Below are 288,358 nucleotides of genomic sequence, written 5' to 3'. Positions count from 1 at the left end.
GCCTTGTGTGTCACGTGGCTAGCGATCACCCGCATCCGGGGGAAGCATAGAACATACCATTGTTATCTTAAAATTAACACATTTGCATCCATATTTCTAGCTAGAATACTATTAAATGGACCTACTTGAAGGATTAGGAATTCTAGAATTTCAAGATACCACGATTCCCTCTTTATCTCACGGTTTTTTAGTCGATGATCTGTGTATAAGTGCCAAATGATCTAATCCATAGACCACTAGTAAATCAACCACATCTTCGATCTATAACATTTCCACCTTCCAAGCTAAGAATGCATTGAATAGGGAATATCATATGATCCTTATAATCATATAAAGGGTTGGATTACTGAGAGTGAGTAAAGTGTTGAGCAAGTGGTATAAGTGGGATGAGTATGTGGATCTCTTGAAAATGCAACTAAGACAAGATCTACTCTATGGAAAAGCAATTTGGTTGGAAAATTCGATGACCTCTATTCTAGTAGTTCCAAAGTTCCTAAAAAACTAGGTGAAAAACCTCTATAGTTTAACCATGGCATAAAATGGTATTTTTTTATTATTAAAGACAAACATCCAACAACAAAATCTTATCACGACTTCAATATTATCATATAATTTAAAATGTCAAAGCATCTAAAAATTTGTGGATAATCCTCAACGACAACCATATTTGGCTTGCATAATGATTTTGATAATTACACATATAAAAGTTGTATATCTAGGTAGTGTAAATATGATAATGATAACGAATACAAAGCCATTGAAATAAAGTTGCAATTGCCTAATGTGCATTGTGGATGGCCCTATAAGTGTATATTGTGACAGGCAAATGGACATAGTTGTCTCATAGGGGAAAACACTAGCTTGAAAGTAGTTAGAATTCTGTATTCAAGCTTCTGTGATCCATAATGAATTAAACGAAGTCTTTCAATAGAAATCACATGAGAGAATTTTTTGGTCGACGCGTTTCGAACCAACAATAGTAGTTAGATTGTTGTTCATTTGAGGTAATACAAGTTGTATTTCATTTTGCTATGGTTGAAATAAATCTTCAATTAGAGGAGGAGTTGATTTGCTCAAGTAATCTGAGAAATATTTTCTTCCTTGACTAGGCAAATCACATAGAGATTTAAGATCTCACTATTGGGAAATTATTGGACTTTAGCATTGTTAGGTAAGACACGGGGTGAAGATGAAATAGGGGTTGGAAAATCTAATTTAAACATATACTACTAACCATATTTGATAAGGATGTAAGTGTTAACCCTGTTATAACACCGAGCATAATTATCATAGTGATAAGGGTGGTCCAAAATGAGGTAAACAAAATTCATGGGCCTTATACTACACTGAATAACATAAATGAGTGGTGAGTTTGTGACATTGAGAATACAAGTTGTGGTAATGAGAAATATACGACCTTCATCATTGACCCAACCAAGATGATAGGTTTAGGGATGGAGGGTAGTGGGGAGTTATAGGAAATCCATGAGTGCTTATGAGTTTTTGTTTTTTGTTTTTCTTAAATGTAATTGTCAATGATTGTAACAACCATATAGTTTTTAATGTTATAGTTTTGGGTGGACAATATCTCACAATATGTAGCAAAGTAATTGTAAGATACAAGGACCAAAATGGGAATGTTGGAGGTGGAGTTCTCAATGAAAATGGTGTTTGAATTTGTGAATGGGGTTATTATTGTTGTTTATTTGTAAAGCACTTTCACTTCCTTATGGTTATGAAGGGCATGCCATAAATTGAAGGAGTGTTCTTGTTCTAGTGAACATGGAAACACCTAGTAGGATATGAGGGGGAGTTGGCATTGGTAAGGGAGCTCACCCAATTGAAGTGGTAATAGGAATTTGGTGAGGGTGGCCCAAAATGGAAGATTTAGGATTGAGATTTTATTTAGTTCTCAACATACAACAAAATACTTGATTTATGGTAATGGTTTCAAACATAGCTACTTTAGCTTTAAGAGGATGCAATAAACCAAAAACAAATTTTACAATAAGTACCTCTTCTATCTTTGGGACCTAAATTCGAAGTTGCAACTTGACAAAGATATTAGTGTATAACTTGATTATTTGCCCATGAAATTGCCTCGATGTAACTAATATGCCAATAATTGTTGGTGATACTTGAGAGGATATGAAGTTATTCGTAGAAATTGTCCCTTTGTGAGATAGGTTTGGAGGTGGTGATAAGTTGATCATTGAGTTCCATGATGATGGTGGAAATTGAAGAGTTCCTACACTACCACTAAGTGAGAGATATATCTTACATTTGTAGTCTTGTTCTTTCTATTTCGTTTGCTTATGTCATGCATGGTTGAGGAAAAACACATTTCATACTCCATATCCAAGATTCTGGAGAGTCACCATTCACGGTGATAGTATATTTGGTCAAATTTATCTTGGCATCCAATTGGAAAGGAAATCGTCTTGGGGCAAGTGCATTCTTAGGTATATTAATGAGTACTTGGACCACTTGTTGAGATTGGTGGCACTATAATGGTTGGATTTCAAACCTATAGTGCTTTGGATAAATATCATGATGTAATGCCCCGTAATAATAATAATAATAGTAATAAATGAAATAATATTAATATATAAATAATTAAAGCAATAAATAATAAAGAAAATATAATAATAACAAATAAATAATAAATAAAAATACAAGATGATAATAATAAATTGAAGTTCTATATAAATAAATATAAAAATAAACTATAAAAATAGTAAGAACAAGTAAAGTTATCAAAAGTAAAAAGGAATAAAATAAGCCGAAGTTAAATTAAGAAAAAATGTTGAGTTAATTCATGTTGAAGGAAGTGTAACTAGGTTCGGTCTTCATAAATGTACTTTTGATATTTGTATTTATTCAAGAAAAGAAATATTATTTTTATAATATATGTCAATGAGTTTCTTGCTCATTGAAATAGGTCTAGCACTAGTTAAAGTGCTATAGGTGAGTCAAATAGTCAAAAGAAAAGGTTGAAGATCTTAAGGGCATGTTACACCTTGTATGTTTATGTATTAGAGTCAATAGAATAGCTCCAAGCAAAGCCAACAAGTATCCTCCATACAACGACACCTACAAAGAAGAAATCTGATTTAAATAAGTCAAGTCGGCTTGCAAACTTCAAGTCGGCCTAAAGGAGGGACATACCTCTATATATAGAGGTTGTCCACTCCCTCAAAAGAACATGCAATCCTCTCTGAAATCAACGAAGTAAATGGGACTAGAAGAAGGTGGAAAAGAGCGAAGGAAAAGGGTCTCCAAGTGTAGTGAAGAAGAAGGGTACATAACCGATTTTAAGGGGACCATTTCTAGGGCAGCTGCAGTCACACGTGCGAGGAAAGGTAAGGTTGCCTACGGTCATAACAACAGTATTATATCAACACCACCTCTCACATTGTTTGGTCTAGAAATATAGGCCTAAAGGGCCTCCCACTCAAGCAAAGGACCAAGGAAGAAAAGCGAAGGTAATAGGGCTGTTCTAAAGCCTATTACAATCACATGTGTGAGGAGAAGGAGGCTGTCTCTGCTGTCATAACAACCCTCCCATGACAGTCATAACAAGTTCATTGGTTGGTGAAGAGAAGGAAGGGATCATCATAAGGGAAGGGTCATCATAAGGGAAGGGTCTCATCAAAGGAATATCTTCTAGAGAAAGTATAACAAGACTTACCAAACAATTGAAAAAGGAACAAAGTTCCAGAAGAAGGAAGACGAAGTTTTGGGGAACAAAGTGTCAGAAAAAGGAAGTGTTGGGAAACAAAGTGCAGAAAGGAGGAAGGACTTGACTTGTGCTTGGAGGATATTCTTGTCAGGGGTCTAGGGTTTAGCATTGATCAATAATAAGCTTCAATAAGAGAAACTTACTAAAGGGTTTTCCTCTTAAGAGAAGAGAGGTTTTGGCCCTGTTAGAGAGCCAACATCTTGTGTTCTTGTTCTTATGTTTTTGGTAGCAGTGTGATAAAGTACACACACATGCATTAATAATAATAAGAAGAAGATTAAGCTAACAAGAAAAAGTAAAAAGACTCCACAAATTGTTATCAAGTCAAGAAGAATCATACTAAACCTAATTGCCCTAGATTCTTCAACATGGTATCGGAGCTGAGGTGACACATCAAGGAAAGGGAAACTCAAGAACACTCATCAAGGAAGGACATCTACAAGGTTGAAGCATCAAGCCAAGAAGTCTCAATCACTTCAAGGACAAGAAGGTATATCATCTATCATTCATCAAGGAAGACCACATATAAAGAAGAAGGGCCTTACACTAAGGCACCTACAAAGAAGAGCAAATAAAAAAGGGACCTACATCATCTACAAGTTACCAAGCAAAATCTCTTCATCAAGCAAGTCCACTTGGATAAGGCAACTTGAAGAACGTCAAGATCCTAGGAAGGCAAGCCATCATGTTTCAAGGAGGAAGCAAATCCATTACATCTCAAAATATATCAAATAAGTATATGTCCCCTTCTGAATATACATATATGTCTTTTTGCAAGGAAAGCAACAAATTGGTCGGTACCAATAACTTTCTTGCATGTAAGAAGAGGACTGATTTACTTCTTAAGGAGAATGAACTCCTAGAACATGTCAAAGGGAATATCACTATCCCTAATAAAGAACAAACTCAAGCCTTAGCTAAGTACAATAAGCATGAGACAAGAGCTCAAAGGATTCTAATAGAATCAATCAAGGACTCTCTCATTTCTTATGTCTCCAAATTTGAAACATCAAAAGAAATTAATGATAATCTAGTAGAGCTATTCTCGGTATCCACAGCTGGAGAAGTGATATCGCTAAGAAATGAATTGTATAAAATGAAGATATCAAAGGAAGTAATAGCTCCCTACTTCATGAAGATCTTTGAGAGGAGAGATCAACTTCAAGAGCTTGGGGAAGTCATGTTTGACAGAGAAATGACAACTGTAGTACTCAATGCTCTACTTGAGGATTGGGGCAACTTCACATCTAGCATATATGCCAAGAAGGAAGCAACCACACTCAATGAAATGTGGTCTACATGCAGGACAGAGGAAACTATACTTAAAGCAAAGTAAGATGTGGGATCAAAGGAGCAAGCATTTTCTACCATGGCCAAGGGAAAGGGAAAATTTGGTCCACGAAGAACAAACAACAAAGACATGTCCAAAATCCAATGTTTTGGATGCCAAGAATATGGACACTACAAAAGGAATTTTCCTAAGCTTAAGAAGGACAACAACAACAAAAGAAAGAGGGAAGAACCTCACATGACTCAAGAGGTGAAAGAAGAACAAAATAAGCAAAAGAAGGAAGATCCTCCAGATCTCTACTATGACTAAGTCAAACTCTTTACTTCAAGTATTCTTTCAAGGTTTTGAGTAGGATAGGAGCATGTAGGAATAAAATAAAATTGCATGACTAGAAACATCTTCTAGAATCTAGAAGCATGAAGTACATAGAGTTCTAGATACTCATGAAGAAGTAGCATTTATAATGAGAACAAAATTCAAGGTTAGAAATATCTTCTAGAATATATGAGCATGATAGATATAGCTCAAGATATTCATGTAGAAGGAGAACACCTAGTATAGGACCTCATCCACGATGAAAGAAAATTGATCATGATTAAGAATCTTACAAGACCTCCATCATGAAAAGAAACATTTGCAAGGCAAGGGTCTTTAAGATCCTATGATTGAATGTTCAAAAGAAGGTTCATGAACCAAAGCAGATGTCTCATTGGGAATCTAGTTCATGGGATTCAAGAAAAGGATGATATGCATGCAAGCTAAGATAAAGCAAGAAGATCTACACCAAGGACAACCAAATGAAGCTAAGATGATCAAAGGAGAATTAAGATAAGGTATGTATTCATTAAATTTTAGTCATGTTATCATTTGTATATTATTGAGTCATGGGGATAGTTCTATAGCATGATCAAATATGAAAGAATCTCTTTCACCAAGGACATGCTTGAAGGCATGTACTACATTGCAACGAAGGTCAACAAAAGGATATACTCACATAAGGAGTATAAGATTACTGACTAAGAAGTAAGAAGAAATGCTGACTAGTCCAGGAAGCAAGCAATGAAGAAGTGCTCTCACAAGGAGCATAAGGTGGTTGACAAATCCATCTAAGAAGAAGCAAATTAATAAAGATATCAAGCATGTGAAGAACACCATGATCACTGAGAATCACTATCTGACAAAAATACTTTGAAGATATCTCTTGAAAGAAGGCAGGAAAAATCTGACAAATGAAGGAAGGACCCTTGACACCTATGAAGGCCTTGGAGATATGAAAGATGCAGATAACTGATTCTACTCTACAAAGATGTCGTGATGAAGAAGCCATCCAACACAAGAAAAAGCAATGTTGAAGCAATATCAGGATGAAGTCATGATGGGCTACTAGGTTGAATCATGTAAACAAGCAAGTACAACAATGTATCCATGAGAAGAGTATTCCGAGGCATGGACAAATGACTAAAGAGTAGCCATATGACAAGAAAGCCTAATGTATGACAAGAAATCCACTTTCCAAGAAGGAAGCAATGACATGAAAAACCAGGAAGGAAAGTGATCGATGGATGGTGCCCTACCTAGAAGAAGTTCGAACAAAGACTTCATGACATCAAATAAAGGAAGGAGATCAAGCAGCTGAAGGACCCATGAAAAAGAAGTTGTTGATGAATGAAAGAGTCCCTAGTTACGAGGGAGCTCTGACAAGTCATTGATCAAGAGGGAGTTTTGGATCACCCATGATTACAAAGGAGTGACAATTGTGTTTTTCCATTTCATGGGTCATGCACTAGACTGGGACTAACAACCGTAAGTATAGATGAAGGCCATTAATGGAAATGTAGACACAAGATAGACACAACATTCTTGTCTTCACATGGGAAGAAATAATGGGAGGATTCGGTAATCGTTTGGCATCCGATGCTCTTTGAGGATGTGTAGGGAATCCAAGACAAGAATAGGCAAGAGGACTGATATTCTTTGAGGGCTGGAAACCTAAGATAAGAATAGTCCTAGAAGGTCATACACAGAGAACACCCGAGTGGGTATGTACCTTGAGAGACAATGATGAAGGTGTCTATAAATCATTGGTCTCGCCAACATTGTAGCTCATGACCTCATGAAGAGATGGAGTTGTTAGTCAAGGTGTTGCACTATGACAATGCTGATGGATACGATGTTATAAAAGATGGATTGCAAATCGAGTTTCTCTTATGTGAATTCTTCAGAGATTGAAACATATCCAAACACCTTGTAATGTTGCATGAATACCTCCATAGTTAAGAGGGAGTGTTGAAGGAAGTGTAACTATGTTCGGTCTTCATAAATGTACTTTTGATATTTGTATTTATTCATGAAAAGAAATATTATTTATAATATATGTTAATGAGTTTCTTGCTCATTGAAATAGGTCTAGCACTAGTTAAAGTGCTATAGGTGAGTCAAATAGTCAAAATAAAAGGTTGAAGACCTTAAGGGCATACTACACCTTGTATGTTTATGTATTAGATTCAAGAGAATACCTCCAAGAAAAGTCAACAAGTCTCCTCCATACAATGACACCTACAAAGAAGCAATCCGAATTAAATAAGTCAAGTCGGCCTAAAGGAGGGACAAACCTCTATATATAGAGGTTGTCCACTCCCTCAAAAGAGCAAGCAATCCTCTCTGAAATCAGGGAAATAAAGGGACTAGAAGAAGGTGGAAAAGAGCGAAGGAAAAGGGTCTCCAAGTGCAGTGAGGAAGAAGGGTACATAACCGATTTTAAGGGGACTGTTTCTAGGGTAGCTGCAGTCACACGTGCGAGGAAAGGTAAGGATGCCTGCGGTCATAACAATAGTATTATATCAACACCACCTCTCACATTGTTTGGTCTAGAAATATAGGCCTAAAGGGCCTCCCACTCAAGCGAAGGACCAAGGAAGAAAAGCAAAGGTAATAGGGCTATCCTAAAGCCTATTACAGTCACACAAGCAAGGAGAAGGAGGCTGTATCTGCTGTCATAACAACCCTCCCATTAGAGTCATAACAAGTTCATTGGTTGGAGAAGAGAAGGAAGGGATCATCATAAGGGAAGGGTCTCATCAAAGGAATATATTCTAGAGCAAGTATAACAAGACTTACCAAACAATTGAAAGAGGAATGAAGTGCCAGAAGAAGGAAGACGAAGTGCCGGAAGAAGGAAGTGTCGAGAAACAAAGTGCAGAAAGGAGGAAGGACTTGACTTGTGCTTGGAGGATATTCTTATCAGGGGTTCAGGGTTTGGCATTGATCAATAAGAAGCTTCAACAAGAGAAACTTACTAAAGGGAGTTTTGGCCCTGGTAGAGAGGCAACATCTTGTGTTCTTGTTCTTATGTTTTTGGTAGCAGTTTGATAAAGTACACACACATGCATTAATAATAATAAGAAGAAGATTAACAAGAAAAAGTAAAAAGACTCCACAAATTATTATCAAGTCAAGAAGAATCATACTAAACATAATTGCCCTAGATTCTTCAACAAGTCAAACTTAAAATAAAATAATAAATGTATAAATAGCTCAAAATTTGCAGCTGCTAATGAATTTAGACTGAAAACAATAGACACAAATTTCTTCTACACAATATGCATAAAGGAAAACACACAATAGAAACACATGTAATAACATGCAACCATTAAATCACAATGAACACAATATTTTTCCTAGGGAACCCAACTAGGAAAAACCCCTCCCATGTTTTTTATTGAATTAGATGAGAATATGTATCTATTACAATGTCTGCTTCAATCCTTGAAGCTACACTTGCACTACAATACTAATCTCCTACTCTCTAACCTGCTCTGACCAACACTTAGCCAAAATAGGCCTCAACCTTCCTCCTATTTCCTTGCTATCCTTGAGGAAATTAGCCCCTAAAAAATAGGAGAATTCCCTATTTCCTTGCGCAAATCCAGAAGGAATTGATCACCTGCTCCAATACAAAACCTGTACACTCAACTAGTATACAATTGACAATTACAATGTTCCTTTTCCTCCACCTCAACTAGGAAATTTGAATTCCATGCATGAATAGGGATATTTTTAGTAAATTGATTAGTTAACTGAGAGATCAATGAGTTAAAAATAATTATACTACTCAACTAAACTCCTACTGACTCTATTCTAGACTAGAGCTCAAATAATTGAGTTTAACTAACTATAACTCCACTAGATTGCTATATTTTAGCAATCAACTCATGCACAACTCTACTTCTAGCCTACAAACTTGAATTGACTGATTTAACTAAGTGATTTGGCCATGTCACTCCTGCTAATTGCAACTCAAGTCATCTTGCTAATGTGGAATTTCGAATTTCTCCATTTGACTAAGGCACAAGTAAAATGAAGCCTTTTCTTGCTACAATTTAACACTCCCTCTTAGCAATAAAAGGGTTCTTAACCACCCCAATCCTGCTCCTGTGGAACTCGAACTTGCCTCTTGACAAAGCCTTTGTCAAAATGTCTACATCCTACTCCTCTGTAGGAATGTACTATAACATGATGATCCTCCTCTGCACACAATCTCTCAAGTGATGGTACCTGATATCTATATGCTTGGACCTATCATGAAATGTTGGATTCTTAGAGAGTTTGATACAACTATGGTTATCACAATCGATCAATGTAGGGTCCATCCCCTAACTGAAGATACCAAGTAGGATCTTCCTCATCCAAATAGCCTCACATGTTGCGTGAATAGCAGCCATATACTTGGCCTATGCTGAGATGAGTGCTACAAAACTTTGTTTCCCGCTATACCAAGAAACTGCTACTAGCCCAACACTGAAGATGGCTCCCGATGTGCTCTTCCTGTCTCATGGACTCCCTGCCCAATATGAATTTGTGAAGCCTTGGAGCTTCACTCCATCAATCCTCCTATACCATAAACCAAAATCTATTGTGCCTCTAAGGTATCTGAGAACATGTTTTGTTGCTTTCTAGTGAAGCTTGGTAGGCTCCATCATAAATTGACTAAGCTAATTAACTTCAAAACAAATACCGGGTCTTATGTTCACTGAGTACATTAAGGACCCCACCAATTGTCTATCGATAGTGCCATCTACTACCTCTCCTGTAGAAACATCCTCTTTCCTCTAGTTAGAAGCTAGAGGAGTGTCCATGGACTTGCAATTCTGCGTATCGAATCTTAAATGATTTTAGAGGTGTGCTTCCCTTGACCAACAAATATCTCTCCATTTCCCTGCCACACCTCCAAACCAAGGAAGTAGTGCATCAAGCCCATATCCTCCATCTCGATCTCTCTTGCAAGGTTCTCCTTGCAATATTGGATCAACCTATCATCTCTTGTTAGTATCAAATCATCTACATACAAGACTAAGATGAGCAGATTTCCATCTACCAAAATGTAGTAGAGATTAGCATCTGCTTCACTCTTAGTGAAGCCCAATCCACTGAGATAGGAATCTATGTGAGTGTACCAAGCACGACATGCTTGCTTGAGACCATAAAGGGCTCTCTTGAGTCTACATACATGTGTCTCCCTGTCAAACGTCTCAAATCCCTCTAGCTGCTCAATCTAGATCTCTTCCTCAACAAATTCATTGAGGAAGGCAGTCTTAACATCCATTTAGTGGATCTTCCACCCAAATTGAGCTACCAATGATAGTATGGTCATGATAGAAGAATATCTTGCCACAGTGGCAAATGTCTCCTCATAATCAACTCCCTCTACCTGTGAGAAGCCTTTGGCCACAAATCTGGCCTTGTACTTCTCAACACTACCATCAACTACATGTTTCACCTTATACACCCACCTGGAGCCAATAGATTTTTCCCTCAGGTCTAGGCACAACCTCCCAAGCATCATTCTTCATGATGGAGTCATACTCCTCCACCATGGCATATACCCACACCTGCTGGGAAACTGCTTCCTCAAATGAATAAGGCTTAGAATCAATCAGTTTTGTCATGAGTTCCATATATTTGGTATATATTTATGGTGATCTTCTTTATTTACGCAAGGAGCTAGGAGCTCCAACATGCTCCTGAGCATCTTGCACCAATCTATCTATCGCTCTGGTCCTCTTCCTCCCTTTTGTAGAAGGATCTGTGTGAGTGGGTGCCACCACTCAATTTTTTCTCTGCTCCTCCAGATGTGGTTATTCCACAACATCTTGTGGACCTGACTAGGGCTCCTCCTTTCGAGCTAAAAGCTCCTCCTCTGGTGGAATGGTCAACTTTCACTCTAGAGAGCTTCTCATGGCTTTCTCCTCATAAAATCTAACATCCCTCCTCATCCCAGTTATCCTAAGGGAAGGAATGTACACCCAGTAGATAGGAGGTGACCTCGTGTATCCTAAAAATATCCCCCTCTCTACATTAGGCTCCAGCTTTTCCTGCGATCTTTGGAGACATGACAATAGACCATGGATCCAAAAATGCGAAAATTTGATACATCTGGCTTCCTCCCAGAGAAAGCCTCTTAAGGTGTGATCATTCCAAGAACCTTGTGAGGGATCCTGTTCTGCAAATAAAAAAATGTATTGCATGCAGTGGCAGTCCCTGATCATGCAACATTACTCTTGCTACCCTAATAATGCTTCTATTTTTTCTCTTTACCACCCCATTTTGTTGTGGGTTGTGAGATGCAATCAAATCCCTTCTAATTCCCTCCTTAACACATAACTCTTTGAAGGGATTGGACACATACTCTCCTCCATTATCACTTCTCAGGGATTTGATTTACTGTCCAGTCTCATTTTCAACTAAGGCTTTAAATACATTTTTTTTTAATAAACCTCATCCTTCTTCTTCATAAAATAGATCCAACATTTGTAGGAAAAATAATCTACAAAAATCACATAATACTTGTGATTTACAACTGAGACTGTAGAGAAAGGTCCACACACATATGAGTGAACTCACTCCAAGGTGGCTCCAGCTCTTCTATCTCAGCCCTGGAAGGAGGATTTGACATATTTTCCAAGAGTGCATCCCTTGAACACATCATACTGATCGAGGGTGCATTTTGTAAGTCCAGTGGTGATTTGCTACATTATTTTCAAAGCTCCATGGTGTAGGTGTCCCATACGCATATGCCAAAACTCTCCAACATCTTAGCCATGAACATGTTCTGCTTTGCTGCTCAATGCAATGCATACATCCACCTCTAGCTTGTAGATAGTTTTGACGTGAACACCAATTTGTTTTACTTGTCCAGTAGCAACATGCTTCAAATTAGCTTTTCGCTTACTAAACACCACATCATATCCACGGTCTTTAAGTACAACTACCAAAACTATTTTTTTCTTCAGACTAGGCACATACATTACATTCTTTAGGTGAAGTTGGGAGCCTAACTCCCTCTTAAAGGTGATAGTACCAATCCCTTTGGTACCATACCTTCCATCATCTCCAAGTTCTATGCGTAATTATTGGTCCTTCTCTTCCAGGATGCTAAAGAACTCCTTACTTCTATTGCTCCTGCAGGATTCTTCCTGGATTTCTTGTGCGGAAACTTGGTTGCATAATGTCCATATTCATAGCAGTGAAAACATTCAATTTTACTGAGGTATTTCTTCTTGCCATGGTTTTAGTTGGATTCTGCCTTACTTTGGGCCTTCTTTCCTTTTCTTACTAGAGCAAAGTTTTCTTCCTCCTCAGATTTGGATGTGACACCAACTCTAGTGTTTATTTTGATCTACTCCTGCACCAAATCAGACCAAATTATCTCCCAATCCAGTAGCTTGTCTCTTCCATTAATCGAATCTTGATACTTGTGCCAAGAAATCAGAAGGCCAAGGAGTGATAAGCTCACGAGTTCAGATGATACCACATTTTCTCCTACTCCTCCAAGTTCATCTTGAACTTGAGTGAATATGGATAGGTATTAAACAAAAGTTTCATTTTTACCCATTCGAATGTTGCAGAGCTTGTATGTTAATGCCAATTTCCTAGCATCACTGCTCCTTTGGAATAGACATGTGAGAGTTTTACACATTACAAATGGAGTCTCGTTTCCATGCAAGTTCAGAACCACATGATCTCTGACACCCTCCGGAATAATCCTCCTGGGTTTTGTTGTGTCTTTCTTCCACTGAGAAAGTGCTTGTGCATTTGATGACGTTGGTTTTGGAATATCAATTTGTGTATATTCCCATACTCCACTGTCACCCAAGACAACTTCCATCATGTCTTTCCAAGCACAAAAATTTGAGGTGCCCTCCAATGCATACTCAAGCCTCAATCCATTGCAAGACATTGTTCCCACATTGAAGAAAATCTGCTCCAAGAACTCTGCAAATCAATTTTTTTTTGAGAGAGGACCTAGAAGCTGGTTTCTATGTAGTCTTCAATAACGCTAATACCATGTAGAAAAACTCAAAATTTGTAGTTGCTAATGAATTCAGACTGAAAACAATAGACACAAATTTCTTCTACACAATTTGTAGAAAGGAAAACACACAATAGAAACACATGCAATAACATGCAACCATTAAATCACAATGAACACAATATTTTTCCTCAGGAACCCAACTAGGAAAAACCCCTCCTATGTTTTGTATTGAATTAGATGAGAATATGGATATATTACCATGTTTGCTTCAATCCTTGAAGCTACACCTGGATTGCAATACTGATATCCTACTCTCTGACCCGCTCTGACCAACACTTAGCCAAAATACGCCTCAACTTTCCTCATATTTCCTTGCGCTATCCTTGAGGAAATTAGCCCCTAAAAAATAGGAGAATTCCCTATCTTGTGCAAATATTGAAGGAATTGATCACCTGCTCCAATACAAAACCTGTACACTCAACTAGGATACAATTGACAATTACAATGTTCCTTTTCTTCCACCCTAACTAGGCAATTCGAATTCCATGCATGACTAGGGATATTTTTAGTAAATTGATTAGTTGCGTGAGAGATCGGGGAGTTAACAACAATTATACTACTCAACTGAATTCCTACTAACTCTATTCTAGGCTAGAGCTCAGATAACTTAGTTTAACTAACTGTAACTCCACTAGATTGCTAGAATTCATCAACCAATTCATGAAAAACTCTACTTCTAGCCTAGAAACTCAAATTGACTGATTGAACTAAGTGATTTGGCCATGTCATTCCTGCTTACTGCAACTCGTCATCTCGCTGATGTGGAATTTTGAATTTCTCCATTTGACTAAGTCACAAGTCAAATGAAGCTTTTTCTTGCTACGATTTAACAATAAAAGTTGACATGTTGACACATGGATTGTGTGTATCTAGATCCCTTTCCAATCCCTTTCCATTTTTTGAATTGTTTGTTCTATTTAATGGCTGAAAAGGGAGATGAGAAGCATTCATTCTTTTGGAAGGACAATGTTGTGAGACAAAGGATTCCTTGGCAGGAGTAGTTGATTGAGGGCCTAGGGGTGGCCAACTTTAGAAAGATTATGTGCGTCTAAGCATAGAGTTGTGTGGAGAGTCATCACAAAAAGATTTATTGCAGTCAACAAGATCTGAGTAGCATTACAACTCTGAAATCACAAGTAAGGTATATTGTCACTACATGTAAGTCTTCTTTGCTCGTGGTTTTCAAAAATTCTATGCCATTTAGTTGAACAATTTGTGTGTTGATTACTAATTGCATAAATTGTTGTAATTAGTTGAATCTTTGAATTCTAAGTCATTACACATGACCTTGATCTAAAATGGATTTCCAAGTAGTGCCATTTTTCTTTCAAGAAAATTGGTCCAACAAAAGCTAACATAACTGTTGGGCGCGGGATCCCCCAAGGGAAGTTTTGGGGCTTAAAGCCCAGATTTTGGCTAAAAAGTGTAAATCTGATGTAAAGAATTCGCATTTTGTGGGCACGGAGCGCGAAGTTGTAAATGAGTCATAGGGTTGTCCACCCTCAATTTTGTAATGTAATTTCGGCTAGAGAGATCTACCCATGGTCCGCGGACCATGGGATTGTATAAATAGAGCAAGGCTCTAAGTAGTTGACAGAATATGATGGAATAAGAGGGATCATGGAATAGAAGGATAGCAAAAGATCTAAGTGTAAGTTGAGTCTTTGGGTCGTAGAGTAGGAGAAGGCTCTGCAACTGAGTGCATAGAGGTCTAGTAGTCCGCAGCTGAGTGTGCAGACCCCTGCAACTGAGTGCGCAGGGCAAGTCGAGTATGTAACTATTGAAGCATTAATAAAGAGAAGTTTTGCATCAATTATGTGTATTTATTTCCTATTTTTCTTATCAAATATATTGGGTATAAATTGCATTTATTTTATCTATATGGTGCGTGAACATATATAACTGTGTAGATTAAGTGAATGTGAGTTAAGGTATGTGTTTATGCGAAGTTACTAACAATTGTAAGAAGATAAGTAAGATACACAGTGTACTTGGGGAAATAGCGCAGATCGCTGCCATAGCAATATGAAATTACCCCAGCCCCCTGGTTAGGGTTGCGCAGAGGACAATTATAACAGATCGCGAAGTTATCGCAGATCAGAATAGTGCGCGAAGTGACCTACGCGAAGGTAGGCACAATTGGACTAAATCGACCTCTAAGACATCTCCAGGGTGCTGAATCTTAGTTCCAACACCCCCCCCCCCCCCCCATACTGCTTCGGGTGAGACTTCAACGCGTGCACCGCGGGCTGATGTTGAAAGGGCCAGTAGTGTCAGGATTTGTTTGGCTAATTAACTCTGAACCTAGGTCAAGCCCCCTCAAGCCAACAAATTGTTCTGTTGTCAGGACCAGAATCTGCATAGAGATGTCTGAGGTCATATCATTCGAATCCAACTAAGAAGGAAATTGAAGGTTGGCTGGACAAGAGGATTCACGAGTTCACGGCGCAAGAAAACAGGAATCCGCGACTGACAAAAGAAGAGTGGTTAGACTGCTACCTGTACACAAAAATCCACGAGCCCTTTTTCACATCTTTCCCTACTAAGCTGTATGAGTGGATCGTGAAGCTAGCAAATAGCCAAGGAAGGTGGAAGCTCGACGGTCCTATTGTGTGGACCCCAGAGTTGTTGCGCGGATTGGAGGCATCAGAGGATAAGATGCACGCACTGTTGATCACTGGCTCGATTAGATTATAGGAGGACTCATTAATGAGTTCGCAGTAGACACTTTAGTCAGCTATAGCGAGGCAGAGCGATGCTTTATCAAAGGACCGCGAGGTAAGTATGTAAAGTATCTGAATACTTGGATTAAATTGTTTTTGTGTGAAAAGAGGGTTATGAAATTACCTTGATGTTCGGGGCTACGCAAAGTGGAAAAACTTACAGGAACGAAGGAAATAGGGGACCAGAAACTAGCCCCTTGATTTCACCTCCATGAGGGGACGAGGAAGAGCTCGCGAAGTGCGATCCACTTGATAAGACAAAGAATTCTGCGAATACCACCCCCACCCACACTGCCACCAGCTTCACCACCTTCACCTCCATCTTCACCCGTACCATCTCCGCCACCACCGCGAGTCATTATAGCAAGCACGATAAAGTTGCCTGTGTTCAAGGGATTGGGAAATGAGGATCTGGACCAATTTTGGTTCATGGTAAGAGCCGTATGGGAAGCGCAGGGGATTACATATGACAATATAAAGAAAGCGACACTGGTTAGCGCCCTGCAAGACTGCACAATGAACTGGTATATTAAGCACTCCAATGATAATCCAAATGCGGGAATCATGGATATCCAAGCAGCGCTAAATAAAGAATTTAGTAGGCCGAAGTCTGAAGCACAGTCGATCATTGGATTCAAAGAAATCACGATGCTACCAGGCGAGACTCCTTGGGAGTTAGATCAGAGGTTGAAGTGTACGATTCACGAAGCTAATATGAATCTGACAAACGGACAACATTGCGAATGGTTTGTAGAATCGCTAATGCCACATTTAAGGAGCGCACTATCGCAACAGAAGTTAACGACTTAGGCAGAGGCCTTAGAGATCGCGATGAGGCTGCATGAGACCCCAATGCAGGATCCTAACTTAGGAGTTCAGCAGATCCACACACAACTGAAGAATTTATGCCTGGAGATGCAGAGTCTGAAACAGAATAGAAAAACTCAACTGGAAGTGCGCAAAGAGGTGTGGTGCGTAAAATGCAAGGGGCAGGGTCATGATAAGGACCACTGACCGGTGTTTGCAAATTACCTCGCGGGAGGAGGACCGATGCCGCTAAGGCTGGAAGCATAAGCAGGACCTAGCGTGGCGCCTGCTTTGTGGTGGGCGATTTGTCAAATAGGTGGAAAGCATGCTACAAAAAACTGCCATTTTCTAAAGAAGTACATGTAGAATTCGCAATAGTTGTTATGTAATTTTTGTAGGTCGGTGAGACACGATGAGCGCACTTGTAGAAGCTATGAGCTAATGATGGATAAACTCCCACCTACAGAGTTCAGGCTGAATCGCGGCCCCTAGACTAGAATGTAGGAGTGGCATGAACAGGATTTTAGGGGCGTGGACGAGGCTGAGGTGGAGGAGGACCTGGAAGAGGTTGCGGTCAGTTAATCTGCTACAATTGTGGAGGGCCAGGACATTATGCTCGTGATTGTACGAATCCAACGCGGCCGTCATGTTTACATTGCACCTTGTTTGATCATGAGACGGAAGATTGTCCTACGCTGAAAGCTAGGATACGGGAAAGGAGCGCTACCGCCTCCACCGACTCAGAACCTGCAGATGATGAGGTCTAAGTCGCGCGAGGGAGATCCAAATGTGAACATTGTGCTTTGAAGTGGAATCATGACAGGAGATGACAAAGGCAAACAACCCGAAGATAGTACTTGGGTTTGCAAAGCTCCGACGAAAGAAGCGAAGTTTGATTTGGAGCGCGCTCGGGAAACCTTCATGGAAGCTAAGAAGAGCTTCGCTAATGCCTCCACTTCAGGAAGCAAAGATAGACCGGAGCTGGAGATGGACCCATCTATGCTTACGATGTTCCTGGAAACATGCATGAAGTTACTACGCGACAGTAAAGCTGTAAAAGGATTACAGGAACTCATTAACAGATGCGCTGGGACCATGCCAGGAGAACTGCGCGTAGTCCGAAAGATTGGAAAGCATAAGACAAGGACGGGAAGAGAAATTAGGTTGACTGCGCAAATTGGGAAATATCAAGTAATTCTGGATTTAGGGTCGGATGCGACTTTTTTGCCGAAGAAGACATGGGAATGAATGGGGAGACCTACACTACAATGGTCTGCTATTCAGCTGCGAATGGCGAACCAACGAAATATAATACCCATGGGGCGATTGCAAGGAATCACTGTGGAAATTGAAGGAGCAAGCACTCTAGCCGACTTTGAAGTGATAGAGATTGTTGATGACATCAATCCCTACCCCGCTCTCTTAGGAATTGATTGGGCCACTAACATGAACGTGGTGATTAATCTGAAGAAGCGCAAGATGATTTTTGAAAAGAAGTCACTACGCGTAGTTATACCTCTGGACCCTGCTAAAGGATCACGCTATACAGAGTCGGTGCGCGACTATGAAAGCAATGATGATTTGGATTGCATCTATAAGATAACAACACGAAACCAGGACTGGGTGAATCCCACTGTGGATGGATGGCTTGCATGGGAGCGCGAGAGCTCCTGTACTTCGGATTCGGATGAGGAAACAGAGCGATGGAAGAATCGATTACATGAGGTGACTACACTAAATTGTAATATGATGACAAGGTTGCTGCGCTGTGTATCGACAGAAGTAAGAGACCTGCCTACTTATGATGGGTTAAGTGAGGTATCTATGCCTTCTTGGACAAATTTGAAAGGGAGGTGCCAGAAAAGAAACATTTCCAAGCCTTGAATTGGGTACTGCGGGATACGCCCGCGAGGCGGTGGGGTATGCACAAAGGGAGCTTTGAGGATTGGCGCGAATGTAGGAGAATGATGCGCACACGGTTTGGGAAGCCTAGAGTGTGATGGGAAGATAAATACAATGGGCAGGATGATCTGCGTGCACATCTAGCCAAGTGGATACAAGCATATGGAAAACAACCTACGCGGATGTGCATGAACTCCACACTAAGAGGTATGGTCAATAAGCGTGTGTTGGGGGGTAGATGTGCAACTGGCTCTTAAGGTTGGACAAACAATATGTGGGAAGAACAATCGCGAAGAAGGTTATCCACGTGGAAGCATTCGACAAGGTGTGCAACGCGTTGAACAATGTATGCAACGTGCAACGAAGTGATTGGGACTTATGCGTACTTAGATATACGTATTTTCAGCTAGGTGATGGAGTAGAAGCCGTAATGCCTATGGAGTCTATCATGTCTAGACCACGTAGTGGTGATCGTAGGGGTAACGAACCGCGTAGCCCTGGAAGAAAGGCTCACGCTGTTGGAAGAACTCATAGAAGAATGGTTGGGACTCAATGAGGAGATCCAGTAGGGTGATCTTAGGATCCAAGAACTCATGAATGAAAGAGTTCGGTTGAGGGAGAAAAGTGCCATGGCGGAAGCGGAAGTCAAGAAGCTTGAGGAAGGAATAAAGAAGGACTTTCTTGACAAAAAGACTGTGGTGATAGAGCAGAATGAGCTTGATTACATTAACAGACTTGGGGACCACCGCCGAGAGTTTCTCAGTTTGCTGCATGGGATGGGACTGTATGTTATTAAGGAAATCACAGATGGCGACGCGGTGCAGTTGGAGAAGTTAAATGGCGAACTCTTCCTAGGAAAAGTAAATGGTAGTCGGTTGAAGCCTTACACAGGTGGCCTGACCATCTGACTAACTGCAAGAAGCATAGTCTTAGTGCTCCAGGTAGTTGAAAGGAGGCGCAGGACTATAAACTACTTTGCCTGAGAGCTGCGCGATGTCAGGACTGCGCGCAGTAGCGAGGTGTCACAGGGTCCGCGACAACACAAGGGTAGCTGTGCTGCTACGCGGGTTGGCTGGAAAGTGACCGTTATAGTCAATATTCATGATGTGATGCTTGTTTTGAGACAAAATGGAGTGGGCGACAAGCATTTAAGGCGAAATTTATGGGTTAGATTTGGGAAAATTTGCCGCTAAGGGAGCATTAATGAATCGAAAGTTGGGGAAACGGTCGAATTCAAATTCACAAGGCACTATAAAGTGCAAAGGGCTGCCTAACAAACAACACTTGGCAATTTGAGAATTGAGCTATTGCGCGCTCAAAGATTTATGAACCCAGATCTATTTGATCTTTTGAAGTCGAAGGCGTTGTTTGAGCACTTACCTGAGTCATTGAGGGATTTGTGGAACAACAATATGGTAGCGTCTGAAGAATCCATGGATATTGGAGAGATGATCGCTGAAGAGGCTGCATATGCCATGACGATAGGAGATGCCCCTGAAAGCGCCGGGATAGTCGCAGAAATCCCTAAATCGCCATGCACACCGAGACCTAAGAAAGATAAGCAACCTATGGTTCTGATGCGCATGTCCCCTAGAAACCCGCTGAGAACTAAACTTACCATGGAAGAGAAGGGGAAGGCGATCAATTTGGAAGCCGATGAGGAGGAGGAAGATCTTGAGGAAATCCTTGTGGAAGAGGAGGAGGACGAAGAAACCCAGGGTACGGATCCTTTGACTAGGCTGCCCGTGTATGTTCCTCCATGGAAGGGGAAAGCAAGGGTGCCCAAGGACCTAGATGAGAGAAAGAGCTCTCTGCAGACTTTGCTGCTACCTGATGATATCGTGTTTGATGGAGCACACTTGGGACGGGTACCGATTCTAAAATTTGAAGACTGGGATCTCATGGACCATGAGAAATTCCCACATTTGGAAACCGCGCAGCCAATGCGGCCGAAGAAAAATACATAGGCGGGAGTCATAGAATTGGAGCCGCACAAGTGGTTGCAAGGAGTAGAGAAGGCAGGGTTGTTAAACCTGTTCTAGGCGCCACATTACCATCGCACCCCAGTGACTATTTTTGTCATCAGGTAGCTTCTCTGCCTAGTGCATGATGGGTGTTTGTGGCTGGAGGAGCCCATCCCCATCACGAATCATCTGATTCACTGAATTACCTGGCTCCCTTGCAAAGGGGAGGATCCAACGAACATATCCGAGGGTAAAAGTGATGATTTGGCCATTGCAGAGGCCATGAAAAAGAAGTTCAAGCTGGAGAAGAAAAAGAGAGGGTATGCAATCTCTAGTATCAATAACGTTGCAGTCAAAGTTGTGACGCAGATATTGGCCAGGAAAGTCATGCGGAAGTGCTGCGTAGATGAGGTGCCCGCGCTGATCGTTGCACTTGCCGCGCAGTGTGCAGAGGGGTCCAGTTTAACTGGGCGGATTACTTGTGCAGAGAGTTCCTGGAGAACTACCGCGAGATGCAGGAATAGGGGAAGAATTTCCACTATGCATGGCTTTTGCTATCCATAGTGCTGGTGGCTTGGGAATTGCTCGAGGATAGCCAATTCCCAACGATTGCAAAGAATCTTCCATAGCAGCGAAGTACGCTTCGCTGTGGGCAACTAAATATGCGCATAGGATCCGAGACAACAAGATATTTTGGGTGTTCATGGAGATGAACATCAGAATGGGGATTAACCGCAAGCTGCAGTTATCGCCCACTGTCTATAACAGTCTGCAGAGCTTCGCGAAGTTCAAGGCGAACTTTCATCACGTGTACATCAGGGCGAGGAAGGACCCTGCGAAGGCATGGAAGGAGCTACCTTATCTAGTGACGGACGCTGTCATATTCGCCATGCTTGAGTCATGGTCGCCAGAGTGGCGCACTCCCTCGAGCTCCATGATGGAAGAAGAGGAGTTCGCTGCACAATGGAAGGAGGAGGCAAAATTGCGGATGGCATAGTTGGCAGAGAAGAGAAGGAACAAAGCAGCAACAACAAAGGGGCAGGAGGCGCGGGATGCTGCGAAGGCAGCAGAAGAACAACAAAAGGTAGCAGAGAAGGAGCACGAGGCCCAGAAGTCACCTTCGCTTGAACACGAGACAGAAACAAAAAAAGGTGGCGTGGACCCATAGACAACGTCCACATAGCTGAAGTGACAATGCCCGAGAGAGCAGGTGGGACCGCAGAAGAAGTCAAAAGCCTCCAAGACTTCTTTTGAATTGATCACCCTTATTGAGGGGGATCTCCATGACACAGGGGAGACGGTGCGGGATGTCACTGCGGAGGCCCTCCAGTAGTTTGCAGAGGAAAGCTAGATGGTGTTGGGGGCCCTCCAGACATAGATATAGGAGTTGCAGGTGCGCACTCCTTAGGCTGGTACTTTGTCGACCAACCTCACAGTAGGCACGACTCCGACTAAGGAAATGTTGTGTGCCTGCATGACCAACACTATAGTGTTGCCAGAGGGCACACTGTCTACAGAAAATGAGGCTAACAGGCCTATGGTCAGTGTGTTGAAGGGAGTTGGGATAAACATGGCTGTGCTCCCTCGGGAGACGCTCTATGTTCTGCAGGATGGAGTGACTGCAGAACTGCGGACCAGGGAGGGCCGTGCGCTCCAGGTGATGAGTGAGAAACGGATTAAAATTGAATAATTGAGCCTGCAGCGCAACAAGGTCGTGACACAGAACAAATAGTTAGTGCAGGTGGTTGAGGAAGCTTGCTAGATGGTCCCTGAGTTGGCCATCCTAGCAGAGGAACCAGCAGAGGTGCGCATTTGAAGACTAGCAGCAGGGGTGTGCGAGGTGAAAGAAGAAATGGCTAAGGTTCAGTTGGAGCTGAACCTTCAGATAGCTGAGCTGCAATTGAAGGTGCAACCTTCAACTCTGCCTGAGGTGAAGGAACAGCACGCCAACGCCATTACAACAGGAATAACAGAGATCAACAATGCAGTGAAGGACTGCACCAAACTATTTGAAGAGTCGTTCGAGGTCCTCACCACTCTGCAGGAAGACCTGAATAGAAGCGCGAGAGCTGCAGCAATAGTACGATGAAATAAAAGGGACCATGCAGACAATGGCCCTTACACAGAGGCTCGCGCGGATGCAGCAGGCAAAAGCACTCAAGGAGCAAGTAGACGCTGTGCGACATAAGGAAGTTGTCTTGAAGGCGCGCATACAACCATGGATCAATGAGGCGTTCGTCATTACAGCCTCGATTGAAGCCAAGCTCGCGCAGATGCAGGGAACGCAGGAACAGGTGCAGGGCAGCAGTTCAGCTACAATAGTCTCTGAACAACACGTCCAAGAAGTGTAACAGGTAGCTGCTCAATGCACTGCCAATCTTGCAGTAGTCCAGGCAGAGTTGGGAGGTCTCTGCACGAAGATCTCCGCACCAACAGAGTGACTCGAGGGCGAGTCACGATGTTTGTGTTGGGGGTCTGTTGGGTGCGGGATCCCCCAAGGGAAGTTTTGGGGCTTAAAGCCTAGATTTTGGCTAAAAAGTGTAAATTCAATGTAAAGACTCCACATTTTGTGGGCATGGAGCGCGAAGTTGTAAATGAGTCATAGGGTTGTCCGCCCTCAATTTTGTAATGTAATGTCAGCTAGAGAGATCTACCCATGGTCCAAAGACCATGGGATTGTATAAATAGAGTGAGGCTCTAAGTATTTGAGAGAATTTGATGGAATAAGAGGGATCATGGAATAGAAGGATAGCAGAAGATCTTAGTGTAAGTCAAGTCTTTGGGTCGTAGAGTAGGAGAAGGCTCTGTAGCTGACTGCGTAGAGGCCTAGTAGTCCGCAGCTGAGTGCGCGGACCCCTGCAGCTGAGTGCACAGGGCGAGTCGAGTCTGTCACTGTTGAAGCATTAATAAAGAGAAGTTTTACATCAATTATGTGTATTTATTTCCTATTTTTCATATCAAATATATTGGTTATAAATTGCATTTCTGTTGTCTATATGGTGCGCAAACATATATAACTGTGTAGATTAAGTGAATGTGGGTTAAGGTATCTGTTTATGCGAAGTTATTAACAATTGTAAGAAGATAAGTAAGATACACGGTGTACTTGGTGAAATAGTGTAGTTCGTTGCCATAACAACGCGAAATCACCTCAACCCCCTGGTTAGGGCTGTGCGAAGGAAAATTATAATAGATTGCGAAGGTATCGCAGGTTAGAATAGTGCGCGAAGTGAACTGCGCGAAGGTAGGCACAATTGGACTAAATTGACCCCTTAGACATCTCCCCATACTACTTCGGGTGAGACTTCGGTTTGCGCTCCATGGGCTGATGCCAAAAGGGCCAGTAGTGTAGGGATTTGTTTGGCTAATTAACTCCAAACCTGGGTTAGGCCCCATCAAGCCAATAATAACACATCTTATTTATTATTGTTGTTCTATACTACTTCATTCAAAAACTAGAAATTAACAATTAGCTATTTCAACTTCCTTTTCCATGACACTCCTGGTTTTCTCCTTTCTTGAACCTTTTGCATAGGCACGTGAAAATAAATTCCCCTCATCCTCATTGACTTAAGTGTTCAAAAATGAGGAAACTGATAACTTGCAAAGTCCTTGTGGATTTCCACCGTCTCCCCCATTTTTTTGAATGGAGAGTGATATTATCCACTGACCACAATAATGATTGATAACCTTTTAGGACTTGATGGGATTGGATCCAACAAATTTCTAGGAATTACACTTTAGTGGAAGGGTCAAACCAATGATTAGTACAAAAAAAGATGAAAAAATGAAAAAAATTAATTATAATGTGTTTCACTAATGATGATGATCATTGTTGTCCACTCATACCAACATTGGTCTATTGGACATTAGGAAATTAAATAACTAATTGATTTTGTTCAATGTTTGTTTCTTGATCAAAGACATTACAAAGAAACTTTCCTAGCTCTCTTTTGTTCGACAAGTTAACAACTTAAGAAGATCATTAGTCCGAGAAATATTTTAGAATTGAGCCCCTATTTTGCAGATATTAGGGGATTCTAAGGGAAATTATTTTTTATCCCATACTTTCTTAGTATCACAAAGATTCCAAATTATTTATTTTCACAATATCTTATGTTTTATCTAATGCTCAATTTCACTATGAAGTTCATGAGAATTCATTATTAATTTAGAAATACTAATTTTCCTGGTATGTTAACAATATAATAGAGATAGTTTTGATCTCGTGATTTAGTTTAATAGTTTCTTTATAATACATTAACTTTCTTATCCTTAATCTTTGATAAAACCATAAATTTTCATCTAGTTGTGATAGTGCTTTTGATATTACACATATTTTGAATAACAACTAATAACAAATAAAAATATATAATAAGAAATAATATTATAATAACTATAATTAGTTAATATTATTTGAATATTTAATTAAATTAATAAGATTCAGAATTAATAATAATAATATAATTCTAAGATCACAACTTAGCCCAATACCAAACTGACATATAAAACTTCATTGTTTATAGGACAAAAAACTCCCTTTGCAAAGCAATTTGATTACTTAATCTATAGAGATATATGTAAGATACCTCTCTCCAAATTTAAAAAAATTAGCATGACATTAATACAATGTAATTATGCATGTATTATGCATACACACAATGTATAATCCATGATGATTTTCTCTTTGAAAAAATGCATACACACAATGTAATTATGCATATATTATATATACACATAATGCAACTACAATATTAATTCTAATTTTTTGTATTGATAATGATGATGCATGACAACTCTAAGCTTATACAAAATAAGACACCACTAATTCTCTTAGGATTTGCATCATAAAATATAAAAAAACAAAAAATAAATTATCAAATGACATTAATTTCAACCATATAAACTTATATTATAGTAGTGTAATTTTCTAGAAATTATTAAATAATATTAGCCACATGTTTTTCTTAGTTTTATTAGTCCCTGCTTAGCTAGGGACTATAACATTTCTCTAGTGGTCAAAGTTCATTGATTTTGCATGTTTTTGCAATTTTTACCAAATTTTTGGGAAAATGCTTAATATTTCTATTTTATTTTTCTGGAAAATTTCAAGGGCATTTTATTTTGGCTATTTATCATTTCATGACAATTCATTTTAGGATTAAAAGAAATTATTTTTGTGATTGGTCATTTAGTTGGTGAATGCTATGACACTGTGCCACTGTTAGCCACAACTTAAGAGGTTGCATATATTTTAAGTAGGTGAAGGAGAGGGTGCTAACAAATCTCCAATTAATATTATTATGTTTCATTTTGAGCTTTACTTATGCGAAACTTTCACTATGGGAGAAAACACCTCAATAGATTTGAGAGGAATACTTACAGGCGAGGGGGAGTAAAGCTGTTAGCTAATAGTTTCAACCCATTTTTGCGGGCTAGCACAACACTCACCCTTAAAAATATCACCTATGAGTACCTCAGGAGATATTTTTATTTTTTTGTAAATTAAAAATTAATTATCTATTTTTTTGACAATTTTCTGATGGGACATAATTCCGTTGGTGGAGGGCATTTTATTTTGGCTATTTATCATTTTGTGACAGTTTATTTCGTGACAATGAACCACACTTGTTGGTTCGAAACGCTTAGGCCAAAAAATTCTCTCATGTGATTTCTATCGAAAGACTTTGTTTAATTCATTATGGATCACCAGAGCTTGAATACATAAATTTATTTTAATTTTCTACTGAAAGACTTTGTTTAATTCATTATGGATCACAAGAACTTGAATACAGAAATTTATTTTAGGATTAAAAAAAACTAATTTTGTAAGTGCTATGCCCAATAATACTACCACCTATGAGGTTGCATGTCTTTTAAATAGATAAAAAAAAAATACTAAACAAATCTCCAATTAATATTATTATGTTTCAATTTGAGCTTTACTTGTGCGAAGTGTGCTAAAGAAACACTTTAATAAAATTGAGAGCAATAATGACGGGCGAGGGAAGAGTAAAGTTGTTAGGTAATCGTTTCAACCCATTTGTGCTGCGGGGTTGCATCTGACCCTTAAAAATATCAAGTACGAGTACCTCGGGAGATATCAGACCATTGTTATTACATATTGGATGTTATTGGTACAGTGATGTGTGGTTTGATGGTAAGTCACTTGGGCTATGCCCAGGCAGACCGAAGTTCAAATCTCATTGAGTACATTGACCTGCTGTGGTGGCGGCTAGAGGGGCGGATTCCCCTTTCCCGTGAGTCTGCTCTTGCTAAAATCATAGAGACTTAGTATACCCGACTTGCAGGTGGTTGGTTATGCTCTTGGTGTTATAGTGGCAGCGTTGAGGTTTGATCCTGGGTCTCCCTTAGATTAGGCCAGACAGTTACCGATTCACCATGTTGTAAAAAAAAACATAATGGATGTTATTGATGCAATAAATATATAGATTTGATTTGAATGTTGTACAATACTGGCTCTACGACAGATCAACCTATGAACCTGTCACTTATTCAACGAGTATTTTCTATATGCAACAACGTGAAGGCGTGAATTCAACGTCCAATCTGTCCACATAGGTGCCACGATCCGGAGGTGACAGATGATGAATTGAAAATGAATAATGCAAGCCGCACAGTTCAAAATCATACAATGTTTTGAACACACATTTAAAAATCAAGATTCCTGTAAGCAACACGAGACAATAGGCGGCTCATTACCACAAACAGTTACCACCAGTAACCAATCCCCAAGTGCATTGAATTTTGAGGGCCTTCAACTTGAGCGATCGAACCCAACAGCTGCCGATTAAGCATTAAGCAAGTATTCAGAGGTCTCTCTCTTTCAAGTTATGAAAATTGTATCTGACAAGCAGGAGTTGAGCTTTGTAGAGAAAGTTCATCTTACAAAAGAGTTGATTCTTCACCACCATCGCCCATGGTTTCTTGCTGCTCTTACGCCAAGACAATCTCTTTCTATGGCATGACCAGTATCAACAGGAATTTGATGCCTTAAAACATGCACTGACGACTGTTCTCCTTATAGGCCCCCCCAACTTGAATCAACAGGAATTTGATGCCTTAAAATATGCACTAACGACTGTTCTCCTTATAGGCCCCCCCAAATACTTGAATCAAGATTTTCTCACCTGTCATATTTGTGTTACTCACACCATATTCCATTCCATATTTGTGGATATGGATTATATTTCAAATTATTTATGTTAATAGAAATTATTTTAGTGTCATTTTTTAGATTTTTTGGTTAAAAATTTGAAGTGAAATTTTGATTTGTTTTATTTAAATTGGTTTTTGACTATATATATATGATGATGATGATGATGATGATGGTTAACGTCCGCTGAGACCAAATAATGATCTATCGGACCTAAAAAGACAAATTATTTATTTTGATTTAATATTTTATTCTTATGCTCAGAAAGCTTGGAGAGAAGCCTCCCGAGTTCACTATAATTTTGGCATTGTAAAAGGCTAGGAAGGTCATTATTGTAACAAAGGTTGTGAAATTGAGATCTAATGTGGTTGTATGCAGGGCACTCTAAGAGGAAGTGGTTTTCATCCTCGATGCTCCTATTCTCACAAATATGGCAGATCCTTTCCATCCATGGCGTTTTAGGAACTGCCCAATATAGATTCAACACTCTTAAAGTTCCTAAAATCCCTTAAAAATATTTAAATTGTGCAGAATTACCTATTCAAATTGTGATTTAAAAAAAAAAAAACCAAAAAAACTTCTAAAAACTCTCACTAAAACAACTCGAAATTAATAACAATCCCATTAAGCAATATTATTTATTAATTATTTATATGATAATAATGGTCCTTCTCCATATGTTTAATTAATTCTTGTTATTGAAAAGATTTCAAATTATTTGGTTCTATTTTATTAACAAAGGAACACGATCCAGCTATCTCCTAAATGCTTAGACGAACCCTTGTGCGGAAATTCATTGCGCAGAGGACCCGTGCACAATGTTTATTTTTAATATATTGACTAGTTTTCATTTTAATTGTCATGGTCAATTTCTCTAATACATACATGCATGGCAACACTACACGCAGACTTCGACAATACGCTGAGTTTCTGCGAGTTCTCTTTTAGTGTGGCCTCATAAGCAGCTGCATGTTCCATATTTTCAACTGGCACCACGACAACATTTTCACACAAATCAGATTGGTTACTGGAGCCCAAAGCATTCTTGAAGTGTTCAATTGTAACAACTAACCTAGTGATGTGGCCTCCTTCAAAGCACTTGTCGCGTCTAAGCCGAACTGTGATCTCAAGGAGATAAACTCCTTTGTGATGTATGGCTACAGTGGATAGTAGAAAAACTTATAGACCACCTTCGCTCACTACTAAAACTGCTTACTCTGTGAGTCCTAACACTTTTAGGATGGGCGACCCAGAGCTTCGAACAACAGATTGAGTAACAGATGATGCCTACCAAAGCGAGTGTATTCACCTGCATAGGCAAAAGTAAAGGCCAATGCGCTAGTTAAAGATTCAGTTTACTGATCCCCCAACATCGCTACCAGCAGGAGCACAACCACTTGATGATTCGCAGAATATTTCGTAATCAGACTGATAGGGAGGGGGTTAATTATTTGATTGCATTTATGTCTGTCTGATTGCCGATTAATTATTTAACTGCTCTCATGTTTGTTTGATTATCGGTTAATTAATTATTTAACTTCGCTTATGTTTGTTTGATTATGTGTTAATTATTTGACTGCATTCATGTTTTTTTAATTGCCAAATATTTTATAAATCAACAATCGAGATAAGCAATCGAGATAAGTTCAGAACTGTAGAGTTGAGGCTTCTGTGATCCATATCAAGTTTACAAAAGATTTTTTGGCGAAGATCACATGAAATATCATTTGTCGACGCGTTTCGAACCAACCAGTGTGGTTCATCGTTAGGACAAGTTGTCCTGACCATGAACCACACTAGTTGGTTCGAAACACGTAGACAAATAATATTTCATCTTTTATAAAGCTCAAAACTACTTACAATTACAAGTACATACACAGTACTTAATCCGCAGCATACATACCAATTTATATATGCATGCTGTGTCAATACCCATCAATTTTGCAATGCTGTTTTTCTGGTAACTAGGCTGAGCCTAGTGCTGGGCTAGTATGCATGCTGTGTCAATACCCATCAATTTTGCAATGCTGTTTTTTTTGGTAACTAGGCTGAGCCTAGGGCGGGGCTAGTTTGTTTGTCGGAGGGAATAAGATGATTCACCTCATAGAATTATAAGGTTGAGTTATGAAACATTAAATCAAAACAAATTTAACAAAATCCGAGATATCTTTTTTGCAAAACACAAATAATATAGTGAAGGTGAAATTATCAAACGTTAACTCAAAACAGATTCAACAAAATCTGAGAATTTTTTTTGCAAAACATAACCAGTAGAGTGACGGTGGAATTATGAAGAAAAAAATTGCAAAAGCAGAATGCTGTTGAGGTGAATTGGACTGGGGAAAGAGCATAAATTAATCCAATTAGGATAGCATCATTTTGCTTTCTTTGCATGGGCATCTACATATTTGTTATGGAAAAAAGAAAAAGGATCTACATATGTGTGATGGAAAAAAGAGAAAAAGACGAGTGGGCATCTGCAAGAGTGCATGAACGTGACAGGAAGAGGAAAAAGCTGGGAGGCAGGCCTTGTTGATGAAGGCAGGCGGTACTTTGACAATATTAGTAAACATAATAACATTGCTGGTACAACATAGCACTATGCTTGCATGGTTGAAATTCTTGGTCATGATGGGCGATTAGATAAAGCGCATGAATTTGTTGGCCAAATGCCTTTCGATATGATGCTGAGTGTGGGAGGCTTTGCTTTTTGCTTCCACGGTCCATTTCAATGGCGAGCTTGGAAAGTGTGCAGTGGAATTTATCATTGACTTAAAGCCTCAACATGTAATTCGTAAACAACTGAATGCGTTATTAATTTTGATTCGATTTATTCATATAATTAATTTTTTGTCGGGATATTTTTAGGTACAAAATATTTTGTCCACAATCAATATGATTCATCATCATTAATTTTGTGTGATAAATTTTCTCTCTTTCAACATTTCCACACTCCACATCAATGTAGGTTTACAGGTCGGTGAACCCTTTCAAAAGAGGGAGCATTTACTATTGATTTGCATTGCCTTTCTGTACATGTACAATGACATGTATAGGGTGGTGAATTAGAGCAAATTATGCGAAGGAAGCGAGTGCATAGGTGGCCATGAACATGTGCAAAAGAAGTTGTGTGGAGGAAGTTTGTGCATAGAAAATTATGTATCGAGCAAATTATGCGCAGGAAGCACGTGCATAGATAGCTATGCAATAGCCATGCAACATGTGCAGAAGAAGTTGTGTGGAGGAAGTTTGTGTATAAAAAATACGTGTAAAGACTGAAATGCAAGCGAACAGATTCGGCTAAAAAAGGCATCGTCTTAATTTTTTTTTTTAAATTATATCTAAAAAATAATGTCATTTCTACACTAATTTACGAGATGAAGTTTCACTTAAACCACCAAAAAAATTTATAAACAAAAAACATTTTTTCCTAAAATTGATGGTCACTTTGTGTTGTGGCATACGCGTAAGATATTAGTTAAATAGCTAATACTACATAAGCCATATACACCATTAACAATTCAAATATTATGGATTTAAGAGATCTGTGGTTTGTATCTTTTGACTAAGTTAATTAATTAATTTATTAATTCATAACAATTAATTAATTCATAACAATTAATTAATTTATTCATAACAATTAATTAATTTATAACAATTAATTAATTAATTAATTAATTCATATCAATTAATTAATTTATAACAATTAATTAATTTATTAATTATTATTAAAATTAATATAATTTTAAATCAAATAACTTTAAATATTGATAAGAACCGCAAAGGGAAGGTTAGCCGCAGACCGCAGCTACAGGACCACAGGATGGAGCAGTTTTCGGCAGCTAGGGTTGCGAGCGATCGACAGATCAGCACCAGCGACGGGAGGCTACAATCGCTGTCCGGCATGGAAGGTTTACCGGAAACGGACCTCGTGGATTACTCCGAGGATCCGTTGGAGGGTCAGGTCTTATTCACTAACCCTAACTCTGCCCCCCCGGGTTTCGTTCCTCCGCTTTCTGATATCACAGGTGCCCAGAATATCCTTCCGGTTATCTCCTTGCCGGATCCCTTTTCATCTGGACTGGTAGCCCCGCCTCTCTCTCCCGGCACAGCTTCTTTCCTTGCTTCTCATTTGCTTGATCCCGCTGATCTGGATCAGATCCCATCCCCGCCTCCTGATCCACAGCCTGCACCAGAGGTTCCTCGGACAAATGTGACAAATCCCTCCCCGGATTTTGGGGCAAAACCCTCAGGCGCTTTCAGCACCCCGGTTGTTAACCCTAAACCCTCTGGACCACCTCCGCCCGGGGTCACAAACCCGCTATCTGAGCATCCGTCGGCCCCCCGATCCAAGAAGCAGAGGTCGAATTGCGTTAGGGCAATTTCGAAAGATACCACGGTTATCTACGGTGACTCTCCGGATTTTGAAGCAACCATGGCTCTAGCTCGCACAATGTTGGTAGGGCACGTGCGGGGGCGTTCCTACACGGTGGACAGATTGATGCGCTGGGTGAAAGAAATTTGGGGAGTACTCCTCACACAGGTGCCGGAGGTTGAGGTTCTACCTCGTGGGTGGTTCTCCCTTCAATTCGCAAACGAAGAACACACAAATGCGGTCCTCGAAAGATACTGGCATATTGAAACTGCTCCTGTGCTTCTGAAGAGATGGAGTCCGTTATTCGATCCTGAGCGCGAGCAAATTGCTGCAGGGCCTTTATGGGTCCGATTACCAGGGCTTCCCATACAATATTGGAGCGAAGAATCATTCAAAAGGATCGGCAATGCACTTGGGACATATCTGGATCATGATCGTGGCTACCTCGATACCCGGAAGAAGACTGTAGCTCGCATTCTGGTGCATCTGGACACCAGAGAAGGATTGGAGGAAAGAATTACATTGCAATGGGGTAAGCTCAGGCGTACTCAGATGCTGGATTACGAAGGAGTACCCTTTCGGTGCAATCGATGCCACCAAGTGGGTCACCTCTACAAGGATTGCCCTTTAAACAAGCGACCAGACAGCACTCCAAAACAATCCCCCATAGCATCCAGGCATACTTCCTCGATCGTTCCTCAGCCATCGAAAGGATTCTCCGTTCCCATTGGAGCTCAGGAGTATACAGAGATGAACTCCCTCGAGGCGCCATCGCCTCCGTTGACTCGGGCTCGGGCAGCTGCCGCAGCCGCACAAGCTTCGGGTACATGTTCTATCTCTCCCTTTATCTCTAATGCACAATCTTCTGATTATGTTTCCTCTGTATCATGTTCCATGGCTTACTGCAATATTCCCTCGCCCCCTCCTATTCCTTCTATCGCTCCTCCCACTCTGCCATTCATCATGTCTCCGCCCCCGTCTCCGTCCATTGAGACCCCTGTTAATAAGATTCCCCAACACCCATACTCCCTCCGCCCCCGGACCTCCCTCCCGGAATCCTCTGAGAACCATATGGGTTTGGGCATTGTTCCCTCGGGCGTGAGCTCCGCTTCTACTAGGGGAAGGAAATCAGATTTAAACAAAGCCATCAAAAGAGCTGGCGCAGAAGTCGCATCAGGTCGACAATCGACCATTGTTGGGGCCCTTAGAGCAAATCCCCCGAAAAGGGGTCCTCCATGAAGTGCCTCTCTTTCAATTGCAGGGGTTTGGCTAGCTCCCCCAAAAAGCTAGCCCTCAAACGACTTTTTGAGGTCGAATCCCCTGATATCATCCTCCTTCAAGAAACCCTAGGTCCTGCGGAATCCATCTCCCTCTCCCTGCAAAATATCTCGTCCAGATGGAAGTACATTGCTATGGATGCCAATGGTAGATCAGGCGGCCTGGCGATTGGATACAATCCCAAATCCATAAGACTGGACTCTTCTTGGGGGGGTCAGGGTTTCATGGGGGCTGACATATTCTCATTGGACTTAGGCCTCTCCCTCCGCATCATCAACATTTATGGCCCTTGCCAACAGAGAGAAAGTTTCTGGAGGATGCTTCTCAGCAGGAACCTGATGAATCTGGACCGTATCATTCTGGGGGGGGATCTGAACTTCTCCTTGGGGTTTCGTGAAACATGGGGATCTCGGGCGCAAGTAGATACTATCACTGCTTTCATGAGGAATATGCTGGAACTGCATGACCTTGTTGACATTCCCATGCAGAACCCCCTACCAACATGGAGGAACAGGAGGGTTGGGGCAGCGGCCTTGGCCCGCAGATTGGATCGATTTCTGATAAAAGGTCCGCTGATTCACCAACTACACCACTTCAAGCAATGGGTGGGATCTGGGGGCATCTCTGATCACTCTCCAATTCTAATGGAAATCAAGGGACCCCTACCTAAGCCAAAAGCTCCTTACAAGTTCAATCACCTCTGGCTACAGGATCCTAGCTTCTCAAAACTGGTCTCGGACTTTTGGCATTCACATCCTATCGATAGAGAAGCATCGATGGCCAGGGGATTTGTAAAAAACCTGACTGAGCTCAAGCACATAGTGATTGAGTGGGCCAAGGCAAAAAAGGCCAGAGAAGAGGAGCAGCTCATCAAGATTGAAGAAGACTTAAACTCCCTTCTGGATGAGAGAAGTCTGGGGTTCATCTCCGAGGATAGCAAGACTCGACTTATTGAATTGGAGAAGCAAAAGCAAAATATTCTAAAACTCTGGGAGGAATCGCTCAGACTGAGGAGCAGGGCACTATGGCTGAAAGCGGGGGATGAAAACTCTAGATTCTTCCATAATTTTGCCAAAGGAAGGAAGGTGTCCAATACCATTTGGGACCTTCCTCTTCCTGATGGGGGAGTGGCAGATACCTTCAATAAATTATCTCAGCTTGGAACAACACACTTCAGAGGGATTTTCAAGAGCCCTGCTGGTACCAATCTTGCTGAGATTATCAATGTGGCATCGCACTTTCCCAGGTTTGTAAACAACGATGATTCTGAAGCTCTTACAGACCCTGTTTCCATGGAAGAGCTCGAAAGTACGATCAAATGGTTTCAGAAGGAAAAGAGCCCGGGACCTGACGGATGGACTATTGAGTTTTACATTGCCTTCTTTGACATCTTAGGAGGTGATATCCTGAAGGTGGTAGAGGAAAGCAGAATTTCGGGACAAATCTACCATGCGATCAACTCCACTTTCATCGCCCTCATCCCCAAATCTGACTCCCCCTCTTCATTTGATGACTTCCGCCCCATCTCCCTGTGTAATGTCCTATACAAAATTATATCTAAGATTATTGCCAACAGGATCAGGCCAATCCTGTCCAAGCATATTGCCCCCCAGCAATTTGCTTTCTTAGAAGACAGACAAATCCATGAAGCCATTGGATCTGCCCAGGAAGCCATTCATTCCATCTGGACTAAACGTCTGAAAAGCATTCTCCTTAAGATCGACCTCTCCAAGGCTTTTGACAGAGTCAGCTGGCTCTATATCAAGATGATTCTCATCCACTTGGGCTTTCCTCATCCCCTCATCAATTGGATCATGGCTTGCATAACATCCCCCACTTACAGTATCCTGATAAATGGTGCAGCCTCCCACTTCTTCCATTCTGAGCGAGGCCTGCGACAAGGCTGTCCTTTATCCCCTCTTCTTTTTCTCCTGGTAATGGAAGCCTTGAGTCGACTGATCATCTCTGCCAAAAGGGAAGGTACTATCAGGGGCCTTAAAATATCCGAGGACTGCTTCATTACTCATCTGCTGTTTGTAGATGATGTACTCATCTTGCTCGATGGCAGTATACAAGATACCTCGACATTCAACAGGATTCTAAAGCTATTTGCACATGCCACTGGAATGGAGGTTAATCGAACCAAATCTTCTATCACTTTGGTAAACACCTCGGTAAATGAATCATATTCTGCCTGCCAAGCTTTCCCTTTCACCACACAGCCCTTGGACAGGGGATTAAAATACCTGGGTTACTGGCTAAAGCCCACCACACAGAAGGTGGCAGATTGGGCCTGGCTGATTACCAAAGTGGAAAAAAGGATTACATGTTGGAGCTTCAGATATCTATCCAGAGCGGGAAGACTTACCCTGATCAAATCTGTTCTAGAAGCCACACCAGTCTTCTGGATGGCTCTCGCCTGGATTCCCCGGAACATCCTTTCAAAACTCCAGCAGCTCTGCTCCAGATACCTTTGGGCTGGCAACAAAGACAAGCGCACATTTGCCTGGATCGGATGGAAAAAGATTGCCCTGCCCAAGAAATGGGGGGGCTGGGGTTTGAAGGATCTTCCTTCCTTTGCTAGTGCTCTGGCGGCCAAGATGGGTTGGGCACTGCTCACCTCTCAAAGTCTATGGACAAACATTACATTTCACAAGTACATTTGGCCTCTCAACATCTTGGATTGGGCTAGGCTCCCATCTTGGAACAAGACTGGCATATCCTCAATTTGGAAAGCCCTTCTACATTCTCTCCCGCTGATCAGGAACAACATAGTATGGAGAATAAGAAACGGAAGCAGAGTCCGCATTGGATTAGATCCTTGGAGCGGTTGTGGGGGGAGACACAGGCTCCCACAAGATCTGGTGCAATATCTATCTGCCCAAGGTATTAGAGTCATCTCACAAATCGCGGACCAAGAGCAAACTGACCTTTTCCATCAGGCTTGGAAGAATGCCGCTCATCTCAACCTCCCGCAGAGATGGCACGATGCATGGAGTGAATACTGTGCGGCCCTGATGGAATCACATGTCAGAATATCTGAGGGATCGGACGAAATCATTTGGCACCTGGCGGATAGTGGGCGATATACACCAAAAGAGGGATACGTTCATATCATATGGCAGAGAAAACCCGAAGTTCTTGATCGATGGTGGCATAGCATATGGAAGCTATCTGCCTCCCCTCGCTCGAAATTGTTCACTTGGTGCGTTCTCAGAAACAGGGTACCCACGGGTGAGCATCTCATGCGAAGAGCACAATTTGGACCGTCGAGATGCGCTCTGTGCAAAGATGCTAGTGAATCCACAGAGCACCTCTTTCTGCGTTGTAACGCTGTACTGCAAGTATGGAACAACATAAAACAGGTTATACAATACACGGGAGAATGGAGAGGAATCGACCTTATCAATGCATGGATTGAATGGGGCAACAGTCACAAAGGCACAAAATTTGTAAACCTGCCTATTATCATAAATTGGTCCATCTGGAAAGCAAGGAACCAACTGATTTTCGAAGAGAAGGCCTTACAATGGCCACTTATTGAAGCCCGTATCATATGTGCTTACAATGAATTACCTGATCCGCCTCCACCAAAATCCCGCAGACCAAATCCTCCCCCCACCATTGATCGGGGAACTCCTTGGGCTTATTTCGACGGGGCTGCAAATGTCCAAAGCAGCGGGGGTGGGTTCATTTTGCACAAATCTGAAAATCACTCCTACTTCATCAAGGCTGGTTTGGGGGCCGGGACCAACAACTTCGCTGAACTTATTTCTCTTCGTCATCTGCTTCATTTTGCTTTAAGTCATCAATGCAACAGCATAAACATCTTCGGGGATTCACAGATCATTATAAATTGGTTCAACAATATCTCTACATGTCATATTCACTCACTCAATAACATACTTGATGAAGTACTACAGTTCAAGGAAGCTTTTAATCACATCTCCGTTTCTCATATCTACAGGGAACATAACCAGGATGCTGACAAACTTTCCAAGGAGGCCGCGTTGATGGAGAAAGGACACTGGGAGATAACCGAGTTTTTGGATCAACAGGAACAAAAGTTTTATCATCGCCCATACATAGACCCACAATATCCTACTGTGGGTCTGCATGAGACTTAATCTCAAACAGCAGTATGACAGTAGCAGTACACAGAACTGTATTTTTTTGTAAATTTTTTGTAATCAGATGGATGCCATAAGGCATCAACTCTATGAACTATACCGACCATACAGCGATATAATGCAACAACAGATATATGTATTTATTTTGTAAAATGTACAGAGATACCAGTGAACAAATGGCATATGCGGCATGCATCTACATATGTAACCTTTCATCTTTAATGAAAAGTTTACGGATTTTTCCAGTGGAAAAAAAAACTTTAAATATTGATACAATATTCTTATTTCTCTAATCTTTAATATTTTTATAAAAATAAATAAATGAATAAATAAAATAAAATAAAATTTATTATATTATCATATATTAAAATAATTTTTATTATTACCATTTAGGTTTTGAATTTTAAATTAATTTATTAACTCACATGTAAAAAAAATTAATATATAAAACTCAAAAATAAAAATAAAAAATAAATAATTGAATGAATTATTAATTAATAAATAAATTAATAATAAACATTCAGCCAACATTCTGCTGATCCTAAAAAATTTTCCTCATTATTATTTATTTCCTTCTTAGCGGCTCTTCTTTTATCATCATTCATAAGCCCTGATGATGGATCCCAGTTGGGATTTGAAAAGTTGGCACAAAAATGTTCATACTGTGGATTCTCCGATAACTGAGTCAAAAAATTCAAATATTGTTTTGAAAAAATTAGACCAGTAGGATAATCTTTAGGATAACCAATTATATGAACATTTCTTAATTTTATTTAATTTTAATTAATTTTTCACATCTTAACTCAAGTAATTCATGCCCAAGTGCTTCATGGGAAAGGAGTCCATGTAGTCAAATGCAACAAAAAAAAATAGATATTGTTCATGAAATTAAGATACAAAGACATGAATAACAAGAAAGGGTTACAGATGCAATCCAAAAAAAATGAGATATTGTTCATGAAATTAAGATACAAAGACATGAATAACAAGAAAGGGTTACAGATGAGGTGGAGCAAGGACAATACCTTTTCCAATTTTATCTAATGCATTTTTTTATTACGCAGGATAAAATTTATTCTAAAAACCATAATTGTAATTTTGAGGGTTATAAATATCTTTACTTAAATTTATAAATTTAAAATTATTTATAAATTTTATAGAAATAAAATAAATATAATATTTAATTGGCTCAAATATTTATATATTTCCATTAATTATAAACATAAAAATATAATTATTATAAATATATTTATATATAGATATTATAGAATTAAAATAGTTTTTAAATTTTCTAAAGATAATTTAGATATAATTTTAATTAAGTTTATTTTGAAATAAAATTTTTGGAATTTTGATTTAATTATCAGTAATTATTAGGTGAATAGTAAGGATATATTCTCTACAAAATATTTTAGAATATTTTTAGTAATAGTTATAATTAAAAGTTAAATGTTGAGATTTATTTTAAAAGTAGTTATGCTTTTTATCTTTTTAATTAAATTCTCTGATTTTAAAAAAAAAGTCACATGAATATGTCATTCGAACATAAGTTATGGTTTTTTGGGTATATGGTATTAATAAGCTATAATATTGACTCATGATATTGCAACAAAGTCTATTTATAGATTAAATAATTTTTTTTCTTTTAAATATATATATGTTTGGTGTAACCTAACTCATAACCAAAATAACCTTTTCCAAGAACATTTTACTAGTTAATTTTAACAATTAAAAAAAAAACTTAATTTTAAGTTATTTAAACTTTACATATTTATTTTATATATTAATTTTTTTTATAATTTATAATAAGTTAAATTTATTTAATTTTTATGATTTTTTTAATCTTAATAATATAAAATATATTTGGATGTCCATCAAATTTTATTAATTATTTAATCTATATAAATATACTAATTATATAAATCCCTACTAAACCCTACTGCAACCAATTCACCCACAGACAACCATGACATCATGCACATCAAACTCTAACTACTAACAGAAAATATCAATATTTCAAAATTTTTATCTCAAAATTCTTTTAAAATCCAGCGTTGGTTTTCCAAATACACTTTCACTCACCCAAAACATGGCTATGGGAGACCACTCATAAATGTTAGGTTGATGTCATATTTTAACCAGGTTCCTGCAACAAAAATCCATAATACAATAACGACATTGACAATTTGAAAAGATTTTAAAGATTCGCCGACTTGATTTTAAATTGACATCATGCCCATCTCAATAACATACAAAAGATTTAGTAGCCCCCACTTGGATTTTAATTGCAAAGTAAACTTAGTAGAGTATCAAAAATCCCAATTATTGTACCTCTCAGCAAGTTGATGTATCCCTTTGTACTTCCATACTTGTATAGATGCAGGTGGTCTCATCACTTCTCCGTTTCATAATGCTTTTGAAATCACTATTATATTACACATTTCATTGTATGATTATTACCTTCATTGATTTAGGGAAATGTGATACTCGGTTACGATTCTATACACCAAGTGGTTGTTGGCTGCAAATATCTTAGGAGGGGCTAGTATATAGGGAGGGAGTTTTTTTTTTTAAAGTGGGCTATTTAAGATGTTTAGCTGCAAATATCTTAGGAGGGGCTAGTATATAGGGAGGGAGTTTTTTTTAAAGTGGGTTATTTAAGATGTTTAAAGGATTGTTGGAATTTTTATTTATTTTATTTTATTTTATTTATTTATTTATTTTTTGCTTTTTAATCGTGTTTATTTAATATATGCTAATTTGAAAAAGGGAAAATGATTTTATTTATTTATTAATATAAGGTGTATTAAAAAAATATAGGATATTATTTTAGTTATAATTATTATTATTAATGTAAATTGTTTTTTTTATTGCATTTTCTTTTTGAGACTATGACCTAAGTTTCTTTCTGCTCCTTTCTCTCATGACACCTCTGGAGTTTGATTTGGAGGGGGTTTGCTCCGCTGCTGTGGCCCCTCTCGATGCTACAACCCTGGCCTTTTCTAGTCTCATCTCCTCTCTTGGTGTCCCTCGCCAGCGTCCCTCGATCACCAAGTTTGTCAAAATAATGGATGACATCCCTGAAATCGATCTGCCTCTTGCAATGCCTCGAAGAGTTGCTCTTTCTATGGCTGAGAGAGGTTTGGTTGGTCAATTCATGGGCCTTTGGCCTTCTCCAAAAACAATGCAAAAATGAGTGGAAAGGAACTTAGCTGCTACAACTCAAGGCCAAATCTCCATTTGTTTTTGTGGAAGAGGCTATTTCACTTTCTATTTTGAATCCAGGGAAGATCGAGTCCTCATCTTCAGAAATTGACCTTACTTACCGGAGGTCTATATATGAATAGATGGACCCCAAATTTTGATCCTGAGCTTAATGTTCCTAATGTAGTACTGGTTTGGGTTTGTCTCCCTCACCTTCCTCTTCACTGTTGGGGAGACAAACCTGTAAAATATATAGGTAATGCGTTTGGAAAATACATTGACATAAGTGAGCCAAAGGAAAATATGCTTGCCTGTGCACTAATATGTGTGGAAGTCTACCTGGGAAAAGGACTACTAGAAACTGTGAAGATCAAGGTAAACAACTGGGTTCACATACGACAATTAGACTACGAGCAACTACCCTTCCAATGCAAGGTACATCATGAATATGGTCATTTTGCAAATAGATGTCCAAAGAGAGAAGCAGATGAATCAATTGAAACACAAGAAACTCATTGGGAAACTGTCAAACACAAAAAATCTAGAAACAAACCTTCAAAGACCTCTATCCCTTCCTCTTCAGCACCCCCTCCTCGGATTGCTCCTCCCTTATCTTCTTCTCTCTCCCAACCTTTTGATTCCAATCATTTTGCTTCTTTAGCTCTTCCTCCTGATTTTACCCTTGCATGCGAGGATGCTTTGCTTCTCATCCCCAAAAACTCTATAGCCTGCCCTCCTTCCTCCCCTCCTTCCTCATCCCCTCATCCTCCCCTTCTCCCTCTTCCTGTCTCCCCTGACCCTCCTTCAAGCCCTCTTGTTCCCTCCTTTGAAAGGATTCTTACCAAAAACCAATCCAAAGAATCTCTTGCTTCTCCCCATAGTCACAAAAAGCCTGGAAGGAAATCAAACAAGGAACTTCAAGATGAAGCAGCTCAAAAAGACATGGCCATGGGGACTCAACAACCAATAGATACCTATATTGACAAAGGTGCAGGATACAAGGAAAAATTAAATCACGTAGTGAGAGGAAAAGGTTCCTCAACTCCATCCCATAGTAAATAATAAATTTGGTCTCTTGGAATTATAGAGGTCTCGGGCATCCCTCGAAAGTAAATGTAGCAATAGATCTTGTGAGATCGAATACTCCGACATTTTTCTAATTCAGGAGACCAAGTCATCAGAACAAGAAATGAACCAGATAATTAAAAAAATAAAGCATTTTGAAGCAGCAAAAATAAATGCAAGGGGAACTTCTAGAGGTATTTTCAAAATGTGGAAACACTCCTCTTGGGAACCAATTTGTTTGATGAAGGAGCAACACTGGATCAAAACAGAGCTTAGAAACAAAATCTCTGGAAATCAAATCATTATTTTCAACCTCTATGCCCCATCTCATTTCAGAGACAAGGACCAATGCTGGCAATCCTTGGCTAATCAGCTAGACACAGAAACCAACAGAAAAATAATAGTTGGAGGTGATTTTAACTTGATCTGAGTGCAGAAGAAAAGCGAGGAGGCAAATTCTAGAAAAATCCTTTCAGAGACAAGCTTGAGAGTATTATATAAGTCCAAAGTCTAATGGATATCGTACCTAATAATGACAAATTTACTTGGAGCAATAGAAGAACATGCCCATGTAACATCAAAGAAAGACTCGACAAGTTCTTCATTCAAGACAACCTCATTTATGACTCTATACCTGTGACCTCAAAAATCACCCCCTCAGCAACATCGGATCATAAGCCCATCTCTATTGGAATTTTGGGAATGCAAAACCTTGGGGCCGCTTCCCTTTTGATATAATCCTCTTTGGTCTCACATCGAAGAGGTTAGGATGCTAGTAACTTCTACATGGAATCAAAGAATAAATGGTTCTCCAAGTTACATTTGGGAAACCAAGTTAAAGAAAGTTGGGAGCGAATTAAAGGAGTGGGTTAGATTGCACTATAAAGAACCAAAATAAAATAAATTTGAGCTTTAATTGGAGTTAGATCATGTCCGGGGAAGTACGAAAGCAGGAGAAGTTACAAAAGAAATGCAAATGAAAGAAAAAGAGATCTACTGGGAAATCTACAAGACCAATAGACGAGAGGAGGAAACCTGGAGATTAAAATCCAGGAATTTATGGATACAGGCTAGAGACAAAAATACAACTTTCTTTCATAATACCACCAAAATGTGAAGCGTTAAGAATCACATTGAGACAATCATGGGTGAAGGGAATTCTGAAATTAAGGGGCAAGGAGAAATTCAAGAAGAAGCATATCAACATTTCAAAAGATTGCTTACTACCGATGAAGGGAACACCAATTATGATGACATCATTAGACATATTCCAAACTTAGTCTCAGATGAGGCTAATGATGCTCTTTCTAAGCATGTATAAGAAGAGTAACTCCAATATGTAATATGGAATTTTCACCCTGATAAAGCTCTAGGGCCGGATGGTTTCTCTATTTATTTATACCGCTCGTTCTGGGTGCTAATAAAAAAATATCTCTTAAATATGATTCATTGGGTTTTTTGAAAAATAAAAATTGGAGGCAATACCAATTCTACCTTCTTGGCCCTTATTCTTAAAGAAAACAGACCTTCCTCTTTCTGTTGATTTAGACCTATATCTTTGTGCAATTCATCTTACAAGATCATAACTAAGATTTTAGAAAATAGACTCAAAAACCTCCTCCCCCTCTTGATTTTTTAAAATCAAGGTGACTTTGTCCCAAATATACAAATAATCGACAATATTTTTCTTGTCCAAGAAGATATCCATTCTAGTCTATTCAGAAAAGAGCAAGGCTTCATTTGAAGCTCAACATGGCCAATGCCTTTGATAGAGTTAGCCTTTCCTTCCTTATAGATGTCCTACAAAAGTTTGGTTTTGCCCCTAACTTCATAGACATTATAATATCTTGTATCCAAGGGCCCTGGATCACCCCTTTAATTAATGGAAGACCAAGTAAAATTTTTCAAAGCTCTAGAGGCCTAAGGAAAGGCTGCCCTATTTCTCCCTTTCTCTATATTATAATGGTTGACTCTCTAAGCAGGAATCTAGAGCACAATAGGCAGTTTGGTTTTATCACTAGGATGCAATTCAGCAGAGGAGTTAAGAGTATGAATCACTCTCAAATTGTCGATGATACCTTGTTTATGGAGGGAGATTCTTGCATTGTTGCAAGAAGAATTAAAGTCATTCTGGATCAATTTCTGGAGGCCTCAGAAGGCCTCCTAAATAATTCAAAGAGCAGTATATATGGATGGAATACCTCAATTAGAACTCTTCAGTGTATCTCTCAAATGTTCAATGTTCCCTTCAAATCAAACTGATCTCACTTCAAACACTTAGGCTTGCCAATCTCAAAAGTTGTTTTGAAGGTCGAGGTCTGGTATGCTACAATAGACAAAATGAAAAAGAAAATGAAAAAGTAGGGAATGCAATGGCTCAATTTAGCTGGGAGAATAACCTTGATCAAATCCATCTTATCATCCCCCCCTTATATAAATTTACAATCTTTCAAGCATTTTCCGAAATCCAAAAGCAAATATAATTCATTATAAAAAAATTATGGCAGGGAGGAAAAACAGAGGCCAAGAAATTCAGTTTGGTTAGTTGCAAACAAGTCACTGCCCCTTATGATAAGGGAGGAACCTCTATTGGACTCCCCAAATTAATGAGTATTTCTTTTGGAGAAAAACTTATATGGAGGCTCATCTCAGGCAAGAATTCTTGGTGGAAACAAGTGCTCAAGACCAAATATATCAACTCTTCTCCGCATCATCTTCTCTCCTCAAAATTTCCCATTAGACCTTGCTCTCAAATTTGTAAACTATGCAAAAAATCTCCACCCTTTGTCAAAGATAACACTTCCATAATTCCTGGGGGAGGGCATGGCATAAATATTTGGAATGAAAACATCATGCGAAAATCCTCTCTCTTTGAACTTCAAGGTATTCTCCCTCTCAAGACCTGGATGAAAAGAAGAGGTATCCTAACTCTTGAACACATTTCCTCTTGGAATAAAAAAGCCACTCTTGGGATAGTTGGAATCACCTGACATCCCCCCATGAGCTTCTTGATCAATGGAATATTCTTCTCCTCCATTTAAAGGGAGGAACCCTAATTAGCTTCAGATAATAAGATAAATTTAGATGGAATCCAACAGGTGGTGAATATTCAGTTAATTATGGATATGGAAAGCTACAAGAGGACCATTAACAACCTGAATGGCCTCTCTGGAAATTAGAATGCAAAATTGAGAGCCTCCCTAAAATCAAAGTTTTTAAATGGACCATGCTTAAGGGAAAATCCTAACAACAAATAATCTTAGGAAAAGACGTATTCATGGTCCCTCCATCTGCCCCTTGTGCTTTAGAGAAGAAGAAACCATTCAATATCTTTTTATCAATTGTAAATTCGCTGCTGAATGTTGGAAAACCTTGGTCAATCCTCTTGAGGTCCATATCAAGTCTAGCCTCAACTTATCAAAGTTTTTTGCTAAGTGGAATTCCAACTATCCCTACTCCTTTAAAAAAAAGAACATGTTGAAGATATTCTGGACTTGTCTTCCTTCCTTTTTATTCTAGTAGATTTGGTTAGCAAGAAACAAGTTCATTTTTCAAGGTAGAAGGCCAAAAGCTCAAAAAACATTGGCTAAATCATGGAGCTTAGTAATGGAATTCATCCTATCAAAAGGAAAAAAAAAATGGATGACAAACTTCTTCAACAGGAAGAAAAACTTTGGCTCAAATTCGTTCTGGATCGTCCATCAAATTTGGCTTTCCTTCCTAGAATAACTCCTCTCAGATCTAATAATTAGAAGGTTCGATTCAAAGAACGAGATTTATCAATTTGGCTAAAAACTCTCAAGAGGCCTTGTCTTTTCTTTGATGGCACCTCCAAGTCAAATCCCAGTTATACAGGAGTTGGGGGTATTATAATTGATCATTTGGGATCAAATTCAATCACATTTGAGTGGGGTTTGAGTATCAAGTCAAATAATAAGGCGGAGGCCTATGGTTTCTTGATGGGATCACAGATCCTTAGCAATGGAAATTATATGAATCCAATTATATTTGGTGACTCTGTTATTCTTATCCAACAAATGGTCAAGAATATGAAGCCCAAGGATTCTAATCTAGCCCAAATAATCTCCAGAATCCAACATTACTTGAATAATCTAGGAGAGGTCTCTTTATTCCATGTTCTTAGAGAAAGCAACAAGATAATCAATGATCTTTCCAGTAAATATTGTATCAGGCCACAAGGAGAGGTTATAATAAATCAAGAAATATTTATAAAATCCATTCCATAATTTTTGTCCCTTCACATGTACTATTCAATCTCAGAAAAATCCAAATCCTCTCTGCTCCTTCCCAAGGCCCGTCCCTACCATAATCTCTTCGAATTCTCCCTTAGCCAAAGCTCCTTCTTCGAAGCTGATATGAGACCCTCCTTGTTATCGCTTCCCCTGTCTCTTACGCATATCGATTCTAAAGGTATGGTGATTCAATGGGTTCACGGGTTCCTCTACGGGCCTTCCCTCTCTTTAAATTCTCCCTGCATCCTTCTTTGCTTCACGTAGCTCTCAATCTTTTATCTCTTTATTCTTATGTGCACTCTCCTCCCTCCTCCCTTTTGCGGGACTCCCATCCCCACAATGCCTCTCTGTGGGCCTTCCCTCTTCCTCTCCTTGATCCTCTGCAACGTCTATCCTTCTCTTGCACCTCCTTATTCTTCTGCTCTTGTTGAATCCCCATTCCTTTTTCCATGGATCCGTATCGTTCACTTTGGATGGAGATAATAAAGACAATATAAACCTTTAGGAATGATAGTAAGAAAAACCAAAAGCCTTATGAATCCATTGATCCCCTCAAGATTATCATCATAGGGATCAAAGCATCAAACTTCTCTTTTAGATAGGATAGTTAACTATAAAATCTTCAGTATTAAATTAGGTTGTTGTTGTTGCCTTATAAGAGGTATTTGATTCGCAATAGGTTGCAAGCAACAACTTACAAAATTCAACATAGTTTTTCCTCTAAATGCTTTCCAATGACCTTATTTAAGGGCTTTTAAGAATGAGAGTTTACTATAATTGTATCCATGCAAGAATAAACTATGAACAAAGATGAACAATCCAAGTGTCAATGTATTTCGAATGCTGATATTTATTTTGGATGCTTGGAACAATGATAACAAATGTAAGACATGTCTTTGATATTAAGAAGAGGCTCGCGATATGAGACATATAGAGTAATAACCTTTCATATGGGACACATGGAGAGCAAGTTTTGCAACTAGAGAAGACATGGATGTGTTATCAATAAATGGTCACAATGAAAAAATGTAAGTTACCTCATGCACGGTGGAGTGTGTTAGCTCATGCATGTCATTCTATAGGTAATTGTTTGTTGAAAAAAATATACATGTGTAAATGGTGATTAGCGATGCAAAATATCATTTGTTAAATGATTCAATGTCCCAACATCCATTTGTAATAGTCTATTGGAATAAAAAAACATTTCACAATTTTCTTAATAAGTTCCTTTATCTCATAGTTGAATTTTTGTGATTGGTTGAAAATAAATTTCATCCTTGACTTTTTAGTTCCTTTATCTCATGTATGCCATTCCATAAGTAATTGCTAGATGAAAATAAACTTTACATGTGTACGAAAAGATTAATGAAGAAAAATATAAGGCGTAAAATAATGGAATGACCCAACATTCACTTATAATATTATGTTAGAATTAAAAACCATTTCAAAATCCTTGGAACAAGTTTCTTTATCTCATAGTTGATTTTTTTTGTGACTTGGTCTAAACCATCTTTACAAAAATATTTGACACTAACGGAGAATTTATTCATTATGCAAGTACACTGGAATTTATAAACTTCATTAGAAACTTTGATAATTTGCTATAATCAAAATGGTTCAAAGACGAAAATATGCATTCGCACACTTCAAGATATTCTAAAATTAGAACAACCTAAAATCATTTGTATGTTCTAACAAAGAATTAAAACATTACGATTCATTAATGTTTAACAAGGGACATACAACTAACAACTTAACCATCTTTAGTTAAAAAATTGTGGCTCAACTATAATATCTTAGATTATTTAAGCTTACACCTAATGCATCTAAAATCACAACGTAACTAATTCTTTTATGTTGCTTTTACAAGTTAAGAATTATATATGAAAGAAAGATGAAAGATACCTATAAGTGGCTCTTTACCTTGGTGTATGCTTAAAGGAGTCAAGGTTTCATTCCAGACAAACAAAAATAGTAATTAAGATCTGGTGTGCAATAGTGACCCTGGTCTTCATAGAAAATCCATTGGTTTGAGCCAACTTGAATCCTAAAAATTAGTGCCTCCTTCATTAACCTTGATGTTATGGATGCATGGAAACTTATGCTAGCAAAATCCATGCTACAAATATCTTATCTTCACCTCAACACATTGAGATAGTTTAAACAATCGAAAAATAAATCCTTGGGTTTCAAAGTATTTTCTATAGTTAACATGTAAGTACAACAGAAAATAAGATACATGTTATGCAATCCAATCGATCTTGACATTATTTTAACACTGGGAAAAAGAGCATATCATAAGTAGTGTTGTTTTTGTTATGTTAATGCTTCATAGTTAGCTTTCATTAATGCCCAATGCAATTCATTAGATTCCCCATTGATGACCATTAGTACCAATAATAGCATATAAGCACATAAAGGCATGATCATGGAATATAAAATTCCATCTGTTTATGTAATTAATTTGGTTATTAACCATTGTGGAGGTAGAATGCCTTTAATTGTAATGGAAATAAATATTAGTAGCCATATAAATCAATATTGACAATCAAAATAAAATAGAGGCACAATACTATAACATCCTCCCAAATCAAAATTGTGTTAACATGATTATATTCATGTGAATATTGCCTATTGCGTTAGCATGATTATATTCATGTGAATATTGCTTTTGATAAACTATCTTGACCATAATTTCTTTGAAATGAGAAAATATATATTCTCAGCAAAATCTGCAATAGAAATAACATAAAAAAATGAATGTCCAAAAAAGACATTTACCAAATTGAATGGTTTAAATCATTCTGACCAATATTTAGAATAAGAATCACCTACCACATGCTCATTTATAATGGGAATCAACCCTATCATATCATACTCATTTTTATGTATCAAATTTAGAATAAGAATCACCCTATCTCATGCTCATTTAGAATGGGAATCACCCTATGTCATGTTCATTTTAATGTATCAAATCTTGGATAAATTGTGACTAAATAATCTTTGTTTTGGTGAGTTATAAATATAATATCTAACTTTATAAAAGAATTAGGGACACAATATTTATAACCCAAGTTTAACCACATAGTGCATGTTCACCATCCACTTATAGCCAATATTTTATCAAAACATGAATTAAGTTAATCACCTCATATACTTTTAGCATTATTGGTTACGATACTCATTCCAACCACATATCTTTACCTCTCCTAAAGCTATGGCTAATTGATTCAATGTTATGAACTCGACATTGACATCCACAAAGGTATACTTTAATGGCTGTCACTACTTGCAAAGATATTTAGCTGTAACTTCATAGCATGTGAAGGACTCGAAATTGACCTCCATATAAGGAAGGTAATTACATCGTACGTTATGGGCTCCAAATTGACATCATGTGAGGAGTAGACCCACCATCGTATAATGTGTAAATGTCATGTCACAAGGTATGCAAAATGTTTAAATCTTATAATTGAGGTGATCTCATTTTATATCAAGAAGGTATATTGTGATTCAAGAATTTAAAAATAGTTATTATTTAAGTTGTATAGTTATAAGATGATGGTGTTGTATAGTATTTTGAAAGTTTAATAAGGTTTATCAGAAAAAAAAGTAAATTAGATTAAATATTTCCTTACAATATTATGTTTATATATTTAAATGCAATGAAAATGAAAGTAGGAAGGATATTAGGATTTTTTTCCCCTGGAAAAAGGAAGGATATTAGGATTATTTTAGTAAAGCAAGAGATCATGAAGAGTAATTAAATTATGAATTTGGGTAAGTTAAAAAGAAGTGGCGTATTTTTTTGTATTATAAATTTTATAAATATGTTTATTCCAAGGTATTTTTGGATTAATTCAATATTTAATTTCACTATGGAAGTCATTAAAGTCTATATTAATCTTTGTTTCTTTGCAAGTTAAATTTTTATTATTTGTAATTTTTAAGATTACATTCCAAGTACATCATGATTTACAATATGCCCATGAAATTGAGACTATGGCCTCAAGTGAGCACAAAGAAAGGCATAGTACAATTTCATCTTAATAAGAGCCATAAAAAACCCAAAAATGATTACAACTATCTCAACCATAAGCATAATATAAACCATCAAAAAGATATCAAGAGTAAGCATGAGAGAAGGCTAGGAGTTTAAGGAGGTCACCAGTTCTAGATCACGTGCACTGGTTCCATTAGGGCCTGATACATTTCCTTCGCATTGGAGATGACTCTCCAAATGTGCTAGACAAACATCTAGTCATTCCAGGCAATATTTTTGATGCCTATAGATCCTTCGAATATCATTAGAAATGAAATAATGTCGTTCCTATCTTTTCTTTTCTCCTTTAGAACATGACCGAGGAAACTCTTCATCTCCCAGTGAAAAGTAACATAATACATGTATTGTTTCCTTCGTCCCCTGATATACCTAAGGCCAGGAAGCCAATTGGATACTTTACTAACGAGCTCTGAATCAAAGAATCCTGACATTCACATGCCACCTGGGACTCTAACTGTTGAATGTTTGCTTTGGTGTTAGGGGAAGTTGATGCAAGGTAGTGGGAGGCTACCTCTTGGACTTGAGATTACATATACAACTTACGAACAAAACTACATCAACCACTCCCAACTGGTCCCCGTCTACATTGCATACGCTGCCTAACCATGTTGAGAGGAGGTAATAAGGGCCAAAACACACATGCCTTCTCCTTAACCAAAAGATGTTGAACACCTTGTAAAAGATCTAACTGAACACTAGAAAATGGCCACAACAAAGAACAATGAAGGAGGTCCTTGAGACAGAGAACCCTAACCAGAACATAAGGCCCCACACTATACAAGCCAAGCTAGGGTTACATATCACTAAGGCCCGCGAAGAGCCCCAATACACCCCCCACCAAACAAAAAAAATTAACAATTTCTCGAGAGAAAAAGGTAGACCTCTTACATACTAAAAACACAATGGGGTAATTTTTCATAAAAAGAACAAAAAAATACTATAAGGCAACATAACCTCCAAAATAGGATAAAAAACTTTAGAAGAGGGCCACAATAGAAGCCTAAGGAGCAGACCTCTATGTCTTAACACCACATCTAGAACAAGTAACAACACTCTATACAAACCATTCTAAAAGCAAAATACCACTAGTACATGCTCATGATACCAATATATCTCTGAGTAGGACCAATTAAACTATAATTATAAGAGATAGAGCCAAAGACCTCTTATAGATTGAAGGGTAAACAATGGAACTCATTGTAAAAGGAACATTTAGCATTCTAAAAACAACCATACCTCTGGAATGCCAAGAAAATATAGAATTACTTGAATTCCTAGACTGAGCAAGGAGTTACTGGAAAAAATAGAAATTACCCAATTAAAAGAAACTTGACACCAATCCAGAGAGTACCTTACAAATGCCATAATTAGAGTGCCTACGACACACCTAGGGCTCATAGTACACCTTTCCCACAAGACAACCCCACTTCCTGGAATCAAGATGCCCCTTTGGTAAACTAAGTCTCTTTTCCCTACAACTATAAAGTATGCCTCCAACTCAGTGACTATCGGAACCTTCGAGAGTGCCTTCAAAAGAAATAAACAACCATCCATAGTTTTTTCCACAAAAAAGCGATTTATAGACCAAAAGTGCCCCTTTCTTGGATGAACTACCTATATTACCAAGAAAACCAAGGAGAGGATTGATCCCACTGACATCAGATCTGAATTGACTTTGAACCTTAAATAGAAACTCCCCCCTTTAACCATCACAAGTAGGGATACACTAATGAACCAATTGGTGAGCATGCATGATTGAAGTTTTTGCATGAAATTTTCTTAGAGGGGGTAGGCCACAAAACCCCCATCCATTAATTTCCTCAAGAGACAACGGGGTGGTGGACGCCTCTCTCGATAACCAATGTCACTAGATAGATCGCCTTGATCAGGGAGTGTTGTCCACCTCAAAAATGGATTGTAGAGGCTACATGCCAATAAAATCAATTTGCTTCTGACTAGGGTACATTGTAATCATAGTTGTTGTTTTGACATCCAACATTGGAAAGGAAATCCACTGCCTTATTACCAGAATGATAAGAATGAGAAGCAAATATATATGGGATTGGTTTGAGTGAGGATCAAATACAATAAATAATGAATTCCATCCTCCAACTTTTAAATATCTTCTCCACCGAGTTTCCATTTATCAACTTCTTTAAAGAGGAAATAACCAATTGAGAGTCCCCGTCTATTTGCAGTTTAGAGATGCCCAACACGCCCCTCTCTAGCCCAAGGAAGTTTTCCATATTGTTACTGGTATAGCTAGAATGAGCATTGTAAACTCTTAGAACATGATCATCTCCATTGCAGAAGATGCCCCCATACCTAGCTTGGCCAAGGTTTCCTTTTGAAGCCCCATTAGATTTCAATTTAACAAAACCATTAGGGGGAAGAAGGAAGATTGTGGGGATGGTGGGGAAGAAGGAAGATTGTGGGGACTGATGGGAACTTGATGGCCCAAGGAAGTTGTCACTTAATAAGGTGACTTTAAAAGGGATGGCTATAAGAAGGAACCTAGGTAAATAATTTAAACATCCAATGTATGAAATTAATAAAATAAAATTATCGTATAAAATTCATGAAATTACTAAAACAAGTATTTTGAAGTTTCATTTTTACCACAAATATGACACTTCCACTAAGTCACCCCAAATGTAGGACTCTTTGGCCTAGAGTTAACCCTTAAGAGTCAATGAACAAGTAAAGGAACCATTTTTTTTTATATCTCAACTAGAGGTTTCTAATACAAATTTTGAAGCTCAGACAACCAAGTTTTGTGTGTCAATTTGAGCCTTCACAACTTACTTAGACTAGAATAAACTTGTAAGATTTTGATATAAACATTTATATCCATAAATGGTATTATTTTTCTTAAAGACCTTTAGTTTCATCTCTAATTTTCCACCAAGATATCTACGTATATATTTCCAATTTTAGTAATCATATTATCAAGGAATAAATCCTTAATATACTCTAGAATTAACTTATTTAGGTTAGCTAGGAAAATCTTGACCTTTAAATTCATCCATGGAATCCAATCATAGCTCTAAGAGTCAAATAAGTCAATGACCTTGCTAATGCTTACTATAAATAGGACAAGGGTTGAGAATCATACCATTTCAAGAAAGTGTGATATCCACTAATGGGAAAGTCTTGTTGAAGGATAAGCATGTCTTAAGAGTGTTCCATTTCTATATGAGTATTCTCTAAACAACTTCCTAGGATTGTCATATGGTTTTGGATAGAAACATGCAAATGAATTTTACATTGTTTGCAAAACTAATAAATAGAGTATAAGGTTAAATAAATTCCAAGATCATTTTGCAAGCAAGGCCCCAAAAGCTGTGCAATTTATGAGGCCGCCTTTATCTCTTTCCTTTCATAACTTATTAGATCTATCCATAAAACAAAGGGCATTGATACAAGTATTGATTATTTTCACCACCTTAATTCCTTAGGAGCCACCACAATTTCCAATTCACAAAGATAAGTAATCCTTTTCCCCATTAACATTTAAACAAAGGATTTCCTCTAGTAGTTCATAAGAACTAATTGAAGCTACCTAGAAAGAGGAATAATAGACATGTATAAGATCCGACACTTCAAATATAATCAAGAGTTTGGGTACTTTACTTAGAAATTCATTTTCACTCTTTGAATAAAATAATCTTAAATTTATTTTTGGGAGGCTTGAAAGGGAGATATTATCCTAAAAAACTCAATAAATTATTTAAGTTGAGTCTATACTGTCCTTGATTTTCTAATCAAACATGGAATTCTTGTTGTATTCACCTATAACATTGAGTTATCCCAATGGGTCCTTAGTGTTGAAGCATCAAAAAATATATGAATGCAATCCCTTATGTTTTCCATGAATGAATAATCCTCATGGATTATAAGAAAGCATTCACTAACAAGGTGACCATACACAAATTTCTTGATAATAAATCCAAGAGAGGGATACCTATGTTGAGGTGGTAGCACACTGTTTATGTAAGAGATAATTCAAGCCTTAGATTCCATGACATACATAATAGGATCTAAAGGATATCCTTAGTTGATTGACTTAAAGAGGCGAGTTTCCTCAAATTTGGATTGACTGATGGAAAAACAAGCCATGGAATTCTCAAACTATGTTTTGACAACCTTGAGGAAGAACTCAACAAATCAAAATCCATAGGCATGACAAAAATGATTGGCCCACTCAAATATGTTGTAGGTCTTCTAAAAATAAATATTCATGAAAAAGGCATCAAGGATAAGGCACATTCCATTTGATGTAGGAGCATTGTTATTGATTTGTTAATTTGGGGCATCCAAAAATATTTTCAATTTTGTTTTAGTTTTATTTCACCTTTTTCCCCTAATTTTCAACAGGGACGTGTCTAGTATTATGTATTAAAATATCTATTCCAACAACCTAAGTAAATTATTTCCTTAGTAAAAATCAATTTATATTGAATTCTTCAACTCATAGAAAAAAGAACATTAACTGGAAATTTAATTGGATATAAAAAATCAGTATAAGATATAGGAAATTGATCTCCAAAATATACATAGAAAATTTTGCCTTCAAATATCAACTTTCATTCAAATTAATCCAAGATTGTAAGGGGCCAAAAACAAATAAAATAAGAAAAATATTACAACAAAACCTGGTTTTTTCTGATGCACTGTACAACCTATATGACCCAGCCAAAACATGCAGTGAAAACCATCCAACTATTGTTGAAATTTGTCCTAGAAATTTGTGTGGTCACCTTTATCTTTTTTTGAGTTGTATGCTCTCTTGGAGTTTCCTCTGCACTTATTGTGTATGACCCCTTCATTTTCTGAAAGCTGGGTTGATCTCCTTTTACTGCTTACACTATTTCCTCTTTTCTCCTTTGGAATTACATGCCGTGTGAAAATCCTTTTTCACTCTCTCACTTGTGTTTTTCTAACACTCTATGTATCACATTCTCCATGTATTTTCAATTTGTCTTTATTTTATAACATTGAGTTGATAATCAATTCTTCATAACCCTAATCTCTCAATGATATTGGAATTTGAGATTAAATCCCAATTGGTGGTGGAGATTACATCTAAATCTAAATCCCAGTTGATGGTGAAGATTACATCTAATCTAAATCCCAATTGATGGTTGAGATTACATCCAAATCACTAATGTAAATACTTTACATTTTATTAGACATTAATCAACTCACTACTACAATTCTCTTCACTTTAATAGTTAAATTTAATTAAAGTGAATTAAAATATAGAAAGGGCCTTTTTGGATGACTTCCACATTTCTGACACTAGACCTGTGAGAAAGTTCTTGTCCAATGCCACAAACATAAACACTTTTTCTTAGCAAGGAAGGAACTTCTTGAAGAGCCACGTCAAACTGTATTTCTCTTTGTATTGGAACAATGTCCCACACATAATCCTCCACATTGTAATTCCTCCAAAGCTGCTAGTCTATTGCTTCTTTAATGATGCTACTTATTAGTGCCATATGGCTTAAAACTTCTTCACATGCTTTCTCTCATTAACTATGCTCCTAGGTCCCTCCACATGCTCCTAAGCATCTCTCAATGTTTGCATGAACTATGGATCTCTCTTCCTTTCAATCCAAAATTTGACTTCTTGAAGTCTCACCACAAACCTCTATTGTGCTAGAATTAAAATATTATATGCCTTTGAAGTGTTGTTGTATCCCACAAACTCTTCCTTTATGACGTAGGGCTTCATCTTGGTCCACTTCTTTTTTGGTAGATGTATAAACACTAGACAACTAAAGATACATAAGTGACTCACCTCTGGCTTCATACCAATGAATGCTTACTTTGGTATCTTATCCTCCAATATCCTATGAGGACTCATGTTTTGATGTAGATTGTTGTATTACATGCCCGTGCCTAAAAGAACATGGATAAATCTTGATCATGGATTATGACCTTAGCAACCCTTATGATTGAATTGTTCTTTTTATCCAAAACCCCATCCTATTTTGAGCTACATGATACTATCAGATCCTTCTTAATTCTTGCCTCCTTGTAGAAATAGTTGAAGTCATTAAAGGCATACTCACCCTCATTGTTTGACCTCAGGACTTTGATCTTCTTCCTTGTCTAGTTCTTGACAAAAGTCTTGAACTCCTAAAATTGATTGAAGACCTCATCCTTGGTCTTTGTGAAGTAGATCTATGTCTTCCTAGAGAACTCATAAATAAAATACATGTGATACATGCCTTCCCGTGTTGATGCTACTAACATCAACCCTCATACATTTGAATGTATCATAACTAAAATCTCCTTGGATTTGGACTCACTACTTGGGAAAGCAACCTATTCGTGCTAACTAAGCATACACCCTTTCTACACTGCCTATTGCTTAATACAAAAATCTATAAGAACAATGACAATCTCCCTTAGAATCAACAATGCCCTATAATGCATTTGCCCCATTCTCATGTGCTATAACTAGTGAAAATTTTAAGAACACGCCCAAAATTATATGTATAATAAATAGGTAAATCCCCATGGTACATATAAAAATGTATAGGCTATTTTGTCATAATATAATATGCATATATATTTCTTTTGATGAATATTTCACCAAATTATAAAATTTTGTTAAATCTTGGAAAATTATTCACTAAATTATAGAACACTATAAAATCTTGGCAAATCTTTTGAAAAATTACAAAACATTGTAAAATATTGGCTAATCCTTAATAATGTATACAACCATATATAATAATAAGAAAAAAAATTAGTTAAGTTATAATACGCTCATTTTCCATGTTTGGGAAAAGAAATATCATGGGTTATGTTGGTTGAGATTCTTACTATACACCCTTGCAAATATTTTTGCATGTTTTTATCATGTTTTACCATAAAGGTCTTATGATCTCCCAAGGGGAACTAGTTGGAGAGGAACCCACAAAGGTGTGTGATGTTGAAATGCAAACAATATTTTGCTATAACGTAGTATTGACACATCCAAATAACTCAATCATGTTCTATGTAATTCATATTCTAGAGACTTCACATGAAAATAAGATCTACAAATAGCTATATCAACATCATGAATCTTTATATCAAATTCTTTTGGTTTCTTAGACATTGCTTCTCTAAAAAGTAGATTCGTCTCCAATTCCTTGGCTTCAAACAAACCAACAACTTTAGGTTTTGCTGCTTCCTCACCATTCGTAGGTCTTTCACCTGTTTTTTGGCTCATAACTATTATAGTAGTTGTTGCATCTTATTCTGTAGTTCACAACTCGAATAATTTCCAACTCGAAAACAATTCCTTGAAATTTCACAAAATGGAAATTGAGAATGATTTGAAGATAAATTTGCATTGAAAGTTAATTTTCTATGTGATAAACATAAAATTTAATAATACAAACTCATTAAAAATCTACAATTGGTGAGTTAAAAAATATAACAAAAATTTAAACAATAGTCTCTGCATGTTCATGTTGAGCCACTTACATGAAAATTTGTGCAAGTCATTGCACTATTATCATGATTCCTACTCCCAAAGTGATTAAAAAATAATACCCCTAAAATAACTAAAATTCTAAATCTTAGTAGGTGGAGTCCCCTCAAGAAATAAGGAGTACGATCGACATGACATCATTGTGCAAGTCCATGTCTTTATTTCAACATGGCATTATAAAGAGTTCTACATAGTTATAATACATTTATGCATGCATTTTGTATATGGTTTCAAATTTTTTATTGTACTGATAGTACCGATATGTGTAAAAAATTGATAGCTATAACATCATTCTAGGTCACTATTTTCATGAACTGTCCTTAAAAAAAGAGACTTCCCTCACTGAACAATGATTCTCTACACCTCACTGAACAATGATTCTCTACAACATCACCATATTCTTGAGCATAGAGATGATACAAAGACAAAGGTTTAAACATGCACATCCAACACAATTCCTAATAATATAATGAATGTTTTGTGACCTCTATGACATAAAAATTCTTTATTTTCTTTGATGTTAGGATGCGTTTTTACCATAAAAGCGAAAAAATATATTAGTGGTGGCGTGATTATATGATTAAAATAAAATGTTATAATCTTGGACTATCCAAAAGGAATAGGCACACAAGCATGAATTTAACGCTTCACTTATTTAAAAGTGATGTGCTCACTTGACTTCCCTCACTGAACAATGATTCTCTACACTTCACTGAACAATGATTCTCTACACTTCACTGAACAACGATTCTCTACACCTCACTAAATAATAATTCTCTACAACATCACCATATTCCTGAGCATAGAGATGATACAAAGACAAAGGTTTAAACATGCACATCCAACACAATTCCTAATCATATAATAAATGTTTCGTGACCTCTATGACAAAAAAAATTCTTTATTTTCTTGGATGTCATGATGAGTTTTTACCTAAAAATGAAAATTTATATTAATGGGGGCATGATTATATAATTAAAATAAAATGTTATAAACTTGGACTATCCAAAACGAAGGCACACCGGCATGAATTTATCACTTGACTCATTTAAAAGTGATGTGCCCCTAGTACTATCTCATTGATCATACGAATTATTTAAAAGTGATGTGCCCCTAGTGCTATCTCATTGATCATACGAATTATTTAAAAGTGATGTGCCCCTAGTTCTATCTCATTGATCATACGAATTATTTAAAAGTGATGTGCCCCTAGTTCTATCTCATTGATCATACAATTATCATGAGGGCATAGATATATCATTCGAAATATAGCATATCACCCCGCAAGCAAGCATGAGAGTACAATTTAAAGCTTTTATCTGTATTTCTCACCAAACATTTAAGCATACATATTGAGTTGTGCATACTATAAAATATATGGTCGGGAGGTCATTCACAGCCTACATGTGGCATAAAAAAATTGGAAAAAATTATGCAGACCTGAAAGCCAAAATTGATATGCCCTCACCAATGCTTCATAACATAGGTTTGGAGATTACAAAGTGGTGTCAATGACCATTACAATTGTCCGATATAAATGTTAAAATGGCCTCTCAAAATCATGGCATAAGTGTTAATTAATCTGAGTGTAATCATAAATTGAAACGTTTCTTAGAGTGATGGGTGAATCATATAGGGCGAGTTGGCAAAATTAATGGGACACAACATGCATTAACTCCTCCGAAGCTTGAGCATGTCGATATTTGCAACTGAGAATGAGGTAGTTGGAATTTAGTCTGCTAACCTACCTCTATATGCTCTAGTTCTTGAGGAAGAAGCCAAGCTCAAACCCTTGTTTGGTGCTCAGAACGACAAGAGAAAATAGTTGGTAACTGATTATGGAGGAGTAGCATATTTGTCACAAGTATGGAAAGAACTTGGTCTTAGTTCCTATTGGTAATGGTTCTTTTGCAAGATTGGATTTATTTAATTTGTTAACCAGAGTGTTGGAGTTAATTCTACTCATAATTCTTCCTCTTCATCTCTCCCTTTGGTCATATCACTGTCATGCATGCACAAGATTTAGTGTTTCCTTCTCAAAGCCTTTACTATAAACACAACCCGAGCAAGTTGCCTTGCTCTGAGCCACTCACAGTTTGAAATCATCATTCACGACCCAGTTAAGCTCTTATTATCTAACAAAATTAATCCAGTCATTCAATCTGCTAGCCACGACGTGACCTCGTTCTGGGATATGTTACCGTGACTGCGCCACCAAGTCTATGACTCTCTACGCTCTACCCTTGCCAGCCCACATCTCGATTATCTTGGCTGCTCTTCAATTTTTTTTTTGGGCCTTGCTTCTCGCCTTATCCATATGATTTTTCCCGTGCATGAGCTTTGTACACACATCACAACTATGTGCAAAGCGACCAGAGAAAGTGTAATGTCGCATCCTCCTCCTCGACGAGTTTTACCTCATGTAGGTATACGTCAATCCAAATTCATAGACTTCAGGATGCATGCTGCCCATTTTTGGCCATTTCAGAAACTTGTTGGGATAGGTTGGAATGGGTCTTTCCTTTTGTCTTATATACACCATGAATAACCTTGGCCACCTCTAAAGGAACATGGCAAAAATCACACAATGATCCTCTTAGCCCATTGTGATAAATTTACAAAACTTCGATGCCTTATCGACTGCTGTGTAATATGAAACGCCCGAGCCATGGCGAATGGAGTGCGTGGAAGCCCCGTCCCCTCTCTCATGAACCACCTTAGTGATTGTGTTATGTTAGATGACTACCTCAGCCACAAGACACAATGGAGGTTTTACTTTTATACTACTTGTATCTAATGCGTTTGCCTTGCATTTCTAATGCGTTTTTCTTCCATTTTCAATCTAGGCTTCAACGTTCCTTTCCATATTCTTGTCTTGTCCAGGGCGTGCCATCCTTATCGGGCCTATCACGCAAGCAAAAGGTTCTTCATTTCTTTTATGAACCTATGAGCCTAACGAGTATGGGCCTATGCCCATAACGAGCATGGGCCTCGCCCAAAGTTCATAGGCCGATACTCGTTATCTGGTAACCGTTGGTAACGAGTTCATTCCACATCATACTTAACATTTGTCATTTCCTACGTTAGGACAACATTTTCCCTTATTTCGAGTCATTTTCATAATCACACTTGAAAGATTGGTAACGAGTTCATTCCACATCATACTTAACATTTGTCCTTTCCTACGTTAGGACAACATTTTCCCTTATTTCGAGTCATTTTCATAATCACACTTGAAAGAAAGTACTCGTAGGTTGTCTACACGAAGGTGGCCATTTTTTTCATATATCTCTTCATACTCGGGTCGTATAAATGCTCTTTTACATTGATATTTGTAACTATCATTATGAAGAAAAGAGAAATTCATAAATATTGGCTTGACTTTTACTTAGTTGTAATTCAATCATTATGAAGCAAAGAGAAATTCATAAATATTGGCTTGACTTTTACTTAGTTGTAATTTTTGTTGTCACTATTGGTAAGGGACATATGATACATGCACTTTGATTTGTGATGCAGCCAAAGTGGGAACATCTCAGAACTAATTTCCTTTTTGACATATTGCAACACCATACACATTGACACAATGTTAGTGTATTGACACAATGTTTTGTAATGTGTATGACACCATGTTTCCCTTTTGACATATTGCAACACCATACACATTGACACAATGTTTTGTAATGTGTATGACACAATGTTTTGTAATGTTTGATGAACAATTATAAAAATGTTTCATTCTTTCAGACATATTTATTGTATCAACATACATGTTTTCATTACGCTGATCTTATTTGTATAAATGTGTAATCTACGTTCTCACGTTACATATTTTCCTTGTGTTTGTATGCAAAATATTTCGACACTTACATGAAATATGATTTTAAACAATCTTTTAGTTTGTTAATTATGTATTTATGCTCAAAAATTGATGGTGACATGAATTTTTTCCTAATCACAATACAATATGAGCTTCATTAATAGAGGTTCATGGGAAACAAAAGAGGACATAACAAAAGAACTAATATGTTATGGAGGGAAAAGAAGAATGTTAGATAGTTGGAATTGTTAGGATTGCAGGTATCATCAAGTGTGTTGGCATTGATGTCAACTGGGATAGCATTGATGTTAGATACATAGTGTGTTTTGCATTGATGTGCATGGAGTGAGTCTTCTGGTTGCTATAGTATTTTGTAGAGAATCATCATAGTAGGAGGACTATTACAAAAGCAATTAATCTCATAACTATGGTGGTTGGGATTCTTAGGATTTGAAGACATTTCTAATTTAGGATATCAGCTTAGATGCTCCTGCAAATGACATAGTTGGAAAATTCTCAGAAATAGCTTTCCAAAACATGCTAAAGTCCAAAAAAGGCCTCCAAGCTCAAAAGTTATGGCCGGTAAAAGTTAACAGGCCAAAAGTCAAACTTAGTGACCAAGCCATGGGTCCCAATAGTCTAGTTAGTGTACAAGTGGTGCTTGAGTATAGCTGGAAGCATGGGATTGGTTTCTTTTAAGCTCAAGAGGAAGTGTGCGGGTCTCACCTAGGATATGTAACCCCGAGGATCTGCCCTAGAAGTTACAAAGGCTAGCACAAGGTGAAGTTTGAGGGTAACTAAGTAGCAGGAGGACGTAACACATTACAGGTTGGTGGATGCAATGTTTATTAGCGAGAGTCATCATAGGAATGGACCCCACATAACACGTTACCCCGATGGATAGACCCTAGAAATTACAAAGTTTGGCATAAGGTTGAAGTGTTGGGGTTATGAGGCGTCGGGGTGAGCTGGCAGAATAGGCCAATAAGCGCACAAGGGTGGAGGTCCCACTTTGACACAACACAAATACTAATGGCACACTCACAATGGGATCATGGCCGAACAAGTTGTAGATAGAATGGGCCTTGATTGGTGCACATCAATAGCAGTGAGTTGGCACAAAGGCCACATGGCGCATTCCAATTGAATGACAACGATAGGTGGATGCATGGGTGACAACATTGATGGCAGATGACATAAGAAACTCCAAGGCTTGGGATGAGGTCAACATGATGTAAGACCCAAAAATGTGGCAGTCTAGGACAATGACACATGTCATGCATATTTGGCACTTTCAGGTACCCAAGTGGGTTGAAAATGGATGACATGTGGCACTAGTTAGAGCATGACACGTGGTAGTTGGAACAGGTGGCAGATAGGTCACGATAGTGGAAAATACACATCATCCCAGGTGGTTTATGATTGGTCCATGTACGCAGTGTAAGATCCCACTGGGACACGTAAGACTAGAAGGTTTACCCCAGACAAAAACAAAGGAGCTCGTGTTGTTTTCTTTGGTTTGACGTAGCTTTGAGACATGGCGGAAAGCATAGGGGGATGGAAACCTCACCCTAGTAAGTTTCTTATTGGTGTTAGTTTAGAGAAGGGACCCCACTAGGCCACATCATCTTGGAGGTTACTCCCAAGGATTTTTCATTACGACGTAGGTCAAATTGTCTAGGGTGACTTGGCGTGGGGACATGGTGGCATGAACAAGGTAAGGTCCAGTTGTGAGTTGATAAGGCCATGTAACCCCAGAAGGCTTCATATTGGTGTAAGCGTGGAAAAAAGGGACCCATTGGGACGCGTAAGCCTAGAAGGATTATCCAGGAGGAAAAAAAAGGCACACCATTGATTTTGTTGGGGGATAAGGTAAAGATCTAGGACTTGGTTTCATGTTCGCATTGTGACCATGGTCGTAGAAGGTTGATGAATGTAGTCAAACCATTGGGGATATAGTGAAAAGGGGCACCCAAGAGCCAATTTTGTGATGTGTTTCTGTGTTAAGTGAACAAGGGCCCACAGACTTATTACAACAAGAAAACAATTCAGGCTAAGGGCTTAGCGCTTGTGAACATGAACGACTCGACATATTTTTAAGAACTAGGGCCTAGCTTAAATAATTGTGGGCATAAGTTTAAAGACTTGAATAGGTCGACAACATTCTTGGTAGGGTCCCTCCATATTTGGTAGTTATGCCAAAATTGGTTATTTTCCATAATTGGATTATGCAAGCATTTAATGGGTCAAAAATTAAATTTGAAATAATAGTTGACAATGGTAGTATTGGCATCAATGGGCGATTTCAGAGGCCAAAGAAATGATATTGAGAGGACCATGATTTACAAAGCTAAATAATTGTGCTTGGATTTGCTAGAATGAGCCATGCCTGAGTGTCCCTCATGCTACGAAGAATTCAATGGAAAAGAGCATTGGGTATTATAGATTTGACCATATCTCAATGAGCCATGCTGGAGTACAATCTAAGCTCTGTGAGCCTCAATTAATAAGTATGGAGAACCATATTGTGATATTAAGATCACTGATAGTGTGTTGCAGCGACTAAAGAAAAGATGGAACAACATAATGGTAAGCTATGCTGGAGTACTCTCTTGGGCAGAGTGATGAGCTGACAGAGCGAAGATCATTCCCTGTGTAGTAGAGGAACAAAACTCAAGAATGTAAAGTTAGTCTGCGTGGAATGCGACGTTGTTTAAAGTGGTGTAGAGAGCTATATGTGTGTGTGAGGGTTGTTGAGAGGTCGATAGAGCCTGAAGAATAGTTAAGGCCGAGAGATGTTAATTTGGATGATTTAATGAGGGCTAAGAGAAAAAATAGAGATGTTGCAAAGTGAATAAAATGAGGAGAAGGCTAAGTGTATGCTGCTGAGAAATATAGAGTGCCAATAATTGGTGATGATTAGAGCATAAAATCAGGCAAATTTAATGCTAGTTCATGTTAAAGAATGTAACTAGTGTTGTTCTTCATAATTGTATTTGAGTCATTATGTGATAGAAAAAGAAAAATATTATTTTATTAAAGAAAGATTGACTTATTAAAGCATGGGTTTCATTCTTGGGTCAATGGTCAATAAGTTAAAGCCTCCATTGTATGCTTCTAGGATTATATCTTGAGTCATTGTCATTATTTATATTCTAGACCCTTCTTGGGATCCTTGAGTCAAAGAGAAAAAATATTTTATGTATATTCTCCTCCTCCTCCAAAGTTAAGTTCGTAATCTACAAGTTAACCTCAATGAAGTTGACAAGTTGACCTCATACATGAGTTTCGAACAACTATAAATACCCAAGTGCAATCGGCCTATTGTGGAACAAGTATAACAAGTTTCAATATGCAATTTGAGTTGAGACAGGAAGGAATGTGAAAGCCTAAACAAGAAGGAAATTTCCAAGCGAAGATAAAAGGACAAGTTTGTCATGCTAAAGAGAAGTAAAATCGTGATGTTTACTGTCACACATATCATTCTGAAGCTAATTACAGGGACTGAGGATGCAATGATGAAATTGCAGAATTTGTAGAAAAGAAGAAACAAGATTTTAGTTGAGGACTGACTTGGAGGATGGAGGGACCCTATGTCTTTGGTCAAAGGCACAAGTTTCTCTTAACATTGATATGAATCTACTAGAGAAGGGGTTGATTGGGTTTTCCCCTAAATAGGGGTTTTTCCTTGGCCTTGTGCCTACATCTTGTGTTCTTATTGTGCTTGTGATCTTCTTGTTTTACATTTATCTTTATGATGAATATAATTTAATAATAATAATGAAGAATTAATGTAAGGAACATCACAAGAACTTGTCAAAGAAAGATAAATCTATAACAAGATACTAAACAACTCTCTGCCCTAAATTTATCAACATGGTATTAGAGTTTGGTTTGCTTGTATAAAAGCAGGAAGGAGGTCACTAAAGGCTTCAAGACTTAAAGGAGAATCTAGATCTCTAGGACAACTCTCCTACGAGAAGAAGTTTGCAATTATGGACACATAATTTAGCCCTAGTTACAATGATAAGGCCACAGTCTTGTATATGAACAAAAAAGGTATTTGAAGGAAATACAAGCCTTGTTTTAGGAGATTGAAGGGGTAATCTAATAGCCCACTCAAGGCCAAGTACCTTGACAAAGAAAACACAGTTCTGGGCATTGTTATAAGGCCATTGAAGAAAATCGAATTCTCTGAGCCATCTTAGAGATCCAAACCTTAGAAGTTTGTGTATTTATGGGTGGAAAAATATCATTTTATATGAACTAGAAGAGTCAATGATAGCTAGAGGAACGAGGTGATTGGAGCCCTAATTGACCTAATTGGAAGGCTAATATTTTAGCTACAACCTCTCTAAAAAAAGGAGCCGAGATTCTCAATATGAGTGTATTTCAAAAGGCTTGATTTGAAGCCTCAATTACTTGGAGAATGAGCCGAGACATCCCCTTTTTCTAAACATAAATGTGTAGACATGAATTGAAGCCTTCACCACCAAGAAAAAGGATTCAAGATTCCTACTTTAATTTTGTGCATAAAAGAGACCTAGACTGAATGGATTGAATGCACATTAAGCCTATCCTGGAAGAGTAGTCATCAAGCTATAGTCACCTTGTTTAAGACATAATTTGGAGTCCTATTGTATACAAAGCACATTCCCAAGGCTCATATACATATTTCACGAATTAGAATAATGAGCCTACTCGTGAACCATGTTTAGTGACATATCAATAATGATCACAATTAAGGAAGACAGACGTTTCCCTAGTACGATATATTTACATGTGATACAAAACGTGAACAAGAGAAGTCAACTTATGAAGATTGTTTACGAGAGTATATAAATTGTTTGCATCACCCTGAGCATATATATACACTTCTCTAAGTCTGGATAGTGTAACTATAATCCTTCTCAAGTGGTTGTCAAAGGCATTCACATATTGTTTTTGAAAGGCTCTTCATTTTGGAACAAGAACATACATCCTGAGTAGCATTCCCTGATTTATTTGGTATATATCAGGGTTTTAAAGAAAGACCTAACAAGAGGGTTATCCAAAAGTTCTCACAACAACATTTGAGGTGTATCTCTCCTAGCAAGCATATATATATTTCAAGTGAAATAAGTCAACTAGACCTACCAGGAAAGCTATAGGCAATGATCCTCTTGCATTGACAATGATAAGTCCCTGTCTCAAGTAGATAGGAAAGTTGGTATAATTTAAAGGTTATTTGGTATAGTGTATCTGGATGAGATCCATCTTGAAGTCCTGCAGTAGAAAAACAACATTTAAATATATATATTCAAGAAACATACTATTATGAAAAATTTAGAAACTAGTAGACATAGTGAAGAAGAAGACAATAAGGAGATCATGACATATAGAAGAGCATGCCCTTGCAACATCTTCTATGGAAGAGATATGTAATCATGAGGTATGTATGTAATATTTATTAAGAGTCTAACATGAGATATTTTGAGGGTTGAGTTGGTTATTTGGTTCTAGGGTTTGTAGTTATTTTAATATCTAGGATTGTAAATGACACATGAGAAACCCTAACCCTTAGTCTCTAGGGTTTGTGAGCAATCTAGGGCATATGAAAAGTATGAATGGATGAGGATAATGAGTTGCATATGACATTAAGTACCTATATCTAGGGTTGGCATTTGTAAACCCTAGGATTCCATCCTCTAAATTTCATAGAAACCCTAGATTGACAAATTGACATCATACTTTTGTTATCGCAATTTTTGCTTGGTTGTGCTTGTTAATAAGTATTGTAGGCATAAATATTATGGCTAAATTCATAGAGAGCACTTCGATAAAAGGAAATCTTACAAGGTTTGTAGAAGAAGTAACTCTAGGTATGTCTAATACCATAAGATTTGCAACAAAACTTCTTCACTAAAATTATTTTGAAATTTACCTTGTATTACTAACTTTCTTATGTTTATGTATTTTGAATTATAAAATATTATTGTTAGGGTGATTAATATTTAGATTGAATCTACCCTTGTTACATTATCTCTTGCCATTTGTTCATTTAGATGATTTAGGGTTTGCTACAAAACCCTAGTCACTTGGTGCTTGGGGTATGTTAACTTTGTTGAAACCATAGCCACTTTGGGTTTGTTGATAAATTCTAGTACCTATAATCCTATAATGTCTTGATGTTTAGGATTTCGGTAAATCCATAGTCCTTTTAAGGGTTTGTCATTGATATATCTATTTTATAATGAAACCCTAGATCTTTAGGGTTTGGATAATTAGGGTTTACAACAAAACCCTTGTATTAGTAAAACCCTCAGAATTAAATCCTAGGTGTATATGCTTCTATTTGATTGAAACCTTAGCTTGGCCAAACTATTGTATATCTAAAATTAAAATCTTTGTTTATAACTAGGGTTTACAAAAAAACACTATTAGAGATTAATATGGGATTCTAAGGCATAATTATGAAAACCTTAGAAGTATAATGATTGAGTTTTGTTGTTGAAATCTAAGGTTTTTTACAAAACCCTAGCTTTAATAGATGTGAAAATCTAGGTTATGAAAGATGTATCCCTTGTTGCTTGTGAACCTAACCTAGATTAAGTTATGAATATCTAAAGTTTTATTTATTATGTTGATAACCCTAAATGCTCCCATCATGATAATATACTAACTCTATATTGATCTCGTATTCTTGTATATGTGTATTTTTACTTGTTAAAAGGTTTGCAGGTACACAATCTTCAAGATGCTGAAGATGTTCACCTACCTTGAATATGAATCGATAATAATGATGAACATGATGGAAAAAAGGAGTTGTAAGAATGTTGATTAATACATAATAATGAAGTTCTTTTATAGAGTGTGTATAGTTCAAGAAAAATTGCTGAGTTGAGGGGGAGTTTGGATAAATGAAGAGTGTATATAGTCCATAAAAGAAGATTTGATCTTGGATCTGATATAATATGTTTGATATAAGAAACATTAGGATGAATGAATAGCCCTAAGGTTTGTGCTAACATGTATACGTATTGAAATTTTATTACTCATTGGAGTTGTCATTGTGCAGGATCTCTCCATGAAAAGTACGAATATTGGAAGCCTGCTTGGACTGGTGGATATATATATCTGATTTAGTTTATAAGGGAGAGATGTAAGCATCTGGGGATGAGTGCCTGATTCTTGGGAGGACATATGGCCAACCTATGTGTTGGTGTCCTGATCTCGAAGTAGGAAGGGCGACTTTGGTCTTGGAGCTCCGACCTTGGATACACACCTAGATCCCCGGGTTGGTGTCAGAGTGGAAGCTTGATGGTACCTATAGTGGTTGAAGCTTGGAACACACCTTAGTCCTACCCAGTTATATACCTTGGTCAAATATCTAATTCGAAAACTCTGCGGTGTTGTATGACTCTTTGTCTCTGTAGATCATATCATTTTGAGTTCATCCTTGTACCTATATGTATAAATTATGAACACGTCCCTAGTTAAGGGGGAGTATTGAAGAATGTAACTAGTGTTGGTCTTCATAATTGTATTTGAGTCATGATGTAATTGTAGGTTTTAACCCTGTACAGTAATTACCTGCAAACTAATTGTTAAAATAGAAAATATACAATGGTGAGAACATAAAACAAATACACAAATATTTTCCACTGGATCCCAAAAATGGGACTACCAGATTGATTTTTCATTGTGTTCCTTTCAACGTTACAATACATATATATACATGTCAAAGCATTCATAAACCCCAATCCATTAACCCTAGATTATAAGTTAACCATATTTCCCTTGATCATATCTACAAAATACCATGGGCAGAAAACCATCATGTCATGCCCAAAACCATGTGAAAAACCCATGCACAAAACCATGGGTAAGTCCGCCCAACATCCTTAGTTCCGCATATATATATAAGAAAACAAATTTCCCAGGGCGTTGCCCTAGACCCTGTGAAAGGGGTCTACCATGCCCTTGTGACCCCCCCGCTGCGCTCGGAGCAATGAATAAGGGGTCTATCACCCCCCCTGTAACCCCCCACGCGTGTGACTAATCATGGAAAGAATATAACACACACCAAAATTCTCCCACTTGTTGTTTCATTTTCCAAACCGGGGGTCACAGGAGAGCTTAGTCATTGGTCCAACCCTGCAACACCCGTTGTTTCTTTACACCAAGAAAACTTCTCAGTGCTCGCAGACTTCTTTAATGCATTTGCAACATTCTGCAAAGTGTCGACCTTTACCAGCAACACCTTTTTGTCCTCAACCATATCCCTCAGAAAGTGATACTGAACATCAATGTTCTTTGTCTTTGAATGATAAGCATGGTTCTTTGCCAAGAAAATTTCACTTTGGCTGTCCACAGTCTATCCTTATAGCTCGTAATACCAACCCCATACTTGAACACAATATCTACAACCAAACTGCTTCGTTGCTTGCATGAGTTGTTGCCATGTATTCTGCCTCTATAGTTGAAAATGCCACTATGGATTGTCTCTTACTTATCCAAATGAATCCTCCTCTAAATAGGTTAAACACATACCCACTTGTATTTCTTCTTCGATCCAGATCTCTAGCCCAGTTTGCATCAACAAAGCCACGAATGTCCAAAAATCTGTCCAATCCTAATCTTCCTTGGTGGCACAGACCATAATCACTAGTTCTACATAAATACTTGAAAACCCGCTTCACTACTATCTAATGCTCCTTCCCTGATTTTAACATAAACCTGCTCAAGACTCCCACTGCATGTGTAATGTCTTGTCCAGTACAAACCATTGCATACATCAGGGTACCAACTACACTTGAATATGGAACACATGAAACATCCTCTTCCTCTTCTTGTGTCTTGGGACACTATTCAATAGATAAATTTACACCTACAAGAATAGAAACCTTCATTAGTTTACTATCTTGCATCTTAAATCTCTGTAGTATTGTCTCGACATACTTCCTCTGGTTTAACCAGATCTTCCTCTTTGCCCGATATTGTTTAATTTCCATGCCCAAAATATAGTTTGCAGCACCAAGATCCTTCATGTTGAATTTGGAGGACAATTGGGTATTCAAATCTTGGATAATTTCTTTGTTATTTCCAATCAGCAACATATCATCCACATACAAGACCAAATAAATAACACGGTCACTAGTTAATTTAAAATACACACAGTGATCTGCTTTGCTTCTGGTGAAGTCAAGTCCTCGTATATATGTATCAAATTTCTGATACCACATCCTTGGCGACTGTTTTAACCTATACAAATAATTTTTAACCTGCATACCAATTCTTTCTTACCCTTCACCATAAAGCCTTAAGGTTGCTTTAAGTAGATCTCTTCTTCTAGATCCCCCTGAAGAAATGTTGCCTTCACATCCATTTGTTCTACCTCAAAATCAAAAGTAGCAGCAACAGATAAAAGTAATCTAATAGAAGCTAACTTGTCAATAGGAGAAAAAATATCATCAAAATCAATTCCTAGCACTCGGGAATAACCTTTTGCTACCAACCAAGCTTTGTATTTGTCTACCTTGCCTTCTACATTCATCTTCTTCTTAAACACCCATTTACTTCCAATGGGTTTCCTTCTCGCCAACAACTCCACCAGATCCCAAGCCTCATTTTTGTCCAAAGATGCCATTGCATTAACCATGGTCTCTTTCTAGAGTTTTCCATCCTCTGAATCTACTGCCTCCCTAACAGTTTTGGTATCATCATTAGTAATAGACAAAACACAATTTTAACATAAAGCAGATGGACTATACCTTTCTGGATGCCTCCTTTCTTGAACTGATCTTCTCAAAGCTGGAGTTTGTGGCTCTTCATCTTATGATTCTTGTTCTGCTATACATTCTGATTTGTCCTCCTGTTAGCACCCTGTAATTAACATCTAGGTTGAAAAAAGGATCACAAGGGTAACCAAAAACCACTTTTAGGCTAAGGTCCAACCCCCTAGTCTTGGAGAGGGCTCTCTCATTGTATTGTGCTATCAATCAAATAAATGACTGATAGGATCTAGGTTTTAGGCTGGTTATACTGATCAAAAGGGTAGCTTTAAGTTTTATTTATTGAAGGTGGGTGCAAAGGACAGGACTACTTAAGATCAGAGCACTATTACAGATCTGAATGAATAAGGGATATGGTGCAATCCACACAGGGGAAAGGTAGGTAGACCTATTGGTAATCAATCAAATTCGTTGTAGTGGTAGGATGAGTGAAGTAAAAGAAGAATGACAAACTGAGCACCCAAACAAGGATGAATTCAACTTGCCATGGAAGAAAATGACACACATATAATGATCAACTGAATTTATCAGAGCACTAGGTGAATTCTGAAAATTTTCTTCTCAGACTGAGCATGAAGAATGTTTACACCATGAACATATATACTAAAAACATATCAAAAGGTAACATATAAACCAAATCATAAGGAAACACACATACCAACAAACACTGACAGAAGAATCCCTGTCAAAACTGCATACACCTTCTTCTCTTAATTCAGGTAAAGATATAATACTTGCAGAAAAATCTAGTCTAGCCTCTAACACTCCAACCCAAAAATATTTTCCATGTATTTTCATCATTATATACAAGCAGGAATTCGAATTACCACTCTAGATGGTCGAATTCACTTCATAAAAGTCGAAAGGTCTAGATGCAATGCATATTTACTTGCTATGCAGAAAAATAGGAACTACTATATCAAAACTAATAAAATTTAGAAACATCAACATAAATATGTTTTCTGAAAAAAGAAGTCAACTCTCTGTTCTCGCCTTCTTAGCAAAAGCATAATTATGAGCAGATACACCATCCAAGAATTTTTCTTTTGATAAATATGGAAAAAACCTTGATGTCTTCCTTGATTTTTTCAGTGTTCCATTTTCATCTGCTAACATAGGATCTTGAAGAGTTTCCTCCTGAATAAGACCACTTTTATGATTTGATTTCAAAGCTTTTGGTTCCAAATTTAGCATCTTCAATCTTCTTCACCAACTGAGCCTCTTTCCTTGGCCACTCCTATGGATCAAGTGGGATAGAGAACCCATTTCCATATATTCAATGACCATTGAAAGATGAGGCGGCTTTGTACAGGCTCCAAGAAATAAGATCACATTTGGATGTCACACGCGACTTAGCCAAGATGTTTCATTGCAGAAGTCTTTCGTATTCTCCTCAGTCAAATCTTGCTCAAGCAAAAAATTAATTACAACTTATGTTCCTCTCCATATGCCTCGAAAAACTTCTCCAAAGGAACAAATACCAACACGAACACCCATTTTCAACTCAAAAAAATCTATATTCCATTTTTGGAATGGTAATAGAGACTTGGATGTATGAGCCGAAGATTGTAACACTCGATTCTGTGAATTAATCATCTCAATTGATTTTGAAGTACTTGTTTTTCGAAATTCTTGTGGAGATGAAGATACTGAAAGACTGCTTTGAAAGGTCTTGTTAAGATCTTTTGAAGAACTAGATTCTGCCTTCCTTCCTCTAGAACTAATTCCTTCATCACCAACTGCAAAGTGTGCTGCATATTCAGAAAGATTGTCAGAAACATTTTGTTCTTTCTCATTTGTAGTGGTGCTTTTTTTCCCACCATAATGGTCTTCATCTTTTAAAAGGTGTTCTTGATTCATCGCCTCATTCATTGCTTGAACATCTCTGACAACATCATCACCAATTTTTGGTGTAATGCTCATCTCTTCTCCTTTCATTCCCACCACTACCATGTGGAGAGTAAACTGAATTCCGCCTAGCCACTATCGAAGTCCTTCCTACAAAAACAATATGTTGTGGAGACTGGTCTAGAATTTATGCACTGACAGAATCAACATCTTCCCTAAAACAATGTTTGTGCCCACTAAGCATAGAACGACCACAAGGCATCAACAAAGGATGTTCAGGACTGGAACTAGCTGTGTGTTGTTCAATAATGCCTTTCCTGCGCCCACGTCACCAGAAACTATTTGCAATGTCTGGCTCACTTTGGAGTGGACTTAATTCCCCTCAATGCGTCTAGATGGCCTTAGCTTTATGTTTGGCAATGATGGACCTGCTTGTGTAGAAATATTATCCCCTTTCCTTAAGTATAAATATCGTGGGCTATGTTCTTCTTGCTATGGGGTTTCACTACCCACTTTATCTGAAAATCCAAACATTGGACTATTTGGCTCTAGAGGAGAGTCCACGAATCATTCTCAATAGAATCACTTTCCCCTGTCCCAGAAATATGGTACATGATAAGAGCTTTCATTGAGAAGGGTATTAATTGGCCAAGGGACCGCATGAAATCAACTAATAACTCCATGGAATTTAATCCAACTAACAGTGACATGTGCTTGTAAGCATCTGCATATGCAATTCCCCTATCATATAGTTGTAGGCCCACTAGAAGTTTACTTCTGAGTCCCACAAAGTCTGCAAGGAATTTGAATAAAATTTCCCATGGGAGACATAACCCATTTTTAATTTGCCCTAAGAGCTACAGTGTCTAGTTATCAGCTAAGGATGTCTCTTTAGGTGAATTCTTAGCCTGCATTGCATAAAAAAGAGGTCCCCCATAAAACTCACAAACCAATTCAACGATTTTCTTAATCATTGATGCCAGATTTGAACTCAAACCCTTCACTAATACAAGTGTAAATTGCTTCAATTTTGATACTCTATTATCCTTATCGGCATCTAGAAGAATTTCATCTTCTCTAACACTTTCGGGGCCTAATGCAGACAACTCATCAGGAGTTGGAATTGCATACAACTGTGCATTCAATTTTTTTTATCTAGAATTACTGAGTAAAATCCATTTGGAATCTTGCAATTCAATATTCCAGTTTCACAGATCTGATGAGATGCATCCTAAGGAGGAACCTCTTCTTCATCACTACATCTAGGCACTCGAACTCTAATTATCTCATCACGGGAGCACAAATCGATAACTTGCATTTTATCCTATAAGTTTGGTGGTAACCACCTGTAATGAGATGCATCAGCCTCTAATGGTGCTGAATTTCCACCTGCCTCCTCCATCTCTTGATTACTATCAATTATAACTTCATTCCACCACACCTCTTACTCCATGCATAAACACCTTGCTGTCCATCATATCTGATGTAGCATGTCCTAGTCATTTTTATGGGGAAAGAAACTCCAAGAATTGGTCATAACCATAACACATGGTGCAAGTCGAAAAAAAATGGAAGCCTTCCAACCATTGTGACTCAAGATACTTTAGCAAACAGACCCCTATGGAGACTTTAAACCAATTGTATAGCAGTTGTGTAGCTTGACCTGTGAGCGCATTGATCATGTACCTTGAGCTTTAAACTCCTCCTTCGACTTTCTGTAACCTTCTTTGAAACCTCAGACTACTTCAGAGCTCTTTTCACTTTGTATGAAGGATAAATGAGGGATGGATTGAATAATTTTTGAATTTTGTGCCACCACAAGCCCTCTCATTTCATGATAATGAAATTTGAAATCAGAGGTATGAGAAGTATAAACCACTAACAGACCCATGAAATGACCCCTTCAACTCTAATAATGACCCCTCATGGACTATTAGACCTTTACAAATTCTAATTAGGGCTAAAATACCCCTTTGTGACATGAAAATTTGTAATGACCTTAACTCATATGACTCTTTATACATACAAACCCTTTAGACTATGACACCTAGTGATTTCATAGGCTAGACTTTACAAAGTAACCCCCAAAATGAAATAGTAAGATAGGCATATTGATTAATAGATATAGGACCCTAACACCTCCTTTAGCTAAAAATATATCTTCTTAGGTTCCTTTGGTAGGAATTCATGTTTAATAACATCTTTTAGCTGTCTAAACACCACATCTTGACTATACACAAACTTCATTGTTTATGGGTTCCAAAGCTTATAACCTTATAAACCATTCTATTACCCAATAAAGATGCAAATTTCAGATTTACTATCCAACTTGGTTTTTTTCTCCTTTGGAACACGTACATATGCACCACAACCAAATAGCCTCAGATGTGAAAGAGAGGGCTTCTTACCAGTCCATACCTCATTTGGAGTCTTATCCTCCAACGTTGATGAAGGTGATCTATTAACCAAGTAACATGTAATCACCGTTGCCTCTGCCTAGAATTCCTGTCCTAACCCAACACAATTGTGCATGATTCTTACCTTTTCCATCAACGTCCTGTTCATTCTTTATGCGACTCCATTTTGCTGAGTTGTGTATGGAGTAGTCTTATATCATGTTATACCACACTTCTTACAAAACTCTTCAAATTCCTTCTTTCAAAACTCTCCACTATTATCTATCCTCAACACCTTGACCTTCTTCTCTATCTAATTTTCCACTAGAGCCTTAAATTATTTAAACCTATCAAAGACTTCAGATTTCTTACCGAGGAAATATATCCATGTATTCCTTGAGAAGTCATCTATAAAGGAGACATAGTATACAGAATTACCTAGTGATGGAACTGACACAAGTCCAAACACATCACTGTGCACAAGCTCTAATATCCCTTTCGCCCTCTTAGCACCAGAGGGGAAACTCACCTGATTCTTCTTCCCATATACACAATGTTCACAAAAATCGAAATCTAGAGAGAAATTAAACATACCTTCTACCATACCATTACCATACAACATTCAAAGACCCTTCTCTCCAATATGTCCAAGCCTTTGATGCCATAACATGGTCTTTTCTCTAGAGACCACTAGGTTTTCTGCTCCACTTTCAGGAACCACAAAATTGTTGCACCCATCAATAATAGTGCTACCCAGAAGCTTGTACAGAGTTCCAATCTGAACTCCCTGCATCAATACTAGTGCTCCCCGCACAATCTTATAGGTATATTTCTCTAACACTATTTTTACACCTGCATCATCCATATTACTTACAAAAATCATATTTCTGGCTAATGCAAGAATATGAAGAACACTAGGAAGTGTTCCAATCCTTCCACCTTGCAACTTCAACTTGGCTTTTCCACATCCTATGATTCTGTCCGTCCTATCCTCCCCTAAGAAGACATCACCACCATCATATTTCTCATACTCGCAGAACCACTCCCTATGGGGAGTGAAGTGAAAGGACGCACTTGAGTTAATAAACCATGCCTCATGATCTACATGTGTACTTGAAGAAGAATCCAAGCACACATCCCCACCTTCATTTGAGGTGGTTTTTGCCTCTGCAGAAGGAGCATCATCAAATCCCTTTCCTTTCTTAGGAGATTTAGATCTAAAATCCTTTTTGTATTTCCCTTCCTTTTCGCATTTCCAACATACCTTTTTAGGTTTTCTTGGATATTTAAATCTCCCTCTAGATTTAGGTCTCCCACTCGAGGACTTATTTTTATTTTTGTTCTAGGATTGTCCTCGTACATATAAGGCATCTCCATTCTGGCTCTCCATATTTTTCTGTCTCATCTCCTCCGATAACAAGGATGAGACTATTTCATCAAACTTCAAGGTAGCTGTATTTCTACCTATTGCAACAACCAAACTGTCCCACAAATCTGGTAGAGAACACAACAAATTGATGCACTTCTCTTTGTTTTAAATTTTTACATCAACAGATAACAACTGGCTTACCACAGTATTAAAGGGATTTAGATGCTCTGTCACCGAGTCTCCATCCTTCATCCTCAGGTTATATATATTTTTCCTCAGGAAAAATTTGTTCACTAGAGACTTAGATTGGTACAAAGTCCCTAACTTGGCCCACAAATCCTTCACCATAGCTTCCCCTGATACAGTCAACAATATTGAATCTAAGATACACAAATGTATTGTGCTCTTTGCCTTCTGATCCAACTTCACCCAGCTTTCTGCTGACATTTTCGTTGGTTTAGTAGCCATATCTACCATGATCCACTAATATTTATCCATCAAAAAATCCTCCATCTTGAGCTTCCACAACTCAAAACTCTAACCATTAAATTTCTTGGTCTCTATCTTTCCACTACTCGCCATCTTCTTTCACCGCAAGAATCTATCCCACAGATCTCCCACTGAGCATGGTCTACCACAGGCCCAAGGAAAACCCCTCAGCAGCAAAGGCATCCCCTTGAAGCCAAAACAACTATGATACCAAATGTAGGTTTTAACACTGTGCAACAATTAACTACAAAAAAATTCTTAAAACTGAAAATATACAATGGCGAGAACATGAAATAAATACAGAGATATTTTCCCTTGGATCCCAAAAACGAGACTACCATGGTTAATTTTTCATTATGTTCCTTTCAATGTTCCAATATATATATATGTATACATGTCGAAGCATTGATAAACCCCAATCCATTAACCTTGGATTAGAACACAACTGTAGTTTCCTTGGTTGGATCTACAAAATACCATGGGTAGAAAACCATGATGCCCAAAACCATGTGCAAAACGCATGCTCAAAACCATGGGTAGGTCTACCCACCATCTTCGGGTTTGCCCCCCATCCTTGGGTTCGCATATATATAGGAAAAAAAATTCTCGGGGAGTTTCCCCAAACCATGTGAAAAGGGGTTACCACCCCCTGTGACCCCCCTGTTGCGCCCAGTGCAACAAACAGGGGGGACTATCACCCCCCTGTGACTCCCCCCACAAGTGTGACTAGTTGTTTAAAGAATATAACACACACCCCCAAAAAAAAAAGGATTAAAGAAAGATTTATTATCAAAGCATGGATTTAATGCTTAGGTCAATGGTCAATAGGTTAAGTCCTTGATCTGAAAGGAGGGTTTAATAACTTGTTATGCTTACAAGAACCTCCCACTCCAAAGCTTAACAAATATATGATCTAGCTTATGTTGACATTTGCGGAATTAATTACTTGAAACAGGTGTATGTGTAATTTCTTTTAACTATTTAAGTGCTTTAATTCCATTTGTTTTTGCTGATATTAAACACAAATAACAGCCATATAATGCAGCAAATAAACATCAACACATAACAGCAAATTTAATCTAGGAGTTCACCCGAATATCGTGGGCTACCTCTCCTTGAGATTTTGTCATCTTGACTTGGCTCTTTGCGATTATGGCAAAGTTTCTTTTACAAGTTCCACACTTAACTCCAAAGGTTACTGAACTGAACCAATGGTCTTAGAATACCATCTATATCCCTGTCATGGTTGTCCTCACTCTGCAAACAGATCTAGGCTCCCTTGGACTTTGATTCCTTCAATCAGTGCTTTGAGCTTCCCTGAGCTTCTTGATGGCCCTAACTCCTTCAAAATTCTTTAACTATCAATGAAAACTCTTCTACTATCTCCAATACATATCAGACACCAATAATAGACTGATCATTTTCTCAAAATGAGCACTGCATCACCAAACTAGGCCTTCCTCCACGGTTAGCACTGGGCTACCTGAAACTTCCCTATAGCATCTCGGCCTTTAGAAGTCTCCAAATGCTTCTGAAAATCCCTGCAATGGATTAAGAAGGCTCATTATAGTCAGGAATGACTGTTGGTTCGCTGAGAACGAGTATTGATAACTCCTACAACTGCCTCCAACCCCTGGTGGCCCTAAGCTCCAAAATCTCCTTGGATGAAAATATCTATGAAGATGACTTCTTCAGCTTCTCTGGACTATTCCATTGGCTTCAGAAGGCTCCAATTAGCCTATCTAGCCTCTTGTTTCACTCTCCCTAGTTGAAAAAAACTCCTGGAATGCATTTAGTTAGTGTCCCCTAGGGATACTCCACTAAATTTGGTTAACTGCACTTAACTTTAGTTAAATTAACAATTTCGCCTTTTTAGCGCTCCGCCAAGCTAAACCGTTGGAGCTAACCGTTACCAGAACCGTCAGTGCACATGTGATGGGTTAATCCCTCGGCGATTAGGGATAAGAACGTTGAGCTGGCGGTCAAAACGCAACCGCGTGGTTTGTTGCTGCAGTTAGTGGTTATCTCGACATCGGGTTCATGTGAATGGTTTTCGGGGGACCGTTGGCAGGTAAGACCGCTGGCGGTCCTAACCCTTAATCCAAAACTAGTTACAACATAAATAGACACTGTGACCCATAGAGTTTAAGAATCACCATCGACAGAGTTGGTAGAGCATTGGTTTGTCTTGTCGGAGGTCACGGGTTCGATTTTGTCGGACCCCAACAAAATTTTACAATACCATTCCAGAGCCACGTGGTGGCCTCTGAGCTTGCCACGTGTCGGCACCTGATTGGTCCACAAAAGGAATTTTTTAGGGAATATTCTAATAAATATTCCTTGGAATATTCTTTTTTTTTTAATATTTTCAAAATTCAATTTATTCTTGGTCAAATGTCCATAAATCACAGTTTACTGGACTTTTCAAATTGCAATAACTCCTTCATACGGTGTCGGTTTTTCGAACCGTTTGCGGCACCGTAATCAGAAAGACGAGATATATCCACTCGCCCAGGTTTGACACTCTTTAGAATGCTTTGAAATTTGAGCTATCATTAAGGTTCTGGATCAATATCTGATCACTCTTCCCCATTGGGAATATTTTGGACCCTAAAAGACTGATATACTGATCTGAACAATAGATGAGAGTACAACACCCTCTTCTTTTCAGCCTGCATACACTTTCCTTGCATGGCTAGTGCCTTTGAACTAAAACTCAAAGGCAGTCGACACTTCCCTTCTTGGATGCGCTTGTCCTCCTGTTAAGAACTGTCTTGCTTGAACTCATTCAGAATTTACAGAAGGTGGCTAAACATCAATTCCTTGACCACTGATCCAAGGTGGTTCAACAAACATGATGTAATCTCATGTTTTCAACAAATTTTTTCCTGCAACAACAAATCTTCTTCTGCAGATGATGTCAGAAGAAGAAAATAACTTGATGACATAAATTCTTGCTTCATCAAAAGAAACAATTTTCACATCATGTGAATCATCATCATGTATTTACATCTTGTGTACAAATTATTGACTAAATCACAAGCCGACTAAAAACATGCCCTTTCAAACAATTGACCCTTCAAGTCAAGCATGTACAAAAAGAACTTTAACGATTCTTTTTCAAAGATGAAACACTTCATCATTATCTCCCTTTTACAATCTTGGAGACCAAATCAACTTTTTCAAGTCAATATGACATTACATGCATGTTTAAACAAAGCAATATGATGGTCGATTGCTTTCCATCAAGTCAATTACACATACATGTTCAAATACAAGGAAATCATTAACATCCCTGTGTTCATACATACCATTCTCATGTATGCATTCCATTCTTCAACTTTCTCTTAAGTACAATCATAAGTACAAGATCCTCAATCATATGTACATGTACTTACAAAGTTGAAATGAATATAATTTTATTGCAATAAAGTGAGTCTTCATACTCAACTTTTCCATTCACCTTTTTGGTAAAACCCTGCAACTTGCATTCCCTTGGCAAAGAAATGCATCAAATCAAAAGACATGCAACTTTAATTGGATAAGAAATATAACCATTTCTTACCAATCCACATCAAAGGCGCTTCCTTTAACTACACATCGATATCAACATGTGGATCATCCTGAAACACATCAATTATGGAAACTTCCTTTCCATTCTTGCCATTCTCTTTTTCCACTTTCTTCAAATTTCATGGAAGCATTGTTGGATGCAAAATCCAACAATTTTCAGAAATATGTCCTTGCTTAAGGAAATAAGTACAACACATGTTCATCCTCTTTACAACATAATTTTCCTTGTTCAATGGACCTTTGGCTTCTTGCCTCCTTTCCTTAAAAAGTTTCGTGTATGTGGCCATTCTCTTCCAACATCTAGAAACACTATGGTTAACCAAACCACAAAAGGAACATGCAATTTTTTCCAATGCTTATGTGGAAATTTACCATTCTTAACATAATCAAAAGAAGTGTGATTGAAATCATATTTATATCTTTCTCTTTTACCTTTGTTGTCTTCATGAGAAGGTGTATCGAATGAAGAAGTGGCTCCCTTTAGAACACCATCAATCTCTTCAATGATTTTAGATCTTTCACAACTCTCTTGTTTGAGTGCATGCTTATGAACACATTCTTCTTGCAAAGTATGTTTCAAACAATTGCATTCCCCATGAATACAATCTTTACAAACTTGAGGTAGAGAAATCATAATGAAACTCCTTCTAGGGATGGTTTCAATTACATTCATGGCTGCTTTGGAACTTTCTCCATAATATTGTCCATAGCCAAGACCCAAATACTTAGGCCTTTCCTCAACCATTATTGGCTCAATAATGCCCTATCCATGTTTTCCCAATCCTTTTCCTTCATAGCCCATTTTTGACATCAACTTGGAGCCTATGCCTCTTGTATGTTTTTCAAAAGAACCAACATAAACATTCTTAGAGGAAATTGAAGACAAACTAGAATTGTTTACCTCTTCTTCAAGCTGATACTTGACTAAGGCTTCTTTGGAAGCAAGGAGTTGTGTCCCCATCTCATGCATCTTTTCCGGGTTAATATTTGCAATATGAAGTTGGCTCTCCATTTCTTGCAATTTTTCAAAAAGCAACTGCTTCTCTTCCTTCATGGAATTCAACTGCTCTTGAAGTCTGGTGCTCTTCCTTTCATCCTCATACATTTCTCTCACCATATCCGTCATGATGAAAAAGTCTTGCTTCATGTCTTCATCAAAGAATATTGTGGAAGAGTAGGATTTGGAAAACTCACTTGTAGAAGTTGTCATTATAAAAATGGACAAAATAACTTCAACAAAATTCACAAAGCTTTCAAAATCTATTGACAATTTTCTGAACTAAATGGCAGTAGATTCAAATTCTTATTCAAGTAGCCTTTTGCAAACAAACCCTCTTATGCTTCAAGGGTTGCCTTGAGGTCCTTTGGGTAAGGAGAATGCCTTCATCCCTTCTTCCTTCTTGTCCTCTCCTGGACTTAGCTTATCAGTAGCTTTCTCTTCACCTTTGCAAACTCAAACAACAGTGAGTTTACAAATAATCAAACAGTGAAATTCTTTATACTATTTAAACACCTTTCAAGTCAAACAAGCAATATTTTGCTATGTCAAGCAAGTATCTTGCTATGATACCACCTGATCTGAAATGAGGGTTTAATAGCTTGTTATGCTTACAAGAACCTCCCACTCCAAAGCTTAACAAATATATGATCTAGCTTATGTTGACATTTGCGGAATTAATTACTTGAAACAGGTGTATGTGTAATTTATTTTAACTATTTAAGTGCTTTAAGTCCATTTGTTTCTGTTGATATTAAACACACATAACAACCATATAATGTAGCAAATAAACATCAACACATAATAACAAATTTAATCTAGGAGTTCACCCGAATATCGTGGGCTACGTCTCCTTGAGCTTTTGTCATCTTGACTTGGCTCTTTGGGATTATGGCAAAGTTTCTTTTACAAGTTCCACACTTAACTCCAAAGATTACTGAACTAAACCAATGGGCTTAGAATACCATCTATATCCCTGTCATGGCTGTCCTCACTCTGTAAACAGATCTAGGCTCCCTTGGACTTTGATTCCTTCAATTAGTGCTCTGAGCTTCCTTGAGCTTCTTGATGGACCTAACTCCTTAAGAATTATTTAACTGTCACTGAAACCTCTTCTACTATCTCCAGCACATATCAGACACCAACAATAGACTGATCATTTTCTCAAAATGAGCACTGCATCACCAAACTAGGCCTTCCTCCACGGTTGGCACTGGGCTGCCTGAAACTTCCCTGTAGCATATCGGCCTTTAGAAGTCTCCAAATGCTTCTGAAAATCCATGCAATGGATTCAGAAGGCTCATTACAGTCAGGAATGACTGTTGGTTTGCTGAGAACGAGTACTGGTAGCTCCTACAACTGCCTCCAACCCCTGGTGGCCCTAAGCTCCAAAATCTTCTTGGATGAAAATCTCTATGAAGATGACTTCTTCAGCTTCTCTGGACTGTTCCATTGGCTTAAGAAGGCTCTAATTAGCCTAGCTAGCCTCTTTTTTCACTCTCCCTAGTAAAAAACAACTCCTGGAATGCATTTAGTCAGTGTCCCCTAGGGATACTCCACTAAATCTGGTTAACTGCACTTAAGTTTAGTTAAATTTGGCAATTCCGCCATTTTAGCGCTCCGCCAAGCTATATCGTCGAAGTTGACCGTTACCGGAATCGTCAGCACACATGTGATGGGTTAATCCCCCGACGGTTAGGGATAAGACTGTTAAGCTGGCGGTCAACATGCAACTGCGTGGTTTGTTGCTGCAGTCGGTGGTTACCTTGGCATTGGGTTCGTGTGAATGGTTTTCGGGGGATCGCTAGCGGGTAAGATTGCTGGCGGTCCTAACCCCTAATTCGCAACCAGTTAAAACATAAATGTACACCGTGACCCATATAGGTTAAGAATCATTGTCGATAGAGTTGGTAGAGCACTGGTTTGTCTTACCAGAGGTCACAGGTTCGATTTCGTCGGACCCCAACAAAATTTTACAATACCATTCCAAGGCCATGTGGTGGCCTCTAGGCTTGCCACATGTCGGCACCTGATTGGTCCCCAAAAAGGAATATTCTAAGGAATATTCCTTGGAATATATATTTTCTTAATATTTTCCAAAATCATTTTATTCTTGGTCAAATGTCCATAAATTGCAATTTATTGGAATTTTCAAATTGCAATAAATCCTTCATATGGTGTCGGTTTTTTGAACCGTTTACAGTGCCAGAATCAGGAAGACGAGATATATCCAGCCACTTAGGTTTGACACTCTTTCGAACACTTTGAAATTTGAGCTATCATTAAGGTCCTAGATCAATATCTGATCACTCCTCCCCATTGGGAATCTTTTGGAACCCAAAAGACTGATATACTGATCTGAACAGTAGGTGAGAGTACAACACCCTCTTCTTTTTAGCCTCCATACACTTGCCTTGCATGGCTAGTGCCTTTGAACCAAAACTCAAAGGTAGTCGAAACTTCCCTTCTTGGATGCGTTTGTCCTCCTGTTAAGAACCGTCTTCCTTGAACTCATTCAGAATTTATAGAAGGTGGCTGAACATCGCTTCCTTGACCATTGATCCAAGGTGGTTCAATAAACATGATGTAATCTCATGTTTTCAACAAATTTTTTTCCTGCAGCAACAAATCTTCTTCTGCAGACGATGTCAGAAGAAGAAAATAACTTGATGACATAAATTCTTGCTTCATCAAAAGAAACAAATTTCACATCATGTGAATCATCATCATGTCTTTACATCTTGTGTACAAATGATCGACTAAATCACAAGCCGACTAAAAACATGCCCTTTCAAACAATTGACCCTTCAAATAACGAGTCTTTTTCAAAGATGAAACGCTTCATCATTATCTCCCTTTTACAATCTTGGAGACCAAATCAACTTTTTCAAGTCAATATGAAATTACATGCATGTTTACACAAAGCAATATGATGGTCCATTGCTTTCCATCAAGCCAATTACAAATACATGTTCAAATACAAGGAAATCATTAACATCCCTGTGTTCATACATACCATTCTTATGTATGCATTCCATTCTTCACTTTCTCTTAAGTACAATCATAAGTACAAGATCCTCAATCATATGTACATGTACTTACAAAGCTAAAATGAATATAATTTTGCTGCAATAAAGTGAGTCTTCATACTCAACTTTTCCATTCACCTTTTTGGTAAAACCCTGCAACTTTCATTCCATTGGCAAAGAAATGCATCAAATCAAAAGACATGCAACTTTATTTGGATAAGAACTCTAACCATTTCTTACCAATTCACATCAAAGGCGCTTCCTTTAACTTCACATCGATATCAACATGTGGATCATCCTAAAACACATCAATTATGGAAACTTCCTTTCCATTCTTGCCATTCTCTTTTCCCACTTTCTTCAAATTTCATGGAAGCATTGTTGCATGCAAAATCCAACACTTTTCAGCAATATGTCCTTGCTTATGGCAATAAGTACAACACATTTTCATCCTCTTTACAGCATAATTTTCCTTGTACAATGGACCTTTGGCTTCTTGCCTCCTTTCCTTCAAAAGTTTCATGTATGTGGCCATTCTCTTCCAACATCTAGAAACACTGTGGTTAACCAAACCACAAAAGGAACATGTAATTTTTTTCCAATGCTTATGTGGAAATTTACCATGCATAACATAATCAAAAGAAGTGTGATTGAAATCGTATTTATACCTTTCTCTTTTACCTTTGTTGTCTTCATGAGAAGGTGTATCGAATGAAGAAGTGGCTCCCTTTAGAACACCATCAATCTCTTCAATGATTTTAGATATTTCACAACTCTCTTGTTCGAGTGCATGCTTATGAACACCTTCCTCTTGCAAAGTATGTTTCAAAAAACTGCATTCCCCATGAATACAATCTTTACAAACTTGAGGTAGAGAACTTAAAATGAAACTCCTTCTAGGGACAATTTCAATTACATTCATGGCTGCTTTGGAACTTTATCCATAAGATTGTCCATAGCCAAGACCCAAATACTTAGGCCTTTCCTCAATCATTATTGGCTCAACAGTGCCCTCTGCATGTTTTCCCAATCCTTTTCCTTCATATCCCATTTTTGGCGTCAACTTGGACCTTATGCCTCTTGTATGTTTTTCAAAAGAACCGACATAAACTTTCTTAGAGGAAATTGAGGACAAGCTAGAATTGTTTACCTCTTCTTCAAGCTGATACTTGACTAAGGCTTCTTTGGCAGCAAGGAGCTGTGTCACCATCTCATGCATATTTTCTAGGTTCATATTTGTAATATGAAGTTGGCTCTCCATGTCCTGCAATTTTTCAAAAAGAAATTGCTTCTCTTCCTTCACGAAATTCAATTGCTCTCGAAGTCTGGTGCTCTTCCTTTCATCATACATTTCTCTCACCATATCCATCATGATGAACAAGTCTCACTTCATGTCTTCATCAAAGAATCTTGTGAAAGAGGAGAATTTGGAAAACTCACTTGTAGAATTTGTCATTATAAAAATGAACAATAGAACTTCAACAAAATTCACAAAGCTTTCAAAATCTATTGACAATTTTCTGAACTAAATGGCAGTAGAATCAAATTCTTATTCAAGCAGCCTTTTGCAAACAAACCCTCTTATGCTTCAAGGGTTGCCTTGAGGTCCTTTGGGTAAGGATAATGCCTTCATCCCTTCTTCCTTCTTGTCCTCTCCTGGACTTAGATTATCAATAGCTTCCTCTTCACCTTTGTAAACTCAAACAATAGTGAGTTTACAAATAATCAAACAGTCAAATGCTTTGTACTGTTTAAACACCTATCAATTCAAACAAGAAATATTTTGCTCTGTCAAGCAAGTATCCTACTATGATACCACTTGATCTGAAATGAGGGTTTAATAACTTGTTATGCTTACAAGAACCTCCCACTCCAAATCTTAACAAATATATGATATAGCTTATGTTGACATTTGCGGAATTATGCGAGAGATTTTTCGGCGAAGGAACAGATTCCAGGTGTCCATCTTCCATATGTTCAGGGGACCACTGATAAGATTGCAAGGATTCTCAAGATGCATAGTGTCCCTGTGACCTTTAGGCCCCTTAACACCATTCGTTCGTCCCTCAGATCAGTAAAGGATCCTATTGACCCCAAAGATATGAAAGGGGTTTATATTATCCCCTGCTCTTGTGGGACCCCCTATATTGGTGAGACTGGTCGCTCCATTAATCAAAGGATTAGTGAGCATGCAGCTGACCTTAAGCATAGAAGAGCTAAGTCTTCCGCTTTAGCTGAACATGTAGAAAAAACCAATCATCATGTTTGCATTGAGGAGGCTAGTGTTATTGCTAAGGTTTCGCGCTTCCATCATCATAAGCTTAGGGAAGCTCTTGAGATTGAAAAGAGGCCGAGCAATCTCAATAGAGACGATGGCTGGAAAATCAGTAGGTCTGGATCCCAACTATCTCTTCTTAGTCGTTTTTTCTGCCCCCTCATCGTTTTTTTTTTTTACTGAATATTATTTTCTCGGCTCTTGTTTTTTTTTAAATTTTTTTTAATTAATTATTATTATTATTATTATTTTATTATTATTATCTTTTTCTTTTCTTTCTCTTGTCACTTATTATTTTTATTTTTATTTAATTAATTAATTGATTGATTTTTATTTTTTGTCACTTATTATTTTATTTAATTAATTAATTAATTATTATTATTATTATTATTATTATTATTTTTTATTTAACTTAATTTTCTCGTTCTGTTTTATTTATTATTTGTAACTAACTTTCATCTTAACATCCCATTAATTTATGTATATTTTTATAAATGTAATTTAGTCTTATAATATCAGGAGAGACTTTCTTTTTGATTACTAAATAACTTATAATTTTAATTTTTAAATAATATCTTTTAACTAACTATTAATACTAATTATAATTACTATATATATATATATATATATATATATATATTACACCCATTATAACTAATTTTGACCATGGTCCTTATATTAGCCATTGGTCAATTTATACAGATTATTTTAATTAAATGTATAGTATTTATTTATAATTTTATATTAGTTTAATTAAAATATATATATATACATATATAATTAATAATTTAAATAAATAAAAGAATTATTTTATTTATTTGTACCTGATTTAACTTAGTTCCATAAATAAAATAGTAAATAATAATAATAATAATAATAATTATTATTAGTAAATAATAATTAATGAATAATTTAATAAACAAATAAATTAACTTATATAATTTTATTAATCCTAACCTTTTCTTATGAATCGAATATTATGATTTTATTTAATATATATATATATATATATATATATATATATATATATATAAGTAATAATTTAAAGGAATAAATGAATTTTTAAAAAACTAACTATTAATTTATTTTATTTATCTTTACCTAATTTAACTTGGTTCCATAAATATAATAATAAATAATAATAATATTATTAAATTAATAAATGAAAATTTGACCTGGGTCCTAAAGTCAAAAATTAGCTGTTAATCTTTTGTAGCCGTTGGAATCTCTGCTTAGACTATTAACATGCTAGACTGGATCTGTTTCTTCAACTTGTCCTGACGATGAACCACACTAGTTGGTTCGAAATGCGTTGACAAATGGTTTCTCATGTGATTTTCGCCGAAAAAGCTCTCGCAAACTTGTTATGGATGACAGAAGCCTCAGCTCTACATTTGCGGAATTAATAACTTGAAACATGTGTATGTGTAATTTATTTTAATTCTTTAAGTGCTTTAAGTCCATTTGTTTTTGTTGATATTTAACACACATAATAGCCATATAATGCAACAAATAAACATCAACACATAACAACAAATTTAATCTAGGAGTTCACCTGAATATCGTGGGCTACGTCTCCTTGAGCTTTTGTCATCTTGACTTGGCTCTTTGGGATTATGGCAAAGTTTATTTTACAAGTTCCACACTTAACTCCAATGGTTATTGAACTGAACCAATGGGCTTAGAATACCATCTATATTCCTGTCATGGTTGTCCTCAGTCTGCAAACAGATCTAGGCTCCCTTGGACTTTGATTCCTTCAATCAGTGCTCTGAGCTTCCCTGAGCTTCTTGATGGACCTAACTCCTTAAGAATTCTTTAACTATCACTGAAACCTCTTCTACTGTCTCCAACTCATATCAGACACCAACAATAGAATGATCATTTGCTCAAAATGAGCACTGCATCACCAAACTAGGCCTTCCTCCACATTTGGCACTGGGCTGCCTGAAACTTCCATGTAGCATCTTGACCTTTAGAAGTCTCCAAATGCTTCTGAAAATACATGAAATGGATTTAGAAGGCTCATTATAGTTAGGAATGACTGTTGGTTTGCTGAGAACAACTACTGGTAGCTCCTACAACTGCCTCCAACCCCTGGTGGTCCTAAGCTCCAAAATCTCCCTGGATGATAATATCTATGAAGATGACTTCTTAAGCTTCTCTTGACTGTTCCATTGGCTTCAGAAGGCTCCAATTAGCCTATTTAGCCTCTTTTTTCACTCTCGCTGGTCGAAAATAACTTCTGGAATGTATTTAGTCAGTGTCCCCTAGGGATGCTCCACTAAATCAGGTTAACTGCACTTAACTTTAGTTAAATTTGGCAATTCCGCCTTTTTAGCGCTCCGCCAAGCTAAATCGTTGGAGCTAACCATTACTGGAACCGTCGGCGCACATGTGATGGGTTAACCCCCGATGGTTAGGGATAAGACCGTTGAGTTGGTGGTCAACACGCAACTGCGTGGTTTGTTGCTATAGTCTGTGGTTATCTTGGCATCCAGTTCATGTGAATGGTTTTCGGGGGACCATTGGCGGTCCTAACCCCCAATTCGCAACTGGTTACAACATAAATATACATCGTGACCCATAGAGGTTAAGAATCATCGTCAGCGGAGTTGGTAGAGCGCTGGTTTGTCTTGTCAGAGGTCACGGGTTCGATTCCGTCAGATCCTGAGAAAATTTTACAATACCATTCCAGGGCGACGTGGCAGCCTTTGGGATTGCCATGTGTCGGCACCTGATTGGTCCCCAAAAAGGAATTTTCTAGGGAATATTCCAAGAAATATTCCTTGGAATATTCTTTTTTTTTAATATTTTCAAAAATCAATTTATTTTTGGTCAAATGTCCATAAATTGCGATTTACTGGACTTTTCAAATTGCGATAACTCCTTCATACGGTGTCGGTTTTTCGAATCGTTCATGGTGCCAGAATTAGGAAGACGAGATCTATCCGGTCGCTCAAGTTCGACACTCTTTCGAACAATTTGAAATTTGAGCTATCATTAAGGTACTCGATCAATATCTGATCAAGCCTCCATTGTAAGCTTCTAGGATTATATATTGAGTCATTTTCATTATTTATATTCTAGACCCTTGTTCGGATCCTTGAGTCAAAGAGAAAATATATTTGATGTATATTCTCCTCCTCCTCCAAAGTTAAGTTCCTAATCTACAAGTTAGCCTCAACGAAGTTGACAAGTCGGCCTAATACTGGAGTTTCAAACAACTATAAATACCCAAGTGCATTTGACCTATTATGAAGAAAGTACAACAGGTTTCTTTCTGCAATTTGAGTTGAGACAGGAAGGAATATGAAAGCCTAGACAAGAAGGGAATTTCTAAGTTAATATAAAAGGAAAAGTCTGTCATGCTAAAGAGAAGTAAAATCACAATGTTTTCTATTACAAATATTATTTTGAATCCAGTTATAGGGACTAAGGATGCAAGGAAAAAATTATAGAAGCTGCAAAAAGAAGAAACAATATATTAGTTGAGGACTGACTTGGAGGATGTGTTAGAGTTATTATTTTCATATTGCCATCAGTGATCAAAACTCCTCTTTTATATCATATTAGGGTCCCATTCTGAAATTTTTGTCATTCCACCTAGGCCCTCATTCAAAAATTTACTCATTGATGGTAGCCCTATGTCAAAAGCCCCACTCTCCCTCAAAAATCAATATTTTCTGGCCCACCTTCTTGTGTCTTACTGGGCATACACTTATCATAAAAGCTCATTTCATCATGTTTTGTGTCAGTCAAGTCCACATGGAGTCTGGTCATTCAAGGTCCCCTCAGGTCACTAGGTTTCATTATCCAAAGTCCAATAAAACACCATTTCACTGCATAAAGCCAACAAAAAGTATGAGAGTGAGAAAAATAATATCCTTTTGTCATTTAAAGAGAATTGGTAAATGTGTGGCTATGTTTGCCCAAGTTCTAACTTTTATTTTAAGTATCAGTTCTATTTCAGATTGTAATTTTATTTCAAAAAACAGAGATGTAATATTTTTTTCAATTTATGTAATTTTATGTTCTTTATATGTAATAAGTTACTATTCCTGAGCTTTCAAGTGACAAAAATATGTGCCAACTCCATCCAAAGCAAAATCAAATGCGAAGAGTGCCAACACTCTAGCATCATCCACCCGCAAAGAAGAAAGTCAGAAAGGAAATTAGCAACCATTTCAAAAAGGAGAAGAGAAACATTAGAAAGTGGGTTTTTAAAGCTAATGATCAATTTCAATAATGTATAAATGCCTTCCTAGCATCTAACCCAACTCCATTTTCCTCCTATCATTGCTTGAGCATACCCTAAAGCACCATTCCTCACGATTTTAGGCGAAATTAGCAAAACAGAGGCAGGCGCTGTGCAGAGGCTAAAGGCGTTTTGCACAGGCTGAAGGCGCTGCATGTAGGTTTTAACCCCGTAAAGAAATTACCTGCATACAAATTCTAAAACACATAAAAAAATAATACGAGAGAATAACACCTAAAACACATACACAAAGATTTTCACTTGGATCCCAAAACCAAGACTACCAGCTTGATTTTTCATTAGATTCCTTTCAATGTTACAATACATATTCATACATGCCAAAGCATCCAATACCATGGACTGAAAACCATCACGTCCAAAACCATGTGCGAAAACCATGCACAAAACCATAGGTAGGTCCGCCCAACCTAATATAGGTTCCATAATTTTTTCCCCGAGGCGCTGCCCTGAACCCTGTAGAAGGGCTAACCGCCCCCCTCAAACCCCCTTGTGACCCCTCTGCTGCGCAGTTGGCGCAACGAAGGGGGGGCTCCACCCCCCCGTCGACTACATGGGTTAGTCGTGGAAATGATATAACACAACCCAACATTCTCCCACTTATTGTTTTCTTTCCATAGGAGATCTTAGTCATTTATCTAGCCCTGAAACGCCCATTGTTTCTCTACACCAAGATAACTTATCAGAGCTCACAGATTTTGTCAATGCATTTGTAGTATTCTTCAAAGTGTCCACCTTTACCAACAACACCTTTTAGTCTTCTATCATATCCCTCACAAAGTGATACCGAACATCAATGTGTTTTGTGTTTGAATGGTAAGTAGGGTTCTTTGCCAAGAAAATTGCACTTTGGCTATCACAGTCTATGCTTATAACTCCTTGTACTAACACCATAATTGAACACAATCTCTGCAACCAAATTGCTTCCTTGCTTGCATGAGTGGCTGCCATGTATTCTGCCTCTGTAGTTGATAATTCCATTACAAATTGTTTCCTACTCATCCAACTGAGTCGTCCTCCAAATAGATTAAACACATACCCACTTATAGATCTTCTCTGATCCAGATCTCCAGTGCAGTCTACATCAACAAATCCATGGATATCCAAAACTCTGTCCAATCTTGGTCTTCCTTGGTAGCACAAACCATAATCACTAGTGCCACGCAAAATACCTGAAAACCCGCTTCACTGTTGTCCAATGCTCCTTCCATGGTTTTGACAAAAACCTGCTCAATACTCCCACTCCATGTGCAATGTCTGGTCTAGTACAGACCATTTCATACATCAAGCTACCGACTGCACTTGCATATGGAACATGGGACGTGTCCTGTTCCTCTTCTTGTGTCTTGGGACACTGTTCGACAGATAACTTTACACCTACAGGAATAGGAACCTTCATCAATTTACTATCCTGCATATTAAACCTCTGTAGTATTGTCTCGACATACTTCCTCTGGTTTAACCATAGCTTCCTCTTTTCCCTATCTCTTTAAATTTCCATGCCCAAAATATAGTTTGCAGCACCAAGATCTTTCATGTCGAATTTGGAGGACATATGGTTCTTTAAATCGTGGATAATTTCTTTGTCATTTCCAATCAACAACATATCATCCACATATAAGACCAGATAAATAACACGATCACCAATTAATTTAAAATACACACAGTGATATTCTTTGCTTTTGTTGAAGCCAAGTCCCCGTATAAATGTATCAAATTTCTGATACCACATCCTTGGTGACTGTTTTAACCCATACAAAGACTTCTTCAACTTACATACCAGTTCTTTCTTACCCTTCACAGTAAAACCTTTAGGTTGCTTCATGTAGATCTCCTCTTCGAGATCCCCATGAAGAAATGCTGTCTTCACATCCATTTGCTCTACCTCAAAATCAAAAGTAGCAGCAACAAATAAAAGTAATCTAATAGAAACTACCTTCGCAATAGGAGAAAAAATATCACCAAAATCAATTCCCGGCACCTGGGAATAACCTTTTGCTACCAACCGAGCTTTGTATTTCTCCACCTTTCCTTCTGCATTTGTCTTCTTCTTAAACACCCATTCGCTGCCAATGGGTTTCCTTCCAGCTGGCAACTCCATTGGATCCCAAGCCTCATTTTTGTGCAAAGATGCCATTTCATCAACCATGGCCTCTTTCCAGAGTTTGCCATCCTCTGCATCTACTACTTCCTTCACAGTTCTGGGATCATCATCAGTAACAGATAAAGAAAAATTTAAACAGAAAGTAGATGGATTATGCCTTTCTGGCTGCCTTCTTTCTCGAAATTATCTTCTCACAACCGGAGTTTGTGGCTCTTCATCTTCTGATTCCTCTTCTGCTGTAGAGTCTAATTCTTCCTCCTTAAGCTCAAACTCTATCTTCTTAGGTTCCTTTGGTTGGACTTAATTTTTAATAACATATTGCACCTCTCTGAACACCACATCTCGGTTGTACACAACCTTCCTTGTTACTGGGTTCCAAAGCTTATAACCCTTTAAACCATCCTTATACCCAATAAATATGCACTTTTCAGATTTACTATCCAACTTGGTTCTTTTCTCCTTTGGAACATGTACATATGCATCACATCTAAATACCCTCAGATGTGAAAGAGACGATTTCTTACCAGTCCATACCTCTTGTGGAGTCTTATCTTCCAACGTTGATGAAGGTGATCTGTTGACCAGGTAACATGCTGTCTCCACCGCCTCTGCCTAGAATTCTTGTCCTAACCCGACACCATTGATCATGCTTCTTGCCCTTTCCATCAACGTCTTGTTCATTTTTTCTTCAACTCCATTTTGCTCAGGTGTGTATGGAGTAGTCTTCTGTAATGCTATACCACACTTCTTACAGAATTCTTCAATTTCCTTGTTAAAAAATTTGCCACCGTTATTTGTCCTCAGCACCTTTGTCTTCTTCTATGTCTGGTTTTCCACCAGAGCCTTTAATTTTTTAAAGCTGTCAAAGACTTAAGATTTCTTCTTGAGGAAATGTATCCACGTATTCCTTGAGAAGTAATATATAAATGATACATAATACACAAACTTATCCAGTGATGGAACCTTCACAGGTCCAAACACATCACTATGCACAAGCTCTAATATCTGTTTCGCCCTCTTACCACCATAAGGGAAACTCACCTGATTCTGCTTCCCATATACGCAATTTTCACAAAAATCAAAATCGAGCAAGCTATTACTCATACCTTCTACCATACCCTTACCATGAAGTATTCGAAGGCCCTTCTCTCGAATATGTCCAAGCCTTTGATGCCACAACATGGTATTCTCTCCAGAGACCACTAGATTTTCTGCTCCACTTTCAGGAACCATAGAACTGTTGCATCCATCAACAACAGTGCTACCTTGTAGCTTGTACAGAGTTCCAATCCAAACTCCCCGCATCACTACCAGTGCTCCCCGAGCCATCTTGCAGGTATCCTTCTCGAACACTATTTTTACACTTGCATCATCTAGCTTGCTTACATAAATCAAATTTTTGGCCAATGCAGGAATATGCAGAACACCTGGAAGTGTTCTAACCCTTCCACCTTGCAACTTCAACTTTACTTTTCTACAACCAATGATTCTAGCCTTCCTATCATCCCCTAATAAGACATCACCACCATCATATTTCTCATACTCGCAGAACCACTCTCTATGTGGAGTGAAGTGAAAGGATGCACCTGAGTCAATCAACCATGCCTCATGATCTACATGTGTACTTGAAGAAGCCAAGTACACATCCCCACCCTCATCTGAGGTGGTTTTCGCCTCTGTAGAAGGAGCATCATCAGATCCCTTTCCTTTGTCAGGAGCTTTAGATTTACATTCCCTTTTGTAGTGCCCTTCCTTTCCACATTTCCAGCAAACCACCTTTATAGGTTTTCCTGGAGATTTAGATCTCCCACTCGATGACTTATTTTTATTTCTGTTTTAGGACCGTCCTCGTATAAACAAGGCATCACCATTCTGGCTCTCCATATTTTTCCGTCTCATCTCATCCGTCAGCAAGGATGAGACTATTTCATCGAACTACAAGGCAGTTCATTGCTACCTATTGCAATAACCAGACCATCCCACGAATCTGGTAAAGAACACAACAAACTGATGCACTTATCTTCATTTGAAATTTTAATATCAACAGATAATAACTGACTTACCACAATATTAAATGCGTTCAGATGCTCTGTCACCGAGTCTCCATCTTTCATCCTCAGGTTATACAAATTTTTCCGTAGGAACAGTTTATTCACCAGAGACTTAGATTGGTACAAAGTCCCTAACTTGTCCCACAAAGCCTTAGCCGTAGCTTCCTTGATACATTCAAAAATATTGAATTTGAGACACATAATCGTATTGTGCTCTTTGCCTTCCGATCCAACTTCTTCCATTCTTCATCAGACACCCCCGTTAGTTTAGTACCCAGATCTACTGCGATCCACTGATCTTTATCCACCAACAGATCCTCCATCTTGAGTTTCCACATCTCAAAAATTTGACCATTAAATTTCTCGATCTCTATATTTCCACTGCTCGCCATCTTCTTTCACCACCAACATTGATCCCATAGATCTCCCACTGAATAGGGTCTACCATAGGCCCAAGCGAAACCCCTCAACAACAAAGGCGTCCCCTTGAAGCCAAAAAAGCTCTGATACCAAATGTAGGTTTTAACTCTGTACAGAAATTACCTGCATACAAATTCTAAAACATAGAAAATAAACAATGCAAGAGCATAACACGTAAAACACATATACACAGAGATGTTCCCCTAGATCCCAAAACCAGGACTACCAGCTTGATTTTTAATTATATTCCTTTTAATGTTGCAATACATATTTATACATGCTGAAGCATCCAATGCCATGGACCGAAAACCATCGCGTCCAAAACCATGTGCGAAAACCATGCACAAAACCATAGGTAGGTCCGCCCTACCTAATATAGGGTCCAATTTTTTTTCCCTGGGGCGTTGCCCCAAACCTTGTAGAGGGGCTAACCGCCCCCCTCAAAGCCCCCTATGACTCCCCACTACCTAGTCGGCACAACGAAGGGGGTGCTAGTCATGGAAAGAATATAACACAACCCAACACTGCGCACGAGCTTAAGGCGCTTCGCATGGGCTGAAGGTGCTGTGTGCACACTAAGGGCACTGCACACTGGTCAAATTTTTCCCACAAGCTCCCAAACTGCAAACAAAGGTTCCTAACCTTCAATACATGGTTTCTAAGCCTCTTATCAAGTAAGTACAACCTTTTTCATCGCTCCTTACATATTTCAAAGTCATCATTCATGCTATGAAGTTCATTGTGTGAAATTGGGAATTCTAAAGCCTTGCAAACCCTAGAATTTTTCCTACACCCCTAAAAACTATTCCTAAGACTCTACTACCCTTCCCACATAACAATAAACTCCATCCCTACCCTTGTGCTACTAAATCCCTATCCCAAGTGCGTTCTCCCTTAAACCATAAGTCCTAGACAATGAAATCCCTAGGCAGCCATACTACATACCTGTAATTAAATATCAAATCCTAAATCCCATACACATTTCACTCCCCTATCACTTCCCTAAGTTCCCTAATCCCTTCCTCCACTCCCTAAATTTTTCCTACCCCATTCCCACTCCTATTTCCTAATCCCTAGGGTTTCAAGAAAGAGGAAAGAAAACACATAATGGAGGAAGAAAACAAAGATTTTTCAGAGGAAGAAGACCAAGAAGAAAGAAAACCACACAAAGGAGGAAGAATCTTGAGGTTTGAACCTACCAACACCAAAGAGTTAATGGCCTCACCTATGACAATCACTTCCTTCAAGCATTTGGGATGTTTTGATTTTTGTGTGATGGTACAAAGAGTCCAAATCCATCCTGTTTTGACTAGAGTGTTCATTTCAAATCTTGAAGACAATCAAGTGACCCTTGCTGGGGTAACCTTCACCATATCCTCAAACATTATTGTTGCTGCTACTGGAATACCTAATGTGGGTGAAAGGTGGTTTAAAGCTCAAAACCTAGATCATCAGTATTATGAGAAATATTTGAAGCATCGGTATAGAAATGAGAGAAAGAGATTCTTCCCTTTCAGCCACTTTCTTGGTACATATGCTCCCATGATGAAAATCATCATGAAGTACTTGACTTGTGAAGGCAGATTTTCCAGACTTTATTCATACCATATCAGATTGCTCATGCACTTCACAAGAGTGAGAATGCTCAATATATCTTATTATTTGTTCAGGAGCATTGAGAAAGTGGCATACACAGTTCAGGGAAAAAGGTATGAGCAACAAATGAACAGTCTTTTCCATCACTCTCTAATCAAGATCATTTTCATCCATCACCTTAACCAGCTGAACATTGCATGGGACACTTTCATTGCCAATCATATTTTCACTGCTCCAAAACCTCCACATGCTAAAGATATGTAATCTTCATCTCATCCCACTTGTAGGTTTTAACCCCTTACAAAAATTACCTGCATACGAATTCTAAAACACAGAATATAAACAATGCGAGAGCATAACACATAAAACACATATACACAGAGATTTTCCCTGGATCCCAAAACCGAGACTACCAACTTGATTTTTCATTATGTTCCTTTCAGTGTTACAATACATATGTATAAATGCTGAAGCATCCAATACCATGGACCGAAATCCATTGCGCCCAAAACCATAGCGATTTGAATGAAGATCTTAGATTAATATTAAGGTATTACAGACTCATGTGCATGGATTTTCCTATATCACTTGGTGCAACGGATTGATAAGATTGCAATTAACATAGTCAATGAAGCAGTTACAGAAACATAATAGACAAACACTCATAAACACAACAAGTTTAATCTAGATTTCACCCAAAACTCTTGGGCTACGTCTCCTGGTCCAGCCTTTAGTGGTGACCTCTCTATTATGTCTTCAAGAGCAGAGTTTTACAAAAATGAGCTCAAATTGAGTTGCAACACATAGATACAAAACAATAGGAGTTTTGCTTGAATCCCTCAAGCCCCTCTGAGTACACAAACTCGTTCTCTCACTCTCTGTCTCTGTCTTTGCTCTGTCTCAGCACTTCTTGTCTCTGTCTCTGCCAGTCTGTGGCTTTAAAGCCAATCGACACTGTCTGTTTGTTTCCCCTTCTCGGGCTCTTTGGCACCCGACCTATGTCCGCTCGAATCCCTTTCTGAGCGTTAGCAATCATTGCTAAATGCCTTCAAGGATGGTGGCCACCTGTTCTGTAACGGAATGGACCATCGGTGCCTTTGAAATCCCAAAAATGGTCGTTCTCTGTTTACAGAGAGAAATACACAAATACACAGGAAAATCCACCCAATCTATCAGAATTAAAAAATCATTAGTTCCGCCCTATATTCCCTTCGGATCCGTCTTTGGGTGTGATTGCAAGTGATTGTTAATCAACGATTTTTATTGATTTCGGGTGGCTAACGCACATGGAGATTACCCACCCAAAAAGGGTGGTTTTCTCTCTCCGGTGCCTAGCCACATGGCAACCAGTGTGTGGGCTTGGGCGGAGCCTAGCCAAAAGCACTTACCGCCTACGACCTGCCGGCAATCCCGCTCGTTTCGTGGTTTCCCTTTGTATTTCAAAAATGCATTAAAACACTGAAAACATCACAAAATGGTTTTATGGCGGACTTGAAATGTTATGCAAATACATTTACAAACCCTTTCGGGTTCGGTTTCATCGTATCGGTGCGTTCCCTTCGCTTTTCGTTTATTTAATGAAAGCACGAAAATACATAGAAAAATTCCGTTTTATGGAACTCAATATATATTAAATTTGGTTCATAATTCCATCGGGTCCGGCCATCGCATATATATATATATAGCCTCGCTCCTCTGTATTGCTCTGAGTGATATTGCGATGGGATTATATCACGATCGCATAGTCCCCGGGCCGTTTATAAGTGCTCCCCTGTGGTTTGTCGACGCGATATTGCGATTCAACTTGGGTCGTCGATCTGCGCGCTTGATCGACGATCCTCGTTGACCGCGTTGATCGCTGTCGCAATAAGTCTGGGGTAGCCTTCGATAGCCTCCGCTGATTGCGATATGCCGATTAGATCTGGACCGTTGATCAGCCAGATCTGACGGCTCCTGTGCATCATTGTCTAAGCCTCCGGCAAACCTATTTTTCACTGTTTCCTTGTGTTTTTCACTCCTGATAGTGTAATACACCATTTTTAAGAGTTATTATTTTGCGATAATTTTGATCTTTGAAGACTTAGAGTGTTTCTTGGATCCATTTTGGATCACGCCTTCCCACTAAAAAAGTTTTTGGACCACAAAAAGTTGGTTTTTAAGCATCGATCAAGTGAGGATACAACTTCCTCACTTGTCCAATTTCTATCCATCGTGCACTGCTTGGTTTTGAACCTTTGAGTCCAATTCTGAGGTACTCAACATCCCCTCTGCGCGTAGTTCTCACCTTCCTGTCTAGAACTGTATCTTCCTGCAACTCATTGAGATATTCAGGCAACAGATCATCAATAGAAGGCAACTGACTTTGCTCTTTAGGATCTTCAATCAATGAAGGTTCAAATAGTCTCAAGTTCTCTACATTAACTACTGAATAGATGTGCATGTAAGCTGGCAAATCAAGGCAAAAAGCGTTCTCACCAATTTTCTCAAGTATCTTGAAAGGCCCATACCTTATTAGCTTCAGCTTCTTACCTTCACCTTGCATTCTGTCTTTACTGATGTACAACCAGACTTGATCACCAACTTGGAAGCTATGCTCAATTCGATGCTTATCATGCCTTGCCTTGTACTTGGCCTGGCTCTGTTCCAGCTGTTCTTGCACTGCCTGGTGAGTTTCTTGGATCTGTTCAATGAATTTGGTTTATTTGTCGACATCACTGTGTCCATCAACCTCTATGTCTTTTCCAAAGACAAAATCAAAGGGAGACTTTGGTGTAAAACCAAAACAAGTCTCAAAAGGAGATCTTTGTGTAGAAGAGTGCTTAGCACGGTTGAAAGCATGTTGCACATAACACAAATGTTCATCCCAAAGCTTGGGATGCTTGTTGCAATAACCCCTGAGCAACTGGATCACTGTCCTTTTGACCACCTCTATTTGGCCATCTGTTTGTGGATGAAAGGATGTGCTCTTCTTTAGCCTGGTGTCCATCAATTCCCATAGACTTGACCAAAACTTCCCAACAAATTGAGAATCTCAATCAGATACAATGGAAGTGGGTAGCCCAAAATGAACCCATACATGTTGAAAGAACAACTTTGTTGTTTGTTCAGCTGTAATCTGCTTGTTATAAGGTATTAAAATACACATTTTGCTAAACCCGTCCACAATAACATATAAATAATCATGACCTTTTCTAGATTTTGGCAGTCCCCCAACAAATTCCATGGAAACACTTTCCCAAGGACGAGAAGGAACTAGAAGTGGAGTGTACAAGCCTAGTTTTCTATTGCTGGGTTTGCTTTTAGCACACATGGTACACCCTTTGATATATCTAGAAATTGTTTCATGCATTCTTGGCCAGTAACAGAACCTTTGTAGCTGTGCAATTGTTTTACTTACACCAAAATGACCTGATATTAGGGAAGTATGTGCTTCTCGGATTATGTTAACTCTTTCAGTTTGAGGAATACATAACTTTCCCAAATGATATAAGAGTTGGTCCTTAACATGATAATCCAATTCTTCTACTTGTTTTCCATGACTTAAAGTTGCATATACATCTTTAAAATCTACATCTTGAGCATATTGTTCAATGTAGCTTTCATGCAATATTGAGTTATGCTTAAGTATAGTAGATGCATTTATGATTGGTCTTGATAGCATATCTGCAACTTTATTGTGTATGCCCTTCTTATATTTGATGACAAGATGAAACTGCTGTAGAAAACCCATCCACCTATAGTGTCTTGATTGCTGCAATTTAGTTTGTGAGTGAAAACACTGAAGCGATTGATGATCAGTATGTACAATTGTTTCTTTACCCATTAGGTAATGTTTCCACTTTTTCACCCTCTATACTAATGCATACAATTCTTTATCATATGTGGGATAATTAACTACTGCAGAAGTAAATGTCTCAGAATGATAACATATGGGTTTACCATGTTGCATCAACACTGCTCCCATGGCATAGTCACTGGCATCTGTTTTAATCTCAAATGGTCATTGAAGATCTGGCAGTGCTAGTACTGGTGCTGTACTAATTTTTTCTTTCAAGGTGTCGAAGGCTTTCTGTTGTTTGCCTCCCCACTGAAACACCTTATTCAATCCTGTTAAAGCATGTAAGGGAGCTGCAATCAAGGAAAAGTTAGCAATAAACTTTCTCCAATATTGTGCTACTCCTAGGAAGCTTCTAACTTCGGTAGCAGATTTGGGTTTAGGCTAGTTCACAATGACTTCAACCTTAGAGGGATCTATCTTCAATTCACCACCCCCTACAATATGACGCCAATAATTTAAAGATGTTTTGCCAAATTCAGATTTTGATAACCTCACATAGAGATTTTCTATTTTCAAAACATCTAAAGTCTGCTTTACATGCTTCAAGTGTTCTTCCCATGTTTTACTGAAAACAAGGATGTCATCTAAATATACAATTACAAAATCATCAATAAAAGGCCTGAGTACATCATTCATAACTCTCATGAAAGTGGCAGGAGCATTAGTTAATCCAAAAGGCATAACTAGCCATTCATACTGCCCTTGCTTTGTTTTGTAAGCAGTCTTCCATGCATCTTGTTCTGCAACTCTGACTTAATGATAGCCACTACGCAAGTCCAACTTGGAAAAGTAAACTACTTCTTTAAGCTAATCAAATAGATCATCGATGCGAGGAAGGGGATAATGATTCTTGATCATTATTTTATTCAATGCTCTATAATCAATGCACATCCTCCACGAACCATCTTTCTTCCTCACTAACACGATTGGAGATCCGCATGGTGATGTGCTTGGTCTTATGAACCCTTTATCAAGAAGCCACTGTACCTGCTTCTTGATCTTTGCATTCTCTAAAGCAGATAACCTCTTATACCTGTGGCTGTGACTGTTGTTTCATCACTTGAGTCTGACCCCAAATCTTTTTGAATAGCAGCAACAATCTTCTTCTTCTTACCACCGAACTTCTTGGGTTTCAGCTCCGGATGCAAAGACCAACAATGTGCATCATCATGTCCATCCTTCTTGCAGTGAGTGCATGAAGGTTTGTCTTTCTGTACAGCATTTGCCTTCCTCTCTTTCCATTTCTGCTTCTTCTTTTCCTTGTTCTTGCTTGCAGTGGGTTTTGATGATCCCCCAATCTCTGGGTTCACATTCTTGCCTCTAGCCTCTAGATGTGTAGCCTGAACTGATACCTCATCTATGCTAGTAGGGTTAAACATGAGAATGGTGTGCCTCAAATATCTATGCAAACCACCTATATACTTCAACAAAGTTTCAGGTGAGTTTAGAGAAATGCCTAGAATTAAAGCTCTTTTTCTAAATTCTTGGTTATAACTTTGTACACTTTGCCCCTTTAATTGGCGAAGACTTTGCCAACTCATCATTGCTTGCTACATATAAGCTAGTGGATAGAATTGTTTTTAATGGCAGAAACAAATTCACTCCAGGTAGAAATAATTTTACCATGCTTCTTCAAATCAGCTTGTGTCCTGCCTTCCCACCACACTAGGGCAGTTCCTCCAAGGTGAAGGCTAGCCAGCTGAATCTTTCTCCTTTCTGAATCAATTTTCTGCACCCTGCAATATACATCAATATTTCTAATCCAGTTATCTAGCTTTTCTGCATTTAATTCTCCATCATAGATTGGCAAATCAAACTTTACATCTAATTTAATCAAAGATGTTTTCTTCTTTTTATTTTCAGGGCTAGAAGGAGGTGTTGATGGAGGAGGCTCTTCCCCTTTCCATTTGCCTTCTGAATGGGCAACTAGAAGAGGTTCCTCTACTCCTTTTCCTTGTTTGGGTGTTGAGGTGCTTTCACCTCGATCCTTCTTAAATTCCCAATACATCTCTTCTAGAATGGCTCTCATGGTCATGAAACTGTCCATGAACTGAGATTCTGATTCCATTGGGACTTGTTCTGCATTTTCCTCCTAAGATAGACTCTTCCAATTTCTGGATCAGCCTCAACTAGTTCTCCTTCTCCTAATTTGAGCTTTGACCTAGTTAGCATTCAACAATCCAGCACAAGCTTGTCTAACCTTAACAAATCAAAAACCAAAATCTCTTATACCACTTGATCTGAAATGAAGATCTTAGACTAATATTAAGGTATTGCAGACTCATGTGCATGGATTTGCCTATATCATTTGGTGCAACGGATCGATAAGATTGCGAATAACATAGACAATGAAGTAGTTAAAGAAACATAATAGACAAACAATCATAAACACAACAATTTTAATCTGGAGTTCACCCAAAACTCTTGGGCTATGTCTCCTAGTCCAGCCTTTAGTGGTGACCTCTCTATTATGTCTTCAAGAGCAGAGTTTTACAAAAATGAGCTCAAATTGAGTCTCAACACACAGATACAAAACAACAAGAGTTTTTCTTGAATCCCTCAAGCCCCTCTGAGTACACAGACTCGTTCTCTCACTCTCTATCTCTATCTTTGCTCTGTCTCAGCACTGCTTGTCTTTGTCTCTGTCAATCTGTGGCTTTAAAGCCAATCGAAACTGTCTGTTCATTTCCCCTTCTCGGGCTCTCTGGCTCCTGGCCTCTATCTGCTCGAATCCCCTTCTGAGCATTAGCAATCATTACTAAACGCCTTCAGGGATGGTGGCCACCTGTTCCGTAATGGAATGGACCATCGGTGCCTTTGAAATCCCAAAAATGGTCGTTCTCTGTTTACACAGAGAAATACACAAATACACAGGAAAATCCACCCAAACGCGGTCTATCAGACTTCAAAAATCATTAGTTCCGCCCTATATTCCCTTCGGATCTGTCTTTGGGCGCGATCGCAAGTGATTGTTGATCAACGACTGTTATTGATTTCGGGTGGCTAACGCACACGAAGATTACCTACCCGAAAAGGGTGGTTTTCTCTCTCCGGCGCCTAGCCACGTGGTAGCCAGTGTATGGGCTCGGGCGGAGCCCGACCAAAACCACTTACCACCTACGACCCGCCCGAAATCCCGCTTGTTTTGTGGTTTCCCTTTGTATTTGAAAAATACATTAAAACACTGAAAACATCGCAAAATGGCTTTATAGCGGACTTGAAATGTTATGCAACTACATTTACAAACCCTTTCGGGTCCGGTTTCATCGTATCGACACATTCCCTTCGCTTTTCGTTTATTTAACGAAAACACAAAAATACATAGAAAAAATTCCGTTTTATGGAACTCAATATATATTAAATTTGGCTCATAATTTCGTTGGGTCCAGCCATCGCATCACACACACACACACACACACACATATATATATATAGATATAGGCCCACTCCTCTATAATGCTCTGACGCAATATTGCTATGCGATTATATCGTGATCGCATATCGCATAGTCCCCAGGCCGTTTATAAGTGCTCCCCTATGGTTTGCCGACGTGATATTGCCATGACGGTCCTTGTTGACCGCACTGATCGTTATTGCAATAAGTCTGGGGTAGCCTCCGATAGCCTCCGCCGATTGCGATATGCTGATCAGATCTGTACCATTGATTAGCCAGATCCGACGACTCCTGTGCATCACTGTCTAAGCCTCTGACAAACCTGTTTTTCGCTCCTGATAGTGTAATCCACCATTTTTAAGAGTTCTTCTGTTGTGATAGTTTTGATCTTTGAAGACTTAGAGGGTTTCCTGGATCCATTTTGGATCACATAGGTAGGTTCGCCCACCTAATATAGGGTCCAAAAAAAAAATTCGTTGGGACTCTGCCTCGGACCCCGTAGAGGTGGGCTAACCACCCCCCTCAAACCCCTTGTACAAGGGGGGCTTCTGCCCCCACTGTGACCCCCCTGCTGCGCAATCGATGCAATGAAGGGGGGGCTCTGCCCCCCCTTTAACCCCTCGGTTAGAATATAACACAACCCAACATTTTCCCACTTGTTGTTTTCTTTCCACAGGGGGCCACAGGAGAGCTTATTCATTTATCTAGCCTTGCAATGCCCATTGTTTCTCTACACCAAGAGAACTTCTCAGAGCTCACAAATTTTGTCAATGCATCTGCAGTATTCTTCAAAGTGTCCACCTTTACCAACAACACCTTTTTTTCTTCTATCATATCCCTCATAAAGTGATACTGAACATTAATGTTCTTTGTCTTTGAATGATAAGCAGGGTTATTTTCCAAGAAAATTGCACTTTGGCTTTCACAGTCTATCTTTATAGCTCCCTGTAATAACCCCATACTTGAACACAATCTCTGCAACCAAACTTATTCCTTACTTTCATGAGTGGTTGCCATGTATTCTGCCTCTGTAGTTGATAGTGCCACGATAGATTGTTTCTTACTCATCCAACTGACTGCACCTCCAAATAGGTTAAACACATACCCACTTGTAGATCTTCTCTGATCTAGATCTCCAGCCTAGTCTGCATCAACAAAGCCATGAATATCCAAAAATCTGTCCAATCTTGGTCTTCCTTGGTAGCACAAACCATAATCACTAGTGCCACTCAAATACCTGAAAACCCGCTTCACTATTGTCCAATGCTCTTTCCTTGGTTTTGACATAAACCTGCTCAATACTCCCACTGCATGTGCAATGTCTAGTCTAGTACAGACCATCGCATAAATTAGGCTACCGATTGCACTTGCATATGGAACATGGGACATTTTCTCTTCCTCTTCTTGTGCCTTGGGACATTGTTCAGCAGATACCTTTACACCTGCAGGAATAGGAACCTTCACCATTTTACTATCCTGCATATTAAACCTCTGCAGTATTGTCTAGACATACTTCCTCTGGTTTATCTAGAGCTTCCTTTTTGCCCGATCTCTTTTAATTTCCATGCCCAAAATATAGTTTGCATCAACAAGATAAACCAGAGGACAATTGGGTCTTCAAATCCTGGATAATTTCTTTGTCATTTCCAACTAGCAACATATCATCCACATACAAGACCAGATAAATAACACGGTCACCAATTAATTTAAAATACACATAGTGATCTGCTTTGCTTCTGTTTGAGCTAAGTCCCCGTATAAATGTATCAAATTTCTGATACAACATCCTTGGTGACTGTTTTAACCCATACATAGACTTCTTTAACTTGCATACCAGTGCTTTCTTACCCTTCACCGCAAAGCCTTCAGGTCGCTTCATGTAGATCTCTTCTTCTATCCCCGTGGAGAAATTTTGTCTTCACATCCATCTCAAAATCAAAAGCATCAACAACAGATAAAAGCAATCTAATAGAAGCTACCTTGGCAACATGAGAAAAAATATCACCAAAATCAATTCTCAGCACTTGGGAATAACCTTTTGCTACCAATCGAGCTTTGTATTCCTCCACCTTTCCTTCTACATTTGTCTTCTTCTTGAACACCCATTTGCTGCCAATGGGTTTCATTCTAGCTAGCAACTCCACCAGATCCCAAGCCTCATTTTTGTGCAAAGATGCCATTTCATCAACCATGGCCTCTTTCTAGAGTTTGCCATCCTTTGAATCTACTGCTTCCTTCAGAGTTCTCGGATCATCATCAGTAATAGATAAAGCAAAATTTGAATAGAAAGCAGATGGACTATATCTTTCTCGAAATGACCTTCTCACACCTGGAGTTTGTGGCTCTTCATCTTCTAATTCCTCTTCTGTTGTAGAGTCTGATTCTTCCTCCTTTAGTTCAAACTCTATCTTCTCAGGTTCCTTTGGTTGGACTTCAACACCACATATTGGCTATACACAACCTTCCTTGTTACTGGGTTCCAAAGTTTATAACCCTTTAAACCATCCTTATACCCAATAAAGATGCACCTTTCCAATTTACTATCCAACTTTGATCTTTTCTCCTTTGGAACATGTACATATGCATCACATCCAAATACCCTTAGATGTGAAAGAGAGGGTTTTTTACCAGTCCATTCCTCTTGTGGAGTCTTATCCTCCAATGCTGATGATGTAGAAATTTTGAATAATATGACACTTATTCACAGAGATTATCCTGATTATACACTATTGTGGAATGCATGCATAATACATAACCTCCTCTACGTTGATCATCAATTTGCAGAATCAAAACATTCGCATGCGCACATTGAAACGCATCAATAACACATATCAACACAGTATGTAACCGGGGAAAGCATACAGCTGAAAACCCCCAACTATCTATATATTATATTGATTGAGAACATGTAACAATATATAGTACAATACTCCTCACAAGTACTCAGTACTATATCCATCTGTTACACACAAACTAGCTCAGATCTAAATCAATCACAGGTTCAAATCTCCTCCGCTGCTTGCCTGCCTCCACTGCACAATCCTGCATGAGAATGGATGAGAATGGCTGATCCAAACTCGTATTTCTCTTGGCTGAACCATGCAATCCTCATTGGCAATACTCAATCCATTGATTGGAAAATCTCATGCACAACTATAGTCACAACTGACAGCGATCTTTCCCTTTCACTCACCTCTAACACTTGTCTCCACTGAACTATCCATGCACTGAGTTAACTGATGTATGCTTTAGTTGATTTATGAGTTAATAATTAGTGAATTAATTAATAATTAATTCACATCACTCATCACTAGTGTATTTGGCAGTTAGACTAAATACAACTAGTTCAACTAAGTCAAACTGAACACAACTCCATCAACTCCTCAATCAACTCCCCCAAACTCAATCACTTGAGTTCTAACTGAAGTCCACCATGAAATAGCTTAATTGACTCATAAGAAAAGCGTATTTCCTTCTGACAGTTGCATGTGCCACATCTGTAGCTCAAACTGAAGTGCTCCAAGAGGATAAGATAATGTTTATAGTCCAAATATTATTTTGAGCTAATAATATTCGATTGTTCTATTTTTAGCCTGGCAGTCTAAAAATAGACTCCGCCCATATGTCTAAAAATAGAAGTCCATATATTTTTACCAACATGACCAATCATCCACAAATAGCATCCTGCAACTCATAGACCATGATCCATATGTCTAAAAATAGACATAGTCTAAAAATAGACTTTGAGCCAAAAATAGCCTGCGGGCCCACTTAGTGAAGGCGACTCCTTTCCACTAAGCTCCATCATCTTGTTGCATTTTCAAAACTCCCTCTCAACAAGATATGGATTATCTGCAACCCCTATCCTGAAACTCTGGAATGTTCTGCATGCAACACATTTGCCCGGTCCACTTGCTCCAACAACACTTGGAACAAAAACACTCCCAACTGACCACTTTGTTGGGCTAGGAACATACTCTGATGCTAAAGCTCTACCTGCTGCTGACAAGTGCTCCCTCTTTGACATCTGCGCTACTACAACATCTCCATGCATCTCGCACCATTGCACACCTCTCTGTGCCACCTAGCACTGTGCAAAACACTTGTGCCTCTCGCATTGCTGCAGCCTGCTAGCTATGCGCTGTCCTGGGATTCCCTACACTGTCGCTCTCTCTGCCGCTCCATCCACATCTGTCTCTACCCAATCAGCTAGCTCCTACTCCACATCGGGGCTCCCGTAGCAAGGTCTAATCCAAGAGGTTGGGTACCTCAAGGATCCTGCCCCTCCTCCTTGGGACGATCACTCTATATTACCCCACCTCCTACTTGGAGGTATGGCTGCATGTGATCCCTTAGCCCACCTAGCTCGAAGTTTCCCCCTACTAGAGGTCTCTACATGAGTAGATGTCTCTACTCGATCTCCTCTCAACTTCCCTTGTTGTGGTTGTTCCACAACCTCCTGAAGCTGCTGCACCAATCGTGGCTCCTCCACAATCGTCTGAGACTTCTTCTGGGTCTGCATGTTGAGAGGTAATATACGCTCCCTCTCAACCACCAAGTCTCCATCAGTTGCCTTGCTGCTCAAGGCTTTGCATGCATCTTGAACCTCAAGAGCATACATGTTCTTGACCCGTGAACCAATCTGCTTCACCTGTCTAGTGATGATGTGTCTAAGGAAAACCTTTCCCTTACTAAAGACTAAATCACAGCCTCTGTCTTCCAGCATCACGATCGACACCAAGTTTCTCTTCAGTCCTGGTACATACTTGACATCGGTCAAGGTAAGGCGAGCTCCATGCTCCCTCTGAAAAATAACCATGCCTACACCTGAGACACTATACTTCTCATCATTACCCATCGCTATGAGTATCTGGAGATCTTTCTCCTCCAAAGTACTAAACAAACTCTTGTCACCGGTCATGTGGAAAGAAGCTCCACTATCAAGAAACCAACCACTTCCCACCATGGATGAAACCATGCATGCGAAGAGTGTCAAATCCAACTCAAACTATGAAGCAAGTTCCTCACCTTCAGATCCTCCCCTGGATCCCTTCTTGGATTTCCTCCGTGGACAATTTGTAGCATAATGGCCCACCTCATGACAACGAAAGCATCGCACTTTCGATTTGTCAACCTTCTTCCCATCATTGGAAGAACTGGATTCGGAAAGAGAACCCTTCTCCTTCCCCTTCTTTGCTTTGTCAGCCAAAGCACAATTTTCTTCATCAGATGCCTTTGATGAAGATCCGTCCCTGGTATTCCGCCTGATCTCCTCTTGCACAAGATCCGACCAAAGTCTCTCCCATCCTGGAAATTTCTCCCGACCATTGACAGAGTCCTGATAGGAATGCCAACTCTTCGGAAGACCAAGTAGAGCCAAACTCACCAAGTCCTCATCATCAACAGTCACCCCCACACTTCCCAGCTCATCTTGGCATTGGGTGAACTTCGTGAGATACTTGGGCATACTGTCTCCATTCTCACACTTAATGTTTCTGAGTTTATCCTTGAGCGCCAACTTCCTCTGATCGCTCTTACTTTGGAATAAATCTGTCAACGGTTTGCACATCAAGTATGGAGAAGCCTTTCCATGCAAGCTGGACACAATGTGATCCTTCACGCCCTCCAACAGTATCCTTTGACACTTTGCTATATTCTTTTGCCAAACCTCAACGTGAGCAGCATCAGTAGGCTTTGGGACCTCGGCCTCTATGAACTCCTTCAGCCCAATGTCATCTAACACCGCCTCCATCCTGTCTTTCCATGCAATATAATTCGAGCTACCTTCAAGAGCATAATCCAATCGCAATCCATTGAAAGACATTTCAACTTTGACACCAAGAAAACACTGTTGCAAATTCGAATTCCACCAGCTCAAAACTCAACCGCTTCTGATCTAAAATTGGTGAGAACAAAGTATTTCTCATACAGAGATTGAATTTATGGGCTTTTACCATATATCTCACCTTCCAAAAGAAGGATGAATCCAGAGGCTACCTCGCCCGATTACAGACTCTGCCTGAAGAAATAAAATGTAATCACTTTCTGAATAATAGATCTGATGATAAACTCTGCTCTAATACCATGTAGAAATTTTGAATAATATGACACTTATTCACAGAGATTATCTTGATTATACACTATTGTGGAATGCATGCATAATACATAACCTCCTCTACATTGATCATCAATTTGCAGAATCAAAACATTCGCATGCGCACATTGAAACACATCAATAACACATATCAACACAGTATGTAACCGGGGAAAGAATACAACTGAAAACCCCCAACTATCTGTATATTATATTGATCAAGAACATGTAACAATACATAGTACAATACTCCTCACAAGTACTCAGTACTATCTCCACCTATTACACACAAACTAGCTCAGATCTGAATCAATCACAGGTTCAAATCTCCTCCGTTGCTTGCCCACCTCCACTGCGCAATCCTGCATGAGAATGGATGAGAATGGCTGATCCAAACTTGTATTTCTCTTGGCTGAACCACGCAATCCTCATTGGCAATACTCAATCCATTGATTGTGCAAATCTCATGCACAACTATAGTCACAACTGACAGCTGTCTTGCCCTTTCACTCACCCCTAACACTTGTCTCCACTGAACTGTCCATGCAATGAGTTAACTGATATATTCTTTAGTTGCGTTAGATTTTAGACTTCTGTGGGAGTTTTTTGATTCATGATCCGGATTAACCACAGTTCTCAGTTCATTCTGCCAACGTTTCAAACCCCAAAGGGGGTCCATCATCAGGACAATTTTGAAAGAATAAGAATGAGAGATTATTGAGAGAGAAGAGAATGCGACCTGGAAATAAATACAAGAACCCTAATTTCAGAAATAAAGGCCGACATATAATTTATTATTTTCCAATTTATTAGAACAGGTTTTTTATTAATTAAATCATGGACACAAATTAAATTAAATTTTTTACTATAATTAATATACCAATATAATTTTATATAATCCTCTTTAGTTGCTTTATGAGTTAATAATTAGTGAATTAATTAATAATTAATTCACATCACTCATCACTAGTGCATTTGGCAGTTAGACTAAATACAACTAGTTCAACTAAGTCAAACTGAACACAACTCCATCAACTCCTCAATCAACTCCACCAAACTCAATCACTTGAGTTCTAACTGAAGTCCACCATGCAATAGCTCCACTGACTCATAAGAAAAGCGTATTTCCTTCTGACAGTTTCATGTGCCACATCTGTAGCTCAAACTGAAGTGCTCCAAGAGGATAAGATAATGTTTATAGTCCAAATATTATTATGAGCTAATAATATTCGACTGTTCTATTTTTAGCCTGGCAGTCTAAAAATAGACTCCGCCCATATGTCTAAAAATATAAGTCCATCTATTTTTACCAACATGACCAATCATCCACAAATAGCATCATGCAACTCATAGACCATGATCCATATGTCTAAAAATAGACATAGTCTAAAAATAGACTTTGCGCCAAAAATAGCCTGCGGGCCCACTTAGTGAAGGCGACTCCTTTCCACTAAGCTCCATCATCTTGTTTCATTTTCAATAGATGAAGGTGATCTGTTGACCAGGTAACATGCTATCTCCCATCACCTCTGCCTAGAATTTCTGTCCTAACCCGACACCACTGAGCATGCTTCTTGCCCTTTCCATCAACGTCTTGTTCATTCTTTCTGCAACTTCATTTTGCTCAGGTATGTATGGAGTAGTCTTCTGCCGTGATATACCACACTTCTTATAGAATTATTCAAATTCCTTCTTGCAAAACTCTCCACCATTATCTATCCTCAGCACCTTTATCTTCTTCTTTGTTTGGTTTTCCACCAGAGCCTTAAATTATTTAAACCTGTCAAAGAATTTAGATTTCTTCTTAAGGAAATATATCCATGTATTCCTTGATAAGTCATCTATAAATGATACATAGTACACATACTTACCCGGTGATGGAACCTTCACAGGTCCAAACATATCGTTGTGCACAAGCTCTAATATCTGTTTCTCCCTCTTACCACTAGAGGGGAAACTCACCTGATTTTGCTTCCCATATACACAATTTTCACAAAAATCAAAATCCAGAGAGCTATTAGTCATACATTCTACCATACCTTTACCATGAAGTATTCGAAGGCCCTTCTTTCCAATATGTCCAAGCCTTTGATGCCATAGCATGTTATTTTCTCTAGAGACCACTAGATTTTTTGCTCCACTTGCAGGAACCACAGAACTGTTACACCCATCAACAACAGTGTTACCTTGCAGCTTGTACAGAGTTCCAATACGAACTCCTCGCATCAATACCAGTGCTCCCTGAACCTTCTTGTAGGTATCCTTCTCGAACACTGTTTTTACACCTGCATCATCCAACTTGCTTACAAAAATCAGATTTCTGGCCAATGTAGGAATATGTAGAACACCGGGAAGTGTTCTAATCCTTCCACCTTGCAAATTCAACTTAACTTTTCTGTGACCAATGATTTTAGCCTTCCTGTCATCCCCAAAGAAGACATCACCACCATCATATTTCTGATACTTGCAGAACCACTCTCTATGGGGAGTGAAGTGAAAGGATGCACCTGAGTCAATCAACCATGCCTCATGATCTACATGTGTACTTGAAGAAGCCAAGTACACATCTCCACGTTCATCTGAGGTAGTTTTCGCCTCTGCAGAAGGAGCATCATCAGAGCCCTTTCCTTTGTCAGGAGCTTTATATTTACAGTCCCTTTTGTAGTGCCCTTCCTTTCCACATTTCCAGCACACCTTTACAGGTTTTCCTGGAGATTTAGATCTCCCTCTAGATTTAGATCTCCCACTCAATGACTTATTTTTGTTTCTATTATGGGATCGTCCTAGTATAGACAAGGCATCACCATTCTAAATATCCATATTTTTCCGTCTCATATCCTCCATCAGCAAGGATGAGACTATCTCATCAAACTGTAAGGTAGTTGCATTGCTACCTATTGCAATAACTAGACTAGCCCACGAATTTGGTAGAGAACACAACAAACTGATGCACTTATCTTCATTTGAAATTTTAATATCAACAGATAATAACTAACTTACCACAGTATTAAATGTGTTCAGATGCTCTGTCACCGAATCTCCATATTTCATCCTCAGGTTATACAACGTTTTCTGTAGGAATAGTTTATTCACCAAAGACTTAGATTGGTACAAAGTCCCTAAATTTTCCCACAAAGTCATCACCGTAGCTTCCCTTGATACATTCAACAATACTAAATGTGAGACACACAATCGTATTGTGCTCTTTTCCTTCCGATCCAACTTCTTCCATTCTTCATCAGACACTCCCATTGTTTTAGTACCCGGATCTATCGCGATCCACTGATCTTTATTGACCAACATATCGTCCATCTTCAGTTTCCACAACTCAAAACTTTGGCCATTAAATTTCTCGATCTCTATCTTTCCACTGCTCACCATCTTCTTTCACCGCCAGAATTGATCCCACAGATCTCCCATTGAAAAGGGTCTACCACAGGCCCAAGCGAAAGCCCTCAACAACAAAGGCATCCCCTTGAAGCCAAAAAATCTCCGATACCAAATGTAGGTTTTAACCCTGTACAGAAATTACCTGCATATGAATTATAAAACATAGAAAATAAACAACGCGAGAGCATAACACATAAAATACATATACACATAGATTTTCCCCTCGATCCCAAAATCGAGACTACCAGCTTGATTTTTCATTATGTTCCTTTCAATGTTACTATATATATATATATATATATACATATACATATACATATATATATATATATACATATAGATATATATATATATATATATATATGTATATACATATATATATATATGTACATATATATATATATATATATATATATATATATATATATATATATATATACATATATATATATATATATATATATATATATATATATATATATATATATATATATATATATATATGTATATATATATATATATATATATATATGTATGTATATATATATATATATATATATATATATATATATATATATCTGTGTGTGTGCCGAAGCATCCAATACCATGGATTGAAAACCATCGTGCCCAAAACCATGTGCGAAAACCATAGGTAGGTTGGCCCACCTAATATAGAGTCCAAAAAAATAAAATCCTTGGGGTGCTACCCCGGACCCCATAGAGGGGGGCTAACCACCCCCCTAAAACCACCTGTGAACCCCCTGCTGTGCAATCGACGCAAGGAAGGGGGGGCTCCGTGCCCCCTCTAACCCCTCGGTTAAAATATAACACAACCCAACACCATTGATGATCATGATGAAGACATACCCCCTCCATCTTAGCCTACTACATCTATCCCTCCATCATCTCAGCCTATTTCACCACCACCATCACCATTTCATGATCATGCAGGGTTACCTGGCAGAGCTGAGGTCATCAAGCCTAAGAGGGTAGATTTGAGCACATTGGCAGATACTTATAAGAGAGGCTATAGGCAGGTGTTTTCCCCACAGATTATGGGAGGGCCCTTGCCTTCTTCATCAACAAAGCAGGTACACAAAGGTAAAGAAAAGATGACAGAGGTAGAGATCCAGCAGCAGGAGGAGGACCTCCATGAGACAAAACAAGATTTTGAGCTTGTTGATCTAAGTGAGCAGGATGACTATGAGGACATTAGCATATTCCTCAAGGGGAAGGATGCCAAGATTAGAGAACTCCAAACTAATATTGACAGGGCCAGATTTGTCATTAACTTCTACAAGTAGGAGAATAAGCAGCTGAAGACAAAGCACTTCATTGATGAAGTGAAATTCATAAAAGCACAAAGAGAGGTAGAAAAGGTTAAGGCCTTACTTGATGAATCATATGGAGAATATGATGATGAGCTGGAAGAACAAGTGCCAAGGAAAAGGCCAAGAACCAAAGGCCTAAAGAGAGCATTGGAATTAGAGAAACAAAAAGAAGCTGAACTAGCAAATGAGCTTACCCTAAATGAGCAATTGGCCATAATGATCAATGAAAACAGGGAGCATTGGCTTGAGAGGGTGAACAACCATCTTGAAAATCTCCTAGACAAGGCTAAAAGGGACAATGACATACAAAGGAGGATGGCAAAGTACTATTACAAAAGAAGCCAAATAGCAAGATCCAAGTTGAAGAAAATGAAGTCAAAGTTTGAAACCCTAAAGGTGCAAGAGGAGAAAGGAAAGTTGGATATCCTTGTTGAGGCCTCTTTCCATTCCTAGCACACTCCATCAATAGCTTATACACCAATTTTGACAAGATTTTGGGCACTTTTTACATTTTTGGGTTTTTTGTGCAACATTGGACAATTTTAGCATAGGTGAACTATCCTATGCGCAACGCCCTAGGCACTGCACATCTTCTAGAGGCCTCCAAATTGAAAACCATGACCACCATTGGATTCATAAGGCCAAGAAAATACACATTTGAATATTGGCACAACAAATTTGGACCACTGGACAGGAAGAAATGGCCAAAAACACCTCAAAATTGACCTTTTTGCCCTCTTTTTCAGCTAGGCACTGTGCACAGAAGTCATCTTGAAGTTGGCGCCATGCACAGGATTAAGGCATTGCACAAAGAGCACTGGTGCTGCGCATAGGGAAAGATTCCCTGATTTTTTCTCTGTTTTTCTCCAGTTTTGATTTTCACCTTTGGAAATCAATTTTCACTTATGTAATTGATGAATTAAATGTAATTATCATGTTTTTACTATTACCTAGGGTAAATACATTAGGTAAATGAACTCAATGAGGTGTAATGAATTAGTTCACTTAAGTTAGGGATGAGTCACTTTGACCACCCTACACTTTAGCTATCAGTTTAGTTTTTGGTGGAACTGCTCCTCCTCTCATGGATTCCACCCCTGAGGCTGGGAGGAGTTTGTTTGAAGCCTATATCATGTACTTTTTCAGTCATTCTAGAGGTTGGACTCCATTAGATGTTGTACTAGTGATTCAGACTTTGACATGGAATATATTGGATGAGATGCAGCTATTTTGGTGGGATTCTTGTGGCATGGTATTTTGAAATTATTTCTTCTTCAGTTACATGTGTGTGAATGTTTTTTATTTTTCCATGATCTATTTCACTTCTAAATATGTTTTTTCAAGTGTGATAAGCAAAACTCATCTCCAATGCTCCGTTTTCGGAAAATCATCATAATTTGTTTCATTTCTTCAGTTTAAAAAGAATTCATGATTTCCATGCTCTTTTTAGCACCTCATCAGTCTAGACCATTCCATCAAGATAATACGAAGTGTTAAAGTACTTGCTTACCTTGCCCCATCAGATGCCTGCAATTCTGATTTTCTTTTGCCATGACCTAATTCACTCATCTAGTGATTACCCCAATCAAATCAAATCAAAACCATGAGCTACTATATCTAGCCTAAGACCCTAATCCATCTAACCATCTTGGCTGTGATCTTTTGGAGAGATCCCTCTCCGGATTGATAAGGCTAGCTACCAAGTCAAAAGATTGGTTTGTGGTTACCTCAGCTGAACTGTTCCTCAGCTTGGGAGATCCGGAGGAGTGATAACATACTGGTGTCGTTGTCAGGGATCGAAATCTCTATCTTCCCCAAGAAAGAACGACAATGATTTAGATCTAATTGTTGATGGTGAACAATAGTTGGACACATAGGAAGCCTGTACCATTCACTTGGTGACTCCATTGACTGGAAGATCTAGAAGATCAACACTTCATGATGACTCCACTGCATTAAGATCAGTAGCTTGAAGAAATTTCTAGATGGGATCTGTTGCAAGAAGGTATGGTCCACTGAAAAGAGGTCACATTTTGGGTTTCCCAAATAAAATGCCTAAGGTAAATTGGCAAAGCAATTTTCCTATGTTCAAAGATGTGAAAGGTTATGATGTTGCTCTTCATCTGGTGAGATTTCACATGCATGTGAATAGATTAAAGACTGATTTTTCCTGAAGACTACATGATGAAGATATTCATGGGCACTTTGGAAGGTGAAGCCCAATCTTGGTATGAAAGTTTTCTGCCTGCTTGTATTTATTGTTTAAAGGATTTTCATACCATGTTCTTTGAAAGGTATAAAGAATCTTGTCTGTCCTTAATATTATTTCAGAACTGTTGTAAACATGTTGATAGTTTTATTGAAAATATTGAGAATGTTTATGGAGATGATGAATTCATGGACGATGAGATCATCGAAGCCCTATATGAAAATCCACTTTAGCAACATAAAGAAAGCTTAGAGGATACTTGTCAAGATGCTTAGAAAAGTTTGCAGCACGCTGAAAATCTTTGTACAGTTGAAAATTATGGAAGACAAGGTCTTATTTTATATTTTCTTGTAACAAAAGATGGTATGAAGGAAAATCAGGTTCTAATTTCAGGTTGTGATAAGGTCAAGCTGGCTATTCCAGATCTAGATTCTAATTGTGATGATGAAGAGTATGTTGTTCCGGATCTCATGAAGGAGAGCTCTGTTGTTGAGATCACCTTGAATGAAGAAAACGAAGTTATCGACCCAAGTGTTCTCATCCCATCATAACAAAGTTTTCAGAAGGAAGTAATCCGGTCCCTTTATGAAAAACAAGACGAGATCTTTGTTCAAGTAAGTGAAAAATCTTCTTTGTATGACTCTGTGGTAAATGATAGAAATTTCAGTTTTGAGTTTCAAGGATAATCTGAAGAAGCTAGTCACTTTGATACACAAGATCATAGTCAGCATACAATAGCTTCCTCTTTGCTTGAAGATGAAATAATTCTGCATCTTGATAATCAAAAGGAATCACATGAAATGAATCAGCAGTTTAATGAAAATTTATATACTCCTTTGCTCGAAATTAATGAAGATATTCAACATCCTTGTCAAACTTTAGGAGGGAAACAAGACAATTACACTTTTAGCAAAAGAAAACAAAAAGTACTATCTCCTCTGTTTGAAGATGAGATAGATCAACTTCTTAAAGGTCATGTTACAACCCAAGCTAATGCAGGTTTGCAGTGTTCACATAGTCAAGAAGGTGTTAGTGAAACTTCTTCCACTTTTGAAAATAAGGATAATATTGAAATTAGATTTATAGAACAACTAACAAATATTGCTTTCTTTCATGAAGATGATAGGGCTATCATGTTTGATAATCTTGAAGAATGTTTTCTGTTTAAGAATGACTTAGACTATGAATTTGAGGAGTATGAGCCTGAGAGAGACAATATGCCAGAAATCGAGTCAGAATTTCTCATGCTCGAGGAATTTACAGCCAACACTCAGATAGCAGAAGGTTATACTTCCCTATGCCTTCCTATCAATCAAAAACCAACTGTTCTTTCAGATCAGAATGAAGGGAGTACTTGTATTTTTGCTGCTGGATCTCAAGACAAGGTAATGCTTCAGGATTTTCAAGATCCCTTCGGCAATCTTTTGCAAGCATTGGAGAAGATGAATGTTGTTTGGTTTGTTAGCATAAGCCTTGGTTTCAATTGTTATTGTGAGTTGCCTACATGTACATCATTCTGCCTGCTCGAGGAAAGTGAGAGCATAATTTTAGTAAGTAGCCATCTTCTAGATTGGTTACACTGGAAGGATCACTTCACATGATTGTACATATTTCTTCAGTAGGTAGGTGGTTGTCATCAAGATTTGAAGCCCTCAAATATCGATGGTTTGCTACCATTAATAAGTTTTTTGAGTACTTGTTTCAGATAAGTATGTCTTGAGTCATTTTTTTAGTCAATTCCAAGTCAGTTTCGAGTTAGTTTATGTTATTTGAGCTATCATTGTTTAGTCATGCATTTTAGTTTAAGTTTTTGACCGTATTGGCCCACATGGTTAGGCACTTGGTCTACAGTATTCTTGACACCTCCAAGGAGCTTCCATCCCCAATAAGGTCGATGTTAGAGTCAATATTTGCATACTTCCATTAGTGATCATAACTCCTCTTTTATATCATATTAGGGTCCCATTCTGAAATTTTTGTCATTCCACCTAGGTCCTCATTCAAAAATTTACTCACTGATGGTAGCCCTATGTCAAAAGCCCCACTCTCCCTCAAAAATCAATATCTGTTGGCCCACCTTCTTGTGTCTTATTGGGCATACACTTATCATAAAATCTTATTTCATCATGTTCTGTGTCAGTCAAGTCCACATGGAGTCTAGTCATTCAAGGTCCCATCAGGTCACTAGGTTTCATTCTCTAAAGTCCAATAAAACACCATTTCACTACATAAAGCCAGAAAAAAGTATGAGAGTGAGAAAAATAATATCATTTTGTCATTTAAAGAGGATTGGTAAACATGTGGCTATGTTTTCCCAAGTTCTAATTTTTATTCCAAGTATCAGTTCTATTTTAGATTGTAATTTTATTTCAAAAAACATAGATGTAATATTTTTTCCAATTTATGTAATTTTATGTTCATTATATGTAAAAAGTTACTATTCCTGAGTTATCAACTAACAAAAATATGTGCCAACTCCATCCAAAGAAAAATAAAATGTGAAGAGTGCCAACACTCTAGCATCATCCACCTACAAAGAAGAAAGTCAGAAAGGAAATTAGCAACCATTTCAAAAAGGAGAATAGAAACATTAGAAAGTGTGTCTTTAAAGCTAATGATAAATTTCACTCATGTATAAAGGCCTTCCTAACATCTAACCCAACTCCATTTGCCTCCTATCATTGCTTGAGAAAACCCCAAAGCACCATTCCTCACGATTTTGGGTGAAATTAGAAAAACAGAGGCAGGTGCTATGCACGGGCTGAAGGCACTACGCACGGGTTAAAGGCACTGTGCACGGGCTTAAGGCGCTACGCACGGGATGAAGGCGCTACGCACGGGATGAAGGCGCTACGCACGCACTAAGGGTGCTATGTACCGGTCAAATTTCTCCCACAAGCTCTCGAACTGCAAACAAAGGTTCCTAACCTTCAGTACATGGTTTCTAAGCCTCTTATCAAGTAAGTACAACCTTGTTCATCCCCCCTTACATATTTCAAAGTCATCATTCATGCTATGAAGTTCATTGTGTGAAATTGGGAATTCTAAAGCCTTGCAAACCCTAGAAGTTTTCCTACACCCCTAAAAACTATTCCTATGACTCTACTACCCGTCCCACATCACAATAAACTCCATCCCTACCCTTGTGTTGCTAAATCCCTATCCCAACTGCATTCTCCCTTAAACCCTAAGTCCTAGGCAACGAAATCCCTAGGAATCCATACTACATACCTATAATTAAATATTAAATCCTAAATCCCATACACATTTCACTCCCTTATCACTTCCCTAAGTTCCCAAATCCCTTCCTCCACTCCCTAAATTTTTCCTGCGCCATTCCCACTCTTATTTCCTAATCCCTAGAGTTTCAATAAAGAGGAAAGAAAACACATAATGGAGGAAGAAAACATAGATTTTTTAGAGGAAGAAGACCAAGAAGAAAGAAAACCACACAAAGGAGGGAGAATCTTGAGGTTTGAACCTACCAACACCAGAGAGTTAATGGCCTAACCTATGATAGTCACTTCCTTCAAGCATTTGGGATGTTTTGATTTTTGTGTGATGATACAAAGAGTCCAAAGCCATCGTATTTTGACTAGAGTGTTCATTTAAAATCTTGAAGATAATCAAGTGACCCTTGCTGGGGTAACCTCACCATATCCTCAGACGTTATTGCTGTTGCTACTGGAATACCTAATGTGGGTGAAAGGTGGTTTAAAGCTCAAAACCTAGATCATGAGTATTATGAGCCATATTTGAAGCCTTGGTATAGAAATGAGAGAAAGAGATTCTTCCCTTTCAGCCACCTTCTTGGTACAAATGCTCCCATGATGAAAATAATCATGAATTACTTCACTTGTGAAGGTATATTTTCTAGACTTTATTTATACCATATCAGATTTCTCATGCACTTCACAAGAGTCAAAATGCTCAATATCCCTTATTATTTTTTTAGGAGCATTGAGAAAATGGCATACACAATTCAGGGAAAAAGGTATGAGAAACAAATGAATAGTCTTTTCCATCACTCTCTGATCAAGATCATTGTCCTCCATCACCTTAACCAGCTGAACATTGCATGGGACACTTTCATTGCTAATCATATTTTCACTGCTCCAAAACCTCCACATGCTCAAGATATTCCATCTTCATCTCATCCCACTGATCATCAGGATGAAGACATACCCCCTCCATCTCAGCCCACTAGATCTATCCCTCCATCATCTCAACCTATTTCACCACCATCATCACCATTTCATGATCATGCAGGGTTACCTGGCAGAGCTGAGGTCATCAAGCCTAATAGGGCAGATTTGAGCACATTGGCACATACTTATCAAAGAGGCCATAGAGGAGTTTTCCCCACACATTGTGTGAGGGTCCTTTCCTTCTTCATCAACAAAGTAGGTACACAAAGGTAAAGAAAAGATGGCAGAGGTAGATATCTAGCAGTAGGAGGAGGACCTCCATGAGACAGAACATGATTTTGAGCTTGTTGATCTAAGGGAGTAGGATGACTATGATGACATTAGCATAGTCCTCAAGGGAAGGATGCCAAGATCATAGAACTCCAAACTAATCTTGACAGGGTCAGATTTGTCATTAACTTCTACAAGCAAGAGAATAAGCAGCTGAAGACAAAGCACTTCATTGACGAAGTGAAATTCATAAAAGCACAAAGAGAGGCAGAAAATGATAAGGCCTTACTTGATGAAGCATATGGAGAATATGATGATGAGATGGAAGAAAAAGTGCTAAGGAAAAGGCCAAGAACCAAAGGCCTAAAGAGAGCATTGGAATTAGAGAAACAAAAAGAAGCTGAATTAGCAAATGAGCTTACCCTAAATGAGCAATTAACCATAGTGATCAATGAAAACATGGAGCATTGGCTTGAGAGGGTGAACAACCATCTTTAAAAACTCCTAGACAAGGCTAAAAGGGACAATAACATACATAGGAGGATGTCAAAGTACTATTGCTAAAGAAGCCAAACAGCAAGGTTCAAGCTTAAGAAAATGAAGTCAAAGTTTGAAACCCTAAAGGTGCAAGAGGAGAAAGGAAAGTTGGATATCCTTGCTAAGGCCTCTTTCCATGCCTAGAACACTCCATCAACAACTTATACACCAATTTTGGCAAGATTTTGGGGACTTTTGACATTTTTGGGGTTTTTTGTTCAACATTGGACAGTTTTAGAACATGTGAACTATCCTATGTGCAACGCCCTAGGCGTTGCGCATCTTCTAGAGCCTTCCAAATGGAAAACCAAGACCACCATTAGATTCATAAGGCTAAGAACATATAATTTTTACTATTGGCACACCAAATTTGGACCATTGGACAGGGAGAAATGGCCAAAAACACCTCAAAATTGACCTTTCTGCCCTCTTTTTCAGCTAGGCGCTGCACACAGAAGAAGTCTTGGGAGATTGACATTTTGGAGGGTCAAATATTATTATTCTTGGGAACCAAGGGCATTTATGGAAATTAGATAGGATAAGCTTTCCAATGAACTATCCTGAGCTCAATTTGGACATCAACAATCCCTTCAAAAATCAGCTTGAATTTGGCACTGCGCACAGGCTTAAGGCACTGCACATAGAGCACTGGCGCTCCACATAGGGCAAAATTCCCTGACTTTTTCACTGTTTTGCTCCAGTTTTGATTTTCACCTTTGGAAATCAATTTTCACTTATGTAATTGATGAAGTAAATGTAATTATCATGTTTTTACTATTACCTAGGGTAAATACATTAGGTAAATGAACTCAATGAGGTGTAATGAATCAATTAACTTAACTAAGGGGTGAGTCACTTTGACCACCCTACACTCTAGCTATCAGTTCGGTCTTTGGTGGAACTGCTCCTCCTCTAATGGATTCGACCCCTGATGCTGGGAGGATTTTGTACGAGGCCTATATCATGCACTTTTTCAGTCATTATAGAGGTTGGACTCCATTGGATGTTGTACTAGTGATTCAGACTTTGGCATGGAATATATTGGATGAGTTGCAACTATTTTGGTGGGATTCCTGTGGCATGGTATTTTGACATTGTTTCTTCTTCAGTTACATGTGTGTGAATGTTTTTTTTTTTTTTTTCCATGATCCATTTCACTTCTAAATATGTTTGATTTTCAAGTGTGATAAGCAAAATTCATCTCCTATGCTCTGTTTTGGGAAAATCATCATAATTTGTTTCATTTCTTCAGTTTAAAAAGAATTCATGATTTCCATCCTCTTTTTAGAACCTCATCATTCTAAACCATTCCATCAAGATACTACAAAGTGTTAAAGTACTTTCCTACCTTGCCCCATCAGATGTCTGCAATTCTGATTTTCTTTTGCCCTGACCTAATTCACTCATCTAGTGATTGCCCCAATCAAATCAAATCAAAACCTTGAGCTACTATATCTAGCCGAAGACCCTAATCCATCCAACCCTCTTGGTTGTGATCCTTTGGAGAGAGCCCTCTCCAGCTTGGTAGGTCTAGCTACCAAGTCAAAAGATTGGTTTGTGGTTACCTCAGCTGGACCCTTCCTCAGCCTTGGAGATCCGAAGGAGTCATAACATACTTGCGCCATTGTTGGGGACCGAAAGCTCTATCTTTCCCAGGAAAGAATGACAATGATTTAGATCTAATTGTTGATGGTGAACAACAGTTGGACACATAGGAAGGCTGTACCATTCACCTGACAACTCCATTGACTGAAAGATCCAGAAAATCAACACTTCATGGCGACTCCACTGCATTACGATCAGCAGCTTGAAGAACTTTCAAGATGGGATATGTTGCAAGAAGGTATTCTCCATTGAAAAGAGATCACATTCGAGATTTCCCAAATAAAATTCTCAAGGTAAATTGGCAAAGAAATTTTCCTATGTTCAAAGATGTGAAAGGTTATGATGTTGCTCTTCATGTGGTGATATTTCACATCCATGTGCGTAGATTAAAGATTGATTTTCTTGAACAATGCTTGATGAAGATATTCATGGCCACTCTAGAAGGGGAAGCCCAATCTTGGTATGAAAGTTTGGCGCCTGCTTGTATTTATTGTTTAAAGAATTTCCATACCATGTTCTTTGAAATGCATAAAGAATCTTGTCCATCCTTAATATTAGTTCAGAACTGCTGTAAACATGTTGATAGTTTTATTGAAAATATTGAGAATGTTTATGGAGATGATGAATTCATGGACGATGAGATCATCGAAGCCCTGTATGAAAATCCATTTCAGCAGCATAAAGAAATCTTAGAGGATACTTGTCAAGATGCTCAGGAAAGTTTGCAAGAGGCTGAAAATCTTTGTACAGTTGAAAATGATGGAAGACAAGGTCTTATTTTAGATCTGCTTGCAGCAGAAGATGATAAGAAGGAAAATAAAGTTCCAATTTCAGATTGTGATAAGGTCAAGCTGGCTATTCTAGATCTAGATTCAGAGTGTGATGATGAAGAGTAAGTTGTTCCAGATCCCATGAAGAAGAGATCTGTTGTTGAGATCACCTTGAATAAAGAAAACAAAGTTATTGACCCAAGTGTTCTCTTCCCATCAAAACAAAGTTTTCAGAAGGATGTAATCCAGTCCCTTTATGAAAAACAAGATGAGATCTTGGTTCAAGTAAGTGAAAAATCTTCTTTGGATGACTCTGTGGTAAATGATAGAAATTTCAGTTTTGAGTTTCAAGGACAATCTGAAGAAGCTAGTCACTTTGATACACAAGATCATAGTCAGCATACAATAGCTTCCTCTTTGCTTGAAGATGAAGGAATTGTGCATCTTGATAGTCAAGAGGAATCACATGAAATGAATCAACAGTCTGCTGAAAATTTATATACTCCTTTGCTTGAAATTAATGAAGATATTAAACATCCTTGTCAAACTTTAGGAGGGAAAGAAGACAATCACTCTTTTAGAAAAGGAAAACAAAAACTATCTCCTCTGTCTTAAGATGAGAGAGATCAACTCCTGAAGGCTCATGTTACAACCCAAGCTAATGCAGGTTTGCTGTGTTCACATAATCAAGAAGGTGTTAGTGAAACTTCTTCCACTTTTTAAAATAAGGACAATCTTGAAATTAGATTTATAGATCAACTAACAGATATTGATTTCTTTCATGAAGATGATAGGGCTGTCATGTTTGGTAATCTTGAAGAATGTTTTCTGTTTAAGAATGACTTAGACTATGAATTTGAGGAGTATGAGCCTGAGAGAGACAGTATCCAAAAAATCGAGTCAGAATTTCTCATGCTAGAGGAATTTACAACCAACACTCAGATAGAAGAAGGTTATACTTCCCTACGCCTTCCTATCAATCAACAACCAACTGTTATTTCAGATCAGAATGAAGGGAGTACTTATATTTTTGCTGCTGGATCTCAAGAGAAGGTAATGCTTTAGGATTTTCAAGATCCATTCGACAGTGTTTTGCAAGCATTGGAGAAGATGAATGTTGTTTGGTTGGTTAGCATAAGCCTTAGTTTCAATTGTTATTGTGAGTTGGCTACATATACATCATTCTACCTGCTCGAGGAAAGTGAGAGCATAATTTCAGTAAGTAGCCATATGCTAGATTGGTTACACTAGAAGGATCACTTCACATGATTGTACATATTTCTTTAGTAGGCTGGTGGTTGTCATCAGGATTTGAAGCCCTCAAATCTTGATGGTCTGCTACCATTAATAATTTTTGTGAGTACTTGTTTCAGTTGAGTAAGTCTTGAGTCATTTTTTCAGTCAATTTCAAGTCAGTTTCGAGTTAGTTTGTGTTATTTGAGTTGTCAGCGTTTAGTCATGCATTTCAGTTTACGTTTTTGACCGTATTGGCCCACATGGTTAGGCACTTGGTCTAGGTGTTCTTGACACCTCCAAGGAGCTACCATCCCCAATAAGGACAATGTTAGAGTCAGTATTTGCATACTGACATCAATGATCAAAACTCCTCTTTTATATCATATTAGGGTCCCATTCTGAAATTTTTGTCATTCTACCTAGGTCCTCGTTCAAAAATTTACTCACTGATGTTAGCCCTATGTCAAAAGCCCCACTCTACCTCAAAATCAATATTTGCTGGCCCACCTTATTGTGTCTTACTGGGCATACACTTATCATAAAAGCTTATTTCATCATGTTCTATGTCAGTCAAGTCCAGATGGGGTTTGGTCATTTAAGGTCCCATCAGGTCACTATGTTTCATTCTCCAAAGTCCAATAAAACACCATTTCACTGCATAAAGCCAGCAAAAAGTATGAGAGGGAGAAAAATAATATCCTTTTGTCATTTAAAGAGGATTGGTAAACATGTGACTATGTTTGCCCAAGTTCTAATTTTTATTCCAAGTATCAGTTCTATTTCAGATTGTAATTTTATTTCAAAAAACAGAGATGTAATATTTTTTCCAATTTATGTAATTTTATGTTCATTATATGTAATAAGTTACTATTCCTGAGCTGTCAACTAAGAAAAATATGTGCCAACTCCATCCAAAGCAAAATCAAATGTGAAGAGTGCCAACACTCTAGCATCATCCACTTGCAAAGAAGAAAGTCAGAAAGGAAATTAGCAACCATTTCAAAAAGGAGAAGAGAAACATTAGAAAGTGGGTTTTTAAAGCTAATGATCAATTTCACTCATGTATAAAGGCCTTCCTAGCATCTAACCCAACTCCATTTTCCTCCTATCATTGCTTGAGAAAACCCCAAAGCACCATTCCTCACGATTTTGGGCGAAATTAGCAAAATAGAGGCAGGTACTGTGCACAGGCTGAAGGCGCTGCGAACAAGCTTAAGGTGCTGTGCCTAGGGCAAAATTCCCTGATTTTTTCACTGTTTTGCTCTAGTTTTGTTTTTCACCTTTGGAAATCAATTTTCACTTATGTAATTGATGAAGTAAATGTAATCATCATGTTTTTACTGTTACCTAGAGTAAATACATTAGGTAAATGAACTCAATGAGGTGTAATGAATCAGGTCACTTAAGTTAGGGATGAGTCACTTTGACCACCCTACACTCTAGCTATCAGTTCAATTTTTGGTGGAACTGCCCCTCCTCTCATAGATTCGACCCCTGAGGCTGGGAGGAGTTTGTTTGAAGCCTATATCATGTACTTTTTCAGTCATTCTAGAGGTTGGACTCCATTGGATGTTGTACTAGTGATTCAAACTTTGGCATGGAGTATATTGGATGAGTTGCAACTATTTTGGTGGGATTCCTGTGGCATGGTATTTTGACATTGTTTCTTCTTCAATTACATTTGTGTGAATGTTTTTTATTTTTCTGTGATCCATTTCACTTCTAAATATGTTTGATTTTCAAGTGTGATAAGCAGAATTCATCTCTTATGCTCAGTTTTGGGAAAATCATCATAATTTGTTTCATTTCTTCAGTTTAAAAAGAATGCATGATTTCCATGCTCTTTTTAGCACCTCATTAGTCTAAACCATTCCATCAAGATACTACGAAGTGTTAAAGTACTTGCCTACCTTGCCCCATCAGATGTCTGCAATTTTGACTTTCTTTTTCCCTGACCTAATTCACTCTATGACCTAACTCACTCATCCAATGATTACCCCAATCAAATCAAATCAAAACCCTGAGCTACTATATATAGCCTAAGATCCTAATCAATCCAACCCTCTTGGTTGTGATCCTTTAGAGAGAGCCCTCTTCGGCTTGGTAGGGCTAGCTACCAAGTCAAAACATTGGTTTGTGGTTACCTCAGCTGGAATCTTCCTCTACCTTGGAGATCCGGAGGAGTGATAACAGTATGGGGGGAGCCTATGTCTTTGGTCAAAGGGTCAAGTTTGTCTCAAAATTGATCTAAATCTACTAGATAAATATTTGATTGGGTTTTCCCCTTCATAGGGGTTTTTCCTAGCCTTGTGCCTTCATCTTGTGTTCTTGTTGTGCTCGTGATCTCATTGTTTGGCATGTATCTTGATGATGAATATAATTTAATAATAATAACTAATAATTAATGTAGGGACCATCACAAGAACTTGTCAAAGAAAGAGAAATCTGTAATAAGATACTAAACAACTCTTTGCACTAGATTTTTGAACAATTCAGAGGGCCAAGGATTGAAGAACACTGAGTTGAAATCATGCCAAGTAGGTGTCATTACAGAGAGCATAGATTTAATTATTGAGTGTGGGATGGAGCATACAAAATAGGGATTTGGAGCTTCCATCTAGCGGGTGTTTGAGTAGAGTTTGGAGGTTGGTTACTCCTACAAGTGGGTGGTTCAATAAATCCATGAAGCTGCAAGTTGGTGCTTGCAACAAATGCAAGAAGTCAGTGCTTCTAGTAATCTGATTAGGTGTATACAGAAGAAGGGAGTTGGCGCTTCCTGTTAGTGGGTGCTAGCAAATAATCTAAGGGATTTGGTGCTTCCTATGAGTGGAGGCTCACAAAAAACTTGATGTAATAGAGTAGGAGATCATATTTATATCATAAAACAAAATCAGTGATTTTACCCTTTTGGATTTCCATGCTAAATCCTCTGTGTCCCACGTGTTTTCTACTTATGTCTTGTTGCTGCAACAAACAACCTCCAAAATTTTGCTTACACTTGAATTTTGGAGCCTACTAAGGATCTTGCGATCTATCATTCCATCGTCACTTCATGGTCATCTAATGTTTTGCAAAGTATTAAGTCTTCTTCTATGTTTCAAAGTCACTTGCTCACACATGTTCTGTCTTTGATGAATTCCCAAACACTTTTCTTTTGATGCAAGCTTAGATAGGCATTGCACAACTCTTGAAGGTAAGGCTTGCACAATCATTAATGAAAGTGAATGTGAAATCCATAAGCCTAGTGTACTGTACAATACATATTGACAGTTAGTTTTCACCCTCTATTGATAGTATTCCTCACTTCGATTGCAATTGTACTTCTATTTTGGTGACTTTTCTCAATTGTCACTCTAGCACACCTTTGTTTTAGCAAGTGTCGCTTTCACGTTCACACTTGTCATTTTTGCTTTCATTCACTTTAATAAGTGTCATTTTCATGTTATACTCACTCTAATGTGTGTCACTTTCACTTTCCTTAAGCTTTTGCAAGTGTCATTTTCACTTTTGTCTTACTTTCGTAAATGTCGTCTTTTGGCATGGAATGTGTCACACATTGCAAAAGTGGAGTTATGGTTCATTTCAAGAGGAAAATTTAATACCAATGGGTCCTATCTATAATGTAGACATGTATTAGGCTCATTCCAAAATTTTTATGCATTGTTGTACTAGTGTTGTCAAGTTCGTCGCAAAGCATATCTTGAGTGTCACACTTAGAGGAGAATGTTGCTTTGCCATCGCATTAAGGGGATCGTGTTGATTATGAGTGCGAAGTGTTTAATGTCATGTCATCGACTGTGCTGAGTGTGTCATCATGTCCAAATGTAATATTGGTTTCATATTTTCCTCACTGATCCCACACTTAGTCAAATTTTGGAAAGTTTCATGCCCGACCAACCTAAGCTCACTCTTCCCCCTTGCACTATGCATTGCACAGCTGCAAGCCTCAAGCATTCATCCCTACCTCCTATAACTATGCAATGCACAATTACTACCTCCAAGGACTACACATTGTGCAATCACAGTGCATAAGAACTGCTTACTAACCTCCAGAACTGCACAATCATGCCTCCAATCTAGTCTCCTTCTGCACATTACGCAATTGCAAGCAACAAATTTGTCTCCTTGCCTTCTTGAACTGCACAACTTAAAAATACTCTAGCCCTCTTTTTCTCCTAAAATGAACATTACAATGGGTAAGCCTGCCTCACTATGACCCTAAATTACACTGACTTTTCTCCTGGGACTCTAGCGTTGCGCATTACACAGTCACATGCATCACTCCCTCACTCCTGACCTCTAGAACTACACACTGCACAATCCCTAAAACTTCCTCCCTGTTTCATTTTAATTCCAGGTCACTCAATGCTTTTCATAAAGAAGGTTAGACTAGGATATTTGCAGGCTGATGTCATCTTATCATGAGTGAATTTCATCTGTAGGTACTTTACTTTGACATGTCAAGATGATGCTAAAAAATGAGGATAAAGAGACTATACTAGAAGACACTTGTGAAGTAGGAACCATGAAAAAGTCATCAAGCAAGAAGATGAAGGGACACTAGTTTACGATAGAAGACCAAATATCAATACCACATGAAGACTCCATATAATTCATCCCCTTGGAGGGTGAAGATGAAGAGAAAATAAAATCTTTCATGTAGATGAAATACCAGACAAACAAACCTCTCACAAAGATTAAATACAAAGAAACAAAAGAACAACTTGGCATTTCCATCTCATCATGAAGTCCATGTCATTATTGTCAAGTTGTGACTTATGTGAGTGTCATCACAATGTCATGTGTGTCCATGTGTCTTCCCATATCATTTGTGGATGTAATGATATAATTATCAAAAGGAAAGGATAAAATGTAATGTGTGGAAATCCAAGAGTCATATGTGGAATATGAAAAGTCACATAGTCATATATGGAAAAAAGAGTTTTTAGGAAAAGTTCAAAAGTCATATAGAAGTCCAAAGGTCACATTAGAATCCTAAGAGTCATGAGGGAATCTTGAGAGTCATGGGGATATTAAAGGTCATTCCTTTTGTTATAAATACACCCTCGTAACTCAAGATAAGGGATTTTTGGAGGCTTAACATTTAGAGAGCTAGCCTTGACTTATCTAGCTTGGAATAGGAGAGAAGATCACACCTTGGAGAAGCAAGAAATGACTTAATGTTCAACCATTGGAGCTAGTGTCTCACCATTGTAGTTGTGTACTTGGATCTTTTGCTCAGTAATCAAAAGCTCACTAAACCAACACATTTTCATGCATGTATCATGAATATTGTAAAACTATTATTTAGATGTTCGCAATATATATTTTGTTCACATATACTAAGGAAATTGAACTACTTCATTGGCTTTAGTACTTATCTTGTTGAATGTGTGTTTTATTTGCTTTAATGTTCATTTTGTATATGTGAACTATTTCGCTTGATAACTAACAAATCTTTTCTTGCTCTCATGTGCCTCTCTTAGGATAGTGATATTACTTTCCTTCTAGAGACTCACTCTTTACCTCCCTCTCGTGAAAGTCTCCTTTTACACATTGCAATTGGTTTTTCATAGTGTCAACTTGCTGATTTCAAAGGTTACGTGCATACTCTCTTACGTGATTCATTGCAGCCAAGGAAAATCTTAGAGTTATGGTGGCCGGGCCGATACTCCAAATGGGATCCTACTCCAAATGGTGTGAGGTCTAATTGGGACTTCACATCAGGGATACCCCCTTGGTTGACATATTTCCAAAACCGTCAACAATTGGTGCTAAAATGAGGGCCAGATGACAAGCTTTTCTAGATGAGCCTGTTTTGAATCTCGTATCTTAAATGTATCATCCCCAAATCATACTTCCTAGGTGTTTTTACAATAGATCCAATGGTAGACTTTTTATCCACGATGAACTTCTTTATGACTCAATTCAAGTTTGATGGTGAGGTTGATACATCCATAGCCGAGCATACATCTCTTTTTCTTAAGTTCTGTGAACATTATGAAATCGAGTGCAAATATGTGGCTTGTGTTATTTTCTTCCTCACGCTTGAAGGTCGAGTTAATTGATGGTGTCATACCCTACCGCCCACTTCCATTCATTCTTTTGAACACTTCATCAAGGAGCTTCATTTATCCTTTGACAAGTATGACTAATGGGATGTCCTTAAAAGGATTAATTAACTAAGAATGAACTCTGATGAATCAATTGAGGATTTTTCTAATCGATTCCTTCACCCATGTTATAAATTTCCTAAGGAAGGTACAGATTGGGATTTCTTTAAACAAAAGTTTGAACGTTTGCTTCATGTCTCTTTTCATGGTGAATCTAAACCCCCCGATCTTTTTTCTTCCGCAACTTTTGTAAATCATGAGACACCTCTAATTTCATAGGAGGAACCTACTATTCCTTTTGTTCATTTTCCTCCTCATTTTTTAGTCCGGATGTGGGTGGTTCTTTGTGATGATGTCAAAGTTGGGTAATCTGAAAATCAAACTATTGATCCATCTCTTCAATCTTCATCTACTTTCAATGAATAAGATCTGATGGAGGAAACCTTGGAATGGTTTATAAAGCCTAAGATGAAGATTAATATTTCCACTTTTCAAGAAGATGTTAACACTCATAACTTTAGTCCCGAATCTGATTTGAATACCTGTCATACTCTATCATATCTTTCTCATGATCCCTTGTCCCTTGATTTTCTTGATCAGTCTCTTCCAAATCCAGGAAGTGATTAAGTGCAAGGTAGTAACATTTCACAGATAAAGGAGTAGAAAGGTGAGTATTCTTTCGGCCTTTCTTTTCTTTTTTAAAGTCCTATATGTTAAGATAATGTTACTTCATTCTTGGCTAATTTAGAATCCACTAATATCATCAATAAATCAAATGAAATTATTTTTCCTAATCCATCTAAAGTCTTAGGCAACTAACATTCCGATAATGATGATCCCATTGATGCATATGATGATAAATTCCCTAGTGCATCAAATGATATTTCAGTTTCTCAAGAAGATTTTGTTTCGAAAGATGTAGATCTTGAATATGTTTTGGTTAAATAAGATTTTATTATGGAAACTTCTTCTTCAACTCATTGTTCCTTGTGTCCTGTGGCTTGTAAGGAAAATATGTCATGCTCGTTGAATCTACAACCTAATTTTCATAATTATGAATTGACACAAGGTAGCAAGGTTATCCATGATTAAGAAGAAAGCAATGAAATCATTGAGCTTCCATCCCATTCCTTTCAGTATTTTGTTTTGCGTGAGGGAAACTCTTCAAATAAGGTTTCACATGAGATTTCTCTGATTCATACATCTCTAGATTTACAATAAGAAGGATTTTATGACTTGGGTAACCAGTTTTTTGACGTTGTAGAATCTGATCAAACCAATGTTGTAGATAATTGTCATCCAAATAATAGCGATCCTATTAATTTAACTGATTGTAGCTATCTACATGAAATTTGCAATCTAACTTACTTATCAAAATGTAGTTATCCAAATTTTAAAAGTTCTAGAACTTGTCAGGAAGTCGAGGCAATTCAAGTTTTGTTGATGGTTATATCAGGATCTCACAATCCCGGTGAGATTCCGAAACAACGTCAGATATGTATTTCCTCGTAGAATTATTTCCTTCGTATTGTTTCGCTGGATACAAACTATTTATTGAAATATTTATATTATTTCAGATTATTTTTTCTAACTTTCAAGATTTGGTTTCTGATCAAATAAAATATTTTTCTTTAGTTGATACATTCCCATGCAAATCTCTTGTATCAAATTCAGGTTTGGAATGCATATCCTCTTTGCATGCTGAGAACTATGAAAGATCAACATTGGCAGAAGGATTCATATCTGTTAAGTTCTTTGGTAAACAATCAAATCCTAATCTTCATCATGAATGTTATTAAACTAATCATTATTTTCTATCCCAATCAATCCTTTTGAGAAACATTCAAATCTTGAATAATTTAGTGAATCAAAACCTCGTTGATGATATGAATTCTAGATTTTATTTGACATACCCTTCTAACCTTTTGTCATCATGTTATTACAATTGGCTTCCCAGATTTACAAGGCCAACAATTGTTTCTAATTCCTCAAGATTTTGTATTACTGGTATGGTATGGAATTGGACACAAAGGAAACCAATGGAGAATCAAGAATCTCATATGTTAATTCATCAATTCGGTCATAACATTGGTCCTAACAACTGTCAATCGATGAATCATTTTTCCATTAGTACACCTGATGGTAGTTGCTCTACATTAGTTGATCCTATCGATTCTCCTTATAATTTGAGTGCGCTAATTGAAATTTCATTCTCTTAAGAATTTCAAGGGTTTCAAAAGGATTTTTTTGAATTTCATGATTGAATCTATGACCAGCTGGAAACATCTTACTTAGCAAGTTCGTTTGCAAATAATAAGCTTCGATCTTTCTTGATGCTTGATAAGAAGGACAACACTAATGAAGAGACATTGACAAGAAGAATTAGAGGTTTGTATGACTGTTGTTCTCATAAAAAAGTTAAGGTCATAGGATGGTTAAGGTTAGTTGTTATGACACCTCTTTCTGCCTTTTTACAAGACATTCGATATTTTGTGCAAGATATTTAAGTTCTTATCTTCTCTTTTGAACATCATTATATGTCAGTTTAATTGTTGGTATCTTTGTGTTTGCAGGTTAGAAGCAATTACAATGGTTACATTGGAAATCTCATTACACTTAACCCTAACCTTCTAGTTGATTGGGTTAGGAGTAGGTCTAGTTGCATTCTAGTTCCCCATTTCGCACTCTTCCTGCATTTTCTCTCCATATAGTCTCTGTATTTCTTTTTTTTTTTCTTACTTATGTTTGTAGGTTGCTTTATGTTCAACCTCCATTTGCTTGTCTTTTGGGTTTTGTTTCTTTGTTTTTTCTTTCCTTTCATGTTTTTCTTAATAATACTTTGCATGAAATATGTCTCTTGTTGGTTCAAAATACGATGTGGCAAAGTTTGAAAAGGAAAATTGTGTTGATAGACAACTCTTTGCTAATGTGTTACCTTCTTCTCTATTTGGGTTTACACATATTTAAAATTCCTTGTTGTCTAAATGGGAAATATGATCCATTCGAACGGAAATCTTTGAGTGGAACCATGACACCCGTATCTATTATAGGATCTTCATTTCTTTACTCGATATTGTAATTAAACGGTGTTTTTCATGTTGATTCAATCGAGTGGAGAGGGGAAAGGGGAAATCAATAGCGAGCAAACCTATATCAGAGGTATATATATATATATATCCTTCTCTAAAGGAACAACCTCTTTGTTTATTTCTGGTAGCATCAGATGTGCTCTAAGTCTCAAATTTTGTAGGGAGGCTTGGGCACATGTATTCCAAAGAACCCAAAAAGTGTTATGGGATATTCCACCTAGATACAATTTTATTAAAATAATTAACTGTTTTTAAAGAGACCCTAAGTCTAAAAATAGGAAAATAAAATAATTAATGGGTATTAATCTAACTGTGGGTGTAATTTCTAGAAGAAGACAAGGATCAAGAATAAATGATCTTAGCCATTGATTAGCTTCTAATCTAGGCCGTTGAATGTCAATGAGGAGATTATTTAAGGAGGCTTGAGGGTCACTTGGAAAAACACAGAGAGAGTTCAAAGAATCGATTTTCTGAAGCAGAGTAGTTACCAGGAGAATTTCGATAGTGAGATGTTGCAGTGAGGGGCAGGGATATTTGGGTTGGAGTATCTTCTCCATAGCCTAGGATACACAACAGAGAGGTAGAGAGACATTAGGAGGAGGCAGCGCAGAACCAGGAGGGGTTGATGCTGGGCCAGAAGGGCCCACGCAGAGCTTGATGCTGAGCCAAGAGGGCTCACACAGAAGTTGTACAATCTTCAGCGCATAAGTCCGAGTTTATTGAGGAAGATGACATTTCTAACCTAGGAGGGTTGGAAACTGATCCAGAGGGCAAACATTTCCCAGTTTAACTAACGCAGGGTTAGCTGAGAAATAACCAGGGATAGTTGGTTCAGCTGTCAGATCAACCGGGACTTGCCAGGTAGAGTGAGATAATCCCACTAAGTTTTTTGCCAGTTTGTTCTATATAAATGGATTTCCAGAAGGGCATCTAGAGTTGTATTCAGAAACTACTACTAAATAATATAAAACCCTCAGAGTTGTTGCAACGGTTTTCCCACATTGGGTTTTTTCGAGGACATTTGTCCAAACAATACTGTGTTACTTGTGTGAATTATTCTCTATTGTTCTGTTCTTGTTTTGGGAAAATTAATTAATTAAGTGAAGGTTGCAGTTGTATTAGCTTCGATTTTTTTCTGTAGGAAGCAATAAATAATTTGTTTCAATAATTAACAAATGGGAGAAGTTTAATCAGTTGCTGCAGTAGTAGATTGGGGTGGGATTCTCGAATTTTCACATGGTATCAGAGGTAGTACAGGTAAAGAAAGAAGAATAGTACCAGAGAACCTAGTGTTGAGCAGAAGAGGGAGATCGAAAAAGCTACAGGAGGCAATAGTTCGAAACCCCAGAGGGTTTGTGCAGTCCTAGCCGGAGGGTTGATTTTGGAGGTAGTATTTTTCTGAGTGAGTCGACAGAGAGGAAGGACTCCTAGTTCAAAATTTTGTCAGGGCAAAGGGAGTAGTGTTTAAGCCTCAGCGTTAGGAGAAGCTGGTGGGACACAATCCTTTCTGCATGTCATTTTGCTAGGCAGAAAGACATCAAAAGAGAAGAGAAGCATTATGAGGGAACTTTTCCTTAGAAGACTTCATGTCAAGAAGTCTTTTTCCTCATTGGATGAGCAACAACAGTTAGAAGAAGAGAGGATATTTTCGACATTGTGGCAGAGATAGAAACCAGTGGCTTGAGGGATCGGGATAAATTGGATGAAGCATCCAACTATGTCATCTGGAAGGCAAGAATGGCATTCCTTCTAGATGAGCATGCCCTCAAGACATATGTCGATAGCATGGTGGTTGTTCCTGTAGATGAAGATCCATTGAAGAAGTACTGAACTAAAATGGAAAAGGCAAAAATAATGATCCTTGACAGAGTGAAGGATCATGTTGTCTGTCACATTTCTAGAAGAGGGATTGCTAAGGAGATGTGCGATGTGTTGTCTAAGCTATATCAGGGATCTTCTGAGCAACAAAAGATGTACTTGGAGCAGAAGCTAAGATCTGCTCAGATGCAAAAAGGGGAGCATGTGGATCCATTCCTCACAAAGCTTCAAGAGACCCGTGATGAGTTATTTGTTGTGGGGTCTACACCTCAAGACTCAGAGTTGGTTAGAATGGTCCTCAATTTTGTCTCAGATGAGTGGCAAGTCTTTGTCCAGAGTATCTTGGGTAGGGCGAATTTGCTGAATTCAGATGAGATGTGGGTAGCTCTCAAGCAAGAGGAGTTGAGGAGAGACTCGATTAAGTGTAAACTTGACGGAAGCAAAAACAGTGGGTCGAAGCCAAAAGAGGAGGAGGACATTGAAACCTTTGCATCATGTTGGATGGTGCCGAGGAGTGTCAGAGAGACAGTTGTAGTGATTAGGAGGGCCAGAGACTGAGTAGCGTAGAGCAGAGTTGGCAATAGTGCTAATGACACAGAGAAGTAGTCAACAACAACATAGTAGATTCAGAAGGTCATTGCAGAGACTAGCAACAGTCAGGTTCCAAAATTCACATGGTATCATACTGAACACAATTTGTTCATTAATATGGGATGTTTTTCTGCTGCTTATGGAGTAGCAGCAACAGTTTGCAATGCAGTGGCAGTTGGCAGTGATAGTTCCAACAACAACAAAGATGCATAATTTCAGAGGGAGTTGTAGTATGGATGTAGTGTTGACAATGGTAGGGTCAACAACAGTACAAATGCAACATTTGCACAGTGGTTGGTGGATAGCGTGTCAGACATCAACAATGCAAAGGGAGATGTTACAAAACAAAGTGATGCTCCAGCAGGGTGCATTATTAGAGCACATTCCTCGCTAAGAGGGAGTGTTGATTTTTCGTAGCATCTGATGTCCTCTAAGTCTCAAATTTTGCAGGGAGGCTTGGGCACATGTATTCAAAAGAACCCATAAATTATTTTAGGAAATTCCACCCAGAAACAACTTTATTAAAATAATTAATTATTTTTAAAGGGACCCTAAGTCTAAACTTAGGAAAGTAAAATAATTAATTGGTATTAATCTAACTGTGGGTGTAACTTATAGAAGAAGACGAGGATCAAGAAAAAAATATCTTAGCCATTGATTAGCTTCTAATCTAGTCCATTGAATGTCAACGGGGAGATTATTTAAGTAGGCTTGAGGGTCACTTGGAAAAACACACAGAGAGTTCAGAGAATCGATTTTTTGAAGCAAAGCAGCTGCCGAGAGATTTTCGATTGTGAGATGTTGCAGTAATGGGCAGGGATAGTTGGGTTGGAGTATCTTCTCCAGAGCCCAAGATACGCAGTAGAGAGCATAGAGACACCAGAAGGAGGTAGCGCAGACCCAGGAGGGGTTGATGCTGGGCTAGAAGGGTCCACGCAAAGCTTGATGCTAAGATAGGAGGGTTCACCTAGAAGTTGTGCAATCTTTAGTGCATAAGTGCGAGTTTTCTAAGGGAGATGAAATTTTTGAGCCGAGAGGGCTAGAAACTACTCTTGAGAGAAAACATTTCCCAGTTGAGTTGAGGCAGAGCCTTTGAGGTTGACGTAGGGCCAACACAGAGATAGCCGAGGACAGTTGGTTCAACTGCCGGATCTGCCAGGACTTGCCATGTAGAGCGAGATAATCCCAGTAAGTTTTTCTGCCGGTTTATTTATCTGTAACTGGATTTCCAGAAGGGCATCCGGAGTTGTATTCATAAACTACTACTTAATACTATAAAACCCTCAGAGTTGTTGCACCAGTTTTCCCGCATTGGGTTTTTCCGAGGACATTTGTCCAAAAAATACTGTCACTTGTGCGAATTTTTCTCTATTGTTCAGTTCTTGTTTTGGGAAAATTAATTAATTAAGTGAAGGCTGCAGTTGTATTAGCTTCAATATTTTCTGTTGGAAGTAGTAAATATTTTGTTTCAGTAATTAACAAATAGGAGAAGTTTAATTAGTTGTTGCAATAGTAGATTTGGGTGGGATTCTCGAATTTTCACACTCTTCTTCTCTCAATAAGTCAGGATCCCTCTCATTCCCCGATAAAACAAATAAGTGCATAAGCACAATTCTATAATAAAATAAAATAAGGGTGAAAGAAGAGAAAGGATTCCTGCACAGAGAGGTGAAGCAAGTAACTTTGTTAGGGTACTGTTCAGGCTCACTTGTAGCGAAGCAATGCTTGTGTTCCTGTAGTGACTCTGTAGAGGTTCCTATTTAGGCCTGCTAGTAGCAAAGCAACACCAGAGATGAAAACACATACTTTGATCATCTTAATCTTGCAACTATAGATTACCCTCTCCTAGATCAAAACAATTGTGATTTGGAAAGCTTTGTGGATGTGTTTAGCCAAGTAAAGGAATAGAGCAAACTACATCCATAACCGGGTCAAATGGGGAAGCCAACGTAATTCATACAATGAATCAATACTTCCTGAAATACTAATACCTCACACTTAAAGATAACACCTAAACAAAGAAGCTAGAGTTCTACTAGTGTGTCACCAAGAGTTTCGCTGTGACAAACACCCTACAAAATTTTGCTTACACTTGAATTTTGGAGCCTACTGAGGATCTTGAAATCTGTCGTTCCATGGTCACTTCATGGTCATCTAATTTTTTCAAAGTATTAAGTCTTCCTCTAAGTTTCAAATTCACTTTCTCACACATGCTCTATCTTCGATGAATTTATAAACACACTTCTTTCGATGCAAGCTTATATAGGCATTGTGCAACTCTTGAAGGTAAGGATTGCGTAATCACTATTGACAGTGATTTCACAATCCGTAAGCACAATGTACTATGAAATACATATAGAAAGTTAGTTTTCACTCTCCATTGATAGTATTCCTCACTTCGATTACAATTGTACTTCTATTTCGGTGATTTTTCTCAACTGTCACTTTGGCGCACCTTTGTTTTAGCAAGTGTCACTTTCATGTTCACAACTATTGTATTTTCTTGAATTCACTTTAATAAGTGTTTTTTTCATGTTATATTCACTCTGGCATGCGTCTCTTTCATTTTCTTTAAGCTTCTGCAAGTGTCTTTTTCACTTTTCTCTTACTTTTCCAAGTGTCGTCTTTTGGCATGGGAAGTTTCACACGTTGTAAAAGTGGTGTTATGGTTCATTTCAAGAGGAAAATTTGATACCAATGGGTCCTATATATCATGTAGACATGTATTAGACTCATTCCTAAAGTTTTATGCATTGTCATACTAGTGTCATCACTATCGTCACAAAGTATATCTTAAGTGTTGCACTTGGAGGAGAATGTTTCTTTACCGTCCCATTAAGGGGATCATGTTGATTTGAGTGATGAGTGTTTAATGTTGTGTCATTAAATGTGTTGAGTGTGTGATAATTTTCAAGTCCAACCTTGGTTTCATCTCTGACTCATTGATCCCACACTTAGTCAAATTCTTAAAAGTTTCATGCCTGGCCAACTTGAGCTCACTCTACCCCCTCGAACTGCACATTGTGTAGTTGCAAGCCTCAAGCATGCATCCGTACCTCTTGGAACTGTGCAATGCACAGTTATTGCCTCCAAGGACTACGCATTACACAATTAAAACACCCAATAACTACCTCCTAACCTTTAGAACTATGCAATCCTGCCTCCCATCTAGTCTCCTTCTGCACATTGCTTAGTTTTAGTCAACAATCTGTCTGCTTGCCTTCCTAAACTACACTACTGCACAATATTTTGGCCCTCTTTCTCTCCTGAACTATGCAATGCGTAGTTACAGTGGGAAATATTGCCTCATCGTGACCCTCAATTGCGCAGTTTTGTCCTGGGCCTCTAGTACTGTGCATGGAACAATCACAAGCATCACACCTTCACTCCTAACTTATGGAATTGGGCACTGTGCAATCCCAGAGCCTTCCTCCCTGTTCAATACTTAGTTCCAGGTCACTCAGTGGTTTTCATAAAGAAGGTTAGACTAGGATATTTCTAGGTTGATCTCATATTTTCATGAGTGAATTTCATCTGTAGGTATTGCACTTTGACATGACAGGATGATGCTCAGAAAGGAGGAGAAAGTGACTTTGAAAGAAGACACTTGTGAAGCATGAACCATGAAGAAGTCATAATGTGAGAAGATGAAGGGACACTATTGAGAAGACCAAAGATTAGAAGCACATGAAAACTCCATATCATTCAGCCCCTTGGAGTGAAGATAAAGCACTGAACAAACCTCTCACAAAGATTAAAGACAAAGCAACAAAAGAAAAATTTGGTATTTCCATCTCATCATGAAGTTCGTGTCATCATTGTCAAGTTGTGACTTATGCGAGTGTCATCACAATGTCATGTGTGTCCATGTGTCTTTCCACATAATTTATGGATGTAATGATCTAATTATCAAAGGGAAAGGACAAAATGTAATGTGTGGAAGTCCAAGAATCATATGTGGAATATGAAAAGTCACATAATCATATACGGAAAAAAGAGTTTTTAGGAAAAGTCTAAAAGCCATATAGAACTCCAAAGGTCATATTAGAAGTCTAAGAGTCATGAGGGAAGCTCAAGAGTCATGGGGATATGAAAGGTCATTCCTCTTGTTATAAATAAACTCTCATAACTCAAGCAAAGGGACTTTTGGAGGATTAGCCTGTGGAGAGCTAGCCTTGGCTTCTATATCTTGGAATAGGAGAGAATATCATTCTTTGGAGAAGCAAGAAGTGACTTAATGTTCCACTATTGGAGCTAGTGTCTCACCATTGTAATTGTGTAATCGCTCAATAATCAAAATCTCATTGAGCCAACACATTTTCATGCATGTGTCATTAATATTGTAAGACTATTCTTTAGATGTTTGCGGTATATGTTTTGTTCACATGTACTAAGTAAATTGAACTACTTCATTGGCTTTGGTACTTACTTTGACTTTGTTGAATGTGTATTGTATTTTCTTTAATGTTCATTGTGTCTATGTGAACTATTTCGCTATATATAACTAATGGATTTTTCCTTACTCTCGTCTTCCTCTCTTACGATAATACTATTACTTTCCTTATAGAGACTCAAACTTTACCTCCCTCTTGTGAAAGTATCCTTTTACACATTGCAATTTGTGTTTCACAATGTCAACTTACTTGTTGATTTCAAAGGTTATGTGCCTACTCTCTTATGTGATTCATTGCAACCAAGGAAAATATTAGAGTTATGGTGGCTGGGACAATACTTCGGATGGGGCTCCTACTCTAAACGGTGTGAGGTCTAATTGGGAATTTACATCAAGGAGACCCCCTTGGTTAATGGATTTCCAACACTGTCAACATTATCATATTGTGGTGTATGTATATATGAAATGATATAATTTGTTGCACATGATATGATGTTGGTTTCACACATAATGGTTGCCAAGTTTGAATGTGAAAATATAAATTGGCATTAAAAATTGAAATTAGCCTTAACACTGATTCACCCTTCCTCTCAGTGTTAAACATTGTTTCCAACAATAGGTATCAGAGTGGTTTCATTCAGGAATAACTTAACCGATTGAAGTCAGATCAAAAGGAAACATGGCTAATCAAGTTTGGATAACACCAAAAGGGGTCCCATTTTTTAATGGAGTAGACTATGTGTTATGGAATTTTAGGATGGAAAGCTATTTAGTGGTTGTTAATTTACAAACATGGTGCTTTATAATGAATGGAGTAAAGAATGAGAATGATAGTGAAGTAAGAAGGATTATCTTGAAGGGACTATTAGATTTAAACTCTAATAAAGTGAGCCATTTCAAGTCTACAAGAGAAATATGGGACAAGCTCCATTTTATATATGGAGGAGACAATCACGAGGCTGAAGGGAAAGTTGAAGAACCTTGCTACTCAAGTAGTTAATCAAGCCCTGCTATGAGAAATGATAAAGTGAAGAAGATAAGGAAGAAGAAGAAGAAGGAATCTCAGGGGAAAGATGCTACAAAGATTGAATACTTTTGTCCAAATGTGCAAGTTTTTTATCGTCATTGTCAAGACGATGATGAAAAATTAGAAGAGAGGGCAGTCTATTGCAAAGAAATGGGTCATTTTTCATCTAGATGTTCATATGCATCCTCTGTGGATAGGGATAGTCATACATCTAGTAGTTGTTATGGAGAAAGAACTACCTTTGTATCAATATCTAATGGAAGTACCCCTGGTAATGATGAAGAAAGAATACTCCTCAAGCCTATGGAAGAATCCCTAGATACATAAAGGGATCGATGATTTTAATAGCACATTTGATAGTGAAATAGATATTGGTTGTGGGTTGATCAATACTTATGTCATAGATGAAAAATATTTAGATCAAAATATCTATTTTAGAAAGAAGCTCATCTCTACTCTTAAAGAGATCAAGGAGTTTTCAGAAGAAAATCTCAAGAAAAAAGAGCAGTTACAAAATTATGAGCTTGAGAATGAAAATTTGAGCAAAAAAATAATTGATCTTAATGCTCAACAAGGAGAAGTCAACAGATTGAATGAGATATTGACAAATTGTATTCATGAGAAGAGGCCTTTTGTGAGAGACTACAAGTTAAAGTAGTATAATTGAGATAAGACTTAGAAAATTTCAATAAAGAGTTGTCTCAATATCGAAAAATCAAAGAGAGAACAATGTCCCTAGACGATAATATCAACAATCAAAGGTATCCTTTTGTTAAGGTTGGTTTGGGATTCAAAGAAGGACCGAGTCCCAAGAAAGCGAAGGTGAAAGAACTAACTTTCCACCCTAAGAAAACTAGAGGTACCAACAATAGTAAAGGGAAGGAAATTGTTGGACAACCAAAGCAACAATAGCATGTAAATGGAGTAAATCAGAAAAAGATGAAGGTAGAGGTAAGAAACAACCCTAGGAAGCAACAACTACAAAAGAGAGGAAAAGAGAGTAATAACAGGACGAGGCAACAACAACAAAGAATAGCTCAAGGCAACGGTTTAGATGAATACAGAGACAAAATGAAGAACCAAAAAAATTCCTTTCCTCCTCTAGGAAAAAGATCTCAAAGAAGAGGTATTTTCCATTATCAAAATCATTTTCATGGTTATTATTTTTCTTGCAAAAATTACGGGCTTAAATCCATAGTCTGTAGAAGGAACACAAGAAAGTAAAATGTGTTGGGTAATGATGACACAATAATGAAAAAGATGCAAAAGAGTGGGTATGATTATAACAAGAGAAGGTATAGTGGAAACATTGTAAGAAATCAAAATTCCTTTTTCTCATTCTTAAGTGAGGTTGAATGCTGCAATTGTGGAAAATTTGGGCACAAGGTCGCAAATTGTAGATATAGTAAGACAAAGCCCATTTCACAAAATATGAATGAAAAAGAGGAAACTAAGCCATTGAGGATGAGAAGAAATGTAGGAGCATAGGTAGATGATTTTGATTAGAGGAAATTTCATCCTAAAAGCAACCTCCTAAGGGAAAATAATAAAATAATAGTTAAAATAATAAAATAAGAGTTATGAATTTTGGAGGGAAAAGAAGAAAACTATTTTTTTTTTAATTGTATTTTTGGTTTATATCCCTATAGGTTTACTCAAATTTCAAGTGTGACACTCGTTGGATGCAGAATTAAATTCCATATCCAACGAGTACCCATTATGCATACTTTTGAGAAGACCCACATTGATAAAAATTGAAGATACATTTAAAAAGTGTGTTTTGAATGTGTATTCAATTTTTATCAACGTGGATCTTCTCAAAAGAATGCATAATGGATTATGTTTGGATGTAGAATTTAATTCCGCATCCAACGAGTGTCTACACTTGAAATTTGATTAAACCTATAAGGAGATATGCCAAAAATACAATTAAAAAAAGTAGTTTTCCTTCTTTCCATTCCAAAATATTTACATGTATCTCTTTTTAAATTTAAAATATTTTGATTGGTTTTCATATTATGACATGAAAATTTCATGGGCACTTTTAGGCTGAAATTTCCTCTAATGGTATTCAATGCGTTGTGTAAACTCGACACGCAGAAAGGAGAAGAGAGAAATAAGAAAAGGTTTGACTTTTCAATTAAGAAAAATAAGAGTAACAATTTATCTGTTTTAACCAAGGACTCCTGTGGAACTGCTAGTGGTAATAAATGTACACCTCGAGCCAACAAATAAATAGGAAACCCATTTAATTATTGTTTGCAAAGGAAGAAAAAAGGCATCAAGAAGATATGGGTGAAGAAAGGAGGAATTAAAGATGAGTGTCTTCTAGCTTTGCAGAATCAAGATAAAGCCCATGGAAAGGAAGCTAGAATATAATGTTCCTATCACGATTCAACCTTTGAAGGATTGGAAGAAGAATTAGGATGATCTACTCAAGGACACTAGGAAGAGATTAGCTTCAAGTGAAGCCAAAAGAGTCAGAAGTAGGCACCAAAAAAAGTTATAAATCGAGGTACATCCAAATGATGGAGGTGATACAAAGTTCCCTTCCTTATTTAAATAATGAATTAATCTATTTCGATGTATCAACATTGTAGGAGAAAGGGAAGTGCAACCAACATGGTTCAAGGAAGAGGTCTCAACACTTTATGTTGTGAGAAGAAGAGGAGCTGCAATAGAAGTATGGAGTGATAAGGAATCCATAGAAATATCAGGTCACAGGATCAGTCCCCGAGCAAAAGGAAGGAGGCAAATGCAGGAGAATAGTGAGCGTTGCTTAGGGGGAGTTTCTTTATTAACAATAGTAGGAAATTATCTTTATCCTTAGGTAGCATGATTGATCAAGAAATGAAAGGCTTACATCTTGTATGAAGTACTCTTACTTCATTTAAGTTGCAAGTTTGATTATTCGTAGCAATCTTGGGTTCATGAACACAATTGGTACAAGCTTTACATATTCCTTAACTGTCAATTTGTATCACTATGTCAATTGGTAGTCTTTGGTTGTTTAGTTGGAGTAACCTCTTGTATAAATGTACATCTCTCTTTTAGGAGAAGTCATGAAATCATGCATAGTGTGTTATTTTTAGCAGCAATCCCTATTTATAGAAGCACGATCTCAGGGGGAGAAGAGTTTAGCATGGTAAAGTAAAGTGAGCATGGTTTCTGAAGCAACAACAACAGTGAAGAGTAAGCCTAAATGCATCATTAACTATGGTATTTGTAGCATCAACAATACCATTTGCAGTTTTTTATATCAATTTTTAATTGGTACAAAAGATGCATTGGCAAAGAGAGTTTTCATCTAGCAGCCATAAGGTGTCTAGAATTGGATGATCATTCAAAAAAGATATGGTATATGGCCAGGGGGATCATATCATACATGTCCAGTTCGTAAAGTAGCATCATCTACATGAAGACACAGGGACGTGTTTTGCTAGTGCTTGGTTTGTAGGTGTCTTTGCCCATGATGGTGTAACTGAGTTTTGATGGCAGACTTCAAGTACCTCATCAAGGAGATTAAACTCTTGATAAAGAGAAGTTTGAAAAGGAGAATGCACATGAGCAGGATGACCCTCAGACATTATTTGAAAGGTTGGGGGGGGGGGGGGGGGGGGGAATCAGTTTGTAGCCCTTTTCCATTGATGTCAAAGGGGGAAAGAGAGCTATTGGCGGCTCATGTAGGGAGAAAAATCTCAAGGAAAGCCATTCAATGGATGACATTGTGTTTGTTGTATGTAGCATGAGGAGTGGCCATCAATAATGAGGTGTTGTTATCAATGCCAAAGGGGGATATTGTTGGATAGTTCACATTGTTAGGATAACAGGTGGCATCAATTGTATTGGAATTGATGTAAACTAGGCTAGCATTGATGTAAAATGCATAGTGTATTTTGCATTGATGTGCATGGAGTGAGTCTTCTAGTTGTAACTTGTAGTCTTTTACAGAGAATAATCATAGTAGTAGGTTTATTAAAGAATCTTTTAGTATCATAATTATGGAGGTTGGGAGTCCAAGGATTTTAAGGGATTTTTTCCTTAGGATATCAACTTAGATGCTCTTGGAAATGATATAGTTGGACAGTGCTCAGAAAGAGCTTTCCATTAGTATGTTGAAGTCCAAAAAAGGCCTTCAGGATCAAAATTTATGGCTTGTCAAAGTTATTATGCCAAAATTCAAACATAGTGATTTGGCCATTAGTCCCAAAAGTCTAGTCAGCATATAGGTGGTAGTGTGGGATTGGCCACTTTTAAGCTCAAGAGGAAGTGCGCGGGTCCAAGCCAAGATACGTAACCCCGGAGGGTCTACTTCGAATGTTACAAAGGCTAGCATAAGGTGTTTTTCTGGGGTGACTAAGCAGTGGGAGGACGTGGCATGTTGCAGTCTAATGGACACAAATTTGATTGGTGGGAGTCATCATAGGAATGGACCCAACTTAACACACAACTCCGAAGGACAAACCCTTAAAGTTACAAAGGTTGGCATAAGGTTGAATTGTCGGGGTGAGCTGGTAGAATAGGCTAATAAGCTTGTTGGGAATAATACTGAGAGGGGGGTGGGGTGAATCAATATTTACAAATCAATAACTTTTTCTTTTCATACTAAGATTTATATACGCTACTTCAATTAAGGGAACTCGCATGTGCACACACCTATCTTTAAGGCAACCAACGTATATCCAGTGAATTTATGATTCAGTTAATTCATCCTATGTTGATCTTTAATCAGTGCATGAATACTTCATTAACCATTTAAATAGTAACCATGGGTAGTAATAATAGAATAAACCATCACACATAAGCAACACACATGAACACCAATATTTAAGGTGGAAACCCAATGTAGGATAAAAACCACCTACAGAAGGCTACAACCTTCTCTCGTTTTCCAACTTCTACTGGAAGGGAGCTACAACCCCCTAGCTCTTGTACTAGCCAATACGTTTACTAGTACGTAGGTGCCGGTCTACAGAAGGCTCCAACCTTCACTCATTTTCCAGCTGCTATTGGAAGGGATCTCCAACCCCCTGGCTCTTGTATTGACCGATATGTTTACCAGTACGTAGGCGCTAGCCTACAAAAGGCTACTACCTTCTCTCTTCCTCCAGGGACCACGTTTCATAAATTTTCAGACTGGATACTCCTGGTACACAACAACACAATATGAAGGCCACGTTTCATCCAATTTTCATATTGGACCCATCAGCAACATTGAAGCTCAAAATCAATCACCACTGCAATACAATCAATCACTGAAAACCCATCATTACTGAAGCAAATCACATTCAATCAATCTAAAGATTCATAACATTGTCACCAGAACACAAAGCAGAACCTAGAACTCTGCATCAACAACCATAACCAACTATAATTTCAAACATCACGTGTCATAAGGTATACGTTACTTCGAAGACCCGAAACAACATGTATAGGCGCCTTCACTAAGGCGAACCAACGTATAGATCTACATATACTAACTTAAAAATTCACAGCTATTCCAGACTTCAGTCATACCCAGATCATAACATTTACAGAATAAAACATGCATTAGAATTCATATCTAGACTATCCATGGCCATACCACATAATGATAACTCAATTTCAGGTCTTATGATCTTGATCCATCATTAGATCTCATCCATCATCTACCACTTAGGTTCATCCTTAGTTCAGATCAAGCAAAGCACCAGAAACCCATAACATGCATATTTTCTTTTGATCTAACTCTTCATAAGATATTCATTTCTTGTCCTTAGCCCTTTGATCTTCTCCTCCTTATATACTTAGATCCCTTATTAATACCTCAGACCAAATCCTCGGACCAATACCTCGAACCAAAAACCTCAAACCAAAACCTTGGACCAATATCTCGGACCAAAACGTCAGACCAATACCTCGAACCAAAAACCTTGGACCAATACCTTGATTTTCCATCCCATACGCGCTTTTCCTTCTGTGAAAGTGCATGCATACGTATACGATCCTTCTGTTCCGTGAGCCCGCGTGTATACGATACTTGGACAAAGTGAACCAGTGTATACTTCTTAAACCATTCTCTGTATTCCATCTCTAGAGTCGGATCTATAATCCTTTGTTGTTAACCTGTTGCACTGTGAATTGTCATCTATGTGAGTTGCCATCAAGGACAACACCTATATCATAATGCCAACAAAGCTCATAAGGATGGAGGTTCCACTTTGACATGTCATAAAAACTAATGGTGTGCTCACAATGGAATAATGGCCAAATAGGTGGCAGGTGGAACAGGTCTTGATTTGTGCACATCAACAACAGAGTTTTGGCATAAAGACGACATGGCACATTCCAATTGAATGACGAAGATAGGTGGATGCATAAGTGGCAACGGTGATGGAAGATGACATAAGAAACTCAAAGGCTCGGGATGATGTCAACATGACATAAGACCAAAACATGTGATAGTCTAGGATAGTGACATGTGGCATGTATATTTTGAACTTTCAGGTACCTAAGTGGGCCTAAAATGGATGACATGTGGAACCAGTCAGAGCGTGACACATGGCGGTTGGCACATGTGGTAGATATGTCAACATGGTGGAAAATACACATCATCCTAGGTGATTTATGATTGGTCCATGTACACAGTGTGAGGTCCCACTTGGACACATAAGCCTGGAACGTTTACCCAAAACTAAAAAAAAGGCTCTCATGTTGTTTCCTTTAGGATGACGTAGCTCCGGGACATGGTGACAAGCACAAGGGGATTGACAACTGGCCTCGACAAGTTTCTCATTGGCACGAGTTTGGATAAGGGACCCTACTAGGCCACATCATCTTGGAGGTTACTCCCTGGGACTTTTCATTATGGTGCAGGTCAAATTGTTTGGAGTGACTCAGCGTCAGGACGTGGTGGTGCGAACAAGGCAGGGCCCAATTATGAGGTGGCAAGGCCATGTAACCTTGGAAGGCTTTAGATTGGCACAAGTGTGGAAAAAGGGGACCCATCGAGACATGTAAGCCCATAAGGCTTACCACAAAGGAAAGTGAAGGTGCACCATTGATTTCTATTGGGGGTTAAGGTAGATCTCTAGGACTTGGTTTCATGCGCTCGTTGTGACCATGGTCGCAAAAGGTTGGTGAACGTAGTTAAGCTGTCAGGGCTATAGTGCAAAGTGGCACCCAAGAGTTAGTTTTGTGACATATTTGTGTGTTAAGTGACTAAGGTCCTACATTATTATTACAATAAGAAAACAATGTGAGCTAAGGGCTTAGCGCTTGTTAACATGAACGGGTCAACAACTGTTTAAGAACTAAGGGCCTATCTTAAATAACTGCGGAAACACATTTAAAGGCTTGAATGGGTCAACAAGTTCTTGGCAGGGTCCCTCCATATTTGGTAGTTATGCCAAAATTGGCTATTCACCATAATTGGATCATGCAAACATTGAACGGGTCGTCAACTAAATTTGAAAGAATTTTTAGTAATGGCAGTATTGGTGTTAATGGATGATTTCAGAGACCAAAGAAATGAGAATAAGAGGACCATGATTTAAAGAGCTAAATAATTGTGCTTGGCTTTATCATAATGATCCATGCTTGAGTGTCCCTCACACTATGAATAATTCAATGGAAAAGAGCGTTGGGTGTTAGAGATTTGACCATAGCTCAATGAGCCATGACAGAGTACAATCTTAGCTCTGCGAGCCTCAATTAATAAGCATGGAGAAACATAGTGCGATATTAATATCACTAATAGTGTGTTCCAGTGGATAAAGATAGAATGGTAAGCTATGCTGGAGTAATCTCTTGAGTAGAGTGATGAGCTGACAAAGCCAATCTCGTTCCCTGCGTAGCAAAGGAACAAAACTCAAGAACATGGAGTTAGACTATGTGGAATGAAACATTGTTTAGAGTGGTGTAGATAGCTCCATGTGTTTGTAAGGGTTGTTGAGAGAGGATGAGAGAGCCTTAGGAATAGTCAAGTCTGAGAGTTGCTAATGATGTTGATTGAATGAGGATCAAGAGAAAAAATAGAGAGTTGTTGTAGAGTGGACAGAATGAGGAGAAGGCTAAGTGTATGCTGCTAAGAAATATAGAGGGCCGATAATTAGTGATGAGCGAAGTATGAAATTAGGAAAATTTAGTGTTGGTTTAGAGGGCCAAGGATTGAAGAACACAAAGCTAAAATCAGGCCAAGTGGGTGTCATTACAAAGAGCAAAGATTTCCTTATTGATTGTGGGTTGGAGCCGACAAAACAAAGAGTTGGAGCTTCCATCTAATGGGTGTGTGAGTAGATCTTGGAGGTCGGTGCCTCATGCAAGTTGGTGCTTATATAAATCCATGAAGTTGCAATTTGGTGCTTGCAACAAATCGAAGAAGTCGGTAATTCAATCGGTGCCTCTGGTAAGCTAATCAGGTGTCTACAAAAGAAGGGAGTTGGTGCTTCCTGTGAGTGGTGGCTCACAAAAAATTGATGTAATAGAGTAGGAGATCCTATTTACATCATAAAAAAAAGATTGGTGGTTTTTCCCTTTTGGGTTTCCATGTTAAATCCTCTGTGTCCCATGTGTTTGTTGCTTATGATATTGTGGTGTATGTATATATGAGATGATTTAATTTGCTGCACATGATATGATGGTGGTTGCACACATAATGGTTTACAAGTTTGAATATGAAAATATAAATTGAAAAATATCGTTGAAATTAGCCTTAATACCAATTCACCCCCCTCTCAATATTAAACATTGTTTCCAACAAAGAATAAATGAATCATATTTTATATTCATTTTGATACAGATTCTGAGGAATTCAACCAGTTAACTCAAATTGTTCATTTTTACCTCATAGGTCCTCCTCCTCCTCCTCCTACCACACATTCTTCTCAAAAGGTGCCTCTTCCTCATCTAAATATAGTGGAAATTCCTAAACCACATGCAACCCAATAAAAACTAGTTCATAATGATGGTTTGGAAACCAACCCGGTCAAGCTTGCATATGCACAATAGCCTACTAATTCTCATCATTCAGTCCACTCCATTATCATTCCTCCTCATATACCCATTTCGTGCTCAAGAACCCCCTGACTCTTCTGCACACCTAACATTGGGAAAATTTCATATTTTTTATGCCCAGGCACTCTCACTTTGAGGATACCTAATCTCGTAATCATTCTAAAATTCCCACAACTGAAGGAGGAGGAAGGAGAGAAATATCCTTTACTGACATGCACCCAAAGTTACAAGGAGAGAGGAAGGAGGAAAAAGAGGCATCTTACATGGCCAGCCTTAGCAAGCCATTACAACTAACTTGAGCTATTTTGATATCATGGGTTTTTTACTTCATTTTCTTTGTAGTTATTTCAAATTATGATATTGTCATATCTTTGGGACAACATATGATGTTGACTATGGTACATATTTTGATGATATAATGTTACATGGGTGAAACAAGGTGATTCCACATGCTTGATTATATACGTTTATGGATATTGGCTTGCTTCATACATGCAATTTTTATGATGGTGGTATTCTCGATGGTGCCATATTTTATGTGTTTTATTATCAGATTTAAAAGATTAATGGAAATATTTTATGGACATAGTGAGAGACCCAACGTGCTTTATAAAATTGATTAATTAAAAAGACTCCCTCTTAATTCCTTCTACCAAATTTAAAAGAAAAAGTTTACACATAAAATACATATATTAGTTACGAGACAATTTTTCGTCCAACTACCTAAGGGGAGTATAAAACTAAACAAAAGGCACAAAAGGGAGAATGAAAATTACTAATGAGGAGTGGTATGCATAAGTTTTGAAAGTTTACATTTTTCTTTTGATTTATTTATTCTAGAGTACTAGAGCTTACTTATTTTGGCAACAATAGAAATCATTTCAGGAGTGACAAGGAGAAAGTGAGCTCATCAAACTTATGGTTATTTATTAAGGTTGTCTTTTATTTCTTGCATTGATTAGTGTTGTTAGAAGGTTTGATATTTCTTCATATCAATGCTAACTAGTACATTGTTGCCCAATATTTTTCCTTACTTGTTACTTGACATTTTGAGTGTTTATGTATGAGTTTTGTTACATCTTAGACATTTTGAAGTTGATTCTTGGTCCTGATTTTTTGCAGAAATCGGCCAAAACAATATGATCTACTCACATTTTCCTAAACAAAATCAACATTTGACATGTGATATTTTACTGGCATATTTCTCCAATAATATTTTGTTTTTTAGAGCAGATTTCTCTAATATTAGTGGTTGAACTCATTGGTTAATTCATATCAAATTTCATAACATACCTGTGCAATCCTATGGATGGAAAGGTATGATCATAAGAATCTTCCTATAATTCTATTTACCATTTTTTCATTGGTTTATTTTAATTTCAGCAATGTATATGGTTGTTTAGAAGGTTCCCTTTTTGTTTGTTTCGTTAATGTAAACATTTTTTTCTTTGTTTCATTGTGCTTTCATTCTACAAATATGTTGTCAATAAGTATAATTTAATTATGGGCGTAAAGCCTTGACCTCGTCCCGTTATCTAGCCCATTGAGATTAGAGGGTGTTGGCAATTAAGCATAAGAAACTTATCTTGTCAACAAATCATAACTTCAAAAAACATGTCACAAAGCAATCATCATTAAGGAATTTTGTAATTCAATAATAATAGTGCACTAAATAGTATATCATCCTCAACTAATTACATGCAATTCTTTTAGTCTTGACATCAAAAGTGTAATTGTACTAGAGGAATGCCAATCTCATGATAATAGGTATCCTACGATGAACACATAGGAAACTTGTGCATATACCATTTTTCTCTTCACTTAACTAAGCTCATTTCCATTTCTTAATAACTAATAAGTGCTTTCAAGGAAACTATAAAATAAATATAGCATATTCTAAAAGGTGAAGATTCTTTACTCATGTTAGACAATGAAAGGAAATAAAAAAAATCTTTCCTTGAATAATCAAATATATAAAGAAAATAATAACGATTATGGAAAACACATTGAATTCCCGGAGAATAAGTATAGTGATATATTAAGCCTAATACCATATCTTTCTCAAATAAACATGAAAAAATATGAGAAAAATGTTTTTTACTCAACGAAGCTCCTTAACATTAATTTAAACCCTTAAATCAATAGAAATTAGATGAAACCAATCATACCACAACAAAAGGTTCAATTAAACATCAAATGAGAATAATAAGCATTCAAGAGATTAACATAATTTTTAACCAAAATAAAGCCAAAAATTTCAAACTTGGAAAAATGCTCCAAATGAAACAAATGAGAAAATCATTAAGATTGACCAATATATATTTTTTCATTGTTACAACACCCTCCGAAATTTCACTACATTTGAATTTTGGAGCCTACCTCATTGTCGTATCGAGTGTCACCTTGGTTTATCAAGTGTCGTTTTGTGTCGATTCATATGTTTTGAGTGTTCTTAAGTGTTGTCACATTGATTTGAATACCCTTATATGCATTTCATGGTCACAACACCTTTCTTGTTGTAAAACAAAACTTTTGGGTCATAGCTGCAACCACTTCATTGTTTATATTTGGGGAATGTGCATAAAGTGGCATTTTGATCTATATTCATTGTTGGTTACATTTTTATATTTTTTCTTGATGAGTTAGTATGATTCACACATGGTTTTATTTCTAGAACTCATCTTGTCCATTCCTTGATCAATCATCCACACTTGGACAAATTTCGGTTGAAACGTGAGCCCATTAAGGCCAAGAGTGCATGAGTGCACTCCAAAGCCTTGATGAGAGACCCTTCATTTTTCAAAAGTGTGCCCTACACCCTACTTGAGAGCTGGGAACACTTTGAAAGAATGAATCCCATTTTTTGTTCTAAACTGCGTCTTCGAATAGTGACAAATTATTCCTAGAGCGCAGTGTAGGTTTTAACCCCGTACAGAAATTACCTGCATACGAATTCTAAAACATAGAAAAATAAACAGTGCGAGAGCATAACACATAAAACACATATACACAGAGATTTTCCCACTGGATCCCAAAACTGGGACTACTAGCTTGATTTTTCATTATGTTCCTTCCAATGTTATAATACATATTTATACACGCTAAAGCATCCAATACCATGGACCGAAAACCATCGCGTCGAATACCATGGAACAAAAACCATCGCGTCCAAAAAATATGTGCAAAAATCATGCACAAAACCATAGGTGGGTCCGCCCAACCTAACATAGGGTCCAAAACCAAAATTTTTTGGGGCGCTGCCCCGGACCCCATAAAGTGGGGTTACGGGTGCCCCTCAAACCCCCTGTTAACTACGTGGAAAGAATATAACACAACCCAACATTCTCCCACTTGTTGTTTTCTTTCCACGAGGGCCACAAGAGAGCTTAGTCATTTTTACAGCCCTGCAATGCCCATTGTCTCTCTACACCAAGGGAACTTCTTAGAGCTCATAGATTTTGTTAATGCATCTGCAGTATTCTTCAAAGTGTCCACCTTTACCAGCAACATCTTTTTTTCTTCTATCATATCCCTCACAAAGTGATACTGAACATCAATGTGCTTTGTCTTTGAATGATATGCGGGGTTCTTTGCCAAGAAAATTGCACTTTGGCTGTCACAGTCTATCCTTATAGCTTCCTGTACTAACCCCATACTTGAACACAATCTCTACAACCAAACTGCTTCCTTTCTTGCATGAGTGGCTGCCATGTATTCTGCCTCTGTAGTTGACAGTGCCACTAGAGATTGTTTCTTATCATCCAACTGACTACACCTCCAAATAGGTTAAACACATACCCACTTGTAGATCTTCTCTGATCCAGATCTCCAACCCAGTCTGCATCAACAAAGCCATGAATATCAAACACTCTGTCCAATATTGGTCTTCCTTGGTAGCACAAACCATAATCACTAGTGCCACGCAAATACCTGAAAACTCGCTTCACTGCTTTCCAGTGCTCCTTCCCTGGTTTTGACATAAACCTGCTCAATACTCCCATTGCATGTGCAATGTCTGGTCTAGTACAGACCATTGCATACATTAGGCTACCGATTGCACTTGCATATGGAACACGAGACATGTCCTCTTCCTCTTCTTGTGTCTTGGGACACTGTTCAGCAGATAACCTCACACCTACAGGAATAGGAACCTTCATCGGTTTACTATCCTGCATATTAAACCTCTACAATATTGTCTCTACATACTTCCTCTGGTTTAACCAGAGCTTCCTCTTTGCCCGATCTCTTTTAATTTCCATGCCCAAAATATAGTTTGCAGCACCAAGATCTTTCATGTCGAATTTGGAGGACAATTGGGTCTTCAAATCCTGGATAACTTCTTTGTCATTTCCAACCAACAACATATCATCCACATACAAGACCAGATAAATAACATGGTCACCAATTAATTTTAAATACACACAGTGATCTGCTTTGCTTCTGGTGAAACCAAGTCCCCGTATAAATGTATCAAATTTCTGATACCACATCCTTGGCGATTATTTTAACCCATATAGAGACTTCTTTAACTTACATACCAGTTCTTTCTTAGCCTTCACCGCAAAGCCTTTAGGTTGCTTCATGTAGATCTCCTCTTCTAGATCCCCATGAAGAAATGTTGTCTTCACATCCATTTTTTCTACCTCAAAATCAAAAGTAGCAGCAACAGATAAAAGTAAACTATAGAAGTTACCTTGGCAACAGGGAAAAAATATCACCAAAATCAATTCCTGGCACTTGGGAATAACCTTTTGCTACCAACCGAGCTTTGTATTTCTCCACTTTTCCTTTTGCGTTTGTATTCTTTTTGAACACCAATTTGCTGCTAATGGGTTTCCTTCCAGCCGACAACTCCACCAGATCCCAAGCCTCATTTTTGTGCAAAGATGCCATTTCATCAACCATGGCCTCTTTCCAGAGTTTTCCATCCTCTGAATCCACTGCTTCCTTCACAGTTCTGGGATCATCATCAGTAACAGACAAAGAAAAATTTGAACAGAACGCAGATGGACTATACCTTTTTGGCTACCTTCTTCTCGAACTGATCTTCTCATAGCTGGAGTTTGTGGTTCTTCATCTTCTGATTCCCCCTCTGCTGTAGAGTCTGATTCTTCCTCCTTTAGCTCAAACTCTATCTTCTCAGGTTCCTTTGGTTGGACTTCATGTTTAATAACATATTTCACCTCTCTGAACACCACATCTCGGCTGTACATAACCTTCCTTGTTACTAGGTTCCAAAGCTTATAACACTTTAAACCATCCTTATACCCAATAAAGATGCACTTTTCAGATTTACTATCCAACTTTGTTCTTTTCTCCTTTGGAACATGTACATATGCATCACATCCAAATACCCTCAGATGTGAAAGAGAGGGTTTCTTACTAGTCCATATCTCTTGTGGAGTCTTATCCTCCAACGCTGATGAAGGTGACCTGTTGACCAGGTAACATGTAGTATCCACCGCCTCTGCCCAGAAGTCTTATCCTAACCCGGCACCACTGAGCATGCTTCTTGCCCTTTCCATCAATGTCTTGTTCATTCTTTCTGCAACTCCATTTTGCTGAGGTGTATATGGAGTAGTCTTCTGCCATGCTATACCACACTTCTTGTAGAATTATTCAAATTCCTTACTATAAACTCTCCACCATTATCTTTCCTGAGCACCTTTATCTTCTTCCCTGTCTGGTTTTCCACTAGACCCTTAAATTCTTTAAACCTATCAAAGACTTCAGATTTCTTCTTAAGGAAATATATCCATGTATTCCTTGAGAAGTCATCAATAAATGATACATAGTACACAGACTTACCTAGTGATGGAACCTTCACAGGTCCAAACACATCACTATGCACAAGCTCTAATATATGTTTCGCCCTCTTACCACCAGAGGGGAAACTCACCCAATTCTGCTTCCCGTATACACAATTTTCATAGAAATCAAAATCCAGAAAGCTATTACTCATACCTTCTACCATACCTTTACCATGACTTATTCGAAGGCCCTTCTCTCCAATATGTCCAAGCCTTTGATGCCACAACATGGTCTTCTCTCTAGAGACCACTAGATTTTCTGCTCCACTTTCAGGAACCACAGAACTGTTGCACCCATCAACAACAGTGCTACCTTGCAACTTGTATAGAGTTCCAATCCGAACTCCCCGCATCAATACCAGTGCTCCCCGAACCATCTTGCAGTTATCCTTCTCAAACACTGTTTTTACACTTGCATCATCTAGCTTGCTTACATAAATCAGATTTTTGGCTAATGCAGGAATATGCAGAACTCTTGGAAGTGTTCTAACCCTTCCACCTTGCAGCTTCAACTTTACTTTTCCACGACCAATGATTCTAGCCTTCCTGTCGTCCCCCAAGAAGACATCACCACCTCATATTTCTCATACTCACAGAACCACTCTCTATGGGGAGTGAAGTGAAAGGATGCACCTAAGTCAATCAACCATGCCTGATGATCTACTTGTGTACTTGAAGAAGCCAAGTACATATCCCCACCTTCATCTAAGGTGGTTTTTGCCTCTGTAGAAGGAGCCTCATCAGATACCTTTCCTTTGTCAGGAGCTTTAGATTTATAGTCCCTTTTGAAGTGGCCTTCCTTTCCGCATTTCCAGCACACCACCTTTATAGGTTTTCCTGGAGATTTAGATCTCCCTCTAGATTTAGATCTCCCACTTGATGACTTATTTTTGTTTCTATTCTGGGACCGTCCTCGTACAGACAGGGCATCACCATTTTGGATCTCCATATTTTTCCGTCTCATCTCCTCTGTCAGCAAGGCTGAGACTATTTCATCAAACTGCAAGGTAGTTGTATTGCTACCTATTGCAATAACCAAACTATCCCACGAATCTGGTAGAGAACACAACAAACTGATGCACTTATCTTCATCTAAAAGTTTAATATCAACAGACGCTAACTGACTTACCACAGTATTAAATGCATTCAGATGCTTTGTCACCGAGTCTCCATCTTTCATCCTCAGGTTATACAGCTTTTTCCGTAGGAATAGTTTAGTCACCAGAGACTTAGATTGGTACAAAGTCCCTAACTTGTCCCACAAAGCATTCGTCGTAGCTTCCCCTGATACATTCAACAATACTGAATCTGAGACACACAATCATATTGTGCTCTTTGCCTTCAGATCCAACTTCTTCCATTCTTCATCGGACACTCCCGTTGGTTTAGTACCCAGATCTATCGTGATCCACTGATCTTTATCCACCAACAGATCCTCCATCTTGAGTTTCCACAACTCAAAAATCTGACCATTAAATTTCTCGATCTCTATCTTTCCACTGCTCACCATCTTCTTTCACCACCAAAACCGATCTTGTAGATCTCCCACTGAATAGGGTCTACCACAGGCCCGAGCAAAACCCCTTAGCAGCAAAGGCCTCCCCTTGAAGCCAAATCTGCTCTGATACCGAATGTAGGTTTTAACCCCATACAGAAATTACCTGCATACGAATTCTAAAACACAGAAAAATAAACAGTGTGAGAGCATAACACATAAAACACATATACACAGAGATTTTCCCATTGGATCCCAAAACCGAGACTACCAACTTGATTTTTTCATTATGTTCCTTACAATGTTATAATATATGTTTATACATGCTGAAGCATCCAATACCATGGACCGAAAACCATCGCATCCAAAAAACATGTGCGAAAATCATGCACAAAACCATAGGTGGGTCTGCCTAACATAACATATGGTCCAAAACCAAAATTTTCCGGGGTGCTACCCTGGACCCCATAAAGTGGGGCTACGGGTGCCCCTCAAACCCCCTATTAACTACATGGAAAGAATATAACACAACCCAACACGCAGTGCTTCGACTCAAAGAAGTGTGCCCTCCTTGAGTGTACTATCACACCCTGAAGGCACGAAGCCCCAACCTTCAGCCTTCAAGAGTGTGCACTGTGCCCTCCTTGAGCCATCTTGAGTAGATGATCACACCCCAAAGGTATAAAGCTTCAGCCTCTAGCCTTTAGGAGTGCGCCATGTGCCCTCCCTCTCTCCCTTTAGCGCATAGCACACTTGGGAAGCCTGAAATTTTCCCTTCGTCCTTTGGTCTTGCGACATGCACCCTGCCTTGAATGTATTATTTTTTAGGGTGCATGAGTGCATCCCGAAGACTCGAAGCTCCTCCTCCTCCATCCTTCAGCCTTTAAGAGTGCGCCTTATATCTCCCTTGACTGTTTTAGGTGCATCAAAAAGGCATGAAGAGTAAAATCTACATAAAACATAGTACAATAGCATATTTTCAAATTGATGGTTGCTCATCATGAGTGATTGCAAAAATAGGTTTTCCAAGGACCTCATGGAAAGCACACATAAGAAGATCAGGCAAAGAGGATAACAAAGGAAGCACGAGAAGAACCAAGAATGCACCTGAACTTGATGATAAAAGTACCATGAAGACTCCAAAAATTAAGACCCTTCTGAGGGTGGAAGCAACATAAGTAGATGTAGATAAAGAACGGACACAGTGGCATCCATGTCACCATTAAAGCAAGTTCATGTCATCATTCACTATCAGCCCCAGTCATCCCAGATAGTGACATGTCAAGTCTCATCATATGATGATATGGAAGAAAAAATATATTATTGTAATTATTGTAAAAGACAAGCAAGTAGAAGTCGAAGAGTCATGTATAAGTCGAAGAGTCATACGTAAACTCAAGAGTCATGGAATTCTAAAGGACATGTAATACCAAAACTCATTTGAAACTTCGAAGGTTGTAGATGTCCAAAGGTCAGTAGAACTTAGAAATTCAAGAGTCATGAGGATATGAAAGGCACTACTCAAGTTGTAAAGAGATACTCATTCCTCATGTAAATGAATTTTGACCTTGGGTTCTCCCATAAGGCATAAGAGAGTTTAGTTAGTACTTTTGGGAAGCAAGTAGTGGCTCCAACGCTCCACTATTGGAGCAAGTGATGTTCATTGCATTCATGCATCTTGGGATTTTTACTTAATATTTGAAGCCTTGATGGCCAACACATTTTCATACATAGATTATGGATGTTTGTAAGAATATTCTATGAATGTTCATGGTTCATATTTAATTTCACCAATACTAAGGTAGTTGAATTATTTTAGTTATTTTAGTGCTTATTCTATTGAGAATGTGTTGTAATGGTTGGAACGTTCGTCGCATTCATGTGGACTATTTTGCTGGATGTTAGATGAAACATTCATGTTTGTGTGCATATTTATTAGGGTGGTATTATCACCTCTCTCCTAGAGGCTCACTTTCTTTCCCATTTGTTGTAGAAGAAACTTGATGCACTTGCAACTTAACATTCACTAGGCACACTAGCTTGCCTTTCGAAGGCATATATGTGATTTTGTCTCTTGTTGATAGCTAAAACCAAGGAAGAGATTTAAGTATACGTCAGTCGGTCCACATTCCAGATGGGGCTTCTATACAAAATGGTGTGATGTGTAGTTGGGACAAAATATCAAGGAGAACCCCTTGAATGTTGGCAGATCTAGCATTGTCAACATTTTTGACGCTAAAAGGAGGGAAGCAAGATTTTTATGGCTGATAACTCCACCCACTCACATCATACTTCCTCTGGACAAGGTAACAACATTCCCAACACTTCTCCAACTCATATTACTGAAGTAGACGAATCTTCTCAGCTCGTCCTTGAACAAAGTTGTGATATTTCTTACGATCACATTTGGGGTATTCGACCCATAACCCGTCAGTTTGGAAAGGCTATCATATTGATTCCTAGAGCACATAATATTACTTATTTTCCAAAGAATAAATAAACCACTCCCACCGGGATAATGGTTTCTACAATAGAATATTTGGTTTTCGCTACTCTCGAAGAGTTGGCAAAATTTCTAGAAAATACAGAAAAACCAGAGCAACCTCCATATTTTAATGGGGGCGACAGGGACAATGTTGTGGTTTAAGATGACACTTTCCACGTGTTAGGAAGACATGAATAAGAGGAAGAAGATCCCTCAGATTCTAAAGAAGAGGAGGAGGATACAAATGAAGACATGGTAGACTCAGGTCTGGATTGGATGACTCAGGGTCCACTTTCCCTTTCAGGCATTTTACATAAGATGCCAAGACACCCATAAAAGTTGTTAACAAAATTTGAACCTGACAAGGCGCTCAAAGAGGAAGACCATTTGGATAATTTCTACCTACAATTTTAGACGCTCAAGGTACGTTATGACGATGTTGCATGTAGACTATTTCCTTGTACCTTAGATGGTAGAGCAATTACTTGGTACAATAGTCTTCATGTGAATTCAATTCAGAATTGGAGGGGGTTTAAAAAGTTGTTCCTTGAAAATTTCGCTGATGAAAAAACCCCAGCCATGTTATTAAAAGAGTTAGCGAATCTAAAGATGGGTGTGAAAAAAAGGGTGAAGGAATTTAATCATAGGTTCAATCATATATTGAACCAATTCCCTCCAGATATGACACCTCATGCCTCCATCACAATTTATTACTACACTTCTACCTTGTGAGTAAGCATTTCACAAATTGTAAAGAGAACAACAAAGGAAAATTTGGCCCAAAATTTTGAAGAATCCATTGTTGTTGAGAAGGACTTGCATTAATCAGAGTCATCATTGATGATGAGTCATCCAAAAAATCCAAGGATACAGGCAAAAGGTCTCAGGCTTCTTTGAACAAGGCCAAAGATAAAGAAGTTACTGATATAGAAAGATTGACCTGCACTATCAAGAATCTATCCAATGAATTAGCAGAATTGAAACAAAGGAAAAGTGAGACCACCATTAGCAACAAGCCCCAAGTTTAAATTCTTGAAGAAGCTCAATAACAACAACAACAATAATAGTCATCCTACTAAGTCTAGATAGAGCTCAAATGTTGTGTTGAATGTCGATAGTATGGGCATGGACCAATATTGTTCTTTTCGCAAAGAATATCATTCAGAAAAGACATGCCCATAGTGGAATCACAACATGAACACTCTAGATGTGCATATTATTGAATCAATGCTTGTAGATGAGTAGACTGAACAAACAAAAGAAAAGGAAGAATTTGAGGAAGCTGAAGAGACTGCAAGTGTCAGACACCTAATTAATACTTTTGGTTGTGTGTTTAATGCTAAGAAGAAAAGCATTGAAGAACCACTACCGAATGAGGCCTTGACTCAGAAGAAAAATAACTAATATAAATTGAGAAGTCAAGGGCCTATACCTAAACAAGAGTTGACGAGGAAAATTTTGAAAGAACACCTGTTAAGAAAACTTCTGCTTGTCAGCCAAGCTCCGAGCACGTCTGGAGATTCTACCACAATAAAGAACACTTCTGCCAACACTAAAAGCAAGACCATCATGCCAGAAGTGCCAGGAAAAGTCACTCCTCCAGACACTTCAAGAATTCATGCTACACTTGACTACAACGTAGTCGGGGATATGACGAAATAACGTGTAAATATTTCGATATTTGACCTCACAAGAATAGCAAACCAACAAGAACTGCTTGTCCGAGCCCTTGATCAGGCCTCATCAGATAATAATGCTTCTTCTCCCAAAAAGGCATCTGGTAAGTTTTCTAGTCCCCTAGTGTCGGTCCTTAACGCTAGAATATTAGAAGCTAATACTCTTTGCCTTTCGTTTTTATTGACTTTTGAAATTTTCAATTAAAATGATAACAATTTTTTACTGGACTCTGGTGCATCTGTAAATGTAATGCCATTAACTGTTGCAAAGAAAATAAATTCCAAATGGGATAAAATCAATGCAAAGATCATTCAAATGGATAGATCTTTGGTCCAGGCTATTGGTGAACTTAGAAATGTGATTATCATATTATATAAAGATGAACGAGTCCATCAATGTATAAATATCATAATTATGGAAATACCAAAAGCATATGGTTTACTCCTTAGTAGAGATTGATCAAGAAAATTACAAGGGTATTTTGCAACCAACTGGTCACATTTGTGGCTTCTGTATAGGGGCAAGAATAATCAGATCTGGGTGGAAACAAAACCTTACATGAAATACATGGTTACATCCTTTGAAGGGAAAAATGAGCCAGCCACCTTCACCGATCTAATTTTTGGTAATTTCTTTTTGGAAACTGAACTTGGGTGGTATCTTACACATCCATCACCGATTCCACCAAATACACATTTGCAGCTCCTTCCTTGTTCTCTAGCTCGTGCAAATAATTTATGTAATACATATGTACATATCATTATTAGTAATAATAGTAGCAATTGTACAAGAAATAGCTTGGTGGCTTGTAAATTTTGGACTCTTTACTCTTATGGTTCTAAGACGTAGGACGTTCTGGATCTAGTTGTGTCCTTACAGACCCGAAAAACAAGAAACATGTACTTTCATGACATTTGGAGTTCAAGTGCACTAATAAAACTATAGAATATGAAGCACTTGTACTTGGATTAAAGAAAATTATAAACCTGAAGGTAGAGTTTCTGAAGGTAATCAATGACTCAAAGGTAGTACTCATCAGGTACGAGATACTATACACTATGTTTTGTATCATCTAAAAAATTACCAACATGAGGTATGGATTTTGATAAATAATTTAGATACTATACACTAGTTTTGTATCATCTAAAAAATTACCAACATGAGGTATGGATTTTGATAAATAATTTTAAAGCTTTCAATATTATTTCTATTCCAAGAGTTAGAAACACAAATAGATACATTAGCAAATTCTATTGTTAGGATGTTGTCAATGCAAAATTGTTTTTATATTGAAATTCTATATAAACCATCTTTATTTGACAATGTGACTAACTTACACGTTTTCAATGACAACCAACATATACTACACTTTATGGTGAATGCTTGTGTATTTAAAGACGCCACCATAGAGGAGGATGAACACAAGCAGGCTCTGCAAGAAGCATCTCAAGCATCAGAAGGGAACACTATGCCAAAAGGCGTAGTGTCCTTGGAGAAACTATCTGACTTGCATAATTGGTTTAGAGTACCAATAAACATAAAGACTCAGAGTTCAAAGCTCACATCTAAACAAGTCAATTTAGGAACCCCACAAGGTTCAAAGTATGTCAATCTCGGTACCTGTTGTTCCCCATAGAAGCGACAAGCATTTATTCATCTATTCAAGAAATATCGAGATGTGTTCTCTTGGACATATGATGATTTAAATACTTGCGATACCCACATCATCTAACATCATATAAAAGAAGGGGTGAAACTGTTCCAATAGAAACTATGAAAAGTTCATCTGACATTGGAGCCCCTTATTCAGAAGGAATTGAGAAAGCTACTGGATGCCTGGATCATTTTCAAATTCAAACATTCCACATGGGTTTCTGTTGACGGTGCTTGACCTGCCAACATTCAGGGGATATCCCCGGTATGAAGTCCCAACTAGACCTTAAACCGTTTGGTGTAGGAGTCCCATCCAGTACGATGGCCCGATTTCCTTTATCTTAGAGATTTTCCTTAGCTCTTGTTGTTCAGCATATGAGAGTGTTATGCTTGTAACTTCAAGACAGCGAGGTGAGTATGCGAAGTGAGTGCTTAATGTAACTCTATGTCTGAGTTCTCTTACTTCCAAAAGGGATAGATGAAGTGAGCCTCTTGGTGAGAGGAAATAGTCCCAACCCAAGAAGAAACACACGTGAACAACAACAAGGGTTTGTCCAACATCCAGCGAAATAGTCCACAACGGATGCGGTTGTCGTGAAAACCAAAGTTCAAGGGAAAACACATACATTGTCCAATGGAATAGTCCATACGGGGGTGACAGTCATTAAAACCAAGAAAAAACAAATATGGTATATCTAATGTCCAACGGAGTAGTCCACACAGATGGGACACAAGTGATAAACAATACAACACATCTTCAATAATATGAGTACTAAAATAACCAAAGTAGTTCAACTATCTTAGTATAGGTTAAGTAAACATGCATTACAAACGTTTAAATAATAGTCTTACAAACGGATACAAAACATGTGTGAAAACGTGATAGCCTGAGACAGGTTTCTGAATTAAGCAAAAGATCCAAGACACATTTGTACACCATACATCACTAGTCTCAGTAGTGGGACATTGGAGCCACTCCTTGCTCCTCAAAGAACAGACTACAAACTCTCAAGGCTATGTGGGAGGAGCCAAGGTGAAAAGTCCTTTGCTCATAAAATGAGGGGGTATATATAGCTAAGGGGGAATAACTAACCCTTGTGACTCTTCGACTTCCCTCATGACCATTTGACTTCATGTGAATTTTTGACTTACATGACTCTTTAACTTCATATGTGCATCTCTTGGACTTTCACGTTACATTACATTTGATTACAACAAGTGTGGCCCACAGTAGTGATGTGGCCTCGACAACTCATGACACAACTCGACATGACATTGCTAACATGTACTGGCTGACTTTGGTGTCCGTGTCGAGCTATTGTGCTGATGAGTGATGGTGCTCTCTCGGTGTAACATGTCTTCACCTCCGCATGGAAAAGTATGTGGGGTCTTTGATGGTCTTGGTCTTCGCTTGATGGGGCATGTGTATGTGTCCTCGTCTCTTGTTGCTCGATGTGCTTCATGTGTTCGTTCAACCGCAAGAAATTCTTCTAGCATGCGCTCCTTCTTCATCCCGTTCATCGTCGTGCCATGTTCTATCCATGTACCTATTTCTGCAATCACTCATGATGAGACGACATCAAATCCATGAATAGCCTAGTCTAACATGATGCATTATTTTCCATTTAGATGTAGGTGATCGGGAGAGGGATAAGGCACTGAAATTGTGCAGAGCACAACTCAGGCCAGGATGGGAGGCTCTAGAGCACTGTCAGGAAAAACTGCGCAAATGTCATTAGGAGGCAGATTTTTGCAATCCGGGACAACAGTGAATGCTGCGGGGAAAAACCCATTTGGGAGGCAGAATTACGCAGTTTTCGGGAGGAAGACCAGGCAGGGTGTCGGGAAATTGATGGGCCAATATGCACAATTTTCAAGGGGATCACTGGGCAGGTCATCCATTTGGGATCTACACAGTTTCTCTAAGGAAGACAGAGTGAGCAGCAGGAGGTGCTGGCAAAAAAATTTGCATAGTTTTCCAAAGGAGGACAAGATCGGGCTGCAAGAGCTGCTGATCAACATTGCACAATTATGGGAGATAGTCCAAGCCCGAACATAACTTTGCAATTTATGGGCTAATTGCAGAGCGAGGCAGAAGGGAAGGTGATAGAAAAATCTGCACAATTTTCTGAGGGAGAATAGAGCATGCCAACAGGGAAGCCTGCCTGTTAGATCTATGCAATTTCCCGGGACAGTGCAGTGACAGGAAACAAAGGCCTGTCCCACATGTATGGGTAGTTTCTGCACATAGTGCAAGGCAGTTAGGCTGGACAAGTTCTGTGAAGTTTTGGAGATCAGTGTAGCCCTAGGTCATACCTCAAGTCCCTTTTTTCGGTTGAACACTGGGAGGCTTGATGGGTGATATTGCGGGAAGCGCAGACTGGATCAGCTTCTGGGACCACTTCTGTGTAGTTCTGGGAGACAATCAACTGGCTTATTTATGGAATTCGTAGTGTAGGTTGCCCAAAGGACAAATTCAAGCTATGTGTAGTTCTAGGTGGCAGTGCAAGGTCACTAAGATTGTGGTTTGGTTGAAGGAGGGTTATCTGGTCAACAAATTTTTAGGAAAAATGACTAAGTATGATAGCAAGTGTACTTGTGCATACATGACATTGTGATCATACACTTAGCATGACTCGATGACAAGACACCTCAAACCAACAAGACAAGCATGTGCTAAGTGGGACTAGCTCAGAGGTTAAGAGCGACAAGTGCGACACTTGATATATTTCTTCGAACGACGGTGACGAAACTTGCATGACAACACATGCAACATTGTGTGTGAGTGTGATGAGTGTTCGCATAGCTAAGATAACCCAAACACACAAAGATAAACCTTTGAAATTACCAAAACTGGGTCACAAGCATGACATAGCAATCAATATGCTAAAGAAGACAGTTTGTGCTTGCAAACATGCATGTTATCAAAGACAAAATGATATCACAATGACAAGTAATCCTTCAAGCTACACTAAGAGATGTACTTCAAAATATATTCTTTACTTACCATACTTACCCTCGAGATGATCATGCATTTGACGAAGATTGCATGAGATCCCAATCTTTTATCATAACCTGGTTCCTTGTTCCTTCTCCTAAAATCCTTGAGAGTGATCTATGCAATTTCAACGGACAGTGACTGCTGCCGGGATGATCTGCACAGTTTTCCAGAGCAAGGTTGGTTGCCTGCATTGCACAATTTCTAAGTGCAAGGCAAATTGGATAGCTAAGACAACACTGCAAAATTTTTAGATGCGAGACACTACTGTAGGATGGGCTCTGGGAGGACACCTTTGTGTAGTTTCTGAATGCAGGGAAGTCAGATTGATCTGCGCATTTCTGGAGAGCAATGTTGGCTTCCTGAATACTTTGCACATTTCTGGAGAGAAATGATGGCTTCCTAACTGTTCTAATAATTTTTGGAGCGCAGTGTTGGCTGGGCAGCTAAGGGACAACACTGCGCAGTTTCTGAAGACAGTTGCTTCCGGCTGGGCAGCTAAGGGTTCTGGCTGGGGAAGGACACTAGAGGAAACCACTGCATAGTTTTGGATGCCAAGGGAGGCTGGAGTCTTTGTGCATTGCAGAGTTCCAATAGGCAAGGCAAAATATTGACGGTTATAGAAGCAAAGTGTGCAATTCTAGAAATGTTGGAAATAATACTAAGAGGGGGGGTGAATCAGTATTGGTCAAATCAATAACTTTTTCTTTTCATACTCAAATTTATATAAGTGAAGATAACTCGTGTGTACATGCAACTGTCTTTAAAGCAATCAACTTATATCCAACAAACTTATAATTTAGTTAATTCATCATATGTTGATCTTTAATCAGTGCATCAGTACTTTATTAGCCATATAAACAGTAACCATGTGCAGTAATAACATAATAAACCATCACACATAAGCAACACATGAACACCAAGATTTAAGGTGGAAACCCAATGTGGGACAAAAACCACCTACTGTTGTCTTCTTTTAATATAATAAAAACCTGTTTACAATATTGTACTGGTGCATACTCATACCAGTACGTAGGCACCCACCTACAGAAGGCTACAAGCTTCTCTTGTTTTGCAACTTCTACTAGAAGGGAGCTACAACCCCCTAGCTCTTGTACTAGCTGATCCATTTACTAGTACGTAGGATCCGGCCTATAGAAGGCTCCAACCTTCACTCATTTTCCAGCTTCTACTGGAAAGGAGCTCCAACCCCCTAGATCTTGTACTAGCTGATCCATTTACTAGTATGTAGGTGACGACCTATAGAAGGCTCCAACCTTCACTCGTTTTCCAGCTGCTACTAGAAAGGAGCTCGAACCCCCTGGCTCTTGTACTAGCTGATATGTTTACTAGTACGTAGGCACCAACCTATAGAAGGCTACGACCTTCTCTCTTCCTCTAGGGATCACACTTCATAAATTTTCAGACTGGATACTCCTAGAACACAACACCACAATATGAAGGCCTTGTTTCATCAAATTTTCATACTGGACTCATCAGCAACATTGACGCTCAAGATTAATCACCACTGAAATACAACCAATCACTGAAAACCCATCATCACTGAAGCAAATCACAATCAATCAATCTGAACATTCAAAACACTGTCACCAGAACACAGAGCAGAACCTAGAACTCTACATCAACAACCAGAACCAACTGCAACTTCAAACATCATACCTCATATTGTATACACTACTTTGATGTGTCGAACCAGGCTCCAGCGTATAGATCTGCAAATACTAACTTAAAACTTCACAACCATTCCAGACTTCATTGATACCCAAATCAGAACATTTACAGAATAAAACATGTGTTAGCAGTTATATCTAGACTATCCATGATCAGGCCACATAATGATAATTCATTTCAGGTCTTATGATCCTGATCCATCATTATATCTCATCCCTCATCATGTTAGGTTGTGTTATATTCTTTCCATGACTAACCTACGTAGTGAACCGGGGGGTTAGAGGGGGCAGAGCCCCCCCTTCTTTGCGCCGATTGCGCAACAGGGGGTTTGAGGGGGGCGGGTAGCCCCCCTCTATGGGGTCTGGGGCAGCGCCCCGCGACATTTTTTTTTGGACCCTATATTAGGTTGGCGAAACTACCTATGGTTTTTGGTCCATGGTTTTGGATGTGATGGTTTTCGATCCATGGTATTGGATGCTTTGGCATGTATAAATATGTATTGTAACATTGAAAGGAATATAAGGAAAAATCAAGCTGGTAGTCCCGGTTTTGGGATCCAGGGGAAATCTCTGTGTATATGTGTTTTATGTGTTATGCTCTCGCATTGTTATTTTCTGTGTTTTAGAATTCATATGCAGGTAATTTATGTACAAGGTTAAAACCTACATTTGGTATCAGAGCTGTTTTGGCTTCAAGGGGACACCTTTGTTGCTGAGGGGTTTCGCTCGGGCCTATGGTAGACCCTGTTTAGTGGGAGATCTGCGAGATCGATTCTGGTGGTGAAAGAAGATGGCGAGCAGTGGAAAGATAGAGATAAAGAAATTTAATGGTCAGAGTTTTGAGTTGTGGAAACTCAAGATGGAGGATCTGTTGGTGGATAAAGATCAGTGGATCACGGTAGATCTGGGTACTAAACCAACCGGAGTGTCTGATGAAGAATGGAAGAAGTTGGATCAGAAGGCAAAGAGCACAATACGATTGTGTGTCTCAGATTCAGTATTACTAAATGTATCAGGGAAGCTACGACGAAGGCTTTGTGGGACAAGTTAGGGACTTTGTACCAATTTAAGTCTCTGGTGAATAAACTGTTCCTACAGAAAAATATGTATAACCTGAGGATGAAAGATGGAGACTCGGTGACAGAGCATCTGAACGCATTTAATACTATGGTAAGTCAGTTAGCGTCTGTTGATATTAAAATTTTAGATGAAGATAAGTGCATCAATTTGTTGTGTTCTCTACCAGATTCGTGGGATAGTCTAGTTATTGCAACAGGTAGCAATGCAACTGCCATGTAGTTTGATGAAAGAGTCTCATCCTTGCTGACGGAGGAGATGAGACGGAAAAATATGGAGAGCCATAATGGTGATGCCTTGTCTGTACGAGGACGGCCCCAGAACAGAAACAAAAATAAGTCATCAAGTGGGCTATCTAAATCTAGGGGGAGATCTAAATCTCCAGGAAAACCTGTAAAGGTGGTGTGCTGGAAATGTGGAAACGAAGGGCACTAAAAAAGGGATTGTAAATCTAGAGCTCCTAACAAAGGAAATGGATCTGATGATGCTTCTTCTGTAGAGGTGAAAACCACCTCAGATGAAGGTGGGGATGTGTACTTGGCTTTTTCAAGTACACATGTAGATCATGAGGAATGGTTGATTGACTCAGGTGCATCCTTTCACTTCACTCCCGATAGAGAGTGGTTCGGCGAGTATGATAAATATGATGGTGGTGATGTCTTCTTAGGGGATGATAGGAAGGCTAGAATCGTTGGTCGCAGAAAAGTAAAGTTGAAGTTGCAAGGTGGAAGGGTTAGAACACTTTCGGGTGTTCTGCATATTCCTGCATTAGCTAGAAATATGATTTCTATAAGCAAGTTGGATGATGCAGGTGTAAAAATAGTGTTTGAGAAGGATATCTACAAGATGGTTCGAGGAGCACTAGTATTGATGCAAGGAGTTCGGACTGGAACTCTATACAAGCTGCAAGGTAGCACTATTGTTGATGGGTGCAACGGTTCTGTGGTTCCTGAAAGTGGAGCAGAAAATCTAGTGGTCTCTGGAGAGAAGACCATGCTGTGGCATCAAAGGCTTGGACATATTGGAGAGAAGGGCCTTCAAATACTTCATGGTAAAGGTATGGTAGAAGGTATGAGTAATAGCTCTCTAGATTTTGATTTCTGTGAAAATTGTGTATATGGGAAGCAGAATCGGGTGATTTTCGTCTCTAGTGGTAAGAGGGAGAAACATATATTAGAGCTTGTGCATTGTGATGTGTTTGGACCTGTGAAGATTCCATCACTGGGTAAGTCTGTGTACTATGTATCATTTATAGATGACTTCTCAAGGAAAAAATGGATATATTTCCTTAAGAAGAAATCTGAAGTCTTTGACAGGTTTAAAGAATTTAAGGCTTTGGTGGAAAACTAGATAAAGAAGAAGATAAAGGTGTTGAGGACAGATAACGATGGAGAGTTTTGCAGTAAGGAATTTGAAGAATTCTGTAAGAAGTGGGGTATAGCACGACAGAAGACTACTCCATATACACCTCAGCAAAATGGAGTTGTAGAAAGAATGAACAAGACGTTGATGGAAAGGGCAAGAAGTATGCTCAGTGGTGCCAGGTTAGGACAAGAATTCTGGGCAGAGGTGGTGGAGATAGCATGTTACCTGGTCAACAGATCACCTTCATCAGCGTTGGAGGATAAAGCTCCACAAGAGGTATGGACTGGCAAGAAGCCCTCTCTTTCACATCTGAGGGTATTTGGATGTGATGCATATGTACATGTTCCAAAGGCGAAACGAACCAAGCTAGATAGTAAATCTGAAAAGTGCATCTTTATTGGGTATAAGGATGGTTTAAAGGGTTATAAGCTTTGCAACCCAACAACAAGGAAGGTTGTGTACAGCCGAGATGTGGTGTTCATAGAGGTGAATGATGTTATCAAACATGAAGTCCAACCAAAGGAACTTGAGAAGATAGAGTTTGAGTTAAAGGAGGAAGAATCAGACTCTATAGTAGAGGAAGAATTAGAAGATGAAGAGCCACAAACTCCTGGTTTGAGAAGATCAGTTCGAGAAAGAAGGCAGCCAGAAAGGTATAGTCCATCTACTTTCTATTCAAATATTGCTTTAGTTATTACTGATGATGATCCTAGAACTGTGAAGGAAGTAGTAGATTCAAGGGATGGAAAACTCTGGAAAGAGGCCATGGTTGATGAAATGGCATCTTTGCACAAAAATAAGGCTTGGGATATGGTGGAGTTGCTGGCCGGAAGGAAACCCATTGGCAGCAAATGGGTGTTCAAGAAGAAGACAAATGCAGAAGGAAAGGTGGAGAAATACAAAGCTCGGTTGGTAGCAAAAGGTTATTCCCAGGTGTCGGGAATTGATTTTGGTGATATTTTTTCTCCTGTTGCCAAGGTAACTTCTATTAGGTTACTTTTATCTGTTGTTGTTGCTTTTGATTTTGAGGTAGAAAATATGGATGTGAAGACAACATTTCTTCATGGGGATTTGGAAGAGGAGATCTACATGAAGCAACCTAAAGGCTTTGCGGTGAAGGGTAAGAAAGAACTTGTATGCAAGTTGAAGAAGTCTCTATTAAAACAATCACCAAGGATGTGGTATCAGAAATTTGATACATTTATACGGGGACTTTGCTTCACCAGAAGCAAAGCAGATCACTATGTGTATTTTAAATTAATTGGTGACCATGTTATTTATCTGGTCTTGTATGTGGATGATATGTTGTTGGTTGGAAATGACAAAGAAGTTATCCAGGATTTGAAGACCCAATTTTCCTCCAAATTCGACATGAAAGATCTTGGTGTTGTAAACTATATTTTGGGCATTGAAATTAAAAGATATCGAGCAAAGAGGAAGATCTGGTTAAACCAGAGGAAGTATGTCGTGACAATACTGTAGAGGTTTAATATGCTGGATAGTAAACCGGTGAAGGTTCCTATTACTGTAGGTGTAAAGTTATCTGCTGAACAGTGTCCCAAGACATAAGAAGAGGAAGAGGACATGTCCCGTGTTCCATATACAAGTGCAGTTGGTAGCCTGATGTATACAATGGTCTATACTAGACCAGACATTGCACATGCAGCGGGAGTATTGAGCAGGTTTATGTCAAAACCAAGGAAGGAGCATTAGACAACAGTGAGGCGGGTTTTCAGGTATTTGCATGGCACTAGTGATTATGGTTTGTGCTACCAAGGAAGACCGGGATTGGACAGAATTTTGGATATCCATGGCCTTGTTGATGCAGACTGGGCTAGAGATTTGGATCAGACAAGATCTACAAGTGGGTATGTGTTTAAACTATTTGGAGGTGCACTCAGTTGGATGAGTAAGAAACAATTTGTAGTGGCACTATCAACTACAGAGGCAGAATACATGGCAGCCACTCATGCAAGCAAGGAAGCAGTTTGGTTGTAGAGATTGTGTTCAAGTATGGGGTTAGTACAGGGAGCTATAAGGATATACTATGATATCCAAAGTGCAATTTTCTTGGCAAAGAACCCTGCTTACCATTCAAATACAAGGCATATTGATGTTCAGTATCACTTTGTGAGGGATATGATAGAAGACAAAAAGTTGTTGTTGGTAAAGGTGGATACTTTGAAGAATACTGTAGATGCATTGACAAAATCTGTAAGCTCTAAGAAGTTCTCTTGGTGTAGAGAAACAATGGGTGTTTCAGGGCTGGAAAAATGACTAAGCTCTCCTGTGGGCCCCTTGTCAAAAGAAAACAACAAGTGGGAGAATGTTGGGTTGTGTTATATTCTTTTCATGACTAATATTAGGTTGGGCGAACCTACCTATGGTTTTCAGTCCATGGTATTGGATGCTTCGACATATATAAATATGTATTGTAACATTGAAAGGAATATAATGAAAAATCAAGCTGGTAGTCCCGGTTTTGGGATCCAGGGGAAAATATCTGTGTATATGTGTTTTATGTGTTATGCTCTCGCATTGTTTATTTTCTATGTTTTAGAATTCGTATGCAGGTAATTTCTATACAGGGTTAAAACCTACACATCAACCACTAAGGTTCATCCTTAGTTCAGATCAAGCAAAGCATCAGAAACCCATAACCTGCATATTTGATCTAACACTTCATAAGATATTCAATAATTGCACCCTTATCCCTTTGATCTTCTCCTCCTTATATAGTTTTAGGCATTTCTCAATACCTCGGACCAAAACCACTTAGGACAAATACCTGGGACCAAATGAACCAACATATACCTCTCTTTCTTCAATCTCTAGAGTCTGATCTATAATCCTTTGTTGTTAACCTGTTGCAACGTGAACTGTCATCTATGTGAGTTGCCATCAAGGAGAACATTTGTATCATAATGCCAACAATCTCCCCCTTTGGACTTGATGGCAACAACAACACCAAGACACTCTCCCCCTTTGACATCAAGGGAAAATGGCGGGCCAAGGTATTCTCCCCCTTTGATATACATTATGATGTCCATGCTCCTCCTGAGTACATGCAGAGTCTATAGAGATATGATTCAAAATAATAACATGACTCTATAACTCAACTAAGTGAGTATGACCTCCCTAAGACCAATGACTCATACATACATCAATCTCCCAACCAAGTGGGGATACACCAAATTTGACACATCCACCCAACCAAGTGGGGATATACCAAATGTTTATACATGACTGAAATAGAAATTATAACATCATCCTTTGCATGTATTGTGGGGTTACAAATTAGGTATATCATCAAAAGATTCACCTAAATCAAACAACTATGTGGATCAAGCAATATAAGTATCATCATGTACCAAAGTATTCTAATATAATTCCAACAATGCATTATTATAAACATATGCTCCCCCTGAACCTGTGCCAACTGTTCCCTCTCAGATCTGATTATTGCAAATATCAGTAAGAATCATCAAGGCATCATCATCAATTAGATATACATCAACTTTTTAACAACTTATGAGGACCAAAACACTTCCACATATCATCAGCAGACTGTAATCATCATCAATCAGAATAGAAAAGGTAATTGATAATTGACTGAACCATATCAGACCCCTTTTCCTGAGTCTGTCCCACTGCATTTTTCTTCAAAACACCATATACGCGACTGTGTAGCGTCTAACTCGCGTATATATGCGACTTGTCTTCATGATAACTATGTATGGGATTTAGAATACTGAAGTTTCATACATTCAGCTCCCCCTGAGTCTGTTATGTCTGTATACTGTGCTATGCCACATATTTCTAGCTATACTTCCTTCTTCTTCCATACCTTTGAGTGTGATGATGTTTTCGCCTTTTAGTATGTTGGCCGAAATTTTCTCCTGCATTCTTTTGCTATGCGCCCAAACTTGTTACAAGCATAACATCTTATATGTTTCATATTCCCTCTATAACAGTCAATGGCTTTGTGACCAAACATATTGCAAGAAAAACGATATTCCTTAAATTACCTTGAAGCTGAAGATATTTATGTGTGATAGTATTGAACCATTCTACTTCTGCATCTCACTGCAACATGTCCAAAATTATGACATATAAAAAATTCAACATTATTCATCAGAGGAAATAACCGACTATCACTTCCATAGTTAGGACTAAAATATTTTCTTTGAAGACTTTCTTTCCTTGGTTGTTGATGGGGTCGACTTCTCATCTCCTTATTGAGAATTTCAAATTTTGTATTAGAGTTCCTTGCCTCATCTTGAGAGCTAGATTCACCTTCAACAGATTCATGAAAACCAAGAATAGTTTTGATGGTAGGAGACCTTTGACTACTAAGAATATTATCCAAAAACTTAGTATTATCTTGAAATCCTAACAGTTTATCCTTTTATTCTAATTTACCTTTTAAGATATTTATCTCAACCTAATATTGTTATTCCTTTTCAAGATATTTCTTCTTCATGATTTCTTCAACCTTTCTTCCTTCTTCCACTTGTTGTCTTACTTTGAGAATCTCATTTTCTTTTTCTTTATCTGCTTGAGGTAGTTCTTTAAGTCCCTTGATTGTTGTGCTCTTTTCATTCACTTCATTTCTTAATGATGTCACTTCATCTTGCAGCTTTTGACATTGATCTCCCTTTTCCTTGTACTTCTTCCTTACTTTGTTTCCTTCCTCCAACTGAGCTTTTAATCTGGTAACTTCTTCTTTGAAGGCACACTCCCTTTTGTTAAATAGATCTTGTTGATCTCTAATTTTATCTGTGAGTCTTTTAACTTCTGCCTCTATATTTCTTTCACTATCATTTTCAATATCTTCAACATTGCATGAACAGAGAAAAGTATCACCAGAAGACCAAAAATTTGTACCTTATACTTCTTTTGCTTGTTCATCTTCAATATGAGGTGATCCTGAATTTGAATACTTGCTCCCACCTAACGGCCAATTGTCTCTTCTGCTGTCATTGTTCCTTTGAGTTGTCTTCTTCTTCTGAGGCGCTTTCTTCTTTAGCTTCTTTCCCATTGTTTCTACGGATCTCCTTCAAGCGATCAAGCTTCTGCAAAAGGTTCTGCTCTAATACCAATTGTTGAAAATAATACTGAGAGGGGGGGGGGGTGAATCAGTATTAGTCAAATCAATAACTTTTTCTTTTCATACTCAAATTTATATACGCTACTTCAATGAAGATAACTCGCGTGTACATGCAACTATCTTTAAAGCAACCAACGTATATCCAAAAAACTTATGATTCAGTTAATTCATCATATGTTGATCTTTAATCAGTGCATCAATACTTTATTAACCATATAAGCAGTAACCATGTGCAGTAATAACATAATAAACCATCACACATAAGCAACACACATGAACACCAAGATTTAAGGTGGAAACCCAATGTGGGACAAAAACCATCTGTTGCTATCTTCTTTTAATATAAGAACAACATGTTTAAAATCTTGTACTGATGAAGAATCATAACAGTACACAGGCACCCACTTGCAGAAGGCTACAACCTTCTCTTTTTTTCCAGCTTCTACTGGAAGGGAGCTACAACCCCCTAGCACTTGTACTAGCTAATCTATTTACTAGTACGTAGGCACTGACCTATAGAAGGCTCCAACCTTCACTCATTTTCCAGTTTCTATTGCAAGGGAGCTCCAACCCCCTGGCTCTTGTACTGGCTGATATTTTTACCAGTACGTAGGCACCAACCTACAAAATGCTATGACCTTATCTCTTTCTCCAGAGACCACGTTTCATAAATTTTCAGACTGGATACTCCTAGAACACAACACCACAATCTGAAGGCCTCGTTTCATCAGATTTTCATACTGGACCCATCAACAACATTGATGCTCAAAATTAATCACCACTAAAATACAACCAATCACTGAAAACCCATCATCACTGAAGCAAATCACAATCAATCAATCTGAACATTTAGAACACTATCACCATAACATAGTCACTAGAATACAAAGTAGAACCCTGAACTCTGCATCAACAACCATAACCAACTGCAACTTCAAACATCATACTTCATATTGTATACGCTACTTTGATGTGACAAACCAACGTGTATACACGCTTTTACCAAAGCGAACCAGCGTATAGATCTGCAAATACTAACTTAAAACTTCACAACTATTCTAGACTTCAGTCATACCTAGATTAGAAAATTTACAGAAAAAACATGTGTTAGCATTCAGATCTAGACTATGTATGATCAAACCACATAATGATAATTCATTTTAGGTCTTATGATCCTGATTCATCATTATATCTCATCCCTCATCAACTACTAAGGTTCATCCTTAGTTAAGATCAAGCAAAGCATCAAAAACCCATAACCTGCATATTTTATCTAACATTTCATAAGATATTCAATACTTGCACCCTTTTCCCTTTGATCTTCTCCTCCTTATATAGTTTTATGCCTTTCTCAATACCTTGGACCAAAACCACTTAGGACCAATACCTCAGACCAAATACCTCGGACCAAATACCTCGGACCAATACCTCAGACCAAATACCTTGGACCAAAAACTTGATTTCCCATCCCATACACGCTTTTCCTTCTGTGAAAGTGCGTGCATACCTATGCAATCCTTTTGTTTTGTGGACCTGCGTGTATACGTATACTTCTCTTTCTTCAATCTATGGAGTTTGATCTGTAATCCTTTGTTGTTAACCTGTTTCACTGTGAACTATCATCTATGTGAGTTGCCACCAAGGACAACATCTATATCATAATGCCAACAGGAAATATGGATAGGATAGGTTTCTCGAGAAACTGGGCAAAGTGTGAGATCAATGAGACTGATGCAAACCGTGATAAAACCTGACTATGATCACACACAAACACTTAGTGATACAACATAGACCATCCAAAACATAAAAGACATACTCTACTTGATGCAACAACCTTTGTAACAAGAGTGCGTGAAGTTAGTATGAAACATGTCTATGTAATGAGAACAACCCATATTCACAAGATTCCCCCTTGAAGCAAAACGACATTCCCTTTGCATGACAAACAATAGTCTCGATGCCCGAAGATGACACATACTGCATAAAGATGAGAACATGGACAAATATTAAGATCATGGAGGTTGCTTGAGATCATCAACTTACCAACAAGTTACCAAGGAATGAACAATCACAGGATCCAAGGTAGGCTCTGAAATTTGCATGCGAGCCAAAATTTTGGAGGGTGGTTGTAGTGATACAACAGTTTCCAACTTCGTCCCGATCCATAAGTAGTCTGGTGAAATATGCCTATGTGTTGATTTCTAAAAGCTTAACCGAGCTTATGATAAAGATAACTATCCAGTGCCATACATGGAGCAGATACTCCAAATAGTGCCTGGGTCTAAAAAATTTTCTCTACTAGATGGATTTTCATGTTATAATCAAGAGCTAGTAGGAGAACCTGATAGATTGAAAACTACATTCCAAACTAATGGGGAATGTTTGCTTTCAAAAGAATGTCATTTGGGCTAATCAACGTTGGTGCAATATTTCAAAGAGCAACAGGCATCGCCTTTCAAGGCCTTACAGGTTAGAGTGTTGTTGTCTACTTAGATGATGTCACAAAAATTTTCCAGGAAAAGGTCAGATCATGTACATCATCTAAAGAAAATATTTGAAAGGTGTTGAAGTATGGAATTTCTTTGAATCCCAAGAAGAGTGTCTTTGGTGTGTCTGAAGGGATCCTACTAGGGCACATAATAGCAAAGAGTGATATCAAGATTGACCCTGAGAGGGTCAAGGCTATCACTCAGATCATGTTCCCAGTGAATAAGAAAGGCATGCAGTCTTTCTTAGGGAAAATCAATTTCCTCATAACATTCATTTTTCATTACACACAAATAGTCAAACCTATACAGGAGATGTTTAAGAAAGATTCAATATATAAATGGGACAAACGAGAGAAAGAAGCTTTTGGTTGGATTAAACAGACTATTGCTGATGCACCCACACTTTTCAGTCCAGATTATAGTATGGATTTCCTGCTCTATACATTTGCTTTGGATTTATCGATTACTGCTGTATTAACTTAGAAGGAAAATGAAGGAAATGAGCAGACTATCTCTTTTATGAGCACTAGTCTACAAGGACCATAATTAAATTACCTTGCAATTGATAAACAAGCATATGCAGTATATAAGGTAGTGAAGTATTTCAGGCCCTACTTATTGAAATCTCACACCACTGTATTCGTACCTCACCCAACAGTAAGAACACTACTTGTGCAACAATAGAAAGGTGAGAAGAGGGCTAATTGGGTGACCTGTATTCAAGAATATGATCTAGAGTTCAAACCAATTCATACTATAAAGGGTCACGACCTATGCATATTAGCTTCTAAAGCAAAGGATTCTCCTGAACAAGATCTCTCATGATGGGAGAAGGAAATTGAAATGTACATTATTGATTGCGTTCCTCAGAACATGTCCACAATGCCCTATTATGCAAAGTTACAATTTTTTTTGGAATATGGCACCTTTCCCTCGCAGTTATCAAGTAAACAAAAAAGGGTAATTCACTTAAAGGTTCTATCATACCAACTAGTCCATGGAGTTCTTTTCTGGAATCACCATAATGGAGTTCTATTAAAGGTGCCTTGAGTTGCAAGATATGAAGAAGGTTGTGAAGGATCTACATGATGGACCGGTAGGTGGCCACTATGCAGGCAACACCACAACGCACAAAGTCATGAGAGCTAGTTATTAGTGGCACACTCTTTTTAAGGTTGCTCACGCCTATGGCCGTAAGTGCCAATCTTGTCAGAAATGCGTCGATCATGATCAAAGGTTAGCTTCCCCACTTCTCCCAATAGAAATCGAAGAACCATTCCAATAGTGGGGCCTTGATGTTATTAGAGAAATTATTCCACACTCGTCAAAGAAACACCAGTATATCCTCATAGCTACATATTATTTCACCTAGTGGTTGGAAGCTGTTCCACTCAGACAAGTAAATGACTAGGAAGTCATTCATTTTGTACAACAAAACATCATCACTAGTTTTAACATTCCTACATCACTTGTCTTTGATAATGCAACCTAATTCTCATCATAAAAAAAATTACGAGTTTGCGTTTGAAACAATATTTTTCTCAAGCATGCATATAATTATTATCCCCGGGGAATAGTTTGGCTGAATCCACAAATAAAAATCTTATTCACATCATTAAGAAGACCATTTTCTTTGAAAAGAAGAGTTGGTATATTGCTTTGACTAATGCCCTTTGGGCCAACCGTGTTACCCCATAAGCCTTCTCTGAGAACCTCACCATACTTTTTGGTGTATGGTAAATAAGTTATTTTATCTCTGAACCTGTACCTCCCAACCTTATAACTCTCTTAAGAGTCACAAGGTAAACCTTTCCTACTAGATCAAAACATGATAGAAACTTAAATTTGAGAAAGAGCGACTCAAAGCCAAGGACTGATTTGTTGTGCATCAAAATTGTATAAAGTCCTGATTTGATAGAAAATATGCAAGAGTTAAGAGATTTGATGTGGGATACCTAGTTTTGAGATGGGATCAATCCCATGAAGACAAAGGTAAACATACAAAGTTTCAGCCATTGTGGATTGGCCCATTCACAATTGAAGAGAAACTCATCCACAATGCTTTCAAGCTCAAATATTTGGATGAGAGGCTTGACCCCCTACCTGTGAAAGACTAATATCTAAAGAATTATTTTTAGTAGTAGCTACAGGATGCAGTTCCTGTATATATTATTTTGCATCTTTTCTTTGTTTGTTTGTTCTGTGTTGTCAGTTTTAAGTGTTGTTGGCTTGTGGGGGCCTGACCCAGGTTCAGTGTTAGTTAGCCAAACAAATCCCTACACTACTGGCCCTTTCGGCATCAGCTTGTGGAGCGCGGACCAAAGTCTCACCCGAAGCAGTATGGGGGGATGCTGGAACCAAGTTTCCGCACCCTGAGATGGTTGTGATGTCGTTTTATTCCTTCTATTCCTGCCTTCACGCAGGTCACTTAGTTCTAGGGCTTTGTCTACCTTATCCTCCCTTCGATAACTCCGCGAAAGGGTGCGACTGACCTTCGCACAACCCTGACCTTCGATTCATTTACTTTCACTCTGCTAAGGCAGCATATTACTCAGACTGTCAAGTTATCTTAAGAATCTTACTTATATTATTAGATATTCACAGTTAGCACCGCATAGACAGATATTATTATTTGCGTTTAGTTATCCAACATAATTACATTCATTTGCACACCATATAAGCATTATAAAGGAAATTCATGCATAAACTAACAAGATGCATTAATCGGAACAACGACACAGAAATTACATAATACTTCTCTTTATTGATATCTTCAAGTGATTACAAACTCTATCTGCCCTGCGCACACAGTTGCAGGGGTCCGCGTACTCAACTGCAAACTTCCACCCTAGGCCTCTGCGCACTCAGCTGCAAAGCCTCTACCTACGCTATGACCCGAAACTTAGACTTCTTATTTCATAGCTATGACTCTCTTACGTTATATGACTCTCAAACTACTTAGAGCTTAGCTCTTTTTATACAGTCCCATGGTCCGCGGACCATGGGTAGATCTTTTACAGCCGACTTTACTTTACAAAACTAAGGGCGAACAACCCTTTATGACTTAAGACACCTTCGCGATCTGCGACCACAAAATGCGGAGTCTTTACAAGTTTATTACAAAATTTGACCAAAACATGGGATTTTAGCCCCAAAACTATCCTCTGGGGGATCTCGTTCCCAATAGGCCCCCAACACAAACATCATGAATCACCCTCAAGTCACTCGGTAGGCACGGAGATCTTTGCACGAAGCCCTTCCAGCTCGACTCGTATGACTGCAACCTCTGTAGCACCTAGTGCGACACCCAGAGCAGGCTGAGAAACCCTGCCTTTTCTACTCCCTTGAGCCACCTCTGCGGCTCCAATGCGGTCATTCCCATATTCGTATCAATGATGCGGCACATCAGCTGCTCGATCGCCAGGTGTGGGAACTTATCGTGATCGGCCAAGTCCCAATCTTCAAGTTTTAGTGGCGGCACTCGTGCCAAGCGTGGTCCGTCAAAAACAATTTCGTCCGGCAGCAAAGGGGTTTGCAGGGGAGTCTTGCTCTCATCGATGTCCTTTGGTACCTTGGTCTTAGGCTTGCACAGAGGGACATACTCCGGCAACCGAGTAATAGGGTTTGCACCCTGGGCTTCAACCTCCTCCACTTCAACTTCCACATCCTCATCGTCCATCAGGATGTCTTCAATGTCTTCCTCCTCCGGCTCCAAATTTATGGCCTTGCCTTTCTCCTGTGTGGTGGGTTTTGGTGGGTTTCTCCTTGGTGATGTGTGCACTGGTATGGCAGGTTGCTTGCCCTTCTTGTCCTTCACAGTTTCCTTGGTTGGTGTCGGCTTTGGTCTCGGCGTCCTTAGTGATTTAGGGACCTCTGCCAATACTTCGGCCACTGTTGGTGCAGCTTCCTTTGCCTCTATCTCCATTTCTGACGTCGACTCCTCTGTTATTTCTTCGGTATTTATAGTTTCTGTGGGTGTCGACATAACGCTTTCCTACTAGAGTCCCTTTCAAAGCCTCGAAGAATTCTCAGTACATGAGTGCCTAAAATCTCAACAACTCAATTCTCAAAATGCCAAGTGTTTTTCACTGGACAACCACTTGTAATTTATAAAGCATTTTGAATTCAAATCCGACTGTTCCCCCCAAGTTTGGTTCATTAATGTCGGATTGGCAGCATATTTTCAAGGATATGAGCCATAAATTTCGTCTTAAATGTCGGGCGTGTTAGAGCCTAGAATTGCCTCAGGCTGGAAAGACAAGGTTCTAGGTCCACTTCAAACCACGCTTAGCCTCGTAGCTAGCCCTACGAGGATAGGAGAGGGCTCTCTCCGGGTCAATCTCAGCGAAAGATAATCAATGGGGCTGGAGATGACTAAAAAACAAACTAATTTTAGGCTAGGTATGAAGTGCAAAGGATTTGATTTAAGTTTTTGGGGGTTTTGTGCTGGAAACAGGGAAAGGCAAATTGGGCTCAAGGATGAGGCACAGTTTCTGCAGAGTTCTGATTGGGGCAAGGAAGGCAATCATTTTGATGCTTTAAATTGAGTGAATGGATAGATCAGACTGGTGAGGAGCTAAGGAGAGCAAGAGAGTCTCAAGAATTCTCCTTAAATAGGTGAAAACATGAAAATTTAAACAAATTCAAAGGCAGAGCAGAGCAGTTAATGGATTCTACCTTAATCACTCATTTGTTCAAATTCAGAAGAAGAGACAAGAAAATGATACACATAACACTAATGAACTTAAAATTACTTAGAGAAGAAAACCATCAAAACATAAAGCCACATGGATCCCAAACAGTGCTGCAAAACCCTGGTGTTTCCTTAGCCAAAAATGCAGAGATAGATTGTACAATGATATGCCAAAGAAATCCCTAGTGTCCAACCCTGAAAATGATTTAGGAATTACATGATATAGACTAGCCCAACCCATTCCCTTGCCTCTAGGGGTTGAGCTCATTATTCTAGGAGCTATTTCAACCAATTCTAAACAAAGCACTAAAATCTAGGCAATCAAAACAACTTGCCTCTATAAGGTAGGAAACTGATTCATTCATTAAATTTTCATTTTTTAGTGAATGAATCCTATAGAACAAGTAAATAAGTGCCAAAATTACATCATGTTTATCCAATTACATCAAGATAGATCAAAAATTACATCAAAAAGCAAAACTAGTCAAACTGGCGAAATTTCTGAGCTGGAAGGTGAAAAATTGAGCAAACATCCTCTATGCGCGACGCCAAATCCTCTATGCACCGTGCCACTTTGAGGCTGAGTTTTAGGCACTTCCTGAAGTCCAAATTGAGCCCAAGATAGCTCATTGGAAAGCCCGGCATGTATACTTTGCAACCTAAGTGGAATTTTTCAATTTGGATGTCATTTTCCCCTCCAAAACTGCAATCTCCCAGGACTGCCTCCTCTGTGTCAAAATAGGGACAGAGAGGTCATTTTGTGAGTGTTTTTGACCTCCTGAGGACTCAAAACTTGCCCAAAATTCTTGGCCATGCACCAGAAGTCATGATTTTTCATTCCAAATCCAATGATGTAAACTTTTTGCAATTTGGAGTTCCCTAGCAAAAGCGCGCGCCACGTGGCACGACGCATAGGGAGAAAAACCTTGTTTTTTGTGCCAAAATTTGTCAAAATGTCAAAAATGCCCCAAATTTCTTGAAATTTTGGCTAGAGATTCTTCATGAAGTGTCATGTTAGGCTAAAGAGGCTTCAGCCAATATCTGAAGACGATCAATCTCCCTTTGCCTCTTTTGCTTCCTTATTACCTTCCTCAATTTTGCCTTTAAATTCCTTATTCATGCCTTGCAGACCTTGTTCCGTGCCATGTAGTGGAAAGCCATGTGTCTCAGTAATGCATGGTCCTTATCGGCCTTGTCCAATAGTCTCTCTAAGTGAATGTTGACTCTCTTGATATTAGACTCCCGATCATCATTAATCTCTTGCTCCAATGAATTGAGCTCAACCCTTCTCCTTTGTGCGGCTTGGCGATTCTCGCAGATGTTTTGTAACTCCATGATAGCTTATTGATCTTCAAGCTGTTTGTTCCTCTGCTCCAAGTATTTCATAGTCCACTTAGCCCTTTCGAAGTCAAGGGATAAGGCTTGGATCTTTTTTTGCTACTCCTGGATGATCTCCCTAAGTTTGGCACTTTGTGGGCCCGTATCTGTATCATCATCATGAATGAGAATGAAGTCGGTCTCTCTTTCACTTGAAGGCCCCTCATCTTGCATTGGCCTCTTGCCTTTTTCCTGTACCTGTGGTGCTGATGTCAGAAGCGAGGCCCCTTCCACACCAGGTGGAGATAGCACTCGCTTTGCTGCTGCAAACAAATTTCTGGTGCCCCTCTTATATGTGATGAATACTGGCACACTAGCGGTCTCATGGTGCTCATATTGATGAGAAGGTCCACCTGTCTCATGCTTGACCTCTGATAATCCCTGTGAAGCTCTGAAGAAGTCACGAGAGATGAAATCATCCCAAGTGATGCCCTTTAATCCAAGCTGATGAACCACCAAAATCTTAATAAGAGCAAAATGATAAACACTGTTAAGTTGCTGCTGAGGGGTTTTATGCTGCACAAGTGTGGTCATCCTCTCTATATTCCGGCAAATGAAATACAGAATTTTCATCATTCGTACCCTGGTGAAATGCATGAGCAACCTCATGTGATAAGCATATAGCCAAGAGAACCGTCCCCCACAGCTGAAATATTTCATGATCAATCTCATTAGTGGAGCATATTCATCTTTCAGATATCGGAATGGAAACACTCTCTTGAGTTGCCTCAAGAAACCGGTTTTAATGTATGGCTCATAATGCTGCCGGTCAATCTTCTTCCTCTTGGTCCATGGTTCCCCAATGTTTGGTATGCCGATTGCTAGTGAGACAGATTCTGGTGTGAGTGTGAAGGTGACACCGGCTAAGGTAGCTTGATCTCCATGTAAATGTAGCACAAATAGATGAGCCAACTCATGATGAAATCGAACACTAGCCACCTTTTGACAAAACTCATAGCATCACTGATGGTGAAAACAAAATATAGCAAGAGGGCAGGCCTGTAATTCAGTGAGGGTGACTGGTTCTTCTCGGATATGTCTACCTCCTCTATGAGGCCTCCGAGGTGCATGTTCGTCCATGGGGGAGTCACTTTGGGTTTCCATTTCATAATCCGATGAATGCTCAGATGCCATGACTGTTGTTTTTCAAACTGCCTTGGAGAAAAAGATGTTGGTGTAGGAAAACTATGTTGAACTGCTCTTTTAGTGATGTGTTCAAATTCTGCCACCAAGGGGAAACAAATAAAACAAGGGATTGTTAGGAATAGGGAAAGTAGTAAGGGATTAGGGACTATTGGGACTATAGGGATTAGGGAAATGTAGGAAAGTTTTGAGGGATTTGATGTATAGGGTTAGGAATTGTTGTGTAGGGTTTGATGTGTGAGATTGGAGAATTTGGGACAGAGCATTTAGGAGAAGGAATTAATGAGCTTAGGGGGGTAGGAAATTAGGGAATGATAAATACAAGGGAGAAATGGGAAGGAGGAGTGACAACCTTGGTAGCAAAACAGTGAATTGTGGAAACCACAACAATTTCTTTTGAGGCACATTGAAGTAGGGTTTGGATTTTTGTTTCAATCATTAGCATCCATAAACCACTATCACTCAGCACAAAAATGTATGAAACATTAGGATGTCGACCCTACCTAGCAAATCCACGCAAATAAATGGCAATTTGGAGAAATTTCAAACATTTTCGGGCTTTGGACTGTATGTGCCGCGCCACATACCCAACAAACCGTGCCATCCCAGTGCGCCGCGCCTGAGGAAATTTACACTAGGTTTCTCCTCCCAGTGCGCTGCACCTCTCCGGTGCGCCGCGTCACCTGCTCTATGCGTCGCGCCGACCAAGTTTCCTCCAACTTCACCCAAATCGCACACTAACTCAACCAATTTTCTTTGAGTGGCTTCTCTTTGGTCTTGGCATGCAAATGACATTGATCTTCATGAAAATATCTTTATAAAGAGATGGATTTGATTTTTGACTCTCCAAGACCCATCTTTGTAATGGTTTGGCATTGGCGCTTTTTCCATTTGAATACAACTCTGTTTTTAAATTTCCTTTTTGATTTTTTGACTGAAATGATGAAATTCTTGGCAATTTTGCAGGGATAGCTAATATGAAATTTGGCAAAGGAGACCAGCGCTGCGCCTGAAGAAATCAACTGAAAAACTTTTGAAAATGTTACAAAAGACAAAATGTTGACTTTTCTTCAAAACATAGTTTTGAAGAACAGTCATAATCCATCAATATAACGATGAAAATCTTTGAAATAACAACTTATTAATAACCTCCCTCATGAGTCTGCTGGCATTAGTAGACATTGTTGAAGACCAAATTGACTAACCCTAGACCTAGTGACTGAAATGACTCTTGTGATCTAGAAACTGAAACAGGACTGTAAGTGACTTTAAAACTTGATTTTGATGAACATACCTGAGCCAGCAATGCAAAGCATGAGGGGTGATGAATGACCAAACCCTTTCGTCAGATTATGGCATGCCCCTAGTGGAATGCAACTGAGTGAATCGAGCGAGACACCTAAAAATGAAATGCAATAAGAGAAATGATCTCTGACGGAGGGATGTAAAGACCGACTCTAATAGGCTGCCCACACCATTTGGCTGCATTTCTACCATGAAATCATGAACAGTGACTTTAACGGTCACTTTTCGGCCGACCTGCATGATTTCTCCTAGGGTAGTGCAACTCCCTTCGCGCTGTCGCGAACCCTGTGACACTTCCTTGCTTCGCACAACTCCCCAACCTGGGCAGTGTATTTTATAGTCTCGTGCCTCCTTTCAGTTGCCTGGAGTCTTAAGAATGTGCTACCTTCATCTAGTCACATGGTCGGACCGCCGGTGTATGGCTTCAATCAACTGCCATTCACCTTTCCTGAGAAGGGATCTCCATTCAATTTGACCAGTTGTACCTCTCCTCCATCAGTAATCTCCTTAATGACATAGGGCCCTAACCAGTGCATCCCGAATTTCCCTGGAAATTTATCAAACTTACTATCATATAACAAAACCAGGTCAGTTACCTTAAAGCTGTGCAGCTTGATGTGTCGATCATGCCATGATTTTTCGCGCTGCTTTTGGACCTGTTGGTGAAATCCAACTAGAAATCTTTCTTCCTCAAGCTCATCCAATTGTGCGAGCCTTTCCTCTAGGGCTCCACGATCGGTCATACCCATGGGCGCCACTATGCGTAGACTAGGCACAATATATTCCATAGGCATTACTGTTTCAACCCCATAGATAATCCTAAAGGGGGTTTGTCCAGTCAAATTCTTTCATGTCGTTCGATAAGCCGATAGTATTGTAGGTATGCATAAGTCCCAATCACTTTTATGAGCTTTACAAACCTTCGTCAGTGTGTTCTCCAGCACTTTATTGAATGCTTCCACCGTCCCATTAGCCTGTGGGTGATAAGGCACGCTCTTCTGGTGATATACCTGAAATTCCTCCGTTAGTGCGCTAATCGTCTCATTCAGAAAGTGCGTACCGCAATCACTCATTAAGATCTTTGGACAGCCAAATTGCGTTAGTACATACTCAAAGAGGAACTTTTCAGGAATCATGCCTGTGCAATCCTTCACAGGCTGTGCCTCTGCCCAACAAGTCAAATACTCTGTTGCGGTGATAATGTACCTCGCTCTTGTTTTTCCTTGGGGCTGAATGGGTCCCACAAAATCTATCACCCATTTCTCAAAGGGTTGTAATGTCATCTGTGGATTCAAAGGCATCTCATCCCTCCGTGATGGCTTGCCAGCCCTTTGACACACATCACATGCCTTGCAATACGCTTTTTAGCCCTGATGGAGGGTTGGCCACCACAACCCTGTGCGTAGAATCTTCTGCCTGGTCGCTCTTCCTGCGTAATGTCCTCCCACAACGCCCCCATGAGAATCTGCGAGGATGCTTCTTCTTTCAAACTCAGGTACATATCGTCATAACATCTCATCAAACCCCATTTTGTACAGATGCCCAACAATGACAGAGAAATCTACCGCGCGCACCACTAATTCCTTCTTCTACTGGACAGTGTATCCTTTAGGGGTAGTTCTTGTCGTTAGGAAGTGTATTATATCCTCAAAATGGCCATCTGCGATGCACACTACAAATAGTTGCCTGTCAGGCAATCCCTCCTCCAAATTAGTGGGCTCTTCCCTTGTTTCAATGCGCGATAGATGGTCTGGTCGTGCATTTAGTCATCCAGGATTCACAATAACCTCAAAATCATATTCCTGTAACAATAACAGCCACCTGTAGATTCTCCCCCCCAAAACAGGCTAATTGATTAGGTACTTCAGCGCAGAGTGATCTGTATAGATCTTAAAATGACCTCCCAGCAAGTAGTGTCTAAACTTCTGGAGTGCATACACCATGGCTAACCCTTCATGCTCGGTGGTAAAATAGTTATTTTCTACCTTGGATAACCGTCTACTTGTAAACGCGATAGGATGGTACAAGTCTTCTCCTCCAGCCTCTGTCAGTACTACTCCCAGCACTATACACGACGCATCGACATGTACATGAAACTCCTTCTTCCAATCCGTGAAGACTAGGATCGGTGCAATGACCATCTTTTCTTTCAATACATCTAGGCTCTTCTTACAGTGCTCGTTCCAGCAGAACATGACATCCTTCTTCAACAACTTTTCCATAGGTGCGGTGATCTGGGCATAGCCTTTGGTAAACTTTCTATAATATCTTGTATGTCCTAATGTAGCATGCAACTACTTCACACTCCTCATACTTCGAAGTTCAGTATCACCACGATCTTCGCGAGATCTACCACCAGTCCCGTCTGCAAACCACATGACCCAACAGGGTCCCAAAAGGAACACAAAACAAACACTTCTTTAGATTGAGCGCGATCTGGTATCTTCGATAGGTATCCAGCATCAGGCACAAGCTTGCTACATGGCATTTTACCAGCCCAAACACAGTCCAGTCATCAAAGTATACCTCTAGGAACTTATGAATAAATTCCTTGAACGCAGCAACGACTACGCGCGAGAAGATCGTAGGTGAATTCTTCAATCCAAACGACATTATAATGTACTGAAAACAACCCCACTCAGTCACGAAGGTTGTTTTGCTCCTATCCTCCGGTGCGATTTTGATTTGGTGGTACCTAGAGAACCCATCAGTGAAGGAATATGCTTCCTGGCCACCTACATTGTCCAACACTTCATCAGTGAATGGAGTCGGGAAAGGATCATGTACACAAGCATCATTCAGCTTTCTGAGATCCATGCATATCCTTATTTCATCCTTCTGCTTCTTCTCCTGTACCACCATTGGGCTTACCCAGTCAAATTCTTCCATAGGCTCAATGATGCCTGCCGCGAGCATCTTGTCTAGCTCTAAGCAGACCTTCTCCTTATACTTCGGATTGAGACGGTAAGGTCTTTGCTTAACTAGCTTTGCGTCGGGCTTCAATGTGATCTTCATCACACCTAGGTCCCCGATTATCCCCTTCAGATCCGTAAATTTGGTAGGGAATAAATCCTGGTACTCGCGGAGCAATTAAACGATCTTATCCATCGTCACGTCATCCCAGTAGTCTCCAATCTTCGTGAATTTGGGCTCTGCCTCCGTACCAATGTTTACTTGTTTCGTTTTCAACAACGTAGTTATATCAGGATTCTCAATCTGCGGTCCTTCAACCTCGCGGTGACCCGCTGTTTCCGAAATGTTAATCTTTCGCAGATCCTCATCTTCTTCTGCAGCGGTTACATTATAGCATTCCAGCGCGACACAGCTAAGTAGCCCACTCAGGCTGAATCATGTCTAAAGGATCCTGCGGTATCCTAAAGATTGTTGCTTTCACCTCTTGTAGTGCCTCATCAATATTGTCAAACCCGTCTTCAAAATTGAATGTCATTATGAATCCTTTGTACAGAATATCCCATTCACTTGTACCATGGCGAAGCTCTGTTTCTACATACCAGTTCATCGGGATGACATCCAGGGTGTGATAGAGCAAGTGCACCCATTCAGGTTGGGGCTTCTCTCCATAAGGCTGAGCCCATTTGGCCAAATGCGTGCATGGATCATCCTGCCCATCATACTTGTCTGTCATTCGCATCCTCAGCTTCCCAAAGCGTGTTCTCATCATCCTCGTACATTCGCACCAATCATCAAATATTTCCTTGTGCGTAACCCACCATCTTGCAGGCGTAGCACGCAGTGCCCAATCCAACGCTTGGAAGCGCTACTTTTCTGGTACCTCCCTCTCAAATGCATCAAAAAAGATATCTACATCATTTAGGCCATCATATGTGGGCAGATTCCTTACCTCCGACGACACACGGCGCAGTGACCGGGTCATCATGTTACAACTCAGTGTAGTTACCTCATGTAACCGATTTTTCCAGTGCTCCAACTCTTCATCAAAGTCTGAGGTACAAGAAATCTCGCGATACCACGTAATTCATCCATCATTTGTTGGATTCACCCAGTCTTGGTCTCGCGTTGTTACCTTATAGATACAGTCCAAATCGTCATCACTTTCATAATCGCGGACTGGTTCAGTATAGCGTGATCCTTCAGCAGGATCTGGGGGCAATATTATGCATAGCGATTTCTTCTCGAATATCATCTTTCGCTTCATTAAGTTGATTACCCCGTTCATATCAGTAGCCCAATCAATTCCTAGGAGCGCAGGATAGGGGTTGCTGTCATCCACAATTTCTATTACTTCAAAATCAGCCAGCGCTTGCACCTTCAATATCCACAGTCACCCCCTACAGCCACCCCATGGGGATGATCTTCTGTTGATTCCCCATCCTTAGGTGAATTGACGACCATTGTAGCATAGGTCTCCCCATTCGTTCCCAAGTCTGCTTCGGTAGGATGTTCACATTTGACCCTAGGTCCAAAATAACCTGATCCATTTCATACTCTCCTGTCTGTGTGGTTAGCCTCATCTCCCGTCCTGTTCTTGTTTTATGCTTGCCAATCTTTCATAGTACGCGCAGCTCACTCGGAGCATTTCTGGCACATCTATTTATAAGCTCTTGTAACCCCTTCATAGCCTTACTATCGTTCACTAACTTCATACAAGTCTCCAGGAAGGTTGGCTGCATAGAAAGGTCCATCTCCTGATCAAGCTTATCCTTGCTCCCTGAGGTGGAGGCCTCAACAAAGCTCTTCTTCGCTTCCATGAAGGTTTCACGTACGTGCTCCAAATCGAACTCAGCCTCCTTCACCGGAGCTTTGCGAACCCATGTATTGTCTTCTCGCTGTTTCCCCTTGTTATCTCCTGTTGTGATTCCACTTTGGAGCACTATATTCACATTTGGATCCTCTTCACGTGGCTCAAACCTCATCATCTACAGGTTCTCAGTCGGTGGAGGTGGTAGCGCCCCTTTGTCATGTATCCTTTCTATCAGCATAGGACCATCTTCCGTTTCATGATCAAACAACGTGCAATACTTGCATGACAGACGTGTTGGGTTAGTGCAATCATGGGCATAGTGTCCTAGTCCTCCGCAACTGTAGCGGATCAACTGTCCCTGACCTCTGCTAGGTCCTCCTCCCCCTTGGCCTCGGTCACGCCCATGAAAGCTTGTTTGCGCCATCCTCGCGCTCTGGTCAGGGGATTGTGTTTCTACTTGAACCCTATAGGCAGGTGTTGTATCCATCATCAACTCATAGCTTCTACAGTTGTGCTCATCATGCCCTACCGACCTACAAAAGTTGCATAATAGTTGTTGCGGTGTCTGTACAAACTTCTGCAGCAAATGACAATTATTTGTGGCATGTTTTCCTGCTACTTGACAGATAGCACACCACAATGTAGGCCCCACGCTCGGTCCTGCTTGAGCTTCCGGCCTCAAAGACATTGGTCCTCCTATTGCAATATAGTTCACAAAGACCAAACAATGGTCTTTGTCATGCCCTTGACTCTTTCATTTCAGACACCATACCTCTTTGCGCATCTCTGGTCGCACTGTTCTGTCCTACTTCAAATTCTGCATCTCAAGGAAAAGATTTTTCAATTGCGCATGTATCTGCTGAACCGCTAGATTTGGATCTTGCATCGGGGTTTCATGTAGTCTCATTTCAATCTCTAAGGCCTCCGCCTGAGTTGTTATCTTCTGTTGTGATAGCGCAACCCTTAAGTGTGGCAGTAGCAAAGCCAAAAACCACTCGCGATGTTGCCCATCCATCAAGTTCATATTAGCTTCACAAATTTTACACTTCAATCTCTAATCTAATTACCAAGGTGTCTCATCTGGTTGCATCACGATTTCCTTGAATCCCACAATCGACTGTGCCTCAGATTTAGGCCAACTGAATTCTCTATTCAGTGTTGTATGGATGTCTGCTACTCTAGCATTCAGGTTATCATTAGAGTAATTAATGTACCAGGTTAGCACACGATCCTACAGAGAACTAACCAGTGTTTCCTTCTTTATGTGATCATCAGTAACGCCCTGAGATTCCCATACAACTTTCACGATGAACCAGAACTAGTCCGGGTCCTCATTTCCCAAGCCTTTAATTAAAGGCAGCTTCACTGAATTTGCCATACTGAACTGCATGGAGGTGGAGGTGGTACAGGTGAAGTCGCAGGTAATGGTGATGAAGTTGGAGGTGGTGTGGGTGGAGGTGGCAGTCACGTGAATCCTTGTCTTATTAACTGAATAACACTTTGCAGAGAAACCTGCGCTATCCCTTCTTCGTCACCTTGCGAAGGTGAAATAAATGGACTATATTCAGGACCCTATTTTCCTTTGTTTCTGTAAGTTTTTCTGCTTCACGTAGTCTCGAACATCAAGGTAGCTGCATAACCCGCTTTTCGCACAATAACATTTTAATCCAAGTATTCAAAGATTTCACGTACTTACCTCACATTCCTTTGAAAAAATTCCGCTCCGCCTCGTTGTAGCTAACTGAGGTGTCGACCACGAATTCAGTCACAAATCCTCCTATGACGTGATTGAGCCAATGATCAACAGCGCGGGCGATCTTGTCCTCAGATGCTTCCAATTTCTGTACTACCTTCGGGTCCAAACAATAGGACCGTCAAGTTTCCACTTTCCTTGGCTGTCTGTGAGCTTCACGATCCACTCTTATAGCTCAATTGGAAAGGAGAAGAAAAATATTTTGTGGATCTCTGTATATAGGTATCTGTCCAACCACTGTTCCTTTGTCAGTCACAAGTTTCTGTTCTCCTGCGCCATGAATTCATGGATCTTCCTATCCAACCAGTCTCCGATCTCTTTCTTAGTTGGATTCCAATGACATGACATCACACATCTCTTATGCAGATTCCAGTCCCGGCAACGGAACCATTTGTTGGCTTGTGGGGGCCTGACCCAGGTTCAGCATTAGTTAGCCAAACAAATCCCTACACTATTGGCACTTTCGGCATCAGCCTGCGGAGAGCGGACCGAAGTCACATCCGAAGCAGTATGGGGGGATGCTGGAACCAAGTTTCCACACCCTGAGATGGTCGTGATGTTGTTTTATTCCTTCTATTCTTGCCTTCACGCACGTCACTTAGTTCTAGGGCTTTGCCTACCTAACACCTTATTCCTCCCTTCGATACCTCCGCGAAAGGGTACGGCTGACCTTCATGTAGCCCTGACCTTCAATTCAGATACTTTTGCATTGCTAAGGCAACGTATTTCTCAGATTGTCAAGGTATCTTAAGAATATTACTATCTTATTAGATACTCACAGTTAGCACCACGTAGAAAAATATTCTTATTTGCATTCAGTTATCCAACATAATTACATTCATTCACGCACCATATAAGCATTATAAAGGAAATTCATAAATAAATTGACAAGATGCATTAATCAGAACAAGGACACAAATATTGTAGAATACTTCTCTTTATTGATATCTTCAAGCGATTACAGATTCTATCCGTCCTGTACACATAGCTGTAGGGGTCCACCTATCATAAAAACAATAAGTGCCAATGAAAATTTCTACTAAATAAATAAATAAAGGGTGAAATAAGAGAAAGGATTCTTGCGCAAGGAGGTGAAGCAAGTGACTTCATCGAGGAACTATCCATGCTCGCTGGAAGTGAAGCAAAATTTGTGTCTCTGAAGTGACTCAGTCGGGATAGTGTCGAGGCCTGCTGGCAATGGAGAAACACCAGAGATAAATACTCAATACTTTGAATATCATAAACTCATTGCACACATTACCATTCCCAGATCGAAACGGTTGTGGTACGATGTATCTTTATGCGTGTTCAATAAAGTAGAGAAAAGTAAGATGCTATGTGTAAAGACAAGTCAAAAAGGGGAACTTGGTGCAATCAATACTTCCCAAAGGTATAACGCTTAGCTGAAATCCATTCTCGAATAGAGAAGATGAAGTTTGTCCAGTGTGTCGCCAAGTGTTGTTGTTGTTACAACACCGTCCTAAATTTTGCTACATTTTAATTTTGGCGCCTACCTCATTGTCATATCGAATGTCTCCTTGGTCGTCAAGCATCATTTTGTGTCAATTCATATGTTTTGAGTGTTCTTAAGTGTCTTCACATTTATTTGAATACCCTTATATTCATGGTCACAACACCTTTCTTGTTGTAAAACGACACTTTTTGGTCACATTCGCACACACTTCACTGTTTATATTTGGGGAATGTGCATAAAGTGGCGTTTTGATGTATATTCATAGTTGGTTACGTTTTTCTAAGTTTTCTTGATGATTTATTATGAGTCACACATGGTTATGTCTAGAACTCATATTTTCCATTCCTTGACCAATCATCCTCACTTGGAAAATTTTCGGTTGAAAAGTGAGCCCATTAAGGCCAAGAGCACATGAGCACACTCCAAAGCCTTGATGGGAGAACCTTCATTGTTTAGAATTGCATTATTGCACCCTGTGCCCTCCCTGAGATCTAGGTGCACTTCGAAAGATCGAATCCCCTTTGTTTTTCTGAAATGCACCCTCCAAGAATGACTAGGTCTTCCTAGATCACATTCCTTCAACTCAAAAAGGTATGTCCTCATTGAGTGCATTGTTGCACCCTGAAGGCATGAAGCCCCAACCTTTAGCCTTCAAGAGTGCACTTGCTCCCTCCTTGAGCCCTCTTGAAAGCATGAGCACACCCCAAAGGCACAAAGCTTCAGCATTTAACCTTCGGGAGCGTGCCCTGCGCCCTCCCTCTCTCCCTTGAGCGCATAGTGCACTTGAGAAGCCCGAAGCTTTTCCATTCAATCTTCGATCTTGTGACATGTACCCTACCTTGACTGCCTTGTTTTTTATGGTGGATGAGTGCATCTCAAAGCCTCAAAGGTCCTTCTCCTTCGTCCTTTGGACTTTCAAAGTGCACCCTTGCGCCTTGTAGATCATTTGACTATTTCAGGCGCACTGAAAAGGCATGAAGAGTAAAATTTGCATAAAGCATCGTAAAGTAGGATATTTTCAAACTGATGGTTGCTCATCATGAGTGATTGTAGAAAAAAGTATTCCAGGGACCTCATGGAAAAAACACACAAGGAATATCGAGTAAAGAGGATAAATAAAGCAAGCACGAGAAGAACCAAGAACACACATGAAACTTGATGATAAAAGTACCATGAAGAGTCCAAGATTGAAGACCCTTCAGAGGGTGGAAGCACCATGAGAAGATGATGATAAGGAACAGACACGGTGTCAACCATGTCACCACTAAAGTAAGTCCATGTCATCAGTCACTGTCAGTCCCAATCATCCCAGATAGTGACGTGTCAAGTTTCATCATATGATGATATGGAAGAAAAAATATATTATTGTAATTATTGTAAAATACAAGCAAGTATAAGTCCAAGAATCATATGTAAACTCAAGAGTCACGGAAGTTGAAAGGACATGTAATACCAAAAGTCATATGTAATTGCAAAAGTCATTTGGAACTTCAAAGGTTGTAGAAGTCCAAAGGTCACTAGAAGTTAGAAATTCAAGGGTAGTGAGGATATGTGAGATCACTCCTCAAGTTATAAATAGATCCTCATTCCTCATGTAAAGGACTTTTAACCTTGGCTTCTCCCATAAGGAATAATAGAGATAAGTTAGTACTTTTGGGGAGAAAGTAGTGGTTCCAATGCTCCACTATTGGAGAAAGTGATGTTCGTTCTATTCATGTATCTTGGGACTTTTACTTAATATTTGAAGCCTTGACGACCAAAGCTATTTCATACGTGGATTACAGATGTTTGTAATACTATTCTGTGAATGTTCACGACTTATGTTTTCTTTCACCAATGCTAAGGTAGTTGAACTATTTCGGTTATTTTAGTGCTTAATCTATTGAGAATGTGTTGTAATGGTTATAACATTCGTCACATTTGTGTCGACTATTATGTTGGATGTTATCCGAAATATTCCTTTTTGTGTGCTTCTTTATTAGGGTGGTACTATTACCTCTCTCCTAGAGGCTCACTTTCTTTCCCCTCTGTGGTAGAAGAACCTTGATGCACTTGCAACTGAACATTCACTAGGAACACTAGCTTGCTTTTCGAAGGCACATATGTGATTCTCTCTCTTGCTGATAGCTAAAGCCAAAGCAAATATTTAAGTAGACAGAAGCCAGACCGTATTCTAGATGGGTATCTTGTCCCAAACGGTGTGAGGTCTAGTTGGGACCGCATATCAGTCAGACCCCCTTGAATGTTGGTAAGTCCAACATTGTCAACAATATCTGAGCTAGATATTAAAAAACTTCATCTGATTGAAATGAGACCATTATTTCTTAGTAGATGTCTTGTTAAATTAGTTATTTATCCTTTAGTACCAGGGAATTATTTGTATGAAGAGATAGATCCTGACATCATCAAGTTCTAGCTTCATTCTCTATCACAAATAAGAAAGAGATAAAGTAACATTTAATTATGAAGACATCAATCTTAAAATAATTTTCATCAAGGAAATGTGGCTTCAATGTTAAAATGAAAAATACAAACTATAGAACATATTCTTACCTCAAATCCATTGTCAAATTGGAATATAATAATCTTGTTGTGATAAAGAATTTCGAACCTACACCAAAAATAGAGGAGAAACAAATTCAATAAAATAAAAATAATCACACCGTCTGTACTATACCCTTCACTACTTCTTACACTACCAATGGAACATGTATACCAAAATAAGTGTCCTTTGGGCCTTCATATATATTGGACTAGATAAAATCTTGCAATTTATAAATTTCCCAATTCTCATTTTGGTCTTCATTTTCTTCATTCTAAACACATTATTCTGCACGTGGAATATCATTATGAGCCTTCAAACTATTATGTTCCATATCAAGTTCATTAGAGAAGTCTGTTATATTATTTCACCCCTCCTATCACAATTTGATCGCCAAAGGGCTAACGCTATTTCATATGGAAAATTGATAATGTCATACTTTGTTACATATGATATTAAACATATATCCATATGTTTATTATGTTTGTTACTAAAATTTGAATTAAAAAAAGATAGTGCACTTAACATCCTCTCATCCTCTACTAATCCCAAAATCATTGTTTGACACACATATGCTAATTTGAAATATTTTGATAAATTTTTTTGTAAGTTGGCTAGCACCTAAAATAGTCCATAATATTGTTATTGCACCATATTCTAGAGGATTTTCCGAAACATTAAATTGCTTCCACAATGTTTTAGTAAAGCATGTGGCTTCTTGAAATATTTTTAATGAATCAAAAATACCTTGAATTTATTCTCCATGTATTTGGACCTTATGGAAAAAGTGGTGCACCAAAATTTTTAATTTAGACACAAAGTCATCTTTTAAAGTGTTTTGACATTGTTGATTATTCCAATATTAAGGATACACCATAAACATGGCCTCTAATAATTCATCTTGAGGAAATCATTATCTTATCTTTAATGCTAGTGATTGTGCAATTTTTGTTAAGCTTCATCTTATTGAAAATGATAACATCATCAAATAAGTCTCTTGACATGGGACACTTTTTGATGAATTTCCCTGTATTATCAATATAATGAAAGAGAACCATATACCCATGCATTGCCATACATAATATCACTTTTTCATCAAAATTCATTTTCTTTTTAGAATTTTCTATATTCATGATCATATTTTAATTTCTGAACTATGGACTTGTAAAAGATTCCAACATTGTATACAAATTATCCAATGAAAGGCATGCTAATTTTAAGTTGAATTTATGTAATATGTAATGTGCGTTGTGTGAATTTGGGACATTTTCACAAGAACGTTCATTTCATATAGCATAGTAACAATTCCACTCAATGTTAGTAACGTCTCTATATAAGTTAATTGAAAGAGAATATCTTGAGCATTGTCTACACTGAAGCGATGTTCATATATCACCCCTACCAACAATTGATACTCACTACATAGTCTTTGGGCTAGTCCATTCAATGAGGTACATCTTGTATCAACATGTTTTAATAATTTGTTTCCATTCATAACACTATTAGTAAATTTTTAAAACTCTAAAAATCATTCGGAACAATGATAAAAGTATGCATAGGCCTCTCACACAATATCTTCAACTTTTGACATCGATGAAAACATGCTTACTATTTTAAATGCAATATTCATCCTATGAGACATACGACGGATAATCAACATATACAATGAGTCTATTGGTATTCTAACACAAAGGTTATTTCTCTATCGTTGCAATATTGATGCTCCATTTTCTACAACACATACCTGTTTATTCTTGTAGCATCTGATGTGCTCTAGCCTCGAGATTCTGCAGAGAGGCCAGGACACATGCATTCTCAAAGACCCAAAAATAATTTGGGAAAATTCCACCTAGAGATTTTTTAATTAAAATAATTAATCATTTTTAACGTATTCCTAAGTCTAAACTTAGGAAATCCGATTAATTAGAGGGTATTAATTAAATATGGTACGAATCTTCTAGATAAAGACAAGGATCAACTCCCAGTTAATATTAGCCCTTGATTATGTTTTAATCATGGTTGTTGTTGCTCCAACGAGAGATTATAAGAAGGAGCTTGATGGGCACTTGGAGAACACACCGAGATAGTGAGATCTAGAGATCGAATTCTCAAGAGTAGTAGCGTTGAGTTGCTGGATATTGCATGATCTTCTTGTAGTGAGGGACAAGGATAGTAGACTGGAGAGGATTTTTACAATCCTGGTGAGTGCAAGGAAGAGAAGGCATCGAGAGGTCTAGAGAGGCAACACAATTCCACACAAAGGCCGTGCAGTGCTTCAGAGGGAGCCCACAATTTTTCTAGGGAGAAGTTGAGATCCAGAGCCAGAAGCCGAGGTGTGAGTTCAGAAGGCTAGGGAGTTGATATTCCAGTGGGTAGAAGATCAGAAGGAGAGGGTGACACAGTCCCTTGAGCTATGACACAGTGACTGCATGATTCCACACAAATAATACGTAGAGATAACGTAGGGAAGCTCATCCAGAGCCCGAATTAGTGTTGGATCTTCAGTGAAAGTGTGATATATTTTCTACCTACCTCTTTGCCAGTTTATTCTGTGTATCAGATAGCTAGATTCGGCATCCAATGATTTTTACTCAGATTACTACTGCATAATAATCAAACCCTCAGCTGTTGCACTAGTTTTCCCACATTGGGTTTTTCCAGGGACGTTTGTCCAAAAACAATGGTGTAATTGTGTGTGTTTATTTCTCTCTTGTGAAATATTTTGTTTCCACGATATTTTATGTTGTGAAGGCTGCAATAGATTTTATTTCGATGTTTACTGTGTAACAATGTAAATAAATTGATTCAAAAATTAACAAGTAGGAGAAATTTAATTAGTTGTTGTAGTAGGGTTTCGGGTCACTGAATTTTCACAATACCAACTTTTTTGCAATCATTAAATTATCCATACAACCCAATTCCTTCAAAATATTAATAACAAGTTTATAAATATTTTCATTTGTAGAATTCTCCCTCATTTTATGAATCCAAAGTAGATGAAAAAGCCTAATATTGTCATTAACCATATACATACTCATGCAGATCCATGAAGTATTATCAATAGTTGTAACCTCATTCAATGACATTAAAATAAACCTTGCATTTGAAATCTTTTGTTTCATGTCATCATTTTCTAATTTAGCTAGATATCTTACCCAAATTCAATTGCTTACTATAGACCAATGAGGAGATGGAAATTTGACAGTTTAAGAAAAGATTGACATTTCATGTATTCTAGATAATCTATCATTGGATGACCTATAGATAAGATGATAAATTCAATGCTTAATTGTGTCATCTTGGATAAAAAAATACTTTTCATTATCTTTCCAAATAGAGATGTTATGGTTTGTCTACTTGCCTCAAGTTTTCCCTTACTTTTTTTTTGGCTTGACCCACAGGGGATTTGAACCTTGGAGGTCATGTTTTACATAATACTTCATAACATGGTTGTTATATGGAAAATTCACTTATGCGGACAAAAAGGAACTGCCTAGATCTAGTGGCATGATCTAGAAACAACAAGGGCGAAAAGAGCTATGTTTTCCTTAAAGATATTAGAATATGTAAAAGAGAACTACCCGGAATCTATAGTAAGTCCTCCTCTTCTCCTTGCTTGTAAGCTCCAAATCTAGCTCCGAGTTATATAAATGGAACCTGCAAAATGACTAAAACAGGCAAGAGAACTACAATATCCACATAGCATAAACTAATGTCTCTAATAAATGAGTCAAATAGCATTAAAATACATAAGCATCAACATGACACAAGCATAGGAAAACATAATGGTTTTTGTACTAATAAATGAAGGATAGAGTTACAACCATTTATAGATGCTTGACTTTGTAGATGTCTCCCCAGTTACCTTGTCCTTCCTTGCCACAAAGAAAACCTTCAAACTCAACCCTAATGCATTAATGGAGGATTATTCTTTAAGCTCAAAGCAACAGCATGAGGGCACTAGTAATCTCTAAAATCCAACCCAGACTCCAATGATGGGAGACAATGAATTTATAGGGTAAAAGTGGTAGTTTAGGATTTACCAGTTTATTCTTGAGATCCACTATGTAGGAGGATAAGCTCTAAGGATAAGAGGTAATACCTCTAGAGTAGGAATTCAAGATCTCTATCCATGGTAAATGGTTAAAATCACCTTAGAAGATTTTGGAAGGAGAATATTCGTCAATATTTTTCTTTTCCCGAAATTCTAGATCGCATCTGTAAAGTATAGCAACCTACATTGGTTAATGTAGGTGCTCAATTATGCAACTTGCAACCATTGCAGGTGGATTGAAGAGTAGGGTGCATTGAGGGCTAAAAACATTGTTTTTGAGCTAATTGACCCAGAAACTCAGACTTTTTGGAGAGGAGATGCTTAGGGCTTTGCAACGGGACAATGAAAAAGTGTTTAAGGATGTTTATTGATCCGATTTTCAAGCCTTTTGAGTGAATGCGAAAAAATGACCTATAACAATAGCGATCACCAATTGAGTTGCCTCCCCGTGATTTATTTCCATATTAAATATTTCTTATATTCATATTCATAATTGACATGTCAACATTCCTTAGAATATTTCCATATGAGAATACATTTCTCCTCACCATTTACAATTTTCTTCTCCTACACCTTTCCTATATGCTTCTCTAGTATCTAATTTACTTTGAGATTTCTCTTCCTTTCTAGTTTTCTAACTACATAAATTGCATCTAAATTCTCGTGAACTCTCATACTCATTTTTTGGAGGTACTTTTTGAATATATGTAAATCTTGAGACCCAATCTTCTTGGAAGCTTCTCCCTATGTTCTATTCGCCTTTTTTTCTTTTTTGTGAATGTGTTGTATCCTATCCCAAGGAAAAACCTTCAACGTATTCATTGTTAATTTCTAGTGAAGATGCATTTATATCACTATGATAACTAGTAGAATTTATTCTCTCATCTATTATTTGGATATTAGACACATTCTCACAAGAGTTGAAATCTCCTTCAGTGATAGGTTGTTCAAATGACCTTGAAGCATAAAGAGAATGTGGATAGTTGGATTGAGGATTTTGAAAGTATAATAATACATCTTTTTGTCATAATGTTTTCTACCCAAAATTGATGTCTGGTATCTCACGGAATATTCCACAATTGAAATTTCAATTAATTTATAAATTAAAAGTGAAACATGCATAAGAAAAATAATATAAAATTAATATAATTCCTACCAAGTATGAAATCTTTGTATCTATTTATATTTACTATATTTTTCATGCCAAAAAATTTTATGAGGAAACATACGCTAAAAAATAAAATCCATAAAGCATAAGTTTACATCAAGGAAAATCATTAAAACAAAGGATTGATGGTTGATGAATCATGAGTTAGAAGATCGGTATACAGATTAGTGCACTAGTCTTCCCTTAGAGTGGCAAGGAATCACGCGGCTCATTGCTATGGTCGGTGAGGCAATACGAGACCAACATGCTGGTGGGATGGAGCGAAAGGCTCGGGAGCCTCTAGATGATAGTGATTACGCATAGGTACATGTGGGTCACCATTTTTGTTTTGTGATAACATGTGAATTAGCATGTCATATGTATTTAGAGTAGTGGACTCGAAACACTATATGTTGGATATTATGATACATAATTATGGTTATGAATCTTTTTCTGACGATTGTGGTTCACCATTTATTTACGTTATGGGTGTCTTCTTGTATATACATGTGATAAATGCCAATCTAGAATATTATTTGCAATGGTATCTACATAGTGATTTTGGGCTCTAGGAACATGATTGAATGTAATGGATTCAAATTAATGTGAAAAAATCTTAACTCGTAGATATTTTCTAAATAGGACATGATTATGCACATGATAAACATCATTCAATTGCATGAAAAATAGAAAGGAATCAAGGCAAACATGAAGTTCAAGGATGCGACGATTAAGGGCATCGGATAACAAACCTATCACAACATCATATTCGGCCTAGTTATTGGTGGTAGATCCAATGTAGAGGTCGTTGGAGTGAACTAACAAACGCAAGGAGGTGAAAATAGCCCAAGCTACTGAGGCAAGATTCCTAGAAAAGTGACTCGCACCATCGACATAACTAATATGAAGTGTGGATGATGGATCCTTATAAAAAACACAAGAAGACAATGAATAATATGGTGGGGGATGAAAACTACCTAGATGCAAGAAAAATAAAAATATACACGCATTTCAATGGGAAATACTATGGGTAAAATTTCTTGAGGTAGAGTACATTGTGAGGGTTAGGAAGGTTTTCTCCTTCTGGACCCTCTAAAATGTATGCCCCTTTTCCCAAAGACTTACAGATGATGTAAGGTCATAGCCATAATGGTTCAAACTTTCCACGCCCCATTACATCATGAGCTTGGTCATAAACGAGAACAAGGTCACCTTCATGGAAGGTATGAGGGTGGAAGTTTCAGTCATATTGAGCTTTGGTGCATTTTTTCGCTGCTTCAATGGTTTGCAATGCAACACAGTGGTCTTCATTGGCATGCTCAAGCATGATAAGTCATTTTCCTAGAGGTTGGGTGTCTAGGAGGAGTTTGACGATAAGGTGGAGGGAGGGGATTTCACACTTGATTGGTAAGACTACCTCCTCTCCGAAAACAAGGTGGAAATGAGTGAACCCAGTGGCAGTTTTTACAGAAGTTCTATAGGCCCACAAAGTAGGGAAGAGCATAAGATGCCAGTTGGTCTTGTGTTTATTCACTATCCATTGAAGCATGGTTTTAGGATTTTGTTGACAGCTTCAACTTAGCCATTACCTTGGGGATAGTAAGTCGATGAATATTGGTGTTTGAAACCCAACAGAGAGCATATCTCACACCATATCTCATCTTGAAAGTGTCGGCCATGGTTGGAGACCGATTATTTCGGAACCCTAAATTGAGAGATAACATGGTTAAAGAAAAAGAGGGATGCAGTAGCCGCAATGTTATTGAACGTTGGCATGCCTTCAGCCCATTTGATGAAATAGTTGACATCCACGGTAATATACCTTTCGTTACTATCATATGGGGGTCAACACTACATAAAGTCAATATCCCATTTACAGAAAGGATCAGCTGCAATGATCGGATGAAGGGGAGTAGGTGGAGCTCGCGCCTTAGGGGTGTATAACTGGCAATTGGAACAATGTTTGACTGCCTCAATGCAATCGCTAAAGAGAAAGGCCAAAAATAACTAACACACATGATTTTCCGGGATGTGGCCATTCCAGAGAGATGGCCACCACAAGTGCCACCGTGGCAGGAATTGAGAACTTGCTCAGCTTCAGCATGGGTGACACAACGATGGAGGATAGTGTCAACACCGCGATGATATAGATCGTCACCAATGAGGAGGTAGCAATGGGATTGATGTTGAATGCATCGTCAATCAACACGATTGAGTTGGGGGGAGAATTTATGGGTTCACAAATAAGTAAGGATGTCGCCATACAAAGGATCATCTGAGGTAATGACGAACAAATGCTCATTTGGAAGATCATTTACCAGCAAATCAAGCGTACCAGTGGGAAATGCATAAGTGAATTCAACATGGGCTAACCCTTCTTACTCTTGTGTGTGACAAATTCGAGATCAAATTCTTGAAGGATAACAATCCAACATGCATACTTCCCATTAATGAATTGTCGACTCAACAAGAAGGCCATGGAGTTGGAATTGGTCACAACTTTGGTGCTACATGTAAGGAAAACAATACTCACATAAGCGAAAACAAAAAAAAACAACAGAAATGTAACACAAGGCATGGAAATCAGGCTCACCCCAAAAGAACTGAGCTAAATGTGCCGACTGCTCCTAGATGTGATGTGGGATATCAGATCTGCCAAGTTGATGAGTTTTGAGAACATCGAGGTTGTGACGCGCATGCCACAAATCTAGGGAAAGCGACACCTGGTGGGAGGTTTCTGAAATGATCCTTGAATGTAACCTCTAATTGCTAAACATAGATCCTTGAAACAAGGGATTCCTTTGCATGTTGGCTTGGGAGAAGTAGCCCATGCATGCAAGCCTGTTTTGCTCTGTCCTGGAGGGAACCGGTCAACTCAGCTACACATGCAAGAGACTGCTCGACTTCTTGAAGGAAATGTGCAATTTTGGCTAGGAGCTGGGATGACTGTCCAAGAGATTTACGTGATTTCTGGGCTGACCAGGTGACTACCACCCAGATTTCAAATTTTGGATTGACCAGCCCTGTTGGGGAAAATTGCAAAATTCCTGTTGGGAGTGTTCACTGGCAGAATTGCACAATCTTGGAGCCCAGCAGGCTGCCGGACAGGATTGAAAATTTATGGAGGGAAGGTTGGTTTCCCTCTAGAAATGCGCAATTTTCTTGGGGAAGTTGCTCATCCTGTAGCTGGACCAAGTCCGAGTGAACAGCCTATGAGGGGAATGGATCAAGTTGTGATCAATAGGTTGCCTTTGTGCAAGAAAAACACTGAAGTTTGTGAACTTGACAAAGCAAGGCAAGCTACTGTGAAGGCTAGAAGGGAGGATCCAAAACAAAGCTAAGGAAAAATTTTGGAGGGTGGTTGTAGCTGCTACAACACTTGGCGACACAATGGTCGAACTCCAGAACTCTGAATGGATCTTGTTAGTGAAAAGCACGTCTAACACCTCCGGAAGTATTGTTTAGCTCTTATCTCATCTTGGTTTCACACTAGCTTGATTGCAAGATGTAGCATCTGCCAAGATCTTGGTTGATTGACACACATTACAAGACAAGGTAGTACAGCGGTTTCGATTGGGGTTGAGGGGTAGATTGGTGCAAAAGTAATATAGTTGTCAGAGTCTTAGTTTCATCTTTGGTGTTGCATCGCTGCCAGCAGGCCTGGACAGTACCCTAGCGGAGTCACATAGGAACACAAGCATGGCTCTGCTACGAGCGAGCCTGGTCAGTACCCCGATGGAGTTACTTGCATCACCTCCCTGCATAGGAAGCCTTTCTCTTCTTTCGCCTTATTCATTTTTCATTTTTCAAACTTTTTTCACTTTTTCAACTGTGCATAGCACTTATTCATTTCAGGGGTGGAAGAGGGATCCCGACTTATTAAGAGCAGAAGAGGTTGCTCCAGCAGATAAGTAGTTTATTATATCTATAACATGCCTGTTTAGGTTTTCCCCTCACTTTACTCTACTTGACTAAGCTGACAAGAGTTAACCCAAAAACAACCGACTAGAGTAGGTGACACCAGTTAGCATGCAAACATTTGTGTTTTCGCCAAGTTTCACTTCGAACAGTACGTATTTTCCATTGCTGTATCATGGCTTGAAAGTAACAAGTTCTTCATACAGAGGCAAGATGAAAAATATGTTGGGTTGTGTTATATTCTTTCCACGACTAGCCCACGTAGTTAACCGGGGGGTGAAGCCCCCCCTTCTTTTTGCTGATTGCGTAGCGGGGCGAGTCACAAGGGGTTTGAGAGGTGCAGGTAACCCCACTCTATGGGGTCCGGGGCAGCGCCCTGAAAAATTTTGGTTTTGGACCTATATTAGGTTGGGCAGACCTACCTATGGTTTTGTGCATGTTTTTCGCACATGGTTTTGGACGCGATGGTTTTCGGCCCATGGGTTTCGACGCAATGGTTTTCGGTCCATGGTATTGGATGCTTCGACATGTATAAATATGTATTGTATCATTGAAAGAAACATAATGAAAAATCAAGCTGGTAGTCCCGGTTTTGCGATCCAGGGGAAAATATCTATGTATATGTGTTTTATGTGTTATGCTCTCGCATTGTTTATTTTATGTGTTTTAGAATTCGTATGTAGGTAATTTATGTACGGGGTTAAAACCTACATTTGGTATCAGAGCTATTTTGGCTTCAAGGGGATGCCTTTGTTATTGAGGGGTTTCGCTCGAGCCTGTGGTAGACCCCATTCAATGGGAGATCTGCAGGATCGATTCTAGTGGTGAAAGAAGATGGCAAGCAGTGGAAATATAGAGATCGAGAAATTTAATGATCATAGTTTTGTGTTGTGGAAACTCAAGATGGAGGATATGTTGGTGGATAAAGATCAGTGGATCGCGGTAGATCCGGGTACTAAACTAATGGGAGTGTTTGATGTAGAATGGAAGAAGTCGGATCAGAGGGAAAAGAGCACAATATGATTGTGTGTCTCAGATTCAGTATTGCTGAATGTATCAGGGGAAGCTATGGCGAAGGTTTTGTGGGACAAGTTAGGGACTTTGTACAAATCTAAGTCTCCGGTGAATAAATTGTTCCTATAGAAAAAGCTGTATAACCTGAGGATGAAATATGGAGACTCAATGATAGAGCATTTGAATGCATTTAATCATCTGTTGATATTAAAATTTCAGATGAAGATAAGTGCATCAGTTTGTTGTGTTCTCTACCAGATTCGTGGGAAGTCAGCTATCATCTGTTGATATTAAAATTTCAGATGAAGATAAGTGCATCAGTTTGTTGTGTTCTCTACCAGATTCGTGGGATAGTCTGGTTATTTCAATAGGTAGCAATGCAACTGCCTTGCAGTTTGATGAAATAGTCTCATCCCTGCTGACAAAGGAAATGAGAAGGAAAAATATGGAGAGCCAGAATGGTGATGCCTTGTATGTACGAGGATGGTCCCAGAACAGAAACAAAAATAAGTCATCGAGTGGGAGATCTAAATCTAGAGGGAGATCTAAATCTCCAGGAAAACATGTAAAGGTGGTGAGCTGGAAATGTGGAAAGGAAGGGCACTACAAAAGGGACTGTAAATCTAAAGCTCCTGATAAAGGAAAGGGATCTTATGATGCTCATTTTGCAGAGGCGAAAACCACCTCAATTGAAGGTGGGGATGTGTACTTGGCTTCTTCAAGTACACATGTAGATAATGAGGCAAGGTTGATTGACTCAGCTGCATCTTTTCATTTCACTCCCCATAGAGAGTGGTTCTGCGAATATGAGAAAATGGTGGTGATTTCTTCTTAGGGGATGATAGGAAGGCTAGAATCGTTGGTCGCAGAAAAGTAAAGTTGAAGTTGCAAGGTGGAAGGGTTAGAACACTTTCGGGTGTTCTGCATATTCCCGCATTAGCCAGAAATCTGATTTTTGTAAGCAAGCTAGATGATGTAGGTGTAAAAACAGTGTTTGAGAAGGATACCTGCAAGATGGTTCGGGGGGCACTGGTATTGATGCGGGGAGTTTGAATTGGAACTTTGTACAAGCTTCAAGATAGCACTATTGTTGATGGGTGCAACAGTTCCATGGTTCCTAAAAGTGGAGCAGAAAATCTAGTGGTCTCTGGAGAGAAGACCATGCTGTGGCATAAAAGACTTGGACATATTGGAGAGAAGGGCATTAGAATACTTCATGGTAAAGGTATGGTAGAAGGTATGAGTAATAGCTCTCTGGATTTTGATTTCTATGAAAATTATGTATATGGGAAGCAGAATCGTGTGAGTTTCCCCTCTGGTGATAAGAGGGTGAAACATATATTAGAGCTTTTGCATAGTGATGTGTTTGGACCTGTGAAGGTTCCATCACTGGGTAATTCTGTGTACTATGTATCATTTATAGATGACTTCTCAAGGAATACATGGATATATTTCCTTAAGAAGAAATCTGAAGTTTTTGATAGGTTTAAAGAATTTAAGGCTCTGGTGGAAAACCAAACAGAGAAGAAGATAAAGGTGCCGAGGACAGATAACGGTGGAGAATTTTGCAGTAAGGAATTTGAAGAATTCTGTAAGAAGTGTGGTATAGCACGGTAGAAGACTACTCCATATACACCTCTGAAAAATGGAGTTGCAAAAAGAATTAACAAGACGTTGATGGAAAGGGAAAGAAGCATGCTCAGTGGTGTCGGGGTAGGATAGGAATTCTGGGCAGAGGCGGTGGAGACATCATGTTACCTGGTAAATAGATCACCTTCATCAGCGTTGGAGGATAGGACTCCACAAGAGGTATGGACTGGTAAGAAACCCTCTCTTTCACATCTATGGGTATTTGGATGTGATGCATATGTACATGTTCCAAAGGAGAAACAAACCAAGTTGGATAGTAAATCTGAAAAGTGCATCTTTATTGGGTATAAGGATGGTTTAAATGGTTATAAGCTTTGGAACCCAGGAAAAAGGAAGGTTGTGTACAGCCGAGATGTGGTGTTTAGAGAGGTGAAATATGTTATTAAACATGAATTCCAACCAAAGGAACCCGAGAAGATAGAGTTTGAGCTAAAGGAGGAAGAATCAGACTCTACAGCAGAAGAGGAATCAGAAGATGAAGAGCCACAAACTTCGGGTGTGAGAAGATCAATTCAAGAAAGAAGATAGCCAAAAAGGTATAGTCCATCTGCTTTCTGTTCAAATTTTGCTTTATCTATTACTGATGATCATCCCAGAACTGTGAAGGAAGCCATAGATTCAGAGGATGAAAAAATTTGGAAAGAGGCCATGGTTGATGAAATGGCATCTTTGCAAAAAAATGAGGCTTGGGATCTGGTGGAGTTGCCGGCTGGAAGGAAACCCATTGGCAGAAAATGGGTGTTCAAGAAGAAGACAAATGCAAAAGGAAAGGTGGAGAAATACAAAGCTCGGTTGGTAGCAAAAGGTTATTCCCAGGTGCCAGGAATTGATTTTGGTGATATTTTTTCTCCTGTTGCCAAGGTAACTTCTATTAGATTACTTTTATCTGTTGCTGCTACTTTTGATTTTGAGGTAGAATAGATGGATGTGAAGACAACATTTCTTCACGAGGATCTGGAAGAGGAGATCTACATGAAGCAACCTGAAGGCTTTGCGGTGAAGGGTAAGAAAGAACTAGTATGCAAGTTAAAAAAGTCTTCGTATGGGTTAAAACAGTCACCAAGGATGTGGTATCAGAAATTTGATACATTTATATGGGGACTTGGCTTCACCAGAAGCAAAGCAGATCACTGTGTGTATTTTAAATTAATTGGTAACCGTGTTATTTATCTGGTCTTGTATGTGGATGATATGTTGCTGGTTGGAAATGACAAAGAAATTATCTAGGATTTGAAGACCCATTTGTCCTCCAAATTCGACATGAAAGATATTGGTGCTGCAAACTATATTTTGGGCATGGAAATTAAAAGAGATTGGACAAAGAGGAAGCTCTGGTTAAACCAGAGGAAATATGTCGAGACAATGTTGCAGAGGTTTAATATGCAGGATAGTAAACCGGTGAAGGTTCCTATTCCTATAGGTGTAAAGTTATCTGCTAAACAGTGTCCCAAGACATAAGAAGAGGAAGAGGACATGTCCCGTGTTCCATATGCAAGTGCAGTCGATAGCCTGATGTATGTGATGGTCTATACTAGATCATACATTGCACATACAGTGGGAGTATTGAGCAGGTTTATGTCAAAACCAGGGAAGGAGCACTGAATAACAGTGAAGCGGGTTTTCAGGTATTTGCGTGGCACTAGTAATTATCGTTTGTGCTACCAAGGAAGACCAGGATTGGACAGAGTGTTGGATATTCGTGGCTTTGTTGATGCAACCTAGGCTAGAGATCTGGATCAGAGAAGATCTACAAGTGGGTATGTGTTTAACCTATCTGGAGGTGCAGTCAGTTGGATGAGTAAGAAACAATCTGTAGTGGCACTATCAAATATAGAGACATAATACATGGCAGTCAATCATGCAAGCAAGGAAGTAGTTTGGTTGCATAGATTGTGTTCAAGTATGGGGTCAGTACAGGGAGCTATAAGGATAGACTGTGATAGCCAAAGTGCAATATTCTTGGAAAAGAACCCTGCATATCATTCAAAGACAAAGCACATTGATGTTCAGTATCACTTTATGAGGGATATGATAGAAGAAAAAAAGGTGTTGCTGGTAAAGGTGGACACTTTGAAGAATACTGCAGATGCATTGACAAAATCTGTGACCTTTGAGAAGTTCTCTTGGTGTAGAGAAACAATGGGCGTTGCAAGGCTGGATAAATGAATAAGCTCTCTTGTGTCCCCCTGTGGAAAGAAAACAACATGTGGGAGAATGTTGGGTTGTGTTATATTCTTTCCACGACTAACCCACGTAGTTAACCGAGGTTTTAGAAGGGGGACAGTGCCCCCCCTTCGTTGCGCCAATTGCGTAGCGGGGGTAGTCATAGCACATTTGAGGGGTGTAGGTAACCCCAATCTATGAGGTCCGGGGTGTTAGCGCCTAAATCTACCTCAAGCTGAGAAAGGAAGGATCTAGGGTAACATCAAACCACGCTTAACCTGGTGGCTAGCCCTACCAGGTCGGGAGAGGGCTCTCTCCTCGTCAATATCAATGAAAATTTATCAAGGAAGGCTTGAGATGACTAATGTAAAGACTAATTTTAGGCTAGGTATATGTTCAAAAGGGTTTTGATTGAATTTGATGATGTTTTGTTGGCTCAAATCTGAAAGGCAGATTTGGGTCTGGGGAATGAGTCTCAGTTTTGTAGAGATCTCTATGGGGCGAGGTAGGCAAATGGTTTGGTACTTCAAATTGAGTGAGATGGATAGATTTTAGATTGGTGAGGAGTTGAAGAGGGCATGAAAGTCTCAGGGATCCTCTTCAAACAGTTGAAAACATAAATAACTAAATAAAGCCTAGGTAGAGCACTGCAAATCAATGAATCCTACCTTTATCCTTGTTTGATTTAGTTAAGATGAAGCAAAGAGAGATGATGGCATACATAAAACACATGTAAACTTACAATTATAGAAGGAGACACAATACCAAAGCAAGATTCCACAAGAATCCCATAAAGTGCTGCAAACCCTGGTCTATTCCTTTGCTAAACTGTTGAAATGAGTATACAATGAAGCTCCAAGCTTTCCCAAAAGTCCAGCCCTTGCCAATAACTGAAAAATTACAAGATATAGGCAACCAACAACTCATCCTAGCCTCTAGGGGTTGAGCTCATAAGTTTAGGAGTTGTTCCAACAAAATCTAAACTGAGAACTAAAAAGTAGGCAGTGGAATAGCTTACCTCTAAAAACTAGGGAACTGATTCATTCAGTTGCAAACTACCTTTTGATGGATGAATCTACCTCTATGAGTGAAAATTTAGCATAATTACATCAAAATCCATAAAGTCACATTAAATTACATCATGAGTTTGACTATTAGAAAGAGAAAATTAAAACTGTGAAGAAACTAGGCGAAAAATAGAGGTTTTTGGCCAAAATGAGCAAATTTCCTCCTATGCATCGCGTTGATTTCCCTATGCGTAGTGCCTTTTTGTAGCTGATTTGGGAGGCCTTCCCAGTGTCAAAATTTGCTCCAAGTGGTCTTGTTGGAAAGGTATGCCTGTCTACTTTCCAGAACAAGTGGAAGTTCTGAATTTCGCCTCCATTTTCCCCTCCAAAACTGAGTTCTCCCAACACTGCTTCCTGTGTGTCCAAAAAGGGGCAGAAAGGTCATTTTTGAGGTGTTTTTGACCTTTTTGGAAGCTCAAAACCTGTCAAAATTTCTTGGCCATTTGTGGGAATTCATATTTTTCCATGAAAAATATAGAAATGCTGATTTTTCCTCAAAAGGAGGTCCCTAGCAAAAGCGCGCACCAAGTGGTGCAACGCATCAGGCAGAAAAACCTATTTTTTAGGCCAAAAATTTCAAAATTGCAAAAGTGTCCCAAATTTCTTGAAATTTGGGCTGAGTGTCCTTCATCAAGTGTTTTGTTGGGCCAAGGAAGCCTCAGCCAAGATCTGAAGTCTATCTTGCTCTTTTCACTTCCTCGATGCCTTCTTCAACTTGGCCTTCAATATCCTGATTCTTGCTTTGCACACCTTGTTTCTCCCCAAGTAATGATGGGCCATGTGCCTCAACATAGTTTTATCTCTATTAGCCTTCTCTAGAATCTTTTTCAAGTGGATATTTTCCCTTTCAAGCCAGGATTCACGATCAGCATTGATTTCTTGTTCAAGTGATGTGAGCTTGACTTTCCTCCTTTTGGCAGCTTGCTAGTTTTCTCGTATATTTTGTAGCCCCATAATGGTTTTCTGATCCTCTATATGTTTTTTTCTTTTCTCCAGATAATTAATTATCCACTTGGCTCTATCCAGGTTGAGAGACAAATGTTGAATGTCATCTTTCTGCTCTTGAATAATCTCTCTAAGTTTTGAGCTTTGTGAGCCCAAATCGGTGTCGTCATCTTGAATAAGAATGAAATTTGTCTCCTGCCCTCCTAAAGGCCCCTCATCATGTAATGGTTTCTTGCCCTTTTCCTGTACTTGCTCTGTTGATGGAGGAAACGAGACCCATTCCACCCAGAGTGGAGATAATACTCATTTTTCCGCTGCAAACAACCTTCTAGTGCCCTTTTGATAAGTGACAAACACTGGCACACTAGTGATTTGTGTCTCATGAATCTCCTGCTGATGTGAAGGTCCTTCTATCTCATGAAAAACTACTGGAGGTACTTGAGGACCTGTGAAGACCTTATGTGAAATGAAATCCTCCCATGAGATTTTCTGTAAACCAAGTTGATGCAAGACCACAATTTTGATTAGTGCAAAATGATATATACTGTTATACTGCTGCTTAGGAGGCTTCCTATCCACTAAGGTGGTCATCTTCTCAATGTTTCGGCAAATAAAATAGGGGATATTCATCATTCTCACCCTAGTGAAGTGCATCAACAATCTGATGTGATAGGCATATAGGCGAGAAAACCGGCCTTCACAACTAAAGTATTTAATTATGAGTTTCATCAAGGGAGCATATGTGTCCTTCAGATATCTGAAGGGAAAAACTCTACTGAGATGCCTTTGATAACCAGCCTTGATGTAAGGCTCATAATGCTCTCTATCAATCTACTACCTTTTATTCCACTGCTCACCAACATTTGGAATGCCAATTTCTTGAGAAATAGTCTCGGGTGTCAAGGTGAATGTCACACCTGCCAAAGTGACTTGAACATAATGAAAATGGAGCACAAACAATCTAGCCAACTCATGATGGCACTGGACTCTCTCTGCCATCTCACAGAACTGATAATAATATTGTTGTTGAAAGCATGTGATAGCAAGAGGACAGGCCGACAGCTCGGCAAGTGAAGTAGGCTCTTCTCGTATATGTTTACCATCCTTGTGATGTCTCCTTGGTGCATGCATTTCTCTAGAAGAATCACTGAGTGTCTCCTCATTTCAATCATAGGAAGGATCTGACTCCATGTTTGCCAATGTTTGAGTTTTCTTTGATGAGTATGAAGAGATTTATGGTGTCTTTAGGTTTCTGCTGTCAAGGATGAGAATGTATGAGGGACTGTGGAGGGAAAGTGTATGAGGGGTTTTGGGAATGTTGTTAACAGGATTTTGGGGAATAGAAGGGTTTAGGGAAAAGTATTTAAGCTTTGGGGAAGCAGTTAGGGTTTGGGAATTTTTAACTAGGGTTTGGGATAGTGGGATTAGGGATTTAGAATTAGTAAACCTAGGGATATGGGGATTGGGGGAATGGGTTGATGAAAATGTAATGAGAGGGAGAAAATGAATGAGGGAATGGAAGAGTGAGGGAGTGAGAAATTTTGTGCAGTTAGCAGCAAAAAACACAAGTTGTAAACCCTATGCAATTATTTTTGACAAAAATTGCAAGGAGGTAGGGTTTCACGTTTTTCTCATTAAATCACCATAAACACCAAGAGAAACTCATTCAATGATCATGGAGGAATGTTTGACTTACTTGAACAACTGAAGATTGAACAAATTTGGCAGTTTGGGAGGTGGGTTTGTGCGCCGCGCCACAAACCCAGTGCATCGCGCCACATCAATGCACCGCGCCTATGTAATTTTTACACTGAAGAGTGCGGCCCAATGCGTCCCAATGCGCCGCGCCCCTGAAATTTGCCAAAGTTGCTGCGATTTTGCTCTTTGGCTTCAACATGACCTTTCTCTTGTTCACTCTTTCTCCTTTAGATGCAAATGAACTCTTTAAACATAACAAATGGTTTATATACAAAGGATTTTAATATTTCACTCATAAAAACCCACTTTGTAATGTTTGCCTTTGACTTGCTTTTAAAACTCTGTTTTTGGGCAGTTTGTTTTATTTTATCCTTTGATGAACTGAATGCTTTGACTTTTTGTTTGCCTTGCAGGTGATGGAGTTGTAGAGGCTTGGCAAGGTGACCAGGGTTGCCACTGAGGTTATTACATATGAAAAAAGATGAAATTACATCAAATTTATACATAAAAACATAAAAAAACTCTGTTTTTCCTCAAAACAGAGTTTTGAGGAAAAATCAATCACTGAGCATGTGATTATGGAAATTATTGTTGCTGAAACTTTATTTGACCTCTTCATGTGCCTGCTGACCATTATTGATCATTTTGAAGACCTTATTGACGAAACCCTAGACCTAATGAGACCTAAAACCCTAAAAATGACTTTTGCAGATTTAAAGACAAAAATTGATTGCAGATGATCTAGATGAATGAAAATGGGCCAGCACATGAGGGAAAATGTATAATAAGCCACTACCGTCAGATGATCCATAACCCTAATGGAATGCAGCTGATTGGGTGAGACACCTAACATACAATGCAACAAGAGAATTTGATCACTGACGGAGGGATGAATATACCGACACTAACATGGGGCAGCGCCTCGGAAAATTTTGGTTTTGGACCCTATATTAGGTTGGGTGGACCTACCTATGGTTTTGTGCATGTTTTTCTCACATAGTTTTGGACGCGATGGTTTTTGGTCCATGATTTTTGACGCGATGGTTTTCAGTCCATGGTATTCGATGCTTCGACATGTATAAATATGTATTATAACATTGAAAGGAACATAATGAAAAATCAAGCTGGTAGTCCCGATTTTTGGATCCAGGGGAAGATCTCTGTGTATATGTGTTTTATGTGTTATGCTCTCGCATTGTTTATTTTATGTGTTTTAGAATTCGTATGCAGGTAATTTCTGTACGGGATTAAAACCTACAAAATAACCAAGTAATGATAGCAGCACAAGGCCTCTTGTACTTTACCCAACTCGTTTCAAGATTCATACATGGTTTCATGTGAAATTATCCTATGAACTGAAACAAGCGAACTAACAAACAACAAAGTGAAGCAAGAGCAGAAGCAAAAGAGAAAGCAAAGCAAGTAAGAAAAAAAGCAAGCACACAAACAAACAAACAAAGCAAGTAATCAAACAAGCATGCAAGCAAACCACTCAAAAGAAAACACTACTCCTACTCCTCAGCTAACAATTCATGGGTCATCTCACGTGAGGTGATACTTCCAATGCAGTCATTGGCGCATTGGTTGACCCATGTTGGTGAAGGCATGGTTCACGAATAAGATAGTTATGCGAACTAGTAAATAAGAAATATGTAACAGTGAAGACAAACACACTCCAAGCTTACAAGTGACCACAAAACAAAGATGAGTGAAAGTGCATGACATGTATTCTGTGGTGCTGCCATGATGTTGTGCTACACTGCGTGCAGATGTTGAGTATATTCATCTCTTAACTATGACATGCAAGCAAACGTGAGAAAGGTAGACCACTTGTGTTGTGCGTGTGTGCTTGCTATGTAATATTCCTCTAATGCATGAGCAATGGGATCATGTAGTCCGAGTGGAGGAAGCGAAATTTGTGTGTTTGGTTCATCTTCTATGCAAAGCAGAGAGTGATGAGGAGCCTTGAGTGTTTCAACAATTTCCTGACCAGAAGTGAAACCAACCTGAGGACAGTGAGGGCCTGACATAACCATCAACTCGGGCTGAAGTGCCTTGATAGTCTGGGGGGTTTCGACTTTGTTGATAGATATATCACTGTAGACCAGTGTCTTGGATAGATTAATAACGGTTGAATCAACAACTTGATCGGATGAGGAAGTGAATAGATCACGACAACCAAGATCAAAAAATATGAGATGTTCGTTGGCATCCTCATGATTTGATGAATTGGGTAAATGGGTAGACGAGAAGCAAAGATGTTCACCCTCTATGTTTTCAAGAAAGATAGATGACAGATTGGATGGATGTTCTGAGGAAGATGTGTCCTCTCCGCACTGTAATGATAGACTGACATCCAACGTATCTTGTGAATGATCGGAAGTAGAAGCATCCGGAAATGAGTTTTCATAGCGGAAATCAGCAGTGGCAGAATCACATGGGATGTCAGGATGAAGTGGATGAGGCGCGGCTGGAAGGGAGTCATCCTTCACCGCAAGTTCTTCTTTAGATTCCCACACACACTCATCATAATGATGGCATAGGTTGGCTGCATAACACCAACTCCGTTGATAGCTTGATCCTCATCCACAATAGGTGAGGAGTCTGGAATGGGAGAACACAAGATAGTAAAATCTGGAGGATCAAAAGAACGCGAGGATGGAGATCGAGGGAAAGAGTCCACATGACAACCAACAGGATTGCTAGCCAAATCTGCACAAATGTCAAGAGCAGGTGGGGTGGAAGAGTGTGACAGTTCAACAGAGGCGTGTGCATGATATCCCACATCACTCCGCGGTGGTGGAGCTGTTTGATGAGGTGAAGGTAGACAGTCACTTGTGACAGCAGTTGTGCTTGACTGTGATTGCGCAGCTCCATCACCAAAGTGTGATGAGTGAGGTTCAAATATGTAAAGAAGATACTCAAATCTTCCATAAAGAAATTCCCAATCAATTTCATCTTCAGGAAATTGGTATGCAAGATTACAAAAGCGTGTGCAAAACTGATCAACGGATTCATCGGGTGCTTTCCATACTTTCAAAATTTCTTGATCAAGCGCTTCATGGTCAAAATGATTGAAAGCATGGTCTATCTCTCTAACTAGATGAACAAGAGAATGAATAGATTTTTCGGGTAGTGTGGCATGCCAGTGCATTAGGTGCCCTTGAAGTGTGTAGATGAACAACACGCAGCTCATGTATTCCTCAAAGAGTCCATGTCTTTTGCATGAGCCTATAACACTAACTAGGAGCCTAACCAAGGCTCCGTAGCCTGCACCATCATATTTTTTATGAGACAAGTTATCGGAGAGATTTTTTGAGATAATGAAGTCATTTCCATAGGACATGCACTCCAGAAGAGCAACTCGGTATGTAGTCATGATAGATGTGTAGAGATTCAAAACATATGCGAGGACTCAGCTTGTCATCTGGCCCTCCTTCTAGCGCCAAAATGTTGATGATTTTGGACCCGCCAACATGTAAGGGGATCTCCTTGGTAAGAAGTCCCAATTAAACCTCAGACCATTTTGTGTAGGAGTCCCAGCAGTGGGTCGTAAGGTAATGCCTTGACCGCTATATTGCATAGAGGCAAGTAAGATAACTTTGTCAGTAGCAAGGGTGTGACCACTGCAGTGAGTCAAGGAAGGTGTATGAGAGGTTCTAACACAAGTGGGTTGAGATGAGGGTGAAGGTGAGTTCCAGGTTGAAAGGGATCAGTCCCACCTCGGCTAGGAACACACAACACACAAGACATAGACAACTTCTGACAGAGAAGTCCACCTGGATGCGGTAGTCACAAAATACAAGGTAAGATAACACGTACAACACTCAAGGATCAACCTAAATGAGTGCAACGATTGTTACAAAAAGGTTCATGTTAAAGGTATGTCTGATGTCCGGCAGAGCAATCGACACGGACATGATAGCATTAACAACATATACAACACATTTCCATTAATAGATTATGCATTAAAAAAATGAATTAGTTCAGATGTAGAACAAAGTTTAAAGCAACATGCATTACAAGTGTTAAAGATCAGTCTTACAACAGATACAATACGTGTGTGAAAACGTGTTGGCTCTTATTATATAAAGATGTGTAAGTTCCAATCATACAATGCATCCATGTAAACCTGCTAGCCCCAATAGTGGAACGTTACAACCACATCTGCCTACTCGTCCAAAGAGATGAACTAGCTCCATGCAGTGGAGAAGCCAAGGCATGTTACAATACTATCCAAGCTCTTTCCAAGAATAGTCTTATCAGAAGCTTGGCTGACCAAAAGCCCTTATAATGAATTATGAGGGACTATTTATAAAATAGGGTGGGGTGACCCTTGACATTCCCCTTCATGACCATTCAACTACCCTCATGACTCTTCGCCTACTCTATGGCTGTTACGTCCAACTATGTTGAAAATAATAGTGAGAGGGGGGGGGGGGGTGAATCAGTATTATCAGATCAATACTCATAACATTTATAGAACATTACTTGCGTCAGTATGCAGATCTAGAATAAGCATAATCAACCATATAAAGATAGTTCATTTCAAACCATTTGATCTCGATCTATCCTTAGATCTTGTTCTCCATCAACCGGTGAGATCCCTCCTTAGCTCAAATCAAGCAATGCATCATCAACCCATAACCTGCATACTGGATCTCATCCTTCCTCAGATATTCAAGACTTTTCGGATACCTTTGCCTAATGATCTTCCTCTCCTTTTATAGTCTTAGGCCTTGCTCAATACCACAGACCAAAACCATAATAAAACAATACCATCGACCCAATACTTGGGATCAACACTTATGGGTGCAATACCACGGACCAAAACCATAGGTCTAAATACCACGGACCCAAAAATAAGCTTTCCGACATGTACACGCTTTTCTGTGCATGAAACTGTGTGTATACCCTACTTGGTATATAGTGAACCTGCGTATACGCGACTTGGTATATAGTGAAACTGCGTGTATACCCTACTTGGTATATATCGAACCTACGTATACGCGACTTAGTATATAGTGAACCTGCGTGTATACCCTACTTGGTATATAGTGAACCTGCGTATATACTCTTCTTTCTTCATTCTTTGTAGTCTGATCATCAATTCTTTGCTACTGACCTGCTGCACTATAATCTGTCATTTTGCCATCAAGGACAACACTTGTATCATAATGCCAACAATCTCCCCCTTTGGACTTGATGGCAAAGCTAACTTGTCATACTAAGAACTGTCATCTGATTCCTTTGAGTTGTCCTACATCCCATGTATTTTGTCACATCTGATATCTCTTCTGTAGATTCATCTAGTTATATATAAGTGAGTTGTTCTTCTACGAGTGGGTTTCCATCAAGTACAACAAATGCATCATGATGCCAACAATCTCCCCCTTTGGACTTGATGACAACAACACCAAATCACTCTCCCCCTTTGACATCAAGGGCAAAGGGCGGACCAAGATATTTTCTTTCCTTAATAAACATTCCGCTATCCATACTCCCCCTGAGTATCTGCTAAAATCTCTGAATGAGCTCCCCCTTTGTATATGCCAGGGTGTACCAATCTGTCCATGCTCCCCCTAAGTACATGTTGAATCTCTACTCTCCTGAAGTGTGCTAATCATGCTCCCCCTGACTGTAGGAAAGATCTGCAAAAGATGTTCTTCAAGAAGAACCATGACTTAAGCATCATAAAAGACCTTCCTATCACCAAAAGACTCAATACATACATCCATCACCCAACCAAGTGGGGATACATCAGAAATTTACATATGACAACCAAGTTCATTACATGTTCATCCCAGGCATAGTGGGGAAACCAAAATAGGTAGTTACATGACCTTGACATGACATAGAGACGAAATATCTAGAGCAAGACAATATCTAGAGCAAGACTTATGAAAGTCACCAATAACTGATAGCAACAGCATCTGTCAAACACTTTTCAGATCAGCAACCATGATCTCCTTCTATTCTCCATCTGCCTCTGTTCCACCTGAAACCAACAGCAACTGTGAACTAGAACCAAAAGCTTCTAAGGTAATGCCAACAATGCATTATTGGAAGTTTATCTGCTCCCCTTGAACCTGTGCCAGATGGTCTCTGTCAGACCCATATCATACTCTTCTCACCCAGAGTCTGGCCCACATATACGCGACTGTATCCACAGAAAATGGCGTATATACGCGGATACTCCTTGTGAAACTCGCGTACAACCAATTCTTCTTTGAAACAGACAAGCTTCAACAACAGGATGAAGCATCAACTACTCCCAGCTTCTGTCTAAGGTATTCAAAAGTTTCCCTGGGCAGTGGTTTGGTGAGTATATCAGCAACTTGTTCCTTAGAAGGAACATACTCCAACTTGACCTTTCGCTCAAGCACTTGTTCCCGAAGAAAGTGATATTTGATAGGTATGTGCTTGGTCTTTGAATGCATGACAGGATTCTTTGAAATGCTTATTGCACTTGTATTATCACATAAGATAGAGACAGGTGGAGTACAAGTGATTTGAAAATCCTGCAAGGTTTGCATCATCTAAAGAAGTTGAGTGCAACAAGATGCAGCAGCCACATATTCCGCTTCAGCTGTAGATAAAGAAATCGAACTCTGTTTCTTGCTGAACCAAGATACTAATATAGAACTCATAAAGAATGCACCACCACTTGTGCTCTTCCTGTCATCCACGCTTCCGGCCCAATCTGCATCTGTGTAAGCATGAAGTGTGAGATCTGTATCTCTAGGATACCATAAGCCATAGTTTTGAGTTCCTTGAAGGTACTTGAAGATTCTCTTGTCTACCTAAAGATGAGTTTCCTTTGGATTTTCCTGAAATCTTCCAACTATTCCCACTGCATGCATGATGTCTGGTCGGGTACCTGTCAAATAAAGTAGACTTCCAATAATAGATCTATAGGTTGGTTGATGTACTGCTGCTGATTCATCATTTGCACTGAGACTGCATCCTGTAACCATAGGGGTACATACTGGTTTCAAATCTTCCATGCCATATTTCTTCAGAATCTGCTTGAGGTACTTGGTTTGAGACAAGAAGATACCGCCCTCATTTTGTTGGATTTGCAATCCAAGAAAGTATGTCAGTTCTCCAAGAAAAGACATTTCAAATTCTTTCTGTATCACCAAGGCAAAGCTTTGACTCATATCTTCTTCGTTTCTGCCAGAGATAATATCATCTACATACACAACAAGTATTAGAAATTTGTCATTTTCAAATTTTATATAAATATTTCTATCTGCTGATCCTTTTGAAAAACCTTTTTGATGAAGGTATTTGTCCAAGCGGTAGTACCAAGCCCTTGGAGATTGTTTAAGCCCATAGAGAGCCTTTTTAAGTCTGCATACAAGATTTGGATCATTCCCAAGGATAAAGCCATCTGGTTGCTCTATGTACACTTCTTCTTCTAAGTCTCCATTCAGAAAGGATGATTTTACGTCCATTTGAAATACTCTGAACTTCTGGAAGCTAGAGAGAGCAAGGAACATTTTGATGGCCTCAAGTCTAGCAACGGGAGCAAAAGTTTCTTCAAAGTCTATTCCTTCCTGTTGAGCATACCCTTTACAAACAAGTTTGGCCTTGTTTCTAATCACTTCCCCATTTTCATTCAACTTATTTTTGAAGATCCATTTTGTTCCTATGACATTTTTGTCTTTTGGTGTAGGAACAAACTCCCAAGTGTTATTCTTTTCGATCTGCTCAAGCTCTTCATCCATTGCCTTAACCCAACACTCATCTTTGCATGCTTCTTTTACATTTTGCGGTTCAGTGGAAGAGAGCAATGCCAAATAGCTTGAAGATTCTGCTATTGTTATTCTTGTTTGTATACCTGCTTCTTTCTACCCCAAAATTTGAGATTCTGGATGATTCTTCTGAACATACCTAGATGGAGTCTTCTCTTCTATCCTTATCTGTTCCTCTGGTGCCTCTTGGGGTTCTTCTTCATCATCTGTCTGATTTGGAGAGTAGTCTTCATCCTCATCGATATTTTCATGATTCACTTGCCTAGGGATGTATCCTTTTTCATCAACCACTACATCAATGCTGTCAACAATTCTTCCAAGTCTTTTATTGTAACACTTATATTCTTTGCTGTAGGGAGAATAACCAAGGAGAATGCCTTCATCTGCTCTAGGTTCAAGTTTGCCAAGCTGCTCATCAGTATTTTTAATATAGCATTTGCTCCCAAAAATTTTGAAATGCTTTACGGAAGGAGTCTCACCATACCAGAGCTCATGAGGAGTTTGAGTGTTGTTCACTCGGACATTTTTTTTGTTGAGAATAACAACCGCAGCATATGCAGCTTCACCCCAGAAGGTTTCGGGAGTTCGAGACTCATCAAGCATAGCACGAGCCATTTGTTGGACTATTCTGTTCATCCTTTCTGCCACTCCATTTTGTTGAGGAGTCCTAGCTGTAGAGAATTCCCTTCTTATTCCATGTTCTTCACAGAAATCAAAAAATTCATTTGAGGTAAATTCCCCACCTCTGTCGGACCTGAGGCACTTAATTTTGTAATCTGATTCATTTTCAGCCAAGGCTTTGAAGGATTTGAATTTTTCGAATGCTTCGTCTTTGTGCTTCATAAGTCCTAACCAAACAAACCTGGAGAAGTCGTCAATGAATAATATAAGGTATTCTTCTCCTCTAGGTGACCTTGTCCTAAATGGACCACATACATCTGTATGGACTAGCTCAAGAGGCCTGCTAGCTGATCCTTCCTTCTCAAGAAAGTTAGTTCTGGTTTGCTTACCAAACTGACATGATTTGCATATGGTGTTGTCTGGAATTTTGATATCTGGAAGACCACGAACTGCCTGGTATTTGCATGCTTTCCTTATTTGTGAAAAGCTTAGATGCCCCAACCTCCGGTGCCATAACCAGTGTTCATCATCCTTGCTTAAATAGCATTGTTGTTGTCCTTCTTCAAATATGTATAGATTATTTAGAGTTCTTCTGCCTTGGATCACTGTTTCTCCTGTATCAAGATCACGAACACTACATCCAGTTGATCGAAATATTAACTCAGTTCCTTGATCGCACATCTGACTAAGACTCAATAGATTATGCTTCAAGCCATCAACATACAAAACATTTCCAGCCTTGACCTTTTCTTTCGACTGAGCAATGCCTTTTCCTTTTATGGCTGCAAGGGTATCGTTTCCAAAAGAAACCTTCTTTCCCTTTTCTAATGAAGTATATGATTCAAGTTTTTCTTTATCACCTGTCATATGCTTCGAACATCCGCTGTTGATATACCATAGATTTTCTTGTCCTTCTGCATAAAAGGCTATCCCACATCTTTCTAGATGTGGTTCCTTCATTCTCCATGTTCTGGCACTTGAGGTTTGTTCCTTCTGAGTTGTCTTCCAAAACCTGCTCCTGCATTCAGAATCTTCATGACCAAAGTTATTACAAATAGAACATTCAACTTCATTTCAAGGGCTGAAATTTTGTTATAAGTCCTTTTCGTGATCCCAGTCATATTCCTTTGTTTTTGAGCTTCTCTAGTCATGATTGTTTTGTAGGCAACACATTGGGCTGCTTTGTGACCAAAGTTATGGCAAGAGAAGCATTGGCCATTGAAGAAACTCCTGCGATTATTAAATCTATCATCCAACCGATTGTAGTTTCTACTGACATCCATTCTTGAGGCAAATTGGGAAGATTTTACCTGAGGCTAATTGTAGCTTCTATTTGTCCTTAAGGTAGCTTGCCCCCGATTTTTTTGATAGTCTTTGTTCGTTCTTGAGGTAAACTGTCCCTGATATACCTGATGATTTCTATTAGGCCTTTGCTCGCTCCTCCTTGCTGCATCAAGATAACTTTTCGAGGTGGATGCTTGAGATGTTTCTTCATTATATCCCAGACCCGTCTTAATTAGTGGAGAATGCTACACATTGATAATCTCATCCAGAGTTTCAGATCCTTTAACAAATTTAAGATTAATAGCTTTTGTTTTCTCAATCTCCTTTCTAAGACCAACAATTTCACATTCCAAATTTTCAAGATGTTTTTCCCTTTCAGCCAGTTGACATTGTAGAGAATCAATAATCACATTTTTCTCTTCTAAGCAAATTTTGAGATTAGATATCTCTTTATAAAAACCTTCTACATCTATAGCATCCATGTATTCATCATCTTCAAAAGCCATTAAAAGTTTATACTTATTACCTCGTTCATCTTCGTCACTATTTGAAAGTCCATCACTATCTTCATGAGTGTAATAGCTTTTCTTATTTGCATTATGTTTCTTGTTCCATCTAACAGGTTCCTTCCCTTTGTCAATCTTATCCTTGTGAGGACATTTGGCAGCATAGTGACCGACTCTTCCACAAGCAAAGCATTTGAAAGATAACTTACCTCGGAACCGCCCAGTACCCCGTTGAAGATTTCTGACAAAATTTGATTCTTCTTCTTCTTCTGACACGTGTCCTGACTCATAGTACTTGCCTTTTCTTGAAGCCTTGAAGGCATCTTCTCTCCTGTCTGATGGACCTCCTTTCCTCATTTCATAAGGAGTTAGAATTCCGTGCAGCTGTGACATTTTAAGGCTTTGTAGATTCTCTTTTTCTTCTATTGTAGAAACTTTAGATTCAAACCTAGGGGACAAAGATCTTAGAACCAATTGTTGGAAATAATACTGAGAGGGGGGGGGGGGGTGAATCAGTATTATAAGTCAAATATTCCTTTTTTTTCAAATTCAAATGCTATACGCTACTTCAGTTAATTAAACCCGCGTATATATGCAACTATGCAGAAGAAAACCCGCTTATATAATGCAAACTTTTAATTTACTTTATCTTTTTGATGTTGATTGTTAATCTGTGATTCATAAGCAAATAACCAGTAACCGGAAACAGTAAAACAGAGCAGAAAGAAAATCGCACACAAGAACACAAGATATAAGGTGGAAACCCAATGTGGGTGAAAACCACCTGCTGCAATTTGTCTCTATCTTTTCTTTAATTAGAAACTTCTTTTTACAATTGTACTGGTGCAGTCCTTTACCAGTATGCAGGCTGCAACCTGCAGAGAGCTACAACCCTCTCTCGTTTTCCAACTTCTCTTGGAAGGGAGCTCCAACCCCCTTAGTTCTTGTACTAGCTTGAGATACTAGTACACAGGCTTCTACCTGCAGAAGGTTGCAACCTTCTCTTTGCTTTCAGAGACCTCGTTTCATTAATTTTCAGACTGGATCCACAGATAGCATCAATCAAACATCAAGAATTTCTGCATCAACCAAACTTCTTTTCACCAATCAAAACTGAATCAAATAGACACTTCTCTGACTGCTGTACCCAGAACACAGTAACTGTAATCAAACACCAATTCTGAACCCAGAACACTGCAGCAATAAAACAGAAGCAGCTAGAACATAAATCAAGATATGTACGCTACTTCACTATTCAGCAACGTGTGTGTATACGCTTTTGTACCACAACCAACCTGCGTATACGCTTCTTTCATTCACAGAAAAAGCGTGTATACGCACCTGCACTTCACTGAACCTGCGTACAGATCTATAAAGGATAATTTATTCTTTTAAAACATTCAGTCATCAGTTAACCCAGATTATCAGATTTATAGATCAAGAGAGCGCCACATATAACAGATCAAAATCATACAGAGATACCAATGTTCAAGTCTTGAGATTTTGATCCATCAATAGTCCTTATCCTTCTTGCGCTCAGGTTCCTCCTTCATTCAGATCTAGGTCTGCACCATAACCCAATCACCAGTATTCCAGATCTAGCACGATATCAGATATTCAATAAATAAGATGATCCTTTGCCACACTTTCATCATTATACATCCTGAGATTTTCATACTGAATCCTGAGTATTTGAAGTTTTGCTCGTTTTACCTGATCATATCCTTCATAGCTCAGAAAAATCTTGTCCCATATCTATTTTGCGGATTTAAACTGCATTACCTTGACAAATTCTGATTGAGATAGGCATCCTAGTAGAGTATTGACCTCCTTTGCATTTGTTTCATATTTCTTCTTTTCAGCCGGATCTGTAGGAGTTGCTGATGGAAAAGTATACCCTGTATCTATGATATCCCAGAATTCTGTACCAAGAGATTGAAGATAGGCTATAACTCTTACCTTCCAATAAACGAAGTTTGTCCCATCAAAAATCGGTGGCCTGATTGATGCTTCCCTCTCGTAGTTGCTCATGATGAATGATCTTCCTTCAAGCGATCAAGCTTCTTCTGAAGGACCTGCTCTGATACCAATTGTTGGAAATAATACTGAGAGGGGGGGGGGTGAATCAGTATTATCAGATCAATACTCATAACATTTATAGAACATTACTTGCATCAGTATGCAGATCTAGAATAAGCATAATCAACCATATAAAGATAGTTCATTTCAAACCATTTGATCCCGATCTATCCTTAGATCTTGTTCTCCATCAACCGGTGAGATCCCTCCTTAGCTCAGATCAAGCAATGCATCATCAACCCATAACCTGCATACTGGATCTCATCCTTCCTCAGATATTCAAGACTTTTCGGATACCTTTGCCTAATGATCTTCCTCTCCTTTTATAGTCTTAGGCCTTGCTCAATACCACAGACCAAAACCATAATAAAACAATACCATCGACCCAATACTTGGGATCAACACTTATGGGTGCAATACCACGGACCAAAACCATAGGTCTAAATACCACGGACCCAAAAATAAGCTTTCTGACATGTACACGCTTTTCCGTGCATGAAACTGCGTGTATACCCTACTTGGTATATAGCGAACCTGTGTATACGCGACTTGGTATATAGTGAACCTGCGTGTATACCCTACTTGGTATATATCGAACCTGCGTATACGCGACTTGGTATATAGTGAACCTGCGTGTATACCCTACTTGGTATATAGTGAACCTGCGTATATACTCTTCTTTCTTCATTCTTTGTAGTCTGATCATCAATTCTTTGCTACCGACCTGCTACACTATAATCTGTCATTTTTCCATCAAGGTCAACACTTGTATCATAATGCCAACAAACTATTGACACTTGACTTACACTTGACATGACTCAACATTACAATGCACATGTACTCATGTGAGACAACATGGCTCGAGAAATCCATGCAAGACATCACTGACACTCGGTTCGTTGTGATAAGAGCAACTCTTTAACATGCTTGTGATGGTGAAGGTGGTGAGCTGATGCCAAGCTTGGTCGTCTATGATGGTGTGCATGCGCCTTATGGTGACATCTTACTGAAGCGAACTCTTACCTCCATTGCAACAGGTGCATTGGTTTGGCCCCTTCATCCAACTCGTCTGCTAACATGCGCATCGTCTCCTTGGGTGCGAATGAACTGGAAACACACTGATGCATAATGTCCATGGTGATCTTCAAGTGTGTGATGGTGGTCATGCACATCAACTTACCGAAGTAAATGTTCAGCGCCAGTTGGACTTGCTTCTTGTCTTCGCCTCAGTGAGTGTGCTAAATGGGTTGGATTGCATGCATGCACATAATGACATGCATGATGTTGAATCCCTTGCATGCGATCAACAACAATTCTCACCATTTCTGCTCCATGCCAGTTGCTGGGATGAGTCTTTAACTTGTATGGGTGTAGTTTCATCCGTGAGTGCATGTTGCGCCCACTGTTGTTCCTATTCCTGCTGCAACTCATTTGTTTGTCTGTGCAACTTCATCTTCTTCCTTGAGTTGCTACTTTAGCACATGAAACTCCTTCTTTGTTCCATTCCATGTCTTCACGTGATCTTCGTGGCATGTCGTCACCTCATATCCTGAGTCTCCAAAGTTGCTTTCATCATTAGTGGATGAGCTTGAGCTCTCAACTTTGTTCCGCCTTCAGCTGATGTTCATGACGTTGCTCGCTATGATGTTGTTGTTGTCATATTTTGATGTCCTTTCCTATGAACAACTTGATGTCTTCGTGAGTAGGCAACCTCATAGAAACTTGATCGACTGCATCCCCAAGTGTGCTCTAAACATTGTCCTTGACTCTGCTCTCCTGGAAACATTGTACCTGTACTGCTGAGAGGCAGATGAACACCTGTGATACTTGGAGACATGGCAACACTCATGGAAAGAAACCTGTCAGTCGAAAGCCAAAATGAACTTGAGCACTAACTTGCAACATACCTGTATGACTGATCATGAAGGTTGCGCAATTTCCACCGGGAGGTCGGGAGACTGACTGCCAAGACTGCGTAATGCACAGTCCAGTTTGACTACTAACTGCTGGAATTGCGCAATGTGCAATTTCAGCTGGCAATGACTGTAGGCTCAGTGACTGCATTGCGCGATTTTCTGGGCCAACAGTCATTGTCCATCAAGATTGCGCAAAGCAGACCTGGGGAATAGTTGTTGGGTAGAAATGTGCATTTATGGAGAGAAAGGCAGATCCTTCCCTCTCAGGATTGCGCAATGTTGTCTTGGTGAGGTAGAGTTCAGGCCAAGGCTGCCAGACTCACCGACGAGAAACTGAAAGTGAATGTGAGTGCGAATTCATGGTGATACTAAGTGTAAGCATGAGTGAATGATCATGCAAGCACACGGCGAATGACAGATTCAGAAAATGGAACAACGTGCATGTGGGTGAGGTGATTCGTTGAATCGATGACCATTCGTGAAAGACAGTTTCATGCATGCGACAACAATGAGATAGCAATGAAAACTGAAACAATGCTAGGACAAGCTAGTATACATGTAAACGAAAACAAGCATTCAAAGAAATCAAGCAAACAATACTCACAAAAGCGAAAACACAAAAAGCGACAGAAATGCAACACAAGACATGGAAAGCGGGCTCACCCCAAAACAGCTGAGTTGAATGTGCTGACTACTCCTAGATGTGATGTGGGATGTCAGAGCTGCCAGGTTGATGTGAGGAATGAGCTCTGTAGCATCCAGTTGATGAGTTTTGATAACATCGAGGTTGTGACGCGCATGCCGCAAATCTAGGGAAAGTGGAACTTAGTGGGAGGTTTCTGAAATGATCCTTGCATGTAACCTCCAACTGCTAAACATAGATCCCTAAAAAAAGGGATGCCTTTGCATGCTGCCTTGGGAGAAGCAGCCCATGCATGCAAGTATGTTTTGCGTAGTCCCAGAGGGAACCAGTCAACTCAGCTGCACATGCAAGAGAATGATCGACTGCTTGAAGGAAATGTGCATTTCTTGCTGGGAGCTAGGCTGACTACCCAGGAGATTAGCACAATTTTGGGCAGAGCAGCTGACTGCTGCCCAAATTTGTGCAAATTCTAGGCTGAGAAGCCCTGTTGGGGAAAATTACGCAATTCCTGTTGGGAGTGTTGACTAGTAGAATTGCACAATCTTGGAGCCCAACAGGCTGCCAGACAAGATTGCGCAATTTCTGGAGGGAAGGCTGATTGCCCTCCAGAAATGTGCAATTTTCTTGGGGAATATGCTAAACCTGCAACTGGACCAAGTCCAAGTGAACAACCAGTGAGGGGAATGGATCAAGCTGTGATCGGCAAGCTTCCTTTGTACAAGAAAAACGCTGAATCTTGTGAACTTGACGAAGCAAGGCAAGCTGCTCTGAAGGTTGGAAGGTAGGCTCCAAAACGAAGTTAAGGTAAAATTTTGGAGGGTGGTTGTAGCCGCTACAACAGAACAATAGGTTGAACCAGGGTCAAAATAGTGTAATGTTTGAGTTGATCAGGGGGAGTGTTTGCGGGAGGATCAATGTACTAGACTGTGATCCCGAAGGTAATGTTAGGTAAACTCAATGTAGCTATAACAGGTGTAGAATAAACTCTTGGGGTGGAAATAAGAATAGCATCTGACGAGAAGGGTAATGACCTGAGGGAACTGGTCCAAGATGGTTAAGACCTAGGGGAATAGTTTCGGGCTGAAAAGGACTAGGAGAGATACCAACAAAAGGAAGGGGGCCTTGTGGAGTGATACAGAAAGGTTGGGTTGAGTTGGGAAAAGCCTGTTGCAGAGGTTTTGGATGTTGGGAAGGCATACCATAATGCTTATGGGTAGCCCGTGATGCTTGAAGCATGCAAACAATGGATGAGCTAGGCTGAGAAGGAGTAGGTAGTGGACCATAATAAGCACCAAGCAAGGTGGACTCTTTATAGACTCTAGGAGAGACATTGGTGAGGGACGAGACAATTATATTGCTAGTCATCGATGAGATAGTGGACTGAGGTGAAGTCTGTTACTTAGGATCATAGTACGTCAGCTGGTCGATAGTGACGATTTTTCCATTATGAGGGAAGCACATCTTACGAAAAAATGCAGCTGCGACAACTGACATAGCATAGGTATAACTATGAACCAAAAGGATGTTGTAATATAATGGGGCATCAATGACCTTGATGTTAATAGTGACAGTCTTGACGACAACAGTGATAGGATGATTGTGATATATGCCAAGGGGCTGAGAGGCATTACCATCCCAAGCACGGAGAGTGATGGTGGAAGGAGACAGGTCAGGTGAACATGGTTTCTTTTAAACACTAGCAACCATCACACAGGTGGAGGTGCCTTCATCTATGATACACTGCTAAACAATTACATTTCTTATGTGCAACAAATGAAGGTAGGGGAGGATGTTATGACTTGTCAACGTCAGAAAATCATATGATCGTCATGGAGATCCACAACACCCAAAGTAGAGATTAGATATTTCCGTTGGGATGGGAATGTCTGGAGGAATTCCAACGTTGACATGGCAGCAAGAAACTACGGCAAGTCAACTACTACACTATAGGTATGGGTGACTTTAGCAAAAGAAGTATTTCGATTTAATGGACCTTTGGGGATCTTGGGGATAACCTCTACCTTAGGCAGAGGGATCTGTAAGGTACCTTTGGATGAAGACAAAGGCTCAGTTGTAACTTGGGGTTAGGACTCAATCACTGAATTAACGGGTGGCTTGTCATATTAGTGCAGGCGAGTTTGAAGGTTGACTTGTTCGGTATTCACCTCATTAGAATTCATCATAAGAATCTGATAATCATTGTGACTAGATGGTGGAGGTGGGGGAGTTGCATGACCTTGTGTAGGTTGAGCAGCTAGTTATCCTTAGTAAGGAAAAGGATTGGTAAGCACAACTGGTTAAGATAAAGCAGCAGGAGGAGGAGGAGGAGGAGCGATGGTTTGCAGTCCTCTAGAAGAAGCTGCTTGAGATTCCCATGCTTGACACATCTGAGGTAAAAGGGAACATTCATGAGTATAATGGCCATATATGCCACAACAAGCACAAGATTTATTTGTACAAAGACCCTTTTTTTTCTTGGGCTTGCCACCCTATTGCTAGGGTTGTGGTATTAGACTGGTTTCCTTGAGGTGAATTAGGTGGTGGACCCTAGCTACCTTGATTACCTTGATATTGTTGGTTCTGGTTACCTTTCCCATTGTTCCTTTTCTTGGGTTTTGGGGGATTGGTTGTGCTCTGATGAGCATACAGTTGACCTTGTGGAGGAGGTTTTTGTTGTGGCATAGGTGTAGGAGGCATGGGGGGCTAGTGCCAGCAGGGCTGGAGTGCTAGGCAGTGCATACAGATAATAAGGACATGGGGCAACATTAGGGTAAACAAGTGGAGCAATAGTTAGCCCTGGCATCTTTTGATGTAGATGGGGATATGGATATGATATGCTAGGACATGGATAAGAGGTTCCATGTGGAAGATTGGGGGATGGATAGGTGTAAGAGGAATTGGTCCCTCCCTGGGGTTGACCATAACTCATCATAGGTGGATCATATGGTTGAATTTGAGGGTGTGAAATGGTTCCAACGATACCATCAGTGACATGAGATTTCCCTGGTGCATTAGCAGAACTAGGTTGAGGTAGATCAGGAATGAAAGTATAAACATAACCTGATTGGACGTAGATCAGATCAAATTCAAGTCTACTTGGAGCACATCTTCCTCAGATTGTGGGAAGTGAGAAGAGACATCTTTAGAAATGGGGGCCAAAAGCAATCTAAGGAACCAATCCATATAGATACGGCTTTCGAATTCAAGAGCTTTACATATGCTCCTCCTTCTATGCCATTCTTGAACATGGCCGGATACACGAGTGGAAGAAGTTTTATGGAAAGAAGTCAATAGTTCAGTACCAGTGTCATAATGGAGGGGTAACTAGAAATAGGCTAGAAAATATTTGTAAAGAGTCGCAAAAGTGGGATGTTTGGCTCTGGTTTGATCAACATACCACTTAACTGTAGCTCCAGTAAGAGTGAGTTGGAATAGACAGAGATGGATGGAGTCTTCAGTGATAGAATTGGATGAAAAACACATATGGAATGAGAAAACATGATTTGTGGGATCTTCTCCAGGATTACCTTTAAACTTTGGAATGTCGGAAGGAATTTTAGTAAGCATAGCTAGCTAATTAGGATCATGGAGAACAAGATTTTTGATGAGCTAAATAAAATCAAGGAGGCTTAAACTAGCCATAAAAGGAAGCAATGGACTAGCAGTGACCATACCAGTGGATGTTCCGCATGTGGGGTTACCCTGGTTAGTACCTGGGTTACCATCTTGGTTTCCTACACTTGCATTGGTGCCTGACATGGTGACGGTATGGGGTTGAGAAGACGTAGAATGAAAGGAAGAATTGGAAGAATAAGTAGAACTAGAGTCAGAATGAGGACTCGATGGAGGACTCGGAGGATGTACTCTAACTCAATGGGGAGGAGTAATATGTCCTAATAGAAACTAAGGACGAAGGCCTCGAATTCTCCGTGACAAATGCCTAGGGGGCACAATGATGTCAAGACAATGATGAATCTAAGGACTAAAGGGTGACAATATGAGTAAAAGAGCAACAAACAACAAGAAAACACCTAGTGCAATGGTGCCAAGTGTAAACTAACTATATTAATAATGCTACTCTAATACAAGAAAACACATCCTATTAAAGAAAAGGACCTCTATCCTATAGGACTTCTAAATCCTCAAACAATCCTAAATCTATTGTTTCATGTGTCCTTTCAAAGAACTTCTTACTCGATGGAATCTTATCCCCAAAAGAGGAGTTGTCCAAAGAAAGGTAGGGTTGAGAACCAACTGCTTCCCACAGTCAGTCCTATAGGGTGTTTTCTTAAGATTGGTCACTATGGTTACCTTCGTCCCACGAGGTCAGTCGAGTCTTGAGCTTCTTGGTGATCAACCAACACACAAAATTCCCTACCACAGGTTGGGTAGCCCCAAGGAGAATCGCTCGCATAATGACCTGGCGTAACCCCCTCTTAATTAGATTTTTGACGCACTCCGACTTTGCACCATGGGATGGTGAAGGATTTTAAGCTCCCTAATATATCAAATTATATTTCTCAATGTAAGTGATTGATGGGTGTTATTTGAAGCCTATACCACCAATCCTACACCTAAAATACAAAGATTATTTGGCCCTAGTGCTCAAGTGGGCTTAATCTATGTATGTTGAATTGTTAAGGTGTAGTGTTTTGAGTCTTAGCTTGGCGGTGTTAACCAAGTTCACGTTCGCTTAGGGTGTGAATGTGTGAAAATGATGTGTCAAGTGGATGAGTTAATTAAGGATGTTTTATGATGCCATGTGCTGCTAAAGATAAAGTGTTGACATACTGTAAATAATGCTAAAATTACAGAAAAATAAACAACCAATCGAGCACGCAAAACCCCACCCAAAAAGGCTATCAAGAAGCGAAGCAAGAGAAGGTAAACAAGTTACTCAAAGACAAAAAGAAAAATCCTAAAAACCTAATGTCAAAGGGACTGAGATCTAGAGGCACTAATCTGTTGTAAATGGTGCAGAGACATAATAAAAATCAAAGGTGAAAAATGTTGCAAAGGATAGGTATGAAGCTCTAAAACCTAGGATGCTCAAGAGGATCCTAAGGAGGAAAGAAAAACCCAAACTCTAAAGGGAGAAAATGCCAAATAAAGCTATCCAAAATTGTGGTAAAGTAATGGATCAAAATCTAAAAATCGGTGGTTAAAAATGTTAAAACCCTAGACTCCTCACCCAACCAATCTCTTCCTAAAAATGTGGAGGTGTACTCTAAACCCTAGGGGGTTTTTTCCTCCCTCAAAGAGAAAAACCAAAAGAATGTAGGCCTAGGGGAGACTGAAACAAAGATATAAAACCCTTCCCAGTCTACACACAACACTCTCGGCAAGTCTGAAAATTTATCGGAAAATTTTCAAAACACAGGTAGTGACCTAGAAACAGTGGAAAACATAGTTATTGGGCCAAAAAGTGCGCTCTGGAACGTAGATCTGGGGTTGAAAAGTGCATTTTTCTCCCGAGACTCTTAGTCGATAGATATCACACAAATTTTGTTGTCTCCTTCTCGGCTGGTACCTGTGACCTACGGAAAGAACCAAAAAACCACCAAAATCGGAAAATTTGACAAAAGAGGAAAGAAAAATAGAAATAGAAATTGAGAGGCTATAAATAGTTGTAGAAAACGCTGAAATTTACTAAAAATTTAGTCACCCAAGAACTAAATTACTACACCAATGGAGTCGCCATTTGTTAGTATGAATTTTCTTGGAAGGTGTACCAAAACATTCCACTTAAGTCACTGGTGACACGTGATCCTAACAACAACTTGTAGCTGCTTATGCTTAAGATATGCAATAATAAAACTAGAAAAACCTACAACAAAATGACATATGCGATCCAAAACAACAAACAACAATATATATCCAATGTAATGACCCAAATGGAAATAATTTTTAAAATGAATAATAAATCTTTATTGATAACACCCGGTGAAGGAGATCTACAAAAGGGTCTGCAAATCCCCCTCCGAGGGACGGGTCCTTTGATGTCCTCGATGCTTTAGTAATCGATTCTCTCTCTCAATGTGTGAAAAACCGAAAACAATGTATAGAACTCGAAAATGGAGAATAATAAAACAATATTGACCAAATCAAGATCTAATCGTTAGGAATACTTTATTATATTTTTTGGAGAGGGAAAAGATATTCAAAATGGTCAAATATCTTTATTTAGAAATAATTAACAAATAAAATGATTTATTAATTATTTCGCGATGATTAAGAATGGTGTGAAATTGAAATAATTATTAAATAGTGATTTAACAGTTATTCCAATAATAGAATTAAGGAATAATAAATAAATAATGATTTATTTAATTATTCATGGGGGATTTAGTAAAATGTGACAAGGAATAATTATCAAACAATGATTTAATAATTATTCCTAGATAAAATTAAAGAAATAATGATTTATTCAATTATTCTCATGGGGTTTTTTAATTTTAATCAGAGAATAATTTAATAAAAATGGTTTACTAAATAATTTTCATGGTGAAAGTGATTTTACTGTGGTAAAATTAATCCTACATGGTGTATTTCGATCCACCTAGTTATAAGTGGCTAGGTGATCATTTTTTGGTGATAATACCTCCTCCATGTCTTGGATCTCAATCAACGCCTCAATCTCTTGAGAGAGCTCCTTGTTCTGCATCTGCTTGCCCTCCTCCTCTGGTCATCGATTATGTTCTCATTCTATGGCTTGTCTTCGTGTGACTTCTTCTTCTTCTACTCTTCACATTTTGTCTTCTTCCCGCTTCTACCTTTCTTCCTCCAATCTCTTTTGCTCTCGCTCTTCCCTCTATTTCTGTTCTACTTCCTGCATCCTTTGTTTCCTCTTCTTCTCTTCTGTTATGGCCACTTTAAGTATGACTAGATATGCCTTCATCTTGAAGCTTCACTCTCCCCTTGGATTGTGCACAACTTTCCTCTTTCCCTTCTCGCGCATTGGGTTGTGCCCTTCCACTGGCACTACCTCTGGAGTGACTTCTTTCTGTGGAGAAACCTGCGATGTTCTAGCAAAGTTGACTGGTTCGCAGTACTTGGAGGCATTATAACAATTCTTCCATGCTTCCTCCTCTGGTTTGTGACTCAGGTCCCGCTTAGCCACTGATAGTGAATTCTTGCATAGTGGTCTTTGTAAATATTATGGGGATTGTACAGATTGAAGTCTAGTGTACCGAATGCCATTTTTTCTATCACCTTTCCTTCGGTATATGTGACTTTCAAATTCTTGATCTTGTACAATTTGATTTGCATAGGAAGAGTTTGCCAAAGTGATTTCTTCTTCCTGTGCAAAGCTACTAAAAACCCAGTGGAGAGACGATACAAAACTTCTTGCATGACTAACTTATCGTGGCATACCTAGGTAAAATATGTGGCGACTTTTTTCCACCGAATACTCTGAGGAAAGTGCCATTGGATGAGGCAAACTAATCTACTACCTATGACACTGCTTATATTTCCCCACGTGATATGAAAGGTGGTTCTTCCTCAAGGATCAGCTTATACAATGGAATGAGGAAGTGATCGGTCAACTTTTCCATTACTCTTCTATGGTTGCCCTCCAAAATTAGTTTGTAGTATATGTGCACGACAGGCTCCCTTGGTTTCTAAGTCCAATTCATGCCAGGAAATGAATTGTGTGTGCAGATTGCATCCAATATGCAGACATGTAAAATCTAGATTGCTTTCCCTGTGCAGGATTGAGGGCATTACCTACATGGATTCACAGTCGTTGAACCAACAAGTCTGACCAGTTGAATGGATTTCCTTCGTTCAGAAGTTGGTTCAGTAAGAATTCCCACCCTTCAGGGAAGGTGTCAGTGCTCTATTGAACATAGATTCTGCAACATAGAACTATCAAGGGCCGATAGGCCCTCTTGAGATATTTTGTCTTGTAGGTGTTGGTGGGTGTTTGACAGAACTTTGTCGGCTCTTTTGCCCAAATTTTAACAATATCCTTTGTGCTCAAGCATTTTGTGGTAGCATAAAAGTAAGAATCCATGATCTGTTCTGTCTCCGACAAATGGTACATGAGATGATAATCAGGTACCAAAAAATAAGCAAGCCTTTGTCTGTTGGTATTGTTCAAAGTCATAGTCTTTGGATCTATATGAGAAAATATCCAGCTAACAATGTATGCACATGGGAAAGTCGTATACCTGCATGCAACATTATGTAAACCTGACTTCTAGACATTGATATAAACTTGCCAGTCTTCAAGGTCTACTTTGAAGCTTCTTGCTGAGAACGCTTCATTCAATTTCTACCATGTGATATTTGATTCCTTTTCTATGAACAATTTAGTATCTACGTAACTGGAAAGTTCATTGGCGTACTCTCAACTACCTCCTCGGGGTTGCTTTCTATGGTGTCCTTTAAAGCATATCTCTTTGGTCCCATGATATTAGTGATTGGTGAAGAGAAGTTCTCAACAACTGCAATACCTGTAGGAGGAAAAGGCACTCATGGAAAAGACAAATTAGCTTGAGAAAATTGACTGTCAAAGCAAGATCATAGTAGAAAACAGTGGAATGACTAGGAGAATTGCATAATTCTTGAGGTGAAGGAGGGACACTGGCTGCCTAAGTTGTGCATTGCACAGAATCAGTAACCAGTGATGTAGCTTGAGGATAGAGACTACGCAATGCGCAGTCTCAACCTGGCAAACTCAGGTGGAGACTGCACATTGCGCAGTCTCAATTGCCCAAGGGATGGGATTAAGCCCTGGAAGTATGTAATGTGTAGTTGGGTCATCTAGGTAATGCACATTGCATAGTCTCATAGGCCAAGCTGACATCTTGATCCTTGGACTTGTGCAATGCCCAACTAGACAAGGCAAATATTAACCAATGGATGAGCAAACCTTCCCGGTAAGAGTGTGGGAAACTAGAAGATGTTGTAACATGATTAGTTTTAATCATTTAAATTTGCTGATATAATAGGTTTTAGTATTTTAGAAATAATAAATGGGTCTGCAAGAGTAAATGCACCCTCAAAATGTAAATTTAAGTTTCATTAGCTGGTTGATTTAGTTAATCATGCATTTAAACATGATTAAATGATGTAATAAAGTAAATTCAAACATGGTTGAAAAAAATTTGAGAACGAATTTTCAAAATTTGAAAGAGGTTTTGTTGCTAACATCCTCATGTACAAAAACCTCTCTTAGTTTTGTAACAGCTATTATGGATTGGGAGATGGAAATGCATCTTTGAAGGAATGTTTTCCAGAAATTTTCTGTTTTAGTCACCTTTTTGCAGAGGATAGTGTGACTAAAAAAAGATGAATATTTGGAAATTGTAAGAGGTTTTGGTTAATAATATTCCAAAGTAAAAAATTGTATTTCAATTTTCACACAGGTTCCAGGGGTTGGTATATACACTCTCATCATGTTTAGGTTATTTTCGAACTATGCAATGTCATGTTTAAGCCACCTTTTTGCAGAAACTATTGTGGATAATCAGAGATGATTCTTGAGAAACTGAAGGAGTTTTGTGTTCCTAAGATTCTAAAGTACAATAACCTACTTCAGATTTTACTCAGATATTACATAATAAGAGATACAAGTACATCTTCACAGCTTATTGTTTGGACTGTGTAAATTCCTTTCTAGACATCTTTTTGCAGAAAGTATTGTGAACAGCAGGAGCTGAATTTTGGGAAACTGAGAGAGGTGTATCTCAAGAACATATTCATATACAATAAGCTCTCTCAATTTTTATAGAAATATCTCAGATTGATATATACAAATGCATGAATGGACCCTATGTTGCAGTATTTCGGGAGGAAAATGCTCAAAGACAGTTAGGCCACCTCATCAACTAAGAGTTGCAATTCAATTCGAAATTTTCTTTTTTGTAAACATAAATGCATAATGATAGTGCCAAGTAAATACATTAGTTTTTAATGTCCTATATTTCAGTTCTATTTGTGTAAAACAGTTTAAGATATTTGTAAACAAATCTTGATATTTTTTCAAGATATTTTAGTTTAGAATTTGTATAAATACTTCATCAATTGAAGTAATTGGTGTGGGCTTTTGATGCCAAAACTCTTAACTATGTAATAAAGCTTCTGTTGTAGTTTTTCTAATGAAATTCTTATGGTTCTAGCTTTGACAAAATTTTGTGCTTCGAGTATGTTTTTCTAGTTTTTCATATCTTATTTCTACACATGATAAAAGTGTTTATAGGAAGGTCTGCAAAATCATTATCTTTAGAAAGAGATTTGTTTATTAGACTGTTTGTTCATCATAACTCCTATTTAACTGGCTTTTGTTTTGTGCTTTCTAACAACCATTAAAAGAGATTAACTTATTAGGCTATTTGTCTGAAATAGCTCCTCTTAGAATTGGTTTCAGTCTGCCAACCATTCTGTTTCCCTTTAAATCTGTTTTGTTGGGTTGTAGAAATATTCTACACACATCCAAATATTCCTAATGGTCAAGTAATTAGTTTGGCTACTCAATTATTAGGAATCTCCTTACATTCTTCTGCCAAATTCTTATACAAATCAAGTCATTCTGTCAGGATGGAAGCTGACACTTTCAAAAGGAACCCTGTGAGAGAGCCTTTAAATCATGAGTAGGGATTATCATTGATCACCAACCACCCCCAATTAAAACCATAAATCTGGCCATTGTGCTTCAAATGTTGTTGTTTAGTGATAGGTGAACAGTGTTAAACAAAGCCTCATAACAACTAAGGGAGCCCCCTCTAGTTCAAGGGTCAGTTTGAACCTAAAGGCTGGTTGAGTTGGTTTCCTGGCATAGTTTTTGTAGCCAAGGACTGCCTATGGGAAACAGGTACGACATTTGGCGCCACTGCCGAGGAGAAAAGTAAATATCTTTCTCTGAGGAATGATAAAGTTTAGATCTATTTCTTGCTGGTGAACAAGGAATAAGCATTTGTATTAGTTGCATTATTTTCACTTGGCGACTCCACTTTGTAGAATGGTGATTCCACTGGATTACTGATCCCACTCTTGTTTTAAATTTCAGCTACCTTTACTACTATGGAAGGTTCATTGATACTTGCAATCAGCAATATATGTCTCTCCCTCTCATCTATGGTAAGAAATCTAAAATTTCTACAAAGGATGCAGCTTTTAAAGTACACCTGTGAGTATAAGTTTTACATGGGATTTCATGTTCATATTGTATATATTCTTCATGTTTTCAGTTGCTCGCAACTTGGTTTGTCAATAAATCCACTCTGCACTTGGTTACATTGGAAAGAATATTACACCTAACAATGTAAAGTTTTTCAGTTCATTTAGATAGAGGCGTGGGATTGATTAGCTACTTTCAGATTCAGGGTGCAGTAGATCTACAATTGTTTCAGTTATATTTCAAGGTTGCAGTATTAAGTTTGGTTTGGTTGAGTGCAATGACTTCCAAGGGATTAGCTGATTAAATCCATAGCCCATGAATTAGGCACTCTTATGCTTATTTCCACTTACATTGTCAGTTGTTTCACTTCAACAGTTTTCAAGTTTCAGATTTCAGTGTGAAAAAGTATCTGAATTAGTGCAGGCATATGGTTGCATTTTATAGTTGTAGGTTGCAGTGTGCAGTAGCAGAGTATTCAAATAACAACATTGATCCATGGGGATTGTTTATATTTATACATAAGATGGAAAATCAATGGTTGGCGGTTTTATGGTATGACTCCATGCCCAACACTAAAGGCAACTGGTCTACTAGTCTCTGCATCCCACAGGGGGAAGGAGATCCCATTGGAGCCGATGTTGTAACATGATTAGTTTTGATAATTTAAATTTGTTGATATAATAGGTTTTAATAGTTTATAAATAATAAATGGGTATGCAAGAGTAAATGCGCCCTCAAAATGTAAATTTAAGTTTCATTAGCTGGTTGATTTAGTTAATCATGCATTTAAACATGATTAAATGATGTAATAAAGTAAATTCAAACATGGTTGACAAACCTCTGAGAACGAATTTTCAAAAATTGAAAGAGGTTTTTGTTGCTAACATCCTCATGTACAAAAAACTCTCTCAGTTTTGTAACAACTATTATGGATTGGGAGATGCAAATGCATCTTTGAAGGAATGTTTTCCAGAAATTTTTTGTTTTAGTCACCTTTTTACAGAGGATAGTGTGACTAAACAAAGATGAATATTTGGAAATTGGAAGAGGTTTTGGTTCATAAGATTCCAGAATACAAAAGCCTATTGCAATTTTCACACAAGTGTCAGGGGTTGGTATATACACTCTCATCATGTTTAGCCTATTTTTCTGACTGTGCAATGTCCTGTTTAAGCCACCTTTTTGCAGAAACTATTGTGGATAATAAGAGATGATTCTTGAGAAACTGAAGGAGGTTTGTGTTCCTAAGATGCTAAAGTACAATAAACTACTTCAGATTTTACTCAGATATTACATAATCATAGATACAAGTACATCTTCACAACCTATTTTTCGGACTGTGTAAATTCCTTTTTAGACATCTTTTTGCAGAAAGTATTGTGAACAGCTGGAGCCGAATTTTGGGAAACTGAGAGAGGTTTATCTCAAGAACATATTCATCTACAATAACCTCTCTCAATTTTTATAGAACTATCTCGGATTGAGATATAAAAAGGCATGAATGGACCCTATGTTGCAGTATTTCGGGGGAAAATGCTCAAACACAGTTAGGCCACCTCATCAACTAAGAGTTGCAATTCAATTTGAAATTTTGTTTTTTGTAAACAGAAATGCATAATGATAGTTCCAAGTAGATACATTAGTTTTTAATGTCCTATATTTCAGTTCTATTTGTGTAAAACAATTTAAGATATTTGTAAACAAATCTTGATATTTTTTCAAGATATTTTAGTTTAGAATTTGTATAAATACTTCATCAATTGAAGTAATTGGTGTGGGCTTTTGATGCCAAAACTCTTAACTCTGTAATAAAGCTTTTGTTGTATTTTTTCTAATGAAAGCCTTACGGCTCTAGTTTTGATAGAATTTTGTGCTTCGAGTATGTTTTTCTAGTTTTTCTTATCTTAATTCTACACACGATAAAAGAGTTTATAGGAAGGTCTGCAAAATCATCATCTTTAGAAAGAGATTTGTTTATTGGAATGTTTGTTCATCATAACTCCTCTTTAACTAGTTTTTGGTTTGTGCTTTCTGACAACCATTAAAAGAGATAAGCTTATTAGGCTATTTGTCTGAAATAGATCCTCTTAGAATTGGTTTCAGTCTGGCCATTCTATTTCCCTTTAAATCTATTTTGTTGGGCTGTATAAATCTTCTACATGCATCCAAATCTTCCTAGTGGTCAAGTAATCAGTCTGGCTACTCAATTATTAGGAATCTCCTTACATTCTTCTGCCAAATTCTTATACAAATCAAGTCGTTCTGTCAGGTTGGAAGCTGACACTTTCAAAAGGAACCCTGTGAGAGAGCCTTTAAATCATGAGTAGGGATTATCATTGATCGCCAACCACCCCCAATTAAAACCATAAATATGGCCATTGTGCTTCAAAGGTTGTTGTTCAGTGATAGGTGAATAGTGTTAAACAAAGCCTCGTAACAACTGAGGGAGCCCCCTCTGGTTCAAGGGCCAGCTTGAACCTAAAGGCTGGTTGACTTGGTTTCCTGGCGTAGTTTTGCAGTCAAGGACTACTTACGAGAAACAGGTACAACAGAAGATATGAGTGACGGTGCAAGTTTAAAGTGTAGATCTAACTAAGGATAGATGGATCAGTGCAAATCAAGTGCAGAATATCAACATACAAAAGGAAAAAACAAATAAGCATGGAGAGTCGCTAAAACAGTGATCACTAATGGGAAAAAACAAGAAAACTGACATGACGCTTATAAAAGGAAAATGACGGACTGAATCAATACTTGTACAAGCTAATATAGGGTAAAGCACCAACAACCATGAAAATAAATAAGCAAAACAACACTCACAAAAGCCAAACGACAAAAAGTGATAGAAAAAGCGACAAAATATGACAAAAGCAAAACTCACCCGAGAAAGCACCGCAAACTCCACCTAAGGCTCCTTGATCTCCTTGGGAATGCTAGAGCTCTAAGATCTAATGTACAAATTAGATATAGGGGTTTCCATTATATAGATCTAGATTGATTAGGGTTTATGGAGTGCATGCCTAAAATCAAGGAAAAAGTGACACTTAGCGGAAAGTTCCAAAAATAATAAGTGTTCATCCTTCGAGAAACTAAGTAATGACTCCCTATTTTCTAGGGATGCTTTTTTCTTTTTTTTTTGTCTTTAATTTTTTGGGAATTGGGCATGCACACTACCAAGAAGGATTGCCAAATTCCCAAGGACTAGGCAACTTCTTAACTCAGTGCAGCGCACAATTTCTGACATAAATGCAAGCTTGCATAGTTTATGGGCTTAAGGATGTGCTACCATCAAGTATTGTGCAATTTCTAACCTTAAGGCAAGCCTGTCATCCTAGATTGCACAATTCCAATCATCAAGGTTGGCTTTCCTTCCAAGATTGTGCAATTTCTAGAGGCAAGACTAGCAATGCTGCAAGGTCAAGTCAGAAGCTTTCTTGTGAGTGAAAGATATCAAACGGGGATCAATATATCAAAGCAAAGCATGAAAATGTAAGAATTTATCACAACATGAATACTTGACGACAATAGAAGATAAGCTCTTGTGGACAGAAGGAAGGATCCAAAATCAAAGCATGGGAAAAATTTTGGAGGGTCGTTGTAGCAGCTACAACACAACCAGAAAGATCTTGCTCGAGAGCATCTCTTGCTTCAACTGCTAGTTGACAGAGGCCATGACCCTTTATGGTATGATCTGTTTTAAAATCCATATGATATTCTTGTAAGCAGGTCATCTAATTTTCCGTCTTCTCACACATCTCTTACTACACAAAGCGTGTTCTTACTGCTAGGTGAGGAACACATATGATCATGTGAGATTTTAGAAGATAGGGCATGAAGTATTTGACTACCTTATATACAATAAACACTTATTTTTTTATGGCAAGATAGTTTAGTTCTGACCCCTGTAAGCTAGCACTCATGAAAGATATAGGGTTTTCATTTCCTTCAGTATCCTTTTGAGTTAGTATGACCGCGATAGATGAATTCAAAGTAAAGGTTTAAAGCAGGAAATATTTGCCATAGTCATGACTGAATAGTACAAGTGCATCATCAACAGCCTGTTTAATTTGAGTGAAAGCATCCCTTTCCCTCATGTCCCATTTATAAGTTGCTTCTTTCTTAATCATCTCCTATAATGGCTTAACTATTTGAGCACAATCAATGATGAATTTTCACAAGAAATTAATCTTCCCTAAGAAATATTGCATAGCTTTATTATTCACTGGGAATAGGATCTGTGTAATAGATTTTACCATCTCAGGATAAACTTTAATTCCAATCTTTGCAATTATGTGCCCTAAGAGAGTCCATTCTGACACACCAAAGATGCTTTTCTTGTGATTGAGATAAATCCCATATTTGCAACACCACTCAAATATTTGTTTCAAATGACATACATGATCTGATCTTATTTTGGAAAACACAGTAACATCATCCAAATAAACAATGACACGTTAACAAACAAATCCACTAAAAGTGATGTACATCACTCTTTGAAAGGTAGATCCAACATTAATAAGCTCGAATGTAATTAGTTAAAAGTGAATGTTCCCCATTTGGTGCTAAAGGTATTTTTCAAACGATCTAGTTCTGCAACTAGAACTTGATTGTAATTAGAAAAACCATCTAGTAGTGAGAACATCTCAGACCCACATATTGTTTGGAGGATTTGTTCCATGGATGGCACTGGGTAATTATCTTTATTAGATGCCTGGTTGAGGTTGCAGAAATTGATTCATAACCTTATCTCACCAGACTTCTTTCTAACTAAGGCGAAATTTGAAACCCAAGTGAAATGTCTAACTTTGAAAATGCTTTGAGCATCTACCATCTTTCTCAATTATTTTTGGATGAGGGGCTTTAGTGTGGGATGAACTTTCCTTAGTTTCTACTGGAAATGTTTTGCCCCTTCTTTGATGGGAATGGCATGATGGATAATATGATTATCATATGTCCATGCAAACCCATCATGATATTGTTTAGATAAGTAGATGAATGCTTGTAATTCTTGTGGAGAACAACATGTACCGAGGTTTGCGTATTTCATATCTTCTTGAGTTCCCAAATTCACTTGTTCAAATGATAACTTTGAGCTCCGAGTCTTGGTATTGACTAGTCCTCTAAACCAATTTTGCAGGTCATACAATTTTTCCTGGGACACCACACCTTTAGGCATAGTGTTACCTTTCATTACATTAGATTCCTCTTGCAAATCCTTGTCATGCTCATCCTCTCCTATGGCAACATCTTTAAACACGTTCGCATTAGCCATACAATGCAATATTTTTGTTGAAAATGTGAAAGTTAGTGACATTGTCAGGCACATATGTTTTATATATAATTTTAATAGAAAAACCGTTTCTCGATGGCGACATCCTAGCGGATGCATTAGCTAATGCATCTATTGCAACATTTCTAAGCCTAGGAACATAAATATTATTAAAATATTTTAAAATAATTAATTAATCGCCATACCTCATGCTGGTAGTTTTTAAGATTCATTGAAACATAGTGGATAATATCTCGTACCTAACGAGTGACCACCTCTGAATCACCAATTACCTTGAGAAACTCTACCTTCAGATCGATGGCTTTCTTTAGTCCAAGTACGAGTGCTTCATATTCAGAAATATTATTTGTACACTTGAACTCCAAACATCATAAAAGGATATACTTCTTATTACGTGGGTCTATAAGTACGCAACTAGATCCAGAGCAATCCTGCATCTTTGAACCATCAAAGTATAAAGTTTGAATATTATTAGCTACCGTTAGGGTCCTATAATTTTTATAGGATTTCTTGATTATAGCTGATAATTATTATGTTTGATATGTTGGAAATAATATTTCCTCCTGCAAATTATTTCCAAAGCAACACCAAGTACTAAGAGTTAGGGAGATTTTTGCATATAAATGTTTGGATCAAATCAGATTGCAGTTATTTTCATCGGAAAGAGATCAGAAGCAGCTTTCTAAAGGTATATTATTCACTCAAATCCAATTCTTGGATCAAAGGAAATAGCAAGTTGAAGTCTGCACCAGAAAGCACATAAGAAGGCATAAGTGACAAATAATTTATTTTGAAGTATTAAAATAAATTCTAAAATAAACGAATAAATATAAATTCTAAAAAACTTGAAAATCCCTTTATCCTGAGGAGTTGTCTATAATGCGACTTTTTGGAGATTCCGGTGACGGAATCCAGCGGAAGAAATTGAGGCTAAATCTTGATTTGTTGCAGTTAAAATGGTTTTTTAACTGCATATTTGGATTCAGCACCCTGGAAAACCCTTGGGACGCTTTCATTGTGCAAAAACTAGTTATTCCTGCCGGATTTCAACCGGAAAAACCCGCCGGAAAGGCTTTCAAAAAGTCGCGTTATAGACAACTGCTTATCCTGAAATTCAAGGGGCCCACCCGACACTCATGCATTAATTCCCCATCATTAAAACCCCCATCGTTAAAGGCATAGGGATGTGTGCATATTATAAATCCACGGTTATGAATATGTTTCGGATCCCCCAGCCCCTCCACATTTAACCAAAGGGGGGTCCGAAAAGTGGTTTCCACTTTTACTGTACTTCATAGCTGACAACCTCATGTAATTTTGGACCCCCCTCCCCCTAAACCTCTTACTGCCCACCTCATGTAATTTAGACCCCCCTCCCCCTAAACCTCTTTCTGCCCACCTCATGTAATTTCGGACCCCCCTCCCCCTTTCGGACCCCCTCCCCCTAAACCTCTTACTACCCACCCCCCTCCGAAACCCATAAATTGTTTCGGTTTGAATTTTATAAATATGGTGGGAATGGATTTCATGCGATTATGAAACAAATACAGTGTGGATGGGAAGCTAAGAAATGTTGTGTGGATGGCAACGCTAAGTAAATTCTATGTGGATGGAAGGCTAATTTAAAGAGATAACGTGAGACCAAGGATGGAAGGTTACTAAGTGGGTGAAATAATTTTACAGGCAAAGGAGTTAAACAATTTTACATGCACAAGGAGTAAGATAATTTACAAGGAAATTCATGGGTGTGGGAAAATAAATTCATGGGAGACAATAAGAGGGAGATCTTGCAATAGTATGTTCATCAAAGTAATGTACAGGTGAGGAAAAATAGAGCACTTCATGTAAACGAGTTTTACACATAAGAGGACAAGTCAAAATGAGTTTTTACATACAAGTAATATATTTTTGTTTTTACAAGGATAAAAGTCAAAACACAAATATTTTACGAGCCATGGATTTACAAAAAACAACACATGGTTTTGGAAATCCATCCAAAAATTTATAGGAGTAAAAGGAAATTTACGGGGAAAGTAAAAGGAAATACAGGACATGGTTTTCGAAAAAAACCCATGGATTTTTGAAACAATATATGGATTTGAAAACATGATGGATTTATACATCATCCTATTAAATATTTTGAATTATGAATTTCATTTAAATATTTGGAACTATTAATTTAAATATATTATTTAAATCCAAATATTTTGTGACAAAACAAAGTATTTAAAAGATGATGGGTAAGACAATGCACATGACAGCAAGATAAACAGGGACAACAATTCATATCCAACACAACATTTCATAACAAAATGCAGTAGAAAGAGGGACAACAGTGCTTATCAGCACAACATTTCACAACATAATGTAGTAGAAAGAGGGACAACACAAACATCTGCCCAAAATACAAACAACATTTCTCATTCAAAGGTCCAGTCACCACCAAAATGCCCAAAAACAACATATTTCCAGCCGTCAGTAAACCAATTCCAAATTTGAATGCACAATACTTGTAGGCAGTTTAGAATTTCTACCAGGAAAATTAGAGATGTTATCTTATCTTTAGTTTATTATGGAGGATTTCTCCAAAAATAGCCACAGTTAGCAACAATTCACTTTAAAGGCTGAACATAAGATCAGAAAACAATTCACTTTAAAGGCTGAACATAAGATCAAAAATAGTATAGACTTCGTATTACTTAGTTGTATTTTGGGAAATATCTACATGTTTTTGGTAGATATTGTTTGTGATAATTTTTATGCATATTTTTCATGAGATTATTAGAAAATATTATGTAAATCAATTCATTTTTGGGATTTGATATGAGTTTAGCAAAAGATCTCAGGATTTGGGATTTGATATGAGTTTAGTAGAAGATCTCGGGATATTTTGTAAATTAATTTATAAATACTTCATCTTCGGAAGTATTACAAGTTGTATTTTGGGAAATATCTACATGTTTTTGGTAGATATTGTTTGTGATAATTTTTATGCATATTTTTCATGAGATTATTAGAAAATATTATGTAAATCAATTCATTTTTGGGATTTGATATGAGTTTAGCAGAAGATCTCAGGATTTGGGATTTGATATGAGTTTAGTAGAAGATCTCGGGATATTTTGTAAATTAATTTATAAATACTTCATCTTCGGAAGTATTACAAGTTGATTTCCGAATGTAATTTCTTCTGCATATTGTATTTTTCAAAGCATTGGAGCATAAATAATACAAGGACCTTTCAGAGGATTCATGTGGTGTACTAAATGGTGATGTGTTTCTTTTGTTTATTTGTTTAAACATTGTTTTTCCTTTCTTTGTTATTCTAAATTTCTGAATTAATCAACAAAAACTGTGATAAATAGGATTGGTTACTTAGAGCACCCTATTTTGGCTGTTGATAATTTTAATATTCCACTGAAGTTAGATCAAGGAATTCTTAATTACTCCTTGGTTTCTACCAAACCTTACACTTCTGCTATTCCACAATTCATTTAACTTTTGAAAAGATCCACTTTGTGCAACCTAGCTTGCCTTGTGAGAACTCCTCTAAAAATTGATGCAAAACTCCAGTTTAGTTTACAAACTCCATAGCCCAATGGAATTATAACACTCAAATCAACCAAATCAATCAAATCAAAACAAACAAGTACAATCATAACTAGCCTAAAATTTACATAAAAGCAAAGCTACATTAAACAGAGAGATCCCTCTCTGAAGCTGGCAGGGCTAGCTCCCAACTTCCAAAGTGGTTTTGATGGATGACTCATATCATAAATTGTATGATGATATAAAAATCATATGTGGAATACCCAATCATGATCATAAATTTGTAAAATATTTTGAACATCAAGTAATAGGTCATGTCTTTCATGATGTTCTAGTTATCTATATGGAGAAGTTTTTCACTTCAAAGTCCCAATCAATTTCTAGTGCCTCCCTTGTTTTTCATGATTCCATAGCTCTTTGTCATGAAGATCAAGCTGATAATCCATTTCTAGTGCCCTTACAAGCTCTAGTTTTGATTCTTCTTAAGGACATTGAATGATCCAAGGTATTGGATCAAATTTTTGATTGGCTATATTAGATATTTTACATTGCATAAAGTCAAGCATTTGGTGTTAGAATAGGATTGTATATACATCAATAAGCTTATCAGGTAAGCATCTTTTCAGCATTCAAATTTTCAGTGTGCAACAGTGATTTCAGTGATTAGTTTGTAGTTTTACAGTTTGCAGTACAGAGTTCAGTTTGTAGTTTCAGTTCAGATTTCAGTACACAAATCAGATTTATGTTTAACATTTAGAATGGATGACTGAGGTTTTCAGTTGCAAAGGTTTTTATTGACAGAGCAAGTTGCAGATTTGGGATCGACCCAATGGATCAGGCTACTAGTCTACGGTGTTCTTGACACTTCACCATGAATTTCCATCCCTAGGTGGAGCCACTATTAGGGTCCTATAATTTTTATAGGATTTCTTGATTATAGCTTATCATTATTATGTTTGAGATGTTGGAAATAATATTTCCTCCTGCAAATTATTTCCAAAGCAACACCAAGTACTAAGAGTTAGCAAGATTTTTGTACATAAATGTTTGGATCAGATTAGACAACAGGTATTTTCATCAGAAAGAGCTCAGAAGCAGCTTTCCAATGATATATTATTCACTCAAATCCAATTCCTGGATCAAAGGAAAGAGCAAGTCACCAGAAAGCACATAAGAAGGCATAAGTGAGAAATAAATTATTTTGAAGTATTAAAATAAATGAATAAATATAAATTCTAAAAAACCTAAAAATCCCCTTATTCCAAAAGTCAAAGGGCCCACCCTGCACTCATGCATTAATTCCCCATCATTAAAACCCCATCGCTAAAGGCATAGGGATGTGTGCATATTCCAAAAGTCAAAGGGCCCAACCCACACTCATGCATTAATTCCCCATCATTAAAACCCCCATTGTTAAAGGCATAGGGATGTGTGCATATTATAAATCCATGGTTATGAATATGTTTCGGATCCCCCAGCCCCTCCAACATTTAACCAAGGGGGTGTCCAAAAAGTGGTTTCCACTTTTACTCTACTTCATAGTTGTCAACCTCATGTAATTTCGGACCCCCCTCCCCCTAATCCTCTTATTGCCCACCCCGAAGGGGTGTCCAAAAAGTGGTTTCCACTTTCACTATACTTCACAGTTGTCAACCTCATGTAATTTCAGACCCCTAAACCTCTTACTGCCCACCCCCCCCCTAAACCTCTTACTGCCCACCCCCCCCTAAACCTCTTACTGCCCACCATCCCTCCAAAATCCATTAATTGTTTTGGTTTGAATTTTATAAATATGGCGGGAATGGATTTCATGCGATTATGAAACAAATACCGTGTGGATGGGAGGCTAAGTAAATTTTGTGTGGATGGCAAGGCTAAGTAAATTCTATGTGGATGGGAGGATAACTTAAAGAGATCAGGCGAGACGAGGGATGGAAGGTTACTAAGTGGGTAAAAATAATTTTATAGGTAAAGGAGTTAAAGGTTACTAAGTGGGTAAAAATAATTTTATAGGTAAAGGAGTTAAATCATTTTAAAGGAGTAAGATAATTTTACAGGAAAAAGAAATTCATGGGTGCAGGAAAATAAATTCATGGGAGACAATAAGAGGGAGATTTACACATAAGAGGACAAGTAAAAATGATTTTTTGAGAGAAGCAATATATTTTTGTTTTTACAGGGATGAAAGTCAAAACACAAATGTTTTACTAGCTATGGAAAAAAAAGAAACACATGGTTTTGGAAATCCATCCAAAGATTTATAGGAGTAAAAGGAAATTTAGAGGGGAAGGTAAAAGGAGAAATAGGACATGGTTTTCAAAAACAACCCATAGATTTTTGAAACAGTATATGGATTCGAAAACATGATGGATTTATAAATAATTCTAATAAATATTTTGAATTATGAATTTCATTTAAATACTTGGAAATATTAATTTAAATATATTATTTAAATCCAAATATTTTGTGACAAAACAAAGTATTTAAAAGATGATGGATAATAAAATGCACATGACAACAAGATAAACAGGGACAGGATTGCATATCCAGCACAACATTTCAGAACATAATGCAGTAAAAAGAGGGACAACAGTGTATATCCAACACAACATTTCAGAACAGAATGAAGTAAAAAGAGGGACAACACAAACATTTGCCAGCAAGAGAAAGATCATTGCTCATTCAAAGGTCCAGTCACCACCAGAAATTTCTCCAGAAATAGCCACAGTCAGCCACAATTCACTTTGAATGCACAATACTTGCAAGCAGTTTCTAGTGGGCAAATTAGAGATGTTGTCTTATCTTTAGTTTATTATGTAGGATTTCTCCAGAAATAGCCACAGTCAGCAAAAATTCACTTTAAAGGCTGAACATAAGATCAGAAATAGTATAGACTTCCTATTACTTAGTTGTATTTTGGGAAATATCTACATGTTTTTGGTAGATATTGTTTGTAAGAATTTTTATTCAAATTTTTCTTAAGATTATTAGAAAATATTTTGTAAATCAATTCCTTTTTGGTTTTTGATATTAGTTTAGCAGAAGATCTCAAGATATTTTTTACATTTATTTATAAATACTTCATCTTCAGAAGTATCACAGGTTGATTTTCGAATGTAATTTCTTCTGCATATTGTATTGTTCAAAGCACTGGAGCTTCAATAATACAAGGACCTTTCACAAGATTATGTGGTGTACTAAATGGTTATGTGTTTATTTTGTTTATTTGTTTAAACATTGTTTTTCCTTTCTTTGTTATTCTAAATTTCTGAATTAATCAACAGAAACTGTGATAAATAGGATTTGTTACTGTGATCAAGGAATTATTAATTTCTCCTTGGTTTGTACTAAACCTTACACTTCTAATATCCCACAATTCATTTAATTTCTGAAAAGATCCACTTAGTGCAACCTAGCTTGCCGTGTGAGAACTCCTCTAAAATTGATGCAAAACTCCAGTTTAGTTTACAGACTCCATAGCCCAATGGAATTATAACACTCAAATCAACCAAACCAATCAAATCAAAACAAAAAAGTACAATCATAACTAGCCTAAAATTTACATAAAAACAAAGCTAAATTAAACAGAGAGATCCCTCTCTGAAACTGGCAAGGCTAGATCCCAACTTCCAAAGTGGTTTTGATGTTGTCCATTGTGTTTACTCCCTCAACCTCAAAAATATAGAACGAGAATAGCTACTAAACAACTTCCTATACTATTATTACTATTACTATGTACATTTATATTACAAGATTCATTTGCACCAACTAGAGAACAAGGAAGGAGATCCAACTGTGTATCAGGTGGGATGGGTGATGGTTGTGCTTGATAACACCTATGGTAAATTTCCAAGAAACAATTTCCAAATATTAGATCAGTAAAGGCAATAGGCTCATTATGGCCCTCAAGTGGTGTCACAATATATTTAATGTATTCTTCACTTTCCACTCGAATTTGGTTGTTTTTTCCCATATATGGAAGCCATAAATGTGACCAATTTGTAGCAAAATACCCTTGTAGTTTACTAGACTAGTCTCTACTCAAGAGTATGCCATAGGCTTCAGGGATGTCCACAATTACAATATTTATACATTGGTGAACTCGATGATCAAATGATAATCAGATAAGAACATTCTTGAGTTCACCAATAGCTTGGACAAGAGATATGTCCAGCTGAATGATTTGTGCATTAGTTTTATCCCATTTTGTGTATATTTTCTTAGCAATAGATAATGGTGTTACATTCATGAATTAACCAGAATTAACTAAACAATTATGGACATTGCAATTAAAAATTTGAAAAGTCAACAAAAATGGAGGGAAGAGAGTGTTAGCATCTAATGTTATAGTGTTAACCACAAATTCAAGGGAACTAGAAGATTTACCAGACACCTTTTGAGAGGAAGAAGCTTTGTCACCTCGCGAAGGTTGTGAAAAGGATTGAATGAGTAGTTCACGTTGTCATGCTATCTTAGCAAGCTCAAAGATAGAAATATTGGCTCAAGCTCTCTTCAAATCTTCAACTATGTTATAATCAATTGTTTCACTTTCAGGGAGTGCTAAAGTGTATGGAGGAGTAGCTATATTTGACCCTTATGGATTGATGGAATTACTTTTGTTACTGGAGGAAGTTTTCTTAGAAGAAATTGCATTTACAAACTTACTTTGTGTAATCTAAGTAGGATTAACCAGTGGTGAGATCCTTCTTAATAGTTGCTCCAATTTTTTCTTGTCACTTCCTGTTAAGAAATGGGCCCTTGGCTCCTCAAGTTATATTGACCATTTTGTTTCTGAGGGGGGCCTCACTTTGAGGTGGTACTTGAACACTCTTCCTGTCAGCATTAAAAATCCAATCAAAAGCATTCACTACATAACCAATACCTGTGATTTCTTCGGCTGTTGCAAGTTCCTTTGTTTCTTCTATTTTCTTGGAATTCTCATCTACTAGTAAGGAATCAATAATGTGTGTGGCTAGAGCATTCATGTTGTGGTTCCACTGCGGGCATGTCTTTTCTGAATGATATTCCTGTTGGAAAGAGAAATAATTATCCATGCCCATACTTTCAATATTCGATACAACATTTGAACTGTGGGCAGATTTAGCGGGTTGATTGTTGTTGTTGTTATTATTCGTTCAAAATGGAAAATACTTGGGAGGCTTGCTATTGGTGGAAGTCTCGCTTGACCTTCTTTCTAATTCTAAAACTTCATTGATGAGTGCTTTTAAAGTCTTGGCCAAGCTTTCAATATCTACGGAATCATTTTATTTAGCCTTACTTGAAGAAGGTTGAGACTTCCTGCCAATCTCCTTGGAGTCTTTAGATTCATCGTCATCATAAATAACTCCAATAGCATGCAAGTCTTTCTCCACGACTTTTGCTTCTGCAAATTTTAGAGATAGTGTCTCCTCTGCAACTCTTTTAACAAAAGAGGAAATGTTTGTGGGAAAGATAGTTGTCTAATAATCAATAGTGATAGAGTCATGAGGTTGCGTGCCCAAGGGAAACTTGTTCAATATGTGATTGAAATTTTGATTAAATTCTTTTACTTTCTCCTTTCCCCCCATCTTATTGTTTCTGATATATTTTAATAACATGGTGGGAGTCTTGTCATCAACGAATTTATCCAAAAATAATTTTTTAAACTCCCTCCAACCATGGACTGAATTGACAGGTAAACTATGGTACCATGTTGTTTCTCTACCTTCTAGTGTAAAAGGAAAAATCCTACAAGCAACATCATCAAATAATGCCTCTAACATCCATAGATGCATGTAGAAATCATCGATATAATATTTTTGCTTTGTCTTCTTGTCTAGATCAAAATTTGATAACATATTTTTTTTTTATGTTTGGGCATTTTATGAAGGTTATGTGGAAGAGAAAGAGGCCCTTGGGCCATCCAATCCACGTTCTGGACAACCATGTCTTCGTCTCTTGTTTCCTCCTCCTTTTCAGAATTAGATGAGCCTTCTACTACACCATCTAAACCATAGTTTAACTCAAAATCAGTTCTCAAATGTTCTTCGGCAGAAAGAACGATGTCTTCCTTGTACCGTTCATTAATGGGTGCAAGTGGATCTTTCTTAACTATGTCTTCACATGACTCTTCTAACTATTCGAGAGTGGAAAAAACCAAATCTTCCATTCACACAACTAGTACACTGGTACAAGTTGTTTCTTTCTTCTTAGGATGATGTGGGAGATTATGAGTGACATGGAGTAAACCGATAGCTTTTGCAAACTGATGGGTTATAGGTCGAATCGCTCGAAGTTGTTCATAGGTGACCTCGTAAGAAAACTTCAGACCAAGCTAAGAAGACCCCCCTACTTCAAAAATAGGAGTTGGAATGGAGGTCAGAATATTGATACCTTGTCCAGAAGATGAATTATTAGGATGTGTGGAGTTATGAGCCATAAAAAATTGGTTTCCCTCCTTCTAGCGCCAAAATGTTTACAGTGATGGATACCGCCAACATATAGGGGATCTCCTTGATATAAGGTCCAAATTAGACCTCACACTATTTCGTATAGGAGTCCCGTCTGGAATATGGCCCGACTATTGTTTACTTAAAGATATGCCTTGGCTTTAGCAGTGAACATAAGAGAGAAGTGCACATGTTCTTTTGAATGACCAAGAGAGTGTGCCTTGTGAATGTTAGATTGTAGATGTATCACGGTTCTTTCACTTCATAGGGGAAGTAAAGTGATCCTCTAAAAGAGAAGTAATAGTACTACCCTAATGGAGACATGCACAAATGAGAAAGGCTTTCCTAACATCAAGCAAAATAGTTCACATAGATGCAATGATCATTACAATCATTACAGCACATTACCAATAAGTTAAGCACCAAAGTCATTGAAATAGTTCAATTACTTCAGTACATGTGAAAGTAAACATGAACCATAAACATTCAAAGAGTAGTCTTAAAAGATCCATAATCCATGTATGAAAATGAGCTAGCCGAAAGGCTTCAAGTATTAAGAAAAATTTTCCAAGATACATAAGTACAATAAACATCACTAGCTCCAATAGTGGAGTGTTAGAGCCACTACTTTCTCCCCAAAAGTATTAACTCTCTCTCTAATGACTTGTGGGAGGATCCAAGGTTAAATTTCCTTTGCATGAGTAATGAGGATTATTTTATAACTCTGGACATGACCTTTCACATCCTCATGACTCTGGACTTTCCAATTCATAATGACCTTTGGACTTCTACAACCTTTTGACTTCCAAATGACCTTTGGAATTACATATGACTCTTGGTATTACATGTCTTTTGGACTTCCATGGCTCTTTTGTCCATACATGACTCTTGGACTTCCAGTTATTTGTCTTTACAATGGCTACATTATTACATCATAACTTCTACGTCATCATGTGATGGGACAAGACAAGTCACTATTATTGATGACTCAGACTTATAGTGACTGATGACATGGACTTTCTTCAATTGGTGACATGGTTGCCACTCATGTCTTTATTCTGCATACAACTTCCAATCGTTGATGTCTTCACCCTCCAAAGGGTATTTGATCTTATGGAGTATTCAAGGTGCTTCGATCGTCAAGATTTCAATATATTCTGTGTTTTACATGCTTCCTTTGGATGCCTTCTTTGCTCGATCTTCTTCATGCATGCTTCCCATGCTGTTCTTGGAATACCTGTAACTACAATCACTCATGACAAGCAACCATTAGCCTGAAAATATCCTAGTCTAACATGTTTCATGCAAATTTTATGTTCATGACTTAATCATGAGCTTGGGAGAGCAAGGAGAGCATCTGGGCACAAGGGCGCACTTTGAAAGGCTGAAGGGATGAAGGGAAGGAGCTTTAGGGCTTTGGGATGTGCCCATGCAATAAAGGGAGAGATACACTCAAGGGAGGGTGTAGGGCATATGTCTGAAGGATGAAGGAGGAGGCTTTTGGATCCCAAGTGCATTGTGCACTCAAGGGAGGCAAGGAGCGTGTATTGCGTAAAGCTAAAGGTTGAAGGGAGAGGCTTCAAGGCTTCGGGGTGCACTCATGCATTGAAGAAATCAAAGGAGGGTGTAGGGCACAAAGTTGAAGGACGAAGGATGGGGCCTCAGGGCTTCAGAGTGCACTCATGCACTCAAAGGTCCAAGGAGGATGCAAGGTGCATTGATGGAGACTGAAGGATTTGAGCTTTAGGTATTTGTGGTTTTCTCCTGCGCTCAAGGAGGACGCACTTCTTCGAGTCGAAGGAGAGGGCTCAAAGGAAGACTCGATTTTTCAATAGGTGCAGTTTAGAACAAGGAAGGGGAAAGATACTTAGGAGTGCACCATGCACTCTTGGAGGGTGCTAGGCACACTTTTGAACAATCAGGGATTCCCGATCAAGAATTAAGAGTGCACTTATGTGCTTCTTGCCTTAATGGGTTCACTTTACAACAGAAATTTGTCTAAGTCTGGAGGATCGAACAAGGGGCGAACACAATGAGTTTTGACATAAGATCATGTGTGACACATACCAAATCATCAAGAGAACTTAGGAAAGCTTGAACAAAGATAAATAAACATCAAATTTCCACTTTACATACATTCCCCAAGTCCAATGAATGAAGTGTGTGCGACTGCGACAAAAAATTGTCATTTTATAAAAACAAAGGTTTTAAGACCATGAAATACACTAAAAATGTTTTAATCAATGTGATGACACATAAGGATGATAAAGAACACTTGAAACACATATATTTACTTTAAACAACACTTGACGACTAAGGCAACACTAGATATGACAGTGAAGTAGGCTCTAAAATTCGAATGTAGTGAAATTTTTTAAGGGTGTTGTAGTAGCGACAACAAGAACCTATTCACTAGATAACTCTAAATGATAGGAGTGTTACAAATCCTCCCATAAAGCCCTTCAAATGGGCTCATTCTTAGCGATTCTTGATACCCATTATTGTACGAAAATTCCACAAGTGGAAGGTATTCTTCCCACTTCTTAGCTTGGTGCATTACATACATTCTTAGCATGTTTTCCAAAGTTTTATTTGTTCTCTCTATTTTCCCATCGGTCCGGTGATGATATGATGTGCTAAATGCTTGTTTTATTCCCAGGCATACAAATAATTCTCTCAATTTTTTTGAAGTGAATTTGGCATCTCTATCTCAGATATTTTTCTTGGAAACTCAATGCAATCTCACAAACTCCTCTATGAAATGTTGAGCCACCTCACTAGTTGATTTTGTAGATTTATCAACCACGAAGTGAGCCACCTTTCTCAACTTGTCAATGACTACCATGATTGAATCATGTTGTTTCAGATTCTTTGGAAGCCGTGTAATAAAATCCATAGAAATCACATCCCACTTCCATGCCGGAACAAAAATAGGTTGCAGTAAACTAGATGGGTGCTTGCACTCAAATTTTACTTGTTGGCACTCTATGCACTTGGAGATCAATTTTTCCACCTCCCTTTTTAATTCAGGCAAAAAATAAAATTTATTGATGGTTATCAATGTCTTTTGACAGCCTGGGTGGCCAAAGTATGACTTGGCATGAAACTCCTTTAATATGAGTTTCTTCAAGTTGTTGTTGTTTGGAACATAAATTTTGCTTTTGAAGTTAATCAACCCTTTTTGTGTAAGGCAATAGTTTTTACCCTCATTTCCTTGAGGGCCTTTTTGTAGCTTCTCTTTTAATTGTTGATACTTTTCGTCTTATCATTTAGCAGTTTTAATATTTTCTTCAAGATAAATTTTGTAGGAACTTATATATGATATATGATGTAGTTGCACTCTCCTGCTAAGTGCATCAACCACTTTTTTATCCTTTCCTTTTATATATTTGATTTCAAAGTCAAATTCACTAATTGTCACCAACCATCTGCCTTGCCTTGCATTTAACTTGGGTTGTTCAAACAAATACTTTATCTCTCCATGATCAATCATTAGAGTGAATTTTCTACTAGGAAGATAGTGTCTCCACATTTTCAGTGCATGGATGATGGAAGCCAATTCCAAATCATGAGTTACATAATTCTATTCATGCTCATTGAGATTTCGTGATTCATAACAAACCACTTGGTCTTCCTATATCAAAACTCCACCAAGTCGCTCTTGCAAGCATCCATGCATACGATGAAATCCTTTTTAGGATCTGTTATCCTTAATACTGGTGTATCCATTAACAATTACTTAAGCTGATTTAAGATTGCAACACAATCAATTGTCCATTCAAAACTATTTCCTTTCTTTTGCAAAGCAATGATTGGACAACCAATATTGGAGAAATTCTTAATAAATCTACTATAATAGACTGCCAGTGCCATGAAGGACCTAACTTCAGCCACATTTCTAGGTGTTTGCCATTGCATGATAGCCTCAATTTTTTCTGAATCAATTTTTACTCCCTCCCTTGAGATGATGTGTCCCAAGTAATGAATTTGTGACTGATAGAATTTTCACTTGCTAAGATTTGCATAAAAATTATGCTCTCTTAGAAATTGTAGTGTTGTGGCCATATGTTCTTTATGCTCCTCCTTGGTCTTTGAATATACCAAAATGTCATCAACAAAGGCTGTGATGAACTTATTTACATAGGGGCATAGCATGTTGTTCATGAGGCACATAAAAGTTGTAGGTGCATTGGTAAAGCCCAAAGAGAACTACCACAAATTCATAATGGAAATATCTTGTTCTGCAAGTTTTTTCATGGACATCCTCATCCTTTATATGCACCTAATGATAGTCTGGTCTCAAATCAATCTTGGAGAATATTGCTACTCCTCGCAACTGGTCAAATTAATCATTAATTCACAACAATGGATACATGTTCTTGATGGCCACCTTGTTCAATTTTTGGTAATTAATGCACAACTTGAGTGTGTCATCCTTCTTAATAAATAGAACTGGTTCTCCCCATGGAGAGACACTTGGCCTTATGTAGCCCTTGCCCAACATCTCCTTGAGTTGTAGCTTTAGCTCTACTAATTCTAAAGTGCTCATTCTACAAAAAGCTTTGGATGTTAGAGTTTTCCTTGGCACTAATTCGAAGGAAAAGTAGACTCCTCAATGAGGAGGCAAATGAAGAATCTCTTCAGGGAAAACATATAAAAACTATTTTAAAATAGGGTATTTCCTTAGGATATCATTGTCATCATTCTCAACACTGTAATTAGCTTCAGCGCTATTGGATATTTACACTGCAAACCAAAGGCATCCTTTTCTATGGATTCTTTTGTCTTGCACAACTTCAATTTATCTCACCGAAGTGGAGTTTTTCTTTCGACACAATATTCTATGCTTTCTAGCTTCATTCAGGCATTCTATGGTCTTCTCAAAGCATTCGACCTTAGTTCAGTGCTCATATAACCAATCCATTGTTGAATTTTTAACTATAGTCGGTCTTCATAATGTACATTGGGTCACTTGATGTAATTGTATTTATCATTGTAAAGCATATTTACAAATGCTTGAGTCAAAGGAAACTTTATGTTGAGTCAAAGTCCCATTGTGAGCTTTAAAAGATGAAAATTTGAATTTTTTCAATGTAAATTTTGGCTCCAAAAGTGGCAATTTCGCTTCCCTCCAAGCCAAGTTAGCCTTGGCCAAGAGATAGGACCATTCACCTAAGATAAACTACTATATAAAGGCATATCGACCTCCTCCATTGACATATTCACATTCTCACACGCAACACAATTTTAAGGAAAGTGAGCAAAGGACAAGAAGGATGAATAAGGACAAAAAATAAGGCCAAGCTTTTCTGTCTTCTCTCTCTCTATCAACTCACACATGTGGAGTAATCTCTTTCTCTATGGTCTGCATTTTTCTAGGGAAATTATTGCATGGGGGTGAAATTCTGGGGCAACTAGCTATTGCACGAGGGCCACAATTATGGAAGTCTAGGATCACAAGAAAAGTGCAATATCATATTCGGTGACATGACTTGGAGGAGAATACCAGGTTTAACACAGGGTCTAGGTGTGTCTCTCATTGAATAAGAAGAATTTATCTATTGAAAGGGTTCTTGGGTTTTTGGGTTTTTCCCCATAGTGGGTTTTCCCAAGGTAAATCTTATGTGTTGTGATCTCCATTGTTCTATTTTTATTTATGGTTGAATTTATGAAGTATAATTGTTGAATGATATATTTGAATAAGCTAAAAAAATATTTGCATCAAAATTAATTATCAAAATCTCAGAAATATTGTGCTAGCCCTAATTACACTAATAAAATCAACATGCATGCCCAATAATATGTTATATGCTCCCAATGGTAGCACACTGAGGTTTTCCACCATTGGAATCCAATTTAATTCGATTGGGTAAGACTTCACCCAATATTGAACCCTTATTTTCATCCCCATGGCTAGTTTAACTTGCCAAGGCTCATCGTGTGCTTCCTTCTGTAATGCACATTTATCAACAACAACGGGATTGATGTAACTAAAATTTGAACCAAGGTCAATAAAAATCAAAATGATTTGGTCATGGAGCATACCTTCCATCTATATAATAATTTATTGATGATCAACTTGGAGATTATCCACTGTTGTGTAAATTCTAGGTATACTTTGAGTTATGTCCTTGATTGTCTCTGCCTCTTCTGCATTGCACAGTCTCGGGCCAACATGCTTGCACTGTGGGAAATATTTCCTTAGGTGATTTTCTCCACAATTATAGTACTTATATGGACCCTTCCCATAACTTTTGGCTTCATCTTCGGTAGAATGGCCTCTGTTGGTAGCGTTGGACTTATGTTGGCTTTCTTGGTTAACAGGGGTCACACTTCCTCCCTTGGTTTCCTTTTTACTTTTCCCTTCCTGGAAAATATTCATGGAACAATTTTACACAAGATTCACATTCCTTATTGTCAATAGGTGTCAGTAAATAACACAAAGACCAAATATTCCAACAATTCTGCACAACAAAATTATCCATTTATAGAGATTTCAATCACTTCATGCGCATGTAGGCTTAAGATATTTCAAGATTAGTACATCCACAAGTAATGGACCATATCACAAGATATTTACACAATCATTTACATTCTTCATTTATGTAGGAACAACACTCCGTGAGATTGGCATGACATTATTTCCATGCAAATAACAGAAACATAGTAACAAACTCAAGAACAAAATAGAAGAGTGAACTTATCTTATAAGAGATCTAAAAAATGAGAGTGGGACTCTAACTCTCCACCAAACCATAACCAAGCTAAAACCATAGTTATTTTTAGTTTTCACCCCCGATTCAGATTCCAGTGCTTGAGGTGGAGTAATTCTGAGGAATTTTAACCAACAAAACAATTGAAATAGGATACCACATTACCTTCATCCACCAGCTACACATGTTATCATTCATTATTTTCAAGCATAATCACATCCATACCAGGGTATCATAGTGTGGAGAGTTTTTAGCTCACATTCAGGAGAAGGGAGTCCACATTAAGGAAGATTCATTAGTGGATAAGTTATTGTAGGAGCATAGAAGCCATTTTTACCAGATAATTCATTAGTGAGAGCATGCACCACTACTATCAACACCCAGTGGTTCATCAACTCCCCAAGTACCTAGGTGCTTCTCTCCTAGGCATTGGTTCATCAATTCAAAAGCTTTGAGTGGTTCTTCAGCCTTCAGGAAAGCCACTGCTCTTCATGTTGTTTTTCACCCACAAGCCTCTTTGAAGGTTCCTCCACTAGTTCAATTACTACAAAGCTTTATCACTGTGTGTTTTGATCATTGCTTTGTTGACTCTCTTACTTTACATAGGCATGAGAGTGAGTTCTATGCCTCTCCACTGCATAGACGTGAATTCTTGGTTCTCCCTCCCACCAACCTATTTTTTTGTGCCTCCCCACAAACCAATCCTTTGTCTCTTTCCAATGATCCACACACTCAAACTTCCTTGGAAATCATAGCCCATGTTGTCTCCAATATGTTTGTCCTATTATTGCTTTCTATTGGGGCTTATAGGACACCTGGGCCTATCCTTGTCTTTTCAGATAAACTTAATGCACAATTAGCTCATTTAAACCTATCAACCAACCCATTGTTGATGTATTTTTATTTATTTTTAATTCCTCGAGCGATCTCCCTCCCTAAGAAATTGGAATTTGTGTTCCTTCTCTTAGCCTTTAATTTAATTACAATTGACCAGGGGATGTCACAAGTTTAGTCACACGTAGTAAAATGAAGAATGTGTAGATTCATACCCATTATTTGAGATAGATGATACATGATGTTGTTGTGTCTCTTATGTATTATAATATCACTAATTAGGTTGTTGGTATCTTTACAATGCCTCACACTAAAGCTATGTTTGTGAAACAATGAATTATTTTTGGGCTTCAAGAAGCTAGAATTGTGGGGGCTGTGTAATGAAGATAATTTCACCCTCTTAAATATTTAAAGCATTATGTTGTGGGGTAGTGTTGGAATAATAATATAATCAGGTTCACCACACCTTTGGGTTTTGTAGAGATAGTCAATTGATAGTCAATAATTTAATAGGAAAGTTGAATGAACATTTGGCTTTTCAGTTAGATCAACCATGGACATTGACTAATCAATAGGTTATTGAAGAATTCAAGGAGTTCAATATGTGACTTAACCAATCAAAGTGGACCATGTTCTCCTTGCTTAAAGGGAGTTATTTACACTTTTGTATTGTATATAGACGATCTTATGGATTGATATCATGAAAGTTCTTTGGTTCTTTGTGTCTCCAATTATATGTTGACTGCCTCTTCTTTGATTGTACAACTCATTTTATCTATTAATTCGTTGATTCAACAACAAAAGAATGATAGAAAAATGGAGAGTAAAGTTAGTAGATATGCTTATGAAGCAACAAAAAAAAAGGTGGTGCCTTGATTGAAGTCATAAGAAACGATATGTTAGATATATGTTAGAAAATGTAAAGCGGTGGATATCATATCTTATTTTCCTTAACCTTGATAATGCTTGTGAATCTTTAGTTATCTTCTTTAGTTAGATACTTCATCAAACAATATTAAGAACAGTAACAATAAAAAAATAGGACACAAATATAGAATCTCAGCCAAGGCAAACCCCCTCCAAGGGAAAAACCCAAAAACTCTTCTCTTCTTAGAATATACTTCAAATGAGATACAAAGACCCAATCCCTAAACCAATTCCTTCTCCCAGCATCAAGTCACCCTTCTTCAAGACCTTTCTTGAATCTACACCAAACTGCTACACACTACAACTTCGACCTTGTAACAACCTCCTCCCACATCTACCCAAGTAACTGACGAACGGGGGTAAATATATGATGAAGAGTTACTATGATATGATTCAACTCCCTATGTGTTAGTTAAGGAAGTGGAACCGACGGAACAAAACAACACATACCTTCCAGACCTATTGCAGAAACACCAGGAGCCATCCAAACCTTCCAGGTGACTAGCCTCTAAGACAAACTAACTCTTTGCTGCATTAATCCCCCATTCAATCCCATCAACTGGGCATGAGTGCCACTGGGACCCTCCAGTACCTCCCAAAACATGGGTATGCCTGCGATTGGGATTTTTTGAAGCAGTTATGTGCCTGTGACTCCGACTTTTGTGCCACTTTTTCAAGCTCAGGGCACTACTTAGAAATCCATGACACTTCCAGAAGTGAAATATAACAACAGAATAATGATACATATGTAATTACTTGAACAAGGACTTAACTTGACCCCTACTAGCCATGACAAGCATTTTGTCAAACATGTCACAAATATGCATTCTATAGGTTTAAACAACAAATCTGAGCATAGGGGTCTCATTACATTATAATCACTAAGAAGCAATGATGCCTCATCACAATAACTAAATTACCATCTATTAAGTTACATATTCATTGTACATTCAGTCATTAACCAAAACATGATGAGATCCATACATTTTCACTGTCATAAAAATCATTCATAACCAACAGAAATATCAGGGATATAACAACCATATAAGCCACATATAAATAAGAATATTTACCCATAAAATAACATGGAGAAAGAGAGCTCTTATTGATGATTTCATAATTTTACCATCTATGGGACTTACACGAACCACCCAACCCTAGACTAGGTTGAACCAAATCTTTCTTTCATCTAGTTGTTGGTGCACTAAGATGTCTTTTTACAGGCAATCTTAATTCCTACATTAATTGTCATCCCAAGGTAAGTATTTTTATCTCAAGAGTGTCAGCACAATCTATGCAATGAATTCAGAGATCAGCTAAAGGTAAATCGTTGCAATCACTAATAACTATCTCTTCAACTTAAGTCACACAACTCTTAAAGAAATAACTATGGGAGAAATGACTATGAAATAACTCTTAACACACTCTGCAATTTCGTTTACCTATTTCAAAATTAAATGAATCTAAATGCAAATGCAAAGAATCACTCTTGGCAATCTTCAAATAGAATTAAAGCTAACTCACTAGATCAAGAAAAAAAACTGTAACAACTGAACAACAATGTTAATCTATCACAAATCAGAATTGAATGGAAAAACCTAATTGAACAGCAATCTCGATTGAACGACAATTCTCAATTGAACAACAATCTCGATTGAACGACAATGCTTAATTGAACCGCAATCAAGCAAATATGATAAATGACTTCTAAACAACAACTATTTTCTGTCAGCGGACTATGGAAATTAATTAACACTATCTCTAAGATATATGGTATCATAACTTAGAAGGAACAACAATCTACTCTGAAACTAATATAACCAATCAAATCAAAGCATTATTCAAATACATCACACGACTAAGTATGAATCGAAATGAACAACAACATGAATTGGAATAATCAATCCTCATGATAAGCAAAATAATATTAACTGAACATTAGCAATCAATAAAGATTCAAATGGAAAGATTATAACACAAGAAAGCAGTAGAATTTCTCTTGACCGGGCCCAGAGTCACCAAAAGTCTCCGCTAAGGAATACTCATAATATAAGTGAAGATCAAACACAATCTTTCATTAATATGAGTAACCAGATTACAACGTCACTGAGATAACAGTAGGATATGTCTCAAAAATAATGATTATACATTACATAAGTTTGAACTGAACTTCGTTTGCCTTTCGGCCTTATATATAATAGTAAAAGAGAAAACTAGATAAAAGTGAATCCTCGGGATCATGGGATCTTGAGGATTTCACTATACATAATCTGATTCGTTCATGAAATAGTATTGGTCTATCTATTCTCTCGCTGCCTTGCCTGAATCGGACACTGTCTTTCCCTTTTATGGCCTAGTGCTGCTCTATCAAATGAACGGCTATTGACCAATCCGCGTCTTCTGCACACAAGGATACTAAAAAGTCAGTTTCCAGTGCTATATTTATCTAATTTGTTACCAAGTGCTTTCATCCAACTTTAGCTATAATTTCCTTTATTTCAGTTCATAAGCAGAGATAATCGTGCAAGGATAAATACGAAATAAAGCAATTACTGAGGAGAAACCTTTTTTTTAACCAACATACTCCCCAACTTACCTTGTTGCATGTCCTCTTGCAATTAAATAGTTGATGTGTAGCTGAGTTAGGGACTAGGAAGAATATACCTCCTCCTTATAATGTCTGAAGCCATTTTTCTTCTTTAATATAAAAAAGCCTAGGTAACATCTTGATCCTTCAAGGTGTAATCACAACGATACTTATCTAGAGGATACCATATGATTGGAGTCCTATATCAACATCCTATCCATTCAGGTCCCATAGTCAAAATCATATTACTGTATTTATAGAAATGAGAGGAGGTGGATTTAAAGTTCCGATATCCAAATGGTTCTTGATTTCTAACAGTAATGCTGGAGGCTTCCCACCTTTGTCTAGCTGCAGACAAGGCTTCCTCCTTAATCTCTTGGAAGTACTCCTTTCCAGCTTGTATAACATCTATATGGAATGGCCCCAGTTGGCCTATAACACCAGCTCGTTTCATGAATTTCTTGTGTTTACTCAAGAGCTACAGGGGTTTGGTTGGTTCTCCTCTCACCCATAGGTCAATTCCTTCTTCACGCCTCCTAAAAGTATTGTGGGCCTTGGCCCACTTGAGTTGATTAGTAGCGAAAGAGAGAAATTCCTGGAGTTGTACATCCCCTATAAAGGGGCCAGGGTTACTATCCCTATCGTCTTCTAGAAAGAAATTGTGCATATACAACTCACAAAGGAGGTGTTGTACTTGCTCGTTCTGTTCTCTAAAACATTTGACAAAATCTGGGGTGGTTTTGATTTCCACAGGCTTACCCGCCTTAGCAGCTTTTCTTTTCAGCAGGAGGAAACTTTCTAGGAGGTATAAGGCATAATTTTTAGTAGGGGCTCTACATGAAAATGTGTTTGAATAGAGAGACCAGACAATTTCCAACTACTCTTTAGCCTTCTGTAATTTCTCCCGTGCTTTCTCAACCCTTTCTGTTTAGCCCTGAACTGAGCAAAGGTTTCATCTTCAGTTATGGTTAGTGCGACATACTTTTTCTTTAATTCTTGATGTATATTCAGGGGCACTACCTCATCCTTGTACTGGGCTGATTCCTGTTGTGCCTTTAGTAATTCATTCTGTAGTCTGCTAATAAATGCTTCCCTAATTATATAGGCAGGTGTTTCTTCAGTTTGTGTTTCTACTTCCTGGGTCTCCATGGGATCGGTATGAACAATGGCTTCAACTGCCTCTCGAATCATGCAATGGCCAATTGGAATTTCCTCTTCAGCATCTATTTGAACAACAGTATCCATGGTAGGGTGGTCCGTTTGGGTCTCCCGTGAGAAAACACAGGGTCCTCAGTTTGCATTTCAGTGTCTTCTACAAGGCACGACTCTATTTGAGTTTCCTTTGGACAGGCCAAAAGATCCTCAGTTTGGGTCTCAGCGTTCCTTCCAGAACAATGTTCTGTCTATGTGCCTGTGGTCTCTTTTTCTACTTTCAAATTCTTGGCTCTAATGGCCTCCTTTAACCACTGCCTTAGTTTCCCAATTATTCACTTCTGTTTCCTATACTTCTTAAGTACTTTTCTGAGCCTATCCCTATAGGACTTCTTTATCCTGGGACTTCCAACCGGTGATGGGTTAACTGCATTATCCTCTAGTTCCTGTATAGGTGGTAATGTGTCGGCATCAGGGAGGGTTCCATCTGGAACTGTATCTCTCGAGGGAGCTTCATCTTCTAACTCTACCTTATCATGGATTTCTCTTTCAGGAGATCCCAATACAATGGTGTCTCTTGAACAATTGTCATTCTCCGGGTTTTCTTTTGGGTAGGCCTCATCCTCAGGGGACTTAGAAAAAATAGTGTTACCTGGTTGATTTTCATCTACCAGGGTTTCATTTACAGGGTTTTCTTTAGCTGGGGGGTCCACTGGACTGGTGTCTACTGCCCAATTTCCTCCTTTAGTGACATCTTCTTCATGTATCTCCGCTTCAAGGGGTTTTTCCATAGAAGGAATTGGTTCCCTCTGTTCTTCCATGAAATCAGTGCATGGCAAAGTTTTCACATGACCAGGGCTGTCAGTAGGGGTAGACAGGTTAGGGGTGTCATTTTGTTCCTCAGTATTCCCGGATTACCTTCTCCAAATATCCCCATGTCTTCCAATATCCTAGCCACTTCCTCCTCATATTCTTGCAAAGGAGAATTTTGCAAACTTGCAGGTGGTGTGTGGGATGGTCTAGCCTCATCTACTTGAATTTGGATGCTTTGTTGGGCTCTCACTCTCACGAAGCACCTACATTTTCCTGGGTTCAGGGGCACAGAGGAATTCTTTCTTTTTAGTGTCTTTCTCAGACCTGGGGTTCTTGGCCCTTACTGCTTTGTTATCGTGTTTTCTGGGGGTGGAGCCAAAGTAGGATTTATAACATTATCCCAATTTAATTGCTGATGGGCTAGTTCGTTCATAATAATTAATTTAATCAGTCAATGATGACTAATTACTTTGTGTGGGTCCTTGGTTGTCCTAACTCGACAGGTGACATCATGTAATAGGGAATTCAAGTAAAACAACAAATTAACTTAAATTTTCTCTTTTAAAATGGCTAGAATTTTCAGTTGGCGGGACTTTCCACATCGTGTCGACTGTCATGGGTAATGTATCTTTGCACGATGACAGCTAATTCTTGCCACGACTGCCTTAATGTCGAAGGATGGATCCCTTTTCCTACTTGCACCAGTTGCTCTCTTGGATCCTAGAATACTTCAATCGCATTGTGTAGAAGGACATGTTTTTATGTCCATTTGGTTCCTTCAGCCGGAAGTCCAGTGACTTCGGCTATGACTGCTTCGAAAATTTTTATACTTCTGCCTCTGACTGTGGTGCTACCATTCTGCAAATTCTACAGAAATTCCAACGTCAACCCCTCATGAAAATCCTGCAACCTATTCAGATATTGCAGCCATCATACGTGCTCGAGAATTGCACAAGCTTGATCTGATACCATAAGTATTGGCGGTTCATTCTTAATAGCTCTTCCTCCCATGGTTGTTGTACCCATAACCGGTTCGCTTGTATGCAATTGTTTTACACTTTCACAACTCAGAACAACAACAAAAAATGTTACAGCAATTAACAGAGAAATGACAATACTTATATCATATTTAGTTAAGGCATTGGTCCCGTCAACCATACTTAATGCAGGATCCTGAGTCTCCATGCCAGCCATAATGGTTGTCGTCCTTACCCCAATAAAAAATACTTGCTAATTATTACTCATTCATAATCATCATTCAGTCTTTCCCCGGAAGTTGATTCAAATCATTATCACACAATTGTTCTTAACTATCAAACATGCCATGCGTACGCGGGCCATCCCCCTTCTGACTAGAAAATGGCGTCCACGTCCTTTCAGCATGTGAAAAGCAAGCGAAAGCATTAACAAGACATAAATGTCGACAACCAATTCTAAAAATAGTGTGTTAATCAATAAAGTAATTAAAGCAATACACGTCATTGGATGTGAAATGGCCGAAAAGAAAGTAAAACAGAGATTTTAATCAATTATGTCAAAAGATTTTCGTTGTAATTGGTATTAATGACAAAGGCATAATCGACAGTATATATTAATGACGGACATAAAATGATTGGATAATTTGGAATATAATGAATATATGATATAAGTTTACCATGCAAATCGGCTTGTAAGAGTGTTGTTCAAATGGAAAATTCTCTTTAGAAACAAATCCATAGGTGATAAGAGCTTAAAGAACATTTGGCAACGTAAGATGATACCTCAATACCATAACCAAAGTCGTTGCTTCCAGCAGGCGTTCATAGCCTCGACAGGGTTGCTTTTTAACCCCACAAATGAGCCAGAGTCCTCCTTTTAGAATGTAGATGGTTCTTCTTTTTCTTGTCGTAAAGAGACCACTATGTTGGCATGGTGACTAGATGACCATAGTGCCATTCACTAGGATATAACAAAGTGATCGGATTGGCTCGTGATGAGACCCCCTGCCCTTCTGATAGTTTTAAGCATCAAGAAGGTCATTACCTTAGTTTGGTAGCCAAATTGGAATGTCACTTGTTAGATCCTAATGATCATGGTAGGTTGGCTCGTGATGAGACCCCCTATCCTTTTTAAGACAATGTTTGATTCTTTTTCACATCTCATTATGTCCATTTTTCTAGTGGAATTTTTATTTATTAAAGAGAGGGAGGCCCATTTGCTCCTTAAGAGTCAGGGATGGTGTAAGAAGTAAGAAGATGCCAATGAAAGTTTATACTCTTACCCCCATATCATCATGTTAATGAGATTTATCCAATTGATAGTGTAAAAACATAAGCCAGCATGGTTTGAAAATAATGAATCATTTTATGATGTGTCCAAAGAAGAGATGTTTAGTCAGTCATTATAAAGATACACCGTATCAACTTTGGAACAAAGATAACCATCAAACGACTGCATGAGTCATAATGATATTGTTATTACTATTTTTTTTCTTACATCAAGCACAAATCCATTCAAATGGTGTTTATTCACAATACAAAGGAGAAAGAAAGAAAAGATGACATCATGATCGTTAAGAAAAATTCACAATTTATTCTATTAAAAAGACAAAAAGTGTTGTTCAATTGATTGAACAACAATTGTTCAATCGTTTGAACAACAAAAATTGCAAACAAAGTGTTATTCAATCAATTAAACAACAATCATTCAATCGTTTGAACAGTAAAAATCGCAAAAAAAAAAGTGTTGTTTAATCGATTGAACAACAATCGTTCAATCGTTTGAACAACAAAATGAAATAACAAAAATGTGATGTTCAATTGATTGAATGCCAATCATTCAATCGTTTGAACAACAAAATCAAAAAACAAAAATGTGTTTTTCAATCGATTGAACGACAATCGTTCAATTTGTTTGAACAACAAAATCAAAAAACAAAAATGTGTTATTCAATCGATTGAACGACAATCGTTCAATTCGTTTGAACAACAAAATCAAAAAACAAAAATGTGATGTTCAATCGATTGAACGACAATAGTTCAATCGTTTGAACGGAAAAATCAAAACAAAAATGTGTTGTTCAATCAATTGAATGACAATCGTTCAATCATTTGAACAAAACTTATCAAGCAATAAAAATTCTCATATTTACATGGTAATGTCTACTCTTAATTGCAATCAATCGAAAACAGTATATACATTATTTACAATTTCTAATGAGATCTCAATTTTTTGAAATAAAAGTTGTTGGGTCATCACTTCCCGCAACTAAAATTTGCATGGAGGGGTCCTCGTGTACCTACTCACAGAAAGACTCCTTGGTGAGCGGTTTGTGATAGAGGTGTACTCGATGTCTGTTCACCTTAAAAGAATGGCCAGATCCGTCAATGGTAACCAAGGTAAGAGTACCATTGTTATGCACTTCTTGAATCTCATAAGGGCTGAGCCATCTTGTTTGCAACTTGCCCGAGAAATCTTGGAATCTGGAATCGTAAAGCAGTGCCCAATCCCCTTTTTGAAATGTTTTCTTCTTGATAAGGCTGTCATGCCATTTTTCCCTTTGTTGTTGAATAATTGCAGTCGTTGCAAAGCAAGCAGTCGAGCCTCATCTAGTTCGTTAATCTGTTGGAGTCACTTGGTCTGGGCTTCTGTTAGATCCATCCCTACTTCCTGGGCTGTCCTTAGAGTCTTTATTTCGAATTCAATTGGAAAAATAGGTTCTTTTCCGAACACGAGCTGGTATGGAAAGTATCCAGTGGTATTCCTCTAAGTTGTGTGATAGGCCCACAAGACCTTTGGCAGTGTAGTAGCCCAGTCTTGTTGGTATGTTGACACTGTCTTGGTAAGAATTGCTTCAATGGCCTTATTGGTGCTTTCGACTTGCCCGTTCGCCTGCGGGTGATATGGGGAAGTGATCTTGTGCATAATATGATGATTCCTGAGAGTGGCAATAATCTTATGTCCTATGAATTGCCCTCCCCATTTGTGATCACTTCGCACAATAACCCATATCGCACAAACAGTCCAAAAAGGAAGTTAATCACAGCTTTGTCTGTGGCTCTTGGTAAATCTACTGTTTCCACCCATTTTGTCACATAATTTGCGGCAACCAATATGTAGGCCTTATGATTGGATGGCGGATGGAATGGGCCAACGAAGTCTAAAGCCCACCTTTCGAAGGGTTCTATGACTAACTGAGGTTGCAGAGGAATTTCATCATATTGGCTAGGCCTGCCCATCCTTTGATAGCTATCGCAAGCCTGGGCATATTTCTTAGCATCCTTAAAAATAGTGGGCCAATAATAGCCCATCTATAATACCTTATTCCATGTCCTTTGATCTGCAAAATGTCCCCCGTAGGGCTTGTCATGGCAAGCTTTCAGTATGTCATGAATCTCATCCTCGCGAATGCATCTATGTATACACATGTCAGGCCCTATATGAAAAATATATCCACGTATCCAATAGAATCAGGCGTTGCACTGAACGATCAACTTCCTCTCTCTTGTTGTCAAATGCTTGGGTAGCTTCCCGATTTCCAGATAATTCACCACATCTACATACCATGGTGTTTTGACTGCCATGACAAATATATGTTCATCTGGAAATTGGTCATCTACGCCAATGAGTCATTCACCTTCAAAATCCGTGATAAAAAGTCAGCAACCGGGTTTTCCTTCTCCGGACAATCTTTGATAGTAATATTGAACTCTTGTATAAGTAATAGCCATCATGTTACTCGACCATTTGTGATAGGTTTATTAGCTAGATACCGAATGGCAGAGTGATCAGTGTACAAAAAGACTGGCTAGCTAGTTATATAGTGTCTAAATTTGTTTATTGCATAGATAACAGCTAAAAATTATTTCTCTGTCACTGTATAATTAAGTTCTGCAAAAGTGAGATTTTTGCTAATATAATATATAGCATAAGGTTTCTTTTCCTCCTCCTAGCCAAGGACAAAACCTATAGCTACATCTGATGAGTCCATGGATATGTGAAAAGGAAACTCCTAGATTGGTCCACACAATACTAGTGCTATTGAGACTAGTTTCTTTAAACCTGTAAAAGTTGTGTCACATTTGTCAAACCAACTGAAATCAACATTTCCAGTCAAAGCATATAGAGGCACAAAAATTTGTGAAAAGTTTTTAATAAACCTACGATAATAGCATGCATATCCTAGGAATCTACGTACCTCTGTCTGAGTGCAGGGGGTAGGCAGTAAAAGAATTACCTAAATTTTTGTTGGGTCTACGTGTATTCCTGCTGCAGAGATATAGTATCCCAATATTACGCCCTCGGTCATCATCATGTGGCACTTGACATTGCTTAAACATAGCCTGGTAGCAATGCACCATTCTAAGACTTTTCTAATGTTTGCAATGCTTGATCGAAGTCATCCCCATATGGAGTAAAATCATCCATATACACCTTGAGTCCTTCATTTATTAAATCAACAAAGATGTTGAGTATAGCTCTCTGGAATGTAGTTGGGGTATTACACAAGCCAAATGGTAATACTCTGTACGCGAATGTACCCTAGGGATAGTGAAGGTTTTTTTGTCTTGGTCTTCAGGGGCGATCTGATTGTAGCCACTGAAACCATCTAAAAAGGAAAATAATTTCTTCCCTGCCAAAGTATCAACGACTTGGTCGATGAATGGGAGGGGGAAATGATCTTTTTATGTTGCCTTGTTCAACTCCCTATAGTCTACACAAATACGCCACTTCCCATTTTTCTTAGGGACGACCACCAATGGAGAGACCCATTTACTGTCTAAGATAGGAGAAATAAAGTTTACATCTAACAGCTTCTGTAACTCTTCTTTCACAACGTCCTTGAGATGTGGATTCAATCTCCGTTGAGGCTGCCAGATGGGTCGAGCATCCTTCTCAGTATAGATGTGGTGTGTACATAGTCGTGGGTCTATTCGTTTCATATCAGGATAATCCCATGCAAAAGCCCCTTTATATTTATGTAGGACCTGTATGAGCTTTTGATGTTGATTTCTATCCAGACCATCATTAATATTTAGAATTTTGTCGGGTTCGATCTCTACGGTTTTGCTGTTATGAACATCAGTCATCTGAATATGCTGATTGTCGGTATCCTTCAGAGGATCCTCCATGGATTCATTATCCAAGATTTCTTTCATCATTTGACACTTTACATTGCTCACATTAGTAGGTTGATTCATAAAGTTATTAATAATGTCGTCTTCAGTCTGATCTTTAAATTATAGTGCCTCTGCTACTGTGAGTGGTGAACGAATGCTTTCCTCCAAGTACGTTGGTGGTTGTTTACATATTTTTACAATGGGAAAACTTGGCTTGGCAGGAGGATATAAAACAAGATTTTTTACAACATCCCCCTTTGCAATAGTCATCCTACCTTCTCGGTAGCCAATATAAGCATCAGCTGTTACAAGCCAAGGTCAGCCCAGAATCAGAGGGTACCCGTCTAATCTACTTTTTGGGTTTATGACAAGAAAATCTACTAGATATTCCCACGAATCAACAGAAACTGTGATATCCTGTAAGGTTCCTTCTGGCCTTACCATTGAATGATCAACAAGTTTTAATAGAGTGGTGGTTAGTTCCAGGGCTATAATACCAAGTTCTTGACAGGTTTCTGTTGTTAAAATATTAATGGTTACACTCAGATCAACTAAAGTATTAGGAAAGGAGTGGCCATATATCTGAACTGTCACTATAGGGTTTCCAGGACCTTCATACTTTATTAGAGTTTCCCCTCCCAACAGTAAATCAGATAAGGTCCCTACAACGTGAATGGTGGGTGAGGTTTTTGATTTCCTCACAGGCTTCTTTACACATGGCTTTTTAATTGTTTTAGCATAGATGGGTATGTATTGAATGGCCCGAAGGAGAGGGATTTTAATACAAAGATTTTTCAATTCCCCTACAAGATCGAAATCTGGATAAACAATAGATTTGGGTATCATTAACCTTTTGGGGAATGGGGGAGAAGTGACTGTAAGTTTTTCAGGATCTTCATGCTGATCTGTCTCTTCTCCTTGTTTTAGTTCGGTATTAATTACAGGTGGTGGTATATGTATAGGTGGGGTTTCAATTTCGATTGAAGGTTGATCCCTGTTTTCCTCAGGGGTGATGATACGAACTAACCTCAATCTGATTTCATTACATTCTTTCTGCTCAACCTCATAATCTGAGCTTTCAATAATCTGCACCAACTGGACCGGTCTATTATTAGGATTTGGATTCGGTTGAGCTAGCAATTGAGGCCGCAGAAGAGGTTGGGGATTTTGTTGTAATGTATAAGGTGTTGATAGTGCAAGTTGAGGCTGAGGACCTACCCCCATAGGTGCGTTAGATATCCTCAAAATTCGTTGCCAATTTGTAGACTAATTCGGATTTTGAGAGGTAGAGGCAGGCCATTGGGATTGATAGGGATTTCCCTGCCAAACAGGAGTAAAAGGAGAATTTGGCCAGCCATTACCCGAAAAAGATTGCGTTGGCCAGGATGTCATAGGGAATGGTTGGGTTTGCCAACTTGGGTAGGGTGATTGGCCTTGCCATGTTATCCCAAGGTTTTGTTGTTGATTAAACTGTGAAGAAGGAAAGAAATGGGATGCATCTTGTGTCATACCTGTAGGTATATCCTGCCACTGATGACGCTGGTTCATCTGATATACCGGATCTGTTTCTTCTTCTTCTTCCTTGAATACTGCTTTCAGCCTCGGTAATGATGGACATTGTTCAGTGGTGTGCTCTTTGGTACTTATAGCGCATGTCTACACCATGTCTAATGGGCATTCCCATTGGTTGTGCTTCTTTCGACAACGTGGATAGAAGATGGCCAAGTTTTGTTCTGATAAGGCTTGTTTTTGTTTAGCCTGTAAGACGTCCAGCTGCGTTGTGAGAGTGCCCAAGATGTCCGTCTTAAAATCTTCCAGGAGGTTATCGATTTCCATCCACGTTACGCCTCCACTGTGTGGTTTGCTTCCCCTACTCATGGGATCTCGGCTTCCTGTTCCTGTATGTGTGCTTCCTCGCGAACACCTGATACACAAGTGAATGATTTCATCATAATCTTCCTAAGAAATATCTCCTTTTCCCATTAAGTTTAGAGTTTCTACCCATTCCTCTTTCATTCCTTTAATTAAGATAACTCTTAGGACTTCTTTTGGTAAGGCAGTGTGTGGAGACCTCTGCAAATTATAATTAAATTGTTCTACATATTCTTCTAGTGTTTCATTATCTTTTGCAGTCATACTAAAAATTTCGTCTTTCAGTCCCCTAGTCTTACAAAAGTCTTGGTATCTTTTGAGGAAGGAGGTTTTCATCTCATCCCAAGAATTAATAGTTCGCCCACCTAGACCCATAAACCATCTTAAGGTTGCTCCTTTCAGAGTGGAAGGGAACAATTTTAGCTTTTGGGGGTCAGTGGTGTAGTCATACCCTCTACAGAGGACATCAAACTCAAACAGGAAAGCATCGAGATCCTCTGTGATCATCCCATGGAAAGTTGGGATGCTCTGTAAAGGAATAGCCTTCATGGGGGCATTGGCCACTTGGTCGACTATGGGGTACTCTAATGTTGAGGTTTGACCTTGAGGTGGTTGATCTGCCATTTGGTCAAAGATGTGCCAATAACCTTCGGGGATTTCAAGGGGTGATTTTTTAGTAAGCGAAGGATTAGCAACCCGAGTTGGCTTTGCAGCACTACCTAGATCTGGGATCATAGGAGATCCCTGTTCAGACAGTTGTGGTTCTGCCTTAGTAGTCCCACTGGTTTCTCCTTCTCCTTCTCTTAAGTTACAAGATTTTCCCTCTTGTAGAGGATCAAAATGTAAACTTATTGTAGCTTGAAGACTATGTTCTGATCCTCTAACTTGGCTTTAAATCTTAGCGTAAGCTGCAGATGGTGAGCCTGCTACTTGAGAGATAATAGTAGAACATTTTCCAGGTATTGCCTAGAATCGAATTGACGCTTGAGACTCTACTTTTCTTACAATTTCATCTATAAAGGTTGTTCTCCCAAGGTGCAACGATCCTTTGAGTTTTGAGGATTTAGGTGGGGGGTTATGCTCTTTTTCTATCTTTCTATTCCTAGTCATTCATAAAAACCAATTCCTATTTAAACCTCTAAGCCTTTGTTGAAAGCTGGCTAGTAAGCAAGCAATTTACTTGCTAGGTACGCAGGTTCTTACCTTCCGTTTTTAAAACCCAATTCTTTCACAACAAGATAAAAGGAAATCACTTGAAACACTCTCCCTGGAAACTAAGGTGTCTTTTTACAGGAAATCTTAATTCCTACATTAATTGTCAACCCAAGGTAAGTCTTTTTATCTCAAGAGTGTCAACACAATCTATGCAGTGAATTTAGAGGTTAGCTAAAGGTAAATCGTTGCAATCACAAATAAATATCTCCTCAACTGAAGTCACACAACTCTTAAAGAAATAACTAAGGGAGAAATGACTCTGAAAGAACTCTTAACACACTCTGAAATTTCGTATACCTATTCCAAAATTAAATGAATCTAAATGCGAATGTAAAGAATCACTCTTGGCAATCTTCAAATAGAATTAAAGCTAACTCACCAGATCAAGAAAGAGAACTGTAACAACTGAACAACAATGTTAATCTATCGCAAATCAGAATTGAATGGAAAATCCTAATTGAACATCAATCTTGATTGAATGACACTTCTCAATTGAACAACAATCTTGATTGAACGACATTTCTTAATTGAAAAATCAAGCAAATACGATAAATGACTTCTAAACAACAATTGTTTTCTGTTAGCAGACTATGGAAATTAATTGACACTATCTCTAAGATCTATGGTATCATAACTCAGAAGGAACAACAATCTACTCTGAAACTAATATAACCAATCAAATCAAAGCATTATTCAGATACATTACACCACTAAGTATGAATCGAAATGGACAGCAATATGAATTGGAATCGTCAATCCTCATGATAAGAGAAATAATATTAACTGAACACTAACAATCAATAAAGATTCAAATGGAAATATTATAACACAAGAAAGAAGTAGAAATTCTCTTGACTGGGCCCAGAGTCACCAGAAGTCTCTGCTTGTTGGAAATAATACTGAGGGGGGGGTGAATCAGTATTATCAAATTCTTTTCAATATGCCTTCCAGATTTATACTTTAATTTATTCTTCAGATATTGATCATTAATTTGTATGTCAGTGCCATATAATAATGAACAAGAACCAAAAAGGATAAGCACACCAAAGAACACCAGATATAAGGTGGAAACCCAATGTGGGTGAAAACCACCTGCTGCAATATGTCTCTATCTTCTTTCAATTAGAAACTTCTTTTACAAGGATTTTGTACTGGTGCAGTCCTTTACCAGTACGCAAGCTGCAACCTGCAGAGAGGTACAACTCTCTCTCGTTTTTCTAGTCTCTCCTGGAAGGGAGCTACAACCCCCTTTGCTCTTCTACTTCTTTAAGGACCATGTTTCATTAATTTTCAGACTGGATCCAAGAAGATCAAATAATCATCAAGTACATGCAAATCACCCAATCTCCTTATACAATCAATCAATGAATCACCCAACTTCTCAGAATGTTGTAAACAGAAAAGTAATACCAGAAATCTAAACCCAGAACTCTACAACAATAGATAAAAGATAGCCAACAAATGTTTCAAGACAGGTCCGCAACTTCACCAATATAACCTTGCGGATACCCGCAGTTTTTCTGTGCCTGAACCGCGCAGGTCCGCACAGTATTCTCTGCGTACCACTGCACCTTCCCCTTCTGCTGAACTGCGTACCTCAACTCAGATACGCACTGCACTGTCTGTCTGACCGCGTACCTCCGCACTGTTCCTTCTGTGCCTCTGCGTATCTCCGCACTTTGCTTTCTTCTGCGCTGCGTACCTCGCACTGCGCCTTCAGTTGCGCTGCGTACCCCCGCACTGTGTCTTCGCCTGCACTGCGTACCTCCGCACCTACGCCGTGGATCGCCTGCAAACCTCTGATTAGGGCCAAATTAATAGTCCTCCTATGTGCCACAATCAGTCAGATCCATAGATCTGATCATGCGCCCGAGAGTTCACGACTTATCAATAGATTCGCCTTAAGATTTCTCCTTGATTTAGATCTAGCTTTGTAAAACCAAACACCCAAAATTTCAGATCTTAAGATATTCAATTTCCACAAGTGTCTAGCCTAGTGATCTCCTTCCCCTTTTTTATAGTCAAACCCTTATCCACACCATGGGACAAAACCATCAAAAATCAAAACAAGGGATCCAAACTGGGGTTCAATAAATTAGATCCTATACCACGAGCCAAAACCATAGGATCGTAAAAGACGGGCTAAATACCAAGGGCCAAACATAGGATACCCCTCGTGAGCGCGCTTCTCTGCATTGGAGTGAGTGAACTGGGGGACCGCGCCTTATGAACGGTGAACCTGCGGGTATGTCCGCACTCCTTGGATGGCGAACCTGCGGGTCCGCACCTTTTAAACGATGCACCTGCGAACCTCTTATTTTCCATCATTTTAAGAGCCTGAATAGAGATTTGCCACTTGAATGAGTTGCCATCAAGTACAACACCTGTACTATAGAGCCAAACCAGAATCATAATGCCAACAATCTCCCCCTTTGGACTTGATGGCAACCTCAAGATCCTCAACGTCATTCTCCCCCTTTGACATCAAGGGCAAAGGGTTATGCTCCCCCTGAGAACATGCTCCCCCTGACTATAAACCAGATCTGCAAAAGGAAAGAAAGTTCTTCAAGAAGAACCATAATCCACCAAACACCATAATTGACCATGAAAGAGATAGAGACATATTGCAGCACTATTCAGATCAGCATCCATGATCTCCTTTTGTACTTCCTCCAAGATCTGCTACCATCATGCCAACAATGCTACCATAATGCCAATAGTGCATTATATGCTCCCCCTGAACCTGTGCCATTCGATCTTCGACCATTCCGCAACCCAGCAAATGTACGCGTATACCCCATATAAAACTTGCGTACGGCCAACAATCTTTGAAACAGATGAGATTCAACAACAAGATGATACATCAACAACCCCCAGCTTTTGCCTGAGGTATTCAAAGGTCTCCCTGGGCAATGGTTTGGTGAGTATATCAGCAACTTGTTCCTTAGAAGGAACATACTCCAACTTGACCTTTTGTTCAAGCACTTGTTCCCTGAGAAAGTGATACTTGATTGGTATGTTCTTGGTCTTTGAATGCATAACTGGGTTCTTTGAAATGCTGATTGCACTTGTATTATCACATAAGATGGAGATAGGTGGAGTACAAGTGATTTGAAAATCCTGCAAGGTCTGCATCATCCAAAGGAGTTGAGTGCAACAAGATGCAGCAGCCACATATTCCGCTTCAGCTGTAGATAAAGCAATCGAACTCTGTTTCTTGCTGAACCAAGATACTAATCTGGAACCCATAAAGAATGCACCACCACTTGTGCTCTTCCTATCATCCATGCTTCTGGCCCAATCTGCATCTGTATAAGCATGAAGTGTGAGATCTGTATCTCTAGGATACCATAAGCCATAGTTTTGAGTTCCTTGAAGGTACTTAAAAATTCTCTTCACTGCCTGAAGATGAGTTTCCTTTGGATTTGCCTGAAATCTTCCAACTATTCCCACTGCATGCATGATGTCTGGTCAGGTACCTGTTAAATAAAGTAAACTTCCAATCATAGATCTGTAGGTTGGTTGGTGCACTGCTGCTGATTCATCATTTGCACTGAGGCTACATCTTGTGACCATGGGGGTACATACTGGTTTTGCATCTTCCATGCCATATTTCTTCAAAATCTGCTTAAGATACTTGGTTTGAGACAAGAAAATCCCGCCTTCATTTTGTTGGATTTGCAATCCAAGAAAATATGTCAGTTCTCCAAGCAAAGACATTTCAAATTCTTTCTGGATTACCAAGGCAAAGCTTTGACTCATAGCTTCTTCATTGCTACCAAAGATAATATCATCTACATACACAACAAGTATTAGTAATTTGTCATTTTCAATTTTTATGTAAAGATTGTTATCTGTTGATCCCTTTGAAAAACCTTGTTGATGAAGATATTTGTCCAAATGGTAGTACCAAGCCCTTGGAGCCTGTTTAAGACCATAGAGAGCCTTCTTTAGTCTGCATACGAGATTTTGATCATTCCCAAGGATGAACCCATCTGGTTGCTCAATGTACACTTCTTCTTCTAAGTCCCCATTCAGAAAGGCTGATTTCACATCCATTTGAAAAACTTTGAACTTCTGAAAGCTTGAGAGAGCAAGGAACATTCGGATGGCCTCAAGTCTAGCAACGGGAGCAAAAGTTTCTTCGAAGTCTATTCCTTCTTGTTGAGAATACCCTTTACACACAAGTCTGGCCTTGTTTCTAATTACTTCTCCATTTTCATTCAACTTATTTTTGAAGATCCATTTTGTCCCTATGACATTCTTATCTTTTGGTCTAGGAACCAATTCCCAAGTGTTGTTCTTTTCGATCTGCTCAAGTTCTTCATCCATCGCCTTGACCCAGTATTCATCTTTGCATGCCTCTCTTACATTTTGTAGTTCAATGGAGGAGAGCAATGCCAAATAGCTTGAGGCTTCTGCAATTGTTCTTCTTGTTTGTACACCTGTTTCTTTCTGCCCCAAAATCTGAGATTCTGGATGATTCTTTTGAACGTACCTGGATGGAGTCTTCTCTTCTATCCTTATTTGCTCCTCAGGTGCCTCTTGAGGTTCTTCTTCATCATTTGTCTGATTTGGAGAGTAGTCTTCATCCTCTTCAATATTTTCATGATTTACTTGCCTAGAGATGTATCCTTTTTCATCAACCACTACATCAATGCTGTCAACAATTCTTCCAAGTCTTTTATTGTAACACTTATATGCTTTGCTGTGGGGAGAATAACCAAGGAGAATGCCTTCATCTGCTCTAGGTTCAAGTTTGCCAAGCTGTTCATCAGTGTTCTTGATATAGCATTTGCTCCCAAAAATTTTGAAATGCTTTACCGAAGGAGTCTCACCATACCAGAGCTCATGAGGAGTTTGAGTGTTGTTCACTCGGACATTTGTTTTGTTGAGGATAACAACTGCAGCAAATGCCGCTTCACCCCAGAAGGTTGCGGGAGTCCCAGACTCATCAAGCATAGCACGAGCCATTTGTTGGACCGTTCTGTTCATCCTTTCTACCACTCCATTTTGCTGAGGATTCCTAGCTGTAGAGAATTCCCTTCTTATTCCATGTTCTTCACAGAAATCGAAAAATTCATTTAAGGTAAACTCCCCACCTCTGTCGGACCTGAGGCACTTAATTTTGTGATCTGATTCGTTTTCAGCCAAGGCTTTCAAAGATTTGAATTTTTCGAATGCTTCGTCCTTGTGTTTCATAAGTCCCAACCAAACCATCCTGGAGAAGTTGTTAATGAATAATATAAAGTATTCTTCTCCTCAAGGTGACCTTGTCCTAAATGGGCCACATACATCTGTATGGACTAGTTCAAGAGGCCTACTGGCTGATCCTTCCTTCTCAGGGAAGTTAGTTCTGGTTTGCTTACCAAACTGACATGATTTACATATGGTGTTGTCTGGAATTTTGATATCTGGAAGACCACGAACAACCTGGTATTTGCATGCTTTCCTTATTTGAGAAAAGCTTAGATGCCCCAACCTCCAGAGCCATAACCAATGTTCATCATCCTTACTCAAATAGCATTGTTGTTGTCCTTCTTCAAATATGTATAGATTATTTGCAGTTCTTCTGCCTTTGATCACTGTTTTTCCTGTATCAAGGTCACGAACGCTACATCCATTTGATCGAAATATTACCTCGCTTCCTTGATCGCACATCTGACTGACACTCAGTAGATTATGCTTCAAGCCATCAACATACAAAACATTTCCAGCTTTGACCTTTTCTTTCAAATGAGCAGTGCCTTTTCCTTTTATGGCTGCAGGGGTATCATTTCCAAAAGAAACTTTCTTACCCTTTTCTAAAGCAGTATATGATTCAAGTTTTTCTTTATCACCTGTCATATGCTTCGAACATCCACTGTCGATGTACCATAGATTTTCCTGTCCTTCTGCATAAAAAGCTATCCCACATCTTTCTGGTTGCGGTTCCTTTATTCTCCATGTTCGAGTGCTTGAGGCTTGTTCCTTTGTCTGCCGAAACCTGCTCCTGCATTCAGAATCTTCATGACCGAAGTTATTACAAATAGAACATTCAATTTCATTTTCAAGGGCCGAAAAGTTATTATAGGTCCTTTTCGTAATCCCGGTCATACTTCTTTGTTTTTGAGCTTCTCTAGTCATGATTGTCTTATAGGCAACACATTGAGCTGCTTTGTGACCAAAGTTATGGCAAGAGAAGCATTGGCCATTGAAGAAACTTCTGCGATGATTGTAATTTCTATTGTCATCCATTCTTGAAGCAAATTGAGAAGTTTTTACCTGTGGCTGGTTGTAGCTTTTGTTCACCCTTAAGATGGATTGCCCCTGGTTTACCTGGTAATCTCTGTTTGTAATTTGTCCCTGCTTTACCTGATGATCTCCATCGGGCTTTTGTTAATTCCTCCTTGCTGCATCAAGATAACTCTTTGAGGTGGATGCTTGAGATGTTTCTCCATTATAACCCAGACCTGTCTTAATTAGAGGAGAACGTTGTACATTGATAATCTCATCCAGAGTTTCAGATCCTTTAACAAACTTAAGATTTAGAACCTTTGTTTTCTCAATTTCTTTTCTAAGGCCAACAATTTCACATTCTAACTTCTCAAGAGATTTTTCTTTTTCATCAAGTTGAAATTGCAGAGTATCAATGATCACATTCTTTTCTTCTAAACATGTCTTGAGTCTAGAAATCTCTTCATAAAAGTCATCCACATCTATAGCATCCATGTAATCATCATCTTCAAAAGCCATTAAGAGTTTATAATCATTACCTCGTTCATCTTCGTCACTATTTGATAGGCCATCACTGTCTTCATGAGTGTAGTAACTTTTCTTAGTTGCATTTTGTTTCTTGTTCCATCTAACAGGTTCCTTCCCTTTGTCAATCTTATCCTTGTGAGGACATTTGGTAGCATAGTGACCGACTCTTCCACAAGCAAAGCATTTGAAAGGTAACTTACCTCGGAACCGTCCAATACCCCGTTGAAGATTTCTGACAAAATTTGATTCTTCTTCTTCTTCTGACACGTGTCCTGACTCGTAGTACTCGCCTTTGCCTGAAGCCTTGAAGGCAGCTTCTCTCCTGTCTGATGGACCTCCTTTCCTCATTTCATAAGCAATTAGAATTCTGTGCAACTGTGACATTTTAAGGCTTTGTAGATTCTCTTTTTCTTCTATAGCAGAAACTTTAGATTCAAACCTAGGGGACAAAGATCTTAGAACTTTTTCAACCACAACAGCCTCTTTTATTTCTTCACCCAAATTTTTCATACAATTAATAATCTCATCTACACAAAGAAAATATTTAGCCACACATTCATCATTATACATCCTGAGATTTTCATACTGAATCCTGAGGGTTTGAAGTTTTGCTCTTTTTACCTGATCATCTCCTTCATAGCTCAGAACAATCTTGTCCCATGTCTCTTTTGCAGATTTAAACTGCATTACCTTGACAAATTCTGATTGAGATAGGCATCCTAATAGAGTATTGACCGCCTTTGCATTTGTTTCATATTTCTTCTTCTCAGCCGGATCTGTAGGAGTTGCTGATGGAAAAGTATACCCTGTATCTATGATATCCCAGACTTCTGTACCAAGAGATTGAAGATAGGCAGTAACTCTTACCTTCCAATTAACGAAGTTTGTCCCATCAAAAATCGGTGGCCTGATTGATGCTTCCCTCTCGTAGTTGCTCATGATGCAAGATCTTCCTTCAAGCGATCAAGCTTCTTCTGAAGAACCTG

The 288,358-nt window shown here is 38.5% G+C and overlaps 1 pseudogene; it reads right to left on the bottom strand.

The window, feature by feature from the left end:
- Positions 1-73,465: 73,465 nt before the first annotated feature.
- Positions 73,466-270,723, bottom strand: LOC149224881 (uncharacterized; annotated as a pseudogene).
- Between the last annotated feature and the right edge of the window lie 17,635 nt (positions 270,724-288,358).

This window comes from Pinus tabuliformis, chromosome Q, assembly GCF_031772625.1.
Source record: "Pinus tabuliformis cultivar Carrire ecotype Pingquan chromosome Q, CPIR1, whole genome shotgun sequence".
Taxonomy (NCBI): domain Eukaryota; kingdom Viridiplantae; phylum Streptophyta; class Pinopsida; order Pinales; family Pinaceae; genus Pinus; species Pinus tabuliformis.
This window is presented reverse-complemented; position numbering and strand designations above follow the sequence as displayed.